Source organism: Apus apus, chromosome 2 (genome assembly GCF_020740795.1).
Source record: "Apus apus isolate bApuApu2 chromosome 2, bApuApu2.pri.cur, whole genome shotgun sequence".
Lineage (NCBI taxonomy): Eukaryota > Metazoa > Chordata > Aves > Apodiformes > Apodidae > Apus > Apus apus.
In genome coordinates, this window is record NC_067283.1 from 36,717,476 (window position 1) to 37,005,833 (window position 288,358).

Consider the following 288,358-nt stretch of genomic DNA (forward strand, 5'->3'; position numbering starts at 1 on the left):
CATATAAATAAAAAATGACACAGAATAAATTAGAGCAAGAGTGTTGAAGAGTAGACATGTGGCATTTACCATGCCAGTGAGATGGTGTAATCATTATTTTTATTTCTTGAGTTTATTTCAGTTATTATAGTAGACATTTGAATCCACTTTAAAGAAAGACCCTAGCCTGGAAATACTATCTCTGTAAAATAATTGTTGTGCTGTAGAGCATTTCTTGTAAGTGACTACAAGTATCAGTTTCTAGGTCTTTGACAGCAAGCCGAGTTCATGAATGTTAAATCCACTTATATGTTCTATACTGATGCTACTGAGATAAGGAAAGAGATCAATACATTAGTGAAAGCATTGAATAAAAAGAACAGGCTATGAAAACTGACAGGGTGCCTACCAAAAGCAAAAAGGTTGTGTAAAGCAGTGGAGCAAACAGGAAAGATACCTTCTTCTTTTCCCTCTTAAGAGTTGATAAAATGTCTGTTTTGAGAGAGTATTAAAATAGTTCTCTTCTAAAAGGTATCATAAAATTGATCCATTTCAAAAGCAATGCATATCTGATATCATCCCAGATACCGCCCTCTGTTTTTAAATTTTGTGTCAACGTGTATCCTGAGCAGGCATTATTCTACCTATGGAGCATCTGCTGCTGCAATTGTCAGAGACAGAGTTGAGGGATAACATGAACCATTGGCTGGAGCAAGAAGGACATTTCTTGTGCTCCTAATTACTAAACCCAACAGAATGGTAGGAGATTGTTTCCTGAGGCTAAAAGCAAGAGCGAGGGGAGAGAACTGTAACACAAGACAGGACAACTTCTGTCCTAGAAACCTACATTTACATCATGTTAGATATAATATCATCAATAATATAATCAATATCATCAATAATAAGCTGCAATATTCACTGCTATTCTAGCACTGCACATTGAAGTTTAAAGAAAGTTAAAGCAATCTGATGTCTGCCAAAAAACCCCACAAAACAAAACAGAAAATACTATGATTGCATATTGAAACAATCTTCGTATTTTTACCCAGCACTGTAAAGGCAAAGTGAACATCTGTTATGTTTAAATGTTTGCTTTAGAAAAGAAAACTTCATGCAAACTCATACCATATACATGCATATATGTAAGGATAAACTTCAACTCATTTTGCTGAAGTGGATTCACAAGGGATTTGAATTCATATAACATGCTCATACCAAGACATAGAACAGCATCGGAGGATTTCAGGGCTTTAAATATTGGAATATTTCCCTCTGTACACCAGAAGGAAAATCTGTGTGAGACCCATGTTCTTTGTCTTCTGCCTTTGAGAAATCCTTTGGAGTCTAGGCATTGCACAAAATATTTTTTCATGGGAAATAGGAGCACACAGAATGCTTTTCACCTGCCCCTCAGTAAAAGAACATTGAAGAAATCCCTGAAGGAAAAGATTATAGACTTATCTCTGTTCTTTTTTGTTATTTTAAGAGGGCAAGCATGGTTTTAAAAGTAGACTTTCCATTCACCCAGTAGGTGAGTTTTATAGTTTTGTACTTTGTACCTTTGGGTTTTTTAGAAAATTCTACTATTGTTTTGTTTGCACATCACTTTTAATATAGTGATTCAGACATCAAAATCTTTGTTTAAAAGTATTGTTCACACCAATGGGCTCAGATTATTTTTAACACTCAAGAGCCCTAGCTGATCTCAGCATTGATACAAGCAATTATTATGCAGTTCTCTCCCTTTTAGCTCTACCAGTTTGTCATGCCTCACATCTTAACCTGCTCCTATTCTGAAAAATGAAACTTGTTTGTTTGTTTGTTTGTTTTTTCTGGAATGCCTTTTAATAGTAAACTTTTGCATCTGCTCAGAATAGACCATATAATTTAGCAGCAAGGAAGAAAAGGAAAAGTAAAGATAAAACAAGACTTTTAATGTCTTGAAAAAGAAGTGACTGTTCAAACCTTGATACTGTAGGTTATTGCTTTTCCTCATCTCTTGTGGAAAAGCCTTGCGTTCATCTGAAAGGGAGAAAAATAGGTAATAGTTATCAATGGCTCATTTTAATTTTCTTGCTATCAAGATTTGTACTAAGCTATTAATATCTGCCTGGAGTGCATTATTAATTTATTTGTAAACAAATTGTATTTTAAGGACTATGTCATTTTGATATGAACATTGCTTTATTTTCATTTTGCTTTTTAAAATTTAGCCTGAAGAGAGGCAAAACAGGTTAAAGACTATTTAGAGTGAGAGATGTTCTGACTTATTCTAAACCAACAGTTCCCAACCAGTATAGGGAGTCTTTGCAACTTCCCTATCCTACTTTTCTCATTAGCAACACCTTCTCACTTCACTAGACACATGGTGCTGCAGATCTGGGCTAAGGGGAGTAAGGGAGAGGCAGAAATGGTAGGGTTATATAGCAGAGTTTCTCCTTGCTCTCCAGGCATGCTTTACTACTGCTTGGAGGAGAAAAGAAGTGCTGAGGGCCTTAGTGATGGGTGAAGACGAGTCAGAGACACAGCCCTGCCATCCTATTCTCAGCCTGTGAGCCTTCAGGATGTTCTCTTATTAAGAGATGACAATAAAAGAGGCATCACAACTACACTGTAAGGAAATAGTTGGCTTCATGACCAAAGGGATTGTGAGAGATAGGATGTATCTTGCTGTTAGAATTGGGTTTGACATTGTTCCATATTGCAGGCATACAATAGAATAGAGTCTAGAGGCAGAGTGCAAAATTACTCTTCAAGATGAGTTATCAGTGTTTTGCTTCAAACTGAGAAGGAATTTTAAGTTAGGTTCCACCAGAGTATGTCCTAAGGTAATTTTTACTTAATATTATAATTAAGCACTTGGGTAGTGGAAAGCAGAATGTGCTTACAAAATTTATGAGTAAGAGCAAGCTAGAATAGAGGGCAAGTACTGTGAAGGTCAGAACTATTGTAACAAATTGGAATAATGGTCCACAATCAGCAGGATAAAGTCACTTAACAGACCTGGAAAATCAACAATTCAAAAGCAGAAATAATTTACACAGAAATAAAATACAACAGGAGGAATCTAGAGCTTATTCTGGTTAGCAAGATAAGTACAAGCCAATGATACAATGGCCTCACAAAGGTGAAATAATTTGGTTTGAGGAGATATTTACGGAAAGGTCATGAATAAGATAATAAACCAGGTTATTCTGGTATGCTCAGCACTGCAGAGACCTCAGCTGGAACACTGTGTCTGGGTTTTGCACCACACTCTAAAAAGATGTAGAAAATCTATAGGAGGTGCTGAAGAGATAAACAGAAATAAGAGGTTCAGTCTGGATGGCTTCCCATCTAGCCCTACATTTCTGTGAAATGATCTTGGAAATTTTTATCTTCTGTTTGCCAAATGTATTTTGCGTATTGGACTCTTGTAACTTTCCCATTTTCGCCAAGACTACATGATTATAAGAGCCAGTTTGTTCATTGCAACTGTTTGAAACATGAATTTCTGAAACCTGTATGAGTTTTAACATTGACTTCACTGAGACCAGGATTTGACCTGAAATGTTTATCAAAATGTAACATTTACTTCTCCGTTTTGTTTTGTTCTGAAGTTTATAGTAAGCATTAGTTGTGCATAAAAGCAATTATTGTTATCAGTGTGAAGGAATAATTGGGTCTAGAGGAGTAAACGTAGGGTTGAAAGTTAGTGGATTCTATGTTTATGCTTTCAATATGGTTGCCTTTTTACCTTGGCCATGCTCTCTATGCCCTGAATTTAACCTCTTATGAAATAATTATTCATAGCTACTTTTTGAGGATTAATTCTTGTTTGTATGGATTTTAATAAAAATTGTGCTAAATTTTTTTCAACAGTCATGTCATTGGTTACCTTTTCTATAACCCTCTTCTATTATTTCAAATCCATCAGAGGGTGAAATAAAGTCATAATTAAGATTCGGTACGCACTCAGCTGTTCCACAGCATTTGGTAGGTTACAACTATCACAGTTCCAGGAATTATAATTTGAAGGTGTATATGTCTGGAGAAATGGGCTGAGAAGAGCCTCATGAAATTCAGGAAGGGCAACTGCAAAGTCCTGCGCCTGGGGAAGAACAACCCCAGGCTCCCCTGGTACATGCTAGGGCTGCCTGTCTGGAAAGCAGCTTGGTGGAAAAGGAGCTGCTCCTGGTGGACAGCAAGTTGAACATGAGCCAGCAGTGTGCCTTTGTGGCAAAGAAGGCCAGCAGTATCTTGCACTGCATGAAGAGGAGTATTGCCAACAGGCTGGAGAAAGGGGATTCTTGGCCTCTATTCAGCACTGGTGAGGCCGCACACTTGGAGTACTGTGTCCAGTGCTGGGCTCCCCAGTACAAGGGATGCATGGACATACTGGAGAGAGTCCAATGAAGGGCCACAAAGGTGGTGAAGGGACTGGAGCAAGGCAGATGGGCCACATGACTTCCAGAGGTTCCTTACAATCTCAACCATTCTGGGATTCTGCGAATCTGTGAATACCTTTGGAATAGAATAACCTTCATTTAAATACTAGTTGGAAGCATAGGGCACTACAGAGCCAAACAATGTAAAATACCTCAAAAAGCATACTGTTAAAAAAAATAGGTTAGTTTTTGTACTTCTGTGAAGAAAGAACCCTGGGTGCAATTATTACCTTGCAAGAATATTAATCCCATGAGTAATTTTGTTGAGTGATGTATAGGAATGTTTTCATCTCCTAGATGGCCATATACTGATCTTGCTTCTTTTACATCTAACATCTGATTTGATCACTTGTTTTTTTCTTCTGAGCTTTACTCTGAAATTTATATTCTCCTTTCCCAAGTATAATACCTTTGTTTTCTATTTAATTTTAAGTAAAAGAACTGTGTCTTTTTAATAGTAAGTCCTCATGCTGTACTATGTTTGAAATGATTAAATATTTAGTCATTTCTATTTTTCTATTTCTACTTCTCCAAACTACCTTGAAGAAGTTTTTTCTTTACTTTGATATTACATTTCCTAAAAATAATGAGTATATGTCCACCTTTCTAGTTTGTGTAACTCGGAATAAGATTGGTTATAGAATTCTTAGTCATGTATAATGCTGACTGTAAGAGATTATTAATTCCACTGGACTACCTGCCCTCTTTTCATGAATCATTTAACATGAACCATGGGTTTCTTAGTGATTAAAAAAAAATATTATTATTTTTGATCACTTTAACCAGTATCAGGTTTTTGTTAGGGAGGTGTCTAATCTACTTCATCTTCCTACTACTGCAAGACTTTTTATATCCTCGCAAGCTTTCCTTCTTAGAAATCCAAAGGTAGAGAATTCTCCAAGGCTTGTAATGGTTTTCTAGTGTGTTTTTCTGAACAGAAGTCCCAGTCCATAAATACAATTGTCCTTGAGATTTTGTTTTCCTCTTCCACCTCTTGAAGCTAACATCGTACACCAGCCTACACACTGACTAGGTATTTTTAGCTCAGACTAAATGTCTCCATTGTGTTTCCTTACAGACACTTCTTTTCAAAGTTATCCTTAAGGGATTACTTAGTAAAGCTTTAAAGTTACAAACTTAGTTCCAAGCAGAATTTACACACCTGAAAAGCAAACTGCAAATGTGAAAGGTGTGTTAAGTCTGCTGAATAACTTAAGAGGCTAGAACAAGTGGAGCATTTAGAACATGAACTACAAATCAGCCTTTTATCATTCTTGCTCATGCTACTCAGAAGTCCTTCCTGTTCTTCTCGGCTACCTCCCTTAGAGACTCTCTGGGTTTTTATGAGGATGTGTCCAGAGATCACTGAAATATGTGATTGCAGCAAACGTCTGCAACCCTAACCCAGATTAGTTGCTTGTTGCAATACAGGTGGGCATTGTGATAACTGGCTTGAGTGAATTTCCTCTGCTCTATCAGGGTGAAGTCTGTGCTGCTGCAACCTCACTGTTGTGGATATTCAAACGCTAAACTACTAGTAAACCCAGCAATCGTATACCTTGGCTGCTGTGCAGACTTATCTTTTGTGTACGTATAGTTAGTTAACTGCACTATAAATTACATCTCATCATCAAGAAACAGGGAGGGGGGGGTTAAATGTTTAGATATTTGGAATATGTGGCTGTTTGCCATTTGTGAAGTAACTAACCACAGCTAGGCATGTCCATGACCTGAAGGATTTGTCAATTAACTGGGCTGTTATAAAGTGGGGAAGCAATACAGTGAAGTTAGTTTTATCTGATGCAAGAACACTACAGTATGCATTTTAATATCTAGCATGATAAATGTTTCTTTTTCCATAGTTAATGGAGATATATTAGTGAAATATACGTAAATTTAATGTTGAATTTGCAGTTCAGTTCTTCAGATAAGTGTAAAATATGCTTACAGCAACGTTTCTTTGCTTAGGCTTTATGTATGCAATTTGCTGCATTTTGAAACTCGTATTTATCATAGAATTGAATGCATACTAAAATAAACTGAAACGTATCTGCATTCATCTGTCACTGTGACATTCCCTTGCGCAGTTCACCACTTCCCTTTCTCCCTCCAATGCCATAGGACCTTGCTTTACTATTTATTCACCCTTAGTATCTTGTCTTTGTCTCATAAATCATGTGGACAATGAGCTTAATCCGAACTGCATTCTGTCTTTAACATAAGATTATGTTTTGCTCTTGGGTACAGTTAGAAAGAAAGAAAACACCAATTTTATTTTTTTAATCGTTCTTGTTTTCTTTTTAACACTGCTGTTATCTTTCTCACTATGACTTGCACTTATTTTCCTAAATGTCTTATTCAAGTATTGCTTGATTCCCTGTTTTATTTCTGTAGTCTTGATCCCCCCAACTCCTCTTACCTTTTTTACATCTGTACTAATTTTCTCTGGCTCCTCAGTTCTTTCAGCCCTTCCAATGCCTTTTCTGCCTATTCATGTTGACACTCATGTTTTGACTTCCTTAAATTTGTGAGTGTTAGTAATTCACTTGATTTGGAAGAATGATACATGTTTCTTTATTGGCTCATGTATCCTAAAACAAACTGCTTCTCTGTTGGCACCAAGTCACATGTCATTTGCTTAAAAACAGGTTTTGAAGGAAAAAAAAAAAGGTTTAACAGAACAAGGTTTTACACTTAGCATATGTGTAATTGCTATCTGAGCAATTATTAATACAATGTTTTTCAACCCACAGGGGTGAGACCTCTCTCAAGCAGTTTATTTGACATAAATTAAAATGGAAATTTAATTCTTATTATAGTAGTGATTTACCGCAAGGATTCAAACGGCTATTAAAAATGCTTCTGATGTTCTGAATGAATATAGATAATATATTCCTAAATAGAGCAGAATGTTCATATATATATATATATGTATTCATGTTTACATTTTGCATATTATTTGCAGCAGCTGAGCTTCTGTGCTTCTGATTATAGTACTTGTTTGATTGCTGGGGCAAATTGCTTGCTCTTTCTCTCTACACTTCTAAAACGTGGATAACACCGTTAAGAATTACTGTTTCTGTTTACTATTTTTAATTTACTATTACAAGGATAAATTATTATTAGTTGGTCTGATTACCATCTAATTTCTATCAATATGATTCCATTGAGAATGATTAGTCCTAATATTTGTTTTTTTTTCCTTAATTTCCTTGGAAAAAACCCTAACCTGTAATCCTTAGAAAATGCAATTGATAATTGTTCATTAAGCTTAGTAAGTTATTTAAAGTAGAATTATTTACTGTATTTATCTTTTTTCTGGTGGCATCTATTAGCTCATTTATATTGTTGCAGTGTCAAGGAAGCAGCACTGTTTTATAGTACAAATACAGTGTAAAAATATGGTCCTTTGCAAAAAGAGATCAAAATCTCAGCATTGATTCAGAGTTCCAAGTATGACTGGCAAAGTATAAAAACCTTAAAATACATTATGAGAATAAATCTGTAGGCATCTGGCTTAACTACGCAATAATATCAGATCATATGGGCAAACTGCAGCAGACCTGAAAATGTGAATAATTGTTAAAAGTCTCCTATAGTAAGTCCTGGAAACTCACAGTGTTAATCATACCATAAAGAAACATTCACTAAACCCCAGCTAACTTGCTGGCTTCTTCTGCTTTGGCAATGAAAGACTGATCTCTGCTTTGTTCAAGGAAATGTGATTTGTATATTCTTGGCATAACTAGATAACCTTAAACTCTGTCATCGCTTTCTGGTCCTAATGGGTATGGTCCTGAAAGAAACTGAATTTTGTTCCTGTACTTCAGACTGATGTTATAACATCATTTTGTAACTCTTTGGTACCTTTCATCAAAGCTTATAAAACATACTTGGAAATATTGTTGGAAGAATATTACTAATATTGCAAAGCTAAGCACAAAAAATTACCCAAAGCATTGCTCATCTTGTAATAGAGCAATTGCCCTTAGCTGGGTGATACAATTTTTAATTGCACGGTCACACTGTCTCTTCACAAGGGTCATGCTGAAGTCAGGAAAAAAAAAAATGATCAGTACTTATTTGTGAGGAAGCATTTGTCAGTGCATTTCCTCCTAAAGGTCTGCAATATGGCCCTCAAGTTATTGCTGAGTGTCCGTCAGTCTGTCAGTCAGCTTTCTTTAGAATATGAGTTTGTTACTTAATTATGAACACATCTTTCACCTTTCAGAAGCCTAAGCTGTCTCTCCCCAGGTTTTCAACTTGAAACCTTCCAGATGCCAAGGGTCAAGGAACAACGAGTGTGCCTAAATGAGCCAGGGCACCCAGCTGTGTGCAGGGTGGGTGGTGTGATGATGACTGAGGCACAGGTCAACAGTGAAAAGGCAACTGGGAGCAGCTTTTGAAACAACACTCATCAGGGCAGCAGTGTATGATTTTACTTCATGGGACTTTCCTTTCACTTCTTGTAGTCTGCAGAGTAATTAACCACACAGTTTTCTTTCTCTGCTGCAAGTGAGAAAGGATGCTACAGAAAAAAGGCTCAATAGCCACACTGAGCCTGCACACTAAGCATTGGAGGGGTTATGTGATAATTTGAGACTATTAATATAAATATGAAGAACAAGCAGAAATTAAGACATCACAGGCAATCCTGACCCTGGCATTTCAAAACTTGTTAAAATGCTTTAATTTTTTGTATTAAAAACATGTTGTCTTTTTTTTTTTTTTTTTTTTTTTTTTAATGTGCCATTGCTTGTAGTTTTATCAACGTGTGCATGTTGAATGGAAGAAGTGTCATTGCTGACATCCACAGAGGTCATCAGCAAAGCAGTAACTGCTATGTTTACTGTAGAAACTGCCAACTCAAGCAGACAAGCCAGCTCGTATCTGCAGAGTGTCATCTTTTACATGGGCCATTTCTAGCCTTGTTTTAAAGATAGTTGATAACAGCAGAGTAATGGTGAAACCCCAGCAGTTTAGTCTCACCCTAAACCCCCCCTTAGTTTCCTGCTTCAGTTGCCTGCCTCAGCCTCAGTCCTGATTGCTTTCCCTCCTGCAGGGAGGGTGCAGGGTGGATAATCTCTATTCTGTTCTTCAACTGATGTGCATACTCAGCATCTCAGGTGCTCACCTGAAAGCCAGTGAGTCATTTTCAGCATCCCCATTTACTCCTTCTTCCAAATATGCAGATCTATTAATGCTGCACACTGCAGTGCAGTAGGTGCATAAATCACCTCCTTATACGTGTATATGCACAGATACTACAAGTATCCTTGTGGCATTCACAGAGCTCAGACAGGTTAATTTTCCACCCCAAGAACTGTAGTTTTGCAAGTTGGTCTGCTTCTGCTCCCTGGTTATACACTTGGCTGCACCTGTTCAAAGTATCCTGAAGGAATATGCATCTCCAGAGCTATGATGACAACCACCATCAATGATTTTGTACGTCAGAGAGACTCTTTGATCTAGAAAACAGTGTATTTGTAGCTGGCAGCCAATACATGTTTTAAAATCAAATGCTTGTGTAATGAAAAGGAACACTGTGTGTGTCTTTTGATATTCTGTGTCTGGCTTCATCACTGCTTACAGTACATGACAGGTTCTGAAAAACAAAGCTGCTGTGGCTTTCCTTTCTGTACTACTGCAGTCTGGGATTGCAGATATTATAAAGTTATTCTTAGAGCAATTAGAGCAGTGGCAGTAAAGACAGTACCTTTGAATCCCTGCTTTACAATTCTTCTTGGCTATACTGAGTCTATAATTTTATGTAGAAGTGAATATATGGTGCCACTAAGTCACACTGACAGTGATAAATCTGAAAAGATATGAAGAATTTGTCTGAACATTTCTGAAGTCGGAAGAATTCTAAAGAGGTAATGTAAGAGCTCAGAGAAAATCTGCCCTTCAACAAGAGAACTTTTAACCGAAGATGGCAGGTCCAGAAACTAAGTAAATGAAAATGAAATAAATGCAAGACGAGTGTTAATAGAAACTGTGATGACTGAGAGACAGCTCAGTATTCCAGTTTGGAATAAATACATCATTGTGACTTAAGCCTGACTTACCAAATAGATTTCCACTAAAATTAGCTGTAGTAAAATAATCAATAATGGTGGTCTCTGGATTCTCAGACTTAAGTTTCAAAACTTCTTAAACTTCTTAACAGTCAGGGTTCCTGTTTCTCTGAGGCTGTTGATACAAATCTGGGTAGGCCTGGCAAGGACTTACTGGGAGAATTTGGCTACTCTCTGCCTAATGCAGGTCACCCCATGTATTATCCTTTAATTTACAATTTATCAGTCTTCATCTTGGAATAATTTTTGGGTTTTTTTGTTACCATTACTCCCATCGGAAAGCTGTTCCAGAGCCTCAAAACCCTATGAAAATTAAAAATACATTTTTAATTCCTATGTATTCACAATCCATTTATACCCTTTTATATTTACATTTCTTATAAAAAACCTGTCCTTTAGGTTGTATCTCTTTCTCCAAAATGCCGTTTACAACCTGATTTCTGTGTGGTCATTTTCAAAGAATCCAAATGTGTTTCATAGAATGGTTAAGGTTGGAAGGGACCTTAAGGATCATCAGGTTCTAACCCCTATGCTATGAGCAGGGACACCACCCACTAGACCTGGCTGCACAAAGCCTCATCCAACCTGGCCTTAAGCACCTCCAGGGAGGGGGCATCAACAACTTCCCTGGGCAACCTATTCCAGTACCTTACTATCCTCATGGTGAAGAATTTCCTCCTGATGTCTAACCTGTGTCTACCCTCTTTCAGTTTAAAACCATTACCCCTTGTCCTGTCACTACCCTTTCTGGTGAAAAGCCCCTCCCCAGCTTTCATGTAGCCCCTTCAGGCACTGTAAGGCTGCTGTAAGGTCTCCCTGGAGCCTTCTCTTTTCCAGCCTGAACAGCCCCAACTCTCTCAGCCTGTCTTCATAGCAGAGGTGCTCCAGGCCTTTGATCATCTTTGTGGTCCTTCTCTCCAACATCTCTTCCCTGGCTACCATCACTTTTGCAGACTAAATACAGTGCTTTCTTAGAGTAGCATATCAGAGAGGGGCTGTGTGCTCTGTCATCCAAGTGGGTGTGGTCCAGTGTGAATTCATCTCTCCTGAAGAGTACACAGAGCAAATACAGAATTCGCAATGAAAATTCAGCATTTTAAAAACTATTGGTATTCAGGTATCTTTGCTGGAAACACCTTCCTTTTGCATTCTCCATGATATTCGCCTTTTTCCCAGCTATGCACATTTTGCCTTATAGTTTGAGTGGCCAGTAGTTTTCTGACAGATTCCTGTGACTACCTCAGGTGATTCTTTCTTTCTGGTGTTTCTCAGCACATCATGAAGATTCTTCTCGTTGCTCCCCAGCAGCATGACAGAGCATTTAGAGTACCACATTTTATTCCATTTTAATATTCTCTTCACTAAATGCATTCAAATTTTTATAGTCTATATAGCCTGGTGTTGTTACTGCCAGAAAGCAGAACCAGAACCCTGGACCTGAACCAAAAAAGCAGCTTGAATCTCTATTTTTTGAATCAGAACAGAACCCAAACCTTACTGAGAAGGCCTTAAGCTGCAAGTGAGGCATTTTGTTGTTACTGCTTTGGCTTCCATTTGTTGTACTTTTGTTTCTGCAGGATTTCAACCAGCACAAGATCTGCTTTTGTACCATGGTGCTACCCTGTACTGCTCAACAGGCAAGGGCAGGACCTCTTAATCTTGATGATATCTAAGATGAACTCTAATTAAATTGTGCCTGGCAAGTGAGGGCTGCTCATTGCTGTGAATTCTCTTCTGCCACCACTGCTAGCAGTGCTCTTTGGAAGCCTATTGGGCTCCACCATCCTGAAGTTCCCCAGCAATCCCACCTGGGTGCTCCCCTGGGTAGCAGTGTGGGGGTTTCTATACCTCTTTGCATATGTACATTTGCCATATGTGCATATATATATTAGTTCAGTACTCCACGGATGCAGGAACAAATTCACAAGGGAAGGAACATCCATTTCCTCTCCTCCAGCATCTCCAGGCATCACTCATACATACAGTCAAGTGCAGCATCACAAATTCATTCTAGCTTCATAATTGTATTTACCAGGGTTGGGGGAAAAGCTGATCTCTGCCTAAGCTCTGGCAGCAAGGAGACTTATCTTTGCTAGTTCTATAGCTACAGTACACATTCTTACCAATTCCTGTCTTTAATGTTTAAATATAATGTTTAGAAATAATTATTTTAGCTTAAAGTAGCTCTTTTTTGGCTTCTATTCTAAAGGCAGATTGTGCAAAAGAAAGTAGATTAAATGGAATCTTTATCATCCCTATAATTGTGGAAAACAGAGGGATCTTTTCTTTATCCACCTGAGAAATCCAACTCTAACGGCATTATCAGGTGGCTGTAATAAAATGAAATATTGCAGGATCAAAAGAGAGGTACCCAGTTTTATACCTCATCCAAGTAAATATTCTTCTGGTCTAAAGTTACACAGCATGTAGCAATAAAGTATGGTAGAAACTGAGTCAGTGTTTGGGTTATGAATCTGTATGTCAGTGCATCTGTTATTGATACAGATATGTTATGAAATATTGAATTTATAAAGCCTGTAAAAATATTTTGCTATGACCATGGCCACCCTGGTACATTATATGTGAGATAAAGGTGAAGATCAACTCTTGTTTCACATGAAAAAAGTGGGAACCTCATATGACCGGATCAATGAAAAATATTTAACTAATGTTCTCTAGGTTTATTCTGTCCTAAAAGCTGAACAAGGCTAAAGTTGATAAATCATTGACCAGACATTTTTTCTCCAAGCAGTTGTTATAGAGCACTTAAGCAATTAATAAAAAAAACTATGTTTAAAAGAAACATCTCTTAATTCTCTAAACATTACCAAGCACATCATTTTAGCTTTATTATCTCTTTTCACAGTGGTGAAGGTCTGTATGGCCTGGTAGTTCTTGCCATGTTTACTGACAAAAAAATAATGTCTAAACATGATATAAACAGCACATAGGGGAAGAAATTACAGTAGTCAACACAACAGATGGATAGACAGCATTTTGATCTTGCATTTACCTGCTGCCAAAGTCAATCCAAAGAACATGGCTCTAAAACTCTGTGAGCCACAAGGGAGACATAAAATAAGTTGATATGTTAGTTGACCTAATGAAATGTCCTTAGCCTGGTGATTTGTATTTCACATCTGTTTAGTCCTCCAGCTTCCTCCCTATCTCCTCTGACGTCCCCTCCATTCCCTCTCCTCTTGCCTTGCAGCCACCAAGGACGTGGGAGGGCATGTAGTGTGGCTGGTTAAAATCTAAACAGACTGTGAACTCATGCTGAGTAGGGGCACTAATTAAAGAGCCCTTTCTGTAAGGCTCTTCTATCCAGCTGCCAATTATCAGAAAATTGGTAGGAGTTTACTGGGTTTGAGAAATCTGTCCATCTGTCAGGTTTGTCTGAAATGGGCCAGTTGTTTCCATCATTATCAGGGGTCAGTGTAGATACAGGGTAACCTCAGAAGCCTTGTTTCCTTAGGCTAGCCACTTAAAAATCACCTGAAAATGTAGTAGTTTAAATTAAAGGTTCAGTTTCAGGTAAATAAATATGTTACTGCAGGGATGGATGTGAACTGGGACAGACACAAAGTCCTTAAAACAAGCAAAGGAGCCTGCTTCTGGAGCCGCTGATGGCAGTAATTGCTAGTCCTGGACTGCTCTAATGAAAGCTTGGAGTCTGAGACAATCCACCTCAAAAATGCAGTAAATTCCATACATTTAGTCAGCCAGGACAACTCTTCAGAGAATTATGCAGTCAATAACATTAATTGTAGTCCTTAAAACTCAGGTACCTGCATTTCCACTGGAAAAACAATTCTATTCTTTCTGTCAGTCTTAGCCATAGTAAATTGTCCTGCTTTCCCACATAGTACTCAAAGTTTTTCTTTACACCTGTTGTCTTCATTAAGATATGTAGAACTGTCTTATATCCCATCATGAAGCAGGATGGATCATGGTATAACTAACCTGACAGAAAAACACCAGAACCGGGCAACGTCTGGGAAAATCAGTGTGGTCGTGCAATTTGAGTGCTGGACAGAAGAGGGTGCCCTTCAGATAGCCTGAGATAAAAAACGACCTTTGCCACAGACGCTGAGAACAGCCAGAGGTCGGCAAACTCCAAACTCAAAAGGCAAATTTCCCCGGTGCAGCCTGGGCTGCATGGCCCGGAGAAGGGCTTGCTCGCATGCTGCAAGCTGCTTGGACATTTCAGTAAGGACTGCTCTAGAGCTCCATGTGAACAATAGGAGTATGAAATCTCTAGTCCCTGCACCAGTGTTTTGATAGAGACAGAAATCCTGAGTGCAGCTGAGTGCAGAATGCTGGGTGTGAACTATGCTGTTAATATCAATGCTGCGTTCAGACTTAGAGATTCAAACTTAGATATTTAATGTTGAATACACACATCAGAGTCTCCATACTGCTCAAAATCAATGTTTTAAAAGGTTCTCACAAGACCCTATCTCGTAAATCACCTGAGGAAACTAACCTGGTGCTTGGCTGCCTGCATGTGTATGTGATTTCTGACTCGTACTGATGAATTCCCTGACACGTATACTCCTACAGGGGGTAAGTTTGGATTGAACAAGCAAAAATGCTTCCACACTGTAAAACATTCCCATAACATCGATTCAAGTTTAATCAATTACACAAGGTAGCTCAGGGAGTAGTTAGAGCTGTGCAAAGCATTTTACTCAGAGTTAGAATTTGACTTAGTGTGATAACCAGGCAATAAACTCTGAGTCAGCTGTCAATTTCTGTAGAAATGAGGCATCACCAGAGCTCAAAGATCTGCTCTGAATGTTTCTATCTGATAAATCATATCTCCTGAGTGGATATTTCCACCATTTTTTACAAGAAAGAAAGAAAATATTGCGTTGTGTAGATCTGGGGAAGCTAAATAAAGCTGTAGTGATTGCAAGCCAGCCACATCTACAGCCAAGATTAATGCAAGTGTTCAGAGGGCAAAGATGCTTTTAAATCTTTTGCAAATCAACAGAGCCCTCATATGCTCCTCATCCAATCATTTCTGTGTTTAAAACATATGCCATATGTTTAAAACCAAATCTAATGCTTTCAAAGGAACTAATGATCAGTGTTTTCAATAAGCAGCCTGGAATCCAGTGAGTCATGAAACAAGGAAAAGAACATTTACAGGACCTACTACAATGTATCATCTTAGCATTGAAATTTCAGGGTTTTTTAATGCCACTTCAGATAAAATTGCCTTTTCCGGGCAACATAACCTTCTCCACTGAAACTGAACCAGATGCAGAATAAGCCGCTATAATTATGCAAGCCCCACTGCTAGAACCATTACAAGTATTTTAATCTTCCTTAATTCTTACATTATGGTACAAAAACTTCATTCCAAACTATGTTTCATCTGTAAAACTATTTAAAGCATGTAATCTAAAGTGTGTCCTGACCAAATGTAGCACAGCTTCATCTTGAATTGGTGAAAAACATAATTACAAGGAACCAGAGTTTATAATGTTGTGCTACTTTATCTTTGCTGAATGAGGTAGAAATGCCTTACGATGGTGTTTAGTAGCTACGTTTACCCAAATACATGAGCTCAACCCTGAGAAGACCATTTGGGGGTCTTCAAGAACAGTTACAGACTCCAAAGTGAAAAGTATTCCAGCCTTGGAGATGAAATACTGGCTTGCACAGGAGAAATAGGAAAAGGGACACAGTGTCATTTGGCCATAGATTCAGCTTCAGAGGGATCATGTTCCTTTGCCAACTACTGTACAGGCAATGCTGAAAAGACTCAGATAAGTGCAAAGTAAAATTATTTGGTTTATATGTGACATAGAAAACAAATCAGGAGATGAAAATATGTTTGACTGCTTGTTTTGCTCATCTTTGTCTTCCCTGAATACTTGGAATACTCAGAAGTACTGTCTTCTACTATGGAAGTAGTTGAATTAATCAGGTATGTCTTAGCTGCAGTTTCAGAAGAACAATATAAAGCTACTTGTTTAGCCTGTCTTGTTGAGCAGAAATTACATGGCATCCTGACAGCAAAATAGACTAATAATCACAACAAATCTGATTAATCTCTTCTATACTTTGAACTGGACTGAACTTTCTCTGCAAGGCAGGGAAATAACATATAAATGTATTATTCTGCAGGAAACAGAGGCAAAATCAATACACTTGCTCGTAATGTACATCAGAGCATAACATATTGTCATAACAGTGATTATCATCTCTCCATCAGTAGCCAGAGCTGGATGCTCAAGGTAGCCTGAAAGCTTCTTTCACCTGACAAAACAAGCATGAGTTGGTACAGACCAACACCACCCTATCTTTTTATTTGAGTGAGTGTAGGAAAAGCTGGTGATCAGCACTATAGACCACTTTACTCTTTTGCCATTGACTAATGCTGTGGAATCTTATTAAGTTATTTCTTCAGTAAACAGCCAAAAGTAGCCTTTGTCACAGGTCTCTCTGCTTCAGTCATGACTTTTCATTTACTCTTTTCAACACCAAAAGAAGGTCAGAAAACTAATAATTGTCAACAGATGACAATTCATATCTTTTCAACATCAGTATTTTTCCTGAGGAAAAGAGGAGTCACTGTACACAGGCAACAATCAGCATTGTATCCTAGGGCTAAAGAAGAACTGAATGCTACAAAAAAACCTCTAAGAAAGAGACCACTAAACTGAAAGGAACATGTGGGGAAACTTACACTTCAAAGTTCCTCAAATATGCATGGCCAGGTGAAATGCAAGAAAACTGGGGAAGTTTTAAAAGCAGAAGGTAAATGTTGTTCTGTTACAGGTATTTAAAGTAGAAACACTAATGTGTTAGAGTTCAAGAGAAACTATCCAATGGAAACAGGGAAAATGAAAAACAGATTAATTTTGTTCTACCAGTGAAGGAAGGTTTGATGTGTGTGTGCCAGAGTTACCAGCCCTGGTTTATCTGCTGCCCGTCAGCACAGGTCACTAGTCACTCACAGGGTAATCACATCATGTGTGGTCTGACATCGTTAGAGATTTGGAGGCACGGTGGAGGTGGGGAGGTAATGTGGGTTGTGAACTCAGCCTTTTAATACAAGAAAGGTCTTGTAGACATAGTGAGGGCAGTCATGGTATTTTCTGAGTGGATGTTGTAAGGGGTGGAGGGGAGGAACTGTAGTGTACATGGATTCGTAATAGACCAGGATTCACTAATTCCACTGCTCATTGAGTGACAACAGTACAAAATTACACAGAAATGTCCATAGGGTTAGAAAAGTTCCATGGCCAAGCTGGGAAGTCAAATCAGCAAGGCAATCACAGGATTAGTTGTTTTGTTGTTGTTTTGTTGTTTTGTTTTTTTTTTTTACGTTGGACTTGAGCTCCTAAATCCATTGCTTCTGGGAAAAAATGCACAAAGGGCTGCATTCTCATTTATTCAAGAAATCAGTGATCCAGCTGTGGTTTCTTATATGCTGACAAAATTGGGTCCTACGCTAGTAAGACTTCCACCATGTTTAGTAACTACCCTTCATACCTACCTTTTTTGTCTGCATCATCTTCACAGTTGGTGACCCCTTGTTTGTAAGGAAAAGACTATCTGGTTATCAGGGAAAACTAGCTGCAGCCACAACAGTAGAAGCAGAAGGTGGATGGGTTGCTTCTCACCACACTTCTTCATAGAAAGCAAACTATTGTGGGAGACCTTGAAGGAGCTGTTTGCAGTAAATGTGCTGGCTGAACCACGAGGTACTTGGTGCAGATCCTTGGGCAGAAGCACAGATATCTGAGTGCCTTTGAGCAGACAAGTTCTGAGTCATGTGTTCATAGAAGTGTTCATCATTGAGCGTTACTGGAAAGAAAGGTCGTTTTGTGGAAAATTGGGTTTTAACACGTGTAGGCTTCAAGCATTTTAATTAGATGGATAACTGGTTCGCTACTATGATATTTCTTTCCTGAGTTTTATGCTTTGATCCTGCAGTACTGTATGGAAAATCTTAGCCATAAGGGACAGCTTGTTGCATTCAATCCTTGATAAGGGGCTATTACTGCTCAAGTGAGCACTAGAAGACACACAAGTAGTTCTCACAGGATTTGAATTGCTCTGGAAAAGGATTTGGTATTTGAAAGATATTACAAAATTCTCATACTTTCTGACCTCTGCTAACCCAGCCTAACTGAAAGCTTGTTTTTACAACAGAAAATCTGTAACTTTACTTCAGCTCAGCAGCTATAAACCATACACACTTCTTTTTTTTCTTCTTACTTTTTTTTTTTTTTTTCCTGTTACTCTGAATATATTCAAGCTAGTGGAAAAACTGAAAGTACAGCATAGTCATATTAAAGTCAATAAGAGTCTTTAGCTTCATTGTCATTGCAATATAAACCGTCAGTAAAACTGAACAGTTATATTGAATGTGAAGCAACGTTTATGACAATGTATGTCTGCGCCTTGTGTTATACTCACAGTTTCTTGTTTCTCTCATTGCATTAGGTTTCCCCTCCTGTGGATAAGCAGTAATATGATTAGCATAGAGGCAGAGGGAATTTTCAGAGAAAAACAGCATGTCCTTTTTTTTTGAGTGGTGATAAATCAGAATTCCTCTCAAACTCTGGAGGCATTTTAAACTTATTTAGTGTCATATACAGCTAATACTATTTTATAAAAGACAGATGCAAACCTACGTAGTTAAATAATTGGTTTTCAGGACTGCTTCTGTGATGAGTGTTTATCTTTGTTCTGTCACAAACTGTTACACTGTGCCCATCACTCTACTGTGTGAGCTCAATAACGTCGGACAGATGCAGTTACAACAAATACAGAATTTCCCACGAGTACTTCTGCCATTACAGTGTTTATCTCGCTTTGGTTTTAATTTTTCCAGCTTCAGTTTCTGTTGGTTTTCTGCTGTCTTCTGCTAGATGGCAGACAGGATAGGACAATACCAGTTTTTCCTATGGATTTTTTATTTTTGGGGGGCAGGGGCTACAATTGGGTGCATCTGCCATAGTTTTCTGGTTCATTCCTGCATCCGTGCCTGATTGTGCACACTGCATGTGCATTGCTTTGGTCCCAGCTTCTCCTTTGGATCAAAGCAGCTGGTTCCCTGTAGGAGAATCCCTGGGTGCATCTGGAAGGTTTACTTCAGCTACTGCTCTAGATGGAAGTAGAGATGAGACTGCACTAATTTTGCCTCCTTGCTCTCTACCCAATGCTCCACCACTGTCCCAACATCATCTCAACCCCACTTGCCCTCATGGTGCACAGTGTGTGCCCTCAGCATCAGGTTACAGTAACACTGCCTTCAGATATTTATTTTTTTGTTTTGGCACTTGGAATGGAAAAGATAGGGGGGAGGGAGAAAAAGAAGGTGTTGTTTTAGGACTGCAAGGGCAAGAGAGGAGACTGGAAATCAGTGCTGTGCGCATGAACACAGCCACGGCTGTTGTTTGGTCCTGAGCAGCCTGTGTGCCCATTGCTCTGCATCCCTGGTCTGAGAGGATGCCTGGGGAGGACATGTTTCAAGGAGTGGATGTTTGCCTTTGGATTGAATTCCCTTCCCTGACAACCAAACACTTCCACTTATGTAAACAGGCTGCTTCAGATGCATTTAGAGGTTGATGCCACCACAATGTAGTCAGTGGAGGGAGTTTCCCCAGTTAATGCCACCACTGAGAGCTGGGACATGCACCACTGAGAGCTGGGGTGACTGACTGTAATGAGGGCTGCATAGGTGAGGACAGATCCTGCCCCATCCTTCTCTCTGGCTGTCTTCACATGGTGCTGTTCAGATTGGCAAAACTGAAGTGTGTTGCACTCTGTTTCCTTTAGTTGTGGTTAGCAGCTAACAAAGAATTTTAAAAAATAACAAAATTATATTTTTCTATCTATCATTCCATCTCTTTCCTATTGGAAGATGTCCTTGAGTGAACAGAAGAGTGGCAGGGACCCTGAGTGGTAAACCTTGAGCTCTGGAGGCAGGATGCACAGTCCTATACTTCTGGAACTTAATTAATGGCATTCTTCTTACAAGTTTTGAAAAGTATGTCTTTAATAAACTGTTTTTTTACAATTATGTTTAAATTTGTGAACAGTGTCTCCACTATTTGAAAATTATAGATATATCCATCATCTGTAAGGCTGTTTACTAGAATGACTTGCTACATCAGGTAGAGATGAATGCCATGATTATTGTTACAGAATAACAGAGCCTTGAGTTTTTATAGCTGTTTGTGCATTAGCCTGAAATGAACTTCCTTGCTCAGTGGTTTAATTTCTATCCTCACTTTCAGTCACTAAACCACAAAAAATATACACTCCAGTTCAGGAGCACTTCCTGAATGAGAAAAAGATTTCATGGTCGCTCCTCAACTGAATATTATCTGCCTTCAGTTAAAGGCTTATTTTATGTATTAGCTATTAAGACTTGGGTCAGTTATCATGCTTTTCTCTATGTTTTCAGTCTTTTCCTTCTTGACTGTTTTGCCTTTCTCTGTTATCTGTTGGGAGAGCCTCATCCCTGGCAAACTGCTGCCCCTATTAAGGCTTGCTCAACATGTAGATATGCCAATGTGAGAAGAATGTAAGGTGGTAGGGTTACAACTGCTTTTCCAGTGGAACTACATTGCACAATTCCTTGCATGCACCATTTATAGAAGGACTAACTGCTACAGCTTATTCTGCTGTTCCATAAGAGAATAAACAATTGTAAGACAAGCACCTCTTAACTGAGGTACCAGGGATGACACAAGCTAATCATACTCTTCTGACTTTTGTAGAATAAAATGGTGCAAATTTGGTGTGTAAACAGGTTCTCTGAGGCCAAAATTTTAAAACCTGATCCCTGGGGTCACTGTGTTTCACCACTGCTTTCCTTCACCCCTATTTCAGGCCACGTATACCAAGTATGTCGATAGTGGCATGCTGTGTCTCGGGTGTCTCTGACAGCTGGCACCTCACTTGCAGTACATGCATAGCACCAGTATTTCCAAATGCAAGAGGGAGCCCAAAGGCTTCAAAGGTTTCATAAGGTTTGCTAATAAATGATGTTTTCATCAGGTGGTGTTTCCATGAGTTTTCAAGTTTGAAAAAAAGTATTCCTTGTTTTCAAACTGGGTAAATGAACAGCCCCAAAAAGCAGACACTGTACTGACCACGCATCAGCAATTTTTTCCAGCTTTTTGAAGTCCTGAAGGGCACTCAGGACTATTGCGTTTTTTTGGCTGTCAGTTCTGCTATATAATTTCTATTTTAATTTTATAAATGTTGTATCACAGAATCACAGAATTACTGAGGCTGGAAAAGACCTCTGAGATCATCAGGTCCAGCCTATGACCTAACACCACCACACTGGCTAGACCACGACACTAAGTGCCACATCCAGTCTTTCCTTAAACACCTCCAGGGATGGTGCCTCCACCACTTCCCTGGACAGACCATTCCAATGCCTAACCATCCTTTTCGTGAGGAAGTACTTCCTAATATCCAACCTAAATCTCCCCTGATGCAGCTTCAGGCCATGCCCTCTCGTCCTGTCACTAGTTGCCTGGGAGAAGAGCCTGACCCCCACCTGACTACAACCTCCCTTCAGGTAGTTGTAAAGAGTGATAAGGTCCCCCTGAGTCTCCTCCAGGCTAAGCTAAGTGAAGTATACATTTTTTGCACTATATATGCAGACCTTTTCTGGTTTTCTTTATGTTTTGGTAAGAAAAGTATTTGTAAGAAGAGAGAACTAGAGCCAAAGCAAGTAAACCTGACATGATAGAATCTGAAGATACATAGCAAAGAAAAAACCCCTTCCTGTTCCTTTTATCAGAAGGAATGCCCATGCTTCCTCATATTTTACTTTTGCATTGTGGTTTATTTATTCATGTTGTAAGTTAGTTTTCAGTATTTTCAATAATTGTTTTGTGAACCTTTTCAAAGTGACATAATTTCAGCTATTTATATGATGATTCCTCTGACAGTAGTAAATATAAATCCCAGCTGAGTTTCTGGCTTCACTATGCTAATTACTGGACAAACAGTATGGTTGCATCTTGCAGCATATTGTCTGTTTTAACTATACAAGATGCTCCCTCTAGAAGTGCCTACAACTTGCAATACAAATTGTAGGTTGGTCTTGAGGAACTTGCTGCAAGATACAAATAAATTACATTATTTTTCCTACCTAAATGCAGTGAAATAATTTTAAAAGTCACATGCCTTAAGTGTAGCTATCTGAAGTCCAGACTATTGAAAATAAACCTTCAATCAGATGACGCACAAGGCTTTGGATAAAATTCAGATAATTTAGTTTCGTTATTTTATTAGAGCATGACGGGTGTTTGCATTTATTGATGTAATACTGCTGCCTGGAAGAGTCAGTGCATACAGAAAGACCACTGGAAGCAGCAGCTGCCAGTGTCAACAGATTAAAAGTCAAGGGAGAATTTTAAGTGTGTTTCTATTAATTGAATATGTAATCATTTTACTTAGAAGGATTTTAATTACATATAGTCCCAGTGTCCTCATTATGCACGCACGTGGACTAATGGAATAAAATACAGTTAGAGAGAAAAGAAAATGGGAAAATAGCAGCAAAGAGATTTAAAAGGTGTTAAAAGGAACCTAGATTGAAGACATGATACCTGTGTAATTCTCACAGCACAATTGTGAATGTGAAATAAGAGCAACTAGATTTTCACTGCAGACTTTCTGGGAAGGTTTGGGGTTTTATTTGTATGAAATAATGTAACATAAAACAATATATGCACAGAGATTATCTAGATTTTAGTCAAGTATGCCACATATGGAAGATCAAGCTAAGGTTGCCTGTCCAAACACAGTTCTGTTGCTCTACAGTCTGTCTTCTGCCCTGGCTGAGGAAGTATTTGGCTACGCCTGGGTTATGCAGTCAGTTGTCAGCCTGTCATGTCTTAATTTTGAGCACTTGCTTTTGCATCCTGGTGCTTGTCTTTTATTGAAGGCTTTATTGAGTACTTCTGTAGATCACATTCCTCGAGAGAGTTGTTTTTATTAATTTTTTTCAGAAAAAAAAGAAGCTAAAAATCAATTTAAAAATCAAATGCTGAGTGAAACAGATTTCTGTTTTATTCTGTGGCTTGACTGCGCTCTGGGACAGGAGAAAAAACGTGTTAAGAAATTGCACTGAGTGGAAACAAAGCAGTATGAGAGAGAGCAATGCATGTGATTGATCTAAAGCAGAAGAGCCATTTTGTAACTAGGGGTGAGGGACAGAGATCCTATTAAAAAACCTCAGATTGTGCCTGGGACACCACAGGGTGAGACTGCTGCCAGACACTGAAATAAATCTTGCAAGCAGCTTCAAACCAGGCACAGTCTGGACAGTATAGCAGACAGAAACCCTCTCCAGAACTGCTGGAGAGCATCACGGCAGAAACCGAGCAGGCTGTCATTTTCCAAGCAAATAGGAAGGGCTTTGTTAATTTTAAGCAGGAGTCAAGCAGACCAGTCGCTGCTGCAGCTGCAGCAGCTGCCTTAGCTTGGGAAGAAAAGCCAGTCGACAGAAGGTAAACAGGTGAAACTCGAGTCTTACTCTTGAAAGCAAGAATATGTGAAGATGAAGAGGGGAAATGTTTGCCTCATCTTGCTGCTGCTGTGGAATGAAGCTGTCTTGCTGCAGGAGGTGTGAAATCCAGAGAGCAGCACTTGAGCGTCGTAGTCAACACTAAAAAGTGAAAGCCTGTAAGCACAGAAGGGTCGCAGGCTCTGGCAGGCATCAGCAGGCAGAAAAAGGCTTTTGTCTTTGCTTGTGAGAGGTTAGCATTAGGCACTGCTGGTCATAAGCTGTTCATGTCAAAAAGGCCTTGCTGAAAACCTCACTGAGAGAGCAGGGGACATGTTTTCATCTACAAATACACATTTACAAGCAGATCACACCTCCAGAATAAACTTCAGTAGAGGCAGACGTGCTGTCTTCAGCATTGGATAGCAGATCAGTGGAATAAACTGCTTTACACATAAACTGGTTTATACCTATGATCTGAAAAGAAAAAACAGCCACATAAACCTGGATGGACATTGATGAAATGTGAAGCTAGGTTAAGAATTTATTTGTCCTGAAGATTTGTCTTGAAGATATTATCACAGAACAACCAAAACAGCATTTCCCAGCTCCTACTTGACAATTAAAGTGGCAGGTTTAAATTTTAACTGCATTTTGAAGGAAAAAGGACAGAGATTTGTAAGCAGTTACATTAAAATGCATGAAAATTGATATATGAGGCAGAGAAGCAAAAGAGTCCAAGCTGCTAGCAGGGAAGTTGCTGGCCTCATACAGCAAAACAGGTATAGATTTGTTGAGACAGACTGAAAAAATAGTCCAGCTCCATTTGGTGCACACCAGCAGCAGACTTCTGCTGCTCAGCAGCCCATCCAGATAATTGAAGGAAGATCTTGAGTCCACTCACCAGCCGGTTTTTAAAGGAAAGGGGGCGAGGGAATCCCTTGTCATGCTTGATACTGGTAGTCCTCTGTAGGGATGAACAGCAGTTCCATCTTTTCACACCGCTTCAAAGGAAAAGCAGAGATGCAGTGAGGTACTATGTCCCCTGAGGTGTAACTTGATTGTCAGCAGTTAAAGACCACTTCAAATTAACCGTATACCTGCTCTAGATTGGAAAAGCTGTGGTTAAGTGAGATTTGATCAGATCTTACACACCTGGATTCTTCTATTCCTTGTATCCTGAAGCACTGCCTGGATATTAGGGCCAGGACCTTCTTTTCCATTTTCTCTTCTCTATTTCACCCCTGTCAGTCACTCCTTGCACTTGTCAGGGAAGGCTGTTCCCTGGGGATTGTGGTACCTGGACTGGGGGAGTTCTCCCCCTGAGGTTGGCAGGGCAGGCAGGGGGACAGCTGAGGTCAGCCCGAAGTCCCCATCACCAGGTACATCCTGCTGGCAACCAGCGACAAGCTCAGTCCAGGGTCAGGATTTGGTCCAGATAAATGGGTCCATGGCCAGGTGCAGGTGTAGCTGTGACACAGCCTCAGCACACCTCAGGCAGGAACTGAGGGTGAGACCCTCAGCTGGGAAGCAGGACAGCCCTTGCTGAAGTCTCATCTCTTTCTCTCCTGAGTCCAGGAGACTGAGCCCCCAGGAGCTCCTGGGTCTCTGTAGAACCCATTTCATCTATTTGATCAGGGACTCCATCCTACCTGCCGCTGATGGCTGAGCCTAGCTTACATTCTTTCCTGCTTCTTGTGGTCTTCAGAGCTGCCTCACTTGCTCTTTGCTATCAGTAAATTATCCATTTCATCTATTTGATCAGGGACTCCATCCTACCTGCCACTGATGGCTGAGCCTAGCTTACATTCTTTCCTGCTTCTTGTGGTCTTCAGAGCTGCCTCACTCACTCTTTGCTATCAGTAAATTATGTTCAAGGCAAGTAACTCTTTGCTACTAGGTCAGATTTTCCCTAGTCCTTTGCTTGCCAGCTTACACAAGCAGGTGCTAAATGACACAGTTCTTTATGTGGTTGTTTGTCCATCATGTATTTTGCACTTCAGAAATACTCATGGACGTAGATATAAACATGATTATCAATTACAAATAACATTTTCAAAATAAAATAACCCCCTTATCTGTTAAATCAATAAGCAATTATTTTATTAATCTGATTCTGAGGATTAATTCTGTAAGCCAGCTTACTGTTCAGATCTGTAGAGGAAAAGGAAATTTGAATGCTATATTAAGAGATGTTTCACTCAGAGTAATAAGTGTGTTTTAAAACTTGAGTGCGTCAGAAAATGAAGTTTGGCCTGAGGTTTTTAAATTTAGGTCTATTATGTTATACTGATGCCAAAAAACCCCAAAGAAAGCAAAACCAAAAAACAAACAACAAAAAAGTGTTTAATTTAGGAAGCAAATGCTACAGATTCCAATGATTCTTTAATTTAAATACAAGTGAACACAAAATGTGAGCTTATTTGACTAGCAGAAAAAGTAACCAAAACTCTTCAGCATATGAAGGGAACCACTAGTATTCAATAAACATATTTCCTTTAAATTATGGGATAACATTGGCAATTATTAGAAGAGTTTTGGCCAGACATTTGTTTTTAAAAGGGCTATTTGTCCTTTTCAAACTAAGACATGAGGGCAGCTCTGTTTTTAGAAAACACTCTCAGAATGAATGAGGTGAGTTCTTCCATCAGACTGAGAGCAGATGTACTGCAGATGAAATCATTGCCCTGCAGAAAAACTAAGGAATGTTACGTGGTATGTAACACATTGTGCTGGGATTTGTACAATGTGAGCAGGCTCTTGCATTACTCATTCTTGTAATGTCCAAGGGTTTGTCTTTGGGTGCAGACATCGATGAAATATTTCCCAGGAGGAAGACAGTCCTTTGGTTCGTATGCAAAAGGTTTCAGGTGACTAAGTATCTCACTTTGGATAAGTTTGCATTATGGTAATCAGGCATGTAAATATGCATATACATATTCAAAATTTATTTGCATATGGTTTTGGTTTTCGTTTTTAGAGGTGAAAAGGTAACATAACTTCTTTATTCCTTTCAAATACTTAGTGAGTCCTTAGCCATGGGGCATATTCCAGCAGTGACTTCTGCCCAGGGAAAACTGTTTCCTGTTGTCTTTTTGCCACTGTGATGACTTTTCTATATGCTGCCAAGGCTTTGTACTCAATCAAGATATCTGAGCCTTGGAAATCATCTTGATATTTTTCTCTTCAAAAAATAACCATAGATGAGTCAATAACAGGTTGATTATTTTTCTTTGGAGATGTACATTTTTATTGTCCATTTATTGATTTCTCCTCCTAGCTACAGCACAAGAAAATAAAATGACAGAAACAATATGCCTAATTTGGTGATTCTCACTTCAGCAGCTTACAGAAGAGGAATTAGTTTTTCCTCTCTATCATCAAAACCAGACACTACATGAAGCATGCTAAAATTTTAGAATTACCCCTTATACCTATCCTGAAGTCTTTCACTTTCATTTGGCCATGTATTCATTTTATCACTGGATAAAAATCAATCAGCTCAAAACCTTTTTTTCATACACACCCGTCTCTCCAGCTTCATCTTGCTGATTGTACCTGCTGATCATTGTTGTATACAGACTCTCCATATTTTTCCCATCACATTGTCACCTAATTAAAAGGGGAAAAAAACCCCCAGAGTGAAACTCAAGCAAGAAGAGGTGTCTTGCATCTCATCCAGGCCTTTAGTTAGTCCATCAAGTAGTTTCTTTGTCCATCAGCAGCTGAAAGACAGTTTCACTCCTTTGTGGCTTGGGTGCTGCTAGGTGCCACACTATGAAATAGCCAACTAGTCCAGTGATTATTTTTTACCTGCAGCTGGTCAATAACACAGACAAGACTCAGTTCTTGGTGTGGGAAGGCGCTCGTAGGTGAAACAGCTGGCTGACATGGGCACTGGTTGCCTGGGAGGAAGGCATGTGAGGACTGGCAGCCCTTGCTGGGCTTCCCCTCATGTGTATCTATCCAGGTAATGTCTTCCTGCCTCTCCAGCAGCAGTCAGACCTGTGGGAAGGCTTTCTGGGGAACACCATGTCAGAAGCATCGGGAGGCGGATGAGGAGAGCCTAACCCTGCCGACCTGTAACTTTAATGGCCTGTCCTTGTCATTTGAGTTGGATATTGTTGTCCTAATATATCCCTTTCTCCCTTTTCCTCCCAGCCTGCTGAACCTTCAACAAGCTACTTTTTCACCAAAGAAATTGTTTTTAAATTTTCCAGCTGGTTTTGCTATTATGAAGTGCCTTCTGAGCTCATCTAGATTCACTTCACAGAAAGGGCATCAGTGTGACATAAATGCCATCAAACGCTTCCTAGACAAATGTCAGCATCTTATTTCTCCACTCTGTGTAATGCCTTAACTTCTCTTTTTCTCTCTTTGTGATGTAAAAAATGTATTTTTGGCTTTTCTTTAGTCCCCAGAAATCCCAGGATTTACTTTCCTTTTCTCTTGATTGATGCAGCTTTTAGACTGGTGCAGGACTTCTGGCTGACTTCTGCCAGCTTTATTCCAGCATAAGCAACATCAAAGTCAGATCATGCTGGTCACCTGCTGTGTGATAGTTATATTTGTATTCCTTCTTCCTCCCTTTTGTTTTTATTATTTATAAGCAACAGTAGATCTAAGTTCTTGGAGGCAAAAAGCATTTCCTCTTATGTATTTGTATAATCTCTAACAGAAAGCTACAGGGCTATGTAATACAAACAATTAAATACAACTGGTGGTAAGTACAAATTGATAAACTAGGGAGGAATTGTTTTCATTTGATTTCAGAACAAAGTTTTGGGGAGTCTCGTTTTGATCTCACTTCCCTTGACACAGGTGAAGATACATGTTCAACTTTAAAATCAGGTCAGCAGACTTGGTACAGAGGCAGCCAGCAGAGCTACAGTTCTACCTGTCACACCTGCTTCATCTCATATCTTTTGGAATGGAGCCTTTTGGAAGAGCATTTCAGTGCCACCCACCCTACCTCTGCTCAGCATATATACATATATATACATATATATATATAAAAAGCCCAGAAAACCTTCCTTGCCTGTGTTTCCCCTCTTTTCTTGGAGCATTTAATGTAAAAGCTTGCCAGAATCTTGTCCAAATTACCTGAAGACATACAAAACAAGCAATTGGAAGATGGAGAAATAGCAATAATTATTTTAGCTATCTTCTTCATTTACAGTAACTGGACTGATTTGAGGGTAATTCTGCAGTCAATCAAGATGGGAATTTCATAGTAGGAATTGTCACTTTTTTTACACTGCTCAGAGTTTAACTTGGTCTTGTGGGTTTTGTTTTGTTCCATGTTGAGTTTTAAAACTTAAAAAAAAATATTTTTCACTTCTGCCCTTCTCAGCCCAAGTAGAGCTTAGTTCATTTTTGTCCACATTTAAAGTTTGTTGTGGATTTTTTTTTTTAAAGCAAACAGCTGAAGGTAGATTTTTTCACCAAAAAATTTAGTATTTTTTTTCCCGTCTCAGTTTCTACCTGTGCTAAATCAGATTTTTATGAGAATCAGAACACGAAACTGCTTATATTTTTCCACAGAAAATGTTTTTAGGGACAAGACATCAACAGGGTAAAATCTAGTCGGCAGCCAGTCACCAGTGGTGTCCCTTAGGGCTCAGTTTTGGGGCCATTTTTGTTCAATAGCTTTATCAATTATCTGGATGAGGGGATTGTGTGCACCTTCAGTAAGCTTGAAGACTACATTTTGGTGGGAGTGTTGATCTGCCGGAGGGTAGGAAGGCTCTACAGAGAGACCTGGACAGGCTGGATTAATGGGCCGAGGCCAATTGCATGAGGCTCAATAAGGCCAAGTGCCAGGTCCTGCACTTGGGTTACAACAACCCCAGGCAACCTTGCAGGCTTGGGGAGAGTGGCTGGAGACCTGCCCTGCAGAAAAGAACCTGGGGGTGCTGGTTGGCAGCCAGCTGAACATGAGCCAGCCCAGGTGGCCAGAAAGACAAACAGCATTCAGGAATAGAGTGGCCACCAGGAGTAGGGAAGTGGTCATCCCCCTGTACTCAGCACTGGTGAGGCTGCACCTCCAATACTTTGTTCAGTTCTGGGACCCTCACTATAAGGACACTGAAGTGCTGGAGCATGCCCAGAGGAGAGCTACAAAGCTGGTGAAGGGTCTAGAGAACAAGTTATATGAGGAGCAGCTGAGGGAACTGAGGATGTTTAGTCTGAAGAAAAGGAGGCTGAGGGGAGAACTCATTGCCCTCTACAACTACCTGAAAGGAGGTTGTAGTGAGGTGGGTGTTGGCCTTTTCTCCCAAGTAAATAATGATATGACCTGAGGAAAGGGCCTGAAGTTGCAGCAGGGGAGGTTTAGTTTGGATATTAGAATTTCTATACTGAAAGAGTGGTCAGGCACTGGAACCGCCTGTCCAGGGAAGTGGTTGAGTCACCATCCTTGGAGGTATTCAAGAAACGTGTAGATGTGGCACTTCAGGGCATGCTTTTGTGGCTGAGGTTGTGGGGTTTTTTTTTTCTGTGTGTGTGTTTTGGTAGGTTGGTTGGTTGGTTTTTTGTTGATGGTTGGACTTGGTGATCACACAGGTCCTTTCCAACCGTGATGTTTCTGTGCTTCTGTGATGTCACACACCTGGGATGTCAAACAAGCCTTGTCCTCCTATTTGAAAAGAAATAAGTCTTCTCTTCTTTAGTCTGTGCCTGTGGCCCACAGCGAGCATGGCAGTCTGTGCACAGGTCCCCACTGTAAATTGGGATCTTTGAGATGTCATTGTTCACGTGCACCTTGATAATTTACTCTCTTTCAGGGTCTCTTTGGTTTCTTGGGATTCTGTGAGTGAGGAGGCATGATACATGCTCTGTACCTGTGCTTGGGGCAGACGGAGAGCCAATACATGTGCATCCATCCTGTAGATACTGCTAACTGAAAAGTTTTTGGTCTTGAATGTCTGTAGCGGTGTGCTTGAGGATGGCATGTCTGGAAGGATTCCAGCTACCTTTTTTCTCTCCAATTGCACCACACAGGTTTTACACCTCCAAGTCTGCACCAGCCGTGCATTCTGAAATGTTGAATTTCAGCTATATTTTCACTTTTTTAGCAGACTCCCAGATGCAACACCATGGAACAAGCAGAATTTCAGAAACTCCAAACAACCACAAAACCATAACCTTCCCACTTATGCAGACATTCCTCAGGCATTGAGAATAATTATAGGCAAAATTGCTGCAAGTGTTAACCAAGAGCCATTTAACCCTTGAATATGCTTCACCTCTGGCTACTGGAAGAACCAGTGGTATTCCTTCCCTTTTAGTTTCAGATTACCATATTACTCAAAATAGAACTATAAAAACCAAATGGTAACCTGAGTATCATCCAAGCTAGTAAAAATGGTTTTAATGGAAAGGGCACTTTGAAATTCCTCTCCTCAAAGGATTGAAGCAATTTATGGAGGGGAGGGAAGGAGGAAATCTTTCCAAGAAGAGCAGCCTGTTCTTCCAATAATAAAGTATCATCAAAAATACTGTTTAAAATTTAAAATTTACAAGCTGGCCGTGGCGTGCTACATGCCGTACTGGCAGTAATGAAAATAATTGGTCATGCTCTTTGATGTAGTACAAGCACTTTGTGCTATAACATAGTGGCAGTAGCTGCCCCCTGGCAGGGTAACTGGCACGGGCAGGGTTACTTCGTTTGAAGTGCGCTCGTGCTTGTAGAGACCACCTCAGCAACATTGCTGCCTCCCTCTCCTCAGGGCTGGTGTATCGAAGCAAAGGAAGAGGGCTGAAGGAGAGGAATTCACTGAGCACGTTTATTTGGAGACCTTTCCAGTTTTTGTGCCCTACGAGCAGCTTCCTTGAAGATAAAGGGTCTAATCCTCAGCCACGAGCAGCAGGGGTGATCATGAATGCAAATGATGGGCTGGTTTAATCTTCACATTTCCATCCTAATTGTAGAATTGGTACCACTGAAAAGCAACAGAAGATTCATCCCTGGTTACTGTTCCAGACACATTTCTAAGAAATTGAGATTAATATTTGTCTATAAAGAAGGGAGTTTGAACAAGATCTCTTAGGCAATAGTTAGGGGAAAATGCAGAGCCTGCTTTCACTGAGAAGTAGCATCTTGAACCTTAATATGCCAGGTACGATATAAGTGGACTCTCTAATAAATGTTTTTCTTTTTGAAAATATTTTCATGTGTTTATTTTGTTTTGGACTGCTTGCTGATCATGAATCCTAACTTTGTTCCAAACTTCTTGTTTTTCAGATACTTTTGCAGTGACTTTCAGACTAAGAGCCCTTAGGACAGGGGTTCACTGAATTTCATAAATACAGCATCACTTTGAAGTCTAGACTAGAGGAGTTAACTATAAGCCCAAGTGAAATACTCTTTTTTTCCCCCTTGAATATGAAAGACTATACTATATCTACAGCTAAGATATTGGAGAATTGCAGCAAACACTGCTGTAATTAATTCTTCCAAAGAAGTACCAGGCAACTAAGCCTTATATGACTTCTGATAGCTCAAAAAAAATCTAGCAGAAAATTAACCTTCTGAACTTGAGGTTAAGTATGTAACCTGTAAAGAGGGCATTTCTAGGAGGAAAAAAGAGAAGCTTGACCTTGGTTTTAGAGACACTGACAGAAAATTATGATCAAAATTATGTACAAGGCTCTAAGTAGAAGTGACTAAAAGAGCAGTTACCACTGAAAAGTTCTTTGATATTTACAACAAGGAGCACACACTGGCAGATGAATGAGGAAATGGGGGAGACCAAGATATGAAAAGAAATAACTGATGTTTCTTTGAGGATATTAACCTGGCCAACATACTAATGAAAATCTCTGTTGTTGGTTTAAATGCAGAACACCACAGAACACCAAACACTATTGAGTGGGATTTGTTAAGGTCTGAGAGTTAGTAATTTCCACACAGGGGGAAAGGTCATTCCTTATTCCACAATGAAACCTGAGCTGTAAATAATTTGTCTATAAAGAACTGTCTCCCAGTTAATCCCTACTCCAGGAGGAGTTTAGGGTAAGTTGGTTATCTATATTTGGTGTTGGATTAGTTATACATAAAAAAGGCAGATATACATTAAGGATAAATGATGCTGTGATACCTGAATCTCTAAATGGCAGAAAGTGAGGCAGAAATTTAAGATTTGCTAGGATAGGGGAGAAAGAGGGGTCAAATAAAAAGGATGGAGACATTTGGTGGTGAAACAGTATCCAGGAAGTGAGATAGGAAATGGAGGTTGTTTCCTTGCCCAGAAATATGAGAACTAGACCATTTTCTGGCAGCAAAAGAGAGCCAGAGTATAAAGCAGAAACTGGATGGGGTTCAAGAGCTTGAATGAATAGTGAGAAGGATAATAGGAGAAGATTGCAGGGTCTGCAGCATGTACAGAAAGCATTCTGAGGAACAGAGGACAGGGAGAGGCTCTGAGAAGGGAGTGAAAGACGCAGACAGACATTCATGATGTTTCTGATGCTGTATGGAGGTAGGGGATAACAAACAGTACAGAAGGAATTATTTCATACAGGGTGGTAGTAGATTTGAAGATCCTGGATGTCAAAACAAAGAATGAAGAAAACAAAAACAGTGCAAAAAGGTGGAAAATATGGAGATAGCAGGGAAAGAGGGAGGGCAGGAGGGAGCGCGTGTGGGCCAGGAAATGTGGGAGACATTTAAAGATAAGGGAAAGAGTGTGAAAGACAAGGAAGGACAAGTAGGGTCAGGGGAAGGAGAAATTTTACAATTACTTGTAAGTATGAATCCACTGAAAAAAAGCAATTTGTGTCAAAAAGTTATATCAGATAAAATATCAATATACAATACAAAATAAAATTCTCTACACCTTTTATCAGATAATCTCTAAACTCTTTTCAGGGCTGGAGTAAATAGGATTTGAATTATTTGCATGATCTGTTTGAGAGAGACAGTCAGTAAATTAACTATTTAAACAACATTTCCAGTCTATGAAGTCAAATCCCACGTTGTTGAGTTTGTTTAATACAGTATTTAGTTAGTTTTAGTACCTGTGCAGGCTCCACTCCAGTAAAATGTGCTGCATTTCTTTGTGTCCTGTGGTAGATTTTAAAGTTATGCCACAATTTATTACTATGCTTTAAAATTATGCAATAAAGAAAAAAGAAATCAAACACAATCTCTCAGCTGATGGACCCCACAGGCGAGGAAATGAGTCACAGGCTTATATGTCTGCAGTGTAATGAATTATTTCAGCCTGCTGGAGAAGAAGAAAAGTGTAGGGAAAGAGCACTGAAACTAAAAAGTGAAGAATGGGCAGCTCTGATGGGCGTAACCCCAACAAAGTATATGGGCTTGATGCCTACATGGTTGTGTTAGGTTCTCTAGCCTGTCCTGCCTGCAGCCAGACTAGACAGTCCTGCTTAATTGCTCTGCTACCTTACATACTCAACCAACCTACTCTGCAGAAGATAGCATGAAAGATAGGTAGAAGGTAACAATGAGAAATGGGATACAAGAAAGACAGTAAGAATTTCTCACAACTGTTTTGTCCTTAAAATGTCTCACAAAGCAAGAATTTCCAAACATTCAGCCATAAATTTGTCTCCCTTCCTTAACCAGCAATGTTGATACATTTTGAAATAATAGAGGTTCAAAAGTTCACTAGGAAAATATTGGTTTTCATTGCTCTTTGAAAAAGCTTTTATTTGTATGTAACTGCAATTCAACATCATGTTAACGTCACCAGGGTTCATAACACAGTAAATGCTTACAAGTTTAATGAAAACTCCAGCTAATTCTAATCTAATTAGTAAAATATGTTGATGCTTTCTACAGCATTCTGCATCATGTTCTTGCTGGTTTTCTCAGGCTTCTCCAAACCATTGTTGTTTGGATCAGGATGCTGGTATTTTGCCTTGAAATACCGCTGTCCAGAGTGACTGTATTAGCTGACTGTAACAGCTAAGATTCTCCATTTCTTGGCAGTGTAATTCCATTAAAAAATGCATCTGGAAATGTTCATGGTTCTGTAATAAAATAAAAAATATTCTAGTAGGCCTTTAAAAAAAAAGGTTTAGGACATACTACTGGAGTTTAGGCTTCTGATTGGGAAGCTGACAGGGAAAATAACCTGCTGCGGTTAGGGAAAGATCTGGGATATAAGTTTTTAAAGATCATACTAGATATCTCTAATATGAAATGCAAATTCTCAGTAGGTTCCTTCCTTCATGGACACTGCCCCTTCCTAATGCTTTCTGCTACGCCTTGATTTTACTCTCCCATTTGAAATAATCCTTCCCTTAAATATTGGTGTTATGCCCAAACCTGGATTCTTTCTCTGTCTGCTCTGATGTTCCACTTTCTCTGCTTCTTGTCCTGTCACAAAGAGGGCAGCAGTTGTAACATTTAGGGAAAGATAGCTTCTTTGTATAGGGTGTATTGCTCCATTCTTCTACCTCCATTCCTGCTTCTCACTACAGTGTGGAAGTACATGCTGCCAGGCTCCCTAACCTATGTAAGACATCCAGCCTAAACCTCTCCCTGTAGCTGCAGGGGATGGAAACATCTCCTGAGTCAGCAGTATTGGCCTTGCTGTCCTTGGTCTGGTCTGCCTCTGGCTGGGACCACCTTATTGTGGCCATGCTTGAAACGCACAGCCAGAGCTGCAGAAGTGGTGTGGACTCCTGGGAGCGTGCTCCCCCTGAAGATGGAGGTTGTGAGACTGTGGCAAGGGTCCACTTCTTCCTAAAAATCCTAAACATGGGATGGAGGGAAGGGAGGAAGAACACAGTACTTAGCTAGAAAGAAAAGGGTTTTTGCCTCCTTCTTTCATGTCATCATTTTCTGTCTCTCCATCCCCGCTCTGCAGCCCTCCTGCTGCAGCAGCCTTCCGGAGCCCTCTCTGTGTCTCCTGCTGTTTGCCTCCAGGGCTGTGGCTTCTCTGCTCAGCACCAGCAGCCCGCAGCTGGGAAGCAGCCCTTGGGGAAGGCAGCGAAGCCCCCAGGGCGTTTGCCGGCAGCGATTATCCCTGCAGGCTCCGCCAGCCTCCAGCTGGCAGCTGCGTGCTCCCGGGAGCGCCTGGTGAAGCCACCGAAATGCAGATGCTGCAGAGCTGTCAGGCTGGAAAATTCCTGCAGCAGTTGACCACACTGTTGCTCTCTTGCCCAACTAGGCAACCCTGCCTGGTATGTCTAAATTAGTCACTATTGGGATCTTCATGTTTTCCCCACTATAGAAATCTAGACTATAACCAGTGGCTGGAAAATTGCCAATCTATTGGTGTGACTACAGTGTTCAAGCCAGCTTCTCTGTCAATCCACTAGGAAAAGATATTTCTAGATAAGGAAAGCTCTCAAATTGTTAAGCTTTCTCTGTGCCCCAGTCTCTGCTAGAATACCCAGTTTCCTCTTCTCTCCTGGTGATCAGGTCTATTGGCAGGAGTGAATGGTACCTGAAGTTTCCTCCCTGGACCTGAAGAAGGAGTGGAGAACCTGTGTAAGAGCAGGAGGAGCAGAGATGTGCTGTGGACAAGGTAGGATGATGGAGCTGATGATAATTATATTACAAGCCACAGGTACTAAAGCTGGGAGAGATCAGTATGAGCTGTAGAAGGACTGGTATGTATGGCTGGAGCTATTGCCATGAGACAGAGTTTGAATCCAAGATGAAGTGTGTCAATGTGAATTGTGAGGCACTGTAATTAATCTCAGGCTGAAAGGGCCAGAATAATTTATGGGACTGAGAAGATATACAGGGTTGAGAAGTGTAAAATTGATTAATGTTGAGGTGGTAGGCACATGGGAACCTCTGACTGAGGATGAGGGATCCAGATTTAGCCATTTGGAATGTAGGGGGAAAAGTGAGTCTTTTGTGCTACCAGACAGAAGTCTGTGCAAATATATGTAATTTATGTGAGTTTTAGGATATTTGTCATTGTTGCAAAATGTTGCCTGTTTTGAAATGCTCATGGCATCTTGCGTCACTGGGCCAAATTCTGCTTCAGTTACACTAGTGTACTGACAAATTCACCCAGGCTGCTCAGGCAAGAGAGTAAAATGTAAGCAATTGACATGTTAATTTTTGAAGTCATCTTGAACAGCAGTCATTGACAGCATATTAAAAGCAACTATGCTGCAGTTATTAAACCAGTATTTCTTCTAAGCTACAGAAAACCCATGAAAAAAACATAACATTTGACTCTGAAATTGCATTCACTCATTTCTTACTGATGTAGAACTAAAGATGCCTGCAAAGTTACTGCAGAATTATATTGATAAAGGGGAACTATTCTCTACAGAACCGCATTATGCAAAATCAAATGCTAAAGAAATTTAGACTCTACTTAATAACCTGCAGGTAAACCTGAAGGATATTTGAATCCTTACTACATGACTGTAAATGGAAAGGGGAAAGCTTTACAGTTGAAAAGAGTTGCATCCATACTTTCCCATGTCAAAAAAAAGCACTGTCTACTACCTCTAGGACCTTGCATGGCAGCACATCTAGCAAACCCCATGGTGGGAAGGGGAAGCACAGTGGTGCTGGGTGGGGCAATGACAGCCACGCTCCCAGGCTTGTTTCCTGCTGCTCTCAAACCTACTGGGCAGGATCGGCCTAGGACCTGTCTTCTAGGGCAACATATGGTTTGCTAAACGTTTTTGCAACTGTAGGATGGCACACATCCAGGCGGCTTTCACTCCCCTGCCAGAATTTTAAAGAAATGTTAACAATGTTTTCACTTTTCAGTTTTGACAGCCTCCAAAAATTACCTATTTAAACCTTCTCCCCCTCTCTGACAACACAAGATCCAGTTCCCCCTCTGGATGCGAGGTGCCACAGTGCTTACTCAGTTCTCAGTGAAGGGCTCAGAGAAGACAAATCCAGTTGGCAGGTCTGCTCCCCTGCTACCGCTCTGGTGGGGCCGAGGCCACTGCTGCAGCTCCTGGGGCTCAGGGCATGCCAGTGCCCCTGCCCATGCCACCTACAATGGAGAAACAGGGACATTTCTGTGCTCAACAAATTCATTTCTTCAAATCTGTCTGGAGGAAGTAGCAGCAGCATTTCAACTGCTGAGAAGCTTTTCTGTTGTCCAGCCTTTCGGTTTTTCAGAAGGAGATCTATCAATATCATAGGTGTGAAAGATAAGCATGCTTGCTTGACCAGGGTATGGGTCTTGCAAGTCAACTCTCTTTAAAGATAGAGAACTGCCCCTCGTTACTAGGTCAGGCCCTTCTGAGTGAACACATCTCCACTGACAGAAGGATGACATCTGATTCATATGATGTGGGGCAGACTAATGAAAGCCATGGAAATTGCCTCCCTTGCTACATTTAGAAAAGGAAGATAACAAGACTTTTGGAAGATGCAGCAAGTGGGATACCACAGCACACCAAGGAATGTTTAAATTAAATGTAAAGACCAATATCTTTAGCAAGTTTAAGGACAGAGACCATAGCCAGAATATTTTGTTTCCAGCTGGACATCTGGCAAATATTGACCTACAATTGTATTTAGTGTGGAATGGAAAGTACAGGTTGTGACATGAGCACTCAATACTTTTTAGACTATTGATCCTTACAGTGGCTATTGATTGGTTTTTAGGAAACAGCACAATCTATTTTTTTCATTTAGCTTAGCACAAAATAATTGGTTTACCTGTTGTGTACCTGTATATGTGGAAAGGGACTCAATGTCCATATAATGTTTCTCATCATTGGCAACTTGTAAAAAATAAAGACTCATTCTTAAGTGAATATTTTTTCTTCCCCGTTATTTAGTAAGACTACTTATAATATTATAACTTGGATATGATGTGAAGTTGGCTTCAGGGGTGTCCAGGAGCCACCATCTCCCCTCTGCTGCCTGACTTGAACTTTTTCCTCAAAAAAATTCTACCTTATGAATAAAGTCAACTGTTAGAATCATCTTTTCACTCACTCTCATCCCATCTGATTTAATTGTTTGCTTTTCTTTGCAAAGAAGCTATGCTGTAGCCTACCACTTGAGGATTTTATATAGGGTTCAGTAAGTACTCTTGAGTGTACTGGACTTTTAAAATTGTAAAATAAGCTGATGATATTTTTTGTTCAGTGAAAAGAAGCTGGACATGGGCAAGGACTGGCATACAAGAAATGGCAGTAAACTACAAGCCAAGTCATGCCTCGAGGTGCTCGTTCTTGCGATTGCTATTTATATTTCAGTGCAGACTGGAGTCTTTCTTTTGACCAGGGCATAATATTCCCACTACAGGCAATAGACAGCTAATGCTCCAGCCATTCTGTACATAAATTAATCCAGAGTTTGCATTTAGTCCCTCCTGCAAGTGCTAGAAACAGTACTGAGTTGTTTATTGTGCAAACTCAATGCTCATCTATGCTGACTTTTGCAGTAAACTAAGTGTCAAATGTATGTATTGAGCAATGCTATTTATGTTATCTAGACAAGCTGAGAACACATCATTATGCTGTACTGTGCTTCCCAGATCCAGAGAAGGGAAGCACAAATCTTTCAGCTATTATCTAGCCAGCAGTTGTATACCACTTTTACATCAACAACAGTAGGGAATGGAACTATTTTTTTCAGGTGTCATATATATCCTGCTGCACTGCCTGTCTTGAAGGTCACGATTCAAATCATTCTGGGAACTGGGTTTTATCTAGGCTGAAGACATTAATCACTTACAATTTTACATCCAAAACAAAGCAAACAAAAAATGTCTAACAGATGTGTAACAAAAATGAAAGCTACCCATATAATTTAAATTAAAAATGTCCTATAAAATTATGCAATTTGATCACTGCAGAGTAAAAAAACAGGCTGTTGAGTATTCTGAGATTTCAACCTGACATTGTTTTGAGATAGATTTGTGTAACATATCTGTGAGGGCTCTACATTGATGCTGCTGCACACCTTTTTAGTATTTAAGAATTAGGGATTAAGAATTCAGTACATTGCAGATTTGGGTGGGATTACATGGGATGTCTGTTTATGATCAAAGATTTTACTTCTGTTTCGGGAGTGAAAAAAACTGCAAAACCCTTCTATTTCTTATCTTAGTGTTACATAAAGGTGAATTTGAGCTACAGTGTGAAATCTGAAACCGAATCACAACTACAGAAAAGGACTTAGAATTACTTTGGTCAAAATCTAGAATCAGACCTTTCCTCAGTGCAACTTCATTCCAAATGAAAGGCTGTAAATCATCCCTCCCTCTCCGTGATGAGAGAGGTTAAGAGGAGATGTGCAGTTAGATTGGATCTGAGCCTGTCTTTCATAACTGGTATTGAAACCAAAGGTTTTTTTGGCAAACAGCTGAACTTTCTTGACTGTTTTATTGACATAAAACAAAATGGGACAAAAAAAGACACAAAAAACCCTAAAGAAAACAACAACAACAACAAAATAAACAAACAAACAAAAAGACCTTTGTCATACAGACAGCATTTTAGTCTTTAGGACACTGAAAAGTACTTTAACTTGATGCCTGTAGCTGCTTCATTAGTTTTGCCTTGATTGTAAGGTAAGGGCTTATGCAAGTGGCTGTAGAACCTAAAAGGCTGTTAATTGTCTGAAATAACAACTCAAGCAGCTTTCTTCTGCAGTGTGCTCTATTTTAGTGCTATACAGTCTCTTTGGATGGGAGTTCCTCTATTAGAGAAGAGGTTTTTTTCCCAATCTCTGCGTTTCCACTAAGAAAGAAAATAAGAATTTTAAGCTTTTAGATGTCTTCTGGGCAGTAGCTATTTATCACACAAGGCAGAATTTCAGGACATCTTTATTTTCTTTGAGAAACTCTGCAAAAATACAGTATAATGTCAGTTATTGCTGGATCTGCATGTAGAGCAATATTGTTCTGTTGCCTGGTAACCAGTGAGAGGGAGGCACTTTGGAAACACTGATAGAAAAAGAGAAAGAGAAAGCTTAACTGCACACACTTGAGCAGAAGACTTATAAAACTGGTATTTGTTCCAGGTGGGTTTGAAGAGGAGTCTGGGTCAAGGTTTTCACAGGCTTTTGTGAGGTTTTTTTCCCATTAAAAAACCCAGCAGGTCATTTTCTTGTGTTAGAATTTAATGACTAGGCTTATTTTTTCAAGCCATGCTTAACATTTGCATACTTTGGAAAGACAAATGTTCCTAATTCTTGGTATACACTCTTGAATACTTTCTGGAGGTGTGTTCTCCTTAAAATAGTGCAGCGGTAGTGTTGTAACAAAGTAAGTATGCAGAAGAGTTTTGAACTGATATTCTCAACAACTCTGGAGGATCACAAATGTATTTTCAAAGCCAAAATACTTTGATAATTCCTGGATTACTGAAGTGCTAGGTATTGTAATAAAAATAATTAACAAACCACAGATTTTCTGAGTCAAGCAAACAAACACAACAGAAAAAACCGAAATATTTTAGCTGGAATTCAGTCTGGCCATAGCTTCCTGTTTACATGCAACAGAAAGTCAGCATAAAATGAATGCAGAAGAGATTAGTTCATAGGAACCAGTTTAACCTTTGGCCAAGTTCAGACAAAGTGCTGGTGAGGATTTGAGCGGGCTGGGTTAATGTGTTGTTCTCAGAGGCCTCCCTGACTTCCTGCTTCTGACCAGTGTCACAGGCAGACGATCCTTTTCTGCGTGGTCTTCCTCGCTGCAGAGCGAGCCGGAAGCGCTGAGCGCCTGCGAGGCTGATTATTGCTGCAAGATTTACAGCATTGTTTTGAGAAGCCAAAAGGGTTTTGGAGCCCAAGCACGATTTGAGATGTTCTTTGAATTTCAAGGTGTTGATTGGAATGGAACTGAATGCAACTTTTATTTTTTCTCACAGCTAGTTAAGCTCAGAAGCTTTGTAAGCCTTGTTGGTTTTGCCTGTGGAGTGTGGTTTGCCTCATGCCCAGCATCGGCATACTACGAAGAAGGAGTGACACATCTTTAGGTGTTGATCACTCCACTGATTATTGCGTACTGGAAAAACTAAGGTCAGAGATCAGCTCCTCTGTAATGACCTTCTGTGACATTCAGCTGGTGACAGAGAGTTCACGTGCAGGATGAAGAACACACAAAGAAGATGATACCCTTCAAATTATTGTGTTAGCTTTTCACTTTTCACTTTCCAGAACAACTTGAATACCATAACAAATTTTAAAGTACACAAGCACTAGAAAATTATGAATTAGGATCTCACTGATTAATATTTCCTGTTTACTTATATAGGTAATGTATACATATCACAACCAAGAAGGTATCGTGCTCTAAGAGAAAGCCTTGGAAATTTTGCTAAAATCATTAATCTAAGTTACTTGAGGAAAGTCTGAAGGAAGCTGAAACATGAACACTGTTGTTCTGGCTTCATGCTTGTGTCACTTGTTAACAAATTAATTCCTCCTCGTACAGTGGTTCACTGTTCCCTGAAAGCCTTGTACCCAGTGTGTCACAGCGGAAACAAGCAGTGCTGCAGAGGTCCGTACAGGCCAGACGTGTCTGTACTTCCCTACCAGGCCTCATAAAAGGTGTGTCCTCTTTCCCTTCTGTGCTTGGTACCTCAAAGAAGGAACTGGTAAGTGACCACAAAACCTTGTTCTTTGTGAATTTCTGTTAATGATGATACACAGGAAAAATGTATCAGTGATGAGGGCAGGCAGCCATTCAGTTACTGTAAAGGAAGAACAAAAGCTAAATCTGAGCTGTGTCTCACATTGAAAAATTGGCTTGCTGGATGAGAGGGCAAACAACCAGCATTCAGCTGCCACACTGCAATATTGTCTTATGATTAGACAGTTGGCATAATACTGAGGTATCTTCATGTTCTTTTTCCATCAAAAATGATAGCAAGTTTGGGGACTAGTCATTTGCCTTGTTGCTTGGTTTTTTTTAAAAAAACCCTCCCTCACAAAGATGCAGGAACTAGCATTGCTGCAAATGTTTGCCAGAGAGCAGACTAGGAGTGACAGAGACTCAGCCACGCTCAGTGGGTCAGGTCTGAGGTGACAATCAGACCCTAGTACATCCTAGCCTTTCAATCCCAACACCCCACAACACTGCAGAAATACACAATGCCAAAGAAATACCTTGTACCTATTAGAAGTAGTGGCATACTTTTTTTCATGGGGTTGGACTGGAATTTGATACGGTAATTGTTCAGTGAGTATAAATTTGCATATTTCAAATACTTTGGAAGGCAAATATTATTGCATAAAGTATTTGTGCAAGAATAGTTGTGCAAGATCTCCTGAAGGGTTCAATCATTCTAAGCGCTGTATAGTCTGTGTCCATCAAACAATGTATTTAAGGACAGGTTTAGCTTTACACAAATAAGTAGTCCAATTGACCTCACTAAGGCCACTCACCTACTTAAATGTCAACATGTATCTAAGTGCTTTCCTGGCTTAGGGCCAGAACATTTTGTCTTCTGTAAGACAAGGTCCTAGGAAGACCTGTTGCAAATGGCTGTAGTCTGCAGAGTCCTGGAAAGGTGAAGCAAAATAAAAAAACAGGACAGTATCAAATTATAACAGAGTTGTTCATTTATTTAAGGAATATAGTTTATCATTAATGATTGGCATTACTTCAGAGAGGACTATTACTGAATAAATGCAGCAATACTAGGGAACAGAAAGGAAATGTCATTAGGTATTTGAAACATGGAATAGGCCTGGAAAGCAGAGGGACTTTCTCTGAGACCATGATTATCTTGTTAGTGACTGAGAATTATGGGGTTCTTTGGGACTCATTTTGCAGTGGGGGACTATTTTGTACACTATTGCTTCTGGAGTCCCAGCTCCAATTCTTGGGGAGAAGGGGGAATGTCACATATAAATGAATATAGCTTTAAAATTGCCTTGCCTGGAGAATGCAACACACCCTTTCCCTCCTGATTCTTAGCTCCCTGAAGGGTCCCAAGTCCATGAACTGCAGTCCATGAAGGTTCAGTATAACTGATTGCTCTTGGCCAAAGTAAAAAATGTAAAAATCTAAAAACAAGCAATCCTCTCTCTCTGTTGGTCAAAGTGAATATAAGGTGAGCCCAAGCTTGTCACTATGAATCAAACAGAATTCCCTTCAGGGTAGCTAATGTAGCTGTGGTCTTGCAGGTCATACCTTCAGCTGGTGTAGCCAACCTAACTTCGTGCTTATCTATGTAGATGGAGAGCCTTTAATTTATGCGCTGAATTTCTCAACTGCTGTCTTTTTACAAGAAAAAGAAAATTTATCCTGCATATATTTCTTTTTAGTTGACAACATGATAAAGAATACACTGAGAGCCCTTGGTCACAGAACAAAATACAGCTAATTCAGATAATTTATGTATGTTTTAATTAAGTCATAGCTTGCAAGTTGTAGAATGTATAATGTTAAACTGCTGCCCAGTACTTTTTGCTTCTCTGGGAATAACTGTCCTCTTGTTTGTGTTATAACAACTTTTTTGTCAGTCTGAAAACCGAGGAACCCACATATCAATTTATCTAGCACCACTCCTTTAGACTAAGGTAAGGCAGAAGGGAGTCTATAGCTAATTTTAGTCTGCATTTGAAAGAAAAGCAGCTTTGTATGTAGAATAGTATGTTTTAATCCTCAGTGGATTTATAATGTTCAAACTGTTGTATTGAAATGTAATATCAAAATGGAAGCTTTGCTTTTTCTGGCAGATATTTTAGAGAAATTTGTGCTAATGAACTGAAAGTTCAGTCTTTAACTACAAAGAAAATAAAGGATTGCTATGCAGTTGCCTATCTTACATTACTCCTATTGACATTTCAAAATACAGTAGACAATTTCAGGAAAACTAGTTTACATATAATGAAACCATCTTAATGCCTTAGGGTAAATATTTTTTTCCTGAATTCATTTTGGATTCCTGCTAGATTTGTAAGTCATTCACATATTAAAATCTTAAATTGATTCCAAAACCCAGAAATTAAAATAAAGTACCTATTTATGGCGCCTACTTTTTTTCTGGGCAGTTGTGCTCTTTCCTTGGGCAACTCATGTTTTCATTTACAACCAGTATTTGTGAGGTGTTTCTCTTGCTTGGTACTGGGGAACAGTGCTGTATATTGTTCTTTAGCTTTATTTGGTCCTTTAACATAGTTTGTCTTGCTGGAAACATGTATTTCATCTGCTTCATGTAATTTAATCGTTTTGTTGTTTTTTTTTTCCCCAGAATACAGCTTTGTATTTTATTGAGAAAAACAAAGGACACTCACCACAGAATGTGGAAACAAAGAAAAGAGTTGTGAACATGTGTGCGCATGTGTGTGCATAATCATAATCCAGAGACCATGCTGATAAACAATATGAAACAAAGCTTTATTAATAATTCAACAAGCTAGATAGAAAAAAAAAAACAACAAAGAAGCTAAATAAACTGTTATTTTTTTCCAGCTGAACAATATTTAAAACTTTAAATGGTACCTCCTCAGTCAGAAGTAATGACTGAAATGAGCAGAATTGAAAGTTCTGAGATAATGGGTCAGAAAATGACCTGAACTGAGTTCTAAAGAGTTGGGATAAATACACCTGCATTTATAAATGCCCAGGGAGCCTTTGTGAGGCTTTAAAAGATACAAAGTTAAGCAAATCAGTCCCTGAGTTTCATTGCATATCTTATGTTAAAATGCTGCACTTAATGAAGATTAATCAAGATAATTTTCCTTTCACTGACACCATCATCCTTTGCACCCGTACAGAATCATTTATGCAAAATGGCTGGTATTGTTATACTGCCTCTTACCTGAGACTTCAAATAAGATTGAAGTGTATGAAGTGCCCTAAAATAATTGAAAAAAATGAAAATACAAAGATGCAGACTGGTAGAAATTAGTGAAGCCCATTGATGTACACTGGTATATCCTCTGGGCACACGCAGTACTTCAGATCTTTACTGCTCTTTGTCCTAAATTCATTCTAGTTAACACACATATGCACCAGAAGACATTTTTCCAGAGACAAAGACATATAAAGTGCTTAGAAAGAAGGTCAGGAACTGTGTAGGTCCTGGATCCATTTTCAACTGTTAGACATTTTCTAAATTACCCAAATAATGTCTATATGGTCTTTTGCAAACGGATGCAAGATCACACTGTTCGCGTTCCAAGCCGGCTGGCTAGGTGCCAGCTCTGAACTGGATGATGCCATATATTCATACAGTGGGAGTGGCAGTCAGGCTTGATCTTGACTGGGGCTTTTAATCTTTTCTCTAATGCAGATACAAAGAACATTCATGTAAAAATGACTAAAATCTGTCATCTGATCTTATTCTTCATCACTATTCAAATTCAGGAATTTAGGGGGATTAAAAAAGGAATTTTAAATGGATTTAAATGCCAACATCCTCTTTCCCCAGAAAGTGACCTTGTTAGGTACTGACATGACTAATGTCAAATAGTCAAGAAGGGTGCATTTAGGCCTCAGCTGCTCCTGCTGGACAAAATGCAAGCAGAACACAGCAATGTTAGCAATGAGTTCTGAAAGAGAAAATCCTTTCTTCAATCTGTGTCTGTTACTTCTTCATTGTACCTAAAGGTAAAGTGACTCTTACATTCCTAATAATTTCATGAGATGGGTCTAGTTTTCTTCTTCCCCTGTACAGTCATAGCACTTGACAGCTAACTAAGTTCTTTGAATTTTATTGTAATAGTGTATCACAAGACATTCTTTGCAATAATATATTTTTCTTCCATCTTATCAACAGTTTTGGTTTTTTTTCCTTCTGTCCTGTCTTTAAATCTGTTTTGCAATTCCAGCGCCTAACAGTTCTTACTCCCCTTCTCCTACCATATCTTTGCATTTACCAATTCCTCTACTTTATCTCCTTCTCCAGTTTTGCCTTGCCCTTTACATTACGGTTCACTCTTACTTTTTTTTCATGTATTAGGGCTATGGAATAGGATGAAAGTAATCCTGAAGCTTGTTATAAGCAAATGTTAATAGTTTTTACCGTTATGCCCTTTTGTCCTTCTTAGCTGTCCATTTTAATTACTTTTCTTCTTTTATCTTCTTCCCCTATATAGTATTTTCCTAACTTTTGTGGGGTTTCTTCCTTCTGCCCTTTGGCAATGACTTAGGAATGCTCAGAGCATCAAACTTGGTTGTAGATTTTTATCTTAGGTGGAGGAGGAAGAAGCAATCGGTTCAATGAATTTAAGAAAAGTGAAATATATGGATCCCTAACAGAAAGGAGTAGCTGAAAGGGAGAATGAAGGATAGACATTTTTTTTCTGTACAAAAAGGAGATAGAGGAGTGCCAACTGGAACAACTTTGTTTTCCCAGTCTTCTGATGCATGCAGGCTAAAAGTGGAAACAACTAGAAATTCTTTAAGTATTGTTTAGTCTTACCATTGTCCCAGCTGAGACTCCCCTCTCTGCTGACCCTTCTTCCAGGAGGACAAGGCCATAGCAAAGAACAGAAGTGTGGAACTTCTCTTCTGTTTTTTTGGCAGAAGATACGTGGTGCTTTCCCCTTACTTCAGGTGCCGTTTACTTAGAAAACAAAGTTGCTGTACATTAACAGTGAGGTTTTGTGTATGTAAATTTATCTGTAAACCCAGAGAATACAAGAAAAGCTACATTAGCAGCGAGGACCTTGATTTTCATGGATGGTTTATGCAAAATATAAATGTTTCAGGGAAATTAAGAGGAGTAGTTTCTGCCTACTGCACTCCTGAGTTCTTTGTAATGGTACAGTAGATGCTTAGTTAAGGTCTTCTGTCCAGATGTTTCAACCAGAAAGTTATTCTAGTAAAGAAGGTTTGAATATGCATGCGAAAGCATCTATAAATACTGTAACTTATTAGCATTTTTAGACCTAAAAATAAAGAAAACAAATATGACTGTTGACTTACACTTCAGAATTTGAAAGATTAGGTAACAAATTAAATGGTCAAATTGCCTTATGTTAAACCCTGTGCTGTTTAGCACAACCCAAGCCTACCATCCCTCTGGGGCAAGAGGCAATGTTAATTTTACATCGGTGACCAATATGAAAGAAATTAATGGGATTAAGGAACTGCAGTACAAGCTTTACTGCAGCATACAATCTCACTGGCTGTTGTGAGGCACTCTACCAATCTCCATGTCAAACAGCATGAAAAACCATGCTCCACCATGTGTCAGTAACCTTTTAAAAAACTTTTTTCAAATATTTTTCAAATAATTTGTGCTGTGTGATTTTTCTCAAATTTTAGAAGGAGCTTGATTGACAAAAATCAGCCTACTTTATTTGCTTACATATAATGGAAGAGAGGCAATTTTTCTCGAAGAAGTGAAAGTGCTTAATATTCTGCTACAAAGAGAACTTGCAAAGGATATAATCCCAAAATTACAAACTAAAACCTTTATGTGTTTGTTTTTTGTTTGTTGTTTTTTTTCTTGTTTGTTTTTCTATGTGAGAATTTAATGAAAGATTTTGATCAGTATCAACAATTTTTTTGCAAAAGAAAAGTTTATGTTTAAAATGTTATAAAAGCTTATTGTGGACTGTTTTATTTGCATGCTCCTGTAATAATAGAGTCAGATGCCTGCAACTACAAAAATAGATTATTTACGAAATGCCTTATGTGCCAGAAGTCAAATACCTCTGTATATATCTAATAGTTGCTAACACATGTAAGGAGGGACAAAATGAAATCCAATCCTTTGCAGAATTCTGGCTGCCAGCCCATTTTGTAACTCTGTAACTTCTCCTTAGAGGGCAGAGTACAATGCTAGGAGATGGCAAACACTCCGTGCACTTTTTAATGATGCAGTAGAAACACTCCAAGAACAGGTTTGTTGTTGCAGTCACTCTGGTAAAACACACGTGCCTCGGCTGAAATGCACTTGATGCAAGTCTTATTCACCATGTCTGCCTTTCCTTGTAAAAGAAAGTGCAAATTTTGCTCCACAGAAACCTTACCCAATATAACCTCAAATACAACTATTGTTGCAAAAATAAGATTTTCCAAACAGAGATACTAACATTCAAAAAAAGGTTTGATTTTCAGCCTTCTCAAGGGAGGCAAAGAAACAACATGCTACTAGAATACAATAGTATTTCCAGTTAAGAAAACGTCAGGGTCCCAACAGAGTTACTCAACATCAGCCAAGAGACTTGATTTCTAGTTTGGAAACTGAGGCCTTAAGGGAGACTGATTTCCAGAAAGTCCTTCGTGTCTTCTGTTTAAACTTTCCATTAAAGCATCTAGTTCACTGTTTTAAAAGGCAGGGAATACTATTGCTCACTTTTGAAAAATCTTGACCTTTTTTAAACACAGAAACAGAGAACATCATTTTCAAAGCAATGTGATTCAAAGCTACTTTGCAACCAACTAACCCCACAGCTTGATAGTCTTAATAACAGTTTAGAGACGAACTTTTGAATTACCCTGATTTGGAAAAACACTCCTTCTGGATTCAGTAGTCTGTAAGGGAAGAGTTGATTTATGGTTAAACTCTTGTTAATACCCACCCATCAAATTTAGCAGGCAAGCAGCTGAGCTAATTGGCATGATAGGTAGGGTAGAGAGTAAACATTCCTTAGGCTGCAATGAATAGTCTAAAAAGGTTGATCTGCTGCATAAAAAAAAGAATCCTCATACCAGTATAATGAACTTTCCAAAATTATAAACATGATTAATTTTAACAATGTTAACAAATGCTTTCTAGCAAATAAATCTGTCATTTTAGCCCATGTTTGTCTACCTAGGTTTTTGCTCTATTTAATGCACATCCATTTATATTCCCCTATTTGTACCGTCTGCTCTTTTTATGTGCATATGACACCTGCACTTTACAGATGTTGTATACAAGAATGCATTATTTATAGCTAAACTTTGCTTTGGATTAATTATGAATTAGATTCTGACTGTAATGGGACTGCTCAAACATGTATACTTAATTATAAACAAGTATAATAAACAAGTATGTTCAAGATTGTGACCTGAACAATCAAGTCAGGCAATTAAAAAAATTAGCACTGGAATTGTAGAGATACTTGTAATAATGAAAAAAAAAAAAAAAATCCAAGCAGGGATGTCAGAAAAACAAGATTAAACAAGATAAGTGCTAATTAACATTTTTCATGTATGGAATAAAAAATATTTAGGACATTAGTAATATTCTGGTATTTGGTTTATTTAAATACTGGTCATTTCGTCACTGGTTAGGGGTTTAATCATACACTGTCTCTTGGCAGGTTTCTACTGCCACACTATTTGAGTTAGAAAAGTTCAATGGGTAATATTAGCTTAGCTGTGGAACTCTGATATTTAATAGGATTTTATAAAAATAGCTAATACATGCACATGACAGCAAGTTCTCACAGTTAAATATTGTCACAAAGGTGTCTTTTGATTCCATGATAATCCTTATTTTATTTAACAATTAAACACATAGAACCTGCTGAGGCCACTACTGAATAATGATAACAAGCAAGTTTCTTCACCCCATGCTCTTCAAAAAGTTGTGGCAAAGAAAGTATATTGTTCACATTAGTGTGAACACGAACTGCTTCAGAAACCTGAGCTCACTGGGATAAACTGGGACAAGTCTCTACAGAGTGGCCCAATCTTGGTGGCTTTTTCTTGGAATTTGGTTTATCAGAAATGCTTCATTTGGTATAAAGAAGTATTTTTCAACTTAATGCATGCAATATGCATCTGAATAAACACTTTGCTAATGGAAGAAAATTCTGTAAAACAGAATGGGGCAATAATAAAAGTCAAGGAACAGTCATCAGAAGAAATCTCAGCTTTGAAGTAAAAGTTGCTACCTCTATCTTTCTAGCACAGCCTGTCTAGTTGAGTATCTGATACCATGTTTTTATCAATAATTACATTTCAGTTATTAGAATAAGCATAATGCTGGTACTATTATATTGACTTGTGAGCATGTGTTCTTAAGGTGAGGTTCAGAAGCTTTACTGGTTCCTTTGTATTAAATCATTATTTTTACAGCCAAAAGTCTGGCAATGTCTGCAGGTTTTGATATCATTAATTACAGAACTGCCAAGGCTAAAGTTAAATTACTTCTTTTTTTTCAGTGGTGTTATCTTGTTTCTATACGGGTTGGACAGATAAGAAAAGGGAGGGGGTTTTCCTTCTTTTTTTTTTTCTTTTTTTTTTTCTCTGAGACAGGACTGATCAAATTTTGCTTAAGGCCTTAAAGCTGGTGTTTTAGTATGTGCATCTGAAGTAGCAACATGACAGAAAGCACACCTCTTCTTCCTCATCAGTTTACTGGCAACACTTTGTGACAAATGATTCTTGTAACATTTTGCACCTGTTGCATGTATACCTCATTCTCCAGAAGAAACAGTGGTGATCCTAACGACAAAGTGTCTCCTGTAGGGATGGTTTGTGATGTGCACAATCTGCAGATACAATACTGAACGTTCCTTTAATATTCAAGGCTGCCTTTTCCTACTTACATGGCAAGGCAAGATGTTCAGGCAAGAGATGTTCAGATAAAGGCATGTGGTAAAATCACTGTAGCTCCAGCTAATGACAAACACAAACTTTGGGTATTTCGAATCTGAAGTTTGACGTTATTGTCCCTCAGTGCTTATATCCTAAATCCTGCAAATGTCTAGGTTTTCATTTAAACTTAAGTATTGATAGTAGTGTGATTAAAATTGGACCATATATTTGAGTGATGTAGCAGTGTCAGGTTCTGACCTTCCTTGACCCACTAGAAATTACACTGAGTAATATCCTACAAATAGGTTCATACTTTCCTCCAAAATAGATCATGTTTCATGGTCCCTTTTTCCTACAGTGACGAATACCACTGTCCAGACTTGCAGGCAGAATATTGCCTTCAAGTCACGGACCAGAAATTAATGATACATTATTACATGTAAGTATTATGCACCTGAAGTGTTTTTCTTCCATGGGAGCGGCATGATACAAAAGCAAGTGGGTTCCTGAATCTGTTACTAGACCTGTCATCTCAAGAGTGAGTTGTTTGGTCCTTTCCTTGTCACCAAGACAATTATTTAATAACATCTATGAGCAGATTACTGCTAAACCGCAGTCACTTTCCCACTTGTGCACTGTCTTCTTCCTGGCCCAGTGTCTCTTGGTTTTCTTTTCTATAGTGTAGCACATCTTCCTGAGGAAAATGCTCTCACCAGAAGCAGTCTGGAAGTTGGTGGCTGCCTAATGGCAGAGGGGACATGGATGTGAATCCTGTCAGGAAGAGAGGGGATTGAAATAAGGCCTCTCATGCTCCAAACAATCTAAGCATGGACAGAAGGCAGCATCTCCCCACAGCTCTCAGTGTTTTGGAGGCATGAGCTGCCCCTCGGTGTCCTGAAGGAGAAGGTGGAGGTGCCTTCCCTTTGGAGACAGCTCAAGGCTGCAGGCCCCTAACACAGGCACCGTTTTGCAGTCCCTGGTAAGGCCCTAGAGCTGAGATAGGATTGGAAACGTACTCTTCTCTCCAGTGTCCCTGCTTCATTTCCAGCTCACTGAAGGGGGGGGGTTATTGAAAGTGTCTTATCTAAGTAACTATGATAGGTGTCTGATCTCTGCTGCCAAGGCTCCAGAGGTCAGTGATCTCCAGAAGGCTACTGGGGGAACCTAAATTAAAAGCATGGTGCTTCTGTTCGAATGTCATCCAAGTGTAGCCCCTGCACGAAGCACTTCAACCAGATGCCGAAGGTCAGATGGCGTGGGCTGCCTCAGGTGCCGCTGCTCAGCCTGACGCCTTGCGCTCCTACTTCTGCAATTCCTAATTTTGCGCGTGCTCTCTGTGTACCACCTCCCCGTCTGACTCAACTTCTGAATTTCAAGCAGAGGGCCGAGTGCCTCAGCTGCGGATTTTCATTTCCCTTTATTTACCCTCATCACGAAATATCAAACTATTGCAATACGCCGCCAAGTCAAGATGTAAAAATAAGCGTGTGGCTCTTTGAGTTACTCCTCGTGCCCGCAGTCACTCTTGTCTCACAGCACATGTAAACACTGTGTACGCGGTGGGGTCTCTCCCGGAACACCGGCTGTGCTCGCCTTGCGGACACACGGGAAACGGCTTCGTGAAAACTGCAAGCTGGCGGTATTACTCCAGCACCCAGACACCCTCTTGCCTTCATTAATTCATGTATCTTACTGGGCCCGCCGGCTCCCGCCCGCCGTGAGCTGCGGAGGAGCCCCGCGCAGGCTGCGGGTCCCTCCCCGAGCGCGGGAAGGGCCGTCGGGCCGCCCTCCGCCCTTCCTGCCCGCTCGGGGGTCACGGCGGCTGGAGGGGCGCGGGGCCCCGGCGGCAGCTTGGGAAGGGCTGAGGGCGCGCCGGGAGCCTCCGGCCGGTGGGCACGGCGCTGGGCCGACCCCGGGGAGGAGAGGTGCCCCGAGCGGGGGATGCAGCTGGGCGCGGGGCGGCGGCGAACGAGCTCCTCCGTGTCAGGCCGGGGCGTCTGCGCGGGAAGGGAGCGTGCGGCGGAACCCCCCGCGGAGCCCGGGGCGCGGGCAGGTCCTGCCCTCCGGCGGAGCGCGCCGAGCGGCCGCAGGGGGGGCTGGCGGCGGGGCCGCCCACTCCGCGCCGGGCCGGCCCCTGTGATTGGCAGCGGCGGGCGGAGCGGGGGGCGAGCCCTCCTTGCTTACCCTGCCTGGCCCGGAGAGTTTCTTAGCGGGGGCGGCCGGGGCTGCCTCTTCCCCGGGCCGCTCTTGCCGAGCACTGAGCCCGGGGGAGGCGGCGGTAGCAGGAGCAGATAGCGAGGGCAGCAGCCACATGAATCAGTTTCTCTCTGTATCCGGCTCCGGGCAGAGGCGGCGACCATAGCGGGGAGGAGCGGGGGAAAAAGCGGCTCCTGCAGCAGCAGCGGCAGCAGCGCGGGGCTCCCCTCGCCACCGTGCTGCCGAGGTGGGTTGCGGGGGCGCGCCGTGCGGGAGGGGCCGGCTACGGGAGGGAGGCACCGCGGGCAGCGGCTCCGGAGGGCCGGGGGTGCTGCTGCCCGGGCCGCCGCGGCAGCCGCGGCGAGGCGGCTGGATGTCGGCAGGCAGCGGGGAGAGGGGAAAAGTTGCCGATGGCGCCTCGGGAGGGTGCCCCGCGGGGCGGCGGCGTGGCTCGCGTTCCGCCGCTGCCGGCCGGAGAGGGGCTGCGGCGGGGCGGCCCCGCGGCGCCTGGGACGGGCTTTCCCCCGGGCTGGGGCCGGGGGGCTCGGGGTGTGCTGTTGTTCAAGTTCTCTCCGCGCTCCCGCTCCGGGTTCCGCCGCTGGGGTGCGAACACCGCCATCAGCCTCTCGCCGCGCTTTCCCGGCGGAGCCGCCCGGCCGGCGCGGTTCCTGCGGGCCCCGCTCACACCTTCACCCCCGGGCCCGGCGGCGGTTGGGGCGGTTGGGAGGGGTTGCGGGGGGGGGGGGGGGTGGGTCTGACCCCGCTCCCACGCGGCGCTCACGAGAGCCGCGCGGGGCCGCGCGTGGCGGCTGGCGGGGAGGTCGCGCGGCCCCTCCCCTCCCACGCGCGGGTGGCGGGGCGCGCGCGGTGGTGCGGCGGGGGCCGGCCGGTCACGCTGTGGTGCCTCCTCCTCCCCCAGGTGCTGCGGGACGCGGGCGCTCGCCGAGGCGCGGCGGAGGCGGCGGTGCCCCCCCCCCCTCCTCCTCCCCCCGTGCGGGAGCTGCGCGGCTGCCCGATGTGCGGAGGGGAGAGACTCGTGCCCGAAATCCCCAGGTCGTAAATAGACAGAAAGCGGAAGAAGCGGCACCGCCGAGCAGCTGCGGGAGGAGGGCAGGGGGACCGCGGTGCTGTTCCTGCTGTAGTCAGGGCGGCTGATGGCGGAGTGCGGCGGCGGCGGCGGCGGGGGGCTGCCCTCCTCCCCGGGGCCGGGCCAGGGGAAGGTGGCCTTCAAGGCAGGAGACGGGGAAGGAGGCGGCGGCGGGAGATCCCGCTGTGACAGTGCGGGCGGCCGCGTCTCCAACGGGGACTGTGCCCTGGCGGGGGCCGGCGAGGAGCCGGGATCGGCCCCTCCTGCGAGCCCGGAGTGCAGCGGCAACGATAAAGGATTGTCCACAAGCCAGCAACGAGAAGGCAAAGCCGGCATCCCCCGGAGGAGCAGCATAATTAAGGTAAGCGCACTTGCTCCTCCCCATCGGGGTCTGGGCTCTTTCCCTGTGACAGCGGCAGGAAGATGCGCGCTTGGGATTTGGCTCACTCAGCCTTGGCTCTAGATGAAAGGCTGGGCAGCTTTTAGATTTATTTATTTTTTTCCTGTGTTGAGGGGACTTGATTTGTGACTTGTCCTTTGTCAGAAGTGAACAACGGTGAGGGGATGGCTTCATACGCATCCACACTTGGGGTAGCGTCTTGTTCTGAGGTTTATTAAAACAGAAGGCTCTAACTCCTGTTGGAGAAGGCAAGAGAAACTAGCTGGCTTGTAAAAAGGCAGGCATGGGCAGCAGCCTGGCGGGGAAAGACAGGGATTATACAGTATCCTTGTTATTTGGGATGCACCTGTGCAGTGCAGTTTTGCGGCTCCATTGGCTTGTGCGTGTGACAGGCACGCAGCAGGTGATGAGAGATTCGGGATCTCATTGGGTTGTGGGTGGGAGGAGGTGGAATAGGGAGCATTCTTTTTGTTAAAAGTGACAGCTCGCTCAACAGTAGGCTGTGTCATATTTAACCTATGGAAACATGTTTCTTTATACTTGGCTCTGCATGCTCTGTGTGCTAATATTTGAGCTTGAAAAGTGTGGGGGGGCATCAATGATAGGATGTAAACTGGGGAAGAAGGAATGGGAGTGTTTTTTTTTTTTAATACAGTTATTTATGCTGGTACCATTCTCAGTTCTGAAGTCCGCAGTTCTCGAGAGATGACACTTGGTCTTGGGTGATCTTTCCCAACTTTGATGAAAAGCTTAAGAGAACACAGAGAAATTACTCCATTGGTATAGCTGCTTTACTAGCCATAAAATGAAGCACAACTTGAGGTACTTAAGAACTGAGTTTAATCAAGATCAGCTAGATCAAAATCAAGCTGGAGTTGTTGTCTTTGTAGATATTTATCTGCCTCCAAAATCAGTGTATGAAGTTGTGTTGGCTGAATGATAGAAAAACATGTGTGGAAATTCGAGACTAGTAATGTATCTCAAGTTATGTTACCATCTCCTCGACCTTGCTATAGAAACCAAGGGGAGAGCAAGGGCAGTCAGCAGTGGAACACATTTGACAGCCTGCCCCCACCCTTCCTGTTCAAGCGATGATACTGGGCGTGTATGTTTTTGTGTGTTAAAGACATTATAACAGCAGAGAAGGGTTGCAACTGAGCTTGTTGCTGGAATAATGGCATGTTTACTGATTTGCTAGTGATTTTTTTACAGGTCTGTTATTTCTTAACACTATTTTGTTTCTTCTGTGGTAGCCTAAGAAGAATACTGTTGTTTGCAGTGTGTATCATGCCATCATACTACTTTATAGTGTATGATTTGATTATACGGCAGCCTTCTGCCTCCCTGGGGACAGGACAAAGATACAATACCTAGGGATTTGCAATATATTAAGACCAAGAAGCATGAGATAAGGAAGTATGTTTTGGATTACGTTTTGTGAATACCTAAGTCAAGATTCTTACTTTCTACAGAAACTTTGGAATAAAAAATCTTTCAGCTTTCTGGTATTATTACTGGTGAACACCATTTTGCAAATGGGAGCAGTAATCTGGTTAGCTGCCAAGAACTGATTACTACAACTTTGTGTTACTGTTTGAATAATTATGACATGAGTGGAAACATCTGACAGCACTACATTCAAGGTTATGTGGTCCATATTTATTTTAGATATGACTGTTTTAAAAGTTCTGGGAAAAATTACTTGTCTTCATATATACTGACTATTCTTCTGCCTGCTTAGCTCAGCAGTTCTCAGGGAGTTTGAATCTGGTTGCACAGGTGCTTAGTTTTTGATATGAAACCTTTTGGAAAATCTGGCATGAGCCATAAACCTTAAGATACTTCTTGTTGTCTGCTCTTGCCAAGCAAAAGTTTGTAAAGCAGAGTGGAAAAAAAAAATTTAATCTATTTTTGGAAAGTGTTTCTGGAGTATTAATGACTTCTATCAGTGATATAAAACTGCTCTTAAAGACTCTAAAGAGTAGCCTCAGGTAACGGCTCTGTCCTATGCAGATACACATTTCATGCCTTCATGCAGAACACAACATTGTTAATTGATCTGTAAAATGCACGTTTGTAGGATATCTAGTATGTTTTGCCTGCTGGTTACTGTGTAGGCTTTTCAGTCACAAACAGAAAATGGACATTTGAATAATAGTTCCAGTTGACGTTAAATTCTTCAGAACCTCATTTGTGCATGAAAATCAGGAGCACAGAAATTATTTTATTTTGGTTTTAGTCTGTGCTTCCATTGGTTGCTTGTTTTTGTAACTCTTCTCAGAGCAGTTGCTGCCTTTTTTTCCTTTCCTTCCTTTCTTGCATTCTCTATTCTTCTTTTCACTGACTCCATATTTTTATTTTCTATTTTTATTATTTTATTTATTTTGTGCACCTGCATAATTATTTTTTTTTTCTTGTTTGGTACACGAGGATATACCCTTCGAGGTTGAAGTGTCATCTAGAATGATGACAGGTAGCAGAGCTGCTGTTACTGGAAAAAAAACTAATGAGATCGTCATACTGTGGTAGTTTACTTGGCCTTTCACTCTTGTATGTAAACTGCATTTAGGCTGGAAGTGTTCAAAGATTGTACCCTTCAGTTGTAGCAGTTTTTAGGGATAGCTTATTTTGTTTCTTGCATTCGTTGAACAAAATTTGAGGGCTAGGGAATGCATATCTGTTTATTGAGACTTTTTCACTTCCTATTTCTTCATCCGTATTTATGAGAGTCTGATTTTTCAAAGGTGATGATGACAACACATTGTGATTCGTGGGATTAATGCTCTTCAGATACTTGAATTGTGAACTAATTTATGTACCACTTACTGTATGTAGCAGGTTGTTTTGTCACTAATCTGTTTTTCTGTAATATTTTCCTTCATGCAATAGCTTTGGTTTCCTATAATGTAATTTCCTACAACAGTTCCTGTAAAATGAATTTACAGTGAGTCCATCTTGCTGTTCAAAGTGGATTTAAGCATCCTGTGGACTTCTCTTAGCTGCTGTGACAGTTGGCAGTGAGCTTGCTTTATTTTTGTGTGAGGTTCCTCCGCATCTTTCTTAAAGAGACTGAGGTGGCAGGAGTTTGAGAATCCTTAAAGCAGCAAATGACTTGGTGTATGTTTCCTCAGGGCTCCTTGCTTCCAAGGGATCTCCAGTAAAATCTTACAGAACCTCAAAGTTTGTTTCAACTATAGACCTAGGCAGAAGGAGATCCACTGGAATAAATAGGTCTGTATTAGGAGAGGTGCTACAGTAGTAAAATAAGTAGAGATACACTAAGGAAAGACTGCAGCTATTTAGGAATACAACAAAGAAATAAATGGAGAAAGGTAGCTTGGCATTCTGTGAGCTGGAGTCTCATCAACATATGTCTGGAAGCAAAGTCCAGGTTGTTTTTATTTTTGCATATAGTAATATGGACCTCAGTGTCAACACATGCCTTGGCCAATAACCTCAACAAATTTGTGTCTCCCTTTTTTATTATGGTTATAAACTCATGCTTTTATTTTGTAAAGTCATGTACTTGCTGACTATTAAGTCTGTGAGAAGAGAGGAACCAAATTTAGCAGGTAGATATTCTAGAGTATAATTTTCAGCAGAGCTTTGCTTTTGAAATGAAACATTCCTATATCTGTGTCTTTCTGCAGCTGGGGAGTTCTACAGCATATGCATAGAGATTTTCTTTTTTTCATTTAAAAATGCCAGCATACGTTATTACCTCATTCAGTCTTCTATGATCTGTAGTTCATACTGTGTACCTGTTTGTATCCCATGTACAAAATGTGAAATATGGAGAATGTCATGCAGTATTTCCTACCACTGTTACTGTTTTAAAGCGTTTAATAAAGCCTTTTACATTCATGGTAAACTCTAAAGTACTATTTTCAGTAAATCTAGGTTTTCTGCAGCTCTAAATTACCTTAGCCACAATGGAATGGTAGTAAGTCTTCATGGAGACTCAGGAATAGTTCATACACATTCAGCTTCCATCTAAAAGGGTATTAAAGGAGCCAGGTTGCTGGACCAGTTTAAAGTTAATGAAATTATCTGATTTTCTGTCATCCTTCATACTGGGAAAGAAACCTGTATAATTATGCTTTTAAGATACTTATATCTATCTCTCTATATATGTATGCCTTTATGCCCAAGTAACTTTTCAGTGTGCTAGATATTTTAAGGTAAACGTGATGATTAGAGGAATGGAGCATCTACCCTGTGAGAAAAGGCTAAAAGAGCTGGGTCTGTTTAGCCTGGAGAAGATGAGACTGAGGGGGAATCTCATAAACGCTTAAAAATATCTAAACGATAGGTGTCAGAAGGATGGGTCTAGTCCCTTTTCAGGAGTGCCCAGTGACAGAATAAGGGGCATTGGGCAGAAGCTGGAGCATAGAAGGTTCAACCTAAACATAAGGAAAACTTCTTTACTGTGAGAGTAACAGAGAACTGGAACAGGCTGCCCAGAGGAGTCTTCTCCAAAATCTGTTTGGACATGTTTCTGTGTGATCTAGTGCAGGTGATCCTGCTCTAGCAGGGGTTTGGACTAGGCAATCTTCAGAGATTCCTTCCAACCTTGACAACTATGATGGAACAGTCACAGGCTCAAAGGTGCTAGGATTTCTGAAGTTCAAATAAAACAATTGTATAGAGAAGGAGAAGAAAACAAGCATGCACTTTCTTTCTCCAGACTCTTTCCCCTTGGAAACAAAATTCTGCAATATGAGCTGAATTCTTCCTAGTTACAGAAGATTGGATGGAAGACAGACATGAATGTCTTAAACCTAGAAGATACCTTGCTGAGAGCACATATGCTAATTGACATAAAAGTTGACACCACAAAAAAAAAAAAAAAAGAAAAAGGGATATATTTAGGAAACAAGGCTGTGATGGTTGAGCTACTCCAACATCTTACCTTGGGCAGGCTTTCAGCTAGACAACCAAAGCATAGACTTATGGAGGAGCTGTTTCTGCATTAGTTTTGTTTCTTTGTTTCTTAATTTCTCCTTGTTGTTTTATTGTAGATTTATCTCATCTCTTTGGTTTGTCAGATAGTATGGGAGATCTGAATGGTGAACTGCAGCTCCATAAATCTTGGAGCTTCGTTTTAGAGGATACTTTCTCTTCAATTTGTTGGACTCTGAACTAGGCTATTAGAAGGTTAGAAGCATCTTTCACTATTTGTATTCCACCTTTTTCATCCTCTACTACTTACTGTGTACTGGTTTCCTGATTTTTTAAAAATAAAACCTATATTTTAAACCAATACTTAATGCCATATAGTAACTCTTCCTAAGTCATATTTTCTGTCATGCAAAAGCTGTATACCTTGTATTTGCGTACAGTATTGTATATAGAGATTAAACATATATATTGGGCAGTTTACTACTTGTCAGCAGTGATACTGGACTGAGATATGTCACAGTGACTGAGTGGTTATGTTATGCATTGTGTTTGGTATAATTTTTTATTTGCATTATTGCTTTCTTTAGACTGCAGTAATAAACATTTTAGTTGGATATATGTAACACAACAAAAGAAAGAAAAAGGTGTTTTTAGAAATGTGTACATGAGGATACTTGCTTTATGCATGTAATTTAGTTAGCTTATGTACTGTAGCCCATGGAGAGCAAGTATTTTTTTTTCCAAAAGATGTCTTGAAGTGGGAGCTTAATTTAGATGAATTTTGCTTCTCTGACTTCTCTTCTGGGAGAGCTTATCAGTCTGTTTTTGTTGGCTGAGTAAAGAGCTTGGCTAGTGTGAATAATAGAAACTCCATCTCCCCCTCCACCCCCAAGTCCTTAGAATATCCACAAAACATATTCAGTCTGTTCAGTGGTGAAAAATAACTTAATGGCATTTGAAAATCATTATGAATACCTGATGAGATTTTTTTAATGTTTATTATAAGGCTTGGTTGAAGACATGACTAGTAGTTTAGACTTTTAAAAATCTACAAATTAGAGCAATGGTCTCCTACCCATGGCTCCCAGATAATATTTTGCTCCCACGATTTGTTTGCATTCATGGAAGATTGAAACAATATAAACTGAAACTGACAGGACAAGTTAACTGCATAGTTTCTCAGCTTTTGCTGGCCTGTGGGTAATATTGGTGCTGATCTTTATATTATTCCCACTGACTCTTATTAAAAAAAACACCCTTAAATAAAATTTGCCAGTTATCTAAGGTCCAAATTAAGTTAAAATGTATTATAATATTAGTACATTGATTCTAAAATGTTTCTCTTTGCACATAGATAAGGGATTGTGTTCAAAAATCAGAAATCTAAATAGAAATAGACTAACAGGTAGCTTTTAGGGGAAGAAAGGTGTCTAATAATTTATGTTTAACATACATGGAGAAGAGGAAAATATGATAAAAAGCAGCAGCATATGTGAATTGAAGAATATTTAATAAAATAGGACTGGAAGAGACCTCAAGAGGTCAGTCTACTCTGCTCCACTTCTCTGCTACAGGATAAACTGTTAACAAATACCAGTATGATGGTCTTTGTCTTTTAATCACCTTTTGTTTGTGAGCCTTCTATGCAGAACTGCTGGCTGATTATTCCTCTTTGTGTAAGGGGAAAAGCAATCATCCACAAAGAATATAAAAGCTTGTATTTGCCCTACTGAGTGCATTCTAATTATTTCAGGTCATATCTTCAATGTGTTAGGTTCTTTCTGGTTTTAACTTACCTTCTAACCTGTATGCAGCAGTTCCATCTTCAGGTCAACAGCCAGTTTTAATTCTGATCTCGTTTTCATAATAAAATTATATATATATAATATTTATTTATTTTTTTTTGTTCAATGCTTGTCATTTATGTTATAAATAGAAGTTCAAATGCTGTACTCCATGCTTAAAATAAAAATCAGTTATTTTTATTTACCGCCTCTAAACTGGATGATATTATATTGCAGAATCTAGTTCAGATATACAGTTTATGAGAAAAAGATATTAAAATAATATATAATATATATAATATAAAAATAACAGACAGTAAGTACACATACTTACTCGATTGCAGTGTTGGCATAAAAAAGTGTACTTTGAAAAGGGTTGGTTTGTTTGTCTTTAAGGAGAGTAAGTAGCAACTGTCATCTTTCTCTGTTTTGCAGCTGTGTTTATGAAGACTCACTACTGTTGTACAGTTGATTTTAACATCTGGCATGCCTTTTAAATATGAGGTAGTGCCATCACTCTGCTTACTTCTCCCTTTTATAGGAGATTGTCTGGCACAGTCTGTTGGAAGGTTATGTTGCTTGTCTTCTTGACTGTGGCACATCTCTTAATTTCTGCTTAACTAGTTTCTTTTGAAGAACTGTCAGTATAGACTCATCTGTCCCTTTCTTTTGAAGAGGAGCGTTCCTGAGTTAATCTACCTCTTCCCTCCATGACCTTGTCCTTGCAAAACATCAGTGTTCAAGACAGTGAAGAGTGCAATATAGCATGTGACTGGAAATCAGCAGTAACTGAGGTTCATAGTGTTAACTGGTGCAATCTTGAGAAGGTTAAATAGCTGTGATTCATTTAGGCCTCTCCTGGGATTTCTTTGAATGTCATTTGACCCTTTGGAGTAAGTAATAAAATATCTCTCAGTACTTCAGCATACTGTGTTTGGGGATCTTTTGAGATAGCAAATGTTCATGGTCTGGAGTTTGCAGTACTTAGTTTTTAAGTGCAGGCAGACAGGAAGTGCCTTTAAATAAACAAACAAAACCCTCTTCAGAATAGCAGCCCAGAGTTTTATGAAATGAAAAATAACAGTAATGAAAGTAACAAGATACTAAGTCAGACTTCCAAATCTACTGTAAAAATGTTTACTTGACTAAAGGAAAGTTAATTTTGCATTTTTTTCAATATAAGAAATACCTTAGAAGTATATAGCAGATAACTGATATTATGCATACTAGTGTAATGACTGTCCTAATATCTTTGCTAATATTGCTGAAAATTGTTTGATATTTGCTCTAAGTCATGAGGTAATCAGTATAGCAGAAGCAGAAAAAACACTGCTGCTCTTTGGTTTCAATACACTTCCACAGCATTTTCAACTTTTTGTGGTTGAACTTTTGTGATTATAACTTTTTTCCTTTCCCTGTGTGTGGTGGTGTTATTTATGTTTTCCTTGACAGAGTTATTATTTTGTCTTCACTAAAAAAGGAAGAGCATTATAAAGTTCTGTGTGTGCTTTGATGTATTATCATCCATGTATGTGAATAAATCCTCATCCTTCACTGCCCTTTTTTTCAGGATAGGAGAGAAAGAACGATTGAGAAATTGTGCAGCAGGTGAATGGTTTGTGTGGTTTTTGTTTCGTGAAGCACCTCTTATGATTGACGATCCAGGATGCTTCATATGTTTCATTACCTAGTTCCCAATGACAGAAGTGTCTGACATTGTCTATCAGCTGTTTACAACTGGATTCCTTAAAATAAAGTGCAAATTACTTTTTATTTAAAGAAAAAAAAATAAAGTTGTTTAATTACTTGTATTATTACAGTGTAATTTGCACCAAAAGCACAGGAGCTGAGCTTGCTGTCAAAAGTTTGTTGTTTTTTTTTTTTCTACAAGTTATTGTTGGTGTTTTTAGGACAGGCAGTTTTTGATTGAGTTTAGGTAACTCCTATGAATGGTATAGGAACAACTGTTGATTAAAAAAAAAAAAGGCAAGCAAGACAGCAACTTTATATACTCTACCATGCTTTTTCCTTTTGTAATTAGAAGCAGAGTTAATATCTTTTATGTATGCATAGTAGAAAAATTTAGTTTCTGAGTTGCTGAAATAGTACTTTGCAATATTTATGTATTTACAAGTACTTACATTTTTTCTACATAAAGCAGGAAAAACTCAGTTAAGAATTGCTTCTGGAAATAGCTTGAATCAACTGAAACTTGTTTTGTCATTTGAAGAGAATGGTAACTAAATTGTGGGTTTTTTTGGTATACTGATAGTGGATTGTTATAAAAAGCATTTCTAGTCTGGATCCTAAAGACTAATATGTACGTAAAATGAGAATGTATTTAATTATGGCATGTTGCTACCACATATTGGAGAAAGCTAGAGCAGACATAAGTAGTTTGAGTTTGAAAAGTATTATCTATTTTGAGTTTTTCAGAAGCCCTCAAGAGCATTTTATGGCTTATTTGTTGTATTTGTTTGTAAAACTCGAACTCTTTCTTTTCTATTGATTCTCCTCAACTGTGGTAGTTGCAGTGATGCATCTCACAAGCATTGCTTGTGGTTGACACTAGTCAGCTTTATTTGTTCCTCATCTTAAATTATTTAGAGCATACTGTGTGGTTCATGCTTGATCCTCCTTTAGTGAATGGGCAGCCAGATTTGGAATCTGCTCTGAGAGCGGTGGCAAGTGTGAAGGCAGCGAGTACCTCTAGTTGTGAGTGTTATCATTGGGTATTTTGTAGATTTAGAAGGTAGTCTGTGGAAGAATCCATGGCATTAGTCTTTTACTATCCCTGCTTGGCCTGGTTCTGGTTTGTGTCACCTTGTCTGTTCATCCTTACCCTTCTTTGGTCTCTCCCTATCCATCACACAACTTGGCTTTTCTGCGTGAGCAGCAGAGAGACCACAGACTGGCCATTCTCTGCTTTCTTCTGGAACAGTGGACATCTGTCTATCCCCAGCGAACTGCTAAAACAGGGTGGAGCACTCTGTGTTGTGTGTGGTACTGCAACAGTTCACATTCGCTTGTGAATCCCCAAAAGGAGTAAGAAAGGGAGTACAGGTTCCAGTGCAAGAGGCCTGAACCTGCGATGAAGGTTGACTGCACAATTTCAGGTAGATGCATCTGTTGCCCTCTGTCTTCAAAAATTGCCAGTCCTTCTGAATGTAAGAAGGGCTACCAGGGTCAGACCAAAAGTTGTTTTGGCTCATTAACTTGCCTCCAACAGCAACCACTATGAGTTAGAATTGAAAAAGCCTCCTTTCCTGACATCTGCTCCCAACCTGAGGTGGTTTGGAGCTAAGACATCACTGTGTTTAATAATCCTTATGTTCTTGTCCTTTTTTTGTGTTGTGTGGTGTTTTTGTTTGTTTGATTTTGTATTTCCCCCCCTTCATTAATTGTCAAAGGCCAGTTTGACTTCTGTAAGCTTCTCACATCTGTAATGTCCTGTGGCAGTTTCTTGACTATATGTTATGTGAAGAAGTCCTTTGCTGCCTGGTTTTACCTGGCATCTGCTTGCTTGTTTATCTGCTATCCCCTGGTTCTCATGTTAGAAGAACACTTTCCCTATTCCACAGATGAATTCAAAGGTGTTTGTTGCATTTGCTTTATAGAATATTTTTTCCCAGGCTAAAGAACCTCAATGTGTTTAATTGTTCCACCCATTGAAACTTTTCTATGCTTTTTTAATTCTGGTGCCATTTAATGTATTTTTTCCTTCCGTTTTATTATTGTTTTTGCAGTGCAGGACTAGAATGGTATTCTAAATGTATGCCAGTCAAATATGGAAATCCACTATGCCATAATGAAGGTTTAGGAATACTGTGATACTAAGTTGGACTGCAGTTTACTTATTTTTAGTGTTGTCATCATCCAAGATTTAAATGATATCACTGTCACTAATTGGCAATAGGAGATTGCTGCTAAAACCTTTTACTAAATATTTAAAAATTTCTATTTGAAGAACTATGTAGGAATGTGCTGGTGATGATACTTCTGTTGGAAGTGGCTGGCATTAACATCTTTGCAGGAGGCTGAAGTTCTGTTAGAAATCTTTTAACATGTTAAACAGTCTTTTTATGGTGCTGATGACACAAAACATTGCTGATTTAATACATCTAGCTTATAGCCATGGTTGAGTTAATTTATTTACCCAGTACATACAATAAAATGACATAGACATTGCTTAAAGCTGAAAAATACAGCACTACTGAGTTCTTTCACTTTATAATAGTGGTTAAATACGAAAGAAAGAGAAAGGATCTTGTTTTTATAAATGCATTCTGAGTATTTTGGACGTCCTAGATTATTGTGTTTTAAGGTTCTCACCCAACACTTATATTAATGGATTATTTAATAAAAAAATATATTTATTTTGCTTTTATAATGTGTCAGGCTCTTCAGGACAGTTGTGTCAAGAGTCCAGAAGAGCCAAGAAGCAATTTCTAGTCTTTAGGAAACTCACACGAAGTATAGCAATGATATCAGATAGCTTCCTGAAAATAGAAGAGCATCTAATATTTCACCTCGGAGAAGAATTCATTAGAGGATTAAAAAGGTTATTAGATGGCAAGAGTAAGCAATGAAGGATAAAAATAACCAGAAATTTTTAGGTCCCACGAGATTGATATAACAGCATTATCTTGCAAAGAAATCCCAACGCTGTGTCACTTCAGCTGCTGAAAGTAGAAGTGGTGTGAGGTGTCTGGTTGTTTTTTTTTTTTTTCGTTTTTTTTTTTTTTTTTCCCCTATATTTAAACTATTTGTTGCAGCAGTTTGAAAGGGCTTACTGTATATTTCTGAGTTGTGTTAGAATAGAGGCCCTGCGAGCTTTATCCACACACTGTGGTGATAACAGGAATCAGATTCTCACAAATTTCTGATTAGCTGACTCTTTATGAACATTTCTGTAGATGTAAAGAAATTAGGATAAAGAATTCTAAAAAATTCTCAAAACTTACAACCGGATACAGAAATCTGAGGGCCTAAAGCATACCAGTTTAAAAAAGAGTTCTGGTATTTAAAAATTTTAAAATGCTGTTCTTTACAAGCAAACTTCAGAAAAAGAGCGAGGCTTCAGTTCAAAGCTCTTAATTTGTTACACTAGAAAGGAAAAAAAATAATTTTCTATTATTTCATGCCAACAACTTGGCAGGAATTTAAATCTGAGAATGTTAGCAGGTTTCAGGGTTGGTAATGAAGGGGAAGTACAGTGATTTCAGTTAGCTGAGACACAAATCATAGCCACAATGTTTAAAGGTGTTGTAGAATTACATACGATAACAAACAGACATAAGACTGTTTAGTGTTAGTGCTGTTTGTGTTCCCTGTCCCTCATAGTAGGGCAGTTTTTGAGAGCCAATGAAAAAAAAAAAAAAAGATTTCTGGTTGTGGGTCAGGATGAAATTTATGCCAAGAATAATGTGACTGAATGAGGCAAAATATTTTTTGAGTCCTTTACCTACAACTTTGGTAGCTCAGAAATTTTTTCAGCATGGTGTAGCATTGTGGAAAGCTATACTTACTAGTTTTCTGTGGTGGTGAGTTTTTTTGTTCTTTCTGGGATGCCAGTTAATTTCTTGTTGGGAAGTGTCTTGGGAGATCTTCTTGTAAGAAGCAGTTGTTGAGCAGCAGCAAAATCCCTCTGTGACTTGTCAAATCATCTTCTCTCAGCATTGCAGTGTATGAAATTAATGTGCCATTTCTTAACCCTCCTGGAAATACAGTTCTTTTTATGATGGTTCTTAGTTTATAAGATTTCTTTCTTAATATAGGCAAAATAAAATTTTGTGTCTAGTATATTTTCCTTCTGTTTCTACCCTGCTTTTAATGATAGTCATGGTCATCCCAGGGAAGAAGCTGCATTTTCTCTTCAGCGTTCCAGTGGGATAATGAACAGGTCTGCCATTCTTGCACCTGCTTACATTGGGGAAAGTGAGAGAACACTTTTGAGAAAATAAAACCTTTGGAAATTCTGTCTTATGCTGCACTGCTGCTTAGGAGTAAGAAATGTTCTTATCCAGCTATGTTATATGTAAATGTTACAGGAGAATTATCTTCCTTATCTCTGTCACCATTCTGTGTGTTACACTACATGCAGTTCTGTGAGGCATAAATGATGCTGCTTGAAACTTCCTCATTTTTGTCCCCATTGTTTTTGTAGCTTGCCAGACTCATTTGTTATAAGTTGGCAATGAAAAGCCATTTCTTCTTGCCTCCAGGAAATCTTTGTTTTAATGTAATTTGTTACTGTAAAATACAATAAGAAATGTACTAAATCTGTAGGAGACTTTGAAAAACGTACTTACCTCACATTTTACATATTCTTTGAGTGTTCAGAATAACTGATTAGGAACTGCTTTGTTTGTTAGAATTAACATTTTTTTAAAGTGTTTTTAAGCTGTAACTTTAACCATGAATACTATAAAAATTTCAGTTTTCAGGCATCTTTTCCTCATCCCATAGACTTTTTTTTTTGTTTTTTTTGACTTTCCCTACTAAAGGTATTTATTATGCTCAACTTTTCACAATCTATTTTCCTCTAGTTACTGCAAAGCTTATTAGGGCTAAGACACTTGGTTGCACTTGTATATCATAGAGAAACAAGGTCTCAGAAATCAGTGTAAGGAACACAACCGTGACTGAGAAATTGTTTCTTAAGACATATATTTTGGAAAGAAGTCTTGACTGTTTCTCAAATAGAAAGAAATAAGCACTTGGTACAGAAGCTGTCTTTTAATGTGACATTGTGTAACTCCTTCACTTCTAATTGCATTCACAGATTACTTTTTTTTTTTTTTTTTTTTTTTTTTTTTTTTTTTTTTTTTTTTTACCCTGTGTGTGAGAGTGTGGAGAGTCTCTTCTCTGGTCTGCCTGTTATTTGAGTTCCAGTAGTTTGTCTGTGTTGGTTAACTTAGAATATTAGAGATAATAGTGTAATTTTTTGTTTTTTTTTTTTCTAATATATGAGTAGACTTATCATATGTGTTTTTTCTTCTTGTCATATGCATATGTCATATCCACTGTGTATCACTTCAGATTTTTGGAACCCTTAATTTTCTTTTAGGAGGTAGTAGCATAAAAGTGTTGTAATTTTTTTTGGCCAAACTTGCAAGCTTTTTCTGTTTAGTTCCATGCACAGGAATAATTGGATAGACTGCTTTTATTTTGGTGAATATATGTATTTTAAGGGGAAGACAGGTTTACCAGGAAGACAAAACATTCTATTTAAGGAGTACTATTGCATCAGAGTTGTGGTTTGAATTGTATTTGTTCCTTATTCATAGGAGTATGCATGTTTCATAGGTTTCATTGAAAGACCCAAATGTGTGAATAAAATAATTCTACTTGCATTTAAAGTTGTCATTAAAAACTTGAAAGCAGAGATATTTGAAATATTCCTTACTTAATTTGAGACTAATTAAAATGGCTAGTTACCCTTTGGGTTTATTTTTTGGATTGGAGATGATCACTACAGGGGAAGAGAATGTTATGTTGCTGTGGTGTTTCAAGTAGGCCAGCTGGCTTCTTGTCCATAGTGATACAAGTCTGTTTTTCCAAGAAATTGGTTAATCATCTCTTGCGCTCTTGATCCTGATCTCTTTTCCCTTTACACTTTGATACAGCCAAGGATAAAGGAAATGGAAAGTACCTCAAAGTTATTATATACCTCTCAGGGACAGCTGCAGATGTGATAGTAGGATCATTGCCATAACTGAAAGTAGCTTCATGAGTTTTTGCAAAGGGTCTTTAAGTTTCTTAGTAAAACTCCCTCTATCTAATGGGTGTTCTCTTTGGAAACTGAAGGTGGATTTTGGAAGCTGGTGAACTGGTAGTTAGCACTTGGTCACTTCCAGTGGTGTGCTATATAGTGCAGGCATGGTGGTGCAACAATCTCCCATCATTTGCAGTGGATCAGAGACTTAAACCTTGAATATAAATTAAAGCAATTTATGCACACATCTCTTAAGCTTGCATAAGCCATCTACTAAGACTTGCCTTCCTGCATGTAGCCCGTCATTGTGTCTCTGGTGAGAGTGGGCATGCAGAAGAGTGATTGTGTTGTGTGCAGGCTCTCAGAAGTGTGCAAGGAAGGCAAAGCTGAAGGTCATCTGGGCAAAGGATGAGCAGCAGGACAGAATAAACTGATGGGTGGATGCCCATTGAATAGGTAATAGATGGGGACAATCTGCTTGGAAAAGTACACTGAGTGGAGTTGCATGGCCTGGCAAAGGCTGAACTCTTAGTAACTGAAAAAGACAATTCAGTGCTGAATGTCCAGACTACCCTGTCCCTAACCCACACACAGTGGCTGGATTCTAGCACAGGGAAGGACAAGGTACCAAAGTACCACCCTGCAGCCCCTCCAGCAACCCAGGTGCTTCACAGCGAGGTTGCCTGGAGGGTATGATTACGCTAGGGCCAGTGCAGCCATCACTGCTGCCTTTGCCTCCTAGGCTGCTTTTGCCCTTGAGCTTTTGGCTGTAGTTGACTACAAGGCTGTCAGCCTTGGGAGGCTGGATAAGAGCTGCAGCAAAGCAGCTTTGTGAAGCTAACTAAGCATCCAGCTGTGTGGCATGCTCACTCCTGCAGTGTTTGAGAGGACTCAGAGAGGTGCCCAGGAGCAGCAACAGCCTCTCAAGCTCCACAGTGCTTGCGAACAACATCAGCATCCCCCATTGTCTCAGAAACCTCACTGTGGAAGAAGGAGACAGCAATTGAAGCCCTGGACTGGGTTTTGAGTTTAATAATAAAAATGTTTGCTGCTCTAAACCACCTCTTGTCCCCACACAGTAGAGCAGAGAGAATTACATGGATGAAGTAAGTATGTATCATCCCTCAATATTGTCCTAGTAGTTTTCAGTGACCTATTACTGGTCAAGGGTTTTCTGAGTTAGAGGTGGTATTCTGATATTTAGTATCTACATTGAAAAGACAGATTTTGCTCCCATTGTTTTTCCAAGTTTCTTCTGGAGCCCCGTACACTTTGACATCTGTAGCACATCCTGTGGCTCACAGTTCCAATTAACGAATGTTTGTAAAGGAAATACAACTTTTTTTTTTTAATCTGCCATAGTTAATAATAGTTTAATTTGATGTCTCCCTAATTCTTTTTATAGGGTGAGATGGTGAGCAATCGTTCCTTACTTGTGTTTTTTATTTCACTTTTAAATTGATATTCTGATGTCACATTTGCTCTCCTGTAAAGTGGTCTTGTATGATGTATAACTTAAAAGATTTCTTGAGATCTTGAAATAATATTTTTAGTATAACAGCTGTCCAGTTTACTTGGAAATAAGTATTTATTAATAATGTGCTGTATCCCTCAGCCTCATTTTCACCTGTCTGTGAAAGTATCTTGGCAGAGGTAGTTTATCTGATTTAACTGTAAGCCACCTTTCAGCTATAGGTGAAACAGCTTATTCTGACTTTGTGAACTTTTGTTTTGGTAGTTGTCTCCCACTGATAGCCTTTGTTGCATTGAGTTTTTGAAACATCTGTCACATCAAAATCCTCATTTTATGCATTATCGGCATTCCTGTTTCTCTGTCTTGTTTGTCTGCATTGTTTAAATGCCTGTTCTATCCTCATTTACTATGGAAGTGTAGTCACTTTCTATCCTTTCTCTTATTTTGAGTATACAGTGTTACTGTGATTCTTCCTCAAAGGATTTATCATCTTAAACTGTGTGCTATTCAATCCTTAACAGATTTTCTCAGCTGTTAAAATGTAAAAGGTCACAGAGAAGTATAGAATTAAATTGCAGTTAGTATTCCATTTTAGTTTAGTTTAAGCCTTCTTCTAGAATGTGCTTATTGTTTCTTCTAGCTTTTGGCAAATCTGCATGGAATTATTCTTCCCAAAATTAGCCTCTCTAGGGATATATGAACTTTATATTATTTTATTTATTGTCCTTAATTTCCATTCATCTCTTTTACTTATATAGAAGAAGAAAACCCTTCTTAGTTCTGAAAATGATTGGAATGGTTTGATGACTTCTGCGAGTGGGAGAGAGGAAGGTTATTTTCTTCATTCTTGCTGCCTTTTTCTTTTTTCAAGGAGTTCAAGCTGGCCTTTTGTTAACAGAAATTTCTTGCTGGTTGAATCCATTAACAAAGTTCTTGCATTGAACTTAAGATACCTGTGGCTGTCTCATGGTGGGTGCTGGAATTACTTCTTTGTCCTTGGTGTGGAGGGAAATGCAGTGTGTATGAGAGATAAAAACAAAGAGAAGGCTGTTCAATAATTGTCTGTAGTGTTCAGTAATGTACTGCTGGGAACTGATACAATCTAGTTGATCTGGAGGGTCCTTAGTGTGTCAATCTAAATCATTTGGAACTGGAGAATATTCTGCAGATGTGTAAATGACAGTTCTCAATGTTAATTCCTAAAAGCTGGGACTCCTAGAGAGAATTTCTTCCAGAGCTCCTGATTACCATTCAAGCTCTACTGCTGCCATGTTTTTATTACTGATGGAAAGAAAGTAGGATAAAAATATTTGTATTATTTCCACACATTCAAAAAAGTTAGTATTAATTTTTAACTGTAGATCCAAGTTAGAACATGGAATTAAGTACAACTCCCAAAACCTTAAGGAAGATGACCTTGTAAATTGAGTTGCTTAGAATGGCAGAATGTCTGCCTGGAGGATTCACAGGAATTATAGTTACGTTTTCAAGTGAGAATTCTTTTGTTGCTTTTGATACTAGTTGAAGATTTTGAACTCTGGTGTCTGTTGAGACCTTTGGGAGAAATCTCATTTTCTCCCAAGGGAAATACAGAGAATGGTTAGATCCTCCGAAAATTGTTGGACATGTTTTCTCTCTAGAATACTAGAAGCCACAGATAATTTGGAAGTAGAATCTAGAAAAAACAACCTGGACTGTGACTGGTTAGACTAAGGAAACAGCAGTTTCTGAGGTACTGTGAAAAAAATTTCGTAACACTTTGGCAACACAGCTGTTGAACAACGTGGTAAAAAGACTCTAGCAATCTGAAATTCTTTCTGTGACTTAGAGAAGTATATACAGGTTTAGTATCAAAGTAATGAGAATACAACCCTAGAAGAAATTGAATTGGTAAGTTTTCTTAGTCAGCAGTTTGCCCATTTTATTACTTGCTCTGCAGCATTTTCCTGGGCTATTTTTTCTTTTTCTTCCCCCCGCCCCCCCAATATGTTGGTCTTTAAAATGCAACAAGGACAGTGTTATTAATCCCAAGAAGTTGCTAGCAATGATGATCCTTTTAGCAGAAAACAGGGCTAGAAAGGATCTTGAAGTTACCACTTGTGGTGGGTTGACCTTGGCCAGCAGCCAAGCACCCACACAACAGCTCATTTGCCGTGCCCTCCCCTCCCACGGCCAGAAGTGAGAGTAGGAACAGCAACAATAAGAAAACTCATGGTTCAAGATAAAGACAGTTTAACAAGTGAGGGAAAGAAAAACAAGTGATGCAAATAAATCACTCACTGCCACTCACAAGCAGACCTATGACCAGCAAGTCTCAGAGCAAAAGCCACCTTGGAAGACAAACTCTCCTCTTCTGTTACCTGAGTTTTACAACTGAGCATGGTGTTAACACAGTGTGAAATATCTCTTTGACCAGTTCCTTCATTTGTCCCAGCTGTATCCCCTCCCACCTTGTTGTGCATCCCTAGCCTGTTTGCTGGAGTGGAAAAAAGAGCCTTAACACTGTGCAAGCACTATCCAGCAGCAGCCAAAACATTGGTGTGTTATCCACACTGTTCTAGTCGCAAATGCAAAACACAGCTCCATACAGCTGCTGTAAACAAATTAACTCCATCCCAGCCAGATCATGGTTTTCCCATGCTCCAGAGTGGAATCGGCAGAGTAACCCACTTCTCCCAAATAAACACGTGTATATGATTTTGAGTTTTCTCTGTGTATTTCAGTTTTTTACACTGATGGCTGTTAAATAAACCACTTCTGGTGGTTTGGTGTTGATGAATGTAGGGAATATAATAGATTTGTGATCAGAAGACTTGCATACAGCTAGTATGGCTTTGAAAAGTGATTGACTTGGAATGCTTAACAGCTCTTTATAGAGTGCTTAACTTTTAAAGTATTACATATATTAATTAAATTTTTTGGCTCAGTCTGTAATAGAGATTGAATAATTTCAAAGCTGGCTCAGCATGCAGGCCGTCAAGGCTGGCTTTACAACTGCCCTGTCTTCAGATTTCCCTGTCTGCTGCTAATATCAGTTTATCTTGTCTTCTGCAATTATACATGCCTCCTCCTGTCTTTTTGCCAGTGGAGAGTATGTCGTGGTTTAGGCCCAAGACAACAACAAAGGAACAGCCCCATGGCCGCTCACTCAACTCCCGCCCCACCACACGCTGGCATGAGGAGGGCAAAGCACATGGATTGAGACAAAGGACAAAGAGGGTTCTTCACCGATTAAGGTCCCGGGCAAAACAGACTCAACTTGGGGGAAAAAATAATAATTACATTTCACACTAATCAAACACACACAGGACACAGGCAACACAAAGAGCAGGGCTTGCCTATGTTACCCCACCCCTCCCTTCTTCCCGGGCCCAAATCACTTTGTTCCCGGTTTCTCTCCCTCCTCCCCCCAGCGGCACAGTATGTGAGTGCCCTTAGTATCTCAGGCTCCTCTTGTGGTTTTACGCCCTTTTTGCTGTAGAAGAGCTTGCACATTGGTTTACCATGGAGTGTGCTTGTCTTGCATGCAGCAGTTGAAAAGGCTAGCAAACAGGTCCTCAGAAGGTTCCAGAAGCAGCTGGCAAGACAGCCCTAGACTGAACTGTTACTGATGGAAAAATATGTTCCCAAGCTTGGCATCTGAGTCTGCCACTGCCAAAAATATCTGTGAATGGTCTGTTCTGAAACATGTTGTAGAGAAAAGGTGAAGAAGCAGTGCCAAGATAGCATTGCATTTATCCCCCTGGACTGTTTTCTTTCTAACTGCAGTATGGTGAAAGGCCAAATGTGTGAGTTGCCGATTGTTTCATTCATGCCATATAGAAGCTGCAAAGAAGGGACTGCTGTGCAAACATGCTCTGGTCAGCTGTTACTGAAATGTCAAATAGTTGTTTTTTCAATTTGTGCATTGTTAGGAAAGTTCATTAATCGAAATAAAGCATATTAGTCCTATTAAGCCTGGTATCTTCAAACAGGGGCGAGAGACTGGTCATTTTAAGATTTAGGTATAGAAGAGTACTAGAATTGTTAATGCTGAAACAAGGATGTTATGCTCTTAAAAATAGTTTAAAGTGGATATATATTGTTTTCCTTCCCCCTTGACAGTTTTACACTCCTTAGTTGTTGTACATTAAAATATAAAAATTGCCAAAGTTAAATATGGGAAGAACATACTTAATTGGCATCCATGTAGCAGTTGAGGAAAGGTGGTGTGGAAAAAAGATGCTTTGCAGAATTCAATATTATTGCTAGATTCTAGTACTTTTATTTGCTTCTGTGTTCTTAGTGCACTTTGCACTCACTTAAGTAGAAGTAAGCAGCTGTTACATAGCTCAGTGTTAAACACAGTAGTGCAAGGGTCGTACCAGTAACAGCAAAAAATTAACTTCCCATGTTGTGTTGGAGAATTTTTGCACATGCTGTTCAAATTAAGACCTGACCTGAAAGGTAGTATTTGCTGTTCTAAGTAATGAGGTAACCCTCATGCTTTTCTGCATTGCCTCCACAGATGTGACTCAGTAGCTGGCTTCTCCCCTCCTTCCCCCACTACCCCTCTTGATTAAACTTACCTATAAAAGGCAACTTAACTAGATTTTGTGGTCAGTTGAAGAGCATTGCTTTCTTGACTTAAAGTCAGAAAAAAAGGAAAATTACAGGTGAGTCTTGGTACTTTGATTTAAAAAAAAATAAATGGCATGATCAAAATTGTATGTCTCAGTTGCAGGAGTATATAGTTTGAAGACATCTGAAATTAAAGTAACTTCTCCATTTAATTTAAACTTTTATTAGAGTGTAATATTTAGGTAGGACCAGGGCACTAACAAAACACAGTAAAATTAGAGAAAAATCACTCAACCTTGAAGATAAATAGGTGATTCTTGAGTTGTTTGGATATAATTCATAAAAATAATAAACCAGAAATACACAAATGGAATAACCACTTTGAGAATATTTTAATAAAAACATTTATAGTCTTATGGAAACAGTAATGGGCCACAGGAGCCATGTGTCAGCCCTGATATTGTGTGCTCTTCATCACAGTATGAATGTACCTTTCAAAGGTGTAAAGAAAATAGTTGCAATCTTCTTTAGTTGCAGAATTACTCAGCTAAGATGCACATATTCAGAACTACTGATTATTAAGGCTTGTTCTAAGGAGTAAGAGTGAAAGTAGTTCTGTATTGCCATTTATAAACGTGTCTCTGCTGCACTATTCTACTGCTGCTGCGTTGGCCTTGGGAGGGACCTGTGTGCTATGGAAGGGGTATTATCTCTGTTCTATGAACATAGTTTTAGAGATAGAGTTTCATTCCACTGCCTTGTTTTTTTTCAGTGAAAAGTGGCCCAAAGGTGAGGTTAGTTACCATTTGAAACATTCCTGAGAAGTCACCACTTCCTCCCTTTCTTCCCATCTTTTCCTTGTGAAGACTTTTTCAGGCTGCCTTGGCCTTTTCCTCCAGTTTCATGATCTCCCAGGTCAAGCAGAGCTTCTTTTCCCATTTTCACCAGCTTGCACAAAATCCAGTCGCAGTTTCCTAAAAAAACCCCCCAAATATACAAAAGGAATATGGCTTTCGTCGTCTTCACCAGTGCTGTTTGTTTCCTGGTTGCCCTCACCATGCTACTTGCTATAGTGATACAATACCTTCTTGCTTCTCTGCTTCTCCATGCATCATTTTCCTTTCGTTTTATTTATGACTTCTCTAGGCTTTACCACTCCTAGTAGGGTATTCTCAAGGACTTTTACCTCACTAATTATGAATACTATCTTTATTCTCTCTGAGAAGTTAATTCTGTGTTCCCTGTCAGCACTGAATGGGAGTATAACCCTGTATGATCTGATACTGAAGGATCTGGTAGCTCAATGTATGATAAAATTCCTGATCTTGAATGATACATTCAGCCTTACTGTTTAGCAGTTTATAAAGTACGGAACAAAATCTAGGGATTCTTGATTCATTTTTGTAAACTCTGGGACTGGCAGTTTCTAATTACTATATTTAGATGCCTTCTCTTAATGTGCACCTAGGCATTATTACAACATACTATAGTAATTGTTTAAGTGACATAGTTTTGCAGTCAGTTGTCTTTAAAGTTTGGAGGACAGTGTAGAGGTTATGTCTCTTCCTACTGATAAACTTCAGGAACTAGCCAAATATGTGCAAACATTTGTAATATCTCACCCAAGAGCAGAATAAATTTCCTGAGATAATTCTGTAGTCAGTATGCTTGCGATAGCCATTAGTATTTGCTTAGATTTTATAGCATGGCAGCTAGAAATGTCAGTATGTAGCTAACAGAAATTAGTTAATTACAAAGCAGCAGCTTGTACCACTTGTAAATAATGATAGGCACAGAATGCAACACTAACATTAGCAGCTTGTTTTTGTAATGTTTGTATAAGTATACTATTGAGATTTTATAATTGAACAAAGCTTAAAAAATATTTATATTGGCCCTATTGACATGTCAGGGTTTTTTTGTATATTTTTTTTTTCAGTGGATAGATAATTGCAATGAAACTGCAAATATTATTTGAGAATACTATTGCTGTATTAAACTATATAATGGATAAGGCAGTGTTTGGAAAGCTACTTCTGCTATTCACCTAGACTATCCTCCTTCACTTGAACCTATAAGGGAAGATATTAGAAGTAAGGACAGGAATTTTACAAGGTAATGTACAGTGTAATGACAGAAAAATGGGTAGGAAATTGACTTTCAAGTTCCCAGGTATAAATGAATGAATGTAAATCAGTGTTGCTCATTGTTATTCTGGTCTGTAATAGAAAATGTCCAATTTAGTACAGATACTTAAATAGCTACACGAAAAGTTAAAACTTGAAAATTATTTTTTGAACTGTTATTAACATTTTAAGATATATCACTATACATCTAACCATTTACACTATGTTGTGACAGATTGTTAGTAAAATGTGGAGTTCAGGCACATTCCGCACTGCTTTGCTAGGAAGCAGCAGGATTTTTTGTTTGTTTGTTTGTTTAATTTTCTATAGTTTCAGGAAATTATTTCTTCCTCTCCTGACCAAGGCAATTCAATGTTTGGCATTGAAAGTTGTCTGAATTGCCCCAATATCTCTAAAGACTTGCATACCCTCTGATATAAAATTCTTTTTAGTCTACCAGATCATTAGGATCTGTATCACTAGAAAAAAAAGATGTAATTCTTTTCAAGCATTGGTTGTAGCTGCTGCCCTTGTATAGCTAGGTAGTATAATACTGAAAGTGGAATGTTTGAACTACTGATGGCTTAATTAAGCATTATTACTTCAGTTACTTATGTTTATCTGGGTACTTGACTGTGTTTGCTGTTGATACAATCAGAAGTTTCAGAATATCTAAATATGTTGATATTATGTGTAGACAAGTATGGGTTGGGTTAACAGATCTCTGGAAAGGGTTATATAAATTAATGCAGATGATGTAAAAATTACTATAAAAACACATGGAAGTGAAGTGTCAGATTGAGGTTCACTTGGTTCTGAAGTATTTCATGTGATTATAAAATATTTTTAAGTATTTCACTCTGCTGCAACAATGAAATCCTGTAAACATATACCAGACAATGAATCTGCATTTTTTTTATGTTTCAAGAAATTAAGTTCCTGGCCAACAAGAAATCTTCATACTGATGTTGTTCCCAGTTGATAAAGTTTTATGACCTCATATGAGAGTCGGTGAAAATAAAGTTCCGGCCTTACAGCCAAGGAAATCCCAGAACCTTCAACTTGTTGCCAGAAGAGTTAATGCTGACTGTTGACTCTGCCACCCTCAGGAAGTAATTCAAAATAACTTTTTTTTTTCCCCTAGGTTTTCAGAACATTATATCCTCACTTGCAAATTAATTTTAAAGGGAAGAAATAAATGCTGCTGTTTTGTGTTTGGAAAGTAAGGTTCAGAGAATATTTTGCAGTGTTGTGATGTGATTTTGGTTTAAGGTTTTAGTTTCTTTTAGAAACAATGGACACTTATGAGGGTTCTATACATTTGTATGAGCACAGGAGTAGACAGAAAAGAATAGAAAACAAGTAAAACCTATAGTCAAAATTGCTGTTATTAGCTGACAAGAAGCCAGTGTTTGGAGTCAGCATGTTATTGGTTTTAAGGTTTTTACCTATTACCTATGAACAGTGATCAAACATCAGATGTAGCATTTTCTGCCTTGAATAAGTAGCACCAGCTCTTAACGCACAGAGCTAATGTATTCTGCAAACCATATCAGGTCGTTATTTTTCAGTATTTTTATTTTTAGTTGACTACAATTCTGTAAAACTCTAAATATGCCCGTTCTGTAAAACTCTAAATATGCCCATAACAGCAGTAGTAAGACAAAACAGGCTTTAAAAACTGCATTCATAAGTTAGAATCCCAGTGCAAAACTGCAGTTGCACAAGCTTTCAAATGACTCTGAAATTTTTCAAAGCTGCATTAACCTAATTATAAAAATACTACACTTCAAAAATATGAGGTGTAAGCCATTGCATTTTAGTATCCTTCTAAGTATCTTTCTTTTCCAAATAAACTTCTCATGCTCTATAATCAGTTCTACAGCCCAAGGGGTATGGAATATGCTTTATTTATAGGGTGATACACCATGAGGATATTCTGTGGGGCTGATGAGAGATTTCTGATTACCATCTGCTGCAACTACTCAAGTTTCAGAGTGGATTAACTATGTATACTTAGACTGTAAGGTCCTAAATCCAGCTGTGTGCTGTTTATCAGTAGTGGTAGACAATGCAAAATCTCCTTGGATAGAATGTCTGGGCTCTTGTCTACAGCAAAAGAAACCTACCACTCTGAAGTCAGAACATTAATCAGTTTCATTGCATAAATCCCATATTTTCCATTTTGGAGAAGATGAGGCTGGAAATTGAATCTCTTGGGTCTAAAGGTGAGACAGTGGCCAGAACTGCTTTGTAGGAGCATGGCAAATCAGCAGCCATGGCTTGCCGTCTAAAAAAGCTGAAGATGAGGGTAGAACATACTTTTGTTTGAAATTCTAAGTCTAATACATTTTAAAGCTATGAGTAGGGGACTGTGAGAGGGACGAATGAATTGCTGGATGAACATGGAAAGCATTTACATAATCAACATGTTTTTAGAGAAGTTGGTTTAAAAATATCAACTCTTTCTGAAGGAAGAAACTTGAATTACATCGATAAGGATAAACCCCCTTTTTTAGAATACCAAGACCTTATGTAACTTTTGTTGTGCTTCAGTTGTCAGTCTGTCATAATTTTCCTGCTTGGCAACTGTCATGCACTCTTCTATAGAAATTTGCCTTTTTTTTTTTTTTTTTTTGAGGGAGGCTTTTTTGCTATTTATGCATGATAGCAATATAACCCTGGTACTAGTGAAGGTATATAATGTTCCTGAACTGTGGTCCAGAATTGTAGCTGAGCTAAAGTAGTTTCTTGAATACATTTTGTCTTCCTGCAGTGTGCTGCTTCCTTACTATAAATCCTGATGCTCTGTTAGTTGAACCCTGGAGCCTGAAAAGGGAGCAGGGAAGCTTTTTAAGCTGTTCTTAAAACGGCTGCAACAGGAAAGAGAATAAACTCTGCTTAAACTCTTCTTGACCTAGTGCTTTTTCAAGTTAATTTTAGTAAACATGTTTTGTAAAAGCTATAAAACTGAAATGTGTTCCGAGAGCTGGTTTTTTTTTTGGTATTTTTTTATTACAGTGGTTGATTAATTAATGTTTGTGGTATGATCAATGGCCTTATGAGTGATAGTTAGAGGCTTTTGTGGTTAAGGACTTGGCAAATATTTCTAAATGAAAAACACTAGTTTTTGCAAAATGGGTGATAATTTTTCTGGCAAGCTAAAGTAGCATAGTAGAAGAGTATTTTTGCTGTTGATTGAAGAACTTTCTTTCTAACTTTGTTTTCAGTGAATTCATAAAAAATTATTTCCTTGTCCTTTTAGTTGCCTATGAGCAGTTGGTTTACAATATTGGAAAGTAAAGAATAAAATAATAAATCAGATGGTACTGTGTTCAGCAAATGCTGAGTAATTTTGGCACCTGTCATGATTGTTGGGATGCATACTTTTTTATCGTTAAGATTTCGATATTGTCTGATGGAAAAAACCCAAACCACCCATGAAATAAAACTTGTACATATTAAAATGAATTTTCTACAAAGTTATGTGAGGAAGACCATGGAGACTGTGAACGACAGGATCAAGTTATATTCTAAAAATGGCTAGCACAAGCTAGTTTTAGTGTAACTTTAAGATCATCGAGTCAAATTCTGCTCAGTTGTACTGTGCTGAAAATCCAGAATACTTTTATTTTGACATTTCATTTGAAAGCAGATTAACAAGGAGAATATATTCTGCAGCTAGTAGTTAGGGAGTGGTTAAACAAATAAATAGTTTCTGTTGGTGGAGTTAGAGACAGGGTAACGTAGACATGTCACCAGTTTTGAACTCAGAATTTCTTATTAAATAATTGTTACAGAATTTCAAACAATAGCTTTGTAAACTTAAGGATTTGCCTGGATTTTTTTGTAAAGTTGCTTTGCGTGGTTTGCAGTAACTCCCGGAAGACCTCAGGTAGGGTTTCATTTTGCATATTGCTAATACTTAGCTAAGAAATAATATATGCAATAAGAAGAGAGGAATAGTTCATTAAAGTTGACTCCTATCAAAAAATGTGGTAATGCATTTAATTGTAAGTGCAACCTTTATTATTTGCCTTGCAACTGGTAATTGGTTTTGCTTATAATAATTCTTAGGAACCCTTTATTATTCCACTCTAGTTTCTGCTTATTTGTGGATGTTGACTTTACAGAGCAGACATGATCTTAAAGTCAAATAGTTTTGACATTGTCTGTTTTGTGTGAACTGGATAAGCTTATTTTTAGTCATCACTAATTTTTCTTTTTTGCCAGTCTTTACTGACAGTTATTTTAGGTTAAACCTAGAGGCTTCCGTGTCAACCAAGTTGATATACAGAATTCAAATATTATCTGTATCACAGAAGTTCCAGATTAGTCAGTTATGTACAAGTCTGTGTACATTTTATGCCTTCTAAATGCAAGCATTTCTAGAGAATGTTAGCAAGCAGTTGTGATTCTCATGTGGATGGATCAAAATCTTATTACTCAGAATATGTAGCTAATACCCTCCAGAATGTTCCAGAAGTACAGGACATACCTTTGTGAGTAATCTGCTACTCACTTTATAGGAATTGAATATGTCTACAAATACTTGTGTTGAAATATGAAGGGCTAACACTCTTGGGGAGGACTTTGAAAACCTAGAGAATGTTGGGAATGTCACTTCATGCATCAACAAAGGAGTTTCTGCTTCCAATCTGTAGCTATGATCACTTGACTCTGTATTTAGAAGTGAGGAAATACCTGGAAACCTTTTCTGACACTTTCTCCTGTGTTTGTAAGTGAGAACAATATTGTGTATCTTTGTTATTATAAAATGTAGGGAATACATTAAGCAGATGTAAAAATGCAGATAATGTATTGTGGAATACTCTGAGACCAATCTAAATAAATATATACAATTCCATTCTATTTTTCATTCTTGTTTGGTGTATTTCACTGAGCTTTCGGAACAAATACCAACTGTTCTTTTTCCTTTCTTGCTTATCTGATACTCTGATATTATATGCATCGTTTGGGCCTAAGATGTTGTGGGTGAACCTTGTAATTCAAATAACATTTTTCATTGGAAGGACAACTACTGTGTTTCTAGAAATTCCTGTAAAGGGCTTTTCACAGAGCTTATGTTTATATATTTGAATGAATGCAAACTGCCCATGGTCTACCAATCTGGGTAATTCTTGCAAACTGTAAAACACTGAAAAAGTGTGTTCTGATTAAATTTTGAAAACTTCTTGGTCTGAAATCAGGACTCTACTACATGTGACAAAATGTATGCAAATGTTTTATAAAATTCTTATGCAATCATATTTGTATCATTAATGCTAAATAGAAGAAAGTACATAGCACATGAGATACATAATACAGGTACAGATATTTGTCAGGATGCAGCGCTTTGTGCTTCTTTGGAAAGTAGAGGCTATGTACATGGGACTGGAAGATGGGTATTCCCCGTCCATTTTTATGTTTCTTGTTTGTGTGTTTATGTGTATGTACATGTATACAACCATAAACCCCTACATTTCTCACCCCTCCCAGGTAAAATAATTTGTTTCATTATACTCTTCTGTTCATTTAGCATAAAGCACAGTGTGCTGTTCTTAAGAGTCATGGCTTCGTCCCACAGGTCCTTTTCGCTTTCAGAAATCTGGACCTGTGCTGTAAAATGTTTTTAACTCTAATAAATAAGATATGAATAAGAGATTATTTTAATATAGGGGAAAAAAGCATAAGAAAGCCAGAGTAGTTTGTAATTTTATTATTATTTTTTTTTTTAGCTTTTAAAAAGCGTATTACTTTTTTTAATGAATGGGAAAAAGTCTTCACTCTTTTTTATATTAGTTTTTAATTTTAATATAACTTTTTATTTAGTCCTTGTAGAGTGTAATGAACAGTTTTTCCTTTGCTACCACTGTGCTGAAGAGTAATAGGGTCAGCTATTTTGAAAGTGGTTCCAGAGCTGTGCTTTCTTCTGTCTGCAGTTCTAAGTTCACAGAATGATGCCGAAACTCTTACTGATCCTCTCAATGTGCTTTGTTGAAATTTGTTGTGAATAAAAGAACTCCACTGCATTTTTCTACTGAATGGATGGCATCTGCTGTAAATGAGCTTTTCCTTTATACTACAGGCTTGCTTGGCTAGTCTTCCAAAACCAAGATATAATAAAAAGGATATACTGTTCTATATTGCTCATTTAAAATCTTAGCAAAAGGCTTATAAACTAAACTAAATTAAATGTAGAGCTGTGATTCTTTGAGATAGTAGTGCAAACCTGTTTGAAATGTAAGAGTGGCTATAGTGAAATAAGCAAATTAAAAAGCTGTGTGGCAGTGTCACTGTTTAAGCATTAAATGTTTTTGACAAATGAGGAAAAAACCAGGTTATACTGTTTGTTTTTGATGCCCCCCCCGTCTGTAGTCTTTTCTCTCATATTATCTGTTTTCTATAAAGCCAGCAGGAGACCGATCTTTTATATGTGCTTCCTGTCTGGAGTGATCAAACAATGGAAAAATAATTAGATTTTTAAGGTTCTAGGATACTAAAGTAAATACTTAGGAGGTGGTTTTTGGTGTTTTGTTTTATTTTTTAAAGAGGCAAACATGTAGGAATGTTTCCCATGTAATGTGCTTTCCCTTTAATGATTAGGATGTCCAGACAGCTCACACCTCCTTACTTACCTGGAAAAAAAGCTGAAAGACAATTAGGTGTATAATAAACTACTTACCTTAATACCAGAGTTTAATCTAGATTCCCAGTTGTATTTATAAAAGTTAGATGATAATCCCGTGAGAAGATCCTCTGAGAAAGTGAGTAACTGCATCTGCCTGCTACTAGCTAATTTTTACCAAATAAGACTAAAGGAAAGAGATCTCAGGCATAACCTAAGTTTTCTAAATTTCAGGAAGGCTTACAGCTGGGTAGAGAAAAGACACCCTGTTGATTCTTCATTACAGTGACTCAAGGGAGAGCACAGTCACTACTGTTCTTTTAGTAGTGACTTTAGTGCCTGTATTGCCTGGCCCTTCAGCACAGGTGTTGTTCTAAATGAGCTACAGCATGTGCTGTCTCTTGGCTGTCCTGCAGACCACATAAGCAGAGTACAAGGGAAAAGGATCAGGATTCACACAAGGTAACGAGGAGCATTGCTGGGTTTGGGAGGGAACCATAAAAGATGGGAAGAGGGAGCGGAGAGGAGTGTGCGTGTTTGGGAAGATCAGGGATGTGATTGAAAACAAGACTTAGAGCAGCTGTGGAATCTGGCAGTGTGAGAAGACGTGTCTTTAGGCTCTATTCAGGCATGTTGAGGTTCAGAATGATTCTTGTCTCCCTGTGTTCCCCTCTGCTGGTTTTGTTAAGAGGTTTTCTCTCTGAAGCACCCTTCTGGACATAGGTTGTTTTTTAGTGCTTCAGCAGCTCTACTGACTGGCTCAATGTGGTGCAGTGGGTTGTATTCATGCATGGCACATGCAATTTTAAGATACATCTGAAGTTTCTTGAAACATCTGTAATTTACGGCAGCTGACAGTCACCTCGGAAGTTGTCCTGATAACTGGTGTCCCAGAAGCCTCTGTAAATATAGCAGAAAAGTGGCCCAAAGTCTATGTGGCAATGCAGTGTCTAAAATTATTAATTATGTTTATTTTTAAAACTGATTATATCAAGGTGGCTTTAGTAGCAGTTTCACCCAAATATAAAAAATAAGAGAAATCTTTCAGGTAGCATGCACTTTAAAATTATGTGGGTTGAAAATTAATAAAAAGACATCAGTGATCACTCCCCTAAATTATGAGCCATTATTTTATGATGCCTTCTACTTTTGTCATAATGCCATAATTAATAAATAAGTTAATTCAGTAAGAATTATATTAAAGCTATTAGAAGAACTATTTTTGCTTTCATATGATGTGAAAGGAACAGATGTGGATCAAGGTACTTTCACACTGTTGGCCCTGGAGAAAGAAGTCAAGAGGATACAATATTTTAACTAGGAGACAAAAATGATACTGCCATAGGTGGTTCTTTTATGAAAGATTCAGTAGAAAACCCTTCAGCGATGGTAGGATGCTCAACTGAGCAAGTCTCTCCATGTCTTCATTCTCCAGAATTATATAGGGGTCAAATGCATTGATAAAATCAATGAATTCATAAACAACAAATTATTAATTTAAAATGAATTAATTAATAAAATTAGTTTTTTTCAGCTATGGAAAATCCTTATTGATTAGTGTTACCAGTAGAATGTTTGATAGCTTATCAGAGTTTTGGCAAATCTAATTAAGGAATAATTCCCTTCATTGCAAGTATTTGTTTCCTTTGTCTTTGCTCTTGCCTCCCTCTCTTAATTGTGAACCTTGAGCAGGAGGCGTGTTAGTAACCTTGCCTTTATTTATGCAGCTCAGAGGAGGAATGAGCTGTATCACGACTAGCTTTTAGTTGGAAGGCGTGTGGTGTTGCTTAAGTCGTAGAATGCCTGTTCACTCATTGTCATAGCATTCTGAAATGCTTTTTCTTTTGTTTTGTGGGTTTTCATGACCAGCTATAAATTGAAATTGTAGAAAGCAGTCTAGTTTATTGTCACAGTTTGACTCGGGGTCAGCAATTAAGCCAGCAACAATAATGCTCTCGATCCCCTTGCCCATTCCCCAGGTCAGGAAGGGTGAGAGATAATAAAGAGAAAGACTTTTCAGATTGAAAACTAGACAGCTCAAACCAGGGCATTTATTACATGTAAGAAAAGTGGGATTTGTGAAGCCTTATTTACATCTTGAGATGTGGTGCATATTTAATTTCAGTAGCTTCACAGCTTGGTTTCAAAACATACCTCAATGGAATTTTCCTAGTAAAACAAGAATTTAGACCAGAGTAATGAAGGCTTCCTGATTCTATTGTAATTTCACTAAAATAAGAAAGCCAGAAATGCGTATGCTAGTGACATAATTATTGGATGGCGAATAACAGAATCGAACAAGAATATTTTAAAATACCAAGAGGTGCAACAGCATATACAATTGCTATGGTACCACTATTTTGTAGTGAAGTGGGAGTGATCCATTCCTGAAGGAAGTGCCAATTTATTCTTCAAAGGGAATCCAAGTGATTCCTTAACCTAGTTTGTGGTTACAGAAGTAAATTATCTAAATACTGTCTTTAAATAAAGAAAAAAAATATCAGGTGAATGTTATGACCATATCAAGCAATCTTCAAAGGGTCACAGGCTCTATAAATACTGGCCTACTGTGGTAACATAAAAATAAACCAAAGAAAAACGTACATAAGAGTACTACTGATCTCTCTTGCTGTGTATTAGGCAGCTGACTGTGAGGTAAAAAAATCATGATTGAGACCCTTGTCTTTTATGCTCCTGAATCTTAGTCTTCTATTCTTTATGTTCTCTATCACTTCTTATCTGACAACAGCAAATGTGGTTGTCCATTTTTCTCAGACTTTGGACCACATTTGTAACATTTAAAGTCAGTTAAAACAAATGAATGTCACACAGTGAGTCCGAGTTGCAGTCTGAATTTGGAACATTTTCCTGAAACTTGTTAGAAAAGCATCCAAAAGATTTACTGCTGTTTGCCCTATGGATTCAGCTGTTCAGTTTGTTTCTGGAATCAGCCAAGGACAGATGTGTGTGCGGTATCACCATTAGCACTCGTTGCCATCCAGTTACTTCATTTTATGATTTCTCCACATGCTGCAGGATTCAGAGCTGTGAGAAGTCTGTCAGTTTTTCCTGAGTAGTCTTGCATTGCCAAAGTGTACATTGTTCATTTGTGCCCATGACAAAAGGAGGTGTATGACAGAGGTGCTATTCATAAAGTTATGTATACACCTGAAGTCTGGTTTTTGATATAGTAGTTTAATTGAGGTTTTATTACTGTACAAAATAAAATTGTTGGAAAGTTACCTGTGTAAATATTTCTTTTTAGCTGCTAATGCCTTAAAAATCAGCAAATAATATACTTGCATGCATCCCTAAAATGCATCTATTTCCTCTGCATAACATTTTTTTCAATCTGGCATATGGGAACAGATCTAGAATCATAATTGTGTCACTGCAATACATTCACAGCAAGGTATAGTGAACAGCTAAATGGAGGAGACAATTTTGGGGATGTTTACATGCATCTTGAAATAGAGTATTTGTGTTATGGTATTGCTTCAACAGCTATTAATTAGGAACAAAACAAGGATTACAGTCCTGTAAGATTTCCCAGAGGTTGAAGATACATTAACATGTTCATCTTGGGGTGTCTTCCAGCACTTCCTTAAAGGAGTGACTGATTTTTGCTAGGGGTCAGGAAAACAGATCACTTAAAAAAGTTTTGTGGAAGCAGCAGAAAGTTGCAGTCCAAAACTCGTTAGTTGCTTCAGAAAGTTTGTGGCTATGTAATAACATTTCATAGTATTTTTGAACTTTGTGGGATGCTTTAGTGCTTTTTAGTCATGACTAGTTTATATACTCCTAGAGTTATACAGTAGTTTTATAACAGGGAAAATGTCTAACAGTGCACTTTCCTTGAGTTACCTTTGATGTATCGCTTAGAAATGATCCAGAAGCTGAGAAAACCAGAGGCTGTAAGTCATAAATCTTGAAGAGTATCTGAACAGGCTGGATTTATGTGCCGAGGTCAATTGTATGAAGTTCGGTAAGTTGAAGTGCCTGGTCCTGCACTTGGGTCACAAAAACACCATGCAACGCTACAGGCTGGAGGAAGAGTGGCTGGAAAGCTGCCTGTTGAGACAGGACCTGAGGGCTTTGGTTGACAGGCAGCTGAATATGTGCCAGCAGTGTGCCCAGGTGGTCAAGAAGGCCAACAGCATCCTGCCTTGTATAAGAAACAGTGTGGCCAGCAGGACTAGGGAAGTGACAGCCCCCTTGCCACTTTTGAGGCTCCACCTCAAATACTGTGTTCAGTTTTGGATCTCTCACTGCAAGAAAGAAATTGAGGTGCTGGAGTAAAGAAAGGCAATGAAGCTGGTGAAGGGTTTGGAGAACAAGTCTTACAAGGAGCAGCTGAGGTAACTGGGGTTGTTTAGCCTGCAGAAAAGGAGGCTGAGGGAAGACCTTATCGCTCTCTACAACTGTCTGTAAGGGGTTTGTAGTGCGGCCGGGGTTGGTATCTTTTGCCAAGTAACAAGTGATAGGACAAAAGGAAATGGTTGGATATTAGGTAAAGTTTATTCACTGAAGTGGTTGTCAGATACTGAAACAGACTGCCCAGGGAATTGGTAGAGTCACCATTCCTGGAATTAATTAAAACACCTGAAGATGTGGTTTAGTGGTGGACTTGGCAGTGTTAGGTTAATGGTTGGACTTAATGATCATAAAAGTCTTTTCCAACTTGAATGATTCCGTGATTCTACGATTTTATGGTTAATGTGTATACTTGTGGTTTTGTTAGAATAAAATGCATTACGAATTTTGGTGTCCTGTGAATATACGCTATAAACCAAAACTGTTTTAACTGCATAAATATTGTAAAGATACACTTCTAACACTGTTTATTAGTCAAACCAATACAGCCATAGGCAGTAGCTTTCTCTCTAGAAAAAGCTGTCGTATGCTTGAGAGGGAAGCAATATTCCCTGTAATAATTAATGTCATGAAAGGAGAGTGTCGTTCCTTCCCCCATGCTGTGCTTGAAATGGTAAAGGTATTTTTAAGTCTTACTGAGATTGATGTATTCAGCTCCACTTCTGAGGCTGCTAATTATTAGTGGAACAGTTTATTAAATAATAAGCAAAGGAGTTCCTCACAATGGATAAAGAAGCCATGTACAGCATTGCCACTTTGTTCATTGAGAACACAAGTAGCTGATAAATTATACTAAAATTATCATCAGTTGCAGTCAATGTGAAACCTGTGCGTAATTAATTTTTGTTTATTTATTTCACTGAGCACACAACCTTTAGGAGCAAAGCTCATGAAAATGATTGTGTTTAAAGCAAGCGAATACATAAAAATGGTTCTAACCTGTGATAAAAATTATCAATAGTGTATGTATCACTGCTCTGCTAATTCAACTCTTCTTTTTCCTTTGTACAGTCCTTTAGCTATTTTTGTCCTTTAAGACACCTATCACTAAAACATAAAAATGTTCATACTTTGTGGAGAAGGACCTTGGAGTCTTAGTGGATGAGAAGCTGACTGCAAGGTCAGATGAGCCAGCAATGCATCCTTGCAGCAAAAGAGGCTGACAGTATCCTTGGATGCATTAGGAAAAGCATTACCAGCAGGTCAAAGGATGATTCTTCCTCTTTACTCAGTACTGGTGAGGCCGTATCTGGAGTAGTTCGTCCACTTTGGGTCTCTCCAGTACAAGAAAGATATGGACTTACTGGAGCAAGCTCCATGCAGGGCCAAAAAGAGGGCTAAGGGGCTGCACTGTCATTTATTTGAGGAGAGGCTGAGAGAAGTGGGACTGTTCAGCCTGGACCAGAGAAGTCTCAGTGTGAATCTTACCAATGTGTATAAGTACTTTGTGGGAGGGAATGAAAAAGAGGGAGTCAGACTCTTCTCAGTAGTGCTCACTGACAGAGCAAGAGGCAATAGGCAGTTATTTAAAAGTCCAGTAAATTCCATTTTAACACAAGGAGACATGGTTTTACTTTGAGGGTGGTCAAACAATGGAAGATGTTGTCCAGGAATGTAATGAAATCTCCATCTTCTGGAAATGGTCCTGGACAACCTGCTCTATATGACTCAGTTTGAGCATAGGGGTTGGACTACATAATCTTGTTTACATGGACTACATGTTTGTTGTAGTTCCCCCTCCATTTTCAAGCTGGCATCTTCTTGGGGTCATTTTAATATTTTTTTAACATGCTCAACAGCTTGCTCTTACCTTATTGTTTCAGGTTTTCTTAATATGTTCATATTTTTTTCTTTTTTTGCCTTAGAAGCGTTCGTACGCACTTTCCAGTTGCCTTTGGCTAACAGTATTGGACTCTTTAATTCTTTGGGTGTGCAGTATCATTCCTGCATGTACTTTTAAGGCCCCTGCTATCTTCCCTATGCTGTGTTTTTATTCCAGGGTTACGGACTGTTTATTCTCCACAGGTCATCTATTCCTTAGTCTGTTAACTACAAAAATATCTATTATTACATTGCACAGTTGACCAAAATCTAAAACAAAGCAGGTAATAATCACCTGGTCATTAGACATTTACTATTACAACTAGGCAAGCTAAACCAAAGGTCCAGGCAGACCAAGACAAATCCAGACAGAACCTGACACACCTGAGGCTTTTGGTATCATTTCAGCTCAGAGCCCATGGCCCCTTAGTAGCAATGTCTACAGAAAAATACTTCAGTTAATCTCTTATGAAGCTCTGATTTCCCCTAAGAAGAGAAATTAAGGGAGTTTAGGGTAATCCATGCTGTGTTAACACCAAGACTTTATAAGTCATAGAATTTAATTCAGATGCTTTAATATAGACAAAAGACTGTCTTCATAAAAGGAAGTTTCATTACTTTTGTTTGTATCCACCACTTGTCAATACCTGCGAAGACCAGTGGGATGGGTGGTTTTGTTTGGATGCAATTTATAGCTGTTTTGGTAGGAAAAGAGGGTAAACAGTACAGTGCTGATTTGAAGCACTTCGGGCAACACTTACATTTCCTGCATTGAAGGGAATGCCTGTTAACTAGAGTAGGGATTTTGACACAGGTTAATATTGTTCTGAAACCTCTCCTGTTCTCTCTCAAAATTGCCAGTAGCTTCTGTAGGAAGATGGGGCCACGCTCAGATGAGATAAGCTTCTCTGTGGTTTCTTGGCTAGAGGAGATAAGGAATATTAGTCTCTTGTCGCAGAAAGCGTCTTTGAAGAGGCAAGTACTCTACATCTGCTCTTCCTGGAGCAGGGTTTGCTTGATGTTGTTATACTACAAGCTTTTGTCTTTCTCATCAAGCCCTTGGGAGTTTGTTAATGCTGTAATGTCTGCTCAGGAAATGTGAGTGAGAGGCAGTAAAGAGAGATTTAGGTTTGAGAGTAGTATATCCCTTTAGTTTATGGGAAGCTGGAATGAATAAGGGCAAAATTTTGTCTTTGGGCTAAAATTTTACTTGCCTTTAGGAGACAGGACACTGGAAAGTGGCAGAATCTTTTCTCTGCCTTATACTGTATTGTGTCTGCCACAAGGTCAATGACACATGATCTCCAGTAGAGTTGTGTTGTCTTGTTGTCTTGGGGATCCAAGGAGGTCTGAATTCTTGATCTATAATTTCTTATCTGAATTTTATTGATTTTTTTTTTGTTTTTTTCTTCTCCTCCCTGTCTTTCTGGTTTTAAAAAGCTTGTGGAGCCTTGTGGTCTTTAGATCTCTTGCTTTGTCAGATTTAGTTGAAATCAAGAAATAAATTCTAAAGTTATGAGGAGAGATATGTAAAGAGAGACACATAGACGATGTGATCCCTAGGATTATTTTCCTAGGAAACCATCTAAAACATAATATATTGTTCATTGGTAGCCCTGGAAACAGCCTGCTTCTATCAATTACTTTCATCATCATGAAGCTTACTCTGCCATGATTTCCTTCTTATAAATCTGTTGATTGCTCTTAAGAAATAGTTCTTACTGTAACTAAATGCCATTGTGAGAGTTGTACAGATACTGTGGTAGGGAAAAGTAAAAGGTTCTATGTAATCTGGGATCTTTCTGTCATATTTGAGTGCAGACAATTTAACATGTTTTGGAAGGCTGAGCTTACTATTCTGGAAATAATGCTGTGCTGGATGGGACCTGCCATAATGAAGGGTATTTAAATGAAGGGTATTTATAATAAATTACTGAGCCTGAATTGAGTCCTTTGCATTGTAATTTGTACAATTGTAGCTGTTCTTTAAAAATTCTTAAATAAATAATCAAGGGCAAAATTGTTGTTAATTCTCCACATCTGTAAAATTTGTGCACTTTTCTATTGTAAAGTTAGCTTGTTTCCTATTACTAGAAGTTCAAATATCTTACTTATACTTAGGTAAATGATTTAAATAGAGTTACATCATAGAGCAAGTTACTGAAGTAAAGTTTCACCATATACTGAATGAGAAGTTACCAAACATTAGTGAAATAGCTATATCATTTATTGTTTGTTCTTTTCTTCTAAACTATACTGACAGTTAAAAATCCAATGAAACAGAGACAGTGGCCAGCTACAAGTTACTACAGATATGATTAGAATTCATTATCTATTATCCATTCTGAATTCTGAACTCTAGGAATATTCCTAGAGTGCTTTTGCTGTGTTCAGTTAACCTTGTACCTCAGAGAATTGGTTGATTCATAGCATTTTCAAATGGAATGTAAGTATTTCCAGTTCAGAATTCAGAGTGGATATTAGATAATGAATTCTATATTCAAATGTATAAATACACAAGATGCAGTATTCAAATAATTTTATAAATTTGTTAACTTTTCAATTAACCATTGCATAAAATTAATTCAGGAAATTACTTTTACTTTCATGCGTTCTTTCTGTTCTGTCTTAGTACAGAAATCTAAATCTAAAGCAGCATTCCACTAAAGGCACATCTGCTTCCTCTCAGTTTTTACACTTCCTTTTGGCTTCTCTGTCATTTCAGACTTAAATTTTGCTGTGTCCATTAGTGCAAGTCATGTTGCAGCATAAATTTACCAAAATGTGTGGTGATCTGGGCAAACTTGATTAAATTTGTTTTTAAAATGTTTTACATACCATCTATTTTTAAAACTAAAAAGCAGGAGTTTTATGTGAGTGCTTTCTAGTATGTGTGTGTTTTGTTTCATTTTGTTTTTGTAGTTATCTCTTTAGCTTTGTAAAAATTAGAAGATTTACTATTTTAGTCTGTATACTAGTTAAACTATTCTGAGAATTGTTTAATATACCAAACGTGGTTACTTTCATTTTTTTATTATAACACTTGAATGGTTGCCCTTATTCTTAGGGTTCAAATGTAAGTGTTAATAATGAAGGCTTGTGTGCTTTAGACTAGATTTATCGGCATAGATAACATGAGAAGCACCTCTGTTTTTTGGGATTACATGTATTCTTAACAGCAGGCTGCTTTTGGTGGTGTAATTAGATTATTGGTAACCAGAAGACACATTTGCAGATATAACTGTGTCCATTCTAGTACTTTTCTGCTACACTGGTGTAATTCACAGCTGGGATTTTCTTTATGTCACTGTCCACATACAGGCAGACTTTCAACTATTATCTAAATGTACTTTCCACCGCATACTGGTTGCACTGTCTGCATATGGTTTATTTACAAAAGTGGTTACTGTGATTTATTAAGAAAATAAAACATTTTTTACACAAATGTTTCTGGATTGAAGATCACTGTTTAAGTAATTTTGAAATAATGAAATATCAACTCTTGAAATATTAAAATGTGTTTGGAAAGTTTTGTTAAACCAGTAATTACAACAAAATAGAAAACAATTGAATGTAGGAAGCTGGGAGAGTGTGGGGTTTGAGTGAATGGAAGAGTTCTAGTTTCTGTCTCTGCCACATGGAAAAAGAACAAAACTTCTCATGAAGTATTTAATCACTGCCATGTTGCACTGTGGGTTAAAAGTTGAGATAAGGAAAATTAATATAGTTTCTAAGTACTACCTAAACTTTTCTTTAGCCTTTTCTTGACCACCTAAGGCATGCTTGTTTTTTCCCATTGGTTTGGGCAGATGGGCCTTTGTAATGGGATGCTGACCTGATACCAAAGGAGAGGGATATCGGTCTGTGTTGTGAGCAGAATCATTGGAGACCTTTGGTTTCTGGAAGAGCAGACTGTAATGCAGTTTGAAGTAAATGACTGAGAAAATAATTTTGTTTATGTGATTGGTTTTAGTTTTTAGATGTCATTTGACTTAATTTTTGTGCTCTACAATGTGTCCTGTGTGACATCCTTTTCTCTAAATGGGAGAGACATGCACTTGACAGATGGACCACTTGATGGATAGGGAATTGGCTGCTGGATGGTTGCACTCAAAGAGTTGCAGTCAACAGCTTCATGGCCAAGTGGAGATCAATGACAAGTGACATTCCTCAGGCGTTGATATTGGGACCAGCACTGTTTAATGTCTTTGTCAGCAATGTGGACAGTGGGATTGAGTGTACCCTCAGCAAATTTGCTGATGACACCAAGCTGTGTGGTGTAGTCAGCACACTGGAGGGATGCCATCCAGAGGGACCTTTCCAGGCTTCAGAGGTGGGCCCATACCAACCTCATGAAGTTCAACAAGGCCAAGTGCAAGGTCATGCACCTGTGTCAGGTCAATTCCAAGCACAAATGCAGGCTGGGTGGAGGGTGGATTGAAAGCAGCCCTGTGGCAAAGGACTTTGGGGGGTTGATGAGAAGCTCAACATGAGCCAGCAATGTATGCTCACAGCCCAGAATGCCAGCTGTATCTTGGGCCGCAACAAAACAAGCGTGACCAGCAGGTCAAGGAAGGTGATTCTTGCCTGCTGCTCCGCTCTCATGAGATCCCACCTAGAGTTACTTGTTTATTAGTAATTGTTGGGTAAAGCATACAGATGACTTACTAGGTGTAGTTTGTCAAAGCTATGAGCATTTATCTAAGTTTAAAATCTAAAGAGTATATGCCTAGCTTATTGTTTGTTGGCTTAGGATAAACAAATACTTTATACTATTTTATTTTTGTTATCTATTGTCTTTCTGTTGTAGGCATCTTGTATTCAATATTTATAGCTCACTCTTTTTTTCTAAGTGCTTGTAACTTATGAATAATTAAAGAATGGTGTTAAGGAGGAAGAAAGTCATTAATGTAGCATTCAGAATGAGAAATTCCTGTAATTGTTTGACAACTGTAAATTTCATACATCTGAAAAGCAACAAGGAAAGCATAGCAGAAGCAGCAGTATGTTGTTAGCAAAGGTACTTGGGTTTGTGTTTTCTCTACCCATATGAGTGCTAAGCAATGGTAACCTAATGAATAGTTTCTGTCAAATTAATGAGAATTGTCCTCCTTAAAAATAAACAGTTAATTGTCACTGTTTAACTATCATTGCCCACAAAGTAATGAATCTGAAGTAGCAGCTCAAAGAAGAATTTGAAATATAATATTGGTTTAGCAAATTGTAAATTTAAAGAAGTTCCAACTTTTGTACTTAGTAGTACTGAATTACAGACATGAACTCTTCATGAACTCCCAAAGAGTTAATATTGGTAATGGTCACTCTCCCACTTGACAAAAAGTAACATCTCAAACCACAAAAGCTGAACAGTTCAGCTTGTAGAGTTCTATCTCTTTCTTTATAGTTATCTTACGAAATTTGCTAGTCCAATTACCATTAATCAAGAAGCAGGTCTGAAGACACATCATTCATCAATCACTAGAATGAGGCAAAGCAGTTGATGAATAGAAAGCTGCAGGGCAGAGATAACGATAGTTTTTAGAATTAAAAAAAAAATAAATTGTGTTCATCCTGAGCTTGAATGTTTTACTTGGATAAAATAACCTTTAGGTGATATTTTCAATTTTGTTTTGTTCCTGGAAAACACTCAGTGACAGAAGAGGACACAAAAAGGCACCAGGAACCTTCCAAGAGAGCAGATAATACTTGGATTGAAATTTGGACAGAATATATGAATAGGCAGTACAGGTGGAAGTGAACATTTTACCACATCAGTGAAAGTGAAATTGTGTGGTTTAGTGATATCCTTGTATTGAGAGGTTGAGTGGGATAACCTGTACAGATGCGTGAAAAAGTCATGTAAATTAAATAACATATCCATGGTCAATCTGTTGCTATTTTTCTGTGAGAAGGTGTTGTTTAATAGTTAAGCAAATCTCATGTAGACTACATATCATAGTAGAGGAGGGACAATGTAATTTTCTGCTTTCTGACTAAATTAGTCATTTATAAAAAACACAGTTTTAAAAATTTGTTGGCTGTATTTGCAGCCTTGAAAAAAATGAATATTGTCTGCATGGAATAAGGTGTGCTTTTCCATTTTGTTTGGTTTATTTAGTATTTAAGTTTATGTAACTTCATTTGCATCATGGAGTACATACCTATGTGACACCCTAAAATGCATGCTCTACAAGCTTGTTTTTTGTCGTGTGGCTTGTCCTCTTTTCTCCCTTTAGCTCTGGTGACATGTAGAACATAGGAATGTTGATATTTGTAATATGAAACTTAATACAATTAATTGCAGAAGAGCTTGAACACTTCAACTCTCACTGAAATAACTTCTCTATTAGCATTGGAGACTTCCTTCAGCATGATCCCTCCGAATGATTCCGTAGTTGTCTTCTGCACTTCAACCATTTAAAATCATACAGAAGTGTGAAATACACCATGTTATATACTAATACATGCAGTTGTGTTACTTTTAATAATTTAAACTTAAGTTTGTCAGAACTAGTTTAATTTGCTAGGAAGGCTATAGACATAGGTTTTTGAACTGATCATCAAAGGTAACAACTGAGAGGCTGGCACATCAACAGTTTTTCTACTTTGTGACTAGAGTCCTGCCACCTCCATCTTCATGTTTCAGAAGACCTTCAATGAGTCTTGTGTTTTTTGCAGCATCTTACATTTTTTCAAAGCCTCATTTAATTCTGGTTTGCTTATTTGGAAGTAATGTAGAAACAGCAGTCTTTAACTTAGGATCAACATGTTACATTTGCGCAAATTGCCTTGTGAGTTGTGAATCAGATAGGATAGTATCTGGGCCTGGTAGGAAAAAGTTGATTAAAAAAAAGCACACAACAAACCAAACAAAGGAAAACCAACTCATGTTTGTGGGAGAGTTTGGAAAAGCAGCTGGGAAGGCTTTATCAACAGGAGTGGGAAAAGGTAGGGAGGCTTGAACCGTTGCTCACACTTGCGTCCTGCTGGTCCTGCTGTTGGCTTGTTCTTTTTCCTCTCTGAGCAGAAGAGGAGGAGCATAGAGAGAGGTGAAGCAGCTTTCTGCAGAGCCTGTGCTGCATCTGAAATTTCAAAAAATTTAAACATGGTTGTTGTGTTATCTTTATAAGTCACCCACATGCTGTATTTTGGCTTTAAACTGTGAAGCCTGACAGCTGTGTTACGGAAGTTACTTATTTTGCCAATTCAGTCAAATTGTTGTTTATGCCTCAAATGAGAAACAGAAAATGCTGTGATTTCTACCAGTGAAACTGACTTACAGCTATGAATGTTTGAAAAAGCTCTAAGATTCATCTTATTATGATTTCTGTAGAAGTCTGCATATTAAATCTTGTTGATAGATCTTGGCTAAAATGTTTGTGAAGTGTATTTTAGTTAGAATATTTGAGTTTTTAAAACATTATTGAAGAACTGAAAATGAAGGTGCTCAAAGGTTAAATAGTTGGGCATGTCTGTAGACAAGAGTGTCTTGCTGGTTTTAAGAAGCATGGCAAAGTCTCTTGAGGCTTCTTCATTCTTAAACCATACTGAAATCTGTTGAGCCAACTTGCTTGAATCCTCTAGTATCATCATCTGCAGTGTCGGCTTTGTCATCTTCAGTTGTTCGTCAAGCTGAAAGCATATATAACTATTATTCCTTTTTCTGATCATTGATAACCAAAAAATTAGATGCTTATCATCAAATGGTTTGGGTTGGAAGGGACCTTAAAGATCATCTAGATCCACACCCCCTGCATGGGCAGGTTGAAAACATGTATATACACAAACACACACACATATATATATATAAAGAATATAATTAAAATTATAATGAACATGTGTTTCTTTGTGGTAGTTAAAGTAGTCTGTTTGCCATAGTTCATATGAAATTTCCCAGTGCATAAGAAATTAGGAGTCTAAAATACTTTCTACTCACATATATAGAATTATTAGCCTTTTCACACCATTAAGTAACTTTTAACAACTCTCTGTCAAAACAGTTTTCTCATTTGAAGACTGAACACTAAATAGTAGCTACTGGTTTCTATAAATAATTATTGTACCTTATATGATTTTTGTTAAAAAAATTGCTTGGATCTGAAGTACATACATTTTGCTTTTGCTAAGTTTGTGAAAAGTGGATAACCTCTTTGCTTCCATTTGAAATGCAGCTCAGAAGCCTGAACTGTATCTGGCTCAATTAAATAAAGAAGTCAGATATTAATGCCAAGCATAACTCATGCTTTGGCTCTTTCAGTGCTCACAGCAGTCTGGGCAGTTTCCCTAGATGCTTCTTATTTATTTTAAGTTCAGCTTTTTTGCTCAACTGTGTTGCAAATTAACCCCTGAAACCATATGCCCCTTAATTTTGCTATCATAGGTATTAATATGTACTTACATATAAAAGAACAGCTCGGTGGTACTTGAATGTATTTTTTTACTACCCTATTTTACTGTTCAGATGTAATACTATCAAGTTTTCTCATTATGTGATTTGCTTTGTAAAAATAAATACATTTCTGTAAATTACCTATACAGTTGATCTTAATATTTTTCATTCCCCCTCTCTGTTATTTTTAACACTGTGTAACTGGGTCTGGCTGGGATCAACCCACCACACACTGAAAAAAAAAAAGTTTCTCTTAAAACATTTCTGCAAACAGCAGATATGCCGTGAATATCAGTTTGGAAAAATATTTAAATGCTGAGCTCAAATGTAGTGATTCACTATGAGTGGGAGGTGTTGTGTTTTCCAAATAGCTGATGTTTTGTCTCCCCCCAGATGCCTGTTATTTCAGTTGAGGAGTCTTTACTTTGTCTTAAATACAACTGCTCCATGCTGTGTTTCATTAAACAGTCGCTACAGATTGATTCAGAAACTGTTGTACATTATGTGATTTAATATGTGCTGTTTTTGAAGTGTTTGGGGTTCTGTTTGCTGATTACTTGGGGAGTTTTTTCTTGTTTTGATTTTCAAATTCCCTGCAAGCTTTGGACAGCTACGTTAAAGCATTATAAAATACATGCTTTTTAGTGAATTTGGGTCACTGTGTTAGTAAGAATCTCCTAGAAATGGATACTTAAAAGGTTCTTAGTAAGAAGAATGTAGATACTTGGCTGGAGGAGAGAGGCTGAGTGGTGGCTCTCAGCAGTCTTCTGCTGATTTTTTTTTCTTTTTTTTATTTTTTTCTTTTCCTGGAGAATTAGGCTGAGAAGGTGCACAAAGGATATAGACCTCCTGTCTTTGAGGACATGGCTCCTAAGGTGAAATGCCTTACCTGCCCCACCTTCTGCTGTTCTTCCCTCTGCCTTTCTCCCTTTTTCCTGCCTTATTCCAAAGAAAACTCTGATTCTACCTTTAACTACATGTAACTTTGTAATCTATGCTAAATTTTGTGTAACAAAGATGAAATGTTGCTGATTTTAGTTACCTGTTATTTTCCTCCTTTTTTTTTCTGCCGACTCTTTCACACAAAAACTCTCTTAGTTTCTTTTATAATGCTGTGTGTTGTATTCTGGAATGAGCTGGCAGCTGCACATAGGCAACCTATATGTAATAATTAATTCTTTTTTTGAGTTTGCAAGAATAAGTTGTTCTGTTTATTATTGCAATAGTCTATAATATTCAGGGGTTTTAATATGCAGGCTTCTGAAGAAAAATGCTTAGAAATCGGAATGAAGTAAACAAAGCCTAATTTTTTAAACTATTTTTTCTTAGCTAGCCACTTCCTGAAATAGACTTATGTTATACATCATGTTGGTAAGCTAGGTGATTTTGCAATTGCAGCTGAGTTGCATTTGATAAGATAGGCAGTTTTTGTATTTAAATTGGATACTTAAATAAAATACGCTATAAAAGCAAGCATTCTGTGATCATCATGAAGATCATTAGACTGGCCTTGTCATAAAGTAGTGAATTTTATTGCAACTGTTGGCTACAGATGTGCATTAAATTACTTTGAAAACATCTTTTATGCTATATGACATTAAATAATAGTGTGATTTAAAGAAAAATAGTAAAATTAACTGAACTGAAGCATGGCCTGTGTTTTCACCTGCTCAGCAGTAACTGTTCAGAGTATTGCCACAACACTAACCCTCAGATTCATAAACATGCTACTCAATTCAGAACTTACATGCAAAAAAATTAAATAAATTGATTTCTTTAAAAGCTCTTGAGACACTGTATGTGATTGCAGCCTTGTTCCAACATGTATGTATGGACATGGCCATCTTTGTTAGGCTGAATAATTCAGCATCTGACTTGTTTCTAAGCTTGTTTAGGAGGAATTAACTATGCATTCTTGGAACTGTGGCTTCTGTAGACCGTATGCCATCATTGACACACGGTATGTGAGTTTCTTCACATGTTGTTGGAGCGCAGCCATTTACAGTTTAAAAGCCTACAGTGAGGTGCTAGGGTTGAGGGGAGGTGTCTTGTGCTCTTATTTTCATGTAGTTGCTTGGTTGGCAAAGTGGTCACCAACTCATTGAGTGATGAGGTTCTAGTCCTGCCTGGGGAATTCCAAATGCTCAGCTCCTTGTGTGCTAGCCATGTGCTCTCAAGGCTAGGATGGAGCTGCCTTCCATGCTTCTGATGAACCTCTGGTATATAACACATGGACAATTTGTATGGTAGAGCATAAACAAGAAGCAGCAGGATCGGTCGGGTATTCCTTTGAGAGGGCAAAATTCGGTGTTCAGTCAATGGACTATTTGTACATTTTGGATTCTGGGTCACTCAAGTGAAATGCTTATGGTGTAATGACATCAGAGACTTTCACTTCCCAGGCAAATGCTCTAAAAATGTGTCATTTCGCCACTTCCTCTTGTTGCCATTGTCTTTTCTTTGTAAAGTCCTCTGTCTCAAAAGGAGTACCTTAGAGGGCTGAATGCTCGTGGAGGCCTTAATCTTCAAATCCCACTTAAGGTAATGACTGCATCAAAACTGCAGGTAGCTGCTATCACAGAATCACCAAGGCTGGAAAAGACCTTTAAGATCATCAAGTCCAGCCTATGACCTAACACCACTACGTCAGCTAGACCATGGCACTAAGTGCCACATCCAGCCTTTCCTTGAACACCTCTAGGGATGGTGCCTCCACCAGTTCCCTGGGAAGTCCATTCCAATGTCTAATCACCCTCTCCATGAGGAAGTACTTCCTAATATCCATCCTAGATCTCCCTTGGAACAGCTTGAGGCCATGCCCTCCTGTCTTGTTGCTAGTTGCCTGGAAGAAGAGCCCAGCCACCACCTGACTACAACCTCCCTTCAGGTAGTTGAAGACAGTGATAAGGTCCTCCCTGAGTCTCCTCTTCTCCAGGCTAAACAACCGCAGCTCCCTCAGCCTATCCCTATACGACTTTCCCTCTAGTGCTTTCACCAACCTTGTTGCTCTCCTCTGGACCTGCTCCAGCACCTCAATATCCTTCTTGAAGTGAGGGGCCCAGAACTGGACACAGTACTCGAGGGGAGGCCTCACCAGTGCTGTGTACAGGGGGAGAATCACATCCCTGCTCCTGCTGGCCACACTATTCCTGATACAAGCCAGGATGCCATTGCCTCCCAGGCCACCTGGGCACACTGCTGGCTCATGTTCAACCGGTTGTCAACCAGCACTCCCAGGTCCCTCTGCTGGGCTGCTCTCCAGCCATTCCTCCCCCAGCCTGTAGCGCTGCCTGAGCCCAGCACTGATCCCTGGGGGACACTGCTGGTCACCAGATGCCAGCTGCATGCAGCTCCTTTCTCCATCGCTCTCTGGGCCTGGTCATCCAACCAGTTTTTAACTCAGCGCAGGGTGCACCTGTCCAAGCTGTGGATTGCTGACTTCTCCAGGAGGATGCTGTGGGAGGCTGTGTCAGAGGCCTTGCTGAAGTCGGGGTAGACCACATCCACAGCCTTCCCCTCATCCACTAGGCGGGTCACCCAGTCATAGAAGATGATCTTGGTCTGGCAGAACCTTCCTTTCCTAAACCCATGTTGGCTGGACCTGATCCCTGGTTGTCTTGACATGCCACTTGATGGCACTCAGGATGATCTCTTCCATAATCTTGTCAGGCGCCAACGTCAGGCTGACAGGCCTGTAGTTCCTCAGGTCCTCCTTCCGGCCCTTCTTGTGGTTGGGTATCACATTGGCCAACCTGCAGGCATCATCATGCTATAGTTGTGGAGAGGCAGGATTGCAGACACCAGGTTTGCATTGTGTAAGTGTAAGGACCATTTTGTGTTGGCAGATGGAAGAACTGTCCTGCACAGTGCTCTCTCTACCTGCAGGCCCTCACTTCCCACCTTGGCGGGGTGGCAGGCCTCTGCTTTAGGCTATACATTTCTTCCCAAAGTGTTCTAGATTCCGGTGTACCCAGCAGTACCTAAGTTTTTAGCAACTCTGGGATATAAAGGTTTTTAAGTATTGCTTCCCCCATGGGGTCTTCCATGGCATGTTCATTTGGGCATCTGCAGGTTGTAAAGCTCGCTTTCTGCATCCTTTCCTGTAGTAGATGTTTACAAGGCTTGCACTATTCATTGTTTCCTCTATAATCCTGATCTTTTTATTAATCACATCTCTATTTGAACTCTACCACTGTCAGTACCCGTGGCTATTGAAATTGCTCTCTAAAAAATTTATTATAAGGTTGCATATTTTAAAAGCTTTGCTGCTCAGGAATGATGTGCATTTCTTTCAGTGTCCAATACAAGTTTCTCTGTTGTCTCCAGAATTCTGTTTTGTAGATAGCACTGTCTTAGGCATACAGCCTTTTCTTTGTCTGTACCTTGAGAGGAATAAAAAAGTTATAATGAAAATTTTCTTAACTGTTTACTCTTTTAAGCTGTTTTCTCCAGCTGTCTCTGTCTCTTAAGTATCATATTTGTCAGCACTTCTTACTTCTGTTTTTTAAACTGCTAGATACTTTGCTTTCTACTGCTTCTAACTCCTGAATAAACTAACTCTTTTCACTTGCAGCAGATATTAGCCAAGTTTCACTACAATTTTATCTGTGGTCTGTTCTGTTTCTCAAAGATCCTTGCAGGTGACCTTGGATGTAGCACAGGTGGTTTTAGGAAACGTATTGATGAGGGCTTTTGTTCTGATTTCAATGATAAAGTCTTCTGAAGAGCAGGCAGTCTTTAGGGGAACTCCTGAGTTACAATTACAATACCTGTTACAAACTGAAGATTGATATGGTCTTCATTGTGTGAAAGATCCTAGAAAGTTATTTCAGCACAAAAAATGTCGCTTCTGCTGTAGACAGAATGATGCGTATGCTCTGTAGGGCCAAGACAGTCTTGGTTTGAGCATCTTGAACAGCATCAAGTACACTGTAAGTATCATAAATGCTGAGAAGTTACTCCTGTGTTCATTCAGATGTGTACAGTTTTCTGTGTGCCAATCTTCCAATTCAGGTTAGACTTCAGGCCACAAAAGACCTGACCCATGTTCATGAATGCCACCCCACTTTCAGGGTGAATTCTTCCACATCATATAGCAGAATATATCTGCCTCCTTCTCTGTGCCTGACTATACCTCTGAGGCTTGCAAAGCTGTTTCATACCATTTATGTACACTCATTACATTCTCATCTTAGGAGTGAGAGTTTATTTTCTGTTTCTTTTCAGACAGGTGGATAATTCTGGCCAGTGTCTTTGGGAAAATATCCTTTAAGATCTTCTGTTTCTGCAGATTGATTGTGACTGCCAGGTCTCTGTCAGGATGGGAATTTGCCCAGGCAATCTGGTAGCTCTGTATCACTGATCTCTGGAGATGCAAAAGCGTAGGAAGGGTGTTCTGGAGTTCAGAGCTGTGAGAAACTCACAAGAGCATTTTAAAATTTGACTTCACAGTCATCACATTCAAAGGGTAATATCTACCACCAGCAGGCTTTATTTGAGTAAGCCAATTGGTGAGATTGCTTTACCCTGAAGAAATGCACAATACTGCTGAACTGGCTTCAAATTAATTTGGCAGGCAAGCAAAATAGTCTTGCAGGTGGTAGGTTGAATTATTCCTCTGATCTGCATGTGTAAACTTCAAATCGGTAACTGGAATTGGGATAGAGGTTGGCCTTGAGATGAGCCTGTATGCATCAGACGACATCAAGAAATCCAGGTTTTTTTCTTCCTTGCCATTTGGTGTCTTGGATTAGACACAATCCTGATCATACAGAAAGGCGTACACCTTCCTTCTATTTGGTAAATGTTGATCATGGTCAGGCAATATAATACTTACAAGGCCTTGGTGCTTCTAGTGTCAAGAGGTTATCTGTCAGCTGTCTCTCACTGAAAAGTTCAAGGAATATTTTCCCTTCCTAGGTCTGTGACTGAGAAATCTGGAGCATAAAGGAGTCTCAGCATGCTTTATTCCAGGCCCTTGAAAATGCTGGACAGGAAGGTCATTGCTCATTTCTTTGAGGTTGTCTCTGGCCACTGTTTCAGGTTAGGAGGTGTGGATGAACAGGTAGCCAAACAAGAAGGCTTAAACTAGAACAAAAATATTTGTAAACAAAAATCACATTTGTAATTTATTATATTTTAAATTAAGGAAATTGGCTTTTGTTTGAAAGCAGTCCTCATGCCCTAATTACATGTAATGAGATTCCAAGAGTCAACCCTGTGCAGTATCCATTGCAGGTGTTTGTTCTGGAATTAGAAACAAAACAGTCCTCTGTAGGATTTGTTTTTTCACTTTTACTGGTCTCTCGAGAACTTGGGGAAAGCAAATTCTACTGTCGTTAAAGGCAAAATAATCATATGATTGATTAATTTTCTAAAACAGAGCAAATACTAAGTCTGCTTATTTCACTAATAATTGTTTTCAGTTAAAAGCTTTTTGGATACATATAAATTAAATTAAAAAAACCCAGAATTCTGCATGTTTAGTTTAATGAAATTAAACATACAGCACATATGCCCTGAACTGGAAATGCATTCTATAATGGATGGGTTTTATTTGAACATCTGTTCAGCGTAGCAATCTTTGAAAGTTTTCCTTCCCTCTCCTTTCTGCCGTATAAGCAATGCCAATTTGCACTGGAACATACTTCAAATGGAAGTCTATTGGAGAGAAAATCAACATTCTTTCTGTATGGAAAAGTAATTTTCTGGGCCATGCTGGAATATAAGAACACTTTTTAATAGGATTCTGTCCTGGTTTGTCCTAGTATAAAAATATTATTTCATTAAAGCATTATTTAAGACTAAAAGTTAGCTTCTCAAGACATGTGATGCTTTTTAAAAAAAACACAGCAAACCCAAAACACCTGGAGAGATTTTTCTGTCTCAGAAAATGCAGATAATGAAAGCACACATTTTTCTTAAATTCAGTTCTTTGTCATGGAGTTTATTATACTTAAATAATCTGTAGCAAATTTATTTGCACTTGTTAGCCAAGTGACATTATTTTTCTGTCTTTCTTTCATGGCTTATATATTCAGTTTTCTACTCAAGCTTCTTCTGGTAAACTAGGACTTCTGGGTTATTTCATTGTTTTAAGAGCAAAGATGAATCACATCTGCTTCCCTTTCTGATGAAGTCTTGCATTTTCCATTCAAGTTCTTTCTAATGATACATAGCTTCTTTGGAAACAGTTACGCTTCAGTCTAATCAGACAGTTCCCTCTTGAGTCCTTGTTGTATTTCTTGAAACTCAGAACCTGCAGTGAATTATATCCGCTCCAGCCCAGCTGCCTGTTTCTGTGAAGCTTCTGAAGACTAACGTGAATGTTTTCCGAGCACAGGGGTGGGATGCATGTGTCAAGACTCTGGGCAGTCTGTGGGAAGAACATGAGTGCAGTAGAGAAGCGAGCTGTTAACTGTTAACAGCTCGTATACTTGGGTTAGACCACGTCCTATGGATTTTATGTAGTTAACTGTGTATTAATGTTTCTTTGGTGTTCACGTGGAACCTGTCAGAATTTTATTAAAGCATTATATTCTTTACTGACAAAGTTTAGCAAGTGTCTGTATGGACTGTATAAGGTCTCAGAGGAAATCGTACTTCCTGTGGCTTTGGCTGTAGAACCTGTTATCTCTCTAAGTAGATTATTAATGATAACGTTAAGTGCATTTTTATAGCATTCTTCTTTCATTAACATTCAAACCTTGCTTTGTTTTGTTAATACAATTTTTTGTTAATACAAAACACTAAAAAATTAAGACCCTGGAAGATTATTTATATCGGTAAGAACAAACATTAGGCCATTATTAGTATTTAATTTTGTGATGATTCCTATAGGAATTTCCATCTTGCTGGTCATCATTCAGATGCTAGACCTTTTTGAACTACCTATGGACTTTCAGCATTTACTTGAAAACTATTTCAGTGTTGAGCAAAATCATACTGATAGATATTTTCTTTCCCCTCCCACAACAGGACGGTACGAAACAAAAGCGAGAACGGAAAAAGACGGTGTCATTTAGCAGTATGCCGACTGAGAAAAAGATCAGCAGTGCAAGTGACTGTATAAACGCTATGGTTGAAGGCTCTGAACTCAGAAAGATTCGATCCAACTCCAGGGTCTATCACCGATACTTTCTTTTAGATGCAGATATGCAGTCTCTACGCTGGGAACCTTCAAAAAAGGATTCTGAAAAAGCCAAGATTGATATTAAATCAATCAAAGAAGTAAGAACAGGAAAAAATACAGACATTTTTCGCAGCAATGGAATATATGACCAGATATCAGAAGACTGTGCATTTTCAATAATATATGGAGAAAACTATGAATCGCTAGATCTTGTTGCTAACTCAGCAGACATTGCAAATGTTTGGGTTACTGGTTTAAGATACCTGATTTCTTATGGAAAGCATACTCTAGATATGATAGAAAGTACTCAAGATAATATGCGGACTTCATGGCTTTCAAAGATGTTCAGTGAATCAGATGTAGATAACTTGGGACATATACCCCTGTGTAATGCTGTACAGTTTATAAAAGACTTAAATCCTGGTTTAAAAACTAATAAAATTGAACTAAAATTCAAGGAGTTACATAGATCCAAGGAAAAAACTGGTACTGAAGTAACAAAAGAAGAGTTTATTGAAGTTTTTCATGAACTTTGTACCAGACCTGAAATTTATTTCCTCTTGGTGCAGTTTTCAAGCAATAAAGAATTTCTAGATACCAAGGACCTCATGATGTTTTTAGAAGCAGAGCAGGGTATGGCACACGTCACAGAAGAAATAAGCCTTGCAATTATTCAGAAATATGAGCCAGCCAAAGAGGGCCAGGAAAAGGGTTTTCTTTCTATAGATGGGTTTACAAATTACCTTACTTCACCAGACTGCCACATATTTGATCCAGAACATAAGAAAGTTTGTCAGGATATGAAACAACCTCTATCACATTATTTTATAAATTCATCTCATAATACTTACTTGATAGAGGATCAGTTTCGAGGGCCTTCAGACATCACAGGTTACATTCGTGCTCTTAAAATGGGTTGTCGAAGTGTGGAACTGGATGTGTGGGATGGTCCAGATAATGAGCCTGTGATTTACACAGGGCATACAATGACATCACAGATAGTCTTCCGTAGTGTGATTGACATTATTAACAAATATGCGTTTTTTGCTTCAGAATACCCTCTTATTTTGTGTTTAGAAAATCATTGTTCTATTAAGCAGCAGAAAGTGATGGTACAACATATGAAGAATATTTTGGGGGACAAACTACATACACAGTCTCCAAACATTGAAGAGTCTTATCTTCCATCACCAGAATCACTTAAAGGGAAAATACTAATTAAAGCAAAGAAGCTTTCCTCTAATTGTTCTGGACTAGAGGGAGATGTTACAGATGAAGATGAAGGAGCAGAAATGTCACAGAGAGTAGGAAAAGAGGGAGTAGAACAGCAAAACTCGTTGACTGGGAAACGATTTCAGCTCTGCAAAGAACTCTCAGAGTTGGTAAGCATCTGTAAGTCAGTTCAGTTCAAAGAGTTTCAAGTTTCATTTCAGCTCCAGAAGTACTGGGAAGTGTGTTCGTTCAATGAAGTGCTTGCTAGCAAATATGCCAATGAAAACCCAGGAGACTTTGTAAATTACAACAAACGCTTTCTTGCAAGAGTCTTCCCCAGTCCTATGAGGATCGACTCTAGCAATATGAATCCCCAGGACTTTTGGAAATGTGGTTGTCAGATAGTAGCAATGAACTTTCAAACGCCTGGCTTAATGATGGATCTTAACATTGGCTGGTTTCGACAAAATGGAAACTGTGGCTATGTTCTTCGTCCTGCTATTATGAGAGAAGAAGTATCCTTCTTCAGCGCAAATACGAAAGACACTGTGCCTGGAGTTTCACCTCAGCTGCTTCATATTAAAATCATCAGTGGGCAAAACTTCCCTAAACCCAAAGGATCTGGTGCCAAAGGTGATGTTGTGGATCCTTATGTCTATGTTGAAATACATGGAATCCCTGCTGACTGTGCAGAACAAAGGACGAAAACTATGCATCAGAATGGGGATAATCCAATTTTTGATGAAAGTTTTGAATTTCAAATAAATTTACCAGAGCTAGCTATGGTGCGTTTTGTAGTACTGGATGATGATTACATTGGGGACGAGTTTATCGGGCAATACACTATTCCCTTTGAGTGTCTACAGACTGGGTATCGGCACGTTCCTCTGCAGTCGTTAACTGGTGAAATGTTAGCACATGCTTCCTTGTTTGTGCATGTGGCCATTACTAATCGAAGGGGTGGTGGGAAACCTCATAAGCGGGGCCTCTCTGTGAGGAAGGGCAAGAAATCAAGGGAATATGCTTCTATGAGGACATTATGGATTAAAACAATAGATGAAGTATTCAAGAATGCTCTCCAACCCATTCGGGATGCCACGGATTTGAGAGAAAATATGCAGGTACAGTTTTTACAATGAATTTATTGTTTTTTTAATGTGTATTTTTGTGTAATTATGCAAATGGAATATATGTTTTAAAAGTCTTGTTGCATTTTGTAAGTTATGTTATTTGAGTCTTATGTTGAACAGCTTTAAAAATTGATGATGTCAGAGCATTCTTGTAGGTGATGCTGTCTACTGAGGTAAACTTTGATGCATATGCATATTATAGTGAATGGGAACTGAAAATATGATTCCAATGTCACAACTCAAGCCTGTTGACTCATCTTACATGTTTGAGAGAATGTTAGATATACACTAGAGGAAAGTATGGCAATATTTTAGTTATAGAAAATTAAGTGAAATAGACATGCAGGAGAAAAATACGTCTGATAGAAAAAGGAGACTCTACTGCTTATTAGAAGACTTACACATGAAAGTGTTACCATAGTTTCACCGAGGCTTTCTTTTTTCCTAGTTCCCAAATAGAAAAGAGTATTTCAGAAAGACCATTTGCTTTCCATGATTCTTTCTAGCAACAATATGTTAGAGATTCACGGACTTGCCACTGAAGCATTAGAAGGCATCTTCTAGAAGAATTTCCCTTACCTTAAAAGTCATATGTAGCAAACACATTAAATTTCAGGAAAAAGTCCAGGTGCTGAGCTGCTTCTTTTTGTGGAAGCCAAGAGATCCCACTTCAAAAATGCATTGTTTGGAGATTTCAATAAAGATTAGAGGTAAATAAGCCTTTTTAGATGTAGATTAAAGTGAGCTGTAAACTTCGGTTTTATTAAATAAAGCTTTTAACTATCTGTAAACTTCTGATGGAATACTAGCAGTGGTCAGTAGAATTAAGCATAGTCATTTCAAGTGAAGTGACCTATTAAATCGTCCTACTCTTATGTAATGTTAGGGGGAAACTGATTAAAGGAGCTGTCTTTGAGTCTTGATTCTGAGTTTTATAGGCACATCAGCGTAGATAAATTTTCTTCATGAATAATCTTATATTGAAAGGATTTTAATAATAATACAGTTTTAAAACTGATTTTTCTTAGTATGAAGGAAGAAATTAGTACAGCATTATGAAGCTCTCCTATTCCACTTTGTATATAAAATTGCTGTACTAAAGGAGATTGGTAACAAAATCCGGGAATGATATTTTGACACATTATGGGCTACACATACAGTGAAGTTTATCTGTAGTTAACCTATTGAAGGCTAGAATTCTGTCATATAAAGGATTCTGTATTTAGAAGTGCTTTTCAAGGAAGTACAGAGTTTTTGTACCTATTTAAACTCTTCACTGTGCATGCTGCAGTGCTTTCCAGAAAGGATATAATTTAAAACAGGCTCTACAGTGGGGTTTCTTTCAACCTGAGATATTAAAAGGTATTTTATGTATGCTGTCAGTTTGAAAGGCATGCTATCAACTAAATTCATCATTATCATCTCTCAAAATGCTATTAAGAAGATATTTGAGGTACTGGTGGGAAGTTTTGTGGAACTTTGCTGACGTTATATATAATGTGCACAATTTATACACTTTGTAACCAAGGTTTTACAGCTAATAAAAGTAAATAAACTACTGAATTAATATAAATAATAAATATCAACGTACGTCAGTTAGTGTGAGCTGTGTTTAATTTCTATATTACTGAAATTTTGCATTAGAAATTTTAACGATTTTTACGACAGAGAAATTATGTCCCCACAAGCCAGATCATAAAGACTAAAGTTGGCTGTTTTTAAATATAAGATGGAAGAAGAAAAAAAAGTAGTGTGCAGTGGTAGATTTAATACTTTCTCTAAATGTGAGAGCTAGTGCTTTTTCTTCCTTGTTAGGTACTACATTACCATGACAAAAGCTGATAACATAACTTGTTGTTACATATTAATCACTGATAAAAGTATAACGTGAGTGATTAAACTGGATGTGATGTTGCATGTTTAAATTCCTTGACAGTGTGAGAGAGAGTCTCTAGCTATAGGGCTGGAAGTCCAAAGGCAAAACTTAAAACTGTAGTTCTGTTCTGATTGCCACTGGTTAGTATACATGTTCCCCGGGTCCTTGTTAACCTTTCTGTAAAATTTTTGTTTGTAATGGCTTATCCATGATATTTATCTCAAACAAACTCTGTTTTGATGGTTTTCTAATGTCTGTCTTTTCAACTATGTAATTATTGTGTCATTATGGTATAGTCCAGTTAATAAAAGTAGTTTCTCTTTCCTGGACATTTACTAGATGCTACTAGACATATACTTAAAGTACACTGCAAGTGACTGTATTAGACATAATTTTGTATGAATATGCTATATATACACATATTTTGAGGTCTCCTTCAGGTTTTTTGTTTTGTAAAGGGAGAGCAAAATATTTTACATTTGATTCCATTAAGGTTGGCATTATCTGTCTCTAAGAATTTTTTTCACAAGTGAATCTTACCATGTGAGCAAGATGGAAAGTGGTTTTGATTAAAATTTAAGATCTGTGTCAGATATCCTGTTTGGATAAGACATGAGAGAAAGGAGCACTGAGCACATTTGTAACTTAAATATACCATGTTTTTGTTTTTGTTTCCTACAGGAACACAAACTCCAGACCTGCCATAGATCACCAGCTCCCAATTGGTACAAAAATCCTAAATTGATTACAATGCCAAGAATATTTTCATAATGGAATTTCAGTGGCTACTTGGAGTCACATTTTATTTCTAAAACTGAAAATCTTCTTTGAGTTTAAACATATGGTTTTATATACTACCATATTAGATACAAAATACAACTGTAATCCATTTTAAGGAAAAGATACCAAATTGGTATTTATATTAAAGTACCTTTAAAATTCACTTCAGTGTTATTTTGTGATAGGGATGACATCAGTAGTGGAGTGCTGGGTTTGTGAATCACACCAAATGGGAGCCAGCAGATCCACAGCACGTCTGGACTATAGTTCAGGTATGTTTTAAGTTACAAATGGGCTGAATTCCTCCTTCCACTTCACTTTGCTTATTTGGGATATTCAGCACCTAGTATTTTGTTTCACTTGGTGACATTAAAAAAATTACTTCAAAATGTCTTCTAGAATTTTTCAAGATCTATAACCAGTATGTTTTAGAATTCATTTATTTACATTATTAATTTTAGTAGTGACAGAAACCAGGCATACTTGTTGTAAATATATTTTTTTCTTCTGTGGCAAGTATTTAATTCTGTTTGAAGTTTTAACACTTTTGTTAAAATACATATGTAATACTGGTTGCTTTGGAAAACTGTCTGTTCTTTGGGGAAAAGCTGTGGTGATTCCACATGGTAGCTCAGTTATAACAGCAAAGTATTTTACCCTGAAAGAACGAGACATTAAAGTTAATATTTCACTGTAAAGGAAACTCTTTCTTTCCTTTTTGCAGAATGCAGTAGTTTCATTCAAAGAATTATGTGGCCTCTCTCCTGTAGCAAACCTTATGCAGTGCATTTTGGCAGTGTCTACGCGCTTGGTCGGGCCTGAGAATACACCCTTGGTAGTACTGAATCTCAATGATCAGTATCCAACTATGGAGCTCCAAGGGATTGTTCCAGAGGTCTTGAGAAAGATTGTAACAGCATATGACATGGTGAGTAGTCCTCTGTGGTTATTTTATATGCTATTTGAAAGACTTTTTTTTTTTTTTTTCTTATAATACACAGTACCATGCCTGTTTTGAAAGGTCATTTTAAGCTGGGACTTCCTATTTCATGCTTTGTTAAGTGTGCTTGAAAGTCATTCCCATGAATGTGGAGCAACAGTGTTTTCATCTTGAGTAGAACAGAGACATTAATATACTGCATGCAAATATCTGTTTGTACACTTCAGAAGGCAAAGTGTTTATAATCAAGAGGGTTTAACATGAAGTGGATGTATTAATTTACCTGTTTTGCAGTAAATTGAAGCTTTTTGCATATCTGTAAACCTCTTACATTAATTTGCTATTTTACATTTTCCAGTGTGTGGACCTTGATTTCTTTTGGCTTTGACTCAACATAGAATAGAAAAACACAGGATCTGCTTTTAGGAACTGTAGTTTTTAAAGCATCTTGAAGTGTTACATTCTACGCCTGCTTTTTCATTTTCCTTTGCTGTGTCTTTCTTACAAATCTCATTTGTTTAGGTATTTTTACATCTGTAAGCTGCTATAATGTTAACTTTAGCCCTTGTACTTCAGTAAATATCTAAGTTGTGTCTTTAAAAGCTGGAAAGTAAACATTTTGCAAGAAGGAAGGAAGAACTTACAATATACTGAGAAATACTGATTTGCATCTGCCTTGTATTAATTCAAAGTATGAAAAAAAGATCCAGATGAGTGTGATTTGAAATGTGCTCCGTACTTCCACTCAAGTAATCTGGCACAGAGTAATTGAGTCTTTATATAATGATTCCTTTAATTTGTTACATCATCCGTCTGTAAGTAAACTTTTCTAGGGTAATCTTGCATTAATTTTTGTGCATTAAATAGCACTGGGCAGGTAGCATCACCTGGCAGGGTCAAGTTACTGTTTTAAAAACAGTCCTTACTATTTAAAGGAAGAAAAATAAGGAAAATAAACCTGTAATCCATTTTATATGTATGTCTTTCAAGCTGCCTTCTGAAAAAAAAGGAGCTTTAGAATAATGCTACACCAAAGTCCCAAAAGCGCTTGTTGATAATGAGCAATTTTTGCAGAGTTTATGTAGTTGTGATGATGTAAATAGAACAGAATTTGATTTGTGTGGCTGCACAGTTACAAGAAGACGGTGGTATATCCTCTTAGTGGTAATTTACAGGATATCAGTATAATTAGGATGCAAACAAGCTTGATTGTTGTGATTAAACTTGTTACGTAAACATAATAAAGTTGTATTTTGGTGGAGATATCTCTGCCTGCAGTTTGTTCTGATGTGGTGATGCTGCTTGTTAGTTACTAAGCTAATCCTGATACTTAAAATATTTTTGTAAGTCTGGATTAAATTTTTTGTTTTAATGTCACATAGATAGAGGTGACTCATGACTCCAGAAATCTTTACAATTCAAGATTGGTTGGCTCTTTATCTCTCACATATGTTTTTCCCCCTCATTCTGTAGTCTACACGATTTGAAAATTTGTGTACTTTGGAAATCTACACTATATAAAGACTTGATTCCAAACAAAGACAATGAGAGTGCTTATAGTGCTAAGTTATATTGAAGATAAGTAAAAATCAAGATTTTTTTTTTTTTTTAAGTAAAATTTAAAGTTTAAAAGAGTATGTGTTTCAATTTGTGAAATGTTGGTCTTGCCAAACTCTGTTCAGTTTGACAAAAGGTTTAAGCAATTCAGATCTGGAAAATAGTCAGCCATGGGAGCCATACTGAAAGCTCTTGTTTCTGAAAGCACACTGTGAAACAATGGGAGACAACCATATCATCCCTTCCTCAAGTACAGGAGAAGAGATGTGAAGCTGTTTGGCTCATATATTGATATTTGCTCTAGTGGCAGATGTTTGGAGCCTGATACTGTCACAGATAGTGCTCATTTTGTGTGTTTTTGATGCAAATTGTGAGCACTCAAAATGACACAATGGCTGGTTTTGGCTTGGGGATTTTTTCGACATGATTAAGTAACAGGTGGGTTTAGAATTCATCGTAATAATAAGAAGCCTTATCCAGAATTAAGAAAGGGTAGATGTACTGTCAAAGTAATGATTACCTACTTGTCTCATTTTCTGCAGGCTTAGGCCTCAATATAGGTCGAAATTACGTAACTATGTTCTTCAGTGTGTTAAGTGCTGTACTTACGTAATCAAGTTCAAAACAGAGATTACATTAAATGTTTATTAGATAAGTCTTGATTAGTACCATAAATGCATAGGCTGTTGTTACCTTGTATGCATTCTCAGTGTATGTAGCACACCTAATGATATTCACAAAGTACTCCTCTTTGAGGATCGTGGCATTTTTTGCTAACGGAGGACTTCTTATTTGTCAGAAATACTCTTCTTTTTATAAAGTAGTAATAAACATGGAAGGAATGTAATTGTTTGGATTTTGTTTATATTGGGAATGCTTAAAGGACTCACGGTTGCTCTGCGAAGTGAGAAGAACATAAGATCTTTACAGTGGGATAGTCAGTCCACACTGAAATGATTACAAAAGAGTGCAATACTGCAGGGGACATGGAAAGGTGAAAATGTCTTCAGCATATTATAGGTACACATCTTTTTTAAAGAAACGGTGAGGCAAATTATAATAGGTTAATTAGCGTATCACTAGATGCTTGGGTTTTTTTACGTATAAACTAATAGCACATAAATGTTAAATGCTAGTACCATTCACAGGCTAAAAGACTGTATTTTTTAATTTTATGAGTAATTTGTTACCAGCATTATTGGAACCAGAATCTTACCCAAGAAACAAAAAGATCTTTTGCTTGTATCTGTGTTATAGGAGCTGAATTGTCTTTTCAGAATAATGAAAACCAAACATAACTAGGATTTTTTGAGGAAGACAAAAGTTTAAGTTGTGTATTTTTCTCTAGGTTCTTCATGCTCCTGAGTATTTTTCACCCTAACGCCTTTTCACTGCTTAACAATGTTTTATTTTTCCCTCTTGTTCATGAACTTCAGCTTCCTTTATGTGATACTTCAGCATGCACTCTGTTGGTGTCATCACACCCATCACTGATCAGTGCTGCAGACTGAAGCTTGGAGTTAAGGCAAGTGCCTCTTCCACACCATTGCATGTTTTTTCTAAAATGTCTTATAAGCGTAACATAAACAGTAAGTTTAAAAGAGTTGTGCTATGGCAAGAGGGAAAAATTATCTCATCCTAAGTCTGCAGCATTATTCAGTGATGAGTCTAATAGCACTGCAAAGATATGCTCGAAGATCATACAAATTAAACCTTTTATTGTTGAGAACTTGACTGTCTTTGCCCTTAGTGGAGGATGGAGTGTCCCATCTGATGAAGATAAGGTTTTCTGAACTTTGCAAACAGGCATTTACTTCTGAAAGGAAAGCGAGCACAGAAAAGGCAGAGAACTGTACCTGTGTGATAAAGAAGATAAAGTAAAGCTGCTACATTAATTAGGATTAAATGTTACCAAATCCTAATTAGATAATGCTGCTAGATCAAATTTTTCAGTTTCTGGTGCTGGGGTTTGGTGGTTTTTTTTTTCATGTTGAGATGATGGTGTAATTCAAAATGTCTGTAGGCTACAGTATAGGAGGTCTGTATTTGATTCAAATGAGATAAAAGAAAATGAACAGATTTTGTATACACACCCTAGGGATAGATTTGAGAGCAGGGCTGTGTTTATTAGTGGTGTTGGTTGTGAGATGGTGAAAATGAGAGAGATTAATATACAGCAAAGCCTAGTAAGCCTGAAATAAAGATCATGTGATTGGTGATTAGTATCTCTACACTAAGTTGAAATCCAGTTACCTTATTGTTGGCTCATTTCAGTGACTGACTCAATAGAGCAGATTTTATATGCAGTCCTATGGAAGTTAATTTCTTGTTATGGAGTTGCAAATTTGGACAATTGCATAAACTAAATATGATAGCCTATATTTTGAGCTTGTCCATCCCACTGGGAAGTAGATAGTTTGACTACCTTCAAGAGTTAGAGACTGGACTGGTACTAACAGTAGGACTTACTAAGAGACTACCTAAACAGGACTGATGGTTAAAGTTTTACTAAAATGTTAATAGCCCTCTCATACTTCACCTATTGCTCAAAATCCATAATATTCTTTACCTTTAAAACTCATCTTGATATCATCAATATGGATTAAAAAAGAATGGCTTAAAAAAAGAATCTGTTTTGAGTTTTGCTTAGCTCGTAAAATCTGTATTAGTTACCTTGTTGATGTAGGTCCTTGGTTATGGTTAGTTTGCAAATACAGTAAGAGGTATTTCAGTCATTCTGCTTTGGTTATAGAATCCAGTGCTGGTAATGATTACCAGTTTATCTCCTAAAACACTGTGAATTAATAGGTTACAGAGCCACAGAATCACCAAGACTGGAAAAGACCTTAAAGATCATCAAGTTCACTTTTTTAAACTCTCGTGTAAGTTCATTTTGATCTAAATACTCAATTTCTGATTGTGACAGAGAAGGCTGAATTCAAGATGGTCACCAGTCTCCTATAATCAAACTCAGTCCTTGGATCTCATGTGTTTTTAAGACATGTGGTAGTATCTTGCCAATACCTGTTCTGTGCACCTGAAAAAAATTCCAGATTTTTCCATCTGCTGTTTTTTCTGATGAATATGTGACTGGCATAGACTGTGCTAGCTTTGTGTATTCTGTTTCCTGGTTGGTTCAGAATGTTGTTATTGAGCTCATGTTTTCTGGAGTCCAGCTCCAGGGTTTTTCTGTGTTACAATTTAATTCTTATAATCATCTAGCTTATAAAGAAAATAACTTAGTCTTGGCACATAAGATTGTAATGCTGTTGTTCCTTACTTTGATACTTAAGACCATAACTACATAAAAATAAGGAATCTTGTTAAAAAAGAGAAGTAGTCAAAAGAATAGGCACCATAGACACTCTAAAGATACAGAGGGCTTGAAATAAATATATACCAATTCACAAAAAACACTTGAGGACAAAAAGGAGAAGGTGTTTGAAAGAAGGCAGCATCTTCCAAAAAGCTGAAGTGCAGATGAGGAAGATAGAGTAGATGTTTAATGCTGCCATGGTTAAATAGAAAATACAAGAAAGCCAACAGTGGAGATTTTCAGGAATGACCTGCACAGAGTTAAAAATAATCATAACTTCTTTTCTGAAAATACCAGAATCAGGAAGCCTGTCAAATAGTATGTATGACAAGTAGTTGATCAAAGTATAAAAGAAAGCCCCAGGACAAGAAGAAAAGCCACAACACTGTTAGTTTTTGCATCCGTTTACCTGTGGAGATTAAGGTTTCACATGAATTGCTTATTTGTGAAGGACTCTTGGGAAAATTTGTCTGTAACTGAAATGCTGATAGAAATTACACAGGAAAGGCAAAATGACTGAGAAAAAAATATCAGAAAGAGGTGATGTTAATTCAAGGGTCCTGAAAGATCTCAAGAGTTGATACATCCAAACTGTTTGTTGAGTGTATCCTCTTACTTAAAGTTGTTAGTGTGGTGCCAGTGTTTTAGGAGGTTTCCAGGGAAGATCATGAACTTACTGATCAGACAGGCTGGCATCTGTATTGTGAAAATGGGTAGAAGCGTTTTTGAAGATGAAAATTAGAGGAAACTGGAGAAGTGTGCCGGGCAAGAGTCAATACAGCTTTTATAAGCTGAAGGGCTCATTAATCTCTTGGAGTTCTTTAAAATCAAGAAGCATGTAGACAGAGAAGATAAGTCTGATTGGATTTTCCAAAAACATATGTCAAAGTCCCTTCTCACATGCTCATATTGAAATGTAGTTACTCTGAAATTCTTAGCCTTTAAAAATTATTAGCTTTTCTCCATTAGCTGGAGTAAATGTTGAAATTAAACTTATGTTCTAACAGGAAAAGAACTGTTGGTTGCTTGTGATAATTTTTGTATTGACGTATGTTTTTGTAGAAAGTGGATTATAGATGGTAGGTATAGTTCCACCAACTTTGAGCAAGCTAAAATAGCTAAGTACTTTTGAAGATGTGTGACTTAATGATTCCACCAGATTTGCAAAGGTCATCAAGGTGTGAGATATGTGGGTACTTAGCGTTTAAACAACTTTCTCAGTCTTAGTGATGGGTTGTTGTAATGTGTGTTAAAGTAGTAAGTGTCTAAGTTGGCAATAGAAATGCAATATTTAAATATCAATAACACACGCTGTCTTGCTGTTTCCATTATTGCCTCTGGTTTTGTGTACAGTAGGTTTACTTTCATTATCAAGTCTCTGCAGTTAGAACTGTTTTAATTTAGGGTATAAATGGATACAGTTCAGTGGTGAAGATACCTCAGGGAAAATATACGTCATTCATTGCAGTTCAAAATACTGCAGATAGTCCAGGTAAGGTTTTTTGTAGTTTTTAATAAATTATAATAATTGTATATCCTGGATTTTGAGATTAGTTTAAATGGCTACTGATTGTGTAGTTGTTAGTCTGTCACGAAAACTGATAGAAGACAAAGTATTGCTGGAAAATACGCTGAATAGCTGGGGCACCTTCTTCAAAAACAGTGACATTGCTTGATACCAGTTTTTATTTTCCTGTTTTATAACAGGGCAGTCATTCTATACTGAAGGTTGCTCTTATGCTTCCAAAAACACAGCCATGGATTATAACTTCAGGTTATGTTGAGCTTTTCAGTCCTCAAGGGCAGAAACAAATGTCTAATTTTGGATATTCAGACTCCAGTGCCAAATACTGTGAAGTATGAGCTGATTGAGAAACTCTGATAACTTCATGCTTCTGGGAAGTCAAGATTTCTTAGTTTTTTATTAAGAGCATGAATGTTTTTTGTATCCTCTCACTAATCCCATTGCAGCTAATGGCTGACTCACAGTCTTCAGAAGAGCGTAAAACAGCATGACTTACCTAGGAAGATGAGTTCATCTAACTTACTGTCCTATTTGTAATATAGTCCAGGGGAATGTTTGTGGAAGAGTATAAAAACAGGTCAGATTCATAGCAAATTCTCTTAAATCTTCACCATGTTTTTAATAGTAGTACTCTTTTTCTTTCTTGATAAATTTTCATTCTTCTGTTTGTCTTTTTGACTCCTGTGTGAAAAAAAAAAATTGTGGTTAGTGGAACTGTTATTGTTGGTTTTAGTTTTGAAAATAACACTTTTAGTTTTTTTCATAAGAATGGTACATTTCTGATTGTCTTTACAGATGTAGGATATTTTCCTTTCACATATATGTGCTTCCTTCTTGTCCACTTTCAACATAGTGTTTTCATTTTATCAGCTTTAGTTTAAAAATTGTGTAAATCTTTTTATTGTAACATCCAGGGTGTCAGGAAAGCATGGAGAAATGACTGTTGTATTTCATAGTTTAATGTCGTTGTGTGCATAGTTTAGAAGAGAGTTACTGATTGTTTTATTTACTCTGTCTTCAACATAGTCTTTCTTAAATAGTTCACTCATGAGGAATCATAAGCCTTTTTAGTGCAGAACTTGTGGACTGTTTGTGCCTTTGGTAAAATTTTGGTAAAATAAAACTGTGGGAAATCTAATTAATTTTGGATACTACAGAATTAAGAACAGATGGTGTTTTATTTTTCCTTGGGCCTACAAGAATTAGTTTTGTTATGCTCTTATGCTCTTGCACTGCATTATGACATAATCTTGGCTTGCTTATTTCTGAAGACATAAACATGTTCCATGTATGTGTTTCCTAGAATATAAAACATCTCAATAAGAGGTGAGAGAGGAAAGGAAGGCTAAGAAATTGAAACCATGAGTCCATTCATATGTTTTCTCCACTTCCGGGGATATACTGCCAGTGTCAGTTAGGTACAGCATTACGTTTATACCATAATACGCCTGTGAGCTCAGGAGGCACAATGGAAATTTCCTCTGCATTTGTCTCGGAAGAGGACAGTGTTTTAAAGTCTAAAGGGAAACATAATATCATAATATACGCTAATCATAGAATGGTTTGGGTTGGAAGGGACCTTAAAGATCTACTTTCAACCGGCCCCTGCATGGGCAGGGACACCTCCCACTAGACCAGGTTGCTCAGAGCCCCCTCCAGCCTGGCTTTGAAAACTTCCAGGGGTGAAAACAGTGATTATTCCCCTCTTTTTAGCACTAGTAAGGCCAGACCTAGAGTACTGTATCAAGTTCTGGGCTTCCCAGTACAAGAGAGACATGGACATACTGGATAGAGGCCAACAAGGGTCATGAAGGTGATGAAGGGACTGGAGCATCTCTTCTTTGAAGAAAATCTGAGAGAGCTGTGACTTAACCCTGAAGACAAGTCTTGGAGGGGATGTCATCCATGTGTCCAGATGCCTGAAGGGAGGGTGCAAAGAGGACAGATCCAGGCTCTTTTCAGTGGTGCCCAGTGCAGAAGAAGAGGCATTAAATGAAACACAGGAGGTTCTGTCTGAACCTAAGGAACCACTTTTTGGCTTTGAGGGTGACTGAGCATCGGAACAGGTTGCCACGAGAGATTATGGAGTCTCTTTCCTTGGAGATATTAAAAAACTTATTTGAAAGCCAACTGTGTCCTTGGCTGCATCAAAAAAAGTGTGACCAGCAGGTCAAGAGAGGTGATTCTGCCCCTTTACTCTGCTCTCATGAGACCCCATCTGGAGTAGTGTGTCCAGTTCTGGGGCCCCCAACATAAGAAGGACATGGAGCTGTTGGAGCAAGTCCAGAGGAAGTCCACGAAGATGATCAGAGGACTGTAGCATCTGTCCTACGAATACAGGATGAGAGAATTGGGGTTGTTCAGCCTGGAGAAAGCCCTAGGGAGACCTTATAGCAGCCTTCCAGTACCTGAAGGGGGCCTACAGAAAAGCAGGAGAGGGGCTTTTTGCAAGGGCATGTGGTGATAGGGCAAGAGGTGATGGTTTCAAACTGAAAGAGCGTAGATTTAGATTAGATATTAGGATGAAATTCTTTAATATGAGAGTGGTCCAGGTTGGATGGGGCTTTGAGCAACCTGGTCTAGTAGGAGTTGACCCTGCCCATGCAGAGGGGTTAGAACTAGATAATCTTTAAGGTCTCTTCCTACCCCAACAATTCTGTGATTCTCTGGTTCTGTGACATGATTCTGGGCAACCTACTCTAGATTGCCCTGCTTGAGCAGGGGGAGTTGGACTAGCTGACCTCCGGAAATCCCTTCCAACCTCAGTGACTCTGTTCCTATGCCAAATTTATTTTCTTGCATAGTTGGAGAAAAAAAAGTAATTTAGATAATGTGTTTGCTAGAAAATTTGCTTTGAAGCAAAATTAGTTTGTGATTTCTTTGTATGTACAGAAGTAGCAGCTTTCCTTACCTTGGCACTTTGGACTGAACCTAGATAGTAGAAAGATGAGTTGTTCTTCATTATAGAGCTGCTTTGGACTGTCTGGGCAAAAGCAAACCTGATTTTTTTTCTATAATGAAGTTATTGATTGTTGTCTTGAGCCAGAAAGCTCAGATCTAAAAATATTTTTTTATTAGAGATGTCAGCTTAACTAAAATCCTTATTTACCTAGAATCGTGAGGTTGGAAGGAACCTCTAGAGATCATTTTTAGGCAACCTCAGTGTTTGACCATCCATGATCCCCATTGAGCGTTACGTGCTTCAGGCTGGACAGTTCCAGCTATCTCAGCCTCTTCTTGTACAAGAGGTGCTACAGCTCCTTAACTCTCTTTGTGGCCATGTGCTGGACCTTAAGTCCTTTCTTGTATTGGAAAGCCCCAAACTGGACTGACCTCTCCAGATCTGGCCTCACCAATTCTGACTCAAGGGTAAGGACCAACTGCCTCTGTCTTCAGGTGCTGTAAACCTTCCTTAGGGATGTTGAACTTGTCCATCAGGGCACCTAGATCCTTTCTCTGAAGCTGTTTTCTGTCAACCTCGAGCCTGTACTTCTGAATGTATGGGCGCATTCCTCTGCAGGTACGGCACTCAGCACTTCCCTTTGCTGAATTTCATGGAGCTCCTGTCAGCCCACTTCTCCAGCTTGTCAAAGTCCCTCCGAATAGCAGCACAACCATCTGCTATGTCCAACCTTCTCCAAGTTCTCTATCTCTTGTCAGTATGCTGAGGATGTGCTCTGCCCTGTCATCCAGGTGACAAACAAAGATGTTTAAACAGTAGTAGCTCCAGTATCAATGTCTGGGGCACACTACTGCTCACTGTCCTCCAGATGGGCTTCATGCTGCTGATCACAGTGCTTTGAGCCTGGCTGGTCAGCTAGTTTTCAGTTGACCTCAGTGCCCACTTACCTGGCCTCTGCTTACTGCCTTGGTTTGTCTATGAGGATGTTATGAGAGACAGTGCTGAAAGCCTCAGTAAAGTCAAAATAAAAGACATCCACTGCTCTCCCCTCCTCCACCAAGCCAGTCGCCCCATTGTAGAAGGCTGTCAGGTTGTTCAACCCTATTTCCCCTATGCAAATCCATGCTGACTTTCCCCAATCACCTTCTTGTCCTTCAAGTGTTTGAAGGTGGTTTCAAAGAGGATTTACTCCACCACCTTCCCAGAGGCTGAAGGGAGGCTGAGAGGCCTGTAGTTCCTTGGTCCTTCTTAGTCTCGTAGATAGGAGTGAAACTGGCTTTCTTTGAGTGCTCAGGAATGTCCTCTGATTGCCGTGTCCTTTCAAAGCTAACTGAGAGCTGTCTTGCAATGACATCTGTCTGCCTCCTCAGGACTCATGGGACACATCCCACATGTATGTCTCTGCATTTGATGAAATTGTCATTAAACACTCAGTGTATCTATTACCAATCAATACCTGCTTTATATAATATGAATTACTTGACTTGTGGGCTGGCTTTGATCTTTCTTTGTTAATTTCTAAAATTTTGGGGGGATTTGAAGAATATGTTTAAAAGACATATAATGAAAATCTGTCCTGCTGGGCCCTTTGCAGGTCTTTTCCTGTCTCATCACTTTACAGTAGTAGTTGTCAGAAATTTGTAATCTCTGAAAACTGTTCCACTGTCTTTTTTCCATTACCTTTTCTATGCAACTTAGCAAATTCTTCAGATATTTTAAAGGTCTGTGAAGAGGTCTTCTGGACCTGTAACTTGAACTTGGGACCAAGAAAAATGTATTGTCCCTTCTGTTAAGATGCTGCTTTCAATAACTTCAGCATATTTATTTGCTGTATATCACTCCTGTTTTGCCTTGGGGATCCTTATTCTTGAAAACTGAGCAGCACTGATCTAGCGGTGCTAGCAGTCTCAAGGGTGGTATGTGTAAGGTTTTTACCAGTGCTTATTAAGTTTTGAGCTGACCTTAATAATGTGAACTTACAGGCCTATTAGAAGTCCAGTTCTGTTTTTTATTGTGGTGCTGATTAAAGGTTGGACATTTCAGTATACTTTGAGTGAGGTGTGTGCATCTTTCAATATGTCATGTAACACATTTGCTTCTGTAATCACTTAAATGAAGAGAAGCCAAACATAGCTGACTTCAATTGTAAATACACTTCCAATAACTGATGCTGTATTACTGACTTGCTGAAAGGGTACTGTAAAGCATCCTCTATTGAGCTTTTGCTGCCTTGAAAGTCACCTTGAAAAATAAAATGCTGAGCATGTATGGCTCTTGTTTTTCAGGATGTGAGTACATTATAATAATGACTACAGTGGGATTCTCTATTAATACCCTTTCATATGAGAACCGTAGTGGCTGGAGCTCACAAAAGAGAGAGACCGATGGTGCTGCCTGTTCAAGACACCTAATTAGTACTCGGCATAATTCTCATAATAGGCTATTTTTGCTTCAATGAATGCTGCACATACTCTAAAGTTGCTTGTTCACATGTTGTTTATATGTAGCATGAACTAAAATTTGTGGGGTTTGCTTTTTTTTTGGTCATTTTCTGTTGAAATAATGGAAACAGAACTAGAATTATTTTGAAATGTTTTCCTGCTTAGTTAAAGTAGATTTTTGTTTAGCTGAAAATAGTAGAAGTCTGTAGAGTAGTTTACATCTATTCAGGTGTTCTTCCTCCTCACTTGCACACTTGCCATGATCAAAAATCTGAGGCTTAACTTGCCTGCTTCTCTAAATTGATTTAGATCTCACTTAGAGTAATGTTTAGAAAAAGAGTCTCTAAGTCACTCAGCTGGAGGAGGCTTCTTCTAACATGTGTGAGGAAGGACTACTGTAGTCATGCCTCTTAAAGTAATGTTTGTCTGAGAAAGAGTGCTGGAGAGGTCTGTTTTTTTTTTTTTTCCTGTAACATGGAATGTTCCTGCTTGTAACAGCAATTGTGGTCTTGTAAGGATGACTTCCACATGAACACCCACATAAAGTAACATATCAAACTTCAGTCGGTTGTTTCAGTGGCAAATAATCTGCTGCCTAAGCAGCTACCAGGATGTCAGTGGGTGAGGTGTGTAGCCAAGTTGTTGCTTCTCAAGATATGCCCTAGGCTGGAAAATCTGCACGGTTCCATCTTAATCCATGTGCTTTCAGCTGAGCTTCCATGAAAGGTTTATTGTTTCGAAAGATCAAGTGAAGGAATAATTTCTTTTCCTTATCCTCCAATATGAGCCTTCAGTGATTTGTTTTCCTCTGTAGAGTGTTTTCTCATACAGATATACAGCTCAAGCCTCAAAAAGGGAAAATTTAGAGGAACAAATCTGGAAAAGCAATGGGATGATCCCTAGGAAAAAGGAAACACTAGGTGGTGAGTGGTCATCATCCTGAATGTTGGAGTGAGTGAGGAGGAGGAAACCTGCATCTAGGTTATCTCACCCAAGTCACCAAAAGTGAATTACCTGGTAAATAGTTGTATAATTTCCACTTGCTTTGATAGGCAATTTACTATCAAGTAGACATTTTAATTTGATGTTCACAGATCCCAGCCCAAACCAATCTTTTTTTAATGTCTTTATGCTACGTTTAGAGCACTTCTTTTTCTGGCTATGATGAGGAAAATTAATGTATTTATCATGTGAACAACAAATACTAGATTATTGATTTGAGTTCAATTTTAAGCATCTTTCACAGATTTTTTTTTAAAAAACACACTAATTTTACCGGTATTTTTGTTTATTTTAATTTTCTTTACAGATGATTCACACCATCAGGACTCTAGTTGAAAATACAGATAGCTTATATGAGAAGATAGTACAGTGTCAGAAAGCAGGTAAGTACAAGCTGTTTTAAAAATATTATAAAGAACTTACCATGTTTTTCTTCATTTCCCAAAACTTTAATCAAGTTTATTTATTCAACCTTAGCAAAAAAACTCCAACCCAATAACCAAACAATAACAAAAAAAACCCAGACAAAAAAAGAGATTAGTGTAATTTAGGCACATGTAATAACATTGAAAAGGACATTTCAAACCATAGAAATAAAAGATCCATAGAATTACAGCTTAACTTCAGAAATCATGAGCATTCTATATATGGAAGTTAGTTTGTTGATACAGTCACTTCCACAAATGGAAACACAGGATTACAGGAAAGAAGGAGAATTATCTTTCTTCACGAAGTTACTCCTGTCTCCTTTTTTACTATGTGAGGAATTTTTTTTTCCATGGTAGCCTAATGTTTTCAAGAGCCTTGATGAAGGACCTTGCCTTCAGGTAATTACATGACAGTAGCTTAGGCATTTCATCCCTGCATTTCTCTAGATGTATGGGATGGATACCATCTGGTTCTGATGATTTGTTGCTTTTTTATCTGTTGAGAGAAAAGCTGGTTTCGCAGACAGTTATATCTTCTGTGGCTGCCTTTTCAAGCCACATGGATGCAGCAAGTATTTTTTTTAAACTTTGCTGTGACCTGTTGGTCCCATGGATTCTCTGAAAGATTTCCTGTGTCTAATACATATTTGAAACAGGTTGTATAGCTAGTTGTTTGGTCTTCCCTAAGTGTTTAAAAAAGCAATGTACAGAGTAATGATGCATTGCATGTTTCATCAGAAACAAGAAGTCTGCCAGAGAGTCAAAGTGTCTACAGCTGTATCTTGCATGACTCCATTGAGACCAAAGCTTTTTATATACAAATACATTTTTATCTATCTGATATCCAGCCTTCTGCAGCTTTCTACTAGCTCATAGGGATTCCACTAAACTTATAGATGTCTGATTTTCTTTAGTCTTTGAAATATGTTTTACATGAAGTGCAGCTGGGTCCAAAAATCCTTTGCTTAAGAATGATAAAGACTTAAAGCCCACGATAAATAGCAAACAGATTTTGATCCCATCTAAATGAGAAACCTTCAGCATGGTGACATAAGCCTAAGTATGGATTATGTAATAGATCCTGCTATTTAGGGCAGCTTTAGCCCTGTAGAGTCAAGGTACTTTTTGAGATGAATGAGCTGAATTGAATTACCTTTTAATATCAGGGGCTTTTGAAGATTTTCTAAAGTTCTGTTTAATTCTGAGTAAAAGATTATACGTTTTCCTATGTAGTTTCTTGATAAGGAAAAAGGAAAATTACATCCTTATCTTGGCTTTTTTGTTTTCTGGCACAAAGAGTGAAAAACTGATAAAATAAGAAGAAATACTCATGCTACCAATAAGCAGTAGATTTTTGTTGTCCTGACCAGGCTTACAAGAGTAGTTTGTTAAATAGGCAAATTAGACTCACTTTATTAAACTGTTTTCTACCTTAAGTTTAATAATAAGATTTTGGCCTCCTTTAAAATTCAGAACTAATTTTAAAATAAATACATCATTATTTCTTTCTTAGGTTGATGGCCTGCTGAATAAGCCAAGATATAATTATTGTGATGGCTCTTTTCAAAATTCAGGTTCTTAGCTATTAATATTCTCTAGGAACATTCAGCTGTAAACTTCTTTCTTAATTTGGTTCTTTAAAATTAAAGCATATGAAAAACTTCTCTGTTTTCTTTGTATCAGCGTATTAATTACAGCTCAACACATTCTCATCTTAAATAGTTATTGAAAGCATTTGAGATACATTAACTAATGAAAAGGTATGGGAAAATAATACTGCTTTGGTTCCCACTGTATTTCTTACTCATTAACAGAATTAAGAAAAAAAATCTGAATAACTTCAAAATTATTGTGGTGCTATTTATTCTGTTGCTATTAAGCTAATCTAAAGTTCTTGCAAGAAAATAGAGTGTAGGTGCTAATGGGAATTTAAAAATAATCCAGTCCATCCCCTTAATCTTTTAGAGACCTGAAGTTCTTCTGTATGTTCTCTAGAATAAATAATTTGAATGTCCAGGTCACCTTACCCCATTCCTAGCCTCCTTTCTACCCAACTCACAGCATTCTTGTTCTTCTCTCTTGAATGCCATTGCATTCTTTTGCTTTATAATTTAAATACTTCCTGAGCTTATCACTGGTTAAAAGAGAGAACCACAATTTAGGAATTCATTTTGGTGTTCAGCAGTTGGAGTTCAGTAAGACACATGATATTGCAAATATTCATTAAATAATCAGAGGGGCGAACAATGAGAGAACACAGTTTGCTGCTGACATGTATGGAACATAATCAAATGGAGATATTACTGTGGAGCAGTACACAGAGGATCTTGTGATACTGAGAATTACAAAACAATGTGTGAAATGTAACATCGGTAAGGGTGAATTAATGCATGTAAGGGAAAAAGTAGCCTACAAGAAGTGGTCGCTACATTTTCTTTTTTAATCCAGGAAATTAAGTTATTGTATAAAGATCTAACAGTGTCACTTACTTCTAATATAATACATAAATGCACATTCCAGTGCTGCGTGCTGATAATCCAGATTGCCTTTTTTCTGTATGTTTTAGAGGTATAGAACCTTCCCTAGTCACCTGTGCAGCCAGAACTCTTTTGTTTAGGTTTTTTATTTTCTGGGATCTCAGCTACACTATCATTTTCTGAGTTTGACCATTGAAGTTTTGCGTTACGTATGTGATTTTCCTGGCTATCATTTTTATGATGTCTGTCCCTATATTAATTGATCTCTTTTTTTTTTTCCTTTTTGTATGTCAGGACTGGACTGCTTTCACTTTTCTTGCATTTGCTCATTTGGTAGCAAGAGTTTCCACTGCCTGATAGATTGTCAACCATTGTCATACATTCTATCCTGTTGTCCCCAGGCTTGCTGTAAACATCCACCAGGCTACTTCCTTTGAAATGTTTTTTAAAAATAGCCCACAATTATAGCTAGATTGACACCTGCCCTCCTACGACCTTAACAAAAATACTTTTCATTGCTTCCTTGTGCTTGTTACTCTTTCTTTATCCATCTGTTCTCTTCTTTCCGCATACTTGGATTCAAAGTTGTTGGAGCAGGGACTGACTGACTTATTCCATCTGTACAGTGACTAAAACAGCAGGGACTTAGTTTATTAAAATATGCAAGTAGTAAAAGACTGTCAGAAGCAGGATACAGATTCAAGAAAGGGAATATTCAACCATTTTGGATGCTGCCAAAGATAAACACAGTGCACAACAATATCCATTGGAAAAAAGTTAAAGTCTGAAATGCATGGTGAAACAGACTAGGGTAATAGTCATACCATCACTGCAAATGCTTCTTGTAGTTGAAAATTAAAGTAATGCAATAAATTTTATTCAAATACCTGTAACTCTCAGTTCCCCACTGTTACTGCTTAAGCTTTTCAGCAAAATGACATGTTCACTGAGTGGTTTCTTTTATTCTTTGTTCATGTTATTTGCTTTCTGAATTGGTTTTAGATTAATTTAGCGTCCACCAAAAAGCGTGTAAGATGCAGAAATAGTGATGCCCTGTGTTATGTGTTATGCACAGATTAGATAATCCATTAATAGAGGAAAATAAATTGATATAATTCAATCTTGAGGAGCACTTCAGACTGGGTATACAGGCATGCAGTTCAGTTTGAATGCCTAGATCAGTTGTTCTCAACACTTTTGTAGTTATTCCTGACTAGAGAGAGAATTTGCAGTGTTCGCAGTCTGGGTACTGCGGAGTTTACACAAGTTCAGCAGAACATGTTAATCTACGTCTTCTGTAATACTGCCTCTCATCAGCAAGTCTTGACTTTTAATTAGAAGTCACCATATTTAAACTATGGCTTCATATGTAGGGAATGAAGAAATGCTGCTTTATTCGCTACTGTTGGACTTCGTAACTGAGCAATATTGAATGTGTTTGCATCAGTATGACATGTTGATCTTCAAGTTAAATCTTAGAATTGGATCCTTTATTTTTCTGGAGGTTCACTATTAAAAGTAAGCAATCTACAATATTTGCCACCATCCCATAAATTCCAACATCACCTGCTATGACTAAAATAGTATTTTGAGGCCCCTGTCAGCCAGTCTTCTGAAATACTCACTTTTCCCTATTTTCTCCTTATTCCCTTTTATTCTAAGCCCACTATCAAATTGTTTTAACTCCTTTCTTCACACTTGTCACAACGTCATTTTGAAGATCTATTAGCTCAATAGGCTGTCTCTGATAGTTAAAGAAGGGTATCAAACAAGGGCACCTAAAGTACTATGTCCAATTCTGGAGTCCCCAGCACAGGAAGGACATGGAGTTCTTGGAGTGAGTCCAGAGAAGGGCTATGAACAGGATCAGAGGGCTGGAGCACCTCTCCTATGAAGACAGGCTGGGAGAGTTGGGGCTGTTCAGCCTGTAAAGGAGAAGGCTGCAGGGAGACCTTATAGTGGCCTTCCAGTACCTGAAGGGGCTACAGGAAAGCTGGAGAAGGACTTTTTACAAGGGCATGTAGTGATAGGATGAGGGGGAATGGTTTTAAACTGGAAAAGGGTAGATTTAGATTAGGTATCAGGAAGAAATTCTTTAATGTGAGTGTGGTGAGGCGCTGGAACAGATTGCCGAGGGAAGTTGTGGATACTCCCTCCCTGGAAGTGTTCAATGATAGGCTGGATGGGGCTTTGGGCAGCCTGGTTTAGTGGGAGGTGATCCTGCCCATGCAGGGAGGTTGAAACTAGGTGATCTTTAAGGTCTTTTCCAACCCAAACTATTCTATGATTGTATGATATTCAGGGCAATCTTTTTCTTACTATGTCTTTTAACTTACTTTCTACATTCAGTCCATTATTCTTACCTGTTTTGTTTTTGTTTGCTTTTTTTTTTTTCTTTCCTTCTGCTTTTACTCTGCTACATTTTTTTCTACATTCTTTCTTCTTATTTGTCCTTCCTTGAGCAACTCCATTAAGCATCTCCAGGTGCAGCTCCACAGCAGCTCAGGTTATACTGCTGCTGCGTATACTCCCTGTCTCTGTAATCCTGTTCTTGTCTTGTGCCTCAAATATTCTGGAGGCCACATTGTACTATGGGGGCAGGGGGAAGTGAATTGTGCTTGAATCGGGTAGCATAGGTGAATAGAAGATTAGACTTTGTCCTTTGTATTCAGATCTCTCTCTCTTTTGTTATTCACATCAGTCATACATGTATTTTTCATATATTGCTCTTCATACATAGCTCACTGTAATACATTGGTTGGTGTTTTGGGAATGTGATATACTTTGCTCAAGGGTCAATAATTCCTAGGATACAGAATGTATCTCCCATCCTTCTAGATGTTCTTAATGATCTTACTTGCTGCTTCCAGGGCAAACACTTTAAAGTATCGCAGACTTTAATGTTGTTTTCCTGAGTTTGCCTCTTCACATAAAGCCTTTTTTCCCCTACTCTTAATGCTATTCTAGCCCAGTAAGAGAGGAAATCATATTAATGATGACTATCTAGAGCTGCATGTTCAACTTTCAGCAACCTCAGTGAGCAAAAATGATTGGAAAATTTGATTATGTACTAAAAGTTAGAATAAAATTGTAAGAAGCTAAAACAGAACTCTTGATTTTTTTAAATAGCTTTTCCTGGTACGGGAATATTTACAAAAATAATCTGTTGTATTAGCTTGTAGTTTATATTTTTTAGCTGTTGCCTTCTACCTGCTAAAACGATTAAAGAGGCAAGATTAGTTACATCTCTTAAGATATGGAGAAGTATGCTAAAGTGCATAAATAGAGCAGACATTTTATGTACCAAGATCAGCTGAAAGGGTGTCCTGACTTGCTCTTAACTACAGTCTAGTCCAAAACAGTAGGAAAGGATCAAGAGTCTGTTAATTTCCCTCATGGACTGTATGTATCTACATGTGACAACATAACGAGTACAACAGCTGCTGACTGAGACTAAACAACAGTTAACCAATCCAGAGACAGGGATTTCAAAAATCAGAGTTAGTCAAGTGTTATACTCAGTATAAACGAAAGACAAATTTTGTAATACTGCATTATTAGCTGAAGTGCTGCAAAGTTGAACAGGCTTTGAGGTACACATTCCCCTTCTTCATATTTTAAACAGTAGCATCAAACAATAACAATTGCAAGCTGGAGAAATGACTCCAATTGTGTTAATCAGACAATTCAAAAGAAAAAGGTACTCAGTTTCCATGGGGCAGAAAGTGACGTTAAAGAGGAGAGGTTACATTCCAGTGGAAGTGAAAGAGATAGTAATTATTACTGCCAGTGAAACAACATGGGTTTAGCAGGATCTGAAGGCTGGGAGAAATTATAATGTGCCATAAATCTCTGTCTGTATTAAGTGTTCTTTCTAGCGTTCTGTAAAATCAGGATCTTTTCTTCCTTAGTCTTTCATTGGTCTCTTTTGGGCATCAAGGCTGATAAATGAAAGTTGGAAACAGCAGTCCATGGAAAAAATCTCCCTCGTAGCCCTGTGTTTCTGCTCTTTATTGACAGCATTAATTCATTCTGCAGAGTAGTGGCTTAACTTCACCCACATTCAGAAATGTATTCTGTCTTAATGGAGGACTGTCTTTGTGGATTAAAGTTTTCCCTTCACTGGGGATGAAATATCCGGAGTCTTCTTTTCAGAGCCATCTTTTGGCTGGAGGCCAAATGTTGGGAGGCCTGATTTCCTGTGTATTTTGTAGGACTTCTGTTTTGGAGAAACACAAAAAGTGTTGGTGTGTGGGTTTTTGTGTTTTGTTCCTTGATACGCATTTTGTTGGCTTTGGTGTTGAGAAGGTAATGTTACAGAAGAGTGTTCTTAGAAGGGCTTGAGGAGGGTGGAGCTGGTTACTCAGACCTTGAAAGTAACTGAGTTTTAATGACAGTGAGGCCAGATGTTACAGGTATCCTCTTTGTAACAGCATACGCTTGTTGCTGCAACTACTTTGAATCTCTTCTGATGGCTCATAAAGAAGTTGGTGACAATCTTATGTCATAAGTAGTTCCCCAGCATTAAAGAAAGTGTCTTATTTTGACAGTTGAATTATTGTGATTGTGTATGGAACTGGATGAGTCTGGTATGGAAGACTAAATACTAATTCAATTCTTGCAGAGAGGATGGCTTTTGGCAGACTGTGATGCCATTGTTGTTGGGCATGTTGTGATAAGAAGGTTATCTTGGGCATAGATATTGTCTTAGCTTCTTTTGAAGAATAAAACAGTAGTGGGCACCAAAGTGTATTTTTAGCTATCAAACTAGAGGCAGTACATGGCTCTCTGTGTCTGGGGAGCATTTCCTCTTGATGCAGAGGTACTGCACCTTGCCAAATAAGTTAAAATAAAAAACCAAACAAACAAGCAAACAAAAAAAACCAACACCAAAACTCAGCAACTAATTCAGTTAATGTGTTGTTTTGTTAAGAATTAATCTAAATATTTTGAATGCAAGTAATTGGAGGTTCTTGAAGCTGAAGCACAGCACACTCAGAATCCACAAAAAAATTCTGATTCTCTAGTTATGACCTGGCATGTTTGTGTGACTTCAGTGGGAAGTAGGTGCTTGGAAGTACTAGAGGATCTAGTTGTGGTTCCAGTTAAGACTCAGTTTTTGCAATTAGTAGTGATACTTAGATAATACAAAGGAACTCTTAAGAATTGGTTTATTGAGGTTAATTTTAAATCTTTGTGTGAAGAGTGTTCTGTAAGTAAAATATGTGAGAATTTACAAGTATAGGGATGACTTCTGTTTCTCTAACATGATTTATTTGGTTTATTGGTGATGTGATCTGGTAGCCAGACTCCTTTCCTGATAAGTTTTCTCAAAAACTTTGTTTTAGAGGAAAATTGTGAGGTTGGAATACCTGAGTGTTTAAGGAACATAATCTGAAATAAAAATACTAAGAAACATATTTAATGATGTAAAAAGTTAAAGCCCTGGCTTTCAATGATGCAGCCAAGTGTTGCAGTTGTATGTACAGATTAAATATTTATATGTGGAAATGAGTACTTACAGAATAAATTATTTCCTAAAATTCCTTCCTTTCCTGTATTAGCATGTAAATTACACAATGTAGGAATAAATATGTTACTGCATAGAGTGCTTTTTTGGAGTTTTTTCCCTGTGAAGAAGAAAGATTTGTGTATGTGTATGCAAAGTATTCACAGAAACTTTATAAATATTTGAGATGAGTGTACATAATAATCATGCTGCAATATCTGGTAATCTAAGTAAGAGCTGTATTTTCCTTCCATTTTAAAAATATTTAATGTTGACTTAATTTATGTTATTTATTACTCTTTTGAAATGTATTTGTTTTGTTTTCTAATCAAAGTGCTCGGTCAAGAATGAAATCAAATGTATTCAGTTTGACTGAAGTGATTACCTGTAGTGTTATCAGTGTGTGTTTTGCAGAGGTATTGACAAATGTTGTTTCCTACCCATTTTGTATTAGGCCTGCTCAGTATATCTACTTACTACCAAAGTTTTACCATTGTGCTATTTCATTGATAGGGCGCTTTGTTAAGAGAAAAAACATACCAGGAGGAGTCCACCTGCTGTGTAGTCATGTCTCAGCGAGGTTGTAAATCATGCTCTTGGCAAAAAAGCTTCCATTAAACAAAACAAATGAGTATGTCAAGTAAAAATTTGGCTTTAGAAATACAGTATAGCAAGCGTTGTGCTCGCTGTTTTGCTAAGGATTCCTTGTAAATTGGTATCTCAACTCTCAGTTAAAGAAAAGGTGTCATTTTTTTTTCCCTATAAACTGAGGCTGTATGCCAGAGCTTTGTGATGGTAACTCTTACGGAAGCAAACAAATCACAGAGTTCCAAACAGTCTGTGCTCCTGCCTTACACACACGAGCTCAGATTTTCCATGTTTCAGTCTCTTCAGATCTTGATTTTAATAAACATGTAGTTATCATCAGAGTTTTCCAACAAATATATATATCTTGTACAGTACAAAAGCAAAAATATAAATACATGGAGCTCAGTGACTGAAGATTACTTGCTTTTTTACTATATGCATCTTAACTAGCTTAAAAATAGCAGAATCCCTTATGCTCCTTTGTATGTCACATTGTAATGTGACATAAGTTCACCTTGGAACTATAGTGAAAGCCCAGTAGTGTGAGGAATAACTAACTGACTTTCAACAGGTGTCATTTCTAGTTAGTAATTAAGGATAGTGAATTTCATAAGAGATTACTTCATTTTGAAGAAATTAAGAAACTTTTTTCAAAGCTAGGTGTAGTTGGCAGTTAGTAACTTCTAATAGTATCTACAGTGTTGTTTCTGAAATACACCCCAAAATTAAAACTTTTTTTCCTGATGATACAACGTTGACTCTGCAAAGCCAACATATCCAATATGCAGGGCAAGAAGAGAAATACATCTTCCTTGTTCCAGCATTTCAAGCATCAGCAAAAAATTACACAAATATTATAAGCTCACATGCTTCTAAGTCATGAAAGATTTTTCTATCTTCTGAACATACTTGAGACAATTAAAATGCTGCTTAAAAATCTAGGATTATAAAGTAAACTTAAGTTTCTAATCTGGAAGTTGTTTGGACAAGTGATAGCTCATAATTCTTATCAGCCCATCAAGACTGTTTTATTGTCTTGTACAATTACTTAGGAAAGATATGTTTGTTATTGGAGTATGTCATAGCAATAAGACACCACAGTTTCTATACTGTCATACAGTTCTTTTTAAGTTTATGGACATATATATTCCATCAGAATATGCTGAGCAGAAGTTAATACACATTTCAGGGCTGCCATGTAGTACTGTTTAGAGGATTCATCATGCAGCTGCTTGAGGAAACACAGGACTGGAAGTTCCTGAAGTCTACTCCTGGGTACAATTTCTGAAAATGGATCATGGCAAGCTCTATTTTTAAATGAATATGAGTTTTTTATTTGAATAATTTTATCCTTTTCAAGGCTACTTACAGAACCACATCTACAATGGTTATACATTTTGCATAAATTCCAGTTTTACTGATGGAAACTCATCCTAATATTGTCCTTTAGCTGAAATGATTATTCTTTGATGTCCAAGATGTACCTGATTGATGTGTGTCTAGAGAGCAATTACTCCTCTTCTGGTTTTATTTTTGATAGACTAGTCAAGCTAATTTTTATTAGTATCCTCATGTGATATAGGGTTCCTATTGCATTGATCAACTTCATAGCACTTCTGTTGCCTTCATTGTATTTGAAGTTACTGAAAATGTGTGAAAAGAATTGTACTTAAAATTTTAGAAGAGCATCTTGAATGGTAAGGTATTACCAAGGGGGATGAAGAAATGTTAAAGCGATCTAACACATTCCAGGGGTGAGAGAGAGGGTCAGAGGGAGAAGGAAAAGTTGAGACCATGATGGAATGAAAACTAAACTAATAGCCATTCCTTGAGGAACCAGAAGGTGATTCTGCACTGAGGGGGAAAACTGCTTATTAGGAAATAGTGAAGAATTGCTTATGAAAATGCTTTTTAAAAAATAGTGTATGGTAGCGGAGCAAAATATGATGTGAAAACTTTTATTATGATTGGGAAATATTTTTTCTAGTATTTTGTTCAGTTTTAAAACCTGCTGTTGAATAATGCTATTGCTATGTTGTTACCTACATAACAGTGTATTTACATGACTTACAGTAGTTGGTTTGAATGTTTCACTGAAAAGCTGGCCCTTAATATGGAAGGCTTGAATTGGATTATGAAAGATGGAAGTATTTTGATTTTGCAAGTCCTTAGGAAGTGGTATGGCTTTCGTCAGTTAGGTCTTAGAGAGGTGACTAGTTTTCTTAATGCAGTTTATGCAAACTAATTGCTCTAATATTCCACAAGGAGAAACTTGGAGGAGAAGTAATAATGTTTGGAACCTTAACACACTGTCATAAGCAGTAGAGTTACCACATTTTAACAAGTTCAAGAAGGGTTTAAAAGTAGAACCAAGCCACTTTCACTCCTATCTACAAGACTAAGAAGGACCAAGGAACTACAGGCCTCTCAGCCTCCCTTCGGTCTCTAGGAAGGTGGTGGAGTAAATCCTCTTCAAAACCACCTTCAAACACTTGAAGGACAAGAAGGTAATTGGGGAAAGTCAGCACGGATTTGCATAGGGGAAATAGGGTTAAACAACCTGACAGCCTTCTACAATGGGGCGACTGGCTTGGTGGAGGAGAGCAGTGGGTGTTTTTTATTTTGACTTTACTGAGGCTTTCAGCACTGTCTCTCATAACATCCTCATAGACAAACCAAGGCAGTAAGCAGAGGCCAGGTAAGCGGGCACTGAGGTCAACTGAAAACTAGCTGACCAGCCAGGCTCAAAGCACTGTGATCAGCAGCATGAAGCCCATCTGGAGGACAGTGAGCAGTAGTGTGCCCCAGACATTGATACTGGAGCTACTACTGTTTAAACATCTTTGTTTGTCACCTGGATGACAGGGCAGAGCACATCCTCAGCATACTGACAGGAGATACAGAACTAACTGAGGGAGTTGGTCCTTCTCCTCTAGTCAGCATTGATGAGGTCACATCTCCAGTGCTGCATGCACGTCTGGATTCCCCCTTAGAAGAGAGACATAGACATACTGGTGAGAGTCCAGCAAGGGCCACAAATGTGATTAATTAATGAACTGAAGCATCCATTCTGGAGAGGAGAGGCTGAGAGAGCTGGAACTGTCCAGCCTGGAGCAGAGAAGGCTCAATGTTGATCTCAGGTGATCAAACACTGGAAAAGGTTGCCCAGAATTGTCTCTAATCAGAAGGTATTTTTAGAACTGAGCTTTCTGAATCAAGACAGCAATCAATAACTTCATTATAGATAAATACATTTTCATCATAGATAAAAACAGAAATGGCCACAAAGATAATCAGAAGGCTGGAGCAACTATCCTACGGATACAGACCTCTGGGGAGACTTTATAGGAGCCTTCCAGTACCTGAAGGGAGTCTACAGGAAAGTAAGCCAGGGAGTTTTTGCAAGGACGTGGTAGGGTGAGAGGGAATGCTTTCAAATTAAAAGAGGGTAGATTTAGGTTAGACATCAGGAAGAAACTCTTTGAGGGTAGTGAGACACTGGAACAGATTGCCCAGGGAGGTTGTGGATTCCCCCTGCTTGGAAGTGCTCAAGGAGAGGTTAGATGAGGCTTGGAGCAACCTGGTCTAGTGGGAGGGTCCCTGCCCATGGCAGGGGGGTTGAAACTAGGTGCTCTTTAAGGTCCCTTTCAACACAAACCATTCAATGAGTCTATGGTTTGTGCAGTGGGCAGAAATGAAAAACCAGGAAATTTCACCCGAACACAAGAAGTACACACATCCTACGTAATCTTAATGATCCATCACTCAGAAACTTTTGAATTATATCCTTTTTAATACCTGCCAGTAAAAATGGAAAACATGACTACCTTATGCTTTTTTGATTAATCAAGTGGTATATGCCTAAATATATTAAGAGGTTAGTATTAATCAGGGTAGTATTATGTCTGTTATCCTCCAAGAGCTCTCAGGCAGTTGGAAATGACTAATGGACTAATACCTGTAGAAGCAATTAAGCCTTGTAAATTTAACCTGCCTACTATATCTTAATTTTTACTTGGAAGGAGAGAGAAAAATTGGTGTATTTATTAAAAATGTTAAAATCCAGTTATTTTTCATTAGTATCTTAAAAGTACTTTTATGTGAGTGTATTTTTAATTTTATTAATTTAGCTGTAAATTAAAAGCTTTTTCTGCTTTTTTCCATTTTCTGTTATCATCTGAGAAGTCATTTTTCCTTTGGAATTTAACACTTCTGTTATAACCTTGCCGCTATTAATGCATTCCAAGACAAAATGCAAGAAAACCAAGCAGGACCAGAGAAGGAGATTACTAAGAGGATGTAGTCAACAGTTAAATACTGAGCTGCATTCATACTTAAAGATTCAATTGCCCATATATTGCATTATGAATATAATTCCTTCCATTCCACAGATGGAAAAGCTGAGACTTAGGGGTGAAAGAATCCACTTCAATTTATCAGACAAGCTAGTAATAGGAAGAAAAACAAAACTGAAATCTACTTGTCCCTTGTTGTATATTTAGGCTTAGAGTAGGATAGCTTTATTTTAGCATCATAATGTGGAGTTGTCCTGTCCAGTCCATAAGAGATGTTAAGGAAAGGAGTGTGATGAGTGCTGTTCAAGCAGAAGTCACTTGTTTGCTGAGGGTTTACACGTGTGGGCCCTGTTAGGATGATACTACTTTGCCTGATTTTCAAAAAACGACCCTGAGATGTTGCTGCTAACTGCCAGGGGTATGTATCTAGAGTGGAGTGGCTTTGGCAGAACAGAAATGTAACATGGTACAAGGGTAAACAAGGAAGAGAGACACCATAGAACGTAGGCAGTGAACCAGAAAAGAGCTCTTCTGGTTAGCAGAATATGTCGTCACCACTGTCTCCATGTTTGAGATACTAGTGACTTTGAATATGTAAGAATAATCTGAAATCTGCAAAGCATCATTTTCACATCCATCATGCAGGCCCTCAGCATTATTCTTAATCTCTCTCTGAGCATCTTTAGTTCAAGGTTATTATCAGTCAGTAGTGCCTGTGGAACTCCAGAAGCTTAGCAATGTAGTCTCAGAATTCATGGTACAGATCAGAAAATCTGTCTTTTCATGGTGGCTCTAGAAATGTAATGTTGTAAATAAGGATCTGTGCATAATCCTTCCATGATCCGTTATATTTGGATTTCTTTTTTTGGATTATGTGAACAGGAAATGGGTACTTGGAAACGTGGTGGATGAATTAACTTTCTCACCTGGTTAGAAAACTCTGTTGGGGAAATATAGTATGAATGGTTTACCTGAGGCTGTACTCTAGAGGCAGAGTCTGAGCTATAGAGAAGTGTTTGAAATAAAAATGATACAGTAGTTTAATTCAGGGAAAATATTTGTAATTTATTTTTCTTGTAGTAAAACTTATAAGAAAACCTAATAAGAACAATCTTGTCTTTCAAATGAATTTATGAACAATTTTGAAAAGGTGCGTGTGTGTATATATATGGGAGTAAGGTAAGGGAGTGTACAATTAAACCATTGTCATATTTCTTTCTTGTAATGAGACATGAGGTATTATAAAGAATAGACAGAATAATGGCCTTAAAAGTCCATCTACTTCAGAACTGTCAGCCAATGCAAGTTTGTATGCTTATTCCATGATAGTTGATTACATGTAAATTTGGAAGCACATACACTCAACTGGTCAAATAGAAGATCTCAATCAATGTAGTTAAAAATATAATTTGTAATTAAGCTATAACTTGGTTTTATGTTCATAGGTGTAAGTCAGAACCAGTTGGCAACTTTTGCCCTCAAAATACCCCTTATGTTATTACTGAGGGAGATCCTGAGGGCACAATTTAATGTAGGACTTCCCTAGGCGAGTTGCTGTAATCCATTCTGGGTTGATGTGTGTACCCATGCAAGGATATTTTACTTCCCCCATATGAAGAAGAATGGTTCAAATTCTTTTTTGTATGATTTGCAACAGCAGCATGGCAATAAAAGTATTTTTCTTACATCTGTGCAGTGCGCTGAGTTTAAACTAAAGCTCTGGTCACCCCAGTCAATGTTTAGATCAAGCTAGTATGAATTTTGCCATATTTTTTTTTTGTTTCGAGTTTGTCAGGTTTTGTGGACACAGAAGTTTACATGGGTGTGGTAAAATGTCCTTGGCGGTTTGCTTGGCACTCCTCCTTCACCGTTGCTCCTTTTCTCCTCAGGAGTAAGGTGAGAAGGTTACTTTTTGGGCTGACCCTACCGTATAAGCTGTGAGCTGGACAGCTGTGGTGTAAATTTAGTGCATAAAAAAGCAAGGCAAAAAATAAATTTGTTGAGATAAGAGTATTTAATGAAATTACTGTTCCCATTCTATAGCAATTCTCAAAATGTTTTTTACATACAAATGCAACAAATTCAGTTGTACTTACAGAATATTTTTGTTTAGTAAATATTTGCTGGGTTCCACATTTGTATGGCAGTGACCTAACAGGGACTTCAGTGTGGACTATGACTTAAGAGGTTTGTGTATATTGACGTGTTGTGTAACATTGCACTCTGCTTGACCACATACATTTGTGTTTGAAAAGTAAAATTTCTGCAGCTTTTTCTCTGTCCTTTTGCTTTTATTAGTTTCAAATCACTCTTTGACCACAAAAATGCATTAAAATAGATACTATATTCCTTCCTCTTCTATTCTTCACAGCAATGGAGTTTCATGAAAACCTGCACAACATAGGAGCAAGAGAAGGCTTAAAAGAAAGAAAACTGCAAAAATCAGTAGAGAGTTTTACCTGGAACATTACAATATTAAAGGTAATGTGTCTTTGGTTAGTTATGGTATTTTTCCATTCACAGCTGACTTTCTGATTTTGTTATTGGTCATTATTCTGTGCCACAGTTCAATTGGATTTGTTCACTTCCATAACCATGTTCAGTTCAGTTTATAAAACTTGAAAACACAGGAGACTCTCAATATTCATTTTTCTTCTTTTCTGTTATGCGTTTTTTTGTGTGTGTGTTGGTTTTTTTTTGGTTGGTTTTTTTTTTTTGAGGGGGTGTTAATTTAGTTTCATTTTCTTCTTAAATCTTTTAATGTTAACAGGATCCACTGTAATCTTGAATGCATGGATGAAATAATGAATATTATTTCAGGAAGATGGAGTTAAGCTTTTTTCAGTGATGTCTAGTGATAGGACAAGGGGTAATGGATGCAAACTGGAGCATAAGAGGTTCAGTGTGAATATCAGGAAAAAATTTTTTACTGTGAGAGTGACAGAGCACTGGAACGGGCTGCCCAGAGAGGTTGTGGAGTCTCCTTCACTGGGGACATTCAAGACCTGCCTGGACGCATTCCTGTGTGATGTGCTCTAGGTGACCCTGCTCTGGCAGGGGGGTTGGACTAGATGATCTTTTGAGGTCCCTTCCAACCCCTAGGATTCTGTGATTCTGTGATACTGATTTATGTGAAGCAACATGGGCTGGGAGGAAGCTATTCCACTGTTTAAACCCTGCTTTGTGATTTGAAAGGGAGTAAGTGTTAAGGTTACTGCAGTTACTGAAAAACAAAAAGGAAGTTGTTGCTATTGCAGTCTGTGCTGAATGGTGATTAATGATAAATCCAAATTATGTTAGTAATCTGGGCCAGAGCAATTTGAGTTTATATGAGCTGCAGATTCTCTTTGCATTTTGTCAAACACATTTACTTATGTTTTGACACATCAGTAAGTGATTAAGTATAACAAACTTTCAGCCAGAGACCCTCAGGAAACTAGAATGTGGAACAGTTCAGGTTTCTTATTATTAGTCTTTCATCTCAGCAGAGTATTGCAAAATTTAGAGAGGTAGCAAAACTGCCTGCCTTAATTTATTCCCTTGACACTATCCTCCCAAATTATTCAAGTTTTGTGTTTACATCCACTAATGAATTCTTCTCTCCCACTCAGTCAAATATTTCATCATGACATTAAACTATAAAGTCTGTTTTAATTATAAAGAAAACTATTTTCTCTCACATTATTTTATTTTTAGTTCTTATTGAAAATAGAATTCCCTATTGCTGCTTCTTATAGTGAACTACTACAGAAAAGCAGTAATACACATGTATTTCTCCAGCTTTCCATGTTGGTTTTAACCGTTAAGCTTTTCACAGTGTTGCTTGGTGCTCTAGTCCCTGTTGTGTTACACTGCACAAATGCAATACAAAGGAGAATAAAAAAAAAGAGTTTAAGGTTCTGCGTATAGAAAAAAGACCAATCTATCACTTTCCTTCATTAGAGCAGTTTCCTGAAGACAGTGTATGGGATGTGTCAAGTATGATTCCTGGGCTACCTAGGGATATAGAGGAAGTGAGTCAGTTCAGTGGGTTTGGGCAAGTGTCAAGGAAATAAATTCTTATCCCTTCTCTACTTTTCCCGTCAAAGGTGTCAGATGCCAGCTTGGATAGGCAAATCTATTTTAATTCTGCCTGAAACAGCAGTACCTTTGCTTCACCTCTGCTTTCCATTCAGAACACAAGGGGTGGATGGTGGGGAGCGCGGTTTGCAGCTGATGAGCAACTGGAATGTGAAGTTGTGATTTCTGCATTAGCCAGGAATTGGAGAACCCACATGGTAAATCTGGCACTTCAGAGCACTGAAGGGCTTTTGTGCTTGTCCTTAGGATTTACCTGACTACAAAGTTAGAAGGCCTTTCTTTTGAAGATATTATTGAGAAAACATTTTCAACAATGACTTTTTTTCTACTCACAGATTAAGGCACTTTCTGCAGGAAAGGTACAGTTTGTTGCATAATTAATACTTAATACAAATTTTGCTGTTCAACAAGCAAGGCATTTGAGCAACAAACACACTGAAGGCAGTTAGCTGTGTTAGATGGAACTATTCTTCTTGTAAACAGGAAGGGTACTTTACATGGTCTCTTGGCTATGATTTAGTAATTGCTGTGTGGCTCTGAACAGCATTACTAAATAATACTGCATGAGTGCCATCCTCAGCTCCCTGAAAGAGGAAGTGCAGAATGCTTACTGGGTGTGGCTGATGTATTTTCCAAACTGATTAACTGCATTTTGCCCTCAAGGTACATATTGATCTTTTTATTCAGTTGGGATATTTTGACTACAGTTGATGCAATGGAAACTTTGATAAAACGATAAAATTGACAGCTTGATTCTAGGAGAACTCTTTGTTTTAGAACATCTGACACAGCTGTTAAGTATCTATATGTGTGTGCATGTGTGTGCACACATGTTAAAGTTACTATTTTAAAGGATTGCGTTTTTCCTCATTTGAAGCCATGTGGTAAAATTTATTATTGGTATAGTGTGTTTGAATTCAGCTGAAATAGCTTTATTCAATTTGTGTATGTTTATATGGATATGTTCCCGTTTTTATGCACCCAATATATGCACACAGAGATATTTGTTTAATTTCAGAACACCAGTTAGAGTAAATTTAGTCTGTTTTAGAGGACTTTGTTGCCTACCTAAGAGATTTAAAAATTGTACAGTATTAGAATATTCTTCTCTTTCAAAAAGGCAGTTTGCGAGATCGTTTGCTTGTAATTTATTTATTGTTATTACTCAGTCTGATAGCACTCATATTTTCTAAACATAGAGAATCACATTTCCTGCCAGAAGGAGTACACAGCTGAAGAAAGAGAATCACTCTTAAGTACTATTGCATCAGATTCTTACAAACATAATGTAACAATTTGCAGAGTTTCTTGGCATAGCAAAAAAAACGAAAACAACCTACGAAGGCTCAGAATTTGAGATTCCCTTAGGAAGAGCATGACAGCACCATTAAATTAGTCTTTGCAACAAAGAGCTGTTTTAATCCACAGAGACGTTTCAGTGAAAGCACTTGGAATGATGTTGGGAGTCCAAACTCCAGCATTTGTTAGATGCTTCTTTTTGCTATGAGTTTTTAGATGTATCATATTAGACAAAACGAATTACTTTCTCTTGAAAAAAAGCCCAAGGCATGCAGTTCATGGCATCTCTTAGCTCTGTAATGACATTGGCTGTGCACGTACATTATTTTTATAAAAATATTGATAAATGGAACACTCAGGGCACTTACAGGGGGCAACTTCTTAAATACCTACTGGGCAAAAAAAGTTTGAATTTTATGAACAAATCTTCAGGTGGATTCTTTGATGTTCTCTAAGGTCTTTTTCACATCTGCTTACAAGACAGCTTGATGCTTGATTAATTTTCTGTGTCTTCTAAACATCAATGTGTGAAATAGGTATTACATAGTGCTCGGTTCTGTTAGTGAATTCTAACCATGATGAGGGAAAGGGAGCCAGGCTTGCTGTCTGCTGCTGTGGGGACAGCACTCTTGCAATGCTCTGTACTTGTGATGTGCAAGGCCTGCATCAGTCCTGGCCCTTAGATGGGCATTAGCACAGAATGCCTGTTAACCACAGTGATGGGAGTAAATTGGAGTTTTGTGGTGTGTTTGCTAGACAGCCCTAAAGGACTGAATTCACTTACCTGAGGTGAAGGGCTGACAGAGCCAGCCCTACAATATAGTGAATATTATATGGATTTAGTTCTGCAACTGCTCCAGATTCCAGTGTTGAGTTGTCTCTCTGGACCAGCTTTGTCCATGAATGATGATTTTCTTTGTTTACTTCCTCATTTGAGCCATTGATAGGTTACTTGTATTGGCTTTACAGGAAGCATTTTAAGAGCAAGTATCATACAGCCATTTGGGCCTGGTGATGAGGTGAAAGACCTCTGAGTAGCCCGTAGATTAGAGAGATTCTTCTGTTCCCACTTGTACTCAAATCACTGTACTATTAATTTACTTAGGAAATCAGTGGCACAGGATCTCCTGCACCTACAGAATGTAAGGAATTGAAACTGTATCTTGAGAACCCTTCAACAAGAGACATTTGACTTCAGGAGACGTGACTACAGCTTGAATTTTTAAGATGCATACTGCTTTTTTCCCTCAGCCTGTGGCTTCATGATGGTACATCAGCAGAGCTAGGCTCTTTGCAGTTGCACAGACCTCCTCACTTGAGCTTGTGCCATATGTGGTAGCAATGATTGGCTCTTGTTTTGCCTTTGGTTCAAGACATGCTAACAGATAATGACAACATGGTTGGTTTCAAAAACATTTTTCTGAGTTCACTGGCATTCAGAAATCAATTGCTTTGTTGCAAGTGTTGGAGAAGAGAATATCTATATATTAATATTAAAATCATTTTTGTATTTTACGCTGGTGTAGACTTGATTCCATTTGGCCAAATGTGTTTAGTTTGAACCCGTTGTCTGCAATAATCCAGCCCCTTATCCCAGTTTTGCTTTCATCTACAAAGTTTGTCTATCTTGTTCAGATTTTTCCAAACGTGCCTGCTGAAAATCTAGCCATTCCCACTAACCCCAGTTAACTCCTTCCTCTCTCTTTTCTATCCAGTAATTTGTTCCCAATTGGTGCCTAGTTTTCTCTTCTGGCAGTTTTTACCATTGCTTTCCAGTTCATATTGGCCTCTCTTTGTCTCTTCCAGAGATCCTTCCTGATGAGTCTTAATTTTAGTTTTTTAATAATTTTACCTTTTTACTTTATATTCTGCAATCTCTTCTCCTTGCTCTGCAGTTTTTTTCTCTCTCATCAGCTTTCAGTCTCATTACCAGGCTCTCTCACTCTTTTGTGTTGTTAGTCCATCTACTGGTCTGTCATTTGCAGGCATCTCTCAGGATGGTGGCTTCATTTTCTTTGTGTATGTCAATCCAGTTGTTTGCTCAGTCTTGTCCTTTCTTCATCACCTGGTTGGTCTGAATTAAGTGTTGCCACACTGTTCATTTTCATTAGTTCACAAATCTCCACCACCAGTAAGATCTAGTTTCTGCTTTGCCTAATACAGTCCAAATTCCCTATTTGCAGCTCTAGACTTCTTTCCAGGTCAGTCCCAGCGACTGCTCTTTTCCCCCGCCAGTCTGGCTTTTGGACTGCCTGCACAGGCAGCCAAATCTCAGTTGTAAAACAATCTGGAGAAGCCATACAAAAAGCCCCAACGTTTTCTTCTAACGCATATGCATTACGGTGCGGGAATGGAATATTCATTGTCTTGCCACATGCTGGAACTGTCAAAAGATGAAGAGTGACCAAGAATGAGATCCCGAGTAACTGTATTAACTATGTTCAAAATCTGATTTTTGTTTATAAAAAGCTCATAACTTGGATCCACTCCTCTGGGCCCCTGAAGTAATTTACATTTCAAGTCCCCACTCCAAGTGAAAATGAGGAGGAAAGGATGGAAGATTGTTTAAAACATTCTGAGAGCATTTTACTGCCTTTATTTTAAGAACTGAATGAACCATATGGATGAGGTTAAAGAATAATACTGAACAGTAATAACAATAAAATCTGCCGATGGCACAAATTCTGCATAGAGACTATCAGCTGAAGTAGTTAAAAGTTTGGCAAGCATGTAAGCTACTGAAAGCAGGTTTTTTTAAATGAGAAGTTTTAGGCAACCTTATTAATAGACTGTTGCTAGCAGCTCTGCCTATAATAAACAGCTTGATTAAAGTTCCAGAACTATATTCTACTAATCCATGTAAAATGGAACTTGGGCTAGAAAAAGATGCACTCCAGATATGACTCATTTAGTCTGTTGGAGTGTTTTAAATTAGCTTTTAGTTGTTTGTCAGTTTGGAAAAAAGTATGTGATCTAAAAAAAAAAAAAGAAAAAGTAGCCCTGATTTTCTGTAGAAGAAAATATTACTGAAGCTTGGGCTGTCATTGGTGAACTTCTAGATTATTTTTTTCCTGTCTGGTAATCAGAAAAAAACCATTTATATTCTTGGATAAGTGGAGTGGGGACACTGTTTCATTGAAGAAAGCAATATTTGTTTTCAATGCATAATTTTGCTTACTTCCTGGAGTAGTATTTATTCTTTGAGTTGCTAAGGAAGAAAGGCTGAAGTTATCACACCGTAAGCGCACATATACTTTTGTCTGACTGCTGTTCTACCTCTCCTCCTTTATTTTTTAAATCAAAAAGTACAGCTGGATTTGAGCCTTATTTGGCAGAGGAGGAGAGGCAACATAGCTGATATGTCTCTAGAAGAGCCATTAGCATCTCTTCAAGAGACGTGTCTGTCAGGAGCCAGAAATTACACAGGAAGGACACAAGTACCCCAGTTCCAGGAAAAGGTGCAGTCAGTCTTCCTATCTTACCAGACATCATAGGGACTGACATTCTGAAACACACAGTCTGTGTGTTTTTCTCCTGTTCAGTTGGAAATGTTAGTGTTTAAAATACACTGTTTTTGAAGCATCCTTTGCTTTTCTGTAAGCTGTGGGGCAGTTCTTCAGGACTGCAGACCCAACACAATCACTTGGGTCCTTACAGACTTCCTGTTTGTTTGTGTCCACTGGTATGACACGTGTGCTCATTCCCTGCACTTGGGCAGGGTCGGCAGAGTATGGCTGCAGGACTGCCTGGTCCATAGTCTGCTCATGAGAACTGCTGCTGTTAGAGGGATTAATCAATACAAAGGAGTAGCTAACAGTGCAGGACAGAACTAATTCGCCTGGGTCTGGGACAGTTTCTCTCACAGCTTTGCTTAAAACTTCCTTACTTAAGAAGTAAAGGGCACATAGTGCTGAGCTGCAAACAACCCTGTGAAGCCTTTGTCATCGCTCTCCTTTTTTTATGTGCTGCTGCCAACCTGCATTTTCATATTTCATGATCTGACAAACATTGATCCTTTACCATGCTACTAGTGAATGAATCACATTGCTAGGAAAAAAAAATGTCAAAGATCCAAAAACCAAAATAGTTTTAACTGCTCCCTGAAGTATTAAAATCAGCCTTTGCAATTCTCTCTATGCAGAAGCTTTTCTATTCCGCATGGATTAAAAACACAGTGCAGATTACTCTCCTGAAAGCTCTTAAGTAGAAATGATCCCTATCCATTTGTTTATGCAACCAGTGGCCTCCAGAGAAAGGAAAGAGTTCTTACTAACTTCAAGTAATCAAACTTTGAGGTTTGGTTTGGTTTGGTTTTTTGGGTTGGGTTTTATTTGTTTAATTTGGGGTTTTTTTGAGCAGGGCAACTGTACCTTTAGTCTGAAACAAACAGAAAGAGGAAAAGAGAATGCTGTTATCAATTGTGTATTCTAACTGTATTTTTTTTCTTACAGGGACAAGCTGATCTTCTCAAATATGCTAAAAATGAAGCACTGGAGAATCTGAAACAAATCCATTATGCCACTATTTCGTGTGGACTCAATAAGCCAGGCACTGAAAATGCAGAAATCTCAAAGCCCCGTCGAAGTCTGGAGGTCATACCTGAAAGAGCAGGTGATGAAAATGGAGAATGAGAGAACATTCTTCTCATAATTATGGAGTTTATAACTCTGTGACCAATTGTAGCTGCATAGAACATTTGCTTTGCACTTACTGTTGGAATATATTTGGAATTTTTAAAGCACAACTGGAGAAACTGATTACAATCTATTGAAACTGTGAATGTATGTAGCAGCTCTGCTTGTGAAGGCAATGATATTGTGTAACATGGAAATTAGATTATTGGCCAAAATATAGTACGTATGTAAAAGATACTGTAATTCAGTAATAGTGGGCTGAAAAGTTCATCATAGTGCCATAGGGAAGTGCATGTTTTTAAGTGAACTGTAACTAGAGGGAAATCAGTTGACAGAATTTGACAAGATACCTTGATTTTCAAGCAAGTTAGATGCATAGGTCCTTTATTTCTTGGCACAATTTTTTAATTGTGCTAGTGAGGTGAATTATTCTTTTGAAAATCAGGTTGAAACAAGTAGATTCTGCATGTTTCACACTGTATGTAATTCAGCCATGCAGATACTGGGTTTGAAGTGGTATTTTATTGTTGAGCCATAAATTAAAATGAGAATGTAATTAGACAGTGATCACTGACTTCAGTGCACTATAGGAGAGCCATTATGTAAAAGGAAAATGTGCAATCAATCTGATAGCCTATGTCAGAAGAAGATACATACCTATTTTGCCTAAGATTTCTGCAGATGTGTGTAGATAATGTGACCAAACTGCAAGCAAAATGTTGTAAATAGTTTTTCATTTTGTGAAGTGAAAGTGCTCATATTAAAGAGTTTTATGAGATTGCTCCCAGACAAGTAAAGCTTTTAACTAAATTTTAACTTTTTTATTTTTTAAGTATTTTCTTCCTTACAGAATAGGTTATATCTCAATAAGCAGGTTTGTCAAAAAAACAAACAAAGAAACTAAAAAGCTAAATTGCTGTTCTCGTTCTGTTTTGGTTTTCTGACATTAGGTAAAGGTATTGTAGCTGATATGCTCATTGTAAAATGACTATACCAACCTAGAGTGTTCTCTTACTGTTTCTGATTTAACAATAAAATAACTATATAATTACAGAAGTTAATAAATTTGAAGAAAAACAAGCACGATCCTACAGAGATGAAAATGCATTTTTTGTTCAGTTGTGGGGAAAAAAGGGAAGACAGTGATGTCTGTTGAATAGCATTAATTTAATTAGTGGTCTTCAAGACATGCATTCTACACTGATGTTTATGCTGCTTCTACATTCAGATGGTAATTAATATCTCTAGACATATACCATCCTGTAAAAGTCAATGGAGCTGTGACTAAGAGTCTCAGTATATTTGCACTTAATCTGAATTATTAGGGATTTAAATTTATTTTCTAGTCACTATACAATTGGGGGGCAGGGGGGGAGATGAAAATTATTTGCCCAGTAAATATCACATCTTGAGCCTGCACTTTTCAATGTCAAACTGCATGGGCTAGGAGCAGTTTTAGAAGGTGCTATGTTTTTTCAGTGTCTAGTGACAGACTGTGTGCCTCAGTGTTACAGTCTGGGCAGGAGCGAGTTCTGTTTTGTGTGGTACAAAAAGAACCATTTAACCTGTAACACCTGCAGGCATTGTGTTTTGGACAGTCCTTCTCCATGTTTTCAGCTGGAAGTCTTGCAATTGCACCTGAAATTGATGGGAAGCAACATGAAAATTACGGTTGCTAAGTATACTCAGAGTCAGTATGAAATTCGTCTTACAGGGTCGAGTCTATAAGATCTAAATGTAATTTATCTACAGCAAAATCACCGTGTTACCTGAAGATTCTTCTAGGCCATGAATACATAAAAACAGTTTCCCTTTATGAGAAAACCCAAAATGTAGGCTGTTGGAATTTTGGTTCCAACTTCTAGCCTTAATTGGGAGGTGTAGACTGTGGAAAAATGTCAGCACAGTCAGCATTGCTTTTTAAGGAGGCCTAAAAGCCTGTAAAGCTCCATGCACAGTCCTGGCCCACCACTGTTTCCATTTACAGAATGGCAGAATTTTGTATCTACAAATGAAGCATTTCTGTAGAGTCTTTTTCTCCAGCCAGGTTATTGGAACGGTTGGCTTGGTTATTCCTTGCATTTGTATCTTCCTGTTTAGCACGTTACATCCTTGAAAGTGATCAGGGAACAATGGAAGGATTAAACAGTATGGTTTTTTTCTTTGCTTTAAGGCCAAATAAAAAGTAGGTGAAACGTGAGTATCACATGAGTTTAGGGCTGTGACAGATTTTGGGTGTTAAACTCTTCAATACATATAATTCTGCTTACTCTGATACTGCTCTGTCTTCTTAAAAAGGAGGTTAATACTTTTTTTGGAATATCATTACATAGTATCTGCTTTAAAAAAAAACCACAAACAAAAACATGAAGAAAAATATTTAAAATATATGCATTTAACAAAGTGACCATTTGAATATGTCTGGATTCTTGTGCAGTGCTGATTCCTTAAAATAGAGGTTACTTTTAGGCATTATTCAGACTCGGTCCAGATCTGTATGTAACATCAAGCCTTTAACTCAGTCAAGCAGATAGTTTGAAAGGTGGTGTGTAGCTAAAAATCCTTTAGGGAGTTTACATCTGGTATGTAAAAAAAATGCCGGATAAACACCTGCAAGCAAAGTATCAGGTTCTGTTGTTAACTCAGTGACAATAATTTCAAAACCAAATTTATTAGCATATTTTTCTTGATTTTTTTTTTTTTTAAGCATTCTTTGCATCCATGATGCAATTTACTTTTTTGGTACATTTTTTTATGGTGTTTAGCTTAGATTATATAGAAGACAAACCACCTGAGATCTGGTAAAGTATTCCAAATAAAATTAATCCCAGGTTGATGTTACACTTTTATTTGCCTTTATTTTCTTAAATCTGCTGTAATAGTTGAACTGTTTACATAGTTTTGAACTATGAAAGATGGAGCCAAAACACAAGTGCCTGTTGATCCAACTGCCTTTTTTACTTTTGTTTGGCTCTGTTAATCAGTGAGTAAGTATGGGTATACATGGAGCCCTAAGTCAACATATTGCTTAACTTAAAAGAAAATGCTAATTGGGAAAGGGAGAGTTCACATACAGATTAAGCATATAGACAGTAACAGTGAAATCTTTTTTTGAACACGAGAGAAAGGATGAAGAGTGCTTGTTCAAAAAGGGAGCATCTGTCTGAGCTTCATCTGTGTTCTTCCTGTCTAAACTCCCCTTCTCATTGGTTGTGCTTGGTGTGCTATGTAGCAGCTATTGGAGATGCAGTTCCAGAGCTTGGGACCATGCCCTCCAGCCTCTGAACACACTGGCTAACTAGCAAATAAAACTGTTCTCCAGGAATTGCCCCAGTAGCACTTACCGAGGAGCACTGCTGAGTCTATTAGTGCCTCCAAAAGAGCAAAAGCATTCCTAACTGAGCTGGGTGCCAGGCTTTACTGGTGAAGGTGTGGCCCTTCTGCTGTTGGTGGTAGTATTCAACTCAAGCCAGTAGGATCAAGATTTAAGTCCAGTGTTGCAGAATTTCCTCTTTGTGTCAGGTATTTTGTTTACCTTCTCTTCACATTCTTACCTTGCTGCAGCAAGGAGTAGTAGATGGTGCCCTGCAGTTGCACAAACTTGCCCATGCAGGCGTGGTGAAAGATGCTGTTTGATCAAGCCTTTTTTCAGCAACTTCATACAGCACAGGAGTATTTGTATAAGACTTCATGGCTGGTTACTGCATTCACTTTTTCCTATTTTGAAGCTGAAGCAGCAGAGAGAGGGATGATTCAGAATTGCCAGCACAAAAAACGGAAATGAGTTCCAAGATTACTAAAAGTTTTAACTCTGGTCTACTAATCAAATGAACTAATCTGGAAGGACTCAATCCTTCACTCTCACAGTGCTTGAGTTTCACTTAGGTTTGTATGATTTCCTAGTTTCTACTGCCTGAATGTTATTTTATCAGTAACACTGATTTCTTCTTGCTATATGTGCATTGTTTGGTGCACAGATCAAGGAATCTCCTAAATGACCTGTGCATGGTATAATAATCCTTCGTAAAGCTTTGGCCCACCTAGGTTTACACTTGTGTTAATTGAAGGTTCAAAATTAGTATAAAGAGTAATATTCTCAAAAAGGGTGATCATATAGCCATATTGATAGCCCAGGATGCACTTGCAAAGACATGTACTTTACTGTGAAGTCATCTTATCCTCATACAGGTGACTGTATGTTTGGGTGCTGCTGCTGGAGGATGACAAGCCCCATGGAGTTTTAATACTGAGAGCAAAATTCTGAAACTGATGAAGTCATCAGCTTGCTACTTTTGACTGCAGTAGGTGTAGGACTTAACCACAGTTTTTCTGTTCACACCTACTCTGACCAATTAAGCTTTCTAAATGGAATATTTAACTACTTGGTTTAAAAATCAATAGATCTGTGTGTGTCCTATAATGACCTCCAGTCTTTTAAACTCCAGTAAACATTTTAAAAAAAATAATCTCCACAGTTCTTACCACCCTCTGATTCCTTTTGCTCTCAGTATTTTGAAAGCAGCTGTGGAATGGGTCAGTCAGATAGTTTTCAAAACTAACCCATGCTCATTGTCCATTACAACTTATTTGTTCTCCATAGGAAAAAGGCAGTAAAACTCTTGAGGTTTTTCTGGTTATTTCTGTTTCTGGACACTACTGAACTTCCCTTTCTGACTCATCACCTCTGCTCTCTGGGTGGTTGTGGAGAGAGGGTAGCAAAAAGCAGCACAGCATAAAGATTAGGAAGAGGACTTGAGTACATGAGAATCAACAACCCCTCAAAGACATGGGGGAGCATCAGTTGTAGTCAGCTGAGTTGGAAAGGCAGTTATGGACTTCAAGGCAGCAGTGAGGAGGAGGAAGATAGGCAGAACGGAATGCAGAAAATAAAGATGTTTTGCCCAGGAGCATGGGCAACCACAGGATGGTATAGTCCCAGTGCCACCTGGCAGCATCCCTATTGCCTCCCAGTGGTCCTAGGAGTCTTACTGGTACTGTGGGACAGAAATGTAATGTTTCTTCCCTTGGCAACATTAGCTGGTGTGGCAAAGAGAGCAGCAATATTGGGAGAATGGTCAGATGTGAACACCAGTCTCTTCATTTAGCTTTCAGTGCCCAGCTGCATGTGCTGCTTTGGTGTATGTACTTCTGCCACTGCAGCTCTTAGGAGTTGCCACTTGGTGCCACTTTGGCACACCAAAGCTGAGACGAAAGGGGGAAAGCGGTATGAGAGGAGGCAGCTTGAGCTGGAGACAGAGCAGCACAACCAGAGATTCAGCTGTCATGAGCCACACCTGCTTTATCAAGAGCAATCCAGCCTTGCTAAGCCACCTGCAGACTGTAGAAGAGCTTTCTGAATGAGCTTAGGTGTTTTAGTTGTCTTTTCCATGGAGAGAAATGTGGAGGAGCAGAGAGGCCCTTCTCAGCTGGGTGCAGCGTTGGCCTGTGCCTTGGTGGCTGTCTGGGAGAAGGAAAGCAGCTGGGCCAGGAAATGCAGAGCAGGAACTTGAAGGCCTGGGCTTTGTTCTCCAGCCCTCAGCTTCCTCTATTGATAAATTGGAGGAAATGACACCTACCATATTCTGAAGTAGCAGAAGAAACATAATGTGTAGCTGCAGAAAAGAGATAATCCCCACAGAAGGCAGCTAGGAGCAAAATAAACTGGCATATAAATAGTATATCTTGAGATGGCAGCACTTTTTGTGTTTGAATGCCTAGTACGTCAGGTTTCACTAGATACTTTATAACAAAGTGCACTGATCCCTACATAGTTTTTCAGTGGTATGTACTTAGCAGACATACCCAAATGTGCTGTTGATTGGTGAAGAGGGTTTTGAGACAGAAATTCTATCAGTTGATTATAAACTATGAAGTACAAATCTGATCAATTGATTACAAACGAAGCCATGTCCGTGTGGGGTCCCCAAGTCCTGGGGATTTCCGTATTTTTACTGTCTAGTAAGAGAGGAGGAGAAGATTTAGTTACACTCTTACAATATGGACTTCATGCTCACAGCATGACCACTTTTTATCTCGGTCTGTATTTTATGGATCAGAAAACCTTTCCCGGAAATCTTAGAAAAAGCCCTAGGATTCAGCTGTAGATCTCAGTCTCTGTCCTGAATTACAGAACTGCTGATGCCTCCTGTGATTTTATTACATCTGCAGCCAAATAATGATTAACTTTCTCAAGTCTAAATATGTAACAAAACATACTGTTCTTCAAATATATTTTTATATAATGTACTGGTGCTGCTACTTGGTCCAGGATTACTGAAAAAAAGACAGATTTTCTTTGGATGGAGAAGTAAGGATCACCTCTAAGACCAGGAACCTCTTATCTAACTGTGGAGGTGGCAGGGAGCTTCTCAGGAGAGCAATGGCTGTCCCTCCACTGCAGAGACCCTCACCCCTGTGACAGGGAGCAGCTGGCAAGCAGGACTGCAAACAGCATTTCCTGAACATCCTTCTCTAGGGTGCAGTATCGTTGTGCTTACATTTACAAGAGTTTACAGAACTTTACAAAGCTTACATTTACAAAGTTTTACAGAACCATTACACCTTACTCCCATTTTTTTTCTGAGCCTTGATTCACAACCAGTATTCAAAGTTTATTTGCTTGGAGAGAGCTGTATCAATTTGCTAACTAAGCATTTTTCCAGCATTCTTTCCAACATGATTTTAACAGCTAATAGCTCACAAATAGTAAGAGCCTGAGTACATGAAGGGCACTAGTGATGTCAGCACTGTGACAACACACAGCTTTGGACTAAAAGCCTAGTCACTATAACGTGTGCACAGCTTAATGCTGGGGGAGGCCACACTGGAGACAGTATTAACTGAGGGAGACCTACTAGCTCAGGAAGGGGAGGTGGCAGCAGTTATGAGCTTAAGGACAGAACTGAGTATGAGAGAGTATATTCAGTCCTAGAGGAGGAATCAGCCACTAAATCCAGCTCATTCCCCTCCCCCTGTGTCACAGGCGAGACTTCTCAGCCATGACAGTTCAAGATAAAAACTCAATTTTGTATTAGAGATAATTCTCTGCAAGTGATGATCATGTGATGGAGCACTCTGACAGCATCTCCCCAGAAGAATTCTGGCAAAAGAAAAGTGGCATTTTCTACCCACATAAAATCTCTGCCACAGCTCAAAGCTTGGAGGAAAACTGCAAGAACAATAATCTGATATGAACAGTGTGTTTCAAGCTAATTAGAAGCACAGTGATATATTTTGCCTACCATAGCCACATTACTGAAAGTAGCATGATTCTAGGAGTAGGATAGATAGCATGGAAAGATAGCATGCACCTGTACTGGTGGAGATGCACAGAAGATGTTGGAGCACTATCTGCTCTAAAGTCAATCACCACTGTTTTCATCAGACACACAGAAAAAGACACCCCAGGTCCAGTTTCAAAGCAGTGCTATATTTTTCACGTACTTACTTTCTTACACAGATATAAACAAGAAAGACAGTTAATAAATAACACTGTAATGAGCAATGCTGGAATAGCAGCTTTTGCAAATTGCCTAAGTATATAACAGGCCAATGACGTCAATATAATTCCCCCAAGTGCTGAATCTCCAAAAAATAGACCCTTGCACTTGTGGTTCTGTTCACAGAGTTTTTATTAGAAGAGCCAGGTTAAAATTATCTTTTGATCTGCTCTGCAAGAAATAGTACCTATACAACTATAAGAATGGCTATATTTTATACTCAAACATTACTGATTCTAAGTTGTACTGAACTGTTTCAAATACAGATAAGGCAGGTAAATTGTGAAATCCTTTAATAAAATAAAAGGCTGCAGAATCCAGAAATCTGGAAAGGCCAATGCTTTCTTGTAGCTAGTAGTCACAGCCCCAGGGGTCCATTTGGGCCCACTTACTCAGTGACCTCAAGAAGGGTACCTTGCCATTCATACAGAATCTCAGAGTTACTGTGTGTTGCACTTAACAAGGGATGATTAAACAAGGGTAATTAATCAGAGCCTAAAATGATCTCTATTTCATAATGAATGAGAGAAGTTAGAGCTACCTCTCTGCTGGAATAACTGGTACAGGTCAGTGGCCATCACTAGCTGCTGCAGTAGATGATGCATTTCAAACCACACAATAATTCCTGTGTACTCAGGACCACACGGTAACACCAAGTCCCACAAGCCCTGACTATTAACTGGAATGCAGAAACCAGGCTGTCTATCTAAATCAGTTTCCCAGTGGTGTAACAAAGTATCCATAAAACACCTGACATCAAGAGATGTATTGAGCTCAGCAGGGCTGTTGACCGCCACTATATAAAAGCTGGGTAGCCAATTAGAAAGGCAACAGCAGTGGAAGACACCCATCTCTGGACATCAAGGCCTGTTTTCAAAGCCCTCATTGTATTTGTCAGCTCCTGTCATGATGCTCAGAAAAAAAATTATCTTTGAATCTGATTTTTTTGCTTAGGCCTGTGAAATTTCTGCTGTTTGCCACTGGCTAGCTGTAATGCAAAAGTCCTTGCCCTCAGGATACCAAGCAGGCAGCAAGCATAGCTTTACATGCGTTGCTCTGACAGACTCTTCTCAGGAAGCCCAGAAACGTGTTTTTATTACATTCCTTTTCCCCAGTGCTGACAGCTTCCAAACCTGCTGCTTCCATCACAGTTACTGTCCTCTCTTCCCACAGCTACTACTGACCTGGCAGGGGCTGCAAGCAGGGTTCCAAGCACCTCGCAAGACCCATTTCAGAGCAGGGTGAAAGAGTCACAGAGGTGAAGACCTGTGGCTTTGATGACCTGCTGATCACGGAATCATAGAATTGTAATGGTTGGAAAGGACCTTTGAGATCATAAATCCAACCATCGACACAAAAAAAAATCCCAAACAAACAGAACCTAACACACATACTCCACAGAAAAACACCCACAAAAAAATCCCCCACAACCTCAGCCACTAGAGCATGCCCTGAAGTGCCACATCTACAAGTTTCCTGAATAACTCCAAGGATGGTGACTCCACCACCTCCCTGGACAGGCGGTTCCAGTGCCTGACCACTCTTTCAGTATAGAAATTCTCTCTAATAACCAATCTAAACCTCCCCTGCTGCAACTTGAGGCCATTTCCTCTGGTCCTTTTGTTACTTACTTGAGAGAAAAGGTCAACACCCACCTCTCTACAACCTCCTTTCAGGTAGTTATAGAGGGCAATGAGATCTCCCCTCAGCCTCCCCCAAACTAAACATCCCCAGTTCCCTCAGCCACTCCTCGTATGACTTGTTCTCCAAGTTCTTTCACCAGCTTGGTAGCTCTCCTCTGGACATGCTTCAGCACCTCAGTGTCCTTCTTACAGTGGGGAACCCAGAACTGCACACAGTACTTGAGGTGCAGCCTCACCAGTGCTGAGTACAGGGACACAATCATTTCCCTGCTCCTGCTGGCCACGCTATTCCTGATGCAGGCCAGGATGCTATTGGCCTTCTTGGCTACCTAGGCACACTGCTGGCTCATGTTCAGCTGGTTGTCAACTGGCACCCCCAGGTCCTTTTCTGCTGAGCAGCTTTCCAGCCACTCTCCCCAAGCCTGCAAGGTTGCCTGGGGTTGTTGTGACCCAAGTGCAGGACCTGGCACTTGGCCTTATTGTGCCTCATACAGTTGGCCTTGGCCCATCAATCCAGCCTGTCCAGGTCCCTCTGTAGAGCCTTCCTACTCTCAGGCAGATGAACACTCCCACCCAGTTTGGTGTCATCTGCAAATTACTGAAGGTGCACACAATCCTCTCATCTAGATAACTGATAAAGCTATTGAATAAAAAAGGCCCCAAAACTGAGCCATGAGGGACACCACTGGTGACTGGCTGCCAACTAGATTTGACTCCATTTACCACAGCTCTCTGGGTCTGGCCATACAGCTAGTTTTTTACCCAGTGAACAGTACACTTCTCTATGCCATGATTTGCCAGCTTCTCCAGGAGTGTGCTGTGGGAGATGGTGTCAAAGGCCTTACCAAAGTCTAGGTATACAATGTCCACAGCCTTCCCCTCATCCAATAGGCAGGTCACATGGTCACAGAAAGAGAGCAGGTCTATAAGCAAGACTTCCCTTTCACAAACCCGTGCTGGCTGCCCTTGATACCTGGCTGTCCTGCGCTTGCCATGTGAGCTCACTCAAGATGAGCCTCTCCATGATCTTTCCCAGTACTGAGGCTGACAGGCCTGTAGTTCCCCAAATCCTCCTTCTGGCCATTCTTATAGATGGGCATCACGTTAGCCAGGCTCCAGTCATCTGGGACCTCCCTGGTTGACCAGGATTGTTGATAAATGATGGAGAGAGACTCAGCAAGCTCCCCTCCCCAGGTCCCTCAGTACTCTAGGGTGGACCCCTTCCAGCCCCGTAGACTTGTGAGTGTCTAGGTGCAGAAGCAGATCATTAACTACTGCGTCCTGGATTGTGGGGGAGTTGTTCTGTTCTCTGTCCTTATCTTCCAGCTCAGGGGGCTGAACACCCTGGGTGGAGACAAGGCATGAAGTACCTCATATTTCCCCCATCCTTGGTTGCAATATCATCCCCCTGTGCTCCCCCCATCCAGTAAGGCATGGAGATTCTCCCTGGCTCTTTTTGTATTGTTGATGTATTTGTAGAAACCTTTTTTTGTTGTCCCTTATGTCACTGGCCAAGCTGAGCTCCAGCTGGGCTTTTGCTTTCCTAATTTTCTCTCTGTATGACCTAATGAGAGAGCTCTCTTCTCCTCTTAAGTTGCTTGTCCCATCTTACAAAGGTGTTAAACTCTCCTTTTTTTCCTAAATCCCAGCAAAAGCTCCCTGTTCAACCAGACCAGTAGTCTTCCCTGCCTTTTGATTTTACAACACATGGGGACAGCTGCTCCTGGGCCTTTAAGACTTTCTTTCTTGAAAAGCATCCAGCCTTCTTGGATCCCTTTGCCCTTAAGTACTCTCCCCTAGGGGACTCCCTCAACCAGTGTCCTGAACAGCCCAAAGTCAGCCCTCCAGAAGTCCAAGGTGGAAATTTTGCTACCCCCCTCCTTACATCACTAAGAATTGAAAACTTCACCATTTCGTGATCGCTAAGCCCAAGACAGCCTCAGAGCACCACATCTCCCACTAGTCCTCCTCTGTTTGTGAACAGGAGTTCCAGTGAGGCACCTCCCCTGATAGGCTCACTTACCAGTTGTGTCAGGAAGTTATCCTCCACAAACTCGAGGAACCTCCTAGACTGTTTCTTCTCTGCTGTGTTATATTTCCAGCAGACGTCCAGTAGGTTGAGATCCCCCATCAGAACAAGGGCTGGTGGTTGTGAAACTTCAGCCAGCTGCTTGCAGAATACTTCATCTGCCTCCTCCTCCTGGTTGGGTGGAGTCCCTGCACAATATCTGCCATATTCACCTTCCCCTTCATCTTTACCCATGAACTGGGGATGAACTGCAGGACCCAGCACACACAAAATTATCAGCTGTAGGAAGGACTGTTCTGCAAGATCTGAGAAATAAAGGGGCTGCAGGCTGACAGTGAAAGCTGTTCTGCACAGGATTGAGGGAACCCTTCAGAATTAGGGAGCAAAGGGTCATTGAGAAAGGCACTTGAAAAAATTGGTGCTGTTCAGACATACTTGTGAGCTTTCATTCTCACTGTCCCTGAGGACTTTCAGTCTCCAGTATGTATCAAATGATTCGTCTTCACTTAGTCTGGAAGGAAGAGTAATCATTTCTGAATAATCAGTGTAGAAGAAAAGCAAATTATTTTTGGAAGTGCAAAGAACCAGATGAAAAAATATTCTTACGGTGATTCTATAGGGGTATAATAAAGGAAAGAAAGGGATGAGAGCTATCCTGATGGGCCAGCTGCAGTGTGATGTGGCATGTTTATACCCTAGACTTAACTGTGGTTTAGAGAAAGACCCTAAATGGAACTTTATCACACCCTAAGTCTTCACAGTCAAAATCAAGAACTACAGACAGATAAGTATATATAGTCAAAATTAGACAACAGCTTTGGCCTGGGTAACTTCTAGTTGTTTCAGACTGAATATGGAGAAAAAAAATAATCCTTTTGCAGTAATTGGTTCTGCTACTGTACTTATCCCCAATTTTCTGGACTGTCAAGCCTCATTTCTTCCGTTAGGTAGATTGACAGTCCTCTCAATAGTAATTCTCATTATGGTTTGAAGGACACCATGGCCTAGTTTTCTGGGGTAAGCACTGAACATAGCCTGCCATTACTCTGTCCATGGTGTTCTGTAATGCTGATAATATCAGATTCTTTCTTACACGCTGGCAATTTGCTTGATGGGACGACTGACAGAGCTGCAATTCATCAGCCATGGGCTTGGGTGTAATAGGCTGTGGCAAGGTGGCAAGTGTCCCAGTGTAGATGATTCAAGCTGAACAAAATGGGGAAACTTCAAAGGTCCAGCTGCTGTTTTCCTGTGTTTTGATGCAGCCACATGGAATAATAATTCACTCAGGATTACAAAGGAAGAGGATGAGTTGCTGTAGAGAGAGGAGGAACTTCCACTAAACCGTGTTGATGCAGGGCAGGGTTTTCTCTGTGCTTGTCACTCCTCCACTGAAATAATATCCCTCATAGAATTCTATTAATTCATTATAAATTTGATAGGAAAAAGGTTATGTTTCCACCAAGCCCTTTAATTAGATTTTTCTGTTATTGATGCTCTCATAATAAAGGTTGTGTCTGAATGGAATTTATACACTTACATGACATTTAAAACTGCACAGAGACACTGTGTGAAGTCATTGCATGCAAAAGTGTTATTAACTACATGTCAGCATCCAATAAACTCTCAGTACATTTAATTTTTTGTTAAGATCTTGAAGCTTATCTGATGTTGTGACATTTTATGGCATTTAAATGTCTCAGCAGTGGGACATTGTTCTTCTCAAGCGCACAGCTCTTCTAAAACTGAAAGAGCTCTAACATAGCAGAAGAAGCAGGGAAGATGACAAAATGGGCTGGATTGCCAAGTATTTCTCAAGTAGATTGTTGTAGCCAGCTGAACTGCAAACACAAGCTGAAAGCACAGACTTTTCCAGTGGTTTGCAGCATGCTGAGGTGATCTGGAGCTGGAAGGATGCTTGCACCAAAAGCTAAGTTAAATTCAAATTCAGCTGGAAGGTCTAAAGAAGTACTAAACAGTGGTTTGGTGTTGTAAAGACATATTACCACATACTGGATGATCAATTGTGAAACTTCTCAAAAGCTTCAAACTGCCAACCGGTTTCAGACACAACATGAGGAGTTTGTAAAATAAAACCTAACAAAAGTGAAAATAGTTTAAATGAGTGAGAAAGGGAGTGTACTTACTTCATCAGCAGTGCTTCAAATCCTACTGTCACAGCAGTGTGCAGACAGTCAAGCAGTCCAAAACCACACCAAAGCAGCAGTTGTCCCAGCGTGCAGGACAAACACGGAGTGAGCAAGTGGCGAGCAGGGAGGGCAGGAGGGTGCTCAGGTCTTTCGATAATGCAGTAAAGGGATCCCGTGCTTTGCAGGTTGTTATTCTCCCGTACACTCCAGGTTTGGTGTGGGTGCACACCCCACCAACACAACAGATTTTGGCTTAATGTTGCCAGCAGCTGACAAATACGTGTAGCCTGACTGCCTTCCCCAGGCCTTCATGCTCTCAGGTAAGTGTTGACAACCACGACTACATCTGTCCTCTACCACATGTTGACCACAGAGTCAGACAAACGGAGAGGAGACACAGCAACAGAGAAGCCAAAACCAGAAAGTACAATAAATCCGAAAGAATGGCAGTAACTTTTTCTTTCTTACTTGTGTGCTTGCCTTGGGCTTGCTCTGCCAAGGGGGATGCTGGTGCAAAGCACTGGCAAGGGAAGAGGACACTGAGTCTTGCTGGAGTATTAGATGGAGAGGGCTGCCCTAAAGGAGCTTCCTGTATACACATCTATGCAAGAAGACAACAGCGTCATACAGGCATGAGGAGACCCTGTGCATAGATCTTTCACATATTCAGAGATATTTTGAGGTGAAATCCAGAGTGGGTTCTTCATAGTTTCATTGTCTAAGTCAGGACATCGCAGAGCTGGCTGTCTCCAGAGACCCATATGAAATGCTCACACCAGAGGTGGCTTTACTGCTTGTTCTTTTACTGAGAAAGGAAAGCTCTCTGAAATCAAATTACTTTGTATTCCACAGGGTGGCCAAGACCCTTCTGAGAAATACAGCTGCATCTTTTTCCAAGTAGCATACGTTTGTACTTGCCAGGTTTTAAGGGAGACAGATCCAATTTGTATAGAGGGGATCTCTATCCTTCTGCCAGGCAGAAGATGGGCTCACCTTTAGCAGAACTGAAATTTGTCTCCAAATTGTTTCCCTGGGCATGCAAACTGCAAGTAGAGTAAGAGCTGGTTGTGCTCTGTAATCCAGAAGAGAAATGAGATCTTAGGGGTGCTTGGAGACCAAGCTGAGGCTCTCCTGGCTTGGCCTATTTTGAGATAGAGCTGTATTTTTGTAGACCTCAAACCATACTGTGCTCTTGAGCCCAGCTGAACACATGACTGTGTCTGTGGGTCTGAGGATAGGTGTGCTGACATCCTGGAATCTGGCAGGAAGGCTCTGTATGGTTTATGTGTAACATGTGACTTGGGGTACACCACAAGCTATTTCTGGCTGCCCTGTGGCAGAGCTGTTGGTTTTCTCCCTGAGGATACTTCAACAAAACTAAACTACTGCCACTCTCACTGGCAGATCTCATGCTCTATTTAGAAGGGACTCAGCTCCGGGTAAGCAAAGACTGGGCCAGATGGATGTCACCACTACTGCTGGGAATGTCTATAAGTAGACCAAAATTCTCAAAATAGAGCTGCACCACTAAAAATCAAGGTTTGTTGGGCTATACTTCTGGGACCCCATTTTTGAAAATGCCAGTCACAGTACAAATAACCATCAGTTGTCTTCCCTGGGGTATTTTACTCATGTAAAATATCCTGATTTTAGGCACTGACAGCTATTTATATTCCAATTTTTCCACACATTTTGTGTAAATATTAGTCTGTGGTCCAGGCTGAGGTTGTTTCTAACTTTATCTTAGTTGGTTTGCCTGCCCCTATTTATAACTGTCTTGCCACCATTCCTGAAAGTTGCCACACAGCTAAATATATGATCTCAGCAGCTACTGTTTACTCTGTACCTCTGCAGAAAGTGAAAAGAAACACAACAGCTCCATTTCCCCGGCATGAGGGTTGACACTGTGCAGGCTTCAGTTGGTCTCACATCCAATTTTCTGAAAACTTCTGGCAAATACCTGTTCAACACATGAGAAAAAGATGTTACTTAGAGATTTAGGTGGAAAGACTTCAGATACTTTAGTCTGCATAACACTGGTTCACTTAGTGTCTCCTGCTTAGATCCTTCACCTGCAGCAGGTCTTTAAATCCACACCCCTTCCTTCCTAAGAGCTGTAAAATGATGAGAACTAAAAATGAACCCACTTTTATAGGTCATATTTTTCAAAGGCTGACTTGTAAAACTTGCAATTTATTTCTAGTTTGAGTAATATGTGTCATCTGAAATTTGCATCCTTAATTATATTTTTTCTCAGATTGGTATAAAGAAATAAAAGCAACTGTCAGGCCTACATGACATTCCACTAGAAATGGGTCTTCAGTACAGTGTCTTCCCATTCAAACTTAATTACATATGAATATCAAAATAATTTTAGACAGTTTTAATTATTTTAAATAGAAGACACCAGGCATGACATGGACTATCAGTACAAAATTCTAAGTTATAATCTCATAAAGTAAGAAGTTAAGCTTACATGACATTTATTTAATAAAAACATTTTAATTGAAGTTTTTCAAGTCATCAGCTTTTGTTTTCTCTTCCACACACCCCTTCCCCCCCCCCCCCATTTTGATCACTGTAAAATAATTTGTTGTGCTTCTTTTTCAGGATTGCACAGATCATACAGTCTCTGTCTTTAGACCCGTTTAGAATACTACTGGTCTTCTGGCTTTTCTGTCCTGGGAACTTCCTCAGTTTACCACGCTTTGTTAGGAACCAAGTCAAAGGTTCAAAAAGCTTCTGAACAGTTTTTTCAGTATGCCTACACGAAAAGAGGGATCCCAATCCATCCTTTTTTCTTAAGGGTACCCCTACTTTTGGCATAAACAGTCAATTGAAGTAATGAAACATCTGACAAACACAGTAACACCAGATGTCATCTTCAGCGTGGAACGGGGGTTTGTGCTCAGAAAACAAAGCACAGACCAGGGCTCGGGTTTTGTTGCTGAACATCATGTGAGTGTCGATGCTCCCCAGCAGGAAGTATGAAGCACAACATTGACTCACTTGGTGTTTACAGCAAACCCACAAAACATCAATTCTTTGAGTCTCACATGCCTCAGGCTTGGCAGAGACCACAAACCCATGCACCTCTTTTTTTTTTTTTTTTTTTTTCCAAAGTATGGTTTGCTCTGAAGAAACTGGTGAAGCTTGTGCTTGCACAGTACTAGGGCTCTGGGAAACCTGACACTGCCATCTCATTGCCTCGACTTCCTCCCTTTACAGCACCTCTCTACTTAGTTTAAGGATAGATTCTTTATAGTGAAACACTTCGGGGAGACAGAGACAAGCAGTCCTCAGTTGCATTCATTGCAAGAAAAGAAAAATAAGGTTTTGAGCCCATTTTTCAGATTTTGGAACAGACATGTGAAGCAAATTTTCAACAATCAAAACACAGAAGTTACCAGTTACTATTTAATGATTGACATCTCTCATTCAGACTAACTTGCACGCTTTTTTTTTTTTTTACCTTCCTTTCTGGCACTGAACTATAGAGCCAGACTTATGATAACTCTATTTTGCTAATTAATTTAATTAAGTGCTGTATGTAATTTTGCAGAGTAGAGGAAGCTATTCAAGATTGTCATCATTAGGTTAAAGAGCTGACAATTGATGGAGATAATTTTTTCTTAACAGGCTGTAACCTTTCTGCAAGCAGCCCCCTCCCCCAGGGGAGTTCTTCAATTAAATCAATAATGCTTCTGGGGAGAAAGAAGAACTTTGCTTTTTAAGAATCATGTAAACAGATCTTCAGCAGCTTCTCTTTGCTTGAGAAGAAAAGCAGCAGCTGGTTATTAATACCTGCTGTGCTGTGCTTTGGGAAGCTTGCAATTAAGAATAGCAACTACTGTCTAGCTACGGTGCAGGTTGAGAAGCAGAGGTTTTGAAGGTGTTGAGCAGGGTCTGGAGAAACCTTGGCAAAATCGTAGAGTGTCTGGATCAGGTAAATTACAGGACTTGGAGTGGTTCCCAAGCAGGCTGGGGAAAGGAGCTTTAAACTGCTGTCGTGCTCATTGTTTGGGTACAAGAAGACCTGACAAGAAGACAAATGTAACTGGAGGGAGAGGTGGGGAAAGCTAATCATTATGACTCTCGCCAGACTTAAACCCTTAATAAGGGATGTTTTTGGCTTTAAGACCATTCCCAAATGCCACTGTTTTGTCTGCAGAACGCTCTGCCTCTGAAGCTCCGGAGGAGGGAGTGTGCCCATGTCCCACCTGGAGGGAACCCCGAGTCCTTGGCGGTGACCGGACACTTCTGTCCTTGGCCTAAGCAAGATGGGGGCGAGCTCGGGGCCGACACGTCCCACCGGGGCGGAGCTCAGGGCCGACACGTCCCACGGGGCAGAGCTCACACGTCCCACGGCGCAGAGCTCGGCCCGCGGAGCAGCCAAACCCCGCGGGTCCTCCCGATGGCCGGGGGGGACTCCGGAAACGGAGGCCTCGGCAGCAGCCAGCGGGAGATTTTCTAGCACTTGATTTTGCTTCAGATGCCTGGTTATCTGCTCTGAAAAATAAATAAATAAATAAAAAAAACCGGTGTGCAGCAGCATCTCACCGTGCCTGGGTCTCACCTCCTTCCCGTGTCTGGCCTCCTGAGGGCCCCGCCGCGGAGAGGCCTCTGTCTCCCTTCCCCCGCAGCCCGACCTCGCCGTGTAAACAGCTCGTCTTGATTAGCTCCTGGTTTTGTGTGAAGCGGCTCCTTGTTCGTAGCAAAGATGGCAACTCCCTGTGACCCCGGGGCCGCGGCGGCTGCCGGGCCTGCTCGGGTCGGGCCCGGGTGCCCGGCCCGGGGAGCAAGGCCCGCCCGAGGGAGCACGGCACAAAGCCTCACCCTCGGCCGGTGGAGGCAGCTGTTCTGCCTCCACCTGATGCTGCTCATCACAAGCTCCAGCGACAGGACTTGCGGTGCTCCTTTCTCTAAAAAGAAGGACGCCAATGTTGATAAAGGAGGGTTGAATGAAAGTCCAGCTCAGTGCTAAAACCCCCTGGCTACTACCCCAGTAGCCAGGGGTCCTGTTGGGCAGGGAATATGCTGACGAAATTAATTGAAAGCATTTTCTGTATGAATGCAGAAATTTTTCCATTTGAATCCTCCTGCCTGGATCGGTTGAACTGATTTCTGTCGAGGTACCTTGACTCAAAAGAGAGGGCTTTTTTTTATTCTGGCGGCGGGCCTTAACACTACAGTAAGTAATACTCAGCCACAAAACATACCGTGGCTTCTTGTTAATTTCTTAAATGATAATTTGCTGCTGGGATGGACACTAGATGTATTCTATCCCCTCTATCATACAATTACAGCAATTTTCACTTCACTGGGCTTCTATCCTTGGCTCTTAAGAGCTGGAAAGTTACTTTGTGCAATGAAGGAAGAGGATGACAGTTTTTATTAAAATGAGACACCAACTTTATAGGGGTTTGAGTGTTTTATTCAAGTCTGCTTCCACATCTTTGAAGTATTCAGTCAAAGTTCTCCTATAGATGCAGACAGCAGGACGCTCACAGAGAAGGTGTCCCAGCAAAGCTGATCTTGCCATTAAGAAAGGCAGTTGGATAATGTGACTTCTATGCTACGGCCATAACTGAGAGCTTTCCGTTTGCATGAAAAGCAAAGTCTGCTGCAAGAAATTAGGGGAAAACCCCTCATTTAATTTTCTGCTGCTGCTGTGTGTTCAGCATGGTTTTAGTGGCACCAGTGGCATTGTCAGGTTTAAGAAGTGATGTTGCAGGAGGCTCTTCAGGTAGCAAATACGGTACTGGTAGTCAAGAGAATTAGACTGAAGCTTAAAGTTTTTGGATCTGAAAAATGGGACTGCAAGTTATGCATTGGACATTATTTCTCCTGTGGGACATTTACACTAACTAGAACTGTAACTATACTCGGCACTACTTTCTTTTGAGGGATTGAATAATGTGCTAGTCAGAGCACAGGAGCTGCTGCAAGGCTCTGTATGGAGCTACTTGTCTGTAACAGATGCACCAAAGTGGCTACTTTGATCTTAGCCAGTGAGAGCAGAGCAGTGCACACACAAGACCTGAGCTCTCTTGCTGACATTATCATTCAGCGTGTCAAATTACACGTGGCAAATCAGCTTCCTAAGCTCTGTACCTCAAAAATGAACAGACAGGCTTTATCAGCTTCTTTCCACTGTTAAATGAGGATGAAGCACATATTGATGAAAACTCCCCCTGGCAGATTGCTTTGAGGCGTACAGGCTTCAAGGAACACAAAGGGTTAACCTTATAGAAGGGTGCCTTTTTTTCCCTGTTCAGGTTTTAGAGGGAAAGGCCATTTATTTTAAATAATTTTCCAATTGGATTCTGTTTTAGTTTAGTTTTTGAGAGTCAATTTAAATCAATACAATGTTCATTATGCTCACAGCACAGATAGGAACACAATTTTACCTTTAGGAGGTAGCAGCACATAAATGGCAGCACACACTGGGCAATTCTGCTGTTGTATTGGTCTCATAAAAGCAAAGAAACTCCATGCCTCTGCTGATCCTGTACTTGATTTAAAGGCAACTAGATGTACAGTAATTTAAAAACCCCAGCTCTGTGTAATACATCTTTTTTTTTTTTTTTTGTAAGAAAATAACATTTGACATACAGTCAGCAACCAATTCAAGTCAAAATTAAACTAGAGATCATAGATCTACGTTACGCTGTGATCTTCAAATGGACTAAGCAGCAGTGTAGGTTTATACATTCATATATCTTGCTTAACACTGTTTACTTCCTATAATGACTTCAGTTCACTCAATCAATTTATTTTCCTCAAGCACAGTTTATGGCTGGAGGTTATTTTGGACTTATTCAGGCGTCTCAGAATACTTTACAAACAAAACAGAGGCAACTGACCATAAAGCATATGATATTACCAATGCTGTTATTAACATTTTCTCAGCAGAAGCGACAGAGGAGAGAAAAGCTAACTTCCTCTTTGAAGAATGAGAGCTACATCTCTGGGGGATGTAAGAAGGAAAATTAGCTTGGAAATAATTGCCCTGGATTCTCAACACATTCAGACTATTTCACAGGACAGGAATATGTTTTGGTACAGTTATTGCAAGATCATATGGGCCATCTCCCTATTCTCCATGAAATTGTGCAGAGGTTAGATGTCTGCTGTTTGCCCTCACACTGTGCAAAGGGTCTTGTGCCAAGGGTGACACAAAGAGACTGCTTGCAGTGGGAACAGGATTGATCCCTTCCTGTGCTGATAAAATGTCCGGTTAAATCTAAGACATGGGATGGCTGTATTCAGCGCTGAACTGGCAAAGCAAAATAAGGAAAACAAAAAAGGCAAATGCAGTACATGACTGAAAAAGAGGGAACTTACTCAAAGCAAAAACTAAGAGATCACTGGAGTCTTGTCTGTTTTTAAAAATAAAATCTTAGTCAGAGTAAGGGGAAAGAGTATATTTAGAGCCAGCAAAACAACCTGGCTTTCCTGGCTCTATATAGACACTATTTTGCCAGGCTCCAGCTAAAACCACCCAGTTTTTCCCCTCAGAAACAAACAACCCCGTTTGCTTCCAAAACTCAAAGAAAGCTTAATTCGCTTTAAGCTGCTAAAAAAACTTCCTGCATCTTGGGTTAGCATTGTGTGCCAGGCTGCAGCGTGCTGAGAAATGAAAAAGTGCTTTGTAATGGAAAAGCCAGTTCATTCCTCTCTATGTGGTGCCACTGTACTAAAAGAGAAAGTTGCAAATCTTCCCCTCTTAAAGAGGCCAGAAGGAGCAGGGGATTAAATAGTTCCGATTCAAGATCACTGTCATCAAACCTATACTCTCCAGCCATTTCCAGCCTCAGAGAACACTGATTTTCTTGGATATTTGGTAATTCAGTGAGCTACATGATAGAAAGAGAAAGCTGCATAAAGCTACTCACTGTTACAGAGTGGGAGGTTAATGAAGTTCATTTAACAGACCAGTGGTGCAAACCTGTTATCAGATGGCTTCTGCAGATCCCAGATGGCTTAAGTAAAGCTGGGAACTTAAACAGGTACCTCACATTTTGTCACTGGATTAATAAAGCATCGAGATACTCAGAGCTCTTCCACAGCGTGGTTAATGACTTCCCATAACTGTGTGTTTCAACTGAGTAGGAACACGTTTTGGCACTGCGTACCTTGAAGTCACATTTTTTCAGTCAGCTAATTTAATTGGTTTTGTCATAGCAGAACAGCACTGGAAAACCTCAGACCTTGTTCTCAAAAGCTGCACCGTTTTGTGGATGGAGCAGGCATCTTGCTGAGCATGAAGTGCTGCTCTTCCTCCTCCCCAGCCGGATGAGGAACCACATCTGGCTGCTGCAAGCAGAGACCAAGCAGCAAGGGGAGACCAGCAACACTTCTTGACAAACTTGGCTCCCCTCATCACAGCAGATTGCAGTGTATTACTGCCACCAGTTGTCCTTTTGCATATGGCTTTCACTGTTCTCCTGTGTGGACCCATAAAGAATGTTTTCATAATGCTGTTCTTCCAAGAGCTGGAAGGAAGGAAATTAAATGTTTTGTTGCCCTGTCAGGAACAAAATCTGAGGCAAGGTCTTGCAAGAGCAGGTCTGGTTCTTGGTTCAGGCACGTGCTTACTCAGACTATGAAAAGTTTCATGGGGTGTATTCTGTGTGTATATATACCTATATATCTACTCTTCATACCTCAGGACTGTATTTACCATAAACACCTACCAAGTCCTGTTGACTCCAGGTTTGTTCCCAAGGAGCTAAATGCTCTGCTGTTTCAGAGTTTAGCACCTTGAATGCCTATGTCTGCACACGTGCTTGTGGAGGGCTGTGGGAAGGTGTCCCAGGCAACACTTCTAGGAGGAATATCTACCTCCAGGTCTTTCAGCCGCTCAGCAGTTCTCATGCATGAACCCATGTCTTGCACTCACCTGAACACACAGTGTGTGGCCCTCCCCAAGACTGGGAACAGCAGTGGCAAGGAGGATACTGGGTTGGGAAGGCAGGAGCCCTGTGAGAGCAGGTTTCTGCCCTTTCTCTGCACCTGTTTGCAGATTTTCTTGGCAGCCTTTGGAGGACAGAATGGCAAGAACCGACTTAATGGGCTGTGTCCCTGCAGTTTAAATTCTTGCTGAATGTGCTCTTCCTCCACATCCATAACAGCATACCACAGCCTTATCTTCCCTCTGGCTGGAATGTGTGCCTCTCCCTTGGGAGCTCTGAGCCAGCACATCCTCCCAAGGACAGATGTGCAGGCACTGGGGTGAGAAGAGGGAGGCTGCTGGTGCCCAGGCCCTTCTTCAGGGTATTAAACAGCAAGACCTGATCTCTGCAGAGATCAAGAAATGTTGCTTCAGAGCCCACCCCAACACCAAGGCACAGGGGAGACTCAGCAGCACCTGCTCATGGCACTGAACCAGCAGTGTCTGGGTATGAGAGCAGCCCCTGGCACAGCTGGAGGACACAGGGAGGATGCTACCGGTACATAACCCAAATATGGGTAACAGCAGCATTATCTTTAATAATATATTGTTTTCACTGGCCAAAACACAGCATTTTTGTTAAGACATTGCTTTTCACTTACATCTGGTGTTTACACAAGCCAATGATTCGATGCCAGACAAATCCTGCCTAATCTCTTGGGTAAAGTACTGTTAAAATAGCTGCCTGCAGCATTTCTTCTGTCTTCTGACTGGAGGCAGCAGCTGGTTCTGTGGGCAACAGAGGCAAGGACAGTTTCAGCCTAATCCATTCTTTCTCCCTTTCAGGAGAAATGCCCACAAACCAGCAACAATTTCATATATCTCCAAAACTGAAAGACTCAATAAACTCATGTCTTCCAGGTGACTCTCTAAATAGCTGCCTTTACATGTATCAAGTATGATAGCATATGGCATCTATGAGAGAGGAGATTTAAAGCTGAGGAAGTTAGCTTTAACCTTATGGAAGAGTATAAAAGAATGCCTCAGTAAAGTTTTGTGGAGGTCATTCAAAGGACTTCTACCAGTGTTGCTTAAATAAGTTAACTGAGTTATTAATTCCTTTTTTAGAAAGAAAGAAAGAAAGAAAGAAAGAAAGAAAGAAAGAAAGAAAGAAAGAAAGAAAGAAAGAAAGAAAGAAAGAAAGAAAGAAAGAAAGAAAGAAAGAAAGAAAGAAAGAAAGAAAGAAAGAAAGAAAGAAAGAAAGAAAGAAAGAAAGAAAGAAAGAAAGAAAGAAAGAAAGGAAAGAAAGAAAGAAAGGAAAGAAAGAAAGAAAGAAAGAAAGAAAGAAAGAAAGAAAGAAAGAAAGAAAGAAAGAAAGAAAGAAAGAAAGAAAGAAAGAAAGAAAGAAAGAAAGAAAGAAAGATCAAAATGAATGATCATGCACTCATTCACCAACACTCCTGGAAGTGAGTTCCTGCTTAAAGATAAAACTAGTTAGCTTTTGTGCCAATATAAAAAGCAATTTAGCATCCTTTGCTGAGGTACTTTGAGCCTGTTCAAACTCATATTCAGGTGCTGCTTGGGAGCAAAGAAAGATGTGCTGGTGTGGACAAGATGGGTGAATTAGGGCTAATCCAGCAGACCATGTAGGAAGAAGACTTAAATTGTTTTACGTATCCAAAGATAATGAATCAGTAGATTGCAGGTACTTTTATAAACTGTTTAACAGAGGCAGTATATTATGCATATATAACATTCCATCCTAGCCAGCATGGGAAACATTTGTTCCTTGTTTCCAGTTTGCTTTCTCTTAGGTTACAGGCACACTTACTAAACTTTACTAATTACATTTTGGGAAGACTGGAGAGATAGTTTGGGAATAAAAGGAATCTGTAAGAACCAGAAAACAAATCCAGATAGACAAGCAGCCTGAAGAAACCCTTACACAAACCACTACAAATTCCTTGCATCTGCACCTGTGGCAGATGGTGGACCTGTGGATCCAGCTGGATTTTCATTTTAAAACCCAGAAGTCTCATGAACCAGAGGAGTTCAGCATCAGGACAACTTGCAAAGTCAGGTCACAGAAATATTCTAATAAGGCCTTAACTTCCTACTGAAGTTACTTCTTTGCACAGATTCAGATTTTTCCAAGAGTGCAGGTTTGGAGGGGGAAGCTAAAGAAACAAAAGGATCTTTTACAGACAATTGACTCAGGCAGAGCAAAAGGGAAATGAAAGCCAAAGCAACCAGGAGTTCATTATGAATAATCCAGCTCAGATTCATGTGGGAAGAGCTCTGTGCAGAGAACAAAAGGCAAAAGCAAGCAAACAAGAAGTAGCTATCTAGCTGCTCATGACAGCAGTTGTTGGAAGTGAATGAAGGAGAGGGAAACAATGTCCTTGTTTTCCCCACAGATGCCACAAAGGCAGGAGAAAGGCTGAGGAACAGACTGCAGCACCTACCTGTTTTGCTTAGCAGATCATCTGAATGGTATTCTTCTTCCTCAGGGCAAAAATCAGTAAGAGGCCTTTGCCAGTTGATTGGGAAGGGTATCCTTGAGTGGAAACTGGGGAGAGAAGAGGTTTACATTTGCCTGCCCACTCTCTGCTGGAGGTGCAAGTATCAGTGCACTGGCAAGTCATAATTTCTCCATTCTAGCTGTGCCCATTTGGAAAGCAGCTCCTAAACTTCTGTGGGATTCAGCCCAGATGATCTGAACCACAGAGCACTGACTCCTGGTAGTAATACCTCTGTAACTTGCCATACACGATATTCCTGTGCCAAAATGAAATACCCTGAGGAAGCACATCAAGAGTTTTCTGCAAGAGCAGTAGCAGCACTGTTCAGAAGCATCACCAGGCAGCAGATAAAAACCTTTTAAAGGATCATGGTAAAACAATAGTGGGATAAAAGAAAGGGGAAGAAAATGCCTGCCTCCAGCTTCACATTAACCTGCCCCCCGACTGCCTTCAAAATGTTACTTTTATATTTTACACGTGTTAAATCAACAGGGAGCACAGATGACTGCACTCACGTGTGAGACTGCAGACACCCACGGGGACACCAGTAGCACCTCTGTCACTTCCCTGTAATGTGGGGAAGGGGGGCTCCTGCCCACAAAGCAGCAGGAGTAGGTCGCTGAAGGTTAATAAAGGCTGTCAACACATAATTATCACTCCCTTGTTAGCCTCAGCCCCTCAGGAATAAATTAGAGGGACAAAGTATGGAAGAACTTTGAGAAGATTAGAGTGGGGCTGCACCTCCTCATATTGCAAGAGGGGACAGGCACCTTCCTGGAGGCCCCTGCTTCAGTTCACTGGGATATTTTAGAGGCAACTGCATCTGTATGAGGGAAAGTATTAATATTTGAACATTTTAGGTAACCACATTAATTTTCTTTAAACATTTAGTAGCATTAAGTATGAATCCAGAGAAAGGAAGTGTTCCTTCCTCTTCTATCCAGCGGCCTTAAGGCACATCTGTCTGACATTTCTTTTCACACCTCTTCATTCCCACTTTCTTGATCAATCTACCTAACTCTGGGCCTGCAGTAAAAGGGACATTTTAAGATGATTAATAGTACTCTTGAGGCTACAGCTCCAGAATGCAGAAGTCTCATTTGCAACAAAGATGACAAGAGCTCAATTAGCCATCTCTTTGCACACGTGTAAGCACTGAAGCCAAGGCTTTCTCTCTATCAAGTTAAAGCAGAAGATGAATTCCCAAGGTAGAGTACTTGCAAGGCAGAGTTGTCACGTTTGCAATCAACTCACTGTTAATTGTTTCATTTCAGTGCTATCAAATAATGCATAAAATAGCTTAATGCACAGCCAGGAAACACTGTTCACAGCCCTGAAAGACCACAAGTCACAATTCTGACCAACAGCAGAGCGGAACAAACAAAGGAAGCATAACAAGTTTGGTTTTTAGGAGGGAGGCAGAGTGAAGTTATAAAATATAAAGCATAAAATACAGGGAGGTTATGCTCGTTGTGGGAAACTTGAAAGTCAGAAAAATAGCACTTTTGGTGTCACCTGCACTTTCATTATTAAACACTGGTCTCCATGTAGTTGTTTTCCTCATGCACTGGTAACATGTACAAACTTTTGAATAGCAGCAACCATAAAAAAAAAAACAAAAAAACAAACAAGTGAAAGAAGTTAAAATTCCAGCAATGCCTCTCTGGTGTGTGTTGATACCTTTCTCTTTTATTCCATGAAAAATACCTCCTCCAGTGAAGACTTTAATGATGGGTTTCTACACAGCAAGTAGGTATACTGGGAGGGGTTGCAGAATGACCCGATGGCTCCTTGGAGCAGAGCTATGCAGCTATCAAAGCCATCTACTGCTGTAGCTACACAGTCTTCTTGAGATAATGGGTGGCTGACCAGAAGGACTGCCCACTTACATCTCGGGTTTATCAGGCACCTCTTCCTTTTCTCAAAAAGAGATTTGTATTGATGCCCACTGCCAGTACAGGTCATCACCATCCCTGGCTTTTTATAGTTTTTTTCCACTGGAGCAAAGATATAGACAGCAAGCTAGAAACTGTTTATTGAATAAATAATTTAACTAAGATCATGCTTTCCTACGTGGCTGAACAATTTCATCCAAAAAAGCCCCAACATTGCAGGGGGGAAAGGGAAAGTAGTAATAGGATGGCTTTGAGTTATTCAATGTTAAGAGAAAGGTACTGTGGCTGCAGAGTGCCTTCAGCCCCAAAAGAAGGAATCGTGGACTGTGGTTTAACAGGGCAGTTCTTTACACCTGAATTTAGCTATTCCAGCTGCTTACACCCAAATGCTAATCTTCTAGGTTAAACTGGCAATAAAGACATGTCTTTAGAAAAATCTTGTGTGGGGTTCATAACCCCTGTATCTGTATGTACCAGACTGCAGTGCTCCTGCTGCTTGGCAGAAGCTAGACCTACTGCTCATCTGTGTTGCATGCAGAGGACATTTTCCTCATGAAAAACCCATGAGTTTTAGTACAGAATCTATAGAAGTAACATGCAGACTACACAATAATATATCAGAGATCAAATAAACATTCTCTGTTTTTCTGCTCTATAATAAGACATTCAAAGATTTCTAAAGTCCACTCAAAACACCTCAAAGAGCCAAAAAACCTCAGTGAAATCATACAAGGCAGTGATTTCTTACGTAGGTAGAGCTTAAACCAAATCTACAGATATGGGATCACTCTTCTGTAATATTCAATATTCCACATCATAAGAGCCATTTCTCAAGCCTCATGTGTTAGTACTAGTTTGTCTTTGTTTTTTCTCCTTGTTTCTAGCTTCCTTTTCTCAGGCAGTAGAGAACAAATATTTTCTGCTAAAAACACCTAAGTTTTTTTGAATTTTAGCATCTGTAAATGCCTTGTTAAATGCAATAAGAAAATGATGGACATAAAGGTAAATAAGAAGGGAATGCAGTGAACAGATCCCTCTGTGGTTGCAAGTCCCCAAACACAGATCCATAGACTTAACACAAAGGGAGGCACCTCAAAAATGCCAATGGAACAAAACCAATTCTGCCTTTGCACATCACCCTTTAAAATAATCACTAAATCTCACAGTCTGTAAAGTAATTGCCAGAAACTTCACAGGTTTCTGTCTCGCTATTGTGAGTACAAATTTCTGTGTCATGGTATATTCTTAACACTGAATATAAGATGCTTGAAAGCTGCTGTGGACTTTCTGTAGACGTTGTTTCCTTGTATTACAAGTAATCACTTCTCTGCAGGCATGGGCTGCTGAGTAAATCTGCCAATAACTTCCATAAAATGGAATTCTGCCCAAAGAGATTTTTTTTTTTTTTTCCTATGAGAAAGCACTGAGAGAACATATTATTCTGCACAGAACAACAACAACAACAAAAACTTGAGCAGGGTATTCCTACCTCTTGCTGCTCTTCCACATTTTCTGTAGTGAGCTGCAGTGTGGCTTTGCCAGGCTGAACACCGTTGACTCACACCCTCGTTCATAGGGACCCCAATTTTACCACCTGAATAATGACTGGCTTTGGCACTGTAGCTGTTGTACAAAGAGACTCTGTGAAGATTTTACACTGCAGGGCATCTGGCCTTTGCTGTACCACATGTTTGAAAGAAGAACAATTAAAATTCCACCAGGAGAATAAAAACTCAAAAGATTGTGTCAGAAAGCAGCATCCTCCTGTACCACTGCTTTGCAGAGATGTGGGGTAACCTGCTTTGTATCACCTGGTTATTCAACAGGTTTTTGTTTGGGAAGGACTCCAGAAACAGGTAGCTCCCCAAGGACTCTGGAAGGCTGTAACAGAAACTAACTCATGGAAAACCAGCAGCTTCACAGTATTTTACCTGTGGATCCACAAACCCCCCCAAGATTTCAGGAAGTTCACCTGAACACCTCTTTTATCACTGCAAAACCACCCGTCCCTCCCCTCCGTTCTATCAATTAAACAACCAAGAAACATCTTGGTATGTACAGCAACATGCCACTTTTCCTGTTAGCTCCTTTCCCCTGTTTACTATTCCCTGTAGCTGCCCTATTTCACCATAACTTCCCGTATCTCCCCCTCTGTGCTGTTTGAAAGGCTGTATGGAGAAAGGCAGGATCAACCTGCCCCAGAGCTGCCTCCAGCCACTCCTCAAGACGAACAAAGCTGAAGTGAAACGCACCCTGTTCCAAGTTGAGAGGGTGCCTGCTGTGAAGATGCAGTGGTGTCAGTGCTGAATAATTAAGTGATAATGTAATAACTGTGAGCTTATACTCCATTAAGTGAGCTCCTGCTGACTGCTTAATGAGCAAGCAAAAACTCCAAACCCATTAATACATTAAATGTAAAAAAGAAAACTTTGAGTAACCACTTGGGAGTCTTCTTCTGAAAACACAGGCCAAGATGGAAATCATTAACTATCCCATTGCTGCACCTTAAAAAGACCCAGAAGTTTATTTTCTTTTCAGAAAGGTGGAGAATTGAGTAACAATACCGATGGGTTTGCTGCTTCCCCTGGGCAAGATCTGAGTCCTTTGTTGCACAAAAGAGCATCAACAGGTCTCCTCTTCCTGCACCAACCAAATGTATCACAGAGGCTGCGAAATACACAGTTCCTTGGCATGTGTACATCAGTAACTTGAGAAGAGTCTAGAGGAAATATCCTTATTTGTCAACATAGCACACAAGATTCACAAAGGGCCTAAAAAAGATTCAGTGGTATTTATACGGCTGAAATGTTTGGGAAGAGGAAAATTCAGAGCCAAATTTTCCTGCCTGTGTTCCTCCCACTGATGACTGAACACAGCATCTTTTAGTGAGGACTTCAGTGAGATATGGCCACTGCAAGGGGACCCATAGACCAGCCTCAGCCAGCCAGAACCTCAAGTCACATACAGCTTTTAAATCAAAACTGCTGCTTTGAAAATAAAGCCAGCACAGTTCTGACATTAATATGAGGTTTATGCTTCACACAAACGGTGACAGTCTTAACACAACAAAGCAAGCAACAGCGTTTTTGCTTGGACCGTTATCTTGATCTGTGGTAAGACAGTAAAGGCTGGATTTTGTTATTTTCCCCAGATGGTATTAAGGAAAAAACAGGATGGGAAGTCTACAGCTCAGTGCCCTGATTTCTGGAGGTCTGTTAGCTGAAATGGAGCTTCTAACAAAATATTTATATGCTCTTAGAAGCTTTCTCAAGAAAAAGAAAAGTTATCATTTGCATTTTCACTGGTTTTATTTGAAAATCCCCATCAACGTAAATTATTAAATGTACAGAATTTATAATGAAAGCATAAAGTTCTGTATTTGCATAAGAAATCCTTCCTAGAGAAAGATACATTGTTCCTAAGTACCACAGAGATGTTTAAGTCTGGTTTCAAGATTTGGCACTGTGTGAAGGAACCGAAACTGTACACAAATAATATGAACTACCTGCTGTTTCAACTCATAATAACCTGCAGCAGCAGTCTGGGTGTACCCTTGTTTACTCCAACCAACATGCTGAGCCTTACAGGAAATACAAACAGATAACATGCAAGAATGACATCTCCCCCCACTTTCTGAAGGACATACTTTTTAGTGTATCAGCAAGGACACTCAGCAGGTGATTTTTTTTTTCTCCACTAGAAGTACCCTGATCTGTGTTATTTATCATACTATCTGAAAGGCAAGGTCTTCATACCCTTCGTAATGAAATTGGGTATTTTGTAAGAAACACAGTAACAACAAAAGTAACAATAACAAAACAAAACAAAAAATAGAAGAAAATAACTGGGAGGTGACAACAGTGTGTTATTTGTCATTCCATATTTATAGTTCTTAATAGTTCAAAACAGACTTTCAGGGGTGAGGTCAGCTCCAGCTCTGATCTTTAGGGAACATTTTCCAGTGATGCTCTTGGACATAGCTCCCTTCTTAAAGAACAACTCTAACAATGTTGGCAAGATCATTCTCCATCAAAAACATTTTCCTGCCTCTCTCCTCCTTCAGAAAAAGAAGAGAAAAGGAAAAGGAAAGAGAAAAGAAAAGAAGAGAAGAGAAGAGAAGAGAAGAGAAGAGAAAAAAGAAAAGAAAAGAAAAGAAAAGAAAAGAAAAGAAAAGAAAAGAAAAGAAAAGAAAAGAAAAGAAAAGAAAAGAAAAGAAAAGAAAAGAAAAGAAAAGAAAATAGAAAAGTAATATTGGTTCCCTGTGCTAAGTTCTGTCTTTTACTATAAGGAGATGGATATGGAGACTGGGAGGTCCGTTCAAGATGTTGCGACCTAAGATACTCAAATATGGAGGAGCAGGCAGCTGTTTCTAATGTAGCAATCAGCAGGTGAAGATCATTGTAAAATACTAGTTTGGCAATGTCAACCATCTGGCATTGTTATTTCCATCCTAAAAACTTACTGTGTCAAAGGCACAGTGAGAGATTTGCTTTTTAAAGGTAGTTAAGGAAGGTGAAGGAACTGTCCTCTCTGTGGCTGTGATAACTGTCCAATACCATGATGCTAATATCTTATTTAAGGCCAGATAAACATTATAAGGTAGTTATTTGTTGTTTCAGTGAAGGTTTTCATTACATACAATGGGACTAAGCCAAAATGTTTCAGACCAATTGGGAGTATTTTGATCTTTGATCTCAGACAGGTCATCCTTGTCCAAAACCCCTTCATCCTTGCATAAAGGCTTGCTTATGCTCCCCAAAGATACTAGGTCCTGTGTTAATGTTAGAGCTTTTCAGCCTAAGGAACATTATTTAAAGTCATCCCATATGTAAGAGTTCATTGGTATTCTCAGACTTTCTAAAAGGAGAAATCTTGGTTTCCGGATTCAATCACCAAACCATACCATATTTGTTCTGTACAGATTTCTACAACTTTATTATTATTATTATTATTTTAATTTTTTTAAGGTTTTTTTTGCAGGAAACTTCCCCTCCTGCAAGGTAAACCAACTAATGAATTCAAATGAAGTTCAGCACTTTTTTTGGGTAAAAATAATAAACACCCCAAAATAACAAACCACAAATACACACAGAATTACTTCTTCGTCCTTGCACGATAGGTTGAATTGCAAAGATTTGGAGCTGTACTTTGTGGAAGACTCCAAGGAACAGAACCTGCTCTAAATTCTTTCTGTCTCTCATGCTGCAGAGAGCTTGCACTACATGGTATTGGGTAAATGGGCACGTAACAGTGCAGAGGCTGACGTATCCAAAACCTGTTTTTCTCTGTGCTGGATTTACTCCTTAATGAAAGCATAAAGCTGGCTCAGCCTTTATTGTTAAAAAACACAAAGGTAACATAGAGCATGAATTACTTTTTCATTCACTGGCAAAGAACAGGCACTGTCTATGTTGTCTGCATCAGTACATGTAGGCAAGTGATAATTCAGAAGAAGTCATGCATCTATCAGTCAATATTTCCATGCCGAGAGAGTAACTGCAGTCACAGAATGATTTGTTAGGGCAGCAACTTTATTTAAATCTAGTAAACACAGTCTCATTCAATTACTTTTGTTGTGTGTACCTATTTGATCCAGGCTATTGTTCAAACATGGCCTTAATCTTGAATTCTGTAGAAAATCAAAGTGGAGAGTAGCAGGAATGCTCTCAGCATATGAGCCATTGCAGCTTTATTTTTTGCAGAGTTTACACAAACAAGTATGTGACACTAACAATATATCTATAGTACCTTTAAAGGTACTTCTGCAGCAAACTAATTTTCTTTCATTTCTGTTTATAGTCCTCAGAAATGCAGGGTCTCCCATTACCTTAGCAGTAGAGGACACCATGTTTCATGCACTTGTTATGCAGTATTAGGGAAGAGCTATAATTATATTCTCCAGAGCTTGGAAAATGGCAGCACAGCTAAGACAAGACTTTCAAAACTACTGGCAGAATTTTCACAAGCAGTAAGTAATGCACTTCAGCTATTAAGTCCAAAGGTCCACTTCAGAGGTGTTTAAACACCTAACCCAGTCAGATGTTATACTCTGTCTGGTCCCACATCAGCATCCTGCCCACTAGCCCATGATTCCCCTGCAGATCACGTGGGGTCACAAGCAAACCAAAGAGCAACCAGCTCCCGTCCTTGCTTGGTGCTGCTCTGCCCACTGGCTGCCCGTCCAGGCTTCTAGCTTGCTGATGAGTTGTCACATTGGTCTCCTACAGCAGAAATATATGACTCCTTGATTCTCTGCGATGCTTGGGTAGCCAGTAGAACTTGATGCAGCTGGGATGGGAGCACAGCATGTTCCCTGTTTCCATAATGACCATAGAGACTATATCAGAGATGGCAGTAGTTGCCCTTGGAGAATCTCAGACTTCCTACTCACGGGTCACCTAAGGAAGACAAATAGCCTCGGCAAGTGTCCAAAGTGGTGCAGAAAAGGCTGTGCTTTGCCTTGCATTGATTAAATGATAAGTGCTTGGCAGTCTTAATTTGTTATTACTGAATCCTTCCATCAGCCCTAGTTTCTCGCACCGTTCCTACTGAGAGCTGTTTAAGTCCAAGCTTGGTGTGGGCTCTGCAGTTGATTTCAGTGGCCTCTATGAATTTACTACAAGTAAAATAGAGTCTGGCAAAGCACAAATATGGCAGGAGAACTTCTTTCTACAACTGATTGTTAATACTGAAGAAATGATGGTTATTCTATCCTTGTTTCCCTTCCTGGGCAGACTGTGTAGTGAAGAAAAACAAGCAATCAGATCCATCTTAGTCAATTACTCCTGAAGGGACAGTGTCACAAAGCTGCAGTTTCATAAACACTCATTAAAACCTAATGTGACTAATGCATTTGTTATTCATGTGCATTTAAATTTATTCTTTGAGCTGTTTGTAAATCTGTTTTGAGGCAACTAGAGTCAACAGTCTTCCCGTTGCTCTCACACTCTCTCCTCATTATCATGGTATGGTAAGTTTCTTTTTCCCTCCGACACCTTTACTTTGAAAACCTTATCTTCAATCTTTAGCTGAGAAGGCTGGCCACAAAATCACAAGAAGCTGTTACATTCTTTAGAGAAAAAGGATTTTTTTTTTATTAAACAGGTGTTCTAGTTACAAAACATTCCCAAAATTATCCTCCTAATCAATGAACAAGCATTTCCTGTGAAATGTCTTAGCCACTCTCATTAAAGGATATTAAACATAAAATAAGGGAATTCAGGAAAACTCTGAATGTAGCAGTAACTATGGTGCTAAAATGTGGACTCAGGTATAACAACAGTCTAATCTGATACTAGCTTCTTGTTCATTGTTTAAAAAAAGCCACGCCTATTCAAATGCAAAAGTTAGCTATGATTTTATATCCAGCCTTTCCCTTAAGTCTTGTATCTTGAGATCTATTTTTAATGCCAGTTCAGGTCAGTGCAGATCCATTTGGCTGTTGGGCAATCACAGCCGCAGTGCAGGGCCTGGTCTGCCTGCTGCTCTGCAGAGGACCCTTGGATAAGAGGGTTCTTCATGCTCAGCTTACCCAAGAGCCTGGTACCACACATCCCTCTGGAGCATGGCTCTGGGGTGCACCAGTGACCTGTGGCCATTTTCTACAGTGTAGAGCAGCACCTGAGCGGACATGTGCACCTTGCCAGGACGTGGGTCGTTGTGCGCTTAAAAGAAATACCCCCTCCCAAATTTCCTGGCTTTGAATGAGAGAACACCACCAATCCCCCCCTCTCTAACAGGTGCAAAGGTCTTGCTGAGTTCCAAGTCCCAAGAACAATTCTGTAAAGACTGCCAGCAAGAAGGACTACAACCAGAATGGCTCCTGGTGTAGCCTAACTGGAGGACACACAGAGGCATGAAAACTCAAATACCCCAGCCTTTACAAACTTGCCACTACTGCCACAGCAGCCCCAAAATAGTCATCAGTAATGCTGAGAGGCCGGGGAGGAGGTCTGGCAGAGCCTGCTCTGTGGGGTGGGTGCCAAGCGCACCAAGGATCCCCCAAAACCAAAGCAGGGGCTGCAGAGTGGGAAGGGCTGGGTGCGTCTGTCCGTACTGCTCTTGGTGAGGCCACAGCCAAGACCATGGTGCAGGATTGCTGGCAAGTGTCCCATCCCTGCCCCCGTGCCCAGGCACCTGGTGGCTTGTCATTCCTCTCCCAGACTTCCCTTGAACTCAGGCGATGACTTCCAAGAAGCAGTGGCTGCTGCCGCCCTCGCTGGCTTTGCTGCGTGATTCAGCGCCGTTAGCAGCTGTGGCGGCACCCGGCAGGGAGGATCTGTGGTAAAGTGCTCTCAGCAGAGGTGTAAAAACACTTCTAACACAGATGTTGTGCACCCAGCCATCAGGAACCACAAGTCAAAAGCGTGGCCACTGTTCAGTGTCTTTGAAAACCAGGGCTCCGTCTGCAGGGAGCACTTCCAGTGACCCATCTTTTCTTGTGGGTGTCCTAAACCAGATGGACACACTTGCCATCAGCAGAGATGAAGGTGTTAGCACAGTGCTGTTGTGAAGAAGCAGCATCCAGGTTACCTGTCTCCGGCAATCTTTCCAATACTCTCACATTTTAAAAGAACCTTGTACCAAAAAGCAAAAAAAACCAAATCAAAACCAACACCCCTCAGTGGCTGCTTTGGGGAATTGTTTCTGGGGAGTATTCACATCACATTACTTCAACTTGCTGGCTTGCACTGCCACCCCAAGCCTGGTGATGCACGTGGTTGTCTAGGCCAGCAGATGTTGGATGCAAAAGAAACACACCTTGATCTGATTAAGCCACTGTAATTGCTGGGGTCTGTGGAAGTGTGCTTGTTTGCACCCAGGACAGATCTGATCCAAGCAGGCTGGGCCTGTGTTGAACAGACAGGCCTGCAGGATCTGGAAATGGGCATTCACCTCTTCCCACAGTGGCTCTGCATGTGTGACAAGGTTAGAGAGGACACTGCCCAGCACACTGCTAAAAATCTTGGGTTAAACTGGTGTTCTTTCATCCAAAATATGGTGAATGCCGACCACACAGCTAATGGTTTTGATGTTAGCATCTTCTGCCACACAGAAAACCAACAGACAGACACCTCTGCATCATTGTACCAACCACCACTGATCATGCTGCTCACTGGCTCTCAAAGAGGAGTGAGGTTTCCAGGCCAGAAACTGTCTGTAGCCAGCAGCCAGCATCATAAATTGTCCATCTTGGCTGTGAGCACATAAACTGCAAAGGCCAACCTTCAATTTTTAAATATCTTTCAATTTCAAGCTTGCCTGGCTCTGTTCCCAAGGACCATCATGTAGCACAGGTCCACTCCCCTGATGTAGATTTTCTTACTGAAGGTAAACTCTCCTCCACCCAAAAATCAGTGATTTGATATATACATTTTAAAATATCACTCATTGAAAGACATTGATGAATTTGAAATGTTCTATTTATTTTTCACTTTTTTTTTACTTTCTGTAAAGGATTATGTAAAATATCAAAATTAAATGATTTTTGAACCAGAAGGTGACTTTCTCTTAAAGAACATGAAACCAGATTATTTAAAGTTTGAAAGTTCCTTTCCAAAGGAAGGGAGTGGTATTTCACAATTTGTTTAACTTATTTGTTTTCTACCTGATGTTTTTATTTGGTCTCGTGAGCATTTTGAATAAGAAATTGGACTTCACCAGCCCCTACTAGCTGTAGTTATCTTGATAATTTCAGCATCCACAGAGTGCATTGATGGCAAAGACTTAAGAAATGAGAGGATTTAGGGATGCTTCTCTGTGCTTAAGAGGTCTTTGCTGTGCATTTTACAAACTCGCTGGAAGTTAGACTCATGTTTTCTGATTCTGTCCAATAACAGTCCACTGAGCTAAGATTGCTTCCTACCAGTTCTTGCCCTTCACAAAAAGCAAGGCTCCCAGCTCTAGTCATGCTTGTGGCTTTGGAAGGTCAGAGAACCAATTGTTTCCTGGCAAGGTGGGACTTGCTAATTTGTGCTGGGCTGCAATTTGTGTTGTACCCTGTCCTGGTCTGAGCCAGGATGAAGGCAATTTTCTTTTTACTGATTTTTTCTTTTTTTTCCTTCAGTGAACACTTTTAAGCAGCAAGTTTTCCAGCTAGTGGACTGATAACACTTGTATGTTTATGTTGCTGCAGAGAGACCAAGGACACTTTGCTCTGCTTGTTGAATCTACTACTTCAGATACTAAAGGATCAGAAGAGTCATAGCTACAACCCTCCTGTGGGGAGGAGAGGATTAGACAGACAGCAAATTTGGCGAGCCAAAGTATTCCATGCCATAGGTAATTTAGGGATCATGGTAGTCAGGTCCCTTCCTTCTTCTTCTTCTCCTCTTCCGTCCATGGCTGATATCCAGGGAGGACTCTTTCTATCCATCATTGTTGATCCCTAGGCTCGTGCACTCCTGACCCTCATAAGTCTCCCCTCAGCTCCTGTCTGCTCTGCCGCTCTCTCTGGCAGCTCCAGGACATTTCAGGACTGCTCACAGCTCAGGAGATGCCGCGGGAGTTGGTGAGGGTGGGGGGAGGCAATAGGGTTCTGCACATTCCTGCACATACTTGTGTATATTTGTACATATTTTCTTTTATCATTAGTATTTAATGAAAGCTGTCCAGGTTAGTTTTCAATCCAGAAAGTCTCTCTCCTTGTCCTCTCCTTTCCCTATCTGAGTGGGAGATGGAGGGGACTGAGACCATTTTTGTTGCTGGTTTAAGTTGTCAATCCTGAGTCAAACTGTGACATACCCTCACATTCTTTCTTGAGGTTTTCCCAGAATGATTTGCAACTGGATCTCTCATGAATCCTGACATGGGGAAGGCGGCAGTGGAGTGTCAGATGGTTCTGCAGGACATGCACAGGCCAGGGTGCAGACAGAAGATGACGTGGAGGGAAAATACACTGTTGCCATACCTTAGAGAAGCACCACAGAAAGGTATTTACAGAGAAACAAAGCTTTTAGAAATCAACAACAATATTTATAAACAAAAGCACCTACCAATTTTCTTTCTTTAAAAACATTCTGCAAAACCCATATTCATCATACAACTTTCTCTGGTAAGGCCAACATACCTTAATAAGCACTGTCAAAACACACAGCCCTGTGCTCACATAGTTGGAAGAATTGTAGACATTTTGCCTGTTTGTCATGTCTTAATAGACATTGGTTTTCTGCTCAGTGCAAGCTACTAAACATACTAATCCCATCATGTGAAAACCCCAGCACTTAGATTACAGGAATTTTGAAGTTGCTATTTCTCTCTCTTTTCTTTCACTTACTTCAAAGTGCCTGATACATGGGGGACAGTCTCTCTGTGGACTTACACCTCCAATAAGTTTTTTTAGGAAAGAAAACAAACAAAAAAAATCACATACAGCAAAAATGCCAAAATATGATAAAAGACATATTTCTTTCTTTACAAGCCACTCAACAATGTAAAATTTGCATCCCATGGGAGGAAAACATGAGGAAACCACACTGCAGCAACTGCAATGCCAGCACAGTTAATGATGCTAGGCAATTGCTTTCCCATTTTTATTTACGCTGAAGCTTAAAGATCCATGGAAGGCCGAAAACACTGGTTTTCATCTTCTGATTCTCTACCTTTCTAGCAACACTGCTGCCTGTGGCCCTTGCCCCAGGATGAGCCCTCCTGTGCCCCACAGAACAGGGGCACACCCTGCTGTGGCATGGGCTTGGGTGTCCAATATTTCCTCTAAGCACAGCTGTGGGCCACCTTCCCCAGTGCCCAGGAGCACCCTGCCCCAAGTACTGCTGTGGCCCCTCCTGAGGGACATGGGCAATTTCTGGCAACATGCTGGATCAGCGTCTTGGGCTTCAGGCTGTTCTCCCTCTTCACAGTCCCACTAGGGGGGAATACTGATTTTTTCCTAATTTAAAAATAAGCAAACAAAACAACCAGCAGAATTTGGTAGGTGTATAATTTGCCCACCTGTGGTCCAGTGTGTTTACCAAAATATGCTGGTTTTTAGAAACTGAAAATATAAACTTTTCTCATTAATAGTTTTGTGAAGTTGATTCTTAACTCAAGCTCTGCCATTACAGGAAACATTTTTGAGAAATCAATATTTTGTTTCAGCATTTATAAGATAAAACCTGTAAGAATTCTATCTCATAACCAGTTTCAAAACACATAGGCTGTTTTACAAGTAAAAGAAGCAAAGATCCTCAGCAAAGATACTTTACTCGGAGAGGGAGAAAAGAAAAAGCAGAGTATTTTTAAGTCAAGCCAATATTTTTCTTTTCTTTTTTTTCTTTTTTTTCTTGTTTTTCCTGAGTGTAAGAATCACAAAGTAAGTCTGGATAGAGAAAATATTAGGCAATAAAACTTACAATAAGGCTTACCACAGGGATGTTATGAAGACTGAATATGGATACCACCTGCTGTATAAGTATTGTGAGATTTTAATAAGATTTCAGATTTTACATGAGAATAAGGAGCACACTGGTTGGGCTGGTGGCCAGGCTGCAGGCATCGGGTACTGGAGTCCTCAGATGATGAAAAGCTAACTTTGATCACAGTGACTAAGAATTCATTTATTCAAGAAGATTAAACAGCTGAAGTTTTTATGGGTTATGTCCGGTATCACAAAGCTGCCAGATGGGCTTGACTGTGGGAAATGAGAACAAAAGGAGTTTGGAAAGATGGTCTGCTGGGGAGTTCCCCCAGTACAACTTCTTCACAGTTTAGTAAAAATGTGCAATTAATTGTTCATGTACTGGAATTAATTTTCTCCAGATTTTGAAAGTCACTGGTCTGAAACACGTCTAAAATACAAGAAGTTCATTGTGGCCCCAAATTCCTACCTTTTTAGGGGCCTTTGTATGTTGCAGTGTGGCATCACCTGGAGCCTGGCGTTCCATTGCTGCACGTGCAACACGTGTGCTGCCAAAAGACCTCGCAATCAAAGACCAGTAAGAAAAGACCCATGTGGATAAAGCTCAGGTAGGGGCTGCGAGGCAGTAATAAGTGAGGAAGGCAGCAACTGGAGAAAGTAACATTCCGTGTGCTCACACCAAGACCCACCCTAATACTGCCCAAGCCCGGGGTTGCAGGCGGTGTGGTGAAGGGAAAAATGTTTCGTGGAACAAGCAAGAAAGTAAATAATCAAAATTTAATCAGAAAATGTAACACTTTACTAAACAAGGTGAAACTTCATCGAGAGCAGATAATCTTTGCAAGCCTAAATAAGCTTTGTGTGTATTTAAACACTTTTTTTAACGTTTTGATGTATTTTAATCCTTGGAGCTTTAAAAATGTTTTTAAGAACAGTCTCACATTCATGCACATTTTCTGCCATGTGTTCCAGGCTGTTGCAAGTCACCTTATTTATGGATTAAAAATGATGCACCTTTCCAAGTACTGCACAGAGGTATGTATTACCCAGAAAGCTAGATGACACTTCTGACAATCTGCCTTTCAATATCTGTTTGCCTGATATTTTATTTAAAGAGGAATTTAATGCTGATCTGAAAATGCTACTATATTCCGCATCCCCTGGATTCAGTTAACACAGCAGGTGGGAAATCAAGATATTGTGACAACTATTCTTCTACCTCAAAGCTATGTAGCAATTAATATTCCAAAAGGTCTCAAAATACTGACATGATAATTTATAGCATCTTTGAATGCTTTTTGTGCTAGTTAAAATTTCAGACAAACCTAATCTCGCCAGTCCCTGAAGCTCAGTGGAAGGCAAAGCTGTGAAAAGTTTCTCAGCTCAATCCTCTGTGACTGCAGATGAGAATTTAAGCAGCAAAGTTCCGATCAGGTCTCTGGAAATGATTACAGGGTTTTTCATGTTGTCACCATGGAAGACAGTGAAAGTGTTGACTTAGTGGGATTTGAAGGATCAAATTCTTACAATTCACAGAAAGTACAACCATGGTGTCTTCCCTCTGCTGCAGATGTATTTTAATGCTTCCTGCACCTCAGCATCAGCGAGGCTTTTACAAGTTAAAGCAAAGATAGGTTTGCACAAACTTACCTGGCGTAGTCAAACAAGCATGCAAGTGCTACTTGAAGCCCATTTTAGAAAATACTTCTTATACTTCACATACGTCTGGAGAGAAATACAGCTTTTTGTAGTCGGCAACATTGTTGTTCAGTTTCTGGTGTGTATTTTTTTAATTATTACTATTTTTTTAAGCTACTGCTCTTCAATTGCACTTATTTGAGCAGTATGGGACCAAATTTCCCTGATACAATACCACTGCTATCAGCTGAGCTATTATTATTGGATTACATCTAGCTCTCTGTCTGAAAGAGCAAAACCTCATGAAATGATGAGTACATTATTATTATTATTATTATTATTATTATTATTATTATTATTATTATTATTATTATTATTTTGAAAGCATCTGTGATCGTAGGCAAACTATGCTAGAAGCTCTGTACAAACTCAGAGGAAAAGATGGTTCCTACTCTAAAGAACCTGCAGTTTAAGAGTCTCATGCTGCATCACTTCCTCTGTTTCTTGGGTTATGCACTTTGCTTCCTCCCTCACCACTTTAGTGGTTAAATATATTGCAAGCAGAAGGCAAAAAAGCTGCCCATGTGCGTGTTTCAACTTGCTGTTTCTCTGATGACCTTCTTTCATGCTCTTTCATCTCTAAATTTAGCTAGCTACTAAACTGGGAGTCTAGCAGGCTTGGTAATACAGGAAACACTAATGCAGGGAAGGTATATAATGACTCTTAAAAGAACAGCACAGATTATGAAGCAGTGTAATTACTATTCTGTAGCCAAATTAAGTTTATTTTACAAAATTGCACCTTGTCAAGTCTAGTCAACCATTACAGACATTCACTCAAGGCCAACACACGCAGCACAAAATCAAAAGTATTATTTAAGGGCTGACACTCAGAACAGAAATCCACCCACCTTAGGACTGCGGTGTTTGAACAGATAACATTGTAAATGCCACATACAAAATACACCTCCAATGTGAAATTTAATCTTTAGCTTAAATAGCTGCCTCAGTGCCATCTAACGAGGAGAACATACTGGAGAATCACAGGAAACATTTAAGAATGTGAAATAAAGCACTGAGATTCAGAAAAGTCTGTACAGACACTGGGACTGTGATTGAGACACAATGAGGTAACTATGCCAAGGTTCATGAAATTGCAGAAAACTTATATTATGCTAAATTCTGGTTTTCTATTTTCAGATAAATGTGATAAAATAGGAAATGTTCTGTGTTGTTTGAGTGAGATAAATGACAAGTAGTTTTATTCCCTGGATCATATATAAAAAATCTGATTAAAAGATTAATTACATTTATGCTTATATAGATATTGAGAATGTTTTAGAGTTTTTAAGCACTCTTGTTCTCATAATCATACTTCCAGTATTACAGTCCCTTTCCCTCCTTTTTGAGAAAACAGCACAAGTACAGCCCAGAAAATTTGTTAATTCTTCCTTTAATAAAGTGGGCTAGATGTTCTTCCAGAGTAAAGATACAAAGTTCCACGACTAAATGAATACCCAGTCAAAATATGATACTGCTTTTCTGCAGTACATACAAATGACATGACATGCAAGAGACTTCCAACAGTCAAAAATTACAGATGCAAAATAGAATACAACAGTCTCAGATACATAATCTTAACCCCATATTAGTTTTCTTCAGTAATTTGAAATGCATGTAATTTTTCCACCTGATTCTTGTTATCCAAAAACATTACGAGCAGGTCATCTTTGGGGGGAGAGAAGAATAATCTTGTATTTCAAATGACAATTTCTTTCTCAGTATATTCTTAACATAAGGCAAGACAGGGTGATGACCTGACCTTTTGTCTAACTTACAAGTTGATGACTTCACGAATATACAAAATTTTAACTACTTCCACACTCTGATCAAGTATCATACTTGAGATGTGGAAGGACTTGGTATAACCAAAGAAGGTTAATTTACTGGAATTCGCTCTGATCTTACTTGTATAATCATATTGCTGCTTCTGAAGATTTTTATCATATCCTCTGGCATGACAGACATTCAGCTCGGCGGTATTCACTGATTTGTGAAAAATTGTTAGAAACTCCCAAAATCTTTGTATACTTTTAGTGCTGTTTTAAAATATGCAATATTAAAGATACAAGTAATTTACAAAAAATAAAAGAACTGTACAAATCACACTCTTCCATTGGCAATGAGACTGTTCAAGAAAACAGCAATGTGATCCCTGAAACAACCAACCAGAACAGAAATCAAAAGACTGATGCTTAAAAAAATAAAAAAAAAGAAGTAAAAACATTTTTCCCTGTCAAAGTACTGGTATCTTTGAAGGCTTATGTATCACAGAACATAAAACTTTTCTCTCTGTCCCCAGAGTATTTCTTTCCATAGGTACTTCTTGAACAAATTCCCCTTTGTTGGTGGTGTGGCACAAGTCCTGCTGAATGGGTTAAGGATAGAAAAGCTTCCAAGACCTAAATAGATCAACAGCCACCTAATCCCCTGGCATTCATGCAAACTCAGGGAAATAAAATAAATGTGAGGACAGGCATGCATGCTGAATTCCAAGGTTATTTTCTATGAAGCTTAAAATCAAACCAAAATAAACACCTCTCCAAAATGTTAGGCATGTAAGATCTTTCATCTAAACAGTCATCTGACTGTTCATGTGGGCTAGGTCACACAGACCTGCTCATAACACTCTATCATTTTATTATTTTACAAGGCACAAATTATCTCAGAAGAACTACACGGTGGCTTTTGAGTGTGTAAGGATACACCAGCTACCACGTAATTACATGACAATTATCTCTTCATTACAGTCACTGACACAGACCTTGTAAAATCTAAGACCAGCAAACTACATGTCACCTCATCTTTGGAATACGGTACTTAACTCATTTACAATTATAGACTAAGCAGCAAATAACTACAATTTCTTCACTCCATACGAACACAAGCTTTGCCATGCAATTATGAAGTTGTTGCATGGTATAATGTGTATCTTAAAAGTAAAAAATGCTATTTTTGGCTGTTAGAGTGACTTTGTAGCATTCCTTCCTCAAGCTGGTTCTGTTTAGGTCCCACAAGACCAGGCGCCCACTTGCCACCAGTTTATTTTAGTGAATTTCAAGAGTTTAAAGGGATCAGTAAGTCCTGATCCCCCTGCATCTACTTGAAAAAAGCTGTTACTGGTTGTACTATGTACTTGATGGGAAAGAAATACACTTTTCCATAGAGTAACAAGTTCTAGAATGAATTAGAAAATGTCTGTTGGTTAACGCTGCTGCACCATGATGTTTTTCTTTACTAGAAATGCGGAAATTGTATAGGAATATATGTAAACAGAGTATAGAAGATAATAGGAATCAGACATAAAGTGCTTTTAATTGTGAACAATTAATTTCACTTTGCACCCTTCCCTGGTAAGTTATCATACCCAAGCTAGTTTTAGTTCAACTGGCTCAGGTCTACCCTATGAAATACTGTAATTTCCCTTGCACCTACTGTTTTAGCCGTGGTAATCTCAGTAAAATAAAAATGATGGGGAGAGTAAAGGTAGACAGATATAAAGAGGGAAAGAGGTGAACTGGGAACTCTCAAGGAGGGAGGGGGAGGGAGGGCGGGAAAGTAGGCAAAAGGAAATAAGGCTCCGTTGTATAGGTCCCCGTTCTCAAGGAATTTGTCACACATTCTCCTGCAAGACAGCACTGAGGAGCAACTACACAAACCTCTGCCTCGAACACACCTCAGGCTACTGCCAGATGAAAATGAAGAAACTAGGATTCCTCAACTGAGAACAAGCTTACTGCCAGGATGATGCTTTTAATCCTTCTGACATACATTCCCTACTTCTCTAATCACAGTCTCTGAAGAAACAGCATCCTTTCCTACTCAGAAAACCCAGCTGAGCATATTTTGTAAAAGGACAATACTAAATCTAGCTTGTTTTTGCTGCTTCAGGTCTGATGCCAAGTATCTACACATTTCTTAATCCATTATGGTACCTAGCACATACTATTCTATGTTTTGGGAAAGAAACAGCTCTATGGTAATAAAGCTCCTAAGTAAGATAACTCTATAACTAAGAATAACTGTCTATTAGAACTGGGTTCTACTGGGTCTTTATTTAAGGCAGTTATTATAAGGTGTCTATTTTATTAGAAGATTTGCAAATTCAGGTGGTTTTTTTTGTCTTTTTTTCTTTCTTTTTTTTAAATTTTTTTCATTTTTAAAAATTTTATTTAGATTTTTGGCAGATGAAATGGGTTACCTCTACCTATTTTCTGTCCTTCTAATCCAAAGAACTATCCAGCCCATGGAATCATAGCAATTTGAGCTAAGGTGTAACGACCAACCTCCCAAACTCTCCCAACCTGTTTTTTTAGATGTCCAGTGGGCTGACAATAGCAAAGTCAGAATCTTTGCTGTTATTACTACTGTCATCATCAGGGCTGGAGCTCAGGTTGCTGGAGGAAGCTGAAATGGAGCCCATCAGTGGGTCAGAAAATATCAAAGAAGAACGAGACGGAGCTTCTGGCTTCACTTCTGCCTCCTTGTGTGCCTGATGGGACTGCACTGGCTCCAGGACAGCACTTGTACTGCCTTCCTCTTCTTTGGAAACCATAATGTAGTCGTCGGCACTCTTGCTCTCACTAACACTCGAATCAGTTGTAGTCTGTGAGACAACAGCACAGGAAGGACTTAAATTTAGTACCAGTTTTACCACTTAATGAGATGTATGATGCATGTCAGTGATAAAGAAGTGGGATAAAGGAATACCCAACATCCAAAAGCAGCAATGCCAAAATAAAGAAGTAAAAAATAAAGTGGGTATTAACTTGGGATGAAAGAATGTATTTGTTATTTACAAAAGCATAAAAGCTAACACTCTACGTTATACATTATTAGGTATAACAGCCTTACCTGTTTCATCATCATAGTGCATCCATGTAGTGACCACAGCAGCCAGGCATCTAACATACATCACCATTGTGAAGATTTTCAGTAATTATATTCTCACTGCTGTTAGTTTTCTGTAGTAACCCATGAAGTAGTACTGACCTTTATTGACCTTTTTTTTTTTTTTTTTTCTGGTTTTCAGGTACAATGGCATTTTGGAACTTGTCAGGTGAATAGTTTGAACCTGGGCCCATGGAATCTGGGCTGTACATAGACCTAGTACAGCATGCACCAGATCAGGTTTGGCAGATTAGGGCTCCCAGGGCTTCTAGGCTTAGTGCTGCCAAGTATTTCCTAATTCTACCAGAAAACGAGGGTTCAAGAATCCCTCATCTGTCCAGTTACACCTTGGGAAATGTGTTCCTAAGCACTCAGGTAATGGATCAAGACTACAAGTCAGTGTACAAGAAAAGTCTCTATGAACTGGCAATCTTATATTCCACCTAGCCACGTTCAGGAGAAACCCAGCTTTTTCACCAGTTAGAGCTATATGCAATTAGAAGGGGAGACTGCCATCTACAGCAGAGTGGGATTTCTCCCTTGTTGACAACTGCCAGCCTATGAGCTTGGTTGTGACCCAAATGGACAACCCTTTGCTCCCTTCTGCAAGAGATGCATTCAGCTCCTGTATAGCTTAATGTTCCTCTGACAAGAACACAACTACTTTCTTACTTGATGTCACACAACTTTTTTCAGCATAATAATGCAACCTGCCAAGCACCTGTGGGGACAAGCATCCTGAGCTGGTGTGATATTGAAACCAATATATTTGATTACACTAATGCGTGACTGAGAAAAAGGAGAAGAAGTAGAAGGGCAGCTGGGGAAATGTGTATGTCAACATGTGTGTCAACTACAAGTCCCTCAGCTGGGATTCTTTCCCCAAACAAAAAAATGCAAATTAACTTTAGGGTAAAAGAGATTATAGGTAACAGAAAAAAAACCCCACAGCAGTAACAAAAAAAGAACAACAGGAAGGATCTGACTGATATAAATTTAGACCCTCAGCACAGGGCATAAAACTGGAGTCTGGAGGTGATCGCAAGTATCAGCAAGACACAACTTGGAGCTACAGTACCCATGGCCTCCAGCAAAACTTACTTTGCTGAATTTATCATAACAGCTGAAAACAATTTTCCATTGCTCTGGTTACTGATTATAGACATGAACTCCCTTGAAAGGGAACTGTAGAGTACTTTGGGGAGCAAAACCCACCAGGGATTGAGATTGACAATAATATGAAACAAGGGAGCTGGAAGTTTTTCATTGTTATTTACATAGCTGTGCCAAATTGTTAAAAGTCACAAGCAAGAAAATATCATCTCAATGTGAAAATACATTCAAACACAGAATTGTACCCTGCCAAAATTCATGTGAATGAGGATTCAAACCTCTCCCTTTGGAGTAAATTTTTTTTTTTTTAAAATCCTGTTTTAACAATTTATATTTTTTGTGTGTTTTATCTAGATAGTATCTAGGTATAATAATATATATTGTTTTGTAATAACATATATATGTTTTGTATTAACCCATTTTAATACTTTCTCATCAATCAAGCCCAGAGTATTGGTTACAACTTTAAAGGTCTCAATGCAAGTCAGTTGTCAAACTGATAGAAATTTACATCTAGTATTTGTTGATACGAATTAATTTTCCTCAGATGACAATAAAATTTGTATCAAAATGAGCAGATTGCTTTTAAAAATTTTGACAGCTATCCTGTGCTGGGCACTATGAAAACTGCCCTCAAACATCCTGATCTGCTCAGAACCGGGGTAGTTCAGATGCCACCAACTTCAAGTGCTTTCCATGAAGCTGAAAACAAACAGATCTATCCTACAAGGAAGGATACTTCACTATCTAAGCCCTTCTGAGCTGAAACATCATTTATTATTAATTAGCCTTTTGCTTTCATCTGGTCTGCTTGAAATGCTGTCTTCATGAGCTGTCTGTCAGTCCATCAGCTGTCACTTCTAGGGGACAGAGAAGTCAGGCAGTGCACACCGTGGCTCTGCTCCACCACTGGGTTAGTTGGCACCTGATTTTGAAGGCACCCAGAGCAGCCAGAGGGTAGAGCCAGGTGATGCTTTTTTGGGAGCTCTAAATGCCACATCCAAAATTTCAGCACTTTGTTTTCCTCCCCCTGGACAACGTTCCTTTAAACAACCACTGTTGTATAATTCACCTGGCCACTTTCCACACTTCTATTTAAAGGCTCTCAGGGAAGGCAGTACAGTATCATTTTGCAAAATTATACACTTTATTATTCCAAGTTATCAAGATCACACTATTTCAGTTGTTGCAGCACTCATACACCTCACACAGGGTGACACAGATGTCACCTAGTAAAACACTCAGCCAGTTGGATCAATATTTTCCTTGCTGGCACCTCAAGGATGCTAACGGGGTGTCTTCCTTTTGGCAGTGAGCCCCAGCAAGGGCCCTCCATCATAAACACTTGGTGCTGGTGTTGCAGTTTCCTAAGTTCTGCTTCCAAAAATGTGGTCTTGCACAGTTAAAAAAAGCATCCTGCCCTTTAATAAAGGGAAAGGAAAACTAGTCATCCCAGTTTCTTGTTGTACTTTTCATTCTACCTACACTTTTTGGTTCAGTTAAAGAGACCTATAGCTCATTGAATTATCAGAGAGGCAGCAAAGCACAGATATTGACTCCAAAATGCTACAAAAGCCCCCCCATAAATGTTTGCCTATCCCTGGCATACATGGGTATTTTGGTACTTATATTTCCAGAGGTAAAATACCTCCTCCCTTCCTCTTTTGCCTGTTTCTGTTTCAGGAAACTCATGCTGACGTGAACCATGTTTTCTCCCATCTGCTGCCACTACTGAATAAATGAAAAATGACAGAATTATACTTCCAGTAGCTTTGAAAGTTAACAACCTTACACCCGTTGCCATATGGCTCCTCCAAACATTTTTTCCTGACGAATATCAGCTACTAGGACCAGGCTTATTTCAATTGCCTTCACACTGTGAACGAGTTAAAACTAACTGTAAGGATACGATTCAAGAAAGCTTAGAAGAACAGCAGTTCATTTTGCATCCTTCTCTGAACAGACATAAAGGCAAGATAATGTGTTAATTATCATTCATTATTTAGCAACAGAAGCCTTCTGTTTGTCAACTGCATGCTGCTACCAAAGCCAAACATTCATAAAATGCTCGATTTCTTTGAGCTTTTATCTTAATTTTTTTTCATTTTTAATTTTGCAGCTTTCCTTTCCAAAGAACAGTTGTATCCTTACCCTCACTTTACAAAGAGGGATCTTGAGTCAAAAAAGGGGAAAAGCACTTAAAAAAAAAAGTAAAGATGATAAATAATTTATACGTATGTAACAACCTATCACAAAAGACCAGATTTTAATCTCAATTACATGATAGCTACACCTGTAACTTTTCCAGTAATCCTAGAAAATATCCCTGTAATTCCACTAAAAAGAAGTCTACAGTATAAATCACATCAAACAGAATTACATGCATTAGTAAAGTCATATATGGGTAAATACAATGAAATTTCTTTAGCAGCAAATGCATTTAATTGTCTAGAAGTGGTTGGCAATTTTAATCCCCCTGCAGCTCTCAGTAAGTACTCCTGGATTGATCTGGGGCATCAGTACAGGCCATTTTCTTCAGCAGAGCCAAAAGTCTGGGCTGTGGCCCAGTCTGGGCCAAGAACTGACCCCATAAATTAACAATTGGATGTCATGACCCACTAAATTCAGCAGATTTACTTTTCCATGTGTTTTTAAAAGGGGTCCAAAACTCTCCTCTTTTTGTTCTATTTTAGACACTGTGTTTAAAGATGATGGGCTTGGAAACAGCACAGACCAGTGGGATACTACCCGTCCTCCTGGACTTCCATTTCTAACCCTAATAGTTTATTTTTCTTTCTGTCACAGGGGGTGTTCCTTGTCATCATAACTGGAACTTCCAGAAGATGAGAGGACACAAATCCGTATGAATGTACCGCACTTCCAAACGTAAACCATGCAGTGCTGAAGCCTCACTAATGCTCTGCAGGAGCTCAGCTTGTACAACCTCTACTCACATTGCTCATAGCTGGCTGACTAGCAGCTCCCAAAATGGTGAGATCCACGAGTGCCTCTCAGTTCCTGGGGCTGGATATGCCCTTAGTACACACTGGGATAAGACCAGACCTCATTATACACGGCCCCAGAAGTTCCCATTGGAAAGAAACCTGTGCAGACCAGGCTTCGCTGGCTCCGCTCTCCATAGCGGAAGAGCAAAGCCGCTGTGCCCCTGCTCAGTGACACATGGTTTGACCAGCAGCTGAGCAAGGGCTTCTACAGTACCAGCCGGCTCTGCTCACACTCATACAGCATGGTGACACTTTGTATGGCATTCTCCCTTCCAGTTTCTAGAATAAATCCAAGTAGAAATCATAAAAAAAAAGTACTATTTGCTATTTTGGCAAGAAAGCAAAATGTACTTTGTAGAAAATACTATGAGCTAAAGGGCAAAACCAGGAGGTCATTATATGAACGCTACAATATGCTACAGCAGTTTAACCTATGACTTTATTATGGCAGAAAGCAGTGTAATTGAAATTGTAATGACAACAGCTAAACAAGCAGTAAAGCTTTCTAGCAAAGCTTTGCTCTTTGAACCTGCCATTACTTAGTTAAAAAAAACCAAAACAGTAAATCTTGGTATTGCTTCCAATACTGAAATACCATTAAAACATTATTTTTAACATAGATTGTTCTCACTCAGAGGGATTGTAATACATCAAAACAACTCTGTGTCATTATTTGAAAATGAAAAAATACTTCCTCTAGTTATTAGGTAAACTTCACAAGGGTAAACTGACTGCAGACTCAGACTGTGAGGTGACCGTGCTGCCACTGACTGACAAGTGTGAGTATCAGCAGTGGGGTGGCAGACTTAACAGAACTCCAATATAGAAATGTGCATATCGAAAAGTACTTGTTTTTAAGATCACATTTGAGTCAGACTGAGTCTTAGACAGAGAGGGACCTTTTAAGATGAAAGGGAAATACCTCTTTCTCTGTATGATCTCATCCTGTGACTCTATGCTTTGTATGTGAAAGCACTGTTTACTGATTGAAGGAGAAAGTCAACACAATGGAGGAGAAGGTAAAAGCAACCTCCTTGCTATTTCCTTTTGGCACCGGCCATGGATACACTGCAATGCAGATAATAAGCTCTTACATAATGGGATTCTGGAGGACAAAGACAATGAGAATAATCATATGGGAACATTTGATATGGGAACATTTGATACAGGTACACTTACCTCCAGATTTTACATCTTTTTGTAGGAAATTAGCCTGTGATTTAACAATCTGAAAGAAAAACCCTACCAGACACTGCATAGCACTTAAATATCTGTGCATGGAGCATAAGGCTACAATAAAAATAACGGATGGGAGTAGGACAGTAGCTAGAGAGACACTTTTAACCATGGCTCCATATGCACCAGCAATGCTGATGTGTTCCCATGTAATGTCTGGACATGTTACAGGAAGTCTCAAAAATATATCAGACTAATTCCATCAATGACCTGCTTGAGATATCTTACCTGTTGTCCCGAGATTAACTGTTGCTTTGTCATAACAGGTCCCTTTAGGACATCATCTGCCCCCTTGTTCTGACTGTTGGAACAGTAATGATCATCAGCTATCGTGATTTGCTCATTTTCTTCAGCTTCCAGCTGGCTCTGGTTGAAACGCAGGGAACCCTTCAGAATGTCTTTGATCTGTTGTTGAATGCGAGGGGAAAAAAAATAAATTAGAAATTTGAAGGAATTCTGAATTTTCTACAGCTCCACGCAGTATGCTTTCACACACCACTTCCCCAAAATATTTGCTTTTAAGAAACAGCAAGCAAGTCAATATTCATATCTATACTGGCTAAAGATATAAATATCAGTCAAGTGTGGTTGTGTTAGAGTCTGGAAAACAAGTATCCAAGAAATCTAAAGAGAAACTGTGAAGATTATTCTCTACCTTGTTACAGATTTAACATCTGTCACATTGTTCCTGATTAAATATATTCCAAGGGAGCAGAGGGCAGTATAATCAGAGCTACAGATGCTCAGCAGCACTCTCATTTTATGTATGTAGTATTTTTACTTTTAATTCAAGTGTCATTCCATTTAAATAATGGGGACACAGGCACCATTATTGCCCTGCGTGTACATTTTGCATTAAGAAAAATTACGGTGCAGTTTAAGCCCAGACCTTGGTGCTGTGCTGCCTCAGATCTGGCTCAAGGTGTCCAGAACTTCTCAGGGAGCAAATACCATGCAAGTCATTTGAACTCCTTCTAGCTGAGTTTTACCTTTTTGAATAAAAGTATGCTGCAATGCTTGATGCATTGGTAATAGTAAAACAGCCACAAGACAAAACAGCAGTATAAAAGAGAAAAAACTAAAAAAAAGAGAAAGTATTAACACACTGAAGGGTAAAAGAAGGCTAAGTTAACCAATAGTTATACCTGCTTCAAACCAGCCAAGGAAACCAGAATTTCATCTTCTTTTTCCAGGCGTTCTTGTAATATGACTTCCTGGATATTTCCTGCAACATTAAAAGAAAAAAGTGAAGCAAGAAAATTCCCTAAATAATCTCCAACTTGCTGCCAACTTACCACTGACTCATGCTCTCAAAAAAACCCCAACCTGTGACCTGCAAACACAATTTTGCACACAGACCTTGAGGCTGACAACCTTATGAGCTGTGGAGAGGAGGCCAGTCCCAGCCTGGCACGGCTGCCTGGAGGCCTCCAGCAATGTTGTGCTGCTGAGGGACTTCTCCTGCCCCACTATGCCTATTGCCCATAGGAAAAAACATTGACCTCTGTGGCTAACCGAGTCAAGTATCTCTTTGAGCCTGAACATGCTTTGGAAAGCACTCAAAAACATTAACAAGAATCTGATGCAGCTTGCCGAAAGGGTTAGGGTAGAAGCTCAGGAATCTTCAACTTGATCCTGTGGCTACTGCAGATGCTGTAACACTCTTCTTTCTATAAGGACTGAGAGTTTCATTCCCTTTCCAATGCCTCCTTTTAGGTAAAAGACTCAGGACCTAGCAAAATTTATTGGATGAAAAGAGCCATGTAGTACCACCACTACAGAAGACACCTTCCTTCAACACTGACAGTGCTGTCCTCTAAGGATGCATTTCAGTCATCTGGTACAGCATGTTTTGAGGAGCAAGGGCTGGAGGCTGGCTAACACATCAGAGATGAAGCTGTGGTGGTCCTCCCTCTGCCAGGGAAATCCCAGGCAATGTGGCAGCCCAAACCATCCCAGAGAAACTATAGCTCCAGGAGCAATGCAGACTCTTCAACTATGTCAGGTCCTTCTCCATCCTCCTAGCTCCTGCTTTCCTCATCTTTAAGAAAAGAGCAACGACTCCTAGTGACAGATTTACAGAATGAGATGGTGTCTGTCAACTGAAAATGACGGGATCCTCTTTTGTGCCACTCCTGTCTTACATAAACAGAGCTAAGTCCAAATCCCTGTGTGACATTAATCTGGGGACAATGCTTTGCTGCTCATGAATACCTGTACCTCAGGTGCTCACAATGAGAGCTTTGTACCATTAATCAACACCTGCACTGAATTTTGTTTGTTTTTAAAAACATCCTACATGTTCACAAAAGCCAGAAGTGTTGTCACAGGTTATGCTGACAAGGACAAACATAATGATGCTGACAGCTTTGACACAACACGAAGTTTGAAGTAAAAGCACAGAGCAATTTGGCCTAGGTTTTGTGTTTACAGGAGAAATAGCAAAAGAATGAGATGTGGGAGACAGGACAAGAAGAAAGATTAAAAGTAGAGAGGTAGATTTAAAACCCACATATAAACACAGACGTTTGAAATTGTGTGGGGGCCAGAAATCAGTAACAGGTATAAATCAAGAATAGAAAGGACAAAGAGGAGAAAGGATCCAAGCCAAAGTACTCAATAAACTGCTAAAGAAGCAACCTGAAAAGCAGAGGCAATAAAAGAGGCTGGAGCCACTAAAGGCGATAGATAATGAGAGTTCATGAAAGGTGGCGATCAAAGTCAAGAGGAACAGTAGGGGTCAGATCACTCAGCTTTGCCGAAGCAGCCTATCTGAACAAGGAAATCCATGCTTACATTATTTGGCACTCATACTTATATGTATATATATATATATATAAAATAGCAGCAGTGTCCTGGAGCAACAAAATCAAATGCAGTACAATTGAACAATGTCTAGTATTAAGTTCACATCAGAAAGTCACTGCATTATGATAGAACTAGATCTTGCCACAAATATGTAGCATCATGAATTGAGAGAAAGCATAATTAATTAAACACTTTACTTGCTTTTTTATACTTTACATTGAAATTATCTAGTAAAATTCAACTGTCTTTTCCATTTCGCAGCATTAGAAAGAAAAACATTTCTGTAGTGTTTGATCCCCACATATATTAAAACCATGCATTAAAAAACTAAGGTATGCATACTGACTATAAATAAAATAATGCAAAACATCACCAACCTGATGAAGACCAAAAAAACAGGAAAATGAGAGCAACAGAACAAAAGAAAAGGCATTGCACATGACGTGGATTTAATCTACTATTATTTGTGTTCTTTAGAAATGTTTATATATCTTTATTTCAAAAAATGGAAAAGAATCCCTCATCACTACAAAATCCAGCTGTAACTATGTATGAAGAGCCAGTACACTGAGAAATTTCTCAGAACTTATGAATGGAACTCTGATAGCTAGCCAGCAGTAAAAATTAATACAAATGTTTGTATTATCACATATTTTCTTCAGCAAAATCAATACCAGATTTTAATCACAGTTTCAGAGAAATAAAAAAAAGATTGAGAGAGAAAAGGTTGGAAATACAACAAAGCTTTCTAGTATTTAACTGTTGAATTTCTAATATTTTTCCTTCAAGTTGCACTGTGCTTTTAAGTACAATGTGACATATGTCTTGGATATGTAGTGTCTATTTTCTTTAAACAGTTATAATCATTAAAATGTGTTTTGGAAAAATTTGTACTCAGAGTTTGCTATAAGACACAATTTTGGACTCAAAGAGCACACTTCCACTTAACCCAGAAAAATGCCCCAAGATGCAAATCACTGTAATCAGCTGCTTCCCTCCCTCCTCCCCATTAAGTAACAGTTGTGACATAAGGTCATAAATTAGGATGCCTTCTCTAGTACAGTGAACCAGAATGAAGTTTTCCCTGTGGAACTGGAAATGGAGCTTTCTTCTTCTAAATATGCCCTTGACCTGCACATGACTTTTAATCTACTACCCTCATCCACTTTGAGTGCAGAGTTTATTATCTACCAAATAAGTGGTAAGTATGAAATCCAAATTGTCAGTTCTCATTCTTTTTCCCCGGCTAATGAGTAGAGAAGAATTAAATAAATAAATAAGTTCCTTAGATGAGATAACTATATGGGCAATATGATTTTCACTGAGTCCTTTCTTGATCACATCGTCCTGCTGGGACTACCCTCCACAATTCATGTGGACAAAGGAAAGACTACTCTCCACAATCCATGTGGAAGCAGAGGCAGGAGGAAGAGGAGGGGTGGCAAGCGACTCGGTATGTAGCTCAGCACCTGCACTCCCATGAATGGCTGTGCCAGGGGCTCAGAGGTCCTCACCTGAGAGACCTCCACCCAAGCCTCTTCCCACTGCTGGGGGTACCTCATGGTGCAGTCAGTTCCTGAGATGAACTGGGAAACTAAGCTCTCAAGTGTAGGCAAAAGCTTGTTATATTACTCTTCTTAATCTCAAATAATACCTTTCTAACTGTAAATACTTTTAAAACAGTAGCTCTGTTAAGAGTGCTAGGAGGCATGATATTTGATATGATACTGCTCAGCTGAAGGATTTTTACAGTAAGGTGAGGTGCATAATTTTATTATTTTTCCTTTGTAGGAGATGTTACTATATTTTGACAGAAGTGCTTTATGTATCTAAATGCATGGGCCATGTCTTGATTTTTTTTTCCTTATCTGATGCTCTGTATCAGTACCTCACAGCCTTATTTTTTATTTATGAAAAATAATGTAATTACTTAAAAAACTTATTTATTTATTTGTTATGAAAAATAATTTTTGTAACACTCTAGTTTTCTTTTTGAAAAAAGCCCTGCAGATATACATTAAGAACTGAAAACCTTCCTACCTGTAAAAAAATCTATAAAATTAATCAAATTATTGCTTATGCCATTTCTAGATTATTCAAAACTGATTCTAGTTTGCTTATATTCTATAAATATCTTATTGGGATAGCTGTTATTAAAATATTAACAAAATCCTATGATACTTTGGAGACTAAGACTAAGGTCAAATATTTCTGGCTACCTTTTCTTTTTTTTCTTTCTTTCAGCAAGATTTCATTGAGCAGGTACCAAATGCTTTATGGAGAAAAAGAAAGTACTTGTTTCAGTCAAGTTCTTATCAGGAGAAAATAAAAGGTGAAGTTTGCAACCTCTCATCTGGTGGTTGGATCACTGGTGTGATCCATAGGAGATCCCAGGCAGACATTATATGAATCTGGATTTGTTTCAACATAGTACTAACAAACCTCTTAAGTTCCATAAAATGAACTGTCACATCCTAACTGTGTTCTTGACTAAGCCTCAGAAATACTGGAGCTGTAAAACCTGTTCTCTTCAGAAGTCAGCAACATTATCTACTATTATGACTGCCCTCAAACAAGACCCACAATCCAAGGAATGCCTTCTGTATAATTGATTAGCATTAATTTCTGGTATTTCTTGTCAAATGAGCAGATTCATTTAAGTTTGATATATACTAGACCAGTAAATCAATATCTAATTGCTTAGCGAGACTGATCAGCTGCCAACTACAACTACAGAGGAATAATATGCAGATGACAGCACTTCTGCTTTTCTTCTCTATAGAAAAACAATGTATCTAGTAGTGATTTCAGAGGCAACAGACTCTTTGAAACAGCTGAAGAGTTAAGATGAAACATAATTTTTCATTTCTTGCTCTTACAGTCATCCTTAATTGTAAATAAGTTCACATGCAAACTCACTGTACAAGTATTAAAAAAAAATAATATTTCTATTTTCTACTTCAACTGAAGACACATTATCATCCTCTGTACAAAGATAAAAGAGGAAAATAATCCACAGCAGCTCCTAGCAGGCAAATTAGAGAAGGCTCATGCTCTTTGATGACTGAACTGCTACATATTGCATGATGGTGTGGGCAGTCACTGATCCCTAGCCAGGGGAATGGGCTGTTCAAAATTTCCTCTCTGAATGCAGAAAAGCCGTTAGGCTTAGCCTAGTTATTTTAGAGGCTTATTAAGTAAAACCTAACTTTTGCAGAAAATTTTGCATGCAGTCAATATGGACTTCGCAAGGAACGCACCCAGAGCTGCATTAGATGAGTGGGAAAACTAGTCTGCTGGAGACAAGGTCCTCTGAGGCATCCTTTCCTGACTGTCCATCTCCTCCTCTTCCCTTCCACCAAAGAAGTGGGAGATAGGCAGAGCTACAGCCCTGAGGGATGGAGGCACAATGTGGGCTTTACTTTATACTAACACAAAAACGGATGGAAGAGTAGAAACCTGCCAATGACTTTAATGTCCTTGCTCTCTTAGGCTCTTTGTTTTCTCCTGTACCGCTGCCCTTTTGCAGTGCATCTCCCTCCTCATGATTTCTATTTTAAGCCAGTCTCTGTGGGGCCTTTCCAGGAAGAAGATGCCTGCTGAGAGGAGTTAATGGGAAATAGCTGCAAGCTTTATTATGAATGCTGACTTTCTACTACTAGTTCCTGATCAGTGACTTGTGAACAATTGACAGTGCTGGAATCATGTTAAATTGACTTTTTTCACATTTCCTTTCTGATACTGAGAAGACAGCTCAGACTCAAGAGTCCAAAAGTACCTTCTCCTTGCCAAGGCAGGCAGCAGGAAGGGGAGAGCTGAGCGGATTATTTCGCTTCCTCATTGTCCCAAAAGAGGAAGGCAAAAACACCCTGCAAAGTTCCCACAGATGTCAAGGCACAGTCAGTTCTCTAGACTCATATTCTAGATGTTTTCTACGATCGTTTTTATGAAAACAGGGCTTATAGAAGATGCTTCCAGCATTTCCTGCACAGGTTACTGGCAATAGCAGGATGGCTTTTTCACTAAAATTAGAAAGCTGGAGGGATGGATGGGAAATTTAGGTTCTGATTATGAATTTTTCTCTCTTTTCACAAAAAATACTAATTTCCTACCTGGAATGGACTGAACTTTGAGCAAGTGGACATAAAATCCAGAACTTAACAGTGGTTTGGGACCTCTCTAGAAAGACTATGCAGTATGACAGTGATGGTTCTATGATTCTATATTGCTGTTCAAGAATGCAGCTCAGAATATTTCCAAATACTGCTTTTTCTTTCCAGAATTAAAAGCATCACTTAGCAACGTTTCAGTGTTAAGGAATTTCAGGATCTTAAAAATGTGAACTATTACATTATTGGTGAAGTATTGCATTATTGAATATTTTTACATATTTACATATATGTAGATGTACCGTATATACCTCTGAGTCACAGAGATGTGTCATGTGTAGAGCCCCAACACTTTATCTGTGTTTAAGATGTGGTAATGCTTGTGACATCTGAGAAATATTTGGTAAAAATTCACCAACCACCAACTCAAACCAATGCACAGAATCACAGATGTTGAGAAAATGAGGTTGAGTCATGAAGTAAATTTGTCCACTCCTTGCTCAAAGGCAAGATCAACTCTTAACTACCAACTCTAATTTACACAAGATAAGCAAATCACACTTAACATATGTGTTAGCACCAAGGTGTACCAGGACATCCTGTGCTTTCAAAGAGAATATCAAAGAACACGGGCACCATGCCTCCCACGGCAGGTGACAGAACATGCTCATCCTATGCAGAGATAATTTTTTTTTACAAACTTTGTCCCTGATGGGATGACAGACTGCACCATCCCACACTGCTTACATAAACATACAGGCTTATCAATGTTAAGACAAATAACCTCTGTGCAGACATCACATGCTCCATATTCCTCCATCCATTCTGCTCACTAAAACTTTTCCCATGACTGTAAACACCCTCTAGGAACACGAGTCTTTGAGCACCTCCAAGCAACATGCTCTTCTTAAAGTTCAAAGCAAGTCTTTTTCTCTGTCCTTCTGAAGAATTGCTCTTTTCCTGTTGCTGTTTACATTCACTAGAAATAAAAAAACTACTCTGGTGAGAAGTGACAAGCAAATGCGCATTTGTTCTGCGTAAGTGACAAACTTGATAGCTGTAAGAAATTGAAAACTTTCCTAAGGGGAAACTACACATTTTCATTTCTTTATGATCTAAACACTTTATACTGGAACAGAGTGCAGACACTACATCTTAGAATTGCTATGGTTGTGTAAAAGACAGTTTTCTGCAGATCATGCAGAGACCTCTAAAATGCAAGGTTTTCTCATTCTTGTATGGTTGAAATCATTAATACTGTTCCTGATTTGACAAGCAGAATGATTTCTTCAAATACCATTGTGGTAAATGCTCCATAGAAACTTCGATAGATTTGAGAGTTTTGAAAGCAAACATCCATAAATGCCTGAAATTCCATTTAAAAAATCTGAAGAGATTTTTTATGATGTCTGTCATAAACAGAATAAATGACACCAAGCTGTGAAAGCTGTTTTTAAAGCTTCCTATAAGATAATTTTCTTCAATATAGAACTATAATGTGTTAATCAATACTTCTGAATATATCACCATGATTTTTTCTTTAATTGATAATTGTTTAGAGTTTTCCTTATCTGTGTGAAAGACACTGCTGCAGCTATTAGTTTCTACTGTGCTGTCAACCTAATTGCTTACAGTGAAGACTTTAGGAAATAATTAAGCATACAAATTATTTCCATTCCAGTTAGGTTTAGTGTTTGACCTGTGTGGAGGAACTTGTGTGGTGCTAAACCATTATGCATATGGTTATTTCTGTGTGTAACACAGACACAAACCCTGTTGCATTTTATGCTCTTTTCCACTGTAAAGACTTCTTTATAAAAGTCTACTGTTGCATACTTTATTCTTGAAAGATTGAGGGTCAAAGAATGTACATTAACTCCTGAGACAGGTTCTACATTGCGGATAAGGTACATCAACATTAAATTGCTTAAATATTTACCCAGTGATTGATATTTGATAACCATAATTTTTTTTAAGTACCCACAGAGTATATTTGGCTTTTGCGTAAGACGACTGCAATTCCAGTTTTATTGTCTGAGAAGTTGGAATTAAAAAATGAATGAATCTGCTTAGTAGGAGAGATTGTAATTTACACTGGCTTTGACTTGAATTAGTAAAATACATACACACACACATATATATATATATCAATATACACACACATATATATATACTGTGAGCCCTGAGATATATTTGTATCACTTATTCAGAAGTCCTTAGGAATGGATCACTGACAGTAGAGCTGGATTTGTGCCCATATTACAAATGAAAAGCAAGTCAACCCAAGCTGTGTAGTGTGGTTACATTCACATTAACGAAAACAATTAGGAATCTATGTTAAAGGAAAGCCATTTACCTGTTTGCCTTAATTTTGTACCCTGCACTTTTGGATATCTTTTGCAGTTTTGAGAAATGTACTGATTTTCTGTTTGCTACCTCTGTATAGTTTGGAGTCATGCTGCTACTCTGTTCTTAAGACGGGGACTTTTCCATGTCACCTGGTCCACCTACCTACAGCAGTCATCCTGGATCATTCAAGTAGCTCTCTGCCCTTCCTCTAACAATGCCATCTATTCTGAACATGATGGGTGACCCTGAGAGGCTAAATAAAGTGTGAAGAGTGAAAGAAATGTATCATATATGCTCCTGCTCACCTGGTTGGCTACAACTTAGCTATAATGATTTAAATAATTAAATTTAAATCATTTCACGAGAGAGGGTAGTGATAGGACAAGGGGTAATGGTTTTAAACTGAAAGAGGGTAGATTTAGGTTAGACAGCAGGAAGAAATTCTTCACCATGAGGGTAGTAAGGCACTGGAATAGGTTTCCCAGGGAGGTTGTGAAACACCTCCTTGGAGATGTTCAAGGCCAGTTTGGATGAGGCTTTGTGCAGCCTGGTCTAGTGTGAGGTGTCCCTGCTCATAGCAGGGTATTTGGAACCTGATGATCTTTAAGCTCCCTTCCAACCTTAACTGTTCTGTGATTCTAAGAAATGATAGGTGGATCTTGAAGAATGTAATAATAAGCAAACCAGTGACTACAGAAAGGTTCAGCTATAATAATGTCAAAGATCCTTATGGAAATAATGGGGAAATTAACAATTCAATTATGCCAGAATGTAGCTTCTGCCAAGGCTTCACTCCTCTAAAGCTGACATCAGAAGAGAAACCAATGCCTAAGAGATGCTGGGAAGGAAAGGGTGGATTGTCAGGGGCCAGCAGCAGCAGGGAGGTGTTCACCACACAAATGGAAGGAAGCAAGAGGCCAGTGGAAGTAAACATTATAACAGGAAATCATTGAAAATATCAGGGAAAGCTGTTAATTAAGTAATGATGGGGTGTGTAAGCTTCATTATTTTTATCTTCTCCTTTTCAGCCAGATTACTGGGATGAAAGGGTTTGTAGGTGCCAACCACAGTTGGACTTTCAGGATTGGCACATTTGTTGTAGAAAGACAGTAGCTCTCTATCAGTTAACTGTGTGCTTCTGACCTTAAGAGTCACCCTCAAGTGAAAAAAGGTGGTTAAAATTAATGGGGTGTGAAGAATTACACTTTTATTCTTCCTTCATATATACAGAGCATGATTAGAAGTGAGGGTCTGAAAGTCATGCTGTACAAGTATCTGTTTCCCAGTAACCATTCCTGTATTCAGTTTAATAATTTGTTAATGTTCCTTACTTATAAGCTGTTTTTATAGCTTATTTTACACTGTTATTCTTAACCAAAGGAGCAATTCCCTTATACTTACCGGCTGTATTTGATGTGGCCTTTTTTACTTACAACATTTCTAATCACACGGGGTTTCTCAGCTATGGATTATTTTATTTATGTCCCAAGCATAAGAGAACTCATTTAATACACTTAGCTCCTCAACAAATGCTGAAGTATTTAATTCCAACCTGAGGCAGCAGAACAATTTCCATTTTACTTTATCCTTACAGAAATGTCATAAGCTCTCATCCCATCACACGATACATAAAACAAGAGCTCAGTACTATATTGCATACTGCACCCAGATCTGTACTGGTCAATGTAGCAGTCTCTAAATAATGAGCAACTAAGTCAACATTCTGCTCTCCCTCCTCCACTGCAAATTATCTTTATAATGAAAAGCATTCCTGTAACAACTGCATTGATTATTGAAGAAGGCGTGGATGAAGTCAGTCTAATTAATCCTTGAAAGGTGCTATTTATTTCACACAATAACAAAAATTATACTAGCAACTACAGCCTATAAGTTTTATTCCTGTATTTTTACAGGTTTGTATTTTTCCTTCCTTGCTCATGGTGTTTGCAATATTCACAGTGAAAACGTGGCTTGAACTGTATTTAATGAGTCTTCCAAAAAATACTTGGGAGATGTCAGGCAGTGCAAGTATAAATGAATCTTACAACTGCCAGCATTGTCTGATGGCTGTGGCAGGGACATCTCCTGTGGTCCCATTTAAAGAGCTCCCAGAAGACTAGTTTTAATTTTTTTGTTACTGTGATGCTGTAACTTCTGGGCATTTTGTAAATACGTACAGTTATTTACAGGCTACCTCTGAAAGTCAAGAGCTGGCGTGATATTTCAGTCGCAGAACACTGGTGGTGTTTACAAGAATGGGTGGTGAAAATGCCATCTTTCCACATCCCTTCCACAATCCACACTGGAGGAGCACAGATGTACTGGAACTCCAGTGAAGGACACAGCAACGTATCACAGACAGCAGAAATCACATTAGAAATCACATTGTCCTATAAGGACAACCCAACCAGCCCTGTATGAGTAGCTCAGAGAAGGATTTATTTGCTTAGGTTTAGCAGAGCCAGCATGCCTAAGCATAAACTTATTAGATGTTGGTCAGAGTTTAGAGGTTTTTGTGATGTTGTCTCCAATCCAGTAAGTTATTTTAAACCCTGGATATTGAGTAAGGTATTTCTGAGATCCATCTGAACATCCCTCTAGCAGCTGGCTCAAGTTTAGCTGTACCAGTACAAAAATGAAGTTAATAAAACCAGGCAGACTTATGTTCCCTCTGTATAATTTGGTACCTTTGGACTTATTTTTAGGGTGTTCTGCAGAACCCTGTGAGCTAACCCTTTGCAGAGCTGGTGTGAGTCCACAGGGCTTATTAACTGAGGCTCTATGCTGTGACAAAGCAGTAAAATTGCTTCTGAATCTCAGCCAGCTGGGGAAGCAACCTACATTTACATAGTGCTGCCCTTAAGCAAAAGCAAGTGTAGAATGACCTTAGTTTCTCTACTTTCATAACCTGATAAATTGCCCATCAAAAAAGAATAGTTTCTATATAAAGATCCCCATATCCAAGTCAATACTGAACCAATGCTCCTGTAAAATGCCTCTCATGAAAAGGACTTCCTGTACTACATGTGTAATTATTTGGTAAACTTTCACATACTTGCAGGTCTGAAACTATGTCTCTGTTAGAAACAAAAGGTAGGTTCTTCTGTCTTAAGAGAACAGTGATGGATTGGTTCCTGCCCCTTTTAAGCAGACAACATTTTAAAATTCAGCACTTTTCTCTCTGGAACAAAATGGGCAAGCTCATGAACACCCTCTACAATCTCTCATACTAGTACTTGCCTATAGAGGATTGATACTTCTCCAGAGGTTTGATTTACTTTTGTTAGGAGGCTGTGCTTTAATCCTGGGCCAGTGCTGACATGCCCCAAACCCTAAAGATACTAGAAAAGCAGGTGTCAGATGGCATAGCCATTAACTGGTGTCACTTGAACTGCCATTTAACAGTGCTGTGTTGGCTTGAACCTGGGATGTAACAAAGCTTTGCTCTTTGAGACCTCCAGATTGACTACATGATGAACTAACACCCCAGACTTGCTTCCATGCCAAATGTGAAGGACAAGGGAGAAGCCTTTCTGGAGATAACGGGGGGCCTTTTGAGTGATGTTTGGGCACAAGTCTCTTAAGATAAATTATTCATTATCTGCTTGAAGACATCATATTTACCAGGAAAATATCTTCTGAGTGTCTTTGCTAGCTTGATGCTTTTCTGTCCACATAATGAAAAAAAGGGAGGAAACAATCAAAATTCTTCAGAAAGTAAATTACATTATTATGTGTGATAATACTGTAACACTTTAACTGGTATATTAAGGCTTTCTGAATCACTGAGCTTTGAGGTACTTATGTTCACTAAGAGAAAAGTACCTCATAGAAAGAAAAATGCTGAAGAACATTACCATATTACTGAGTGCACCAGGGACAATACTATTTTCTGAAAAAGACCAGTGTATGTGAAAAAGTAACATCAAGAAAATGGATCTGTGATGATGCTGGAGCAGTAACAGCTATGGCAAATACACTTTTTCACCATCAGCTGAATAATATTCTGCATTTATATTGTGAAAAAAGCTACAGGACAGGCTTGCAAAATTGGATTTATCTTCATTTCATTAATGGAAAAATTGAACACAGGATTACTACTATTTTTTTTAAAAAAGCTATGACAAGCTTGTGAAAAAGGGTGGGAACATAAGTAAAATCTACTTTCCTGTCTGGCCAATTTATCTATAAAAATGTGAACATTTGTCCTGGGAGGCATTAAAAGGCATTCCACCTGAGCAGTTCTTCAGTGGTTAAGGGAGAAGAAAAGTAAAGCTCTTTCTAATGCACAACCCTAAGAAGGAGACAAAGATCACAGAATGTCTTTCCTCCTTCTTCATAATCAAAACCCTACTTCTAATTTCTACACATAGTGCTAGGTTTTAATATTTCAGAACCATCATTCATTCCCATGGTAACATCCCCCAATATTACAAGCAGTTAATTATGTTGTTGCTGTGTGGTTCACTGCCTGGTATATTTACAGAAGGAGAGAAACATCTAATGAAAGCATCTTCGAATATGTGAACAAAATAAAAACTGCTGTTCTGTCCCTCCAGTCTTTCCTCATGCTGTATGCAAAGAAAATGCAGTATTAGCAGGTATAGAATCATAGAATCATAGAACTATTCAGGTTGGAAAGGACCCTTGGGATCACCGAGTCCAACCATCATCCCTACTCTACAAAGTTCTCCCCTAAACCAAATCCACCAACACCACGTCCAAAAGACCCTTAAACACATCCAGGGATGGTGACTCAACCATCTCCCTGGGCAGCCTATTCCAGTGTCTAACCACTCTTTTTGTGATTTTTTTTTCCCTAATGTCCAGTCTCAACCTACCCTGTTGCAGCTTGAAGCCATTCCCTCTTGTTCTGTCACTCATTACCTGTGAAAATAGACCAGCACCAACCTCTCTACAATGACCTTTCAGGTAGTTATAGAGACTTATGAGGTTTCCCCTCAGCCTCCTCTTCCTCAAACTAAACATTCCCAGCTCCTTCAAGCGTTCTTCACAAGATTTATTCTCTAGGCCCTTCACCAGCTTCGTTGCCCTCCTCTGTACTCGCTCCAGCACCTTGATGTCTCTCTTGAATTGGGGTGCCCAAAACTGAACACAATACTCCAGGTGTGGCCTCATCAGTGCTGAGTACAGGGGGACAATCACCTCTCTACTTCTGCTGCTCACACTTATTTATAACACAAGCCAGGATGACATTGGCTTTCTTGGCCATCTGGGCACACTGCTGGCTCATGTTCAGCTGCTTGTCAATTAGAACCCCCAGGTCCTTTTCTGCCAGACACTTTCCAGCCACACTTCCCCAAGCCTGTAGCATTGCATGGGGTTGCTGTGGCCCAAGTGCAGGACCTGGCACTTGGCCTTGTTGAAGTCCAGACCATTAACATTAGCCCAACTATCTATTCTATCCAAGCCTCTCTGTAGAGCCTCCCTATCCTCATGCAGATCAACACTCCTGCCTAGCTTGGTGTCATCTGCAAACTCACTGAAAATACACTATGTCCTTATCAAGATCATCAATAAAGATGTTAAACAGAAACAGTCCCAACACTGAGCCCTGAGGAACACCACTTGTGACTGGCCACCAGCTGGATTTGACTCCACTGACCACCACTCTTTGGGCCCGACTGTCCAGCCAGTGCTTGATCCAACAGATCGTGTGCTCATCCAGGCCACGAGCAGCCAGGTTTTTTATGAGAGTTCTATGGGGAACTGTGTCAAATGCTTTTTGGAGGTCCAGACAGACAATATCCACAGCCTTTCCCTCGTCCAATAGTTGGGTCATCAGGTTATAAAAGGAGATCAGGTTTGTTAGGCAGGACCTGCCTTTCATAAACCCATGCTGACTGGGCCTGATCGCCTGGTTATCCTCTATATGTCTTCTAATAACACTCCAGATGATCTGCTCCATGACCTTCCCTGGTACCGAGGTCAGACTGACAGGTCTATAGTTTCCTGATCCTCCTTTCTGACTTTCTTATAGATGGGTGTTACATTTGCTACCCTCCAGTCCATTGGGATCTCCCCAGTTAGCCAGGACTTCAGGTATATAATGGAAAGTGGCCTGGTGTATCTGCTGAAACCTACAGAAATACAATGTTCTTGGTAAACAAATGTGATTATCATTATATAGCAAAAAGAAGAATTCTGCCCAAGTATTTAATCAAACAAACTTATTTTCAAAAAAGACATCATGTAAAAATATACTTGGTATAATTGGATTTGACAAAAATATAGTATAAATTAATAAGGATTCAAAACAGAACAGATGATGTGACGGTTATTTTGTTAACTTCTGAGCTACAACACATGACATATCTGTCATGAAGTAGCTGTCCCTGACTGTCATCAGGATTCCCCTTGTAAGGGAAAGAACCTGACAAAAGACAGCCAAAAAATTCTGAGTAATTTCACTGGAAATCACAAAAAGAATTTTGGTTGACATTTTGATTTATAGGCAAATTAAATGATTTTGTGGTGAAGGGTGACTGGATATGCATTCTTATAACCTTGAATTGATATTGTTTTGTTAAAAAGTGACTTGCAAGTATACATCTGGAGTACTCTGTACAGCTCTGGGGCCTTCAGCACAGGAAAGACATGGAGCTGTTGGGAGAGAGAAAAAACACAAAGATGATCCGAGGGCTGGAGCACCTCTGCTATGAGGACAGGCTGAGGGAGTTTGGGCTGTTCAGCCTGGAGAAGAGTAGGCTTGGGGAGACCTAGCAGCAGCCTTTCAGTACCTGAAGGGGCTACAGAAAAGCTGGGGAGGGACTTTTCACCAGAGAGGGCAGAAGCAGGACAAGGGGTAATGGTTTTAAACTGAAAGAGGGTAGATTCAGGTTGGACATCAGGAAAAAATTCTTCACTGTGAGAGTAATAATAAGGTACTGGAACAGGTTGCCCAGGGAGGTTGTGGAAGCTCCCTCCCTGGAGGTGTTTCAGGCCAGGATGGATGAGGCTTTGGGCAACTTGGTCCAGTGGGAGACACTGCTCATAGCAGGGTATTTGGAACCTGATGATCTTTAAGGTCCCTTCTAACCTTAACCACTCTATGAATCTATGATTCTATAATAATGCAGTCAATACAGGGAAAAATAGTACTGGTTGAGTAACAGTGTCTGAAAAATCTGTTTAAAATGCCAAACTAAAAAAGCATGTGTTTGTTTTTTTTTTTTTTAATAAGAATCTTAAACTACCAAATTTAAAAGGCAGGCCTTAGACTAAAAATGGTTAATTGACAAGTCTTCAAAATGTTGTCTAACTCTTTGTTAAAGGCATTAGGTCTGGAAGGCTTCTGAAATTTTACATATCCATATGCTTTTATCAATAATTTAGACAACTATTAAATGTATGATGGCTAAGTCTGCAGTTAAAGTGGTAGAAGAAAACAAAGTACATTGCAGAGTTATCTGATTTATTCAGCTAAAAGGCCAAATGACAAGAAGTGAATTTTAATATAAGCAAATGCAGAGGACACATGCAAATGGAAATAAACATTTCCTGATTTTACCTACAGGATAAAGTGCTGTGTTAAGAAAGCTGTGGCTGACCAAATTTTAAAGGCCATAATGGCTTATCACCTCAACCTACAACTGTATCAAAGAGCACTGTGATGCCACACTGTAAATGCTTAAAAAGAGGAATGCCACACAGGAGTAGAGAGATGACCTTCCCTTTGCTAAGTAACCACTTTGCTGAGCCCAGTGCTGGTACAGCACATACTTAACTGATTAGCTCACTTCAAAAGGCATATGAAAACCCTGAAGAATTAAAAGGCCACAAAAATGATTTGGTCTAAAAAGCAAGCCCTATAAAACAAATATGAGAGTGTTGTACCCAGTACAGACAGTGTTGAGAGACTACTTAATCCCTATGTACAGGGAAGTTAAATGAGGATTTTCAAACTTGCTGTTAAGAACACTAAGAGCCAAAAGTTAGGTGATGAAGTCAGAAAAACTTAGCCTCACAGGAAGAAGTAATATCCTTGAAGTTAAGTGTCCTGACAGGTTACAAGAGGAGTGATATAACTCATCATTATCTGCCCTGCTGTCTCTGAAATGAAGCAATTTTCATGAGTAAGAGATACCTGGGGGAGAATCAGACCAGAAGCAGTAGCAGCCTCTGCTCACTTTTCCTTTAACCCAGAAATGACAGGTGTGCTATGTATTTCATTTTGCTGCCATCCCTGAAGCCCTGAGCAGCAGACGGACACTGGAGATAATCCTCGGGGGGTGTTCTGTGATTCTATAAAAAATCCATTTTCTTAGGCATGTACAACTCAGATCACCAGGATGAATGTGATGGACAGATGACAGGACAGAAGGGATTTTGAACAGCTCAGACTAGCAAGAATCCTTGTGGGTTTTTTCCTACCTTCCTGTGGATCATCTGCTGGCTGATTTAGAGATACTTAACCTCACCAGTTTGCTACAAGCGCAGAAGCTGTGAAAGTTGGTGCTACCTCAGTCTCTCTTTTGCTCTGTTTATCGTGCATATCTGTTAATCTCTATAGGATTTAAAAGCATTAGTGTAACCCAAATTTACAAAGTTAATAGCCCTTGATGTTGACAAGACAAGCAGGAATATTGTTAAAAAGTACAGGGAGTGGGACTTAGACAAAACAAGGCTGGAAGGCTCTGAGAGCACTGTGGGGGTGCCATGATGCACCCAGTGCAACCCCCCAGCCAAAGCTGAATAGAAGATGTCCCTCCTTGTCCTGCGAGGGTCACAAACAGCTCCATGATGCCCTTGGGAGACTGCTGGTCCTACATGTTTTTGCTTCTAATATATTTGGGAAAATGCATTTAACACCCTGATACCATCACCAATCTTCTGCTTTCATGTCACAGGTCCAGTGCAGTGAGGCAGACCACTTCAATTATCTTTGTCTGGGTTTATTCTGCTCTCCAGTCCAGAGTCACAGCTGGTGAAATGCATTTGCTTGAACTGATACCCCTGCTAAACATTCCCTTGTCTTCTTTCCTAAATTAAAAAACTTCAGCTTTTTTCCTTGACATACTAATCTTGTCTGCATCATTTCAGTAGCTAATAATTTATTCCTTTTGCTTGCTTCTAGTCTCACCATGGCTCATGTACCCTCGCAGAAGCAATACAATATACCAAACTAAAGCTGTTGTGGTTAGAGGTTTACACTTGGCTTTTGAAGGCTGTGATTCCAAACTTTCAAAAACACCATAGTCACAGCTTTTCCTAGGCTCACAACACTAGCTACTAAAACACATAAAAGAAAATTCAATAATAGTATGGCTTTCACATCTGATCTTTTTGACCTGGCAAACTTGGGTATCTTATACTTAGCTTTACCCACTAAAATATTCAACTTTATTTTGCTTAGATGTTGCAGGCTATAAATATACCTCAAAATTACTGCAGTTGTGCCCTGATTTCTCAGCAATGGTGTTTTTTCATATAACTAAATACACAAACTTTTGGAGTTCAATTCAACACAGTTTAAAAATGCTGCTTTTAATAAAGCATAGGTAAGCACGTTTACACCTGAACTGACTGAGGCTTTTTGGTTTATTTTCTCTGATATTTAAGTTGAATTTTAGACTGCAGGCTGTTTGTGCTGATTCCATTTCCAGTGTATGGAATTCTACCTTACTATACTTTCCTGGTCCGAGCAAAAATACTACAAGCTAGCCAGCCTATAGAAACACATTTTTACATACCGGAAAGCATACGAATTTTATACAACTATTATTGCGTGTGCATCAGGTATCAATTCTGGGACTGAGTAACTGCAAAAAGGCTTAAAAAGTGTAAGCTCACATGCTGTGAGCTCCAGCATGTCTCTTACTATACAAGAAATCTTAGGAAGAGACAAAGGGCATCTGTGCCAAAATGACGCTGGATTTTTTTTAGCATCATCAGTGGGCATCACACTCCCAAGCTTCAAAATATGACAGTATAAAAATACTGTGGTTGGCAGCATCTGACAGAACAACTGGGTACCATCAGTTCAGTCTTCTTCATAGCTTATAGAACAATATGCACTGTACGACATAAATATTATTTTAGTTCTAATACAAACATGAGAAGAGCCTGTGCAAAGATTTACGGGTATAGGGTACTGCACTTACCAAGGTGTGTGTTCATCATCTTGGCACAATATTTGCACATGGCTTCCAAGTCGTTTAGTTGTCCTTGTAGAAATGAAATCTGGGCCTCCAATTCCTCCTCCTGCAATTAAGAGGTTATCAGCATTAAAACCCACCTATTTATGATAGACAGTAAAGTTGGGAAGCTAAGACTTGACAAGTTTAGACATCTCCTAATTTTTCCTACTCTGTTTTTCTTGAGAAAATTTTGGAAATAAAGAGAATAGTCTTCCATCTGTATTTATCAAAAGACTTTTTAATTCTTCTATCATTTCATGGAAACAGGGTTTATTAATACTACCCTTTTGCCTTCTAAAGGTAAATGATCCAAGAAAGGTTAACAATTAATATTTCTTTTACAGATTCAATACCTGGTTTTGATTGTGCAAACATAGTACACAGCAATGGCTGAATAAAACTCACCAAGTGAGACAAATTCTCATTTCTGGTGGAGTTATTTCCACAAAAATTAATTTGAAACCTCAGAAAAAATATTACTTTTTTTTTAATTTCAAGGCATGTGTTTCATCAGAACTTTACCATACCTCAAGGATGCATTACTGCCATATATTTTAGGTTGTTTATGTGTGTAACACATCATGCTCCATCTGCATAAAAAACCTGCCCATGCAATTGCAGTTCCACACAATGATTTACATAACGTTTAGGTGAAAACTATTTTCAACTCGCATACTAGAAAGCAGTTATTCTAAAGTATTAAGTTACATTTAATAAATATGCATCAAGAGTAATCTGAAGTATGAATAATAAATTATTATTGATTTTAAGGCCCAGGAGAAGCATTATTATCTAGCCACATGCCCTGTATAAGCAATGGGAACTACCTCAGCTAAGAATTTATTAGGGAACTCCTTTCTTGGCTATTTACAAATGCATCCAGTCTTGACTTTGAAGACTGTACTGCACAGAAAATTCACCATTCCTTTAGAAAAAAAGCCTTCAAAGCTTAGTCAAAAACAGAATTAGGCAGTTTTTTTGTTTAAGTATGCAATTGAATTCAAGTATATAAAGGCAAACCAACTTTTTAGCCTCCTGTTTTCTTAGGAGTTCTGCAGTTCTATCATCCTCTTGTTTGATGGAGATTGCTGAACATTACAGTGTGAATTACATTTCAAATGAATCAATCATGATTTAAAGGTAGAAGCCAGCCAAAGGAAACTTGAGCAATTGAGAAACAAAAATAAATTTAACAGCAGCATTTTTGAAAATCTACCAATATCACTTTTTCCCTGCACAGTTTTTCCTCATGCTTCCAATCTACATACATGAAACATTTTCCTCTGCTGTTTTCTTATATTAATATACCTTCACCTTATTTTAGTCAGCCTTATACTTTCACCACTTAAGCCTCAGTGGGATTGATTTTCTATTGCCAATTTATAGTTGCTGAAAGCTGAATTTATTTAAAAGTCTGTGGTTCTGTCACAGCCTGTACACGTCTATCAGCACTGCTGTTTCTATTCAAGTGATGCCCCTGCAGAAGACCTTTTCCTGGTACATACAGCTAGTGATTGCAAGAAATGATCTACCATAACTTAAATTGCCAGTGTACTGCAAATGCAGCTGTAAGATAGGGGAAAGGCAGTAATACTTGAGTATTTTTACTATCAAATAACATAATCAAATTCTAAAGTCATCAGCCAGTAATTTAAACCCAGATTGTTTCCTACAAGTGAATAAATAAAGTTAACTTCTGGCAATAAATAGTTCTCTGTTTACAGGACTGTTTTTTCTTATTCATGGATCAGAACTGCAGTAAATCGATTTTAAAATGCTTTTGGCTAGCTCTTTCCACTTGGGCAGGTTCTAAAATGAACCTTTTAAACTGTACAACAGTACCTCTTCATTTGGCAAGTGAGGCTTCCACCGTTCCTTCAGCTTGTTAGGACCCAGCAGGGGGAGCAGAACCGTTCAGCAGACCCAGCCCTCACAATGAGTGGCTGGGAACTCACTGACAGTGCGGGAGGTTTCCTGTCGGGTGGGAAATCTTGCACAAGGCTGAGTGACTGCCCTTGGAATTCCTTGCTTACCTGGCACCCTCACGAAGGGCACCAAGGAGCACTGCCAGCAGGACGCGCAAATTGAGCAAGGCGGTTAACTTGGCATTTGACAAATGAGAGACCCAGATGTGCTGTCTGCATAAGAAGACAAGCCCCAGATGGTAATGACATGACACAAGACGTAACCCCAGCAGTGCTGTGGCAACCTCTGGGCAGATGGACCCCAGAGGATCACCTCCCCAGAGGGACGTTTGCTCTGTTGTAGTTGCCACAGCAGCAAGTGAGGAGCTGCAAGAAGAGGCAAGTGTGTTTTATTCCATCAGGGATGACAAACAGGTGATTGACAGGATCCTTCAAGATGTAAAAGCCTAAGCCACAGACAGGGAAGATGCAACCGAGGCAAGACACAGTGAGAAGAAGACAGGCACTCCTAAGAGGGTGGAAAGTGGAAGCCTGTGACTCCTGGCAGCGGGAGGTCTGCCCAGTAGCGCTGGGTCCAGACAGCAGAGGGGACGAACAAGCTCCCTCAGAGGAAGACTCCAGATTGCACACTGTATCAGAGCACTATCAAGAGAAAGTGATGAGTGATACTGAGTGGTTGATGACTCTTCCAGCCAGACTCACCAATGAGGGAGGTTTCTTGCTTGCATGGAGCCTCAACTTGTGGCGTTGCCAAAAGGCTGTGTGGGGTCACCTACTGTTATGAATTTTTTTCTGCTTATTCATGCATATACGAATGACATGGTGATGTGAAACCATTTCAGTTCAAAAGTGACTGCAGGGCTTCTGAGCAAGGCTGAAGGGGGGAGAATTCCTGGTGGTGTTTTTCTTTAATCCTACAGCAAAAAAGGAAAAGCTTGGATAGCAGCAGGTATGTCCAGTAGACCACATATGTTTACATATTTGGTGGTACTAGTGGAGCTTTCACTATTTTGCTTGTGCCACCCAACTTGATGAGGAAAGACAACTTAGAGAATAGTCTGACCTGGCAAAGAGAGGGAAGAACATATTTGTGAACAGACTTGCTAATCTAGTGGGGAGGAGTTGTCTGTCACAGAACAGGGACCTAACTCAGAAATACGTGAGGAAGCAGCATATACGGACAAGGTACGCAGAAGGTCCATTTGGCTGAGTAAGGAGATTCTTAATGAACTAAAATGGGAAAAGCACATATGGAGATGGAAATGGTGGAAATGGAGAGCACATATGTGGAAACAATGTCAGGAAACCAAGGACAAGCACACAACCATTGTTTAGGCACAGGAACAAAATTAGGAAGGACAAAACCCAGCTGGAGCTAAAATTAATCAAAGACTTTAAAGGGTAGCAAGAAGGAATTTCACAAGTATGAGAACAGCAAAAGGAGGTTCAAAGAAAATTTAGGTGTATTGCTTACTAGCTGAGATAATGACAGATGATACAGAAAAGGCTGCAGAACTCAATACCACTTTTTACTCCTGCTTTTTAGGCCAAGTCTGCTCCCAGGTCTCTGCATGTACAGTTTGGGAAGGAGAGGGATGGCTAAGAGGGGGGGATGATGGTGCAATAGGTCAGCAAATGCCTGAAGAAGCAGTATGGGTTCAAATACATGGGGCCACATGGCACACACCCATGGTTGCTGAAAAAGCTGACAATGTGATTGCAAAACCACTGGCTATCATTAGTAAAAAATCATTGCTATTACAGGACATCTTTGATGACTGGATAAAGATTCATTTTACAACCACAGTAAAGAAAGTGAGAAGGAGGTAGCTGGCCTCACCTTGGTCCTTGGAAAAATTGTGGAGTATGTCCTCTTGGAATCAATTTCCAACATGTAAAGGACAAGACAATAATAAAGAAAAGTCAACAAGGATTTACCAAGAGAAAATTATGCTTGACCAATCTCGTTGCTCACTATGACAAAATGACTGGCCATGCAGATGGAGAGGAGCAAACACAATATATTTTTGCTTTAGTTAGGCTTTTGACAGTTACTTTCAAAAGCATAATTTATAATATGATGAAGTATGTACTCAGTGAAAGGACTGTAGGGGGGCTGAACATTTTTCAGACTCCAAAGTTCAAAGAGTAGAGTCAACTGCTTGATGTCCAGTTAGAGGTTGAAAATGAGGATGGTAATCAATGGAGTGCTATGAAGATACTGTTCTGTATTTTAATCAACAGCCCATATGAGGAGACAGAATGTACACTTGGTAGATATTTCATGATGCCAAATCAGGAGGTGCTGCTCCTGTGCTGATTTGTAGAACTTCAATTCAGAAACATCATGAGACACTGGAAGACTAGGCAAAAGAAACACTTTTTTTTTTTTTTGCAGTTTTTGTTTTAGAAACAATAGTAAGTGCAAAATTATATGCCTGAGGAGAAAAATCTCAATGCACCAGCACATCCAGGGAAGGAACTTGCTGTTTCAGGCCTGCTGAAAAGGAACTGGAGGCTACAGTGACTGCTGAGTTGTTTATAAACTAACAAAGTTCTCTTACCATGATTAATGTAAACAGTGCACTGGGCTACACTAGGAGGAATGTGGTCAGCAGATCGAGGAGAGTCATTACCCCCCTTTACTCAGTGCTTGCGAGTCCTCACCTTGAATAATGTTTTGGGCCTCACCTTCAAGAACGATGTTGAGAAACTGGAGAGGGTCCACTGCAGTGCTACGGTGATGGTTACAGGTCTAGAGGACAGGCTGAGGAAGCTGGGCTTGCTTATTTTGGTGAAGAGGAGACAAAGGGGATCTGCTAGGAGTCTGCAACTACTTGGATCTACAAGTTTATGTAATCAAACTCTTCCCAGCAGTAGCAGATGACATAGAAAGGACTATGGCCCAAAATTACACCTCAGAAGGTTCAATTGTTCATTACAAAATATTCTTCATTAGAAGAGCAGTGGAGCACTGGAAGAGGTTACTCATAGAAATGGTAGAGTATCTATTTGAAGTCACTGACCTGATCCACTGTTAGTGATTGTCCTGCTTTAAGTAGCAACTTGAGCAGAGGTCTATTCTAATCAGCACTTCTAAGACTTAATCTTTTCACAGTATTTTTCTAAAATTGTTTTGTAAGTTATGAATGTTTTAATGTTTGATAAAGGTAAGCAGTAAAACCACAAAGCCCCTCAAGAAAAAGGACAATTTTTTAAAGTATTCTAAAGCCAAATTCTTCAGCAGTAATAAATTAAACAACTGATTTATAGCCAGCATTGTGCAGGTGCTCTCAATTCTTGTCCAGACAGTATTCACTGCCCTTTTCTCTAAGTGCCAACTTTTGTGTTTCACTGTGCTGAGAAAGTGAGTACCCTGGATACCATTTTTATTTTGTGTACAAATAGCAGTGCTGATTTCATCTCTCTTATGCATGAACAGACTTTTCTGAACAGGCCAAATTGAAGTCAAGAGAAAAACATTATGTCTATGCTTCCTTGAGAAACCAACCTTTCAGCTGATCTGACATACACAGTACCAGAAACATGTGAACAGCGATTCAAACTCATTCAGCCACAGCTCTCAAAGGTTAACCAGCTGACCACAAAATAAAAATCATTTAAATAACTAACCAAAAAAAGAAACCAATGTCAACTTACCAAACAACATGTCCTATAAAGCATAGAAGCTCAACATTTTCTAATATTGGGAGCTGCACTATGAGGAAGAAAAACAAATCAAGCAGCAAATCAAAGAATTACTGCATCAGGCACGGGAGACCAAGATGTGCAAATTTAATGATGCACTTTTGCAGAAAAACAACTTAATAATACTTTCTGAAAATTTAGTTACAGAGTCCTCAAAAAACTTTTCCACACTGTCAACATTCCAGATGATGTAAAGCCTTACAAATAATCAGTAACATCTTGAATTGAGTATGAGAATAAAATTAAAGCAGATTATCTGTGATGCCACATTGATTTATATTTCACTAACAATATAAAGCAGGCTAGCGTTTATTTAGCTTTTATTATTAATTTAGTCCAGCCAAAGCAAGACTCTATTTGAGTGCCTCGATATACACATCTCCAATATTTTCCTTGTTGTGGCAAGATTGAATCTGCAAAAAACTTAACTTACATTTATGTTTCTCCTGTTTGTCTTTCTTCTTATCCACATCCAGAACTTTGCTTACATTGTTATACTTCCTTTTTTTCTTCTGCCATGAAAACAAATTCCTTTATGATTAATTATTTGCCATATCTTTGCTATTTTTTCCTCGATCTATACAGTTCTGGTGCTCTTCATTTGTCCAAAGCTGGCTCTTCCCTTTTTATTACCTTTCTTTTCATCTATCTTCTCACCTGTACAAAGACAGCTAGGGAAATAAATTTTTTATATCCTTCCTTCTGAGCTCATAATGAGATCAGTAATGCCTCCATCATTCCCCATTTTTCATCAAATCTTACTGCTTCAGAAAACCAGCTGTGACTAGCTGAAAGTGGTCAACACCTTCAAGAACAGAGTACAGAAAGGTTTACAGTTTTGACATTGTAATCCTATACTTTTACAGCTCATAGTTTTAAAAGCTGTGATAGGGTTTTTAGGCATGGAAGTTAGCTCCCTATCTCAGCCAAGGTCTCAAGAAATGTAATTTTGGAAGAAGCTGCTCTTTCTCAACCTTGTTTTTATCAGTTTAAACAAATTTTCTCCCAAATACATGACATGTACCTTAACTCAGAAGTATGGAAAACAGGGAGTATGATCTAAAAAATCAGGACTGCAACATCTTTCTTGCATATTAACATTTAGTTTTCAGTCTTACTGTTAAGAAAATGAAAGAAAGATTGTATTTTTGTCTGTTACACTCATGGAGAAACTCAAGGAAGAGTAAACTCTGTTGTGAAAGGCTTAAAACAATGTACGTCCAACCACTTCATTCATGAACACTAAAAATGGCAATACTCCATTTATCTTAAAGCTGAATCCTGAATATCAATCAATACGGTGGCCACTCTACCAAGTGTTAAGTGCAGCAGAAAATAAACTACTTTCAAAGAGAAGAGTATTTAAAGGCATGTGAGGTCTTTAAGCAATAATGCTGCAATTGAAATCATAACCAAAAAAGAGACAGAACTGTGCTGGAGGAACAGTCTTCCTGATGTCTTGTCCAATGCTGGTCAATGATGGGTTGGGTAAAGTGTAATGCAAAGAGTATGTCACGATATAAACATGTAAAGGTAATGCCCAGAATACTCTCCCAGACAACAGAGATTTGCAGATCAGGGATTTATTGAACTAGAGGTGGGTTTGATTTTTGTAGTTTAGAGCTACTTTCCAGATATTAATTTGCCCAGTCACATTTTCAATTCTTTTAGTATTCACAGTGAGAGCACTAAGGGAATTATCTCCTGAGCTCTTGGCAAATTGACAAGGTGAATTTTAAAGTAATTCTGATGAGGTATCAAAACATTAAGAGGAAAATAATGGGAAAAATTAGATTGATACATGGAAATCCTGAAGCCAGGGACATGCTAAGAGTCTTACCAGTACTTAAGGCTTATTTATAAAATATACACAGTGTATACCTTTTGGAGATTGGTAGCATTTTACATGTCAAATAGGATTCAGATGGATGGACTAAATTGCTTTCTCATTTAATTTTATGCAAATTTCCCTGGAGTAAAAAGGACTTCTTACTGTAACCATTTTGTAAGAATTTATTTAGCTTCCATTTTTGAATCTAACAATTAAAAACAAGATGCAACCTTTTAATTTTGAATCCCTGACAGCTGAATGTTGGTTGACACCCCCGTAATTTTTCTGATGCCAGCCATAGAATAGTCTACTACTGCATAGGCTGACATTTAAACCAGAAACCACTGGTTTTGAACAATTAATTACACACAGTGATTTTTTTAAAAAACAGCATTTATTTAATTTACTAATGTAACTTATCTATTCTTTAATTGTATCCCTCATGGTCCCTTGTCAGGACCAAGACCTCACTCTGCTGGGTGCCATACAAACATAAATAAAGAATTGCTGCTTCTCTAAAGGAGGGAACAGGGTAAGCCAACAGACAACAGATGGCTCCAGGCACACATATGGGGAGGACATGGAAACAATATGGCTGTATTAGTCAGTCTTACAGACATTAATTCAGAATGTTAGCAATCAAAGTGGTGTCAAAGTGGTGTCAATGGAAAGGTGGAATTTTTAGGAGACTTTCCATGAAGTGTTTGCTTTGCAGATATTTAGAGAAAGCGTATTCTACATGGAAGTGGCTACAAAATGCTAAGATGGAAGTTCACCAAGCCTAGAGTCAGGGAGGGAATATACATCATCACTTCAACATTGAGAATGTTGCTACTTGTGAAATGTTTCCACAAACTGGAATTATTTCAGATATTAATATATTACCCTGGGAGAAGGCAAAGAAGTTCAGATACTGCCTTTGGGTATGAGTTCCTGCAGAAGTAGGGGTTATGTAGTGATTTCCTGTGCTGAACCATTACTTGACAGTATTTCTGTGTCCCTTTGATAGCTGGAACATCCTCGTGTTTAATACATTCCCAAATACACCTTACTTACATAGTGTGTTCTTCACATCTTCACAACTGCCAGGTTTTTATTACTTTCAATAAACTTTCAGCAAAGCTAAACCTTTTAAGCACCGTATTTTCAGATAAATCCTAGGAACATCTATTTTGCTCCACTGGACTCCATGCATAGTGAACTTGACTCAGTTTTTTATTTTGCACTACTTGAATTCAGACTGCTTCTACAATCCCAGGATGGTATAAGGTAGCTTAAATAGGAATGTCATTGTTTTGACTTGTTTCCAGCACAGAAATTCTGCTCTCTGGTAGTACTGTATGTCTCAAAATCCACCAAGGGACAGGAGAAAACAGGAACAAATTAGATAGAAAGTAGTACTAGAAGTCTAGTTTCAAAACACAGTGCTGTCCAATTAAAACATTTCAGGGAATGATGCAACCTTGTCTGCTCAAGTAAGTAAATTCAGAAGAATGATCTACTTTAAAACCTGAAAGAGAACAGCCACTGCGTAATCAATAGTGAAGATATGTCTCTGAGAGCCCTCTGGAAGGGGTAGGGAACAGAACTGAGAAAAATGAAAATAAAATGAAAGGTGAAAGAAAGGTCAAGAAAATATCCATTGTGACTTCTAGGACACAAGCTAAAACAGGTTATGTATCAACACTGCAAAAAATTAAAATAAATTAAAAACTATTGGTTTTGCAGGGTTCTGATTGAAAACAGGTATCAAAAACAAGAAAGGATTTTTACAATACAGATAAAAATGTTCAGCTAGGATGAGGCCAAGACAAAATTTGTCAATAAAGCAATAAAGTAAAATGCCAGGAGGCATTCACCTGCAAAGGCACATATTTTTGGGCATTCGTGCAATCCTGACTTCTTCTGTGTGCTTTCAGTAACAACACAGAAAGGGATGGCATCACATAATGATTTACCAAGCTATGCACATGGAAATGGAACCAATAGATTATTGGTAAAAGAGTAAATTAATTAATAAATTTTTCAGCCTTTTTGTACTTATCTCCCTCCTAATATCCAATCTGAACCTCCCGTGGCTTGACCCCATTTCCTCTTGTCCTGTCGCTGGTCACCAGGGAGAAGAGGCCAACACCCACCTCACCACAACCTCTTTTCAGGTAGTCGTAGAGAGCAATGAGGTCTCCCCTCAGCCTCTTCTTCTCCAGGCTGAACAGCCCCAGCTCCCTCAGCCTCTCTTCATAAGACCTGTTCTCCAGACCCCTAATGAGCCTAGCTGTCTTTCTCTGCAGCCTCTCCAGCACCTCAGTGTCCCTCCTATACTGCCATGCCCAAAACTGCACACACTGCTTGAGATGTGGCATCATCAAGGCTGAGTATAGGGGCAGGCTCACCTCCCTGGTCCTGCTGGTCACACTGTTCCTGATACAGGCGAGGAGTTGCTGGCCTTCCTTTATTTATAAGAAATATTTATTTATAATCTCTAAGAAGATTAGTGACTTTGAGGCAAAATATCTGTTTCATTGTGGTGATGTATAATTATCTATTTATTTGAACTATTGTCTCTTAAAACAAAGCTACAAATATTTACATATAGCGACATTTGGAAAAGTGAAAGATGGAGCCTCCAAGGATCTCTCTAGCCCCCTGATGGATCCATTTCGTTTCAATTAAAAACCTGAAAATAGCTTAAATTATCTCTAACAGTTTCTAAACACCAAGTCCTGCTGTTGAATTTCCATCTTAAACAGTTCAAAGTCAATTTGCCAGTGTCGTGCTGTTGGAGTCAACTTAGTTTTCCATGTCCCCCGCTTGCCTGGAGACACTAGTGGCAAAGGACCATGGGCTTGGACATTTTCCAAAGCAGCTCCCACTGTTGAACCTATTAATGGAACAGTTTTCAGGTGCACCAGCCTCACTGCTGCAGAGCTAGAAACCAGCAACAGTGCTACTGGAGCACAAATAGGATTGTTTTCTTCTAACCTGGCTCTATTTTCCTCTTAAAAACACCAAACTCCCGTGCTCAGATAATCTCTCCTTAGCAGGAAGATAAGAAGGATAAACATGAATAACGGAGAAAGCTCTTGCCTAGAGACAAAGAAAGTAGGGATGGCACGAAATCTCCTTTTCAAGCAGACACATGATAAGTGGGACTTATATACCTGCTGCCTGCACAAATCCACCTGGGACTGCTGAGATTGCAGTTTAAAAACAAAACATACAAAATGCTGGAAGATCTAAGGAATGCAGAAAATTGTGTATAACTGATGGCGGGTGGGTAGGAACCAAAGAACTGAGAAACTTGGTAAGGGAATAGATAAGAACAAAAAGAGCTCTAGGGTAATAGAAATTATCCCTCTGAAGAGAAATGCTGATAAAAGGTTTCTCTCAGTGCTGCTGTTGACATTGTTGACTGAATCATATGGGAATATTTCTTCCTAAATAATAAAACGGAGATATTAATTTAGATGGTATGACTGTAAGTATTTTGGAAATAACTATAAATAAACACACATGAATCAGAATCCCATTTCCTCCACTATGTTTCAGCATCACACCGGACAGGCCTTCTGCCTATCTGGTACACACATTGCTGCCTTTAAAACTGTGTAAGTCCACTAAGGCAAATGTAAGAGAAAGGTGATTATAGGAAAAAAACCCCACCACTTTATGATTCTCAAGCTCCGTGAAACAACACGGTAAGTATTCTTAAATGCATTTGGATATGGAATTATTACTATATAGATATTATGCAATTATTAAAGTTCATCCTCCATGCTTCAATTTGTTAAATTCATACTCAGTTCAATTTTTTTAAAGCATTAGTTGCAAAAAAGTTTCACTAACCCCTTCTCTGTTCAGGCTGGACATATTTGACCTTTGATATGATTCCTAATATGACAGAAAATGCAGATCAGAGCAGAATCTTATTATTTAGGGGTTTTAGAATCTCTGATTACATTGTTCAGAGCATAAGGAGAGTAAAACTTAAGAACAGTGATTATACAGGGACTGTAAATATACACCATTTATGCTACATTATTATAAGAACGGAAACCTAGTTTTATTGCTTTTATAGGGAATGATTTGACTTAACCAAACACAGACAAAAATAAGAATCAAGCTATTAAACACATACCTACAATTTATTTCAGTGGGAAAAAATATATCCCAAACACAGAAAACCCTTCTGCTGCTAAAAAACCCCAACTAAAACAATAGCCTGACTTAGAGAGATGTTTCCAAACCACATCCATGTTTTTGTTGAGAGTTCAGTGCAGGTCTCTCAGCTATTCACAGAAATGGACAGTAATTTTGTGGTGTTATGTTAGAAGAGAAAGATAAAATTTCTACTGAAAAGGAAAAAAAGGCAGCTCAAACCACCGACATAGATCCTCAGATGTATCTTCCTTTGCCGCAGGGATGCTGAAACATTAAGTTCATGTTTAATGTATGGAAAGAGGATGCACAAAGTCCTGTACCTGCTGCTGGCAACAGGATTGCTGTGGTGTGAGGGATCACACTTCTTGGCTTCTAAGTCACCTTGATCCTTGTATAAACAATGCTGATGGTCTCATTCATTCATGATTTTGGTATTTTTTAATGACAGATTTAAATGGTTGCCCAATAATTTTAAAAGTTCTTCCTGCCTTCCTTCAATGACATCATTCCAATTTGCTTCTGTGCAGAAGTTACTGGCAAGTATAATTCAGCTGCACATACCGGAATCGCTTGTCCCAGAGAAAGACAACAGTTTACATTGACATTTTAAAAATCTTCCAAATGGCCCCACAGATCTGTTCTGTACACATGTTTATTGCTCATAATATGACAGAAAAAGCGCTGCAGAGCCACTTGGGGTTTTATTCATCTTTTATTCTAAGCAATTAACTTCCTGTTTTTATCACAGTACAGCTTCTCTTCCCTGAAATGAATCACTCCAAAAAAGATAAGGAGCATTAGGATTCAAAGCTGCCACTCATGCACACAGCTGTCGTTTTACTAAATTATATGAAACTTGCAAGTATTTCTAATAAAAAAACTCTAAAAGGCAACTTATTTTTCCTTGTACTGTTTTCTGCGCTTTCATTTGAGTTACAGCGTGTCGTGAGAGCCTGAGGAAGGCAATGGAGAAAAGAATCACTCCTCCAAAAAATCTCAGAGGTTTGTCTACAAACTGTGTTCATAGACCTGGCAGCATCTCAGATTTAATATTCTTTTCATCTGTCCCTAAAATTAGACAAGCACCGAAGTACTAAATAACTTGCAGTTTTCAGGTGTCTATCAGATCAGAAATGCCTTACACTAGTAACTCCTCTTCAATGTTAAGGCACTGAAGTTCACGAAACTTAAAGGTACTGTGAACAATTGTTGTATCTTTAACTTTAGGCCTAACAAATCCAACACATTGATCAGGCAATCAACTGGCTGTTGTACACAGATGCTAACTTACTCTAGGCACGTTTTATGATGCTTAACTAAAAAAAAAGACATTTCATCAAGCATTTGTATTTTCAAATAAATGTTTGGCATGGGTAAACATGGACTGACAACTATTTTGCTCAAAGCCTTTGAAAAGATTTAAAAATAATAGTCATGGAAGAGATAAATTAAAGAAGGGAATTAAAGTTGTGTACCATGCACAAAAGGCACGCTGTTCTTCAAAGGAATTTTGGCATGCATGATTTTTTTTTTTTTGGTGTATGGTTGTCTGGTATTTATTTTATTATCTCTTTTATTTTTTACACTACTTTTCCTTGAGCAAAACTCTCAAGCTTGTATGTTTGATATCAGGCTCCTAAATCAGTAGAGCAGATGCCCATTTACTTGCAAATAATGGCATATGTTAATTTTCTAACCTGTAGGGGTATTCACAACTTCAAATCAGTCAAACATCACAGACAGTAACAGTTGTTTTTACCTGCTTGCGGGGACATATGTTGTCAAATTTGATTTAATTAAAAAGTCTATGCAATCAAAACCAGCATGATGCATGACACTCTTGTGTCAGGATTTTTTTGCTAAGAAATGAGGATTCTGATTGACCATTTGTAAATTATTAAAAAAAAAAACAAACCCAAAAACTTCTCCAGGTTTTCCTGAGAAATAGTTCCTTCTCAGGAACCTTTTAACTCACATATTTTCCAAATAGATATATTTCTCTTAATTTGAAACACCTTATGTAGAAATCACTGTGAATTATTAAAATACACGATTTCTTGAAATAAAACCTTTCTTTTCCATCAAAACCACCTTTCTCCTGCTTTTGTTTAGTGAAAGTTTTAAAATGTTCATATTGTTCGACTCAAAGCTCCGTCTCTGGCACACCTCTATGGCTGAAAGTGAGACCAGCCAACCATATTCGCCCAGATCAACATCTAAGCAACTTCGCTGTTTGCCAAAAAGAGTAGTAAACATCCTTAACAGTTGCTAGAGATAAAAATAAAACATAATGAGAAATAAATGGACCACAAATGGACCCTATTTCCCAACTCTGCTGAAAAGCAGAGGGCAGTAGACAGGCTATGAGAAGAAATTTTCTTGTACTTTGTTCCAGGCAAGGCTGATCAGCCAGAAGATAATGAGCACTGGAGGGCATTATATATTAAATGTTCCCACTCCTGTTCATGAGAAGACAGCTCCAAGAACTGCAACCTGTTATTCCTGCCAGAAAGCCACAAAATATATAAAGAGGTAGAGAACCATCTCACCGGTGAGCACAGTCTTTCAAACACATTTGGTGGGCCTCAGGTAACATACTGTGGAGTGCCACTCAACAGTAACATGAAAAACATCAGGCTCCCATGGGTTGCCAAAACATGATCTGATACCGTGCATTCAGCCCTGAGGCTGTAGGTTCACTTCCTTAACTAAATATAACAGGGGCCATCTGTTTCTGACAACACCAGTAAAAAAGTAATTCCATTGATCTTGGCATTTGAGAGGAAAAAAAGCTCTAGAAGACTAAATATAATGCAAATGTTACTAGCTTAAGAAGTCCTTAATATGAGAAATGCACACATCCTATTCCTGGAGGCAATAAATCAAGTTGATTATCAATTTTCATTACTGCTCTTCCAGAGAAACTCCAGATTTAGGAAAGGCTTTGGGAAAGAAAGCATTTAGACATGTTACATTCCAGCTTATCCTGTCACAGAATCAGAGTGGTTGAGGTTGGAGAAACCTCTGAAGGTCATCTTGTCCAAGACCCTACTCAACCAGGGTCACCAGGAGTGTGTCCAGATGGCTTTTGAATATCTGCAAGGATGGAGATTCTATGATTCTGTGAATGTTACAGTAATGCTCTCAGGTCTGTAAAAATTACTTTTTTTTTAATTCCATGCTGAAGGATGTATTTTTATGTCTGTGTTCTATTTCCACTTTGCTTGGAGCGGGCATTAATCAGAAATACAAAGATGAAGGGGAAATGGATTCTCTTTCATCCGTTACACAAAGAATGATTGATTTAAAAAGCTTGATTTAAAAAGCATCTTTTTATAAGGTGACTCGTGTGGCCACGTTCCAATAAAGGCAATTTTCCCAAAACTTAACAACATAATTGTATAGTTATTAGAGACAAATGTAAAAATGTAAACCAGTTTGGTTTTAGAAATAAAACAAAGATGTGAACCCATTATGTTTTCAGGTTGTCTTTTGCCTCCAGAAAACAGCTGGATATGAAGCAACTACGAGACTGGAGTAATATGATGCAACTATTTTGGGACCTCATGTTTTCTTCTCTACATGGAAAACTAGGTATCATGAAATTCACAGGAAAACAAAAACAAAACATCATATTGAGTAACAGAAAAGAGATTTAAACAAACCTTTTCCTCTTGGAGCTGCTACTAATTCCTTTTCCCTATGTTAAAGGTTAGTCAAAAGGAGAACATAAGGAAATAAGATTTTGGTAGCCTGAAACTTTTTCTAAATGTTTAATCATAAAATGCTGCAATATAAAGTATATGTCACAGTTCAAAGAATTACTTTGAAAATTTATGCTCTGCTCAGTTTCTTGCAATTACCAATCTACTGAAAATAATCATAAGGGCTACAAATCTTGTCCAATGAATGCTTCTTTGGCCAAAATCCCTGAAAAAACATCAATAAAGTATCACAAATTTGAGATTTTTTTCCCCTAAAAACCACGTTAATCATTAATGGATTCTAACTGAGTATGAATGTTATAATGGAAAATTCTTCTGTGTTGCCTATTAGAGAACTAAGGAGGAATTATTCTTAAACTCTGCTAGTGCAAAATCGTTGTAAATGAAAGCCGGATTTACATCTTGTTAAACCACATAAAAAGAAAAGTTAAATATTGGTATATTTATTTTTCTTAAACTCACGAGGACAAGATATTAGTTTGTTGTTTTAGCTTTGAATTCAATTCAATGTCTTAAATGGACACAAACCAAAATTATAGATTCTTGTTGACTAACCACAAAAAACCGCTTTTCTTTAGGCAAAATTAAAGCATGTGGAAGAACTAAACCCTCTCTTTCAGTAAACAAAAACTGAACAAAGTTGTGCATTTCATTGGAACATTTTAAGTAGCAAATTTATAACATGATGTGACTTAATGAAGATTCTGCTGTTAAAGACAAAAATGCTGAGATGTTCAGATTAAACTTCTGCACACTGTTCACCTCTGAACACCTGAAGAATGCTGCGATACAGAAATACTGCTACTACAATTCCTATTTATTGAAATCAACAGGAAATTATATAAGCACACATTTGTGAAAATGGAATAGAGAAAACCACTGTGCCTTCACCTGATAAACTTCTATCTACGACGCAGCTGGTTAGAAATCAGCAGAAAAACAACAGGAAACGTGTATATAAAATAAAGACAAATCCTCCCATTCCATGACATATGAGTTTACCAAAGCAGTGCTCCTAAAATATCTTTGATGAGATAAGAATTTCTTTGGAACACACCCATGGTAAGAGCTGATTTTCTTGGATGAAAATGATCTGTTTAAATAATAGTATCTTGTGGCCAAATGGAAGGTCAGGGCTGTGCAAGAAATAGAACTGTGACTACAGACTACAGATGCTACGGACACTGGGAAACCTCTGATGTATTAAGGAACTTCAGGGAGAACAGATGGACATGTTTGGATCTGCTGAGCATTCGTGCTCCCCACTGAACTGTTTATTACCCTCAGGATTACAACAAAAGTCTAACATAGGAAATACATTTACAGGCATTATCTCCTTTCTCAGGGATAACAGGCACCTTCACAGTTTCATTTCAGGTAGCATTATGTGATGGAAGCCATAATGGAGATGTTACTCAATGGAAACAGTTGAAACTGCTTATTTCTGCTTTTGTTGTTAATGTGTGCTTAGGGAAACGTTCTGAAGTGCAAGTGTTTAATGAATGAGAGAAATGATGGGCTCTAACAAGTAATGCAGTGTGACATTAAAATAGCTTAAAAAGTTAAAGAACTCACCGATTCTTTTCTGCTCATAGTTTTGCTTTGGGAACGGGAGCGGGAGATTGTACTGAAAAAGGAATCCTTTTTTGATGCAGACAGGGGTGGAGATCCTGTAAATTCACGTCCTCCACACAAGCTCTCTATGCTTGGGGATGAGCTGATGTTTTTTGAGCTTTGGCCTGTAAAGCAAACACAAAGTAACAAAATAATTAATCAATGGGCAGTCTCTTCTCCCTCTAAGTATTTCCTTGTCTTAATTGACATTCACTGAGATTCACAGATAGCCCAACACAGAATGAAATGCTGAAGTGTGTCGGCATGCATTGTGAGACTGAAGGACTATTCTGACATACATGAAACTCAAGTTTTGTATCACAGAAAGATACTGAATCTTAATGTATATATAGATATATACACAAAGACACTACATATAGTGAGTATACATATATGATAAACAACATATATATACATATATGTATATAAAAGATGATCTCAGTATATATACTCCATTATGTCCATAGATTGAGGATCATCTTTGTGCAGCATAATGAGAAAAAGGACCATTTTGTAAAAAAAACCACCCTGATGTCCTCAACACTGGAAGGGAAATCCTTTTTCTCTCAATAAAACTATAAAACTTGGCAAAGAAAGCTAAGAGTGTCAGATTCCAAGAATGAGTTAGACACTGTGGATCTAGATGACTATATCTAGACTTACAATAGGAAAAAGTTAATTTCTGGCAGGAACCTAAGTTCTCACGTTTCAAATGTTCAGGCCATCGCTACCTAACAAAACATTTCGATGAAGTTTACTCAATAGTTATTTATTTTCATTTCATGCAGCCTTTCAAAAGAATCTAGTGTTGTCCACTCTCTTAGCAAAGACATCTGGCTAGGTGCCTGGGCTGCTTCACCATGACACGGTGTGCAGTCTGGCAGTCTTCAATAAGGACGATTTCTTGCACTCAAAGTCCACAAAGTGTTTTGAAATATTGAACTTAAAACTTTACTCCAATTAGCTCCAGAAGAAAAAAGCAATTAACATGTCAGTTTACATAAACTTTCATTAAGAAAATACTGCATTAGGACAGATGTTAGTTTTAAAAACCCCTGCAGTTAGATTTACAAGGAAGTCAACCCAGCACAATACAATGCATTTCTAGAATTTTCCTTTCTGAAAAAAGTAAAATAGCATGTACAACTACAGCTGCAGAATCCTCCCCTTTTCTAGTTTTGTTGGCTATTCTGTTGAGTCTATGTTCTCCCTTTTCCTTCCCTTTTTTTGGTGTGTTTTCCTGCTACCTTCTATAGCATCAAACGTGATCCACCGAAACTAATTCAGATGTCAGAGGTGCAGCTTCATCTCCTTTGCAAGGTTCTGACTGAATTTGAAACCACCTTCCTTGCAGATGCCAGTGGTTCATCCTTCTTTGCTCTGAGCTGCTCCAACCCTTTACACCAGTTTTACTCACAGAGATGTCACACAATATTGCATGTATCTTGCAATATATTTTGTATTTTGTCATTGTGGACGCACCACCAATTCTAAAAATACAAAACTAACTCCTTTTCTGGAGTGGGTTAGTCTCCCCTTCATCATGCACTGTGATCTTCCTCCATGATACAGGTTTCTAGAGAAATAAAACTAAAAGACAAAGAAATGAAAGAAAATAGAGATAGAAAAGGCTGCAGAAAACACAGAAATAAATCCATATTCAAATACAAAAGGAGACCAGCCCTCTGTTGAGATGAAACATTTTCAACAAAAGGCAACAACTAGCAAAATCTACTCATATAGAGCCATCTTAGTTCAGACTCTAAAGATTTAGAACAGAAACTGTCCTGAAAGCACTGTGGAAGTCAGCAGTGCCGTGCATGGCTACTTGTTGGGTGGAGACAAAGCCGGAGCCAAGTTGTCTGCAGCGTTTGACCTCTGCAGCATATATTGCACAGCTGCAGCACCATGAAACCAGCAAGCCCCGTTTTCTTAAGGGAAGAAATACAGATCTATTTAGAATGTCCTCTTAACAAGAGGAATGTTAAAAGTAAAGAGATTGAACTAGCAAATAATTAAAAAAATGTGACAAAACAGACTAAAAAGGACAAAATCCAAGATTCTCAGTGTTTCCTGGAAGAAATCTGGCATATAAACTGCTTTGCATCTTCTTCATTCTCTGCTGCCTTATTTTGCTCATCTTTCCCATGACTCTCCTACATTTTATCCTTCCTGTCTGCCTCCTCCTCTTCAAATCCCTCCACGTTGCCTCTTCTGCTTCTACAATTTCCTTATTCCAACATTTTCCTCTATATATTCTTTTCTTTCCACCAACTTAATTCAAGTGCATTATTACTGTTTCTTCCCAGCCCTCCTCTAGTCACTTATCACCTACCACTTAGTCTGAACAGCCTCCTTAAAGTGCAGGAGATGGAGACTGTAGATCTTGCTTAACTTTTGCCTTCACATTTTATAGAGAAATGGGATACGCATTAATCAGGTGAACATGAATCTCTAATTCTGTAAATAATTCCAGAGGTGGAAGAGGAGAAAACACTGCACAGCAAACAGGCATAATCCAGTCATAAGTTTTCAGATTTCTCGTGTCACATGGAAACACCATTATCCTTACAGTTGCCTTTATGTAAGGAGGGGACCTTTTATGCATTTTATAGTGGCAATTTACAATGTAGGTGTGGTTTTACAGTACATAGAACTTAAAAATAGTTTAGGAACAGGTGTAATTACATATTTTAACAAATAAAGCATTTATAAAAGAAATTCACACAGCTAAGCCAGGGCAGCCAATTTAAACAGTAAACATAAAAAAATCCATTTAGTGGAGAGAGTAAACTACAACGAAAAAATATTTAATAATGTGTAAATCAGACTAAATGGGCTCTCTTTTCCATTGTTATATTTAGAAGATATCTTCCACACAGGATCAAGATTAAAAGAAACCCAACAACAAATAAAACAACAGAACAATGAGCAATTGATGTTTTTCACATACTCCTCCATTGGATGGCCTATGTTAACCCACTATACCTGCAAATCAGCAGAACATGTTGTAAAATGTAATAGATAACATTGAGAGAGGGACATATTTGAGGAACCTGTGTTTGTCTTTCAGCTCCAAGGAAAAAAGGTCCAAAATATAATATGACATTGAAAAGACAGAGAACCATCTCTATGGCCACTACTTTGCTTACTAAACAGCTACACTTCAAAAGATGGATCACAGTTCAGAGGAATGGAACATGCAGCTACTTGCATGTAATGGAACTAAGATAGAGATTCAGTAAAACAGAAGTGATAAGAATATTCTTCGTGCATGCTTTATACCCAGCTAAGAAGAAAACTTAGGATGCCCCCAGTCCTTCTGCCTGAATAAGCAAATATGAGAAAATTACCATCAGCAAACATTACATTTTTATTCGGCTCCAACCCCATGAACACCACTGTGACTGTGGATTATTTGGGGATGTGATTAAGAAGACAGAAAGAACAGTACTTATGAATAACTACAGCGCGTTGCAAGTCATAAAGCAGAGTTCTTGGGTTGTAATAGGCTTTTCCAATTTCCAGAGGAGCCATCATTTTTACAACTGTAAAATAAGAAAGCTGAAAGACAAGACACACCAATCATAAATATTTTGCCTAATGTAACAGAAAAGCCACCTAGCATTTTCCTAACACAGAAGTTTAGTGGAGCCATTAACTGAAGTCACCACGTTTTAGAAGCCTTTCAGATGTGTGCACTGATTTCTGAGGCATTAATAACCTTCATGGAACTTTTAGAAATAACACTGTAGCACCAACGCAGAGATTTCAGGATGTTGGAAGGATTACACATAATGTCTGAATCACTGAATCAAAGTCCAGTTTTCCTTTGCCCATTCTATCAATTTCAGATAAATACATTATGCCTCCTTAGAAGAAGAGTAGAGAAATCTAATCTCTGATTATCTACTTGTATACCAGAAGGTCCTAAGCCCTATAGGAAACAGGGTGAAGAAACTCCAAGCATGGAAATCAAATGCTCATAAGGCACACAGAACAAGTAGCAGGAGTCAGAATACATTACTGTGCAGGATGTCTGAAAAATTATATATATGAACACTAAAATGCATAAATAGTTCACTGTAATGATGCACAGGATTTCATGAACTAAAAATATATCCACTTCTGAGGCAGAAAGAAGCAGCATTACTTCCATATGCTGACTTCTAATTGGCTCACTACATGCTTGTTGCTAAAGATCCTGGGGCTGGCCCCAGGGATACAAACGAGCTGTCTCACAAACATTTGGAAAACACATGGATGTGGTAGTGGGAAAAGGACTAAATTGTTAGTATTGCTGGCAGGGCAGAGGGTGGAGACACGCAGTGTCTTGAAAGAAGGACAATTTAAATATAATGTGATCAATAAAAAGGACTTGTAATAAAGCGAAAGATGATGAGAAGAGCGGAGAAGACTTAAAAGGCATGAAAAGCAAGATGCAAGTTTGAGCTAAGTTATAAAGGAGATAATCATGCACTTTGAAGGTCTCTACTACAACAGAGAAAAAGTTGTAGGAAGATGCACAAAAAGCATACAAAACTCATGGTTCATTCTATTTGGCTCCTACAGAGGAAAAGAACAGCTTTCATAGCTATAAGGAGAGTAAGGACAAAGATACCAAGAAGAACAGAAGGAAGGCACGATCTATAATTCAAAACCATTCACATGTGCTCATCTATTACTTTGTATTTGCCACAGTCAGGATGGAGAGTATTAAAATTTGCAAAAGGAATGATGCGAGTTTTATAAAACTTTTAAACTTCAGATAAATTAGTTTCCCTTTTTCTCCCACACTGAAATTGGAACAAAGGCTTCCAGTACTTTGAAAATGTATTCAAACCATCTCATCACACAAATCTGAATGCTTATTATTTCAGGCCGAGGGAGGTAATTTCCTCTTTGGTTGAGTGCATTAAAGTAGATGTTCAACTCAAAATACCTGCCTCAAACAATAGGGAAGTATCAGAGAATCACAGAATCTAGGTTTAGTTTGGAAGGAAACTGAAAGTGCATCTATTTCCAACACCCTGCCATGAGCAGGGACACCTCCCACTTGACCAGGATGCTCGAAGTCCCATCCAACCTGGCCTTGAACACTTCCAGGAAGGAGGCATCCACAACTCGCCTGGACAACCTCTTCCAGTGTCTTACCACCCCCACAGAAAAGAATTTATTCCTCATATCTAATACAAATCTACCCTTTTTCAATTTGAAAACTTCCTCCCTAGTCCATACGCAACGTGCTCTTGCAAAAAGCCCCTCCCCAGCTTCCCTGCGGGCCCCCTGGAAGGGTCCTGTGGGTCCTGGAAGGATGCTAAAAGGTCTCGTCGGAGCCTTCTCTTCTCCAGCCTGAGAAACCCCAGCTCTTTCTCCCTGTCTTCCTAGGAGAAGCAACACAACCAGAAGAGACACTGATGATCCACTCGCCCCACATGACAACGTGTGAAATGGACTACAACGCACAAAGCGAACACGGGGTTTCTACGGACGCTGGCGCACAGCGAATGTCGCTGCAGGGAGCGGCGGAGCGAAGCCGCCTTTTTTGTTTTTCTCCCGACACAACAGTGCCACTCGGTGGATGGACAACGAATGGAGACACCAGGCATGGACAAACCTGCGGGGGTGGCCGTGCAGCCGGCGGGCAGGGCTGCAGGTGCAGCAGCCGTAGCTGGGAGGGCAGGGGGGTGCTGCCCGGCGCCCGGCGGCCCCACCTCGCCTGGGGAACAAACAACAGCGTTAGGTCTGCCCAGCCAACGCAACTCCCCCAGCAAAGAGCTGCGGTTCTGCAGGGGGTTTCCAGCTGGAAGAAGACCCTGCTTCAAACACAAAAGGACGCTGTAAGAGGGGGGAGTGAGAGCAGGCAGAAAGAAATGAGCAATCGGTGCATTATAAACTGCGTTCGGACCTGTGCAAAAAAAGTCTTGTAGACTGGTAGGATTAAAATCTGAAATAAAATAAAACAATCAACCCCATTTTGTTTCTGGTACTTCATACTGACAGCATCATTCTGCTGGTTTGGGAGCATATATTTGTACTGTCAACAAAATTGCACAATTACTTAATAGGTATATTCATATTTTAAAAAATAAAGTTGTTAACCTATATTTTATTTCTTTCATTTTTGTTCAGTTCCAATGTCACTAAGGACAACTTCTTTTTCCTTCTGAAAAAGCATACTCATTTTCTAGACATAGCTAATACATAATTCTAAATACAGAGATAACTTCTTTAGGGCTTATTTGGTGACTGTGGAAATTCTGTTCGTGTTACAGCAAATACTGCAGAAGTATCAACTCCTAAAAGCAAACAGTAATCTGGAAACTCTTTACATAGCTGATCACAGTTTTGGCAGAGCTTTACCTTCTAACTGGTCTACTAACGTGTCCTTGTGGTCAAGGAGCATTCATATCACAAGCCCTTTGGGCTTGAAAGGACCTAGAAGGAAACCTGTATCCAGCACTATAAGGGAAGAAGTGAAAGAGAAATGCTTTTTTTTGTAGGAACAAGCTGATATTTGGTAATCAAAGAGTATCTACTTTCTGAATGCTCAAAAATCCAATGGAATGAAAAGGGCTACAATTCTGTTTTTTTCCGTATTTTTTCAGTATCAAACTCAAATAACAATGAACTCTAGATCTGAATTTAACCTTTATGCCAATGATTCCTTCATTGCATGGGGTCAAGAGAATATTTTAATCCCTTTTCCATTAGCTGGCTGCCTTGCAAACGTAATCAGTAATGATACCCAATGTTCTTCTGTGCTGAGGACAGGCAGAATGGGATTAATATATTATTAGGAGGAACTGAATTCACAATTAGGTGTCTGGATACTTTGTTCAACTGTGATTTGTGATGTTGAAGACTCATCTGGAATTACAGACTTGTAATTACATTTCTTTTTCTTATTAGCCTGCTATTTTTCAATTTACATTATCTAAATCATATAAACTTTTTAAAGAAATTCAGCAAGTACCAAAACTTCAGAGTGAGAAATAATTACTACAGATTATGTAAACTAACTCTCCCTCGCCTAGATCACAGCACAAGCTACCCCTGGAGGTGGCAGCAGGAATGACACCTGTCACTGCTGCCGGTTTGTGAGTGGGAACTGTCTAAACAGAGTTGCTAAAGCTGGGATAGGATTATTTTGCCAGTCCCGCAAGATATTTTGTTACCAAGGGCTTCTTCACACTTAATAAAAACTAGATCAGGCAATTAATTTACTCTCTTCAAACTTACAACCTTCTACATATTGATTCAAATTACCAGAACTACTTGAGCATTCAAAAGAAAAGTGTAGTAAGATAAGGCAAAAATTGGTAACTTCCTTTACTGTTTTGATGCCTCTGAGATTTGCAGTGCTCTGGCCTGCTATACCGTCCGGCTGAGCATCTGTGAGTGTTACATCAATTGGAAGTGCAAATGTCTATCCATTTAAATCCTAAATCCGTGCCTCTGCCCTACCTCAGCTAAATAAACAAGCTCCAGGAGGTTGAGCGGAGCTGAAAACACAGGGAAGAACAGAAATGTAAGAAAACTAGTGATAGCCATTCAGTGACCTGGGAGCTTTATAGTTACAGACCACACCAAATTGCTTTTAGATACCCCAAAGCAAGAGTGAAAGTCAGAGTCTGAAAAAAAGGCAGTGCAAAAGGTAAAAAGGCACTTTAAAAAGTTCAGCACAAACAGGAGTGGAACAAGACCCCTTCAGGGTATGGACATATCCTAAATCCTAATGCCTGGAATAGAAGTACCCACAATTTTTCAGAGAGGCTGTACGGCACTTTCTTAAGGTGGTGATACTGTTGTCCTTTACAGAAGCTATTTTCACTTTTAAGGTGTGATGGATGGTGCTGCACTGTTTACAAAGATATCTGCATCATGCTTCAAGAGGGTCTTTCTACCTTGTGTCTGACACGATGTCACTGCAAATAGGGATTTTCTTTTACTAAGCTATTCCTACATTTAAGCTTCAGAGAGAATTCACTGGGCAACCTCTAAGAGGCTTTATTTTTCCATTGCCATATGGGTGTCTCTTAAAAAATACAAGTTATAGCACTTTCAAATGTAGTCAACTGATGTCACTCACAATTCCTATCCAACTACAGCCAATATACTGGTAACTGTACAGACTGGGAACAACAAGCATGCCACTAAAATGTGAAGCAAAACTCACTGTCATCTCAACTGATCAAAAAAAGAGTATTTACATTTTCTTGCTTTTAAATTCAAAAGCTAACAAAAGAGCCTGTCCAAAATTGTGGAAATTATTTGTCCCACATCTAATTTTACTTCCACTGATGTAAGCAGGATTTGCATCATGGATTCAAACAGGGTTATACATGGCAATAGTAACTACAAACCAAATGAGGCCATTGCACAGCAGAGAAATCATTGTGTTTCAGTTTCATGTTTGCACAGTGTTGGGAACTGTAAAATTCTTGCTGAAACAGTTTCTGAGATTTTTGTAGGTTTCAGAGAGAAGCTGCACATCTGGATTTTGCTAAGCCACTCTACTGGCCCTTACAAAAGTGTCTCCATCTCTCTGCTTGAAGACAACAGCTGTGCTTCTGAATTCTGCTCCCTCAGTGTCTGCTGAGGATGTGATGCATCATGAAAGGACTTACTAGGGACCACATGGGTCAGGACACCAACTTAAGTTACAAAGTGTTATTTCCCTTCTGTTGCACTTTCAAATTTGGTAAAAATATGATGCAATACTATGTTCAGGACAATGAGCATGAGACCTCAAACTTATAACCGTTCCCTAGGATAAGTAGCTAGAGGCAGCAGATCCAGTACCACTCTTCATAATCCTTGCAAAGAACCCACTGTTGTCAGCTGTCTGAAGATGAAATGCAGTAACACACCTTCAGCCTGGCAGAGTACAGGAAACAATTACCGAAATTGAGCTTGTGACTGTTGGTTGAATAAACTGTCCTTCAGAAAGACAAAAACAAGGCTCAAGAAAAAGAAGTAGCATTTACCAAACAGAGAAAGTGCACAGGGCCATCAGAAATCATTAAAAGGCAAATACATGCTATTGTTCAAGTAACTTCTCAAATGAGTGCCACACATTCTAAAGGGAATAAGATTTAGTTTATTAAGAATTACTCTGTTATTGATCTAATTTCCTTCACTCATGTTTAGTGAATATTGTTATGCATGGGATTTGTGCCAATAACCTGAAAAAAACCCAAGAAATTAGAGTTAAAAATGCCACACGTTTCAGCTTTACCTTTGCCCAGCTGAACTGGCATGCTTTCGGACTTCAGCATCCTTTGCTGCTGGGCCTGGTTGTGGTGCTGCTGGTGGTGGTGCTGCTGGTGGTGGTGATGCTGGGGGGCTTCTGCTGTGCTTCTGATGGGCATTGCAGAGGGAGGAAAACTGCTCCCGCCAGCAGGAGCACCCACAGCCCCACCTGAAGCCATAGCCGGAGCTATGAGCTTTCGGCCAAAATTCAGTAGGCTGTTGGAGACTTTATTAATGTTCAGTGGGGCAGCCTTAGCACTAGCCCTGAAAAAAAGAAGAGGAGAAATAATCACATCCATGTCAATGTTTTAGACAGACACGTTCAGGGGAAAAAAACCCAAGATCTGAGCATTACAAAGGTGTTTTACCGCAGCTGCACTGGAATATACACAGGAACCACAGGGACTGCACGTTGTGAGACTTTTTCCCAGCCAGTGGTGGACCAATTTTTTTGGCCCTTTCTTCCTGAAAAATGCAGACTGAATGCAAACAAAGCAAGTTTCTACCAATTTTCTTAATTTTTATTTTTAAATGAAAAAAAATTAAAACGTGACACAAAGCAGTCCGGGCTCTAAAGCATCGAAAACTTCATAAAACTGACTTTTTGCACTTCTTCTTCACGCATTTACTTCTGCTAGATTCAATTATCTTAAATGTTTAAAAATAACTCGAACCCAAACATTTCTTTCAACAAGCAAAACTAACATTAGACTGTATTTTTTAGGTTGGCACAGCTAGATATCTGTTGCTTTTACTTCACTTTTTTCCAGCCTAGGCATTTCAAGCCAAGTGCTTTTTAACAGGAATCCTGATTTCAAAAGTGATTTTGGCTGCAGAATGTTTTCAGGATATAACACATATAATGGATCATGATCCTTATCATTGCTACTTTTTATTTTTAACTGCAGTGGCTATTTAATTCACTTCAGTTATATGCAACATTAAGAATGAGGAAACTGTTGAACCATTTAATCTGTCTAAAATAAAGAAGCAAAAAGGCTTCTAATTCCCAGTAGAAGTGTTCACATAACTCAGCCATCAGCAAAGCTATTCCTATTTGTTCATGCAATATTTTCCTGTTTTATAAAATGCTTGAAACACCCTTCACAGAAATATATCACAGTCACAGCAACTTTTCCACTCCTGGGGTTTTAGTTTACTGATCTTTACTTCAGCAACAGAAATAGCTGCTTTTTAAAAATGTGAAGAAACACATATAATTAAAACCAACACAATCATTGTCCTGGGGAAAAAGGAATTTTGCAATTTTGGGGGGATGTTTAACTAAAATGAATTTACAAATTAATTAATATTTGTGACTTGTAACTTGTGCAGACACCTGGAAAAGTAATTTTCATTATGCTTTTCTTGGAGTTTCCATATTTGTCTCCAGATACGTTTTTGTTTAGAACACACAACATATATGCTTGCACACATATAGAACATATCCAGAAAATAACAACAGCTGAGTTGTTTAGACTCAGAATAGACATAGTTAAAATGAGAGAAAGAAGAAGAAAGTATGTGAGCCTTTACACTCATGAGATAGAGCCCCGAGCTGTATGGGGCCCATCTGCCATACACTGGTGATGAAGAAAGACAACATGTAGCATTTTTTAGGAGGAACAGCAGCACAGAGACTGGCATAAAGTGTTCCTTCACAATTGATTGCTGAATAATGATTAGAGGATGTTTCTGTGTCTCCCCATTTTATTGATGCTGCCAAGACTACAAAGTCTTTCTGTAGCCAACTGAGAATGCCTGACAGTCACTACAAAGAAGGCATTTTCAGAGCTATAAAGTACTCTTGCAGAAGTCCCAAATGGTTTCAAAAGCAACATGAATAGGTCCTAGTGATTTCAAGAAGAGGACATGGTACAGTGTTTATTACTATTAAATTTTACTTTGCTACTACCTAGCAGATTCAGTTATTAATCAGTTTCCCCAGGTACTGCAGACACTTAAGAAATAAAAAGAGATTTTTCTATTCCATCACATATATGTGGCACCAGAAAAGGCACCACAGGGACTTTAACGTCTTCTCCATTCCAGAAAGAAAACTAAGATTGTAGCTTTGAAGGTGGAAGAAGAAACATCAAATGCTGCCCCAGCAGATACCAGTCTGTTACCAACAGTTTGCAATGAACTACATCACCCATTTTAGGGGTCATACCAGTAATAACCTGGTTGAGATTCAGAATGCAAACTTCAGTGTATTTGGCATATTTTTTCCCTCAGTTTACCAAAACTAATCATCAGGATTGGGGTGGTGTACATTACTCTAACATGCCTGAAACACCTCCTTAGAAAGAAGATAATGGCTTGCACACTGAGTGTGTTGTCTCTAGGTTTAGAGCCTTGATGATTAGTAAAAAAACCCTTGACTTTGCACAAAAAAATTTATTTACTGGAAGTCAATCTTTTTCTCTGACAGATTACCTATGCAAGAAAGCCACTGGATACTTTGGACTAACCGCATCATTGGAATCACAATGGTCCACAGACACAGGAGACAAAGGTTATAGAGAGGCTTGTGTATTTCTGCCCACCAGCTTTCTTTCTTGTTTCTTTTCTCCAACTATATTTTGCCTAATAAAAAAAAGTAGGTTTTTTTCCTTCCACACTATTTAATTTACTGCTTTGACATGTACGTAGAACAGGAGAAGTTAGTTTATTTGCATTTTTCAGATGATTGGAAAGAGACTTTTTGAGAAATTTCACTTTACAGGAACAATAAACACCAAAAATCTTCTTTAAGCTGTTACATCTGAAATACGAATGAAAAAAATGCTTTCAACAATAATGTGTAATAATGTTATATAATTATTTGAGAATTAGAAAGGATACTAATTGCACCTCCTAATACTTATGTGTGATTTGGCACAGCTAGAAACTAACACTGCTAATGATCAGGTCAGAACACGTACACATACATGAAAAATAAATAATGATGCTATATGAATTTCTTGTCAAGAGGTGACAAAAATATTCTGAAGTAAAATTTACTGTGCAACTTCTCTGAGTAGCAACTTCAGAAAATGAACAATAGAGCGGTGCTAGATCTCTGGAAGAGGTACTTTAAAACTGAGCTGAAGTTCAGGAAAATACGAATGCATCTATTTCTTACCATTTAACTATCTGATATATTAATGCAAAGGATGATTACAGCCATTAAACGCAGATCAATGTCTACATTTGAGCCCTCTAAACATACCAGACATGCACAACAATTACAAGAAAAATGCCGATTGATTATGTTGTAGAGTGATCTGCAGATGCATTTAAAAGTAAGGCATCAGTTTAAAAATATGAGTATCAAGGAGACGTGAATTCCATCTATGAAGCAAACAATTTTGTTTCATCACAATAAGCATCATTGACCTTGACTGTGAATGGTGTATTTTTAAACTAGCAGTAGAAAGATGATTCAATCTCTGCAGTTTTCTAGGATGAAAATGTTTTGTTTTAAGCAAGCCTTATTCAAAGGCATTTCTCTCTTCAGTAAGTAGCCACTATAAGAGATGAGAGACAAATATATGAATATGATGGATTAAAAAGTCTTATATGCAATAAAATAAGCAATATATATTAGAGAGTTGCCAAATATTTTCAAAATATCATTGATTCTGTAGAAATACAGATGAAAAAGACCTGGTAGCTGATCTAATTCATCTCTCTGCTCACTGTAGAAACGTTTCCTAATGTTATATCTTTCAGTTCTCTCTTTAGTCCAATCTAAAACAGATTTACCACATTTGACCTACTCTGCATGTTCCTGTGTTGAGATAAATTTATCTGGGTTATTCCTCTATCTGAATTATTCTAAACAATTTCCCCTCTCCTTTGGTGTGCATCCTGTATGTAGGTGTGCAATGATTTTGCATTCTTACACAGGTTTAATGGCCATTTGGTTCCTTGGAATTTAAGTTTCCAATAGGTGTCAATCTTGTTTGGACTTCATAATTACTAGGATTATTTTTTTTCCCCCAAATTCCTGAAATGTAATTAATTTTTCAACTACAGGCAACTCTTGAGAGCATTAAAAAAAAAAATAAATAAAAAAATTCAATAAATGCAACAGAATGCAATAATTTTTGACATAGCCTGTTTTAAAAAAATAATTACCCAGCTTTAAAGTAAGAGCTTTTTAATCCACTCCATTCAAATTTTAGCTGGCATTCATTGTAACTGACTTAAACAGAATTTGACAGAAGTGCAAAGCTCTAAAAGCCAGCAAGTTCCTATGAACCATCAGACATGGTATATGGCTGGGGCCACATGCAAGCCAAGAAACTGCCTGTGACAGTAGAAACTGAAGCCAGGGGTTACGTCTTGGGCTGGCTTGCCCCATGGCCACCAGCAGCCACCACCCATCAGCCATGGGCACCCACATTGTGACCACTCAGTTGGGGCACAGGCACCTCTGCACTTGTGACTACCAGATAAAAGGAATTTAAGCAGTATTGATACAAAATGTTTCTAGAACAAGGGAGGAATGCTGCAGAAAGGTTTCATAAAAATTACTTCAAACTGGATTTTTATTAATTCAATTTACAGCTTCTGGTACATGGATACTCCAGGCTGTGACTAGACGCATTATCAGAAGTAGTTCAGCTACAGAACTCACACAGGCAATGTTCTACTCCACTTTCACTACACCTGCCACTGCATATGAATGTCCTCAGCCTTTAAAAAAAGCCAGCAAGCTGACTACAAAGCTATCTGTAAAACTTTCACTCTTCATGTAGTAACCGGCAAGGTAAAGATTCAAAATACAGGTAATGAAATAAACACACCTGCTTCTAATACTGCTTATTTAATTCTTGTTTGGGATAAAAGCTACTCATGAAACATTTTGTTTAGGTGAGATCTTAGTTCACTGAAAACATATTCAGAAATAGCTTACCGGGTCTTGTTCACCAAGTCTGCTCCACGTGCTTTGTAATAATCTAGATTTTGTTGGAATTGGTGAGTCACTGGTCTTGGATTTCTCTTTAAAAAAAAAAAGAAAATATTTTTTTTTAAAAAATTATACCCTATTGGAATTTTCTGAGAGATTTAAAGCAGAGACAAGAAGTATGCTCATTAATGACAATTAGAAATTTAAAGCATATTTTTTTTCCCCAGTATCTTGGTTTCTCAAGGTGGGAATGCCAGTTGCATGTAAGTGAAGTCTTAAATTACTTAAAATACTACCAAGTGTTACCAGTCAGTCCACTGTGCTCACAGAAATCAAGTGTTCTTCCACACAGTGATGGGGCTGTTGGATACAGGTAACAATTCTAACTAGATCAATAATTCTTCAATAAGTTCAGATATGGATCTGCTTTCTTCCTTTAGCTCAGGTATAGAATTTTACCACCTCCCAGATAAAGTGATATGTTTTTAAAGAAGACAGTAATAGCAAGGAGAAACTATAGCTGACATTTTGAACTGAATACATCATTAGCAGTCTTAGTAAAGCAACAAATTCAACTTAGTGAGACACTGAACACTGTCACTAGATGGCACACAGAGCCTTTCTTCTCTCCAAATTTCACTCTACTCAAAACAGAGGCCACAATAAAGAACTGTTGTATAATAAAATGTATATGATTAATATTGGATCCAGAAGCCACTTGCTAGTCTTCACCTCTGCCACCAGGAAACTATTCCACTGAAGCACGCTGCCTTCAGTAGTTCCAAATTCATCCTTTTTGATCTAATAAACACTGGACATCACATATGCATGAAGTATCCTGATTGAATAAATGCATCCTGAAGGACATTATTTGGAGGGTGAATTAAATATTTTTAAGGAAAAAAGTTGTCATACAGATGAAACGAAAACAACAGAGAGGTACAGAGAGGCTCTTTGAAAATATATACAAATTAGAAGAAAAATAGCTTAAAGTAGCTAATTTGTAGCATAAGAGAAAAAAAAAATACATTTCTGCATAATGATCAGATATATTGTATAAAATAGAGGTAAATACTTTCCAAGTATTTGCTTTAAAAGTTTATTCATTCATATGCTGTTGCCTCTTATTCTGATCTGCCCTTTTAAGTTCTGCTAGTAGTAAATATAGTTTTAATGAACTACACAATGACCTTTTTAAAACAGTCGTTCACAGGTACATTATATTTAGTATATTTAGTACATTACATATAGTCATTCACAGAGTACATTGTATTTTTTCTGGAGTCAGTTTGCAGCTGTTTCAGTTTCACATGTTTTACTTTTGTCTTCCTGATTTCATAGACTGGAATATCCACAGTCTTATCCTCTCCTTTTCCACATAACTGCAGACAAGCCTCCATCCTTGGAAACCTTGTTTTTGGAGGAGGATATAGCAGTTGCATTTTAAAGACCAAAATATTGCATTTGCACAAAAGGAGAACAGAAGATTTAAAGAAGTAGGAGATACCAAAAGCCAGGATGATTTCTGAGGTCAAATGTCAGGATGGGGATTTCCAGATAATTTCCTGCAGACTTAATCTTGTATGAAATATCTCATTTTCTTTCTTCGGAAACACATTAAACACTTTAAAAATATGTCCTGTTTGCAATGCTCATTAAAAAGTGAAACAACTAAAAGCTATTAGACAAGCATTAAAAAACCCCTCATCTATCCTACCACCCACAATGTAATGGCCGCTCTACGTTTTTCTTCTCCTGTTACAAGAACAATATTTGCATAACTCTACCCATTCATATGGCTTGTAAGTCAGTCCTCATCAACTGACAGCAATAACAATGAATCAGCTTTAGTTACTATTGCTCTAGTTTGGTAATTCAATGCATTTCTATGATAATCAAATCCAAACTGACGTGATGAGGATAACTGATGGCTCTGCGACTACTCTGTGAGTAATCAAACAGTGTAACTTTTCTCTTGTGAATTAAGTAACTTTTTTCTTTACGTGTCTTGATGACCATTTAAACCAGTCGCAACACTAGAGGTGATTAAAATAATGGGCACTTCTAAGTCAGAAGACAGCCCTTTGAAAAATTGACATTACCAGATGTTAGCCAGTTTTGCCATTTGTTTCAAATAACTCAGCATATATTTTAATCTAAATTTTTCTTTAAAAGAAATTACATTTCTTTTCCCCTACCCAATGAATAAATAAAAAATATTGTTACACATTTCTTGAGAATGTAAAAAAAAAGTATAAAAAAATCATGTGGAACAGTATCTTGAAACATACTTATGCAGAAACGACAATTCCAGACACTAAAGGCTGATATACTGTCTAAGCACTTAAAGCCATTAATAGGAATAATGATCTAACTTGAACATATGAATGAGGCTCAGGCATTACTTTCACAGGGGCCTATTGAAATTCCTATGAGGCTTAAAAGTATCAAAGGAAAAAACAGTTTAAAGTACTATTACATGCAGTGGAGAAGAAAAGCCCTCAGAAAAAAATGCTGTTGAAAAAACATTAGAAATGCAAGACAGTAAATATCAAGGGTTACTGCTGCAACTCCTTTTGTAAAACTACAGAGATATTCTTTCGGAAAATTCCATTATTTAAAAAAATCAGCCTGACATATATGTTACCAGACAGATCTGTGAAGTATAATCACAGAAATTTTACATACTTCTGAAAACCGAAATTCAGACTGCAAAAACTATGGTTTTAAGAATATTATGACCTTTATGTCACTGTGATTGTCCTTTGAATTTTATATTCTTTTTAACCATTTCAGTAAGGCAAATATAAGAATCAGAAAGGAAAACCTATACAATGACAATGTCACTTCCTTTTGAATCTTAAGCTAATTCTCCTCTCTAAGCATCCAATTTGAGCTGTCCCCATTGTTGTCGATCCTGAGTCCAAGCGTAACAACCCTATATTATATTCCATGTATTAGGATTGAAGACTTAAACAAATGTATTGACAGCAAAGCACAGCTCTGTTGATTAAAATATTTGCAGTAACCACATTTCTTTCCTACACAGTAAAATTTAGAATGATCTTAATTATATCTTTAATTACTGAAGCAAGTATGGTTTTTCCTTTACTTTCTCTATTTATGTAAGAATTTGACTAGTACCTCAGATAAAATCTTTTTTCTTATAAGGATAATGTTAAAATAATAGTGAAATCAACACTTAAAATCAGTAGTTTGTGAAAACTGTGAAAAGAAATTGTGTAAGGGCATTATACAGATTATTACATTTATCTTTTTCTCCCTCTAAGGAAAGAAGAGCGCAGAAATTGCAGAGAAAAGCTGCCGGTGCCAATACTGGAAATCCCTCCTCCCCACACCAATCTGTAGGACCAGTCTGCTGGTTTTAGAATTCTTCCAATCTTAATTTCTACCTAGGGCATGCTTAGTTTCAAGTGGCAGAAAATGCCTGATTTATACTTTTAAAAGAATAATGTACAAACATTCATATACAGAAGCACACATAGAAATTCATGTGGTTTTGGACTTCACCTCTTCATAGTGTATTAGCCTCAGCCCGAAGGGAAGAGATGCCTTAAAATGTTGCAGGTCTCTGAGGTACTCCTGCCTCTGAGCCTTTATTTTCCTAAAAGATGCTCCCTCTCACTTGCCTGCTTAACCCCCCTCCCACCTCCTTCTGAACCCAGCCACCACCAGACTGACTCAGTCCAATTCCCACAGCTGGCAGGAGGTTCTCAGGGACTTTGTCTTTGGCTTTATTCTCCTCCAGTGACAAGGGGCTGAGTTAAGTTATACTACCCTGTCTTTTCCTAGGTGGGGGGCTGAGGTTGGGGTCAGAATCCCACCAAACACAGCAGAGGTTCCCTAAACTTGCATAAAAAGCTGAAAAGCAGCTCCCACCAGCTAAGGATCGTGCTCCATATGCTCCAATTCCCTCGTATAACCCTTTTCCTCCCCGGTCTCTGGAGATGTATCGTGTCATGTTACCCACAGAGTTGATACGATACAGCAAAGACAAGTCACAGGCAGACTGTTCTGCAGCACACCAGGAAAACCTGGTTACTGCTGCAACCTAACATCTCACCATCTGAACAGACATAATTTGTAAAAGTTTACATGCAGGTGCAAGCAGAGGAATCTTTACAACACTCTTTTTTCACTTCTTTGTTGTGGTGTTTCCTTTTCCCTCTCCTCAGTATTATTAACAGGAAAAAAAAAGAACAAAATACAATTTTGCACAAAATCTGAAGAGTTAACAATGAAAAAAGATTTTCAATATGTCTAATGAAAAATGAGACTTATTTTAGTGAACATGCTATTGCCTCAATGCCAAGGGAAAAGCACTCGTCATTAGAGAAATGAATTGCTCAGCTGTTTATAAGCAAAAAGCTCTGGGGGAATTTCTCAAGGCCCAAACCACAAAGCATTGCAGGGTTACACAAACATATGTTGCAGGTGTTTTCGGGTAGACAGGTGGGAAAACCTCAGCTACTGAAAAATACTCCACTTAATAGATTGTATCTGAAACTAGATAACCTAAATGCAACAGAGAAAGCCAAACGAAACAGCAGCTATGTATTACATGAACATGCAGCAATAGGCTCACCAAAATAATAATCTCACTAGTGCCAAACAGGATTTTTTAAACTATTTTTTTCAGTATATTAAACAAATGCTGCCAAGCATATATTTTTTTTTTCCAAACAAATAATATTTTAAGCCTAAACCAAAGAACAGACTGAGCTAAACATAAATGAAAAAGGAGAAAGATAATCATGCAGTGTTGTTCTTTTTATTTAGATATTTTTAAGGAGTGAGTTTGCTTGTTTTTTCTCCTCTGTAGTTGACTGGGCAATATTGGATTTTTTTGCAATTCTCGTATAGCCTAAAACATTTTTTGTATTAAAATGCTATGTGACTGGGAGGTCAGCAAAATTTTAACTTTTCCTTCATCTATGCTTCTTTCTCTGATAAAGATGACATAAATGTGGCAAAAATCTGGACTGGGAACAGTGCTGAAATACAGCAGCTTAGATGTGGATAAGGTGCACAGAGAATTTCACCTTTACTCTTTTTATTCTTTTGTCAGGTATCCAAGCAGCTGTCTCCAGTCTGAGTAGAATGATACAATATAAGCAATGGCTTAACATTACATAAACATACAAAAATATTTTGGGCACTAAACAACCAACCCACCAGAAACTCTAGAGTGCCCAAAGCAAATGCCACTCCCCGAAAAAAACTTTACTTTCACCTTTCACCTTTTCATCTTCCTCCTCTCTAATTATACCTTCTGCAGAACACATAAGCTGCTGGAACAAAAGGTATTCCATCCACCTATGAACCACTGAGTTAAATACTTACTAAAAAGAAAAATAAAACACCTGAGAGACATTACAGGACATGATGTGCTATTGCCACTTCTAAAGGGGTTATAGGCCAATAGCAAAATACTATATCATATGTTAAAAAAACCCCATAGGTTAACAGTCTGCATCTATCAATCCTATGTATGAAAGTAGCACAACATGATGAGTATCCTGCAAGGAACTAATAAACCTCCTTTAATCACAGGAGTCAGGAGATCCGTGCACTAATACTGGCATTGGCAAAGGAATACCATAATCCTCAAACTGGGAGTAACGCTTCCTGTTTACATTTTTCAGAAAGATGCTGCTCAATTGCAGAACTCGTTATTTACAATGCAATAACAGCATGAAGAACTATCATATTTAATTGTTTCTGAAGAAAATTAGGGAGTGCTTTTTTATTTCCCCAAAACAACAAAAATCCCAGAAAGAACTGAAAGGGAAAGAAAATTCAGTTAATTGGGTCAAGGCAGGAAGAAACCTCTGAAACTTAGATCAAGCTGAAATAAATTATCTCCAGTTTTTTTACATGACAACCCTCCATTCCCTTAGCAACTAAAAATTTCAGACACCAGGAAGATTTTTTAAATATTGTGTGTTATGGTCTGTTTTTAACTTCATACACACATGCTTTCTCTCACATGGGCATTCTATGACAAGAGATGAAGGAACAAAACAAAAAAAAAAGACAAGTGAGATTTAAAAATGCTTCAGTGACTTAACTGAAAGAAATGTCTAGTTGTGTATTTTGGCTTCTTGTTCTCAACTGATTGGAATGCCTTTTTTTTTTTTTTTAAATTTTATTTATAGTTTTAAAGCCTATTGCATTTTAACAGGTAGATCAAATCCTACCAAATCAGCTTTTATTGATATTCCAGACAAAAAGACTCCAACCTGCCAACATTCAAGTTCATAACCTGCGTAAAATCCCCATCTTGCATCAACAGGATAGCTTAAGTACCTTTTAAATCTGCCTCTTAATTTAGTCACCTATTTTTCTGCTGAACCCTTGGTTTCAAGAAGTAAATTAACTAAATCGCGAGTTATAAATCTGACAGTCTTCAGCCCTACCCCATGACAGATTTATGCTCTGGCATCTTACAGCCCCGCATGGTTAGGAACAGGAGTTTTACAACATTGTGGAGGAAAGATCAAGGCTTTTGAAAAGAATAAAGAGCAAGCCTTGCTTTAAACCCTGGAATGCTCCAAATTATGAGATTTAAAATATGACACCTTTATGTACAGAAAAGCTACCACATTATGGTTTTATTGGCACTCGTTTTGGACAACCTGCATAACTCACTGATGGCTTTGTCAATAATGCAGTTATCTGGAGCTTATACTGATAAACACTTATAACCATCCTTACAAAACTGTATCTTCTCCAGCTACACATTTATAAACAAGTACATATTAAGGTGATATTCAGTTATTTCTGCTACATGGAATAGAAACAGATTAACTTCTGTTTGGGGTGTAACGTGCTATGTAAAACACTTGAAAAAGGGGAGTGAAAAAGCCTGTTTCAAAGAGCCTCGTGCACACACCACAGCAAAAAGAGTATGACGTACATGTCTTTTCCTCTAAAATGCAGAGAGAAGCCAAGGTCCTAGTGCTGCAAGACAAGCAACTCCTTTCATTTTGGGATTCCAATAATGAGGAGACTGCAGAGCCACTTCCAACACTACTGCTCCATAAAACAACGAAGGACTAAGAGTCCTACCTTGCATCTCCAAACCTAATTTTTCATAAAAAGTTCCAGCAAAAGATAAAAGGTACCATACCCACTTCTATCTTAGAAGTGTATTTTTCTTTCAGAGAAGGGTTACCCAATACACATGTACTCAAACAGCTTTGTATACAACAATTAATACGCTAATATTTACTGTAAAAGATGTCAATACACCAGCAGTATATCCACTTATATCAGAAGAGACTGCACTTAAAATTCCAACATAATGATCAGATATGAATCAGTAGCTAATCTTTCATACATTATTGAAAAGTTATGAATCTATTTTTGTATAGCTCACAGTTTGTGTTTTGCAAATTTTAGTCAAATAAATAAATTATAATATGGAGAACTTTTTTTATTTGGTAGAATCAAAGTGCTTTAAGTGTTTTAAGTGCTTCCTTTTGATAAACTACCTTGCAAACTAGGAGTGATTAATTGAATTGTCAGGTTGCGTACAAGAAGAACCATAATCACCTCCCTTTAACACTGTTAAGTACATTTTATTAGTGTAATTTTATAAATAACATCATTACTCTTTAGGAGAGGGTCAGCAGCTTTAGATGACTTTTTAAATAGAAGTAAACCAATCATTTGAAAGAAACAGCCCCAAGAAACTCACAAGCAATAAGTTTTATTGGTTGCTAAAGTAATTAAGAGCTTAAAGTGCTTCAGCTTCTTGCTTTAGCATCAAGTACAATCAGAATTGCTTTTATTTGCTTCTAAGTATATCAGCTTGCTCAAAGAGAAAGCACTGTTTAAAATTTTGTCTTCCAATAATGACTTTCTCTTCCGTCTTGCCTCTCTAAAGTACTTGCCCTTAACAGGACAGAGCTTAAGAATTCTCAGTCAATATTATCAGGAGTGCTCATCAGTACAGGAGAATAATTCCTTCCCTGTTTCTAGATATTCCCCCTATTGCCTCTCTGGCCTGAACATGATGTCGCTGCATCTCATGCCTTCTCTTCCTGATTAGTAGGGAGGACACCTTGATAAAAGGTAAAATTGTGAAATCTGCAGAGACGATTAAAACATATACTTTTTTTTTTCTTGTCTTTGAAATTCTTAGTCCACTTGGCTATGCATGTGTCACTTGCTGCTCTATACAACACAATTATATACCTGTTTTAATATTAGTTGCAAGCAGAAACAATGGTTCCTAACTCACCTTTAGCAGTCTCCTCTGCAAGAGTCTGTACCTCTTCACTCATCCAGAAATCACCAGCCAGACCAGCAACCTCTCACTGCCCCCACAGGCTGCAGTTCTCCTGCTGGTTACCACAAGACTGGCAATGGGAACAACAGACTCCACCTGCCCTCCTTGCTGGGCTGTGTTCTTCCTGCCAGGAGAGGTCTGCAACTCTATCTCGCTTGGCCCTACACAGAACTGTGACAAGTCCTTTGTTTCTGTCTCATCTTACCTGTGGCACAGCTTTGTCTTAACGATGAGAGGTGTCATTGTTCAGGAAGCTTTGCTTTATTGCTGTATCATTTCCCACCATTAACTAATTAATTTAAATTAACTTAGATTGCTACAGTATTTGTGGGTTCTTAACCAAAGAAGTGGCCTGTACATAATGCCAAAGACAGAGCAATACTGGAAACTGCATCATCGCTGGCAAGCCAAGAGATCAAGTCTCTCCTTTTGAGTGATGAACATGGTGTTATGTATAACACAAAGGAATGAGAAGGACTTTGAAAGTCTTCTCATTCAAGAGGTCTTGACTAGGTGACTAATCAACCACTTCCCAAGATTTTTTCCTGAAAATATCACTTGTGATGTACAGGATCCTCTGAAGAAGATGACTACTTTATGGTGGGTCGATTAAATGGTTAACATAAATTAGGGAAGACTGCAATTAACTTTGAAAAAGTTACTGTACTAAGAGTATAGACCATATAGCCTTTTTATAGTTTAAAATGCATAGGTTCACTGGGAATGAAGGTTTTGAAACAAATGAACAAAACTTAAAAGAGGATTTTTAATTCATGGTACACTTACTATTTTTATGTGGTACTATGGCAACACAGTTATTCCAAGTAATTTATCATTAAACTCATTGCTGCCTGTCACACCTTGTTCTATTAATGAAACACAATAATTGAATATTTAAAATAATAATTCTTAAAACAAAGCATGGCCTATCTCATTGGAAAACTAAAGATTCTCATTTTAAGAATAGGAACATAAACAATGAACAAATTAATATTATGGCTTTTACACGGATAATATATACAGTCCTTAGTTGTAAAGGCCCACATTAAAAAGCTTAACGTGCAGTTACAGAAAACCCATCAATTTATATGAAGTGAGGTGTTAAGATTACATCTAAACATGTTATATTTGCAAATGGAGAAGTTAGAACATCAAACTGGGTGATCTGCTAGAGAGCAGCTCTGTGAAGAAGGACCTTGGAGTCTTGGTAGACAACAAGTTATCCACGGGACAACAATGTCTTGGCCCTTGTGGCCAAGAAGGACAATGGTATCTTGGGGAGCATTAGGGGGAGTGTGTCCAGCAGATCGAGGGACGGTCTCCTCCCCCTCTACTCAGCCCTAGTGAGACCTCAGTTGGAGTATTGTGTCCAGTTCTGGGCTCCCCAGTTCGAGCGGGACAGGGATCTACTTGAGAGAATCCAATGGAGGGCTATGAGGATGATTAAGGGACTGGAACACCTGCCTTACGAGGAAAGTCTAAGAGACCTGGGGCTTTTCAGTCTAGAGAGGAGAAGACTGAGAGGGGACCTAATTAATGTCTATAAATACATGAGGACTGGGCATCAAGAAGGCAGGGACAACCTCTTTTCACTTGTGCCCTGTGACAGGACGAGAGGCAATGGATTCAAACTCGAGCACAGGAAGTTCCAGCTCAACATGAGGAAGAACTTCTTTACTGTGAGGGTTACAGAGCACTGGAACAGGCTCCCCAGAGAGGTTGTGGAGTCTCCTTCTCTGGAGACTTTCAAGACCTGTCTGGATGCCTTTCTGAGTGATCTGCCCTAGTTTTGGTTGCTCTGGTAGCAGGGTTGAACTCAGTGATCTTCAGAGGTCCCTTCCAACCCGTAACATTCTGTGATTCTGTGAATGTGGTTATAAAACCAGAGGTAGTTTTGAAGATCCTGACACATTTTTGTTCATAAAAGTCTACCCATGGTGCATGAAACATTCAAGATCTTAACCTTCAAAAATTAAGGCAAATAGAAGTTCTCTGTGAATCACTGCAAGTAAATGGATTTAATATTTTTTTTCTTTTTTTCTTTTTTTCTTTTTTTTTCCTAATTCTTCTCCTCCCAGATGAAGGTACAAGCACTTAGCTTTCTGGAAAACCTTGTTTCCTTGATCAGTTATATCCCCTCTCAAGGCATCTCTCCTTTAAAGCATAGGTGCCCCTACCACCAGCTCATACTGCACTGGGATACACTGTGGATTATCCCAGATTTTTGATACTTTTCATACCCAAAATGCATACTGTGTAATTGCAAATCTTCTGAAAAATCACTCACAGCCTTCATGATTGAAAAAAAAAAAAAAAAAAAAAAAAAGCAAACATTTGTTCAGGGCCCCCCTCCTGCTTGTTGTTTCCCCTCTTACAGAATGGACTCCCCACCCCACTCTGTGTGTGCAGGTACAAATTAATGAGCTGCTAATGCCCAAACTCTGCCAGATCCCAACTTCTGATTGGCTGCAATCTGGTCATTAAAGAGAGGTAATTAATGCCAGATTGCACACACAATTCTAACAAACAAACAAAACAACCCCAAACCTGCTTTTCTCCTGCCACAAACAGCAAAACAAACAATACTGACATAACGGCAGCTTTCAAAGGACAGTTGCAGTTCTGCAGCGGCACCTCAGTTAATGAGTGTAGAGAAAAGAATTTATCTGAAGAAGAAGAAAGTGAAACTCAACAGCCTTTCAGGTACATGAAACTAGCTTGGAGAAAACTGTGAGACGGTGGTGGCAGCTACTTAAGAAGAAAATGCAGCTGAAAATAAATGTACAAAGATTTTGGTTCAAAATTTCAATAATGCATTTTCCCCTTGTCACTTATTGCTCAGATTGTGGAAAGTGTTAAGAGCTGGAATCAAGATTTCTCCCAACTAATCGTTATGTGAATGATCATGACCACATTTTACTGTTTCAGTTTGCTGGCAGTACCCGTAATTTCAGTCATGACAAACTAGTAAGACTTCTTTGAAATGTCATCTATGCTTCATCATGGATTTAGCTAGAATTTAACACAATTATTCTACCACTTTCAATGTTAGCAAATAGCTTAAAATACAATAAGAAAATATGAGCACTAGTAACTAGAATATTATTAGTATAAGTAACAAATTAATTCCCATCAACAAAGCACAACCTCTTTTTTCTTTTTTTTAAATCCATGGCTTATGATAAAAGGTGTCTCCCTTGAATTAGGCTCCTAACTAGCCTGGCTCAACAAATAGTGTAATTCACAAGGTTACAATAATATTAAGAATAAATACAGTAGGCTTTCAGACAAAGGATGTTTGTCAGCTTCTTAGTATGCAATGTGAAACTAACATTCTATTTAGTGCTTTAGTTTTCTAATAAGTCATTGTGATAAGGTTAACACTTCAACACAGGAAAACATACAAATAAGAACACCCAAAGATGAAAATTACTTTGCTTATGTTGCTGTATTAGAATTTTATTTGCTAAAGGGTGAAAACAGATTTGCAAAATTCACAGTTAACTTAAAACAATAGTTTTAAACCTTTTATTCCTAGCCCTGGCTGCCTTCAGGAAGGAAAGAACATCTGGTTATTTAAGGAACACAATATGTTCACATTTTCTATGACTTTTGTTTCTAATTGGGTTTTTTAATTTTTTTTTTATTTGAACAACTCTAGTTAGAACTATGTTTCTTAATCACTTTATATTTTTCAACTGCCCTATCTCTCTATCTCTGTTTCTTAATTTTCCAGCCCTTGCTTTGAAAATTAAGTGAGCTCAATGGTTTTGATATGGAAAAAAATGAAGAAAATTGGCCACTCGTGGGATATTAAATTCAGAGACACACCTTCAGTAAATGCTTTTGGATATACACAAAAACCCCTTTCCTTATTTACTCATTTCACATATACATACTTCTAATAGCCCATTCTTCCATAAGAAGCTCTGCTTTTATATTCAGAAGGATGATAAGTGCATAGAAGTTACCTTCATATCAATAATTGAGGTAATTATCTGTTCAAAGATTAGAAATGTGAAACAAATACTCTGCTAAGTAGGTTAACTTTATCACTCCATGCAAAGACAACAACACTGATTTGAGCTTTTCATTCTACTTTTTCCTAAGAACAGGAGCTAGTCAAATGCAGAAAAGGCTGAAATTCAATTATTCTGCATTGATCCATCCTCATGCCTGCAAAATTAGTATTTCTCAGGCCCTCCTTCAGAGGCAGGTGCATTAACTAGTTTTCAGCAGCTCTGTATTTCTGTTCCATGGCACTGGAATGTATCAGGGGTGTGGAATCTGAAATGTCCTCTCACCCTGACCGCCAGCTGGGGTCTGCTAGGTCAAAAGGAGAGCTGCTGCAAGCATTAGGTTAACGGCAAGCACTAACTACTTTTCACATTACTAGATAATGCTAAGGCTTCTGGTAAGGTTTGAATCCACAAAAGCTCAGGAAATTGTATTTGTCCATCTGTAAGAAAAAAATAGCATCCATCTTTTAAGTATAGCTTTCTTTTGACATTCAGATTGCTCTGCTGGTGATTGCAGTGAAAAACAGCAAACAAAACCCTACAGGTTCATCAAGCCAAAGTTTAGCTCTCCTGACAGTCTACAGGCCAAATAGGTAAGGAGGAGATACCTGTTAAGTCAGACCAAAGAAAAAGAAGAAATAATGGGTGTTATCACACATGCAAACCTAGGTTATGTCCAGAACTGGAAGCTATGGATGGACGGACCATATCATATCCATCTTAACTACTTCACCATTTATGACAGGACTGCTCCTTGAGAACCTTGCAGTTTTACATACCTACCACCAAACTCTCTTAATCCAAATACCCTGCAACTGCCCCTCAGTGAGACTACTGGGCATTTACCGAGCTGCAAAACTTATCCCAAAGACAAGACATATTAGCAGATCTGCAAGAAGCAGATTCCTGTTTTTCTCTGTCTATGACTTCTAAAATGCATTTCTTGTCCAGCTGAGACTCGAAGCTTCAAGGGGTGGAGAGCAAACCTCTCTCAGATATTTGGAATGACACAAAACATTCTTGCTAAATTCAACAAATAAGGAAATAAGGCACTGGACCAGGCAACTCTCCCACAGAAGAGTTCCCTGACTTCACACATTAAAATCCAAGCAAAAGCTTAGAAGAAACACCACACAGACCAACTCAGCGCTGGCTCAGGAGATCTAAATTGCACTGAACCAAATGTAATTTCCTATTAGGAACTAGAAGCTGGTGATGGAGATATGCACAGGAAAACATCAAAGGAGGAAGAAAAATCATTAAGCACCGAATTTGCTAATCATCACTTACTAGCTACACTACTGACTAAAATCTCTGTGTCTTTTCTTCCAATCTCCTTTTATCTGCTTAGGGAATAAAAGCAAACTGAATTATCTTTATGCAGATAGCAAAAAAAAATGTACCATCAGTTTCCCACTTGTATTGGGATATAATCTGTGTACTGACTTTAAACTCCTACTGCACACATGATGTCTTGTTGAGTCTTTCCTTTAATTCTGTGTAATGAAAAATTTTGACAGACTTGGAAATTTTTTTTTGTGCCAGTCTTACAGAATAACATTTCAGAAATATGTTGGCTTGAACTGACATGCTTAAAGACACCAAAGTGAAACTTAAAATCATACCTAGGGAAAGATAAGAAACAGGTACTCAAGCCATGGCATTGAAAATATATTTCTGTGACCAGGAGTGATTTTTTTCTTTTAGAGTGATCCTTTAGAATGGTTCAACTTCCTTACTGTAGGATCTGTTTTTCAATCTCAACCCTAAGATTGGAAACCCTTAAGGGCTGGCTCTTCATTCTCTGGAAACTCCAGTTTCCTAACTTTCAGAGTTTTTCCCAAGCAGGTAAGTGTGAGAAACATTTGTAATTAATCAAATATCAATTGACAAAACAACTAGCAGTCTTTGTATGAAAGAGCTTTAAGTATTCATTCACCTGAGTGAAGGGAGAACTACCTGAAAGATTCTGTAGGAACTACATCCAGTATTTTTCTGAAAGGTGTTCAAGGCACACCTGAGAATGTTAATTAATAGGACACCGAAGCCTTATGACCCTGACAACTTCATTCTATTGGAGGCAAGAATGTAGGAAGCAGAATAGTGATCAGGCTTATCTCGTGGCAAGTTGGTTTATTTTTGCCCCTTTCAGCTGGCAGGATATCTTGTATACTGCCTAGGATCCTTCAGAGTAGTAATAATTCTATCTTTTAACATATATCTTCAATAAATGACACTACATTTTGCATGTAGTTTAGTATTTTAGCACAATCTTCCTCCCTCTGTATTATCCATCTAAAAATGTTTCTATCTTGTTTTGCTAACAGAGTACACAAGTAAATACTGGGCATTCTGATTTCATAGACTGCTGCTGAAATCTTAAGAAAGATTCCTAAGATTTAACATGACAAACTTTCTTACACACTGAAAAGATGATATACTTTACTTCTCGTCATGAAAAATCTTTGTGCCCAAAAGGAATGAAGAAAACAGCTGCAAGGATGCATATTTCTGCAAAAAACTGATATAAAAACCAAGAGACAATTTTTTTTTTTTTTTTAAATCCATAAAACTGTAAACAGGGGTACTGAATGAAATTTTGCAGAAGGCAGAGTGCAGCAGTGATGGATTTTTCACTTTCAGAGGTGACATGCATAAAGAAGATGAGGGAAATCAGCCTTTACACTGGCAGCCTGCTAATGGGACAAGCACAAAGTTCACAATCATCATCAAAAATTCTGCTATCTGCCAAAGATCTGAATTCTGCAAAGATGACTGTCTACAGATTCATCTTAAACACCTTAACTACTGTGTGTGGATATTTGATTATTATATCTTATTATATATTATATCCACACATATACATGGGCCTTTCTAAAACAGTAGAAGGTTCACTGTTTTCAGTATAGATGAGAATATCAGAAACTGTATTGCTAGCAATATGTAACATAAAATTTATTAATTTATTCATACAAATCTTTTCAGGCTTTAATAACAGACTCTTGTTTTTAACTGAAAAGCATCACATAAGTAATATATGTTGGGTGGGGGCAGTGCTTTAAGATTAACAGTCATTAATCTGCAGAAATCTCATGAAAATGTCTTACAAACAAAACTGCATGACCACCTCTATACAGTTTACTAGGTTATGATATAAAATATTAGCATACTTCATTATTAAAGATGTCTGTGCAGAATACCAATCAAAGGTATTCTAAAGAGCATAAACATCTGCAGTCACTAGAGCTCCCGGATAACTTTAGCAAAGTAATAGGATAGTATCCTTTAAAGAGAAAAGGAACTTTTATTCTACTGTTGGTTACTAACTCTTTCCTTCAGTTTTTTGTTAGGGTAGAAGAAACTTGAAACTACAATTTCAGTCACCAAAATGTAGATTGTTATTAATGTCATAGTATTTAGACCATTTTATTACAGAGATTTATTCCCTGTATTTACAAAGCAAGCATCTCACCTTTGGATCTCGGAGAAAAAGTGCTCTTAGGATAAGGGAGTGAACATCTCCAATAGGTGGATAATGCAACAGAAGTCCCAAACAGGTCTGATAATTACTTGAAATCACTGCAATGATAAAAAAAAAAAAAAAGAGAGGGAGAAAATGTGAAACACTAGGATCCTATTTTGCTATTGCAAACCAACACTTTTTGAGTAGATTCATTACAGTTTAGATACAGCTTCCTTTTCCCACACAAAGTCCTAGAAGTCAACCAGTGCTCAGAGCAAGAGAAGACACTGCATTATGAAGCTTCAGGACTACACTTGGTCCAGTAGCATTGAGGACAAGACTAAACCTACCACTGACTTTATATCATAGACATTTATGTTAGCTCTGGATTTAGATGCCTAAATTTAGGTCTCTGTAGCTGTGCACCTAAAGCCTGCCTGAGTCAGTGGAGGTCAGGGCAATACAGTCAGTGCAGCCTGAAGAACTAGTCCTACACTCCAAAAAGGACACTTTCAGACGCTCATCTGCAGACACCTAAATTTAAGTATGATAGTCTGTGATACAAATTTTACATTTGGGCCTGCTGTTATGGTAACTTTTCCCCAATCTAACAATTATTTGCTGAAATATATTTTATGTTGTTCTTACGTACATATACACATACTGCCAACCCCCCCAGTTTATACACGTATACACAATTATGTCAACAACTCCTGGTTTTCTTGTAAATCAGAAACTATTCCTGGAATATTCAGGAAAAAGGGAAAAGGCTAGATTTCAATTTCATAAATGCTTGAAAATATAATATACCATTAACTGTATCAAATTTTTTTGCTTTTCAGCATGCTTTGCTGAATTTCAGCTTTTTTTTTTTTTTTTAATTGTGCTTGCTTTTCTCTGAACCTGGGTAAGTATACTCTATAGTTCTTTGCTTGTCATTGTTGTCTGTTTTGTGTTTTTCTTTCCCCAATCAATCTAATTATGAGTGCAATTATTAAAGACATCTTTTCAGGCAGGTCTATGTAAACTACTTCATTTCTTTTGTACCATCCAAAGCCAGGCAATCCATCTGCCATGGCTGTCAAAGCAATGCCTGTTAATGATGCTTGCACTCTGCAACATAAAGACAGCCTCCAACAACAGCAATTGTAAATAAATTTTTAACAAACTTTACTGTTCTAAGAACTTCAGCTGTAGAACAAATACTTTTAATTAATCAAGCCTCTACACCAGAAAGAATAATTGCAAACACAAAATTATTTGGAATCAATAAAAGGCAAAAGTAAATGACTGTTGCGGACAGAAAGATTTAAATGTTTTACTTTTTTTCTTTCATGTGCATAAGCCTCACATCCTCCTGTACCTTTCCTCCCTCAACAAGGGGATTATGGGGGAAAGATGCAGGACTGGGCAAAATGAATAATTATAATCTGTGTAGGGAACCACTTTATCATCTTCATTTCCATTGCTGATCCGACAGCTTGTAATTTCATACATCTGCTTTCATTTGTAAAGCACTCACTTATCCTACTCATTCTTTATCTGTTCTGCCTGTTCTTTTTCCTACCCTCTGTTTTTCTTGTTCATATTCAGGTACCTGTTTTTTCTTCTTGAAGTCACAAAGCTGGCATAATGAACACAACACAATGGTCTCCGTCAGAGTTCTTTCAGAGGAGTATAATACGAGCACCACACAGTACATAGCCAATCAAACTCTCATACGTAAATCAAATTTAAGATACTGTACTGCAGTAATGATTATGATGCCTTTTTACCAAAGCAAATAAAAATAGTGAAAATGGATAGTAAATTCTAAATACTTTTATAAATGATAGGCAGTAAGACCAGTGCATTTCTCTTTTGAACACATCGGTATGTGTTCTATTCTGCCATGTGACATTGATTAAAATAATACTTTATTTTTCCTGGAGAAGTTCTTTGCTGTCTCACGGATATAGAGAAAAGTAAATATTAAAAAAGCTAATTTATTTAATGGTGCACACTTGACCCATGACAAATAATTTATATCTTCAACCACAAGACTTATACTCTAATTATTAATTTCTTGAAATGCGTAATAGTGAAGCAATTGAATAATGGGGAAAAAATATCAAACTATTAGGCTATCACCTGTGTCCCCCCATAACCCTTGAAGTTAAATTTTAATACAAAACCTTACCATCCAAATAAAGTTAAAAAAATTCCAACACTTAAATGAGGAATTTCTATATTTATTTTATCTTTAGGGCTACCCCACATAGTTAGCTGTCCCTATTTTCATGTAGAAATCTTTACAGAAGGTATAGTTGCTGGTGCTCTATTTGCTGGGGAATCTTGGTTTAAAGGGATTATTTTGCTGAAACACCTTTGGGCACTCTTCTTTGTTTCAAAGTGAGCTGCTCTTGGACATGAGCTGGCAATGTGCACTCACAGCCCAGAAAGCCAACAGTGTCCTGGGCTGTATACAAAGCAGTGTGGCCAAAATGTTGAGGGAAGTGATTCTCCCCCTCTACTTCACTCAGGTGAAACTCCACCTGGAGTACTGTGTCCAGTGCTGGGGTGTCCAGCACAAGACATACATGGATCTGCTGAAGTAGGTCCAGAGGAGGGCCACAAAAATGATCAGAGAAGTGCAACACCTCTCCTATGAGGAAAGGCTGAGAGAGCTGGAGTTCTTCAGCCTAGAGAAGAGAAGGCCCTAGGGAGACCGTATTCTGGCCTTTCAATACTTAAAGGGGGCTATAAGAAACATGGAGAGAGACTTTTTACAGGTGCCTGTAGTGCTAAGAAGAGGGGCAAGGGTTTCAAACTGGAAGACGGCAGATTTAGATTGGACATAAGGAAGAAATTCTTTACTGTGAGGTTGGTGAGACACTAGAACTGGTTGCCCAGAAAAGCTGTGGGTGCCCCTTCCCTGGAAGTGTCCAAGGCCAAGTTACATGGGTCTTTGAACGACTTAGTCTAGTGAGAGATGTTCCCTCCATCCATGGCAAGGGGGCTGGACCAGAGGATTCTTGAAGGTTTCTTCCAACCCAATCCATTCTGTGATTCTTGTTTCTACAGGACAAAATGTGCAATATTATCCCACAGAGTGGCAGTTTTCTTAAAAATGATAAAGAAAATAGTAGTAAAACAAAACAAATGCACCTTTTCTCAATATGCATTTTGGAGTTAGAAGGATGTCTAAGATCAACAAATTTCTCCAGTCTCAGTAGTAGCTGGATGGTGCAGAGGTTCCATGGTGAAATACCTTACAGTTAGGCCAGCTGCCTTGTAATAAGCTTGGTGCTGGTGTACCAGCACTTTTCCTTCACTAGTTGGCTTGGCAAGAGTCATACCTGGATCCAACTTTTATTTTGAATAACAGGTTCTCACTTCTGCAAAGAAGAATGCTATTGGTATTTCTGGGGAAAGGAGTAGAGAAACTTCTCAATATAGAGAGAGCAATCTTACTGCCTTTTGATTAATATTTGTTAATTAACAAATGCCCAAAGGAACATTAAATTGCTTTTTCCCTTCTGCTTTAGATGAAACTGACTTTTCTCTGTTGGTCCAATAACTACTCCTGGATGCAAACAGCAATCACAGCAGTGGAAAACACTTAAACTAACTGTACCTGTCCTCAAACAAGTCCTAATTTTCTGCCACATGTCATTTCTTAAGAGTTTCATGTTTGATGCCACCATTCCTGTATCCAGATGACTACCTAACCTGGGAAGGGTGGGACTACTTCCTCCTGCTGCTTTACACATGGCTATGCTCTCTTTAGAATGCCTGAAACTGAGTCAAACATAAATAATACGAGCATCTTGCACAGTAACAAAAATAACAAATCAGCTCCTCTAAGAAGAGGCTGTGGCTCCTTTATTTTCCTCAAAATATCCAGAGTGCTTTAAGTAAGAGCAAATATATCCTGACAACAGCCATAGTTTTTCTTCAAGTAGGAACCTGATAAAAATATACTTATCCTAACACTGATCAGTCAAAATTAGCTCCTGGTGCAATAATGATGTTAATTTACTATATAGACAGGTCTTCCACGTTTGTTAATTTTTGTCCTTTTATGGAAGTATATAGCATATATATATTTTTGCATTGCACTATCCCCTCCATTCTGATTTCAGCAACAACTGCATGTACATCAATACTGCTGAAAAAAAAATAAAATATTCATGCTTCTGATTTTACAGATTATTTTTTTAAAAGGTTGTTTTGCATTTTTCCAAAGAAACTAAAAAAATTATTTATTAAAACTCAGATACTGTGATACACAATCCTATACTTGCCTTGTAAGGATTACCACTCCACAGATGAAACTCTACTTGGATACAGATGTGAAACTGAATAGAGTGGTTTATAGAATGGCTGTGTACTTGAACATGTATGTTTAACCTCTAAAATGTATTAAAAAATACTCCAATGCTCCCTTCTCCTTGAATAATATATTGTTGAAGTAACAGAAGATTTCAAAACTGAAATAAAAATAAAATTAATAATATAGCAGAAATAATGCTTTCTTAAAATCATGTCCTTGAGAACATCATAATAAAACACAGAAAAAAATCCCTGAGTTCCCAAACCAGCAACTGCTCCCCCATCCCCAAATGTGTTGGGGGGAATATGTCAATCTGCATAATTTTTAAACTTTCCAATGCTTTCAGGATGGTGTTATTATAATTGCTTATGTTTGACATTTTTATAACGTAATATCTTATGAGCTCTATTACCATTCCTATTGTTTCAAGTTTTTAAACTGCAAATTTCCAAATGGTTTATTTATAGATGATTAACATCATCGGGTGTTTTAAGCTAACATTTCCTTTCACCAAATAAAGAGAAGCTTTTAGAAACTTATTTTATTTGAAAATGTTTTAAAAAATATTACAAAAGAGCTCTGAACTCCATTCAAAGCTTAAGTATTTTCAGCAATAAAAACAAGAGGAAAACTGGAAAACTTTTCTATTACAGATATATAAGAAAATAAATCTTTTACAAAACAAAAAACTGTGGATATTGCTATAGTTTGAGTTTGTCTTTGAAAGTGCATTTAACTTTAAAGTATTTATAATTCGTTTTTTTGTTTTACCATTCTAATATGCTTAGAGTAACTAGTTAGGTCCAACAACGGAACAAGAAGTTACTTATTACAGAAACAGTATATGTATGAAGTATTAGCTGTCCTGGTGAGATGACTTTGCATCTCTTCTGGGACAAATACACTCCACTTTAAAGCTATTTACTACTTTTTTTACTAAGCCTAGGGATTTCAGAGAGAAGAGAGAGACTGATTTCATACAAATGCCTAGAACTCCTTTTTAGCTCATATTTTTAGTTACCTCATACTGATACTTGTAAAATGAGCAGCACAAAGCAAAAGAAAACGAACCCAGAACAACCTTCCCTCCCCTGGGAAAGAGAAGGTATTTAAGGATACAATTCTACAGCATTTTTTATGGGGAAATGATGACATGAAATAAAATACTGATGTTAAGAAACAGTTTTACATGCTTCTTCACTATATATCTATACCAAAAATCTTAAGATTATTTCAGTTTAGTGCATATAAATACACCAGATTTATGCTGCAGAACATAATGACCTGGAATCAGATCATCCTGAAACAGCAGTATTAATTTTGAAACCTCTAAACTGAATGATATGTCCACTCCTTTGAGAGAAATGTAAGGTAGCTCTATGTGCTGCATGTGTTAAAAAGTAATTTAAAAACCACATGAAGGCAGGCAGAGGAACAACAGTATGTGTAAAGAACATGCATGTTACGTTATCAAAATTGGGCCCTAAAATAGGAACCACAGATGTTGAAAACTTTCTGGGTCCTAGAATATGAAATTGTGTCAAATATGTGACCTTGTTATAACCTAAAGCTTACAGATGGTATATAATTAACTCTGAACAGTATGCTGCAAAACACGTAATTTGTTGCAGTAAAGCTGTAGTAGGATTTTTTGCAAAATATGATGAGACAGAAATAAATGCCTCTTAATTAATCATTACCTGCCTTCTTCCTCCCATTCACAATTATATAAACAACATTTCTGTGATTTCCTGTTGTTCCAACTTCATGTATTTCTTGGTCATTACTGACCTGTAAGAATTCACCTTTGCACCATAGTTCAGGCATACTAAACTAAAAATTAAATGATCAGTTTTTTAAAGGTGCCACTCTTGCACAGAATAAATCTATTTTGTAATTATTACTCATCTCGGCATTTACATTTCCTTCAAGATATATCCTCAAAAATTATGAGTCATTGTCTTGTGCATTTTCACGTTTCTTACAGCAGAACAGCATGAAAACATTGCCAGTGTCAAAGGGAGGTTTTACTCAATTCATGGTCTTGGTCAGAAGGTGGAGCTCTGTACATACGTGTATCACTGACTGCACATAAAATCTGCAACTACATATAAAACCACAGAAGTACTCAGAAAACAAACCTGCATTTAACTCCAAGATACAATTTGTTTCATAAATACAGCAGACTGCATCCGATAACAAACGGCTTCTCTCCTAGCATTTGAAACCATTTTCAGTATGTTACAAGAGTCACAATGAAACTCAGCATTTAAGCCTTCTTTTTCTTCGAAAAACAGGTCTGCCTTCTTTTTAAAAGATTGTGAGACAGTTGATACTTACAGGCATCTCTGATATATAACAACATGGCTACAAAAATGTAGTCAACTAAATTCAGGGTGATACTGTCAGCAAACAGAGCATCCCAGACAACCAGGAGGTCCTGAAGTGGGAATTCACGTCCAAACAGGAGCCTTACCCATCGCCTGAAAAAAAGGGAAAAGATGTGATTTGTATTTCTCCAAGTTGCCACTTAGGGTAAACTCAGGAAATATATTCCAGGATCAATAATCCCAAACATTTTACCAGAAAATTTTGCAAAGCGTGAAGGCCTGTGATAATCACTTAACTAACTGTATCTGTGAAAGTTACTTCATCTGCATTAACTAAATGACACATTATGGATTGTAGAAGCTTAACCGACTAATATTATTGTGCGGGTGAACCTCAAAGGTCAAAACATACCAATCCTATAGACCATATTTTTGAGCATTTAATATGATAGTGATGTAAGAGGAAAGGGATAAAATGTTATGCAAGAAGAGCCTGAAGAGCAAAAAAGAGGAGGGTGAAGCCAGTGGTTCATGAGAAGCTCTGAAAAGCCCAGTCAAGTGAAAGTCAGTTCAGAGGCAGATGCCAAATCAAAAAGCAGTTAAAATGCACTGGGTCACACTTCCTTTCAAGAGGTTTCCTCTCTGTTATAGATGACAGTGTTTCCAGCTCCATATAAAATATGCTATGGATGCTATTTTGATTAAATCTAATTTAAATCTTTTCCAGGTTTAGTGATAATCTGCATGTAGACTATACCATTAATTCCTGTTTGTATCTGTGCTGTTTTCATACCTAGCAAAATGTGAAAATCTGTCTTATTTTAATATTTGCAATATTTGCTTGAGACTGGAAGCTTGAAATGTAGTAGAAGAAAATAATTTCTCAAGATTTCTTATTTCCAGTTGAGGCACTTACACTGATTTACTTGCTGACCTCAGGAAAGGCACTTCTCTTTCCTATTCCTGAACAGACCGGTTACCTTTGTAGCTGTTTAGGTAGGATTTCCCAAGGATACATTTTAAAGAGCTAAAGAATAGTTAGTTACATTAATCCTGAAATAGTTATTACAAAATGGACTTAAAAATAATGAATTACATTTTTAGCTGGGATATGCAAATTACTACGCATGTGGAATCTGTTTATTCAGTGGCAAGAAAAGACTGATTGCAAATTTCTGCTAAGCAAATTAAGTCATTCTTTAAAACTCACAAAAATTTCTAAAAAGGCAACTAGAAATTTCATCAAGATTAGTTTCACTTGTAAGAATTTATGTTTAACCACTTTAGTCCCAGAACTTTTTCTTGGTTTAAGGCATCTGGGTTGTTTTTTTCCCTGATTCCAGTAGCAAAAGTTCATTTATAGACAAATGAATTCCAACACATACCCAAGCAGAAGCTTTTAACATAGTAACAACCTGTACAAAAAGACCCTCTCTTATAAAAAAAAATTTCAAAGGGATGGTTCTGTAAGTGAAGGTTTTGTCCACTTAAACTTTTATTCCCCCTGCCACTGGAACCATACATTTAATCTGCAGAATTACAGATTTAGAGATCACTACACAGAATTTTTTCCCTTGCAAGACATGTTCCCTTTTAAAAGTGAAAATCAGTGATTTTAAAAGACAACATCATCTCACCCTTGTATCAAACATTTATGCTCTGAGGTCTTGCAACTTTTCTATGTTAGTGTAGCAATTACAAAAGTCTCAATATTAGCTATGACAAACAAACTCTGTGTATTTCCCTCTCTGGTCAAACCGCTTTCCTATGAGGACTTATTTTCAGACCTCAGAAAGCCAAGTCAGACCTGTTAACACAACAGCAAGGCTTAGCTAATGCATTTAGTATCACGTCTGTTCTGTCTAAGGGATTTTACCATATAGTGGCACATCAGCCTCCAGTGCCTAGCCTATAGGAGTCTATTATCTTATGGTGACACAAACATTACCCAAACTCTGTGTGAAGCCTATTACTTGCATTAACAACCTCTCCCACCTGTAAAGCCTCAACTTTTAAGTTACACAAACTGTTAGGTGAGAAATTTCAGCTAAGCTTGAAGCATTTGAGCTGACTGTGCTTGCAACTACCCAAACCTCATTCAGAAGCCTTGCTAAGTCTAATACACTTCAAGGGAAAAAAAAATACACCATGGTGTAATGGGATTTGTTATTAGTCTTTTATTAGAAATCTCTTTTCCTTCTTTACTACTTCATTATGCAGTGTTAATCGTTTGTAGATGCAGGTTTATTCTGCTCAAGCAGAAGTCATTCCTTTTTTCTCCTGCTTTTATATTTTCTCCCAGGAAAATTAAGTCTCAGTCCCCAGAGGTATCATGTTTCACAGATGTAGACTGCTGAAGAGCCACTGGACTTTTCTTTTGCAACCATAATATTTCCATTAATTATTTGAACCTTCCTGTCTTGAAGGGAGTTAGCAATTAATACTGTTGTAAGTACATATATACTAACTGTTCTCTATTTTTTTCAGCAGCATGAATCTCACAGCATCTACAGACCAAGGACCCTATTGCCTATGAACTATGCTGCCATATGGCAGGACTTCACTCAGCTTTTATATTAATAAAAAAGGGATCTTAATTCCTTAAAATAAGTGTCCACACCGAAAAGCTGTCTTTCAAACTCACACATTTTTATTACTTTTACAAATATTTGCAGAACATTTAATAATTGCATTGGACATAACAAATTATTTTTTTTTTCTGAGATGGCTGTCTTGTGCTTTAATTATTTTTCTGTCCTGTTAATCTTGCCTTACATCTGTTACACCTGCAGACTGTGAGGCTCACAATAGCTTACCTTTTATCACACGCAGTAATACAATAATTCCTTAATTCCTATTTTACCAGGCATACTTTGCAATTAAAATCTACAAAAAATACAAATTCTTTAAAGGCATAATACACCAAGGTACTACTACCTACATTGTAGAGTATGTAACTGTATCGTCCACTTATTATTCCTATATAATTAAACCAATATTCTCCAGAGATCAGCAATTACTAGTGATAGCTAATGATTCATTAATGACCTTATAATATAGAGAAAGAAGGAGAAAACTGTGCTCTAGTAAAACCATTAAATAAGGCAATGATCCAGCCTCACCAGTTTTAACTAAAATCACAACCATTTTGACTGAGATTTACAGGACAATTCTCCAAGCATCAAGAAAATTAACTTATGCTATGTGTTACATATATTCAGCTGGTTACCATCCCTGTCTTCTTGGAAGGCAGAAAATTATTTAAAAAGAATTAAATAAGCATAGGAAATGGTTACAGACAAGTCAATACAAACAGTTTAGGAGTATTTATGAGGACAAAGCAAAACAATGAAATCAGAAAGCATAAGAAAAACCATAATGCTAGGAAAGGGAAAGCTACTTCTAAATGACTAAATCTAGGACCTACAACTTGCCAACAAGTTGCCTAAAAAGTCTACTGTAAGAGCCTGTGTTCAACCATTTATACTTTTGTTACACCAAATACTCAGTACAGTTTCCACACCAGGCATCTGCTCAAGGCTTAATTTGTTTTTATTCATGGATACCTGGAAAAAAAAATATATTCAAGTAGAGGAGGCAGGAGACCTGCATGGATAAGCAAGGAGTTCCTGGAAAAACTCAAATGGAAGAGGGAAATTTACAAGATGTAGAAACAGGGTCTGGTTAATCGGGAGGATTACAGAGTACATAGAGATTCCAACAAGAAAGGCCAAGGCTCTCTTGGAAATTAGTCTGGTTAGGGGGGTGAAAGGAAACAAGAAAAGCTTCTTCAAATACAGCAATGAGAAAAGGAAGACCAGGGAAAAAGTGGGTCCACTGCTAAATGAGGTGGGAGATAGGGTAAGAGAGGATGCAGAGATGGCAGAATTGCTGAATGCCTTCTTTGCCCACTAAGACCAGCCCGCAGGAATCCCAGTCACTGGAAGTAAGGGAGCAAAACTGGAGGGAGGAAGACTCTCCACTGGTCAGTGTAGATCGGGTTAGAGATCACTTGGATAAACTGAAAACACACAAATCCATGAGCCCCGATGGGATGTACCGACGTGTGCTGAGAGAGCTGGTTGATGATGTTGCTGAGCCATCATTTCTGAAAAATCATGGAAAGTGGGAGAGGTGCCCGAGGACTGGAGGAAAGTCAGTGTCACTCCAGTCTTCAAAAAGGGCAAGAAGGAAGACCCAGGCAACTACAGACCAGTCAGCCTCACCTCCATCCCTGGAAAGGTGATGGAGCAGCTGATTCTGAAGGCCATTTCTAACCACATAGAAGAAAGGAGGGTTATCAGAGGCATAACCAACATGGATTTAGTACGGGGAAATCTTGCTTGACTAATCTGAAATCAATGACCTGGATGAGGGGATGGAGTGTACCCTCAGCAAGTTCACTGATGATACAAAACTGGGAGGGGTGGCTCCTAGAAGCTGTGCTGCTATCCAAGGAGATCTAGACAGGCTAGAGAGCTGGACGAAGGTTAAGCTCATGAAGTTGAATAAGGACAAGTGTAGAGTTCTGCATGTGGGGAGGAGTAACACCAGGCACATTTAGGGGTCATCTTGCTGGAAAGCAGCTCCATGGAGAAAAACCTTGAGGTCCTAGTGGACAGTAAGTTATCCATGGGACAGCAATGTGCCGCCATGGCCAAGAGGCCAAATGGTATCCTGGGGTGCATTAGGAAAGGTGTGTCCAAAGGGAGGTTCTTCACCTCTATTCTGCCACCTACAAGGATGATTAATGGACCTCAACATCTCTCCTCTGAAGAAAGACTGAGAGAACTGGGGCTGTTAAGGCTTGAGAAGAGAAGGCTGAGAGGGGATTTTATTAATGTCTATAAATATCTGAGGGGTGGGTGTCAAGAGGAAGGGGCCAGTCTCTTTTCAGTGATGCCCAGTAGTAGGACAAGGAACAACGGGTATAAGCTAGAACATAGGAAGTTCCACCTCAACATGTGGAGAAAATTCTGTACTGCCAGGGTGACAGAGCACTGGAACAGACTGTCCACAGAGGCTGTGGAGTCTCCTTCTCTGGAGACTTTGAAAACCCACATGGATGGGTTTCCATGTGGGCTGCCTTAGGTAGCCCTGCTTTGGCAAGGGGGTTGGACTGAATGATCTCTAGAGGTCCCTTCCAACCCCTAACATTCTATGATTCTATGACACTATTCATTAGAACAAGGTTAAAATAAATGCTTAACTTATTTTTTCCCCAAACATTTAATTAAGCAGGTCTACACCCTTTTGCTGTGGGTGTAAAAATATATCAAAAAAAGAAAAAAAAAAGTGTGCTAATTTGTTAATTCCTTGGTTGACATAAACACAGCAGAGTGCAGATTTCCACAAAGTATGATCTGTCTCTTCCTAACCAACCCAATGGTGCATCTGCCATCCCATCCTTCACCCCAACTGTACCCTCCTTCCTGCATGGGAAACGGCAAAGGTGTGTGTCCTCTACCTGCAATGGCCAGTGCCACCTGCAATGGATGTGCCAGCTGAGGATGCTGTTCATCTAGTTTCCAATACTTGCAGGACTCACTAGTGAGAATCTTCTAGAGAAAGGCAGGATCAGTAGGATTTTGCAGGATGTCTTTTCATTTTCAGTGCAAGTTTTGCTGCCTTTTTTAAATGAAGAAAATTATTTAAATGGACTGTAACTATTGAAAAAAGCCACCATCTTATCAAAACTAAGCACTTGGAAGCTGAGAAATGCCAAAATTAACATCAGTTGTTTACTGACTGAGAAAATGATATGTGAGCTCTGTCTCTTTAAACTCTGTCATGAATTATGTTCAAGCAAACATTTGTAGCCAGTGCAATTTACTATGTAAAGTCATGGTCAATAATTTAGGAGAAAGGGTAGACAGACTTGAGTTGTGTTTTCCTCGTTCAAAAATAAGATACGGAAAAAGGATGAGGATTGACATTTGTATAACACTTCAAAAAGAACTCAAAGCTATATGGAAGATAAAGAACTAAATAGTTCAATGCCAGGCAGTGAGCACTATGCTGGACTGACCTGACGCCTGTTCTGTGATTTCAGACGTCTGTGTTTCCAACCTATGGACTCTGGGTGGGCTGCAGTTGATAGTCACTGTGTATCTCCCTGGCCTCCTTCTGCAGAGGTTCCCAGGTACCCTTGCAGGCAGGGCTCACTCAGGGGATGCTGCTCTCACAGCAGCACTTGTCAACACTCACGTGATGAGAAGAATAAAGACAGCTGCAAATATACAGCAAAAGCACCCTAAAAAAAGACTTCTGATACCAGAAATTCTTCTGGATTTGGTAGCTGCCAAACACAGTCAGAGGGGAGATGGGCAAGTTCAATCAGAGGGTAAAATATATAGGGATGTAAGACATTTTACTTTCTTTTATTGACATGAGGGAGACCAATCAAGGCAAGCTTTAGCCACATTTCAGCTTAGACTTGTTACACAGTCCATTTCTCCAGTGTTCTCTCTCTTAATAAATCTTGTTTTTATTAAGACTCCTGTGGCTTTATACAGTTCAGGGATTTTGTACAGAATGTACTAAAGAGATTAATAAAACCTTCAAGCAATACATGACAGCAAAGGAAACATGCCCAAAGTACAATCACAACTTGTTCTTTCAGGTAGTCTTTGACAAGGGTCTTGTGGAAGGGCAGTACTGCTGCTCATGGTGCACGAGAAACTCTTAATCATCACAGATAAGAGGGCGAAAAAAAGCTAAGTTTAACAATTAAAAAAGTGACATTTCTAAAATAAACAAAACCTTCTTAAAATCCAGTATTTTGTCAGAACAGAAAAAACGTCAAATCCGAATAAAGTAAAAAAGCTGATATAAGAAGTTTTGTGGGAATCTCACCAGACTTTCAGGGATTTATAGGAACTTCTGATGTGTTCTATCTAACTGCCAAGAATTTTAAACACAGCATACTCTCACATGCACACCACCCATAAAGGATGTACACTGAGATATTGTTACAGCATATGTTGCATTTTTTGCCTTAATCTGCTTAACTTGTGAAGGGAATGAAAACAGACATCTTGCTACAAGATGTGTTTACTTCAACCATAAATTCAAATGTTAATTCTGGATTTATTAGATAAAATTATGTGGCCTTTGTCAAAGGCAGACAACATGATCAGATTTTCCCTAGGCTTTAAAATATTTAAATATTATGGATTTCTACTACATTGTCTTCAGCAGTGTATGTTGATTGTACAAAAGTGTGTATGACAAGGAGGGAAAAAGTGTGTGCCACTAACAAATCTTTTGCCTTCTCCTTAAAAATAGCAGAAAGTATATAAAAAAGATTCTTCTTCTGTGTATGTATATATCTACTTTGCCTGCTTAAGTCATTTCAGGTTTGTATGTGAATTGTCGTTCTGCCAGAGAACAAGATACACGCTTTGGTGTGACTGCAACCTTGGTGGGATTGTCCTATCCTGTGCTCCCATGCGGGGTATTCCTTTCATCTGGCTTCTCCTGTACTGGCTGCATGAAGAATTGGTGGATCATTGCACCAAATGCATGAATCATGGCCACTGCTGTTGGATGGATACAACGTAGGGGTGTTTTCTGGTTCAAATTCTGTTTAGCTTGTGTTGACATCCACTCATTTTTTGCATAGTTATATTAAACCCCCTCAACTTTAAAAACTTTTGATACTATTCACAGACTTTCTGTTCCATAGCTAAAGAGCAGTTATGTACAAAGATGAAAATTACAGTGTTTGAAAACTATACCAATAAAACTGAAACTATAAATTTACATTACGGATTTTGGTTTCAAACTATACTGTAGGTTCTTCTGACAGAAAATAAAGATTCAACATTAAATAATAATGATAATGAACACTTGCTTATTAATATCAATCTCCTCAAATTTAGGCTAAGTGATGAACAAGGACCTGGTACATAGTATGCTTTGTTGCCTTTTTCCACTGGGGAAAATGGTTTTGATTGGTCTTGTTGAAAGTTCCTTCTGGTTTACATATCTTGATTTTTATTTTTTATTTTTTAATATTAATTACTTTCTCATACACAGACTAGAACAAATCTTTAAAATAAATACCTTAAAGTTTATTTTTACAAATAAATTTTGTGACATAAGCATCTAATTGTTATTTGGATTATTTCCTTTTCCACTTCATTTCTTTAAGATTACTGGCAAAGATTACTCAGTTTTGCATCAAAGAAAAATGCTTTCCACTTTTGGAAGACTCTATGCATTTCCTGATTAAAGAAGTTTTTTCTTTCAAAAAAATGAGTTCCTAATAATTATCCCTTTCTCCTTGGAGTAATTTACCCCTCTTGGCAAAAGCACTTACTGCTGTCGTAAGTCATACCAATTGTAATGTACTCACTTGCAGGAATGTGATTAATGAAAAAGGTGCCATTGCATCTTCATAGCAGTAACATTTAATATTTTTAGGAATGTACTACAACAAAACCTGCTTTGGGTAGGTTTCTGTTCTAGCTCTTAATTAACTTTAGGCACTTGTTTGGGCATCAGTGCTGCCCTTGGCTTCAGACTTTCCATGGCTGCTGCTGTCACCTATTGCTGCTCTTCAACTACAGCCAACCTCTTGGGTGGTGCCAGTAGCTACTGATGTGTGCCTTGGGCACGTTCACCAGAAGTGGTGGTACCCCTGGTAGAGGGAAACTAATTTTCCTTTATGTTCTTGCTATGGTCTTGGTCCTGGATGTAGCTCTAGCCTGTTGTACTGTTTTAAGTACTGATACCTGCATTTTGTTGTTGTTCTGAATCTGTTTTGAAAGTTCTTCCATGCAAGTTTATGGGAATCCACTTGATGCTGACAAGCATGATGCATTTTGCTCCTTCAAAAATGCAGCCATTTTGAAGTGTACATTTATCCTGCCCCTTACACCCCAATGACAAGGAACTTTCTTCAAGACAACTTTTAAAAAGAGGATTACTGGCAACCATGATCCCTAAAACCTACCCCTGATTTAAAATTTCTGCTCAATATTTCTACTCTACTCTGTAACAAGGGTACCTAGTTACATAGGACATAGAAAGGGCTGAAGTACTGAAAGCCTTCTTGACCTCAGTCTTTACTAGCAAAATTGCCTTTCAGGAATCCCAGAGTCCAGAGACAGTGGAAAGGCTGGAGCAAGGAAGATGTACCCTTGCTGGAAGAGGATCAGGTCAGGGATTAATTCAGCAAGCTGGAAATACATGGGCCATGATAAGACACACCCATAATTGCTGGCAGATGTCATTGGGAGGCCACTCTCAATGATATTTGATCAGGGCAACTGGGAGAATGTCCAAAGATTGGAGAAAAGCAAATGTTACTCTTGTCTTCAAGAAGGTTAAGAAGGAGAATCCAGGGAACTACATGCCAGACAGCCTCACCTTGATCCGTGGGAAGATGATGGAGCAGCTAATCCTGGAAACTATTTCCAGGCACATGAAGGACAAGAAAATCATCAGCATGGCTTCACCAGGGGGAAGAAAAGTGATACACAAATTCATACTAGCAAAAAGCCACATAAAATACACACAAAAAGATCACCACAAGCAGCTCTTCCCTTCCCCCCTGCAAGCCACAGTAACCCCCAAACTGAAAATAAATAAAAAAAACCTGCAGTGACATGCAGACTGCTGGAGAAGCTTGCCTATAGATGTGGTGGTTTTCCATACTGGAATCTTTAAATTCTCATCAGATGTTATTACAAAATTCTGGAGAGATACCATGTAGGATTGGATCTGATTCAGAGATTATTTGATAAAGTTCTGTAAAGGCAGGAATTCAGACTAATTAAACACATAAACCTGTATAATCTGCAGCTACTGCTCTAATTTTGCAATTTATTTGATGGATGTTCTTAATGCAAACTCCATAATATGAGTGGCTGAAACAAGACCTTAATCTGTATGGTTTTTCAGCATGGAGAAGAGAAAACTCTGAGGTGACCTTGTAGCAGCTTTCCAGTACCTGAAGAGGGTACAGGAAAGCTGGGAAGGGATTTTTTGCAAGGTCTTGCAGCAATAGGACAAAAAACTGAAAAACTGAAAAGAGGGCAGATTTAGATTAGATGTTAGGAAGAAATTCTTTCCTGTGAGGGTGGTGAAACACTGGAATAGGTTGCCCAGGGAAGTTGTGGATGTCCCCTCCCTGGAAACGTTCAAGGCCAGGCTGGATGGGGCTCTGAGGAACCTGGTCTGGTGGGAGGTGTCCCTGCCCATGCAAGGAGGTTGGAACTAGATGATCTTTAAGGTCCTTTCTAATCCAAATAATTCTATGACTCTATGTAATCGGTTCATATTTTCTTTACCTAATGGATGAACTTCCTTTTGACTTCTTTTTTCTCTGAGAGAATTTAAGTTTCTTTGCATATTCAATACCTTAAATACTAGTTTTATCTGCAGACTTTGCCAATGGTTCCACCATTGAATCTGCAATAGTCCATTTCTGGAAAAGCTTGAATATAATTTGTAACAGCAATTAGGGTAAGAAACAATGACTGTTTTCATCATCAGTTCTGATCTCCCAACAGTTTTAGCTTGCTGTACTAGCTTGGTTGGATTACAGACACTTCCTCTTTCCACTTCGTCCCTCTAACATTTTTAAAGGCTATTTTGTTTTTTAGATACTGTAACATGGTAAGCTTGTGGAATAAGAAAAAAACCCACAAAAACAAATCTCTCCCTTTAGTCTGTTGAACTGATTTGAAAATGGATTTGGCTAGTATCAGAGATAAGTCTGCCTCTGCCTATTCTATACACTTAAAATTTCAAAAACAAAGCTAAAAACTTGAATGTGTTTAGAGAGAAAACAGAAAAAAGTTTCCCATTTTTTCAGCAGGAAATGTGGGAAAAACTGGAACTTTAGGTGGTGGTTTATATTGTGGATGTAACTCTTAAATGATCTGAGATTTGCACTGAACCTAGCATTTAATTTAAAGAAACTGCAGTGGAAGAAGTGTCTACTCCTCCTGAAACATTGTAAGTTAGAAGACATCAATTTTACTATTTCACATACACAACACTTTATGAAGGCTTAGTAATTAACAGTTATTATAAGTATTGTATTGACATTAATAGCCTGTGTGGCAAGAAATACTAAAGACATCCAATTCCTGGACTATAACAATTTATTGACCATTCACTACCATGAAGGGTGGATAAAAATGTCATACGCTATTAGTTACCAAGGGATAGAATCATCAAAATAAGATAACTAACATATTTTCTGCTATTACTGCATTTTTTTGAAGTACATGTCCTACACATTTCCCAAGATTTTTTAAAAAGCTGCTTCAAGTTGACAACAAATATCACAGATCCAAGTTGAGGCACTCATTTTTAAAATGTTATTTAAAATTCAGAAGTAAAACCATGAAGTCTACAGCTGTTTTTTGGGTTAAACTGAGCTTTTATTCCATGGAAAAAGACTGAACAATACTGCTGGCTTCTGCAAAACAGCTAAATTTAAACAGCTCAGGCCATGTCCAGATATAAAGAGCAAGGTTCAGTGGGACAAAGTTATAGTGACAAACCAGCAAGACATTCTACTGGAAAAAAACCTTTTTAAGTCAATCATAAACTCCTCCTAAGTGTAAGGAATATAGGACTTTATCTCTGATACACATCTAAACCCCTAATTTAATGACCAATATCTACACTCAGAAGAAAACCATGTAAGACCTTGACAACGTGCCGACTGAATTCTTCCCGCTCTTTGCCTCTAAGCAATTCAAACCCAAATCCTACATACTGATGATGCATGTACATTTCGTTTTGAACATCACTGCAGAGTAGCAAAAACATTTTCTTTTATTTTTTTGTTAAACAAAAATAATTACAGGTGAATGATTTTAAACACTGTTTGCTGCAATAAACCTATTGAAACAAAAGAGGCACTTCTAAATTACTGAAGTTCCTACTGATATCAGCTATTAGCAATTAGGAACTCCACCCCCTCAACTTTTCCATCTTTAAACAGCAGTGATTAAATCTAATTTTGAAGTGGAGAAATTGTATTAGAAAAACAACTCTCAGTGTTGCAATTAAAGCACAGTTCTTAAGATGATAAAATAAATTTGCTAATAGCTTTATCCATTGATTCAAGACGCATGCGGCAGGTTTAAAAGGTACAGTGATCTTTTTGTAAAATCTCTTTTTAAAAAGTGGAATCTATAATAATTTACTGACCCATATTGTTACATCTGCTATAGATTTACTACATTTCTCTGTAAAATCCCCTTGGACAGGACTTAATCAACAGACAAGCATTTTAAATTAAAAGGAAGAGAGATAATTTTGTTAATAGCTCTAAATTAACAAATAAATGCTGACAAAATATTACAAGGCTTATATTCTATCTTGGAGATTTCCCTATCACATTTAAATAAAATGCCTTTTCTGTCAATAAAAAATTAGAAATCTACAATTGAACCATCTTTCTGTTACTCTGCATTGAAATGTTAAAACAAATTAACTTTTTTCTGGTATGCTAAATAAAACATATTAAACAGTTCAGAAGTTTTAGCTATCTGTCTTCATCCAGTATTGGAACTGCTACTGGAAAACACATTGTATTCTAACAAGGCAACACACCTGTTGCGACTGTCCACTTCAGTCTATTCTTTCCCTTTCTAATCCCATTTCTCCATCACAGGTGTTTTTTTTGGTGTTACAAATAATTAAGTTGATAAGGAAGACAGTTTTAGATTTTCATAGTAAAATTAAGGATGGTAATATATGCAAGAATATGCATCATACAGTAAACCAGTAACTTTCAGCAAATTAAATTATGTATCAGATTGCCTCCTTTATCTAATAAAACTGCATAAATATCTGAAGTAAAAGGACATGGCCTTTCCAAAGTGATAATCTTTCAGTTGGGCTTAAAGCAGAAGAAACTGAAATTATGATAATTTGATATGAAGAAAACAAAAAAACTTGTTAAACTATTTGGTAGCCATGCTCAGAATAAAAGAGGCCCGAGTACTCAAGACTTTATTAGCATGAACAAAATCCTACTGTATATACCTTTTGCAGAAGCCTTATTTTAGTATTTGGAAAATTTCTGCTAATTATGCTTAATACGAACACAAGTAAAACTAGACAATCACAAAGAAATTCCTTGCCAATGGACTGGTAAGAAAATGGTGTAGAGACATTAGGACTACCAAACATGCAAAAACCCTCCAGGCAGATACTTTAAAATAAAATTTTCTATGCATCCAGGTTTTTTTTTGGGTATCTTCCATGAATGACTTGTGCACCCAACTACAGCAACTCTGTAAAGGAAGGCACTCTACTGGAAACTCCCTGTTAGGAGCTGCTGCCCACAGGGGTCAGACAATCTCCGCAGAAGCCCTCAGTGGGAGAGAATCCTGGCTTTTTATACTTATTTTCATTGCAGTATAACAGACTCATTTCAGAGATGTTTTCCCCTTGAGAGTCAAAATTAAACAGCAATAAACCTAAAATGGACAGAATACCTACCTACCAGCTGAACTGGGGGCTTATTTCTGCAAACCTGTTTATAATTAAGTATATAACATTTCTAAATCTCTTTGTGGCTCTCCACTCCAGAGAAGAAAATTATTTATTTTTTTTAAATGAGGAGAGAAGATTTATATCATCACTGAATTGAATATTACATCTATTGTATGCTCTAAAACTAAATTAAGAAGCTGTTCAGAGGCCATACATGCAGCAGTCCATTTCAATCTATTAGTCTGGCTAAATGCCTTCATACATCCAGCAAAGGGAGTCATCATCATCAATCTGCCAGTTTTAGTGACCAGTCAACTACATGTTGATGCATGTACCGAGGAAACACAAGTGTTTCCTCCCTGCTGTCACAATTCCTAAACGTGAGAATCAAGTGAGGCTGTTCCAATAGGGACCATATAGAATTACGATATAGCTGCTTAGTGTAAATAAGTGTAAGAATCACTGCTTTACTTATAGCCTTAGTTCGAAGGCTGACTATAAGTTTGGAGGCCAGTTCCATTACCAAGCAGGGTAAGGGAAGTAAGAGTTAACCTCTTTTGCCTGCTAAATTAGTTGCATCTTTGTCATCCAGAGTCTTGCTCTCATTTAAACTTTTAGCCAAAAAATGCAGGCTTTGAAGTTGTTTTATCCTTTCTGTATATACTTACAAAAGTTACATTTTAGTTACAAGAACAAGAACTTCTACTTTTGTGAAAAAAAGCACCAATGACTTTGTGAAGTGTAGTGGAAAGCCTTATGGGATGCCGCATCTTTTTGGAGACGCACAAGGGCTTAGTGGTCTCATTTAGTTACCTATGTGCCCCTGCAGAAGCCCTGCTGGCAATAAAACACTCTGGTGGCAAACAGCTAATTCATTAATTAACCACAGTGTTTGCTGGGAAGGAAAGCACTAAACAATACTGCACAGAAAGTGCAATTGCGGTTGTTCCAGGTCCCTGTCTGCAGTATGTGCAGCACAGGCAAGCAACGCCTGTGTTGTTTCTAATTATTCCAATTATCATGGCACACTATGAAAACTTGATTAATAACACTGAAGATATTGTTGTGGCAATTAGCCATATGGTTGTGGGACTTTATTCTGTCACGATTTAGCCATTAGCATCTACTTATGTTTGTCAGAACAGAGCATCCGTGACAAGTTGGAGTTCCGCTCACCTTGCCGAGTCCCCAGTGAGCAACACCAGAGAAATGTTTATTCCTGGGAGCCCCGTGCCTGAGTAAATTTTTCATGTGGCATCCGGTCTGACCGGGGACAAATGTCAAGTAGCTTATGTGACGACCCATCAATCCAGGCTCTCTCTGCAAAAGGTACCTTGTCAAGGCAGACTTCTTTCAGAGGAGGATTTGACCAGTAAAATTAGTGTCAAATGTCTTGTATTCAATGTTCTCGACAGTTACCTGTTCAGACAGAAAGCACCTACCCTTATTTAGACGTGATGAAATGCTCCATTATGATTTTATACGCCTATGAGTTACGTATCACCACGTGCTTGAAATGTATCTCTCAGAGTAGAGGGACCATGGGCAGCACTACTGTCAGGCTGGTCAGATGAACTGACAGCTACATGAGCTGACAAATTTTTATGAGCCATCTCTTTAAACCACAAAATTATAGAATGGTTTGGGTTGGCAGGGACCTTAAAATCACAAGGTATATCTTAAAAAAAGAAGAAGCTTGTTTTTATTTATCTTTATTTTCATTTTGTGGCCAGAGGAACTGCTCATCTCTAAAAGTTCAACTCTAAGACAAAAGGAAAAGCCAAAAAAATTCACTAATAAGAGAAAGCTGCCTTTTTTTTTCCTCCTGAAAGCTTACTAGTAGTCTTACCACTTCCCTAGCATTTCTTACAAATCAGCTAATGCAAATGTGTTTATATCAGCACGTCACTCAAAATCAAAATGTTTGCAAGCAACGACAACTCCAAACTTGACTAGTTGTCCACAGTTAGCAATCAACAAGTTAGTCCTTATTAAATGGAGTAGGAAGCACTAAGGAAATAGCATCTTGCTGCACATGGATGGCATAC

At 38.8% G+C, this 288,358-nt stretch overlaps 3 protein-coding genes across 7 annotated transcripts in view; 1 reads left to right on the plus strand and 2 right to left on the minus strand.

Annotated features, from left to right (window-relative positions):
• The first annotated feature begins 53,534 nt into the window (after positions 1–53,534).
• On the plus strand, positions 53,535–150,011 carry PLCL2 (phospholipase C like 2). 4 transcript variants are annotated; one of them, XM_051611214.1, is made up of 7 exons: positions 53,535–53,783; positions 54,456–54,984; positions 106,776–109,262; positions 112,652–112,855; positions 125,918–125,993; positions 141,279–141,388; positions 148,738–150,011. In XM_051611214.1, the coding sequence occupies exons 2-7, from the start codon at positions 54,691–54,693 to the stop codon at positions 148,915–148,917; spliced, it is 3,351 nt and encodes a 1,116-aa protein (XP_051467174.1). In that variant the 5' UTR covers positions 53,535–53,783; positions 54,456–54,690; the 3' UTR covers positions 148,918–150,011. The 4 variants fall into 4 exon arrangements, 3 of the variants coding, with proteins under 3 accessions (XP_051467174.1, XP_051467175.1, XP_051467177.1); XR_007888675.1 differs by lacking the exons at positions 125,918–125,993; positions 141,279–141,388; positions 148,738–150,011 and adding exons at positions 111,829–111,872; positions 112,113–112,199 and having other exon boundaries at positions 112,652–112,735; XM_051611215.1 differs by lacking the exons at positions 141,279–141,388; positions 148,738–150,011 and adding an exon at positions 115,861–115,949 and having other exon boundaries at positions 125,918–125,990.
• Positions 150,012–161,710: 11,699 nt separating this feature from the next.
• LOC127380753 (uncharacterized) lies at positions 161,711–171,133 on the minus strand. The gene is made up of 5 exons (XM_051610227.1): positions 171,007–171,133; positions 166,818–167,163; positions 164,088–164,201; positions 162,710–162,761; positions 161,711–162,188 (listed from the first exon to the last, which is right to left on the minus strand). The coding sequence occupies exons 1-5, from the start codon at positions 171,131–171,133 to the stop codon at positions 162,063–162,065; spliced, it is 765 nt and encodes a 254-aa protein (XP_051466187.1). The 3' UTR covers positions 161,711–162,062.
• A 19,847-nt stretch (positions 171,134–190,980) lies between these two features.
• The window catches only part of TBC1D5 (TBC1 domain family member 5), a 320,926-nt gene continuing 223,548 nt past the window's right edge, over positions 190,981–288,358 (minus strand). For both annotated transcript variants that reach the window (XM_051610176.1, XM_051610175.1), the window contains 9 exons: positions 272,851–272,993; positions 266,205–266,311; positions 250,403–250,488; positions 245,483–245,760; positions 236,203–236,366; positions 219,242–219,341; positions 200,997–201,076; positions 200,080–200,256; positions 190,981–194,213 (listed from right to left, as the gene is read on the minus strand). In XM_051610176.1, coding sequence (XP_051466136.1) covers positions 193,920–194,213; positions 200,080–200,256; positions 200,997–201,076; positions 219,242–219,341; positions 236,203–236,366; positions 245,483–245,760; positions 250,403–250,488; positions 266,205–266,311; positions 272,851–272,993 — 1,429 coding nt within the window. In that variant the 3' untranslated portion in view covers positions 190,981–193,919. The remainder of the gene's footprint in view (positions 194,214–200,079; positions 200,257–200,996; positions 201,077–219,241; positions 219,342–236,202; positions 236,367–245,482; positions 245,761–250,402; positions 250,489–266,204; positions 266,312–272,850; positions 272,994–288,358) is intronic.

Excerpts from the sequence above, each read along its gene's own strand:
- PLCL2 (XM_051611214.1), top strand. The coding sequence starts at position 54,691 with ATGGCGGAGTGCGGCGGCGGCGGCGGCGGGGGGCTGCCCTCCTCCCCG. Across the intron at positions 109,263-112,651 it reads ATTTGAGAGAAAATATGCAG|AATGCAGTAGTTTCATTCAA; the intron begins GTACAGTTTTTA and ends TCCTTTTTGCAG. Across the intron at positions 112,856-125,917 it reads TTGTAACAGCATATGACATG|ATGATTCACACCATCAGGAC; the intron begins GTGAGTAGTCCT and ends TTTTCTTTACAG.
- LOC127380753 (XM_051610227.1), bottom strand. The coding sequence starts at position 171,133 with ATGGGTTCATGCATGAGAACTGCTGAGCGGCTGAAAGACCTGGAGGTA. Across the intron at positions 164,202-166,817 it reads AGGCCAGACACGGGAAGGAG|GTATTTGCCAGAAGTTTTCA; the intron begins GTGAGACCCAGG and ends TGTGTTGAACAG. Across the intron at positions 162,762-164,087 it reads TCTTTTCACTTTCTGCAGAG|TGCTTTGCACCAGCATCCCC; the intron begins GTACAGAGTAAA and ends TTCCCTTGCCAG.